At 41.6% G+C, this 258,736-nt stretch overlaps 3 protein-coding genes and 2 long non-coding RNA genes across 14 annotated transcripts; 4 read left to right on the top strand and 1 right to left on the bottom strand.

Annotated features, from left to right (window-relative positions):
• Positions 1 to 2,085: 2,085 nt before the first annotated feature.
• GXYLT2 (glucoside xylosyltransferase 2) lies at positions 2,086 to 26,837 on the top strand. Its single transcript, XM_027468020.3, has 7 exons — positions 2,086 to 2,420; positions 8,791 to 8,980; positions 9,187 to 9,318; positions 16,561 to 16,812; positions 17,850 to 17,973; positions 21,162 to 21,334; positions 22,531 to 26,837. Exons 1-7 carry the CDS (start codon positions 2,230 to 2,232, stop codon positions 22,711 to 22,713), a joined length of 1,245 nt encoding a protein of 414 aa, XP_027323821.2. The 5' UTR covers positions 2,086 to 2,229; the 3' UTR covers positions 22,714 to 26,837.
• LOC119718185 (uncharacterized) lies at positions 9,325 to 14,065 on the top strand. Of its 2 annotated transcripts, none has more exons than XR_011812487.1 (2): positions 9,325 to 10,743; positions 12,453 to 14,065. It is a non-coding gene; the product is annotated as an uncharacterized lncRNA (long non-coding RNA). The 2 variants fall into 2 exon arrangements; XR_005268983.2 differs by having other exon boundaries at positions 11,023 to 14,065.
• Positions 26,838 to 35,336: 8,499 nt separating the features above from the next.
• On the top strand, positions 35,337 to 62,660 carry PPP4R2 (protein phosphatase 4 regulatory subunit 2). The gene is made up of 9 exons (XM_027468021.3): positions 35,337 to 35,646; positions 36,253 to 36,334; positions 51,938 to 52,108; positions 56,964 to 57,057; positions 58,482 to 58,519; positions 58,765 to 58,839; positions 59,253 to 59,396; positions 59,998 to 60,266; positions 60,848 to 62,660. The coding sequence occupies exons 1-9, from the start codon at positions 35,613 to 35,615 to the stop codon at positions 61,159 to 61,161; spliced, it is 1,221 nt and encodes a 406-aa protein (XP_027323822.1). The 5' UTR covers positions 35,337 to 35,612; the 3' UTR covers positions 61,162 to 62,660.
• A 4,636-nt stretch (positions 62,661 to 67,296) lies between these two features.
• On the top strand, positions 67,297 to 200,917 carry LOC106019007 (uncharacterized). 7 transcript variants are annotated; one of them, XR_011812486.1, is made up of 18 exons: positions 67,297 to 67,795; positions 69,126 to 69,277; positions 69,993 to 70,217; positions 84,291 to 84,379; positions 145,330 to 145,462; positions 154,524 to 154,641; positions 156,861 to 156,956; positions 161,649 to 161,771; positions 164,682 to 164,808; positions 166,401 to 166,476; positions 174,120 to 174,244; positions 175,339 to 175,433; positions 178,402 to 178,555; positions 183,784 to 186,694; positions 186,795 to 190,517; positions 192,681 to 192,853; positions 196,113 to 196,566; positions 196,902 to 198,557. It is a non-coding gene; the product is annotated as an uncharacterized lncRNA (long non-coding RNA). The 7 variants fall into 7 exon arrangements; XR_011812482.1 differs by adding an exon at positions 200,230 to 200,917 and having other exon boundaries at positions 192,681 to 198,344; XR_011812485.1 differs by having other exon boundaries at positions 186,795 to 186,898; positions 190,380 to 190,517; positions 192,681 to 198,558.
• On the bottom strand, positions 125,672 to 255,283 carry PDZRN3 (PDZ domain containing ring finger 3). 3 transcript variants are annotated; one of them, XM_027467386.3, is made up of 10 exons: positions 254,326 to 255,283; positions 248,738 to 248,824; positions 247,470 to 247,577; positions 140,752 to 141,002; positions 138,241 to 138,328; positions 131,953 to 132,051; positions 131,131 to 131,193; positions 130,255 to 130,356; positions 129,052 to 129,168; positions 125,672 to 128,108 (listed from the first exon to the last, which is right to left on the bottom strand). In XM_027467386.3, exons 1-10 carry the CDS (start codon positions 255,040 to 255,042, stop codon positions 126,561 to 126,563), a joined length of 3,180 nt encoding a protein of 1,059 aa, XP_027323187.1. In that variant the 5' UTR covers positions 255,043 to 255,283; the 3' UTR covers positions 125,672 to 126,560. The 3 variants fall into 3 exon arrangements, with proteins under 3 accessions (XP_027323187.1, XP_027323186.1, XP_005025753.1); XM_027467385.3 differs by having other exon boundaries at positions 125,672 to 128,111; positions 254,326 to 255,281; XM_005025696.6 differs by lacking the exons at positions 247,470 to 247,577; positions 248,738 to 248,824; positions 254,326 to 255,283 and adding an exon at positions 154,476 to 154,765 and having other exon boundaries at positions 125,672 to 128,111.
• Positions 255,284 to 258,736: the final 3,453 nt, after the last annotated feature.

Here is a 258,736-nt window from a genome sequence, read left to right as displayed (position 1 = left end):
CTCAAAATATAACTGTACTTTAAATTAGTTCCTTACAGATCTACATAATAAATCTTACGGTATAGCACAGGCCTTTGAATGATTTGCCTCTCAATACATATGATGTCATGGTACTGTGGCTACAATATAAATTATGCAGAACACACTTGGTGTTAATAAATTTGTTCAAATGAAGTCTAAAGTATGCAAAGTTTTACTTAAGCATGCTTTCACTGTTTTTGTTTGTTTGTTTGTTTGTTTTTTGTCCCCCAGACCTAAGGCATCTGTTTGATTATCTCTGTAGCTACTGTCATGGAACAAGATTACACATCATGACCAGTCCATTGCTTTGCTGCCAGAGTTGAACACTTTGGAGAGCGCAGTGGATTTAGCAGTGCTGACTAGAAACTGTGCCATGGAATTCTTCTACAATCTGGTAATGGAACAGATTTTGTTTGAGCGTGCATGTTGGTAGCCCAGAAGAACTGGTATCTTCACATCTTTGAAAGTTTGAAAGAAACTGGTGCAAATAGGCAGGTAAGTGTACACTGTAGCATATCACACAAACAAGGGAAAAAATCTCCAAAATCACGTTAGGAATGTTTTGCATATTCCATAATGTTTATCCTGGCATTTTTATGTAGACATTGCTGGCACATCTATATATAAAAAAAATATTATTGATAAGTAGTATAAAATCACACATTTTACTGGTTGAGGATTTCATGGGATTGCTATTGATAATCATTTTTATTAAGAAGGAAGTTTGGTAGGGTTTTGTTGTGGTACATATATTCTTAGAAGAGAGCATATGGTTATGCATTGTGGTTTTTCTGTAGCCTCTCATTTAGTACTGCTATTTTCTCCTTGTATGAAGTAATTTATATTTTGACATCTGCTCAGAATTAAAGTTGGATGAAATTCTGAAACCGTACATTTTCTTCACATCTCCGTTGATAGTAAGGCTAAGTATTTTTTAGGATACCATTGGTGAAGACTTGTGACATCGGTACAAAATGGCCAAGCTGTGTAGCTTTGCCAGCCACTAAATGCATTTTAGTAGTGAAGGACCAGCTCTTGGGAGACCTAGCCTCAAAGTAAATATGACTTTACAGAGCAGGGCTGTGCAGCAGGAAGATTCACCCTTTTGGGTGAGGTGCATCATATACACTGTACACTGCTCCTTACCTTTCAAGATTCAAGAGGCTTTGGCCTCACAGCCTGCAGTTACCTCTCTGCAGTGGCGTGCTTTCCCTCAGGTAGCACTGCGGCCTCTGTGGTGGTCTTCACATTTATTTTAAAACTAACAGTCCAAATAGCCTGACGGAGAGCACATCTCCAGAGAGGTGAGAGACAGCAGGAGAGCTGTGTTTGTCATGAGCCCCACAGCTGCTCCAGTGCAGCTTGTTAGCTCATGGTTGTCCTGCACAGCATTCCCTGGAGCTGAAATGAGCACGCAGAGTCTGAGTTCAAGCAGTAAGGCCATGAGGAATGGGTGAGGCTACAGCTCCTGCTCCCTGTGATGATGTTTGTGCCTCTGTTCTTTGCAGAGCTTATGCTCCAGCTCCACGGGGCAGCAAGAATCCTCGTACTTCCATCCTGTAACGGACATACATTAGCTTACAAACCTACGCAGGTTTTACTTCTGCGAGTTTATTTCTCAAGCTTATTTCTGGAAGGGGTTGCCCAGCGTGTTGTAGGACAGGCTGGACGTGGTGCTTGGGGACAGGGTTCGGGGGGTGACAGTGCTGTGAGGGGCAGTCGGACCCCAGGATGCTGGAGGCCTTTCCCAACCTCGGTTCTCCTGCGAAGCTGCCGGTGCTGCTCTCCCAGTCCCTCCAGCACAAGCCCCAGGAGTCAGCAGCTGCTCGTCGAGCCCCCAATTCCTTCACGAAGTTTTATTTCTTCTTATTGCAGTGGGGCAGGCGCTGAGGAGCCGGCCGCCTTCCTCCCCTCACAGCGGGGCCGGGCGCTAACCGGGGGCCGCCTTCCTTCCCCGGGGAGAGGAGGAGGAGGAGGAGGAGGAGTGAGCGGGGGGGGAAGCAGCGGGACCACCCCAAGCCTCCTCCCCCGGTGCCGGTCCCTCCCCGAGCCCCTCCCGGCCGTGCCGTGCCTCAGGGCCCGGCTCCTCCCCGCTGCCGGCCGGGGCTCGGCGGCCACGTCCCCGCTCGGGGCCGCTCGGGGCGATGGCGGCGGCGGTGGTGGCGGGGGCGACCCCCGGCCCTTAGCCCCTCGCCACCCGCCGTGGCCATGCGGTTGTCCTGCAAGGTGGCGGCGGCTCTGCTGGGGCTGGCCGGCCTGCTGCTGCTCCTCTACCTGCTGGCCGGCCGCCACGCCGCCCCCCGCCCGCCGCCGCCCCCCACCCGCCCCGCCGCCCGCCGCCAGCCGCGCCTCGGCCGGAGCCCACCGCGGAGGAGCGGGGCCGGGGGAGCCGGCGCCAGGTAAAGCCCCCGGAGCTGCCCCCCTGCGAGCAAACACCACGGGGGTGGTGGGGGGGGGGGGCTCGGAACCGGTGTGAAGCCGCGGTGTGCCCTGGAGGGGTGGCTTTTGCCCGGCGGTGGGGTGCGGGGAGGTGCTGTCACCCCCTAAATTGTGGCTGGGGAGGGGGTCCGAGCGCTGCAGGGCGGTGTGAGGGGGCTGGGAGGTGCTGCGTGGTGCTGCCGTGTCCCGAACGGTGAGTATCGACAGCTTTTAAGCTGCCCAGGTCTGGTTTTAACTGCTCTTTACACGTAAATTATCATGAAAGATTGAAATCAGGCTGTCTCGCGTTCCCTCGCCTAGTACCTCACAGATGGGATACTTAAAAAACGTGAATATTTACAAAAAAATCTAATTACTTCAGAAAAAGAGGCAGTGTGTGCGTTCAGTGGGTGGAGGGCTGCGTTCCCCGTTGCATTCCAACTTTATTATGGTCAGTGTGACCTCATATATCTAATTAACTTGGTATGTCTTTGTGCCTTTGATTCGTGATTTCACAGAGATGTTCTGAATGAAAACTGTTCCTGTTTCTTGAGCTCTTATTCCTTAACTTGCTGAAGCAGTTGGTTTCTTACAAGCATTGTTGCCCTGCTGAATGCAAGAGATGTTTACTGTGGCTGAGAATGTGTCACGGACAGAATTCAAATGTGTGTATTAAAGCAGGATTATTTCCACTAGCAACTGTACCTCCTGAAGTCATTTTTCTTTAAGGCATATCTCTGTGATTATCATGGAAATCGAGAAGAACACTGAGGGAAGGAGCCTGGAAAGTATGAAACTCTGTTAGCGTGTAAACAACCGCTCCATTTCAATGAGCTTTTCAGTGAGCATCTTCGTGTTCCAAAAGTTGACGTTATCTGACTTTTATTTACTGACTTTGCAAGGATTTTTGACAAAAGTTGTAAACTTTTGTTGTTGTTCTGCAACACAGATGCTGCACCAGACACCAGCAAGAGTTTGCATCGCGGAGAAGCACAATTTTAAGGCCCAAATATGATCCTTGCTGAAAATTTACGTTGTATTAGGTACTGCCAAAATAAAATGTAATTGTTGAGGGTATCCATACAAAAATAACTTAGGGGGAGTGATGTAGCGTGGTCCAAGTCGAGGAGGTGCCTACCGTCTTGGAAAGGAAGCAGCACCTGCGAACAGGTGCGATGCTAGCACAGATCGCATCCGCACATGCACGGTGAACGTATCAGGTGGGAGGATCGGCTTATTGTGAAAAGCCTGATCCGAAATACCATGAAAGCAGTGTGGAGGCTGTTTCCAAGGGGCTTGAATTTGGAACAAGGAAAACTAACAGTAGTTGAACTAGTTATTGATTTCGGGAGTGAGTATTCCTGTTCATTGAGTAGGCTTTGCTTGTGCACGGCCTTACAGAAAAGCACATCCAAATGTTAAGCTGAATCGGGGTTGTTATTACCAATTCATTCCGTTCCTATAAATAGTGATTATTTTAGTTACTCCTTACAAGCCAAGGGAGAGTTACAAAATTATTTTAAGACTATGTGTGATCTAGCCAATTCCTGCAGGATAAAAAGTCCGATTATGACTACGTAAGATCTTGTGGTCTGCCCATGGTGTCTGTATTCATACGCAGACTGCGTAAGTCACATAACCTCAGTCAAGCTGTGCCTGTGTAAATGTTAAAAGTTGCTTTAATTCAGTTTTGCTGAGTGGATTAGTGTAGTTTAGCCAGAAGAGTGCAGGTTTTGGTCTGAATTCAGAAATACTCGATGCCTCACTGTTGGTTTGTAAGAACCAGTCATGCTGCAGGCAAGGTCGTTTTGCAGGTTGACAATTTTAGTTTAACTCCGAGTCTCTAACGCTGCTTTCTGCAGTTGCGTGAGAACAATAGAAGACGTTTGTTTCCAGTTTTGAAGAAATTTCTCCTGATGCAAGTAGTGATCCATGGTAAGAGCTTTACGAGTCACATAGTCCCAGCTGGCTGGGGCCTGGTAAGGATTAGGGAATAGGGGCACGTGTGCTGCCTCAGTCATTAGATGATTTTGGCAAGTCTGGAGATGGGCATCACATCTGAGTTTCTGAGTAGCTTGGAAAGCTTGGTTTTGGTGGGGTTTACTGATCCTTTGTCTCGGAAGTGAGAAGTTGAAGGCCTTCAGTAAGATTTTCTTCCTGTGCATAAGTACGAATACGTGCCAGACCAATGTGTGCAAAGCATCAAAAAGCAAAAGGGTTATTTTACATTCGAAGGGCAGATGTGACCACACTTTCTATTAAACCAGCGTGGCAAGGCTTGGGAAGTGAGCCTCTGCCAGGATGTTTGCTTCCCTGGAAGTAACTTTCCCAAAGCAAAACATCTCTTATGTGGCAACCAGTCAAGACACTTTTTCTCTGTGTGCAGCCTGTGTGCACACATGCAAGTTTGGCTTGAGGTTGATGGCCCATAATACCGCAGTGGTGGCCCCAATCACACTTCTCTAACAAAGAGCACCCTTGATAAAAGCAGAAGATACAAACATCCGTTCTGCTTTTGAGTGTTTTCCCCCATTTGTCTGAGTGGTAGGAAGAGGTTTCAAGAGTTTTTTGATTGCCAGCAACTACAGTCAGTTTTGTGCAACTGCATTAAAGTGAGAAAACTTTATTTTTAAACAGTTTGAGCCTTTCTGGTTTATATTTTAAAGTGTGAGAGGGTGTTTCGTATAACAGAGCCGCTGTTGGGGCATTGGCTCAGCGTTGAGGCACAGGAAGGGAGCCCATCCAGTGAATCACGTTTTGATACATTGCCTAAATCTAACCTTGTTTATGCTGCGGGAGTAAATGAGATCATAATAAGAAGAAGGTTTCAAAAGCTAACAACTATATTGCATTTTGTAAGAATCTGCATGCATTATCTTTCTCCCTGGAATAAATTTGAAGGTTTGAATAGGTTAGGAGGCTCCGTAATGAGATGGGAATGCATTATTTTGAATGGATCTGGATTGATTTAGACAGGTTTTGGGTTAATTACGTTTGAGACACTTTGGCTGTGACTAATAAGAAAATTGCATGTAATCCAAACTTTAAGGCCTAGAAATGTAGGCTATTGTGCTGGAGCACTCAGGCTTCTTCTGTGATGTCAACAAGCATGCCTGTCAGGAAAAAATGTATGCAGTAAATAAAATGCCATCGGGCATCTGGGTAGGAGCTGGTCTGTAGTGCTGGGAGACCTTTGCTACAAGTATTTTATCGTGCTACATCCTACCAAGTCTGGCTTCAGCTGTTTCCCAGGGATCTATTCTGCTAGTATTTTGTTAGGCTTTCTGCAGTGCTTAATCCTAGGCAGCAGTGCTTAATTTTAAAGCCATAATAATGGGGAACAGAAGGAAAGGGAAAGCAGGAAGCTGTTTTCTCTGAACAGATGGGTAAAACTGGGAACAGAGCAGGGGGGTTGACACAATATTAGTTAGATTGCTAATATATCAACAAACTAAATTTCTGTACTGAAATTAGAAGATGGGGAGCGGGGTAGCAAAGACCTGGCGTATGTAATTCCTTTATTTGTTCTGGTCAAACCTTAAATTTTAAGGACCAGGTCACTGTATTGTGTTAGATGCATTTAAACGTTTAATTTAGGCCATAAAGTCCAATTATAGACTGTACCTGTAACCAGTGGGTTGGACTATAAATGAATGAAAGCCTGTGTGCATGTTCGGAAGAATTTGCTAATAACAATAATTATGGTTCTCTGTGGGTCTGTGTGCTTCTTTTAATATGTATGGAGTTCTCTAGAGGTAGGCAACTATTAACACTGGAACAACCGTTCCTGCTTTTACAGGCAGAGCAGCTAAAGCACGAGGAATTAACGACTCACCCACAGCTTTGCAGGGGCTGAGTTACTGAAACAGCCCCAAATGGTGCTCGCTCACCCTCAGCCACTGTCCGAGGACGTCTCTGGTTCCAACGCCTACGAGTGTCTTTAGTGTACAGAACCTAGCCACGTATTCTTGCTTGCTTGCCAGCTGATTTTTATTTTGTGTAACAAATTGCATCCTCTGTACTGTTTGCTGGAGTATTTGACGTGCTGCATCCTTTGAAACAAAGAGTGCATCTTTGCTCTGTCCATTTTGTTGTAGAGTCTAGGAGCGTCCGAGCAGGCAGGTTGGGAAAACTCGAGGTGCCCAGTCGGTGTGCGGCACCCAGCAGTAACTGCACGGTGATGAGAGGACTTTGTTCTCACAGTCCTCTTGGTTTCCTAATGTACTTACAAATAGACAAAATCGTGTGCTATTTGCCATCTCCCAACATCCCTCTGCACCTCATTGCAGCTTTCTTCGCTAACTGTTGTCCTTGGTGTTCCAGACTACTAATGAGGTAGCTCAAACACTACCTCCTGCTCCTTTTCTCAGGCTTTTTATTCCTGCTTAGGCCATTGCAAGCTCCTGAATGCTTTCAGCCCAGCTCCTTGTGACTGATAATTACTGCAAGGCCCAGGTTTCTCCTCCGCTCTGGAGCCAGGATGGTGTCTGTGTTGGCAGTCGGGATGCCTCGTGTTCTTCCACGCCTCCCCTGGGCTCATGGGGCTGTTTGCTTTCATCGAGGGGCTTCTTCTGCTGAGTCTGTTGGAAGCACAAAACAGCTCAATACAAAACAGCTGCAGAACGATAAGTTCGCTGTGCCTAACGTCAAAAAGTCATAGCGCTTCGGTGTAGGGTTTAGAAATGTCACAAAAAAGGCTTTAGTCCCTCTCCCAGCGACTTCCACTGCCACAAGCTGTATCAGAGCAGCTCTTATCCTGCATATGGCTTGATTTAGAGACTCAATTAGAGGAAACATTAAAGGGATGGGGGCAGCGTGGGGGGAAGCGGGATCTGTGTGAGCAGCTAATTATTCACTTTAATAATTCAGCGGTTTTTACACTAATAGGTTGGTAAGTAAATACCACTTCACATAGATGTAGTGTTCTATTATTTATACGCTGATGAAATTGGGGTTTAATTAAGACTAAAGCCCAAGACTTTAAACCATTAATGAAACATGTTGCTTTGTCTAGCCAGGCTGGTATTCCTCAACACAGAAGTGGATTACCCCGTGGTACAGAGCGCTGCTGCTACACTGAGCTGTGCTTTAATGTGTGGAAAAACATAATGACAGCTTTATTAACTGTAATTTTTCTCTTTATTTAGAACTTTTGTTTATAGTATTAACTTTACTGATTAATTTTATGTATGTAATTGTGTGCAGAGAGCAGGCAGGGGCTGACGTCCTGTGCTCGGCGGTCTGTCAGGAGCTGGCAGTGATCTATGATCAACCTTTTGAACTTTACTCAAATGATTATGATGCTTGTGATTTAGATCCTTTGTCACCATGAATCCATCTAATGGAGCATAAATGCAATCTGTGTTGGAATGTGAATACAGTACAGTAGCAGCAATCCTGGAGGATGTGATTTTACCTCTGTACTGACTGCAGGGGGGAGGATGCAACCAAAAGGCCCCATTTTCAGAATGTCTTCAGGTCCCTAAAAGGACTCTGATTTTTCTGAGTAGCAAGGAGCCTGAACGTGCCTTTTACATGCAGATTCTCCTGGCTGAAATTTCTCTAATGTCCACACAGACAGGTGTTAAGTAAAAAACCCCTTAGCTTGGCCTTACCCTGCTTGCGGAATCCAGTTGGATTCAACTGGGACAAATAAATGTGTTTGTTTTTAAAAAAATCTGTATTTTAGTAAAATCTCAGGGATTCCATCCAGTGAAATGGAGAGCAGTCCTTTGAAACTATGCCAGTACCTTCAGGCCAGGATTAAGGCATGCATTTTTAAAAGCCAGATTAATTAACTGTTAAAATAATTTGCATATGGATGGGTGATTTATTTATTTATCTATTCATTTCCTGATTGGTTGTCCTGTGCCAATCTAGCCAAAAGTTACGGTCCTGGAATGAAATTACTGGATATAGCTCTGTAACCTGCACTGTGTTTGAAGGCTGCCTAGGTAGTAATAAGCCCATTCTGGCTTTGTTACCTCAAAGCTGGAAAGAAAAGCTATCATTTGCACTTAGCAAGCTGTTGTTGTCTGCTTTGAGGTGCTATTGAATTAGTTTTGTGTGTGGATATAGTGCTGTGATTTATGCCAGTGCAGAAATGCAGGAAATCACAGATAAATTTCTGGGAAGAGTGTGTTTCTTTTTGTTGTAATTTTAAGATTCCTGATTTGTCCTGATTAGCAAAATCTGGCCTCCTACTTGCAAGTTCTGTGAGTGTCTAATCAGAAAAAAAAACTCTGATCCCCTACATCATGGAGAGGAAGAAAAAAAAAACTCATCTCTTGATGCAAAATTATCTTCTTGTTTACCTTAGTATTTTTTTATATGTCTGTTACAAATTTTCAGGAAGCCTGGAGAACAAAAACATTCAAAAGAGCCTTCATCTCTACAATGCATGCATCTGGCAGTTGTGGCATGTGGGGACCGGCTGGAGGAGACGCTAATCATGCTGAAATCAGCAGTTCTCTTCAGCAACAGGAGGCTCTGTTTTCACATTTTTTCTGAGGATTCCCTTAAGCCTGAATTTGAGAAGAAGGTGAGTTTTTTTGTTTTTTTTTTTCATTTGGTAAATAAATACACGAGTCACTTACATGCTACAAATCCTGGAGCAAAATTACACTGACATCAACAAGTAGCAACTAAGTGCTTTGTTACTGTAAGCGGTTTCTAAATTCTTTACACATGCATATTAAAAAAGAAAAGCAATATAACATGTATAATTCCTCCCCTCATGTCTTCTAGTTACAGGAATGGCCCTCCTCATACACAAAGAAGTTTGAATACAACATTTATCCAATAACCTTCTCAGTAGGAAATGCTCAGGAATGGAAAAAGTTATTCAAACCATGTGCTGCCCAGCGCCTTTTTCTCCCGGTAAGGCACCTGGCTTTCTGAGTAGGATGCTTCAATAAAAGGGGCTGCTTCAAGAAAAGGTTAATTCCACAGAAGGGAAGCTTCGCTGATATAATATTAAAATGATTTTCAGGCTAAAACATCTGCTTAAAGGTACTTTAATCTGTACTATTGCCACTTAAAAACAACAAAGCAGAAATCCAGCCTTGCTTTTTTTTTTTTTATGCTAGCAAAAAATGTGTTTCTTATTTGCCTGCAGTTCCACTAGTCTTTCAGTGGAACTTCCACTTTAGACTCAGCGCGAGAGCTCTTTCAGGGTAGATGCTGCGTGCTTTCCATAAATAACATTCTTTTCAGCGTGCAGTCATCATATCCTCTTTATCCACTATCTCCCTTTCCATATGTTCGTCCTCGGACTGATGCTTTCAGGAGTCCCTTTTCTTGTGTTGGACTTCTTTTTGCACGACTGTAAGATTTGCCCTTAAGGTAATAATTCCAGTGTGTTCTTAGAATCGTAAACTTGGAAATTATATAAGGCTGCTGGACAGAAATAAAAGTTTTGCATATGCAGAAGTATGCAAAATTAAAAGAAGCTTTGCATAAAGCAATTTCAGTGAACTTGAGAACAAACAGCAAAATATCTTGTGCATTGCTGTTGGCTGGGGTGACTCCAGTGAAGTGGCACGCTGCTCACAGGCTCCAGATTTCTTCATTGCTGTCTAATGAGAAATGGGGGGACAAAGAAATCTCTACTTTCTCAGATGGAAACAATCAGGAGACAGCTGCACATCCAGATACGTTAGCCTATGAATACATATGTGAGAAAATATGTGCTGTCAGCAGTTCTGTTTATCTGCCATTTCGGGGTAGATTTTCAAATGCACAAAGGCCAGATGGGCTGGAAGTAACTCCAGCTTCAGCAGGGATCCTCTGCTCCCTGAGTTTTAGATCACCTGGAAAATAATCCCCTAGTGTTAGCTTGTTCTGTGCAGATGTGTTGTAAGGATTTACTCGCATGGGGATGTTCTCACTAGGAAAACATAATTCTCTGCTCTTCCTGTGACTGTGGCATTTTTTTTGTCACGTCAGTAGAGACACTTGTCACAGAAATGGTCTCACATTTGTTGTCAGCTGTCTGATGACAGGAAAAGGGTCATGTATCGATGACAGTTCCTTCAGGCTGGGCAGTGCTTTCTCGGTTCCTTGTTTGTCACTTGCGTGTTGCTGAAGTTTGGTGTCTCCAGCGACTTCTTGCAGGGAATGATTAGACTGTTACGTGTTTTCTTGGGAAAATTATGAGGCAGCCTGAACTGTTAATGTTTGTTTCTCTCAGGGCAATTGCAAGATGTTGTGTGTGGCCAGGCTGAGGTGTCTGGCCCTCAACAGGTGGGGTTGCCCCAGAACAGTTGCAGCTGACACTGCGTTGATGTGGAGATAGCGAGGAAAGTAAGTTGGAATAAGAGCGGAGGTGGTAAGCATCCCCTTGGCATTCAAGTTCACAACCTGGCAGGACCTTAATCTGGGTAATTTCAGTCACCGTTGATGTTTATTGTTACTCTGTGACTGGGTTCTGATGTCCTCTTTGAATGAGACAGAGCTGTAGAAATCCAGTCCCCACACAGTGGGAGCAGAGGGTGTCTAGTGTTGTTGTGTAGTGGAATATTTTGACTTTTTAAATATATCAACAGGGTGTCAATATCCTTTTTTTCCTCTCCCTCCTTCCAGGCCCTAAGTATTTTCTAGATTTCTAAATGTGCCTGAATTTCCAGAGGACCCCAGGGGAGCAGTGGTGGAGTTGCTCAGCTGTTGAGCCCTCAGTTGTGCAGATTGTCTTGTTCCTGATAATGCTAAGCCTGAGTGGAATGCGAGCCTTTGATTCACAAGTGCCTCTCCTGCCAAAGCCGTCTCTTTGGCGGTGACAGCAGGCATGTGAAAGTGGACAGGAGGGAGCGAGGAATGTGTTAAAGGAAAACTGTGTGAAAATCTCCTGGTGGTTTAACTGGCTGATAAAGCTAGAGCCTACGGGATGTGATCCTACAGCCTGTAGTGATGAAGTGTTCCGCCCTGGGTAAGAGGTTGAAGAACACATTCTCAATTTGTTGAATCTATTTGGGTTACTAATACATTAAGGGAGATCATATGGCATCCTACATCTTGTAGAGGCATTCTGTGACATCTGACCTTACGTTTGCTACATAGAGGCAGGGGAAGTGGCCTCTGTGTAATCTCACAGAGGCTCCATGTGATCTCACAAGTCTAAATCTTTTCCTTCAGTCCATTTCAATAAAACTGTCAATGGGGTCTGCAAAGGCAGAATAAGGAAGATGTGGATCGTCATTAGCACAGGACGATACCTTAAAATAAACTATGAGGATAATGCTCTCGGCAGTTGCTACCTGACATCTCTGTTAGCAGGAAGGTAGGGTGGTAAAATCGTCCTTACCAAGTAGAACTTTTGTCCTTGTGCCGTCAAGTACCCGGACATCATGGCAGTTGGCAGCTCTCTACAACCTGAGACAGCAATTGTGCAATGTTAGGAAGATTGGCAGAATGCAGCCCTGTGATACAGCTCGATGCTGTGTGTGGTTCACAGATGTGGAAACCGAAAAATTCCCTGAAATTCTCTGCTCCCAAAGTCACGCAGGAAGTGTGAGGCTAAGACTTCTCATCTATCACCTTTTGTATGTCAAGTTGGTTATGTTCTCTTCCTGCCTTCCCCCCTTTCCTCCCAATAAATAAATCATCACCCAAAGCCAGTTTTTATTCTGTGTTCTGGATAGCTATGGGGGTTGTTAGTCCGACTGGACCGTAGGATCACTGAGGATAATCCTAAATATCTGTGTTTTGTTTTTTTTTTCCCCCACTGAGAACACAATTGCTACATTGAAAGTGTTTGGTGGTATTGACATGGATGTTAAAACAGGGTAAAAAAACTGTGTTCTGTTCTCATGAATGCTGTGTGCCACAGAGCTGGCTGGCAGCTGGCTCTGCATTGCTCTGGAGCTACCCAAACAACCGGCTAAAGTATCATGAAATGCTTAAGGGATTTTTGAATGATTTTAATTCTAATAGTAACTAACGTTTACAGCCTTTCTCAAAACACTGAATCTACTTAAGAGCTTTTAAGGTAGATTAATGTTATCCTTGTTCTGTAGGTGTCCTCTTGAGGATGCTGAAGTAACCTCCCCAGTGGATCGGCGACAGCGCTGGGAACAGAGGCCAGGGCTTTATGTAGACAAAATTCTCTCTGTTGTAACTTGAGTTAATTGCTAATTACAATTAAGTTTAGTAACTCAACTTTACATTATCATGGAGATGCAAGCTTAATTGTGATTTGTCCCTAATTTTGCATAAAGCTCTGCTAAATTGACACTCTGGCTGTTGCAAACCAGTAGGTAACGGAGCTTCTTGATGCGCCAATATGTGTTTACACAGTCGTGTGTTATTACTTGCCAACCTTGCTAACTACAGAGACAGAAGTTGTGAAATCAAATTGCAGTTAATTGAGTATTTAAGTGAAGTGTCAGGCTAAATATAGCAAGTTCTGTGCAGAACTTTTTGACAGATTTACTAAGAATACCATCTAGCTGCAAATGAGGAAAAAAAAATAATCACAGTTCTTCTGAGCTGCAAGTGCCAGCAGAGCGAGGAAGAAGACAAGGCAGTCAGCCCATATTCCTGACCATTCGTTTCAAAAATCACAGTCTGTCAGGTATGTCTACATGGTTCGTGCTAGCAAGCATAAACTCAGAGCACCAGACACAATCTTGTGCTGCTTATGCTGCAGGTCGGATGTGCATCTCCTCCAGTGTGTCCCCCCATGAGCCCCTAGCAGGCTCAGTGCCGCTCTGCTTTGGCAGAGCCAGCTGGAGCAAGGTCTCCTACCGCTGCCTGCCTCCTGCTGCTCACCTGCTTTTGACGTTGAAAAGCAGCAGTCAAAAACATGTGTTGTCCTCTGCTTTGCTTTTGAATAAATAAAGGCTAAATATTGTTTTAAGGTCTGTGAAAAGCACAACATATTTTTCTGAAAATTCTTTTAAGCTTGGATACAGAGCTGCCTGGAACCTATGGGACATTGGGAATGCCAGAGTTATTTAAATGAAGTTTTATTCCCTGTGTAGCTTCACTGAAATCCTGAGAGCTATGCAAGGAACTCTACTGACATGATTTCTGAAATTAAATTCCTCTACCCAAGGCACAGCCAGACAGGGATGTGATCAATTCAGGCTGACATGTGTAGGTTTTAAATAAGTCTTAACACTTCACATGTGAAAGAGGAAAGTGTGAAGGGTTTAGACGGAGGAGAGCAGCTTTTCTTTCAGCCTGTTGGGTGTCCCTGCAGGGCAGCAGGGAGGCAGCAATCTTTTGACAGACCAGGAAAGAAAAGCGTGTGAATCTAAGTGGAGGAAGACAGGGTGGAAGGCATGGGGACGAATGCCTGTAGGCACCGGCTTGACAGGGAACTGGAATACTTGCTTGAATCCGTTTATATATTGGAAAATTATTACAGTCCGTTTAAGCCTTCCCCAGGCTTAAATTTCTGTGTGTGTTTGCAGTTACTGAAAGAATATTTTCTGCTGGCAGAGGCAGTGCTGACACTGTCAGTTATGCTTGAGAGGAGTTCCTACATGCACCCATTAAACGCCCCCCTTAACCCTCTGCTAGGAAATGCCTAAACTTGTCTCTCCACCATGACACTGTGTGTGTATATATATTAAATAATTATATGTATATTATATATACTAAAAACAAACAAACAAAAAAACAACAGCAAAAAGCATCCTGGTTTGGTCGGCAGTGTGCTGCAGGTCCAGCAGGCAAATAGCTTCTTATCATGCTCTTCATATTTGAATGTTATCACCTGTCTCACACTAAATTTGGAGGAAATTGTTATTTTTAGTGTTTTCATCTTTCTATGAATTCACATAGAGGGTCCCTATGAATCAGGGCATGGCACTACTACAGAATAGCATTCAATACCCAGAATATCCTTAAGCTAAACATCTTTTTCATCTTTTCAACTACCTGTCTTCTGTTGATTCATGCTTAAAGTAGCTATCTTTTTGGGTTTTTATCCTTTTTTTTTTTTTTTTTAATAGTATTGGACTTGAGCTCTGTAGTGTTACTGGACTACTGGTGTCATCTATTGTCGGTACCTTCCCCTGCAGTTTCATGTGGAAAAAGAAGTCCTGGTGGTATTGCTACAGCCTTCCATGCAGCAGAGTGCTCTGCCTGTTGGACTTGTTTATGTGCAGTTTCTTGTAAGCAGATGTACAGACATTTGCCTTCTCCTGCTCGTCCTGCTATGTGGGAAGAACATGGAGTTATGTCAGGAATTTGTTAAACTTGGCTAACTGTCCGTCGGAGTCCCAAAGTGTGCAGTCAGGTGAAAAATCTCACTCAAATCTGTACTCGCACGTTTGGCATCTTAATGGATGCCTGCTGAGCATACTTAAAAGTATTTTTTTTTTTTCACTTGCTCAAAGTTGTTGTTTCGTCTGTCTTTCCCAAGTAATCTTTAATCATGATACATTTCAATTCAGGTAAAATTAAATTTCTTTGGTAGTATTAAGTCATCTGCATAAATAGGAGGATTTGACATTAGTATCATTGCAGTTGGATGAGTGACTGGTGGTTCCATGCCACAGCCTGCTGTAAATCAGCCCTTTGGATGTGCCTTTCGAGTAAAGAGAGGGAGAGAAGTGGCCTTTTTGGCTGAGACCATAGTAAGAAAATTTCAGTCCTTCAGGAATCCTTGGACAGTTTTAGCAACTAATGAAGAAGAGCAACAAAAATTCAATTGGACCTGATGGTGAACCTTAGCTAATGGTATTTCCTACCTAACAAACAGCATTACAAAGAGCTGCTGCAAACAGCAAGGGAGTTCACAGAATTCACAGAATTTCTAGGTTGGAAGAGACCTCAAGATCATCGAGTCCAACCTCTAACCTAACACTAACAGTCCCCACTAAACCATATCCCTAAGCTCTACATCTAAACGTCTTTTGAAGACTTCCAGGGATGGTGACTCCACCACCTCCCTGGGCAGCCCGTTCCAGTGCCTCACAACCCTTTCAGTAAAGAAATTCTTCCTAACATCTAACCTAAAACTCCCCTGGCGTAACTTTAGCCCATTCCCCCTCGTCCTGTCACCAGGCACATGGGAGAACAGGCCAACCCCCACCTCTCTACAGCCTCCTTTAATGTACTTATACAGAGCAATAAGGTCACCTAAAGTTCTCTCAGGCTGTTGAAGTACTATATAATTTGCCCTACAAAAATTAATGAATGAGCGTGTAAGCACTTGGACAGCCACAAGGGGGAACATTGTCAACGAGAATAGATTAAATATCCTGGATCTAATTTACAATTTGCACCCTTGTGACCTGAGTAACTGTACTGTGCTTATTCCTGATGTAGAGTCTGATAACAAAGGTCAGAATGTGACCTGATAAGACTTAAGAGGACATTTCTATTCACCAAGCAATTTTTTGTTCTTCAGGAGGATGTGTATACATTTTTGTGATTAGTAGTTTTCTTAATGTAAAACATTTTTATGTACTAATATTGAATGTAAGTCTCCTTGTGTAGGAACACAAGGTTGTAATAGGAAAAACATAATCCGAAATGGAGATAAAAAGCTTTCTTTTACATGAGTTGTCTATGGTGGAAGCTTGTATGTTTCATCAAGGTCTGTGGTAGTCAATCTGACTGCATGATAACGATCCAAATTAGGTTTTGTGACTGATTCTGAAAGCATCTTCTATATACATACAGAGTAGCAGATGTATATTATGCTGTATGGTATATAATTTTCAATACTAATCCTTTCAGAATCCTTGTCATACAGTGTGCAAAAATGACATGTTTTCTAAAACTGGTTAATGTATTTGTAGGTTGTATTTTTTTGTACAAGCATAGCACAGTTTGTTAAAAGAGCTAATAAAATTATGTAAATATATGTTCTTTGCATTTCATTTCTGAACTGATACTAAGTAGGCCTTGCAGATATTTTTGAGAGGTAAGTGGATTGTTGTTGGATATGAAGGTTAGAATCCAGCGTTTGTGGTCTGGTAGCTCTTCTGCTTTGCAGTTGAAATAAACAAACAAGTTATAACTGCTGTTCCTGTATGTAATTGCATTTAGCTGATAAATCAGCTCTTTTAAATGATCAGCTTAAAGTATTGACCTTTCGTCAATAATCTTCCTTTTTGTTGTCTGTTTGCTTCCTTTCTTCCTCTCCTCGCTGTGCAAACCCAAAAGGTTATTTTAAAGGATGTGGATTCACTCCTGTATGTGGACACTGATGTTCTCTTCCTGAGGCCCATCGATGACATCTGGCACATCCTGAAAGAATTTAACTCAACCCAGCTAGCTGCTATGGCCCCAGAACATGAAATACCAAAGATTGGCTGGTACAGTCGATTTGCGCGTCACCCGTATTACGGGACAACTGGAGTCAATTCCGGAGTGATGCTAATGAATTTAACACGGATACGCAACACTCAGTTCAAGGTGAGAAGAAATGCAGCTGTTGCAGAAAATAGCGATTTATGTGTTTTTCACATCTTTTAGTGAAACAGAGTTATGTTGAGAATTATATAAAGCTTATTTTATAAAGAATCTTAAAAGTATAGAATGCATACGTGGATACTAAACCCAATTATTGTGAAAATGATCACTAAAACAAATGAAATATCCTCATGAGGCTGGAGCACTGAGAACTTGCAGATGAAGCAGTCTGCTAGTAGAGAAAATGTCATCTTCAACAGTTCACACTCTCCTTTCGCAGGTACATAAAAGGAGAAATTCAAGGACCTTCAGTGTGGTCACAATGTTGTTTTAAAATTGAGAAGCTTGAAGTAAATATCCAGATAAATTTGTAATTCTTTGCATCTGCTGTAAATAAAATTTTGTACCCTGCTGCAGATGAAGTGATTCTGTGAATCGATATAAACGAGAAGGGAATGTTTTCCCTCTTTAAACTGACATCTTTCCAATTTTGTGAAAGGCCTGACACGTTAAATTTTGTTTGCTCTGTTGAGCATGTATTCTGTAATCTCTTTAAAAACTTTATTTACCCCCTGAGTGGTCTTGTTCTTCAGTCAGGGCCAGGGGTTACTCATACAAGAACAGCTTGATTAAGAAAATAAACAAACTTCCTTTTTATATCAGAATCCCTGGGAAGGGAAGATCGTTTTCAGTTTGCGTTTTCCTCACTTCTATACCTCAATTTTCACCTTGTCCCTGCATTTTTACATTTTTCCACATTTTCTCCCTCCTGTTGCTCAGAATAGGAAGATTCTCAATAGCAGGAGCTGACATCAGAGCGACACCCAGGAGACCTTGCTTTCCCGTTCAGTTAGATTAACAGCACAGTCAGCTCCGCTCTTCCAACCCTATCCGGGTCAATGTTTCCTAGCAGTTCTTCATTTTTCTAGGTATCTGACATGGCTTAGCAGACGTAGGAATATGTGGGTGCTATGCTCTGAGTCATACATCACATCACTGTACCCGGGATTAACCCATTGCTTCTGTTTTTCTTCCTGCAGAACAGCATGATACCAGGCGGTTTGACCTGGGAGGAAATGCTGTATCCATTATACCAAAAGTACAAAAATTACATTACATGGGGAGACCAGGATCTACTAAATATTATTTTTTACTTTAACCCAGGTAAGTAGGGATTCTTGGAGTCATGATTATCTGTGCTAAGAAAACTTACTGACTTCACTAAATTAAAAAAAAAAGCTGTTTGTTACTTTTGATAGCATAGTGTACTCTTGCATGAAGATCATGTGTACGCACACGTAGGATTTGCCACCTATAAAAATACTTCTGAAAGTGGTGCGGGTAATGAGGCTCATACTTGGCTCTAATGAATATGTAAATATGTCTTCTGGAGATTGTGAGAAAATAAGTATAATGTTAGTTTCATGATCGAATGCAGACAAAGTTTAAGTTGCATATGTGCTTAAGAGCTTCACTGGACCAGGGCCTAGCTGGAAAATATTTTTGTTTCAGATGTTTATCTGAGCACAAGGTTGCCAAACATTCTCCAAAATTATGGTCTATTTTTCTGAAATCCAGCTGAATTCTGACACTTATGCAAATAACTGTGTTACTATAAACAGAAAACAGAAACAGCCACTGAAATACCTCCTTTAAAGCCTGCTGCCCTCCTTCACTGCAAGTTACGTTTTGAGAAATGTGCGGCTATCCTCTCACCTGAATGACTCATCCTCAGCAAGCAGCAGAATGGTGTCATTTATATTCTGCTGTTTAGTTGTATGTTTTCTACTCTTCCTACATTCTGCTTGCTCTGGTGCTATGAAGAGCTCTAGAGGACCTCCTATGTCTCAAGATGTTATCATGGCATACCCCACCCATCCAAGGGATTGCACGGCTCCAACAGAGGGTTAGCACGACCAATCTGTATATATTTGTAAACAGCAAAATAATATATCAGATTCCTGTCTGTCACTCTTGCACAATGTCTCCATAAACAATTTGCAACATTTCTGGCTTCTCCTTCCTGTCCTCCTGATTTTCAGTCTTACTTGCATGAGTGTGCATTTCCAAGGAACTGGCAGCTGAAAGCTTCTTCGTTTCAAAAGGGCGTGTCTTTTTTCCACAAATGCTGAGGCAGTTTCTGGAAGTTCAGCTCCCTTGAAGATCACACAGAAGTAACTTCAAGCTCTTCCAAAAACAGTAACATGTAAGAAATGCAAGGATTTCAAAATTGCAGCATAGTAGGTGCTTTCCAAAGAAGCTGAGAACCTTATTTCACACTTGGGAATGTGCTAAGCATCCGTCCTTATTTGCTTTTCCTCATTTCCTATGTGACCTTGTATTCCCTCAAGTGAGCTTGAAAACAAAACAAGTTTGGATTTATCTTTATTCTGTCCCCTTTCCTTTTACTCTGAGGAGTCGTAGTGGAGGTAACTGGATGTACTCAAATCCAGCCAAAAATACGGGAGAGCAAAAGCAAAGCAGGAAGTTAACATCTGTTTATTGCAGACAGATGTCAAACATCAGCGTCCTTGGTACACTGCGCATTAGACTCAGTCCTGGGGGAATATAAAGTGGAAGAAATCTTCATAATGAAATTATAAATTAATTTCCAAAAAGACATAAATATTATGAGAATAGGGTCTTCTGGAGAAAGATGAATCTGGATTGGTCATAAAGTCAAACTGAAGTTGCTAATTTAAGCATGGAGAGGAGAAAAAAAAAAAAGCCCATTGAGTGTTCTCCATCAAATCCATATGTTGAGACTCTGTTCTGCACCATAATCTGCCTTTTCCTTGTAACTGGTAAATATTTTTTTTCCCCAATCAAGTAACATCAGACTGCACAAGAAAAAGAAAACAAAATAATTGGATACAACTCAAACAGCAAACCAGACTTTCCCAAGTTTTTAAACTGCTGGACTGATGAAACTGACCTAGGAAAGAATCAGTCGAGACTGCTGCAGATGGCTTTTTATAGATGCATTGGCTTCAAACTGCACAGAACTGTGCTACCTGGGGCCTGGAAGGATGCCCCCTTCTTCCTTTCTCCCAAGGCTGTTCAGATGATTGATGTATCTGAAGGCTCACAGAGCAGCTGGAGGTCAAGCCCAGCTGTGAGAGCAAAAAATGTGCGAAAGTTTCATGGTGAGAAGAAGATGGAGAACACTCAGGTAACACGTACAGAAGCTGATAAGCACCTGATGACATCCTCTCCCCGTAGTGGCCTGCTGAGCAGTTGTGCTTGCAAACGTCTGCTCAGGCTTCCTGGAAAGTCCCCGTTAACTGGATCAGAGTTTGGATTGGGGAGTTGCAGCCCTCCCTGTCCTTCCAGCAACACCAGGGAGGGATTTTGGATGTGTGGTAGGTCAGACTGAATGGAGACCATTTACCATCTACCCTCTCTTGAGCAGTATCCTGCTAGAGATGCCCTTAGGGAAGAGCTGTTTCAAAAACATTTTCTCTCACTTCCTCAAGAATCACACAGGAGCTGCTGCACATTTCTTGGGAAGCTAGGAAAGGCCAAGTGGAAACTTCAATCTTCAGCACTTCTGACACGACCTGCCAGCGTAGTGGAATGATTCATTGTGCTCCATTTCTGTAGCAAAAAGGTCACAGGCAGTGACATGATTCATTATAAGCGTGTTACAAATACTGTGGGTGTATGGAGAAAGCTCAAAAAAAATCAGTAGGGGAAATGAGGTTAGAAGCCCTTTTGAGAAATCAGGCTGATCTTTAAAATAATCCGCACCTTTGAAATGAATGGATGACAGCTCTTAGGAAGACTACGGATAAAATACAGTGCCTCTTGTGCTCTGCTGTGTCTCAGTTTAACAAAGTGCCATACCCTCAATGAAAGCTTCAGCAGCAAACACTGGATATACTTTGCAAGCTTCCCCTGCTATCTCCAGCAGGATTCAGGATTTTGCACACCCATCAGTGCTCCGTGTGCTTCCCCCATCATTTCTGTGACTCTGGAAACTTCCTCCTGTGGCAGAAGACCCTGAATAGTGCCACATAGCTCATACTCTCTAGGTTTGATTCTGTCATTTCTAACCTTGTAAATACACTCTTGGTTTATATTTGCACCCAGCCTTTTCATTGCCCTCCCCTCTCTTCTGATCAGCTCCAGTCCAGCAGTGCTGAGGGAGGCGTAGCCGTCCTCTGAGGAAGGGAAGCTTCTGTGTCTAGTCGTTGCTTTGGATCTTTGTAAAAAAGTAACTGATTTTTTCTGATCGTCAGTCCCAACTTTTCCACAGAACCATGGCTTAAGTTGTAACTCTTTTAATGTCCTTTTTTCCTTTTTCTCCCCCTCTTTTTTTTTCTTCCCAATCCCCTGGCTGGCACTGGCAGAGTGTCTCTACGTGTTTCCATGTCAGTGGAACTACCGCCCTGACCACTGCATGTATGGAAGTAACTGCAAAGGTGCAGAAGAAGAAGGTGTCTCCATTTTGCATGGAAATAGAGGTGTCTACCATGATGACAAGCAGCCTACGTTCAAGGCACTCTATGAAGTGATACGTGATGTAAGTCTCCTCTTTTGATAGAGGCAATCCTTTTTTTTTTCCATGTAGATTCTAGCTTTAAGCAGGTTTCTCAGATCACTATTCCAGCACACCAGGCTGTGCGGAGTTGTGATTCATGTAAACCCTTTGGTCACAAATAATGAGGTTGCTGTGACCTGTCCTGTTTTACTGAGATGATTTGAACAATCTTCCTTCATGTTACAACAAACTTCTAATCAAAACGGCCAATAAATTGCTTTTCTGTGATTCTGGAGGTGGAAGTAGCATTTGAATGGAGTTCTTTCTGCTGGCACAGCATATCTGGTCCATAAACGCCAATGCCCAAAGCTTGTACTCCCTGAGTACCTGGAGCCTCTAGGCACGGGGAAGGCAGAAGGGTATTTCAGTGGATCGTGTACAGACACAAGTCCGTATTTTCTCTTTGATTAGAAAAAGTTTAAGCTGTAGACTGCATAGTCCATATAGAAAATAACATGTTTACTGTCACCAACTTGTAGTTACACGTAAAGTACATGTGCATGGACACGTGGATTTGAGCTGAAGTTCCCTAATTCTGTTTTGGTTGAAGAACATTGCATTGCGGACTCGTAAGGAGAGTTGGAGAGGACTGAGTTGATTTAGGCTGTGCCTGCATCAGTAAGTCACTCAGCACAATAGGAGCAGACTCATGAAGTCAAACAACTGTTTTTGACGACTTGGTATTGGCAGTCTGAGTGTTCAGAGGTTTTGTTTCAAGCTGCCTTGGGACTGGTCCTATGGGCTTGGAAGCCTGTTACAGTTGGAATGTATAAAGCATGCTCCTACAGGATGTTTTCATCCTGTTTTAGTTCTATCCAAAAGGATTTCAGTTCGTGCTTTCCAAATAAGCTTCTTCAAGTAACTGCCTCGCTTGTACATGTACAACTCCATTCTAAAATGTGTTTCATAACAGTGTGCCTATGTTAGCGACCTTCCTTTAAGTACAGACTCTAGAAATGCAGTTTTGGAAAGTCGACTGTTTTGGGTATTATGCCCAGACAAACTTTTCTGAAAACAAGCACTCTAAAGCAGACCAGTGTTCAAATGTCTGAAGTTTAATGGCACTTGGAAGGGTGAGGTGCAGGTCATCACCTACCCTATAAAAGGTCTTATAGCAACTTCTAAAAAGCTATTTTATAGCGACTGAAAACTAACAATTCTCTTTCTCTTTCCTTTAGTTTCCATTTGAAGACAATCTCTTCCAGTCTTTGTACTATCCTCTTCAGTCTAAGTTTCTGGACACAGTGCACACTTTATGTGGGAGAATTCCACAAGTATTTTTGAAGCAAATTGAGAAAACTATGAAGAAAGTGTATGAAAATCGTGTCATTGTCTACCTGGGGGCCAACCACAGATACTAAATGTAGCTGTGTTTTTTACTTGGAGTTTTTCATTCTTGCACTCAGACATCATGAAGCATTTAAATGAAGAATGTGACCTCTTTTACTCAGAAAAAGATATATTTTTTTTCCATATCCAATTTCTTAATAACTCTCTTAAACTGCAAAAACAGAAGAAATCCTAGAGATCCACCTAAACTGTCCTCTTTTAGGCATTCTGTTGTCTTCCTACATTGCTCTTGGTTGCCACACAGTGAGTTGATGATTCTCACTTTTGTTTGATGAGTTCAGTTTGGTTATTTGTTTAAGACCAGCTGTATTCAGTGTAACTTTTTAAGTTGTGCAGAAGTTTGTACTGAACTTAAGCTCAACAAAGAAGTGACAGTTTGAGCTGTTTAATATGTATGGGATATAACTCTTGAAATGAAAAGGCAAATACTCTTGGCTGTCATGAGAATGCTAAATTACAGCAAAGGTCACTCTTGTCATATGATGAGTAAAAATTTACTGTAGTGTAGGGAAAGCATTTGCTTAAAATTGAAGTTCTGTCTGAAGGTATGTTACTTGCTGTTCTTCACACGTAGGACCTAAGATTTCTCTTACAAAGGTTAGGGGAATAGAAGAGTCCACTTTATTTTACAGCACTTTTTGTCCAGTGATTGTCAATTTTACCCTTTGCTATTCAGTAGTTTTATGAGGGCTTCTCACAAAGGAAATAGATGGAAAATAATTACAGCATAAACAGCAAAGCAGCATACAAGTAATGGGAAGGGGACGCAGTGGAAGCTGTGGCACCTGCACAGGTAATGCACAACACAAAGAGAATCCTTTCTTGCATGGAGCGCAGGCATGGTCTTCCCCTCCCCTACAGGTTTAAGAACATATTCCCTAACTTGGTAATACTCATTGCATTAGATGCAGCACAAGAATATTGTGAATGTAGAGTCCAAAATCAGGTATTATTGTTCTGTTTTTAATTAATTAATCCTCTTTAATTGCTATTTACTGCACAGTGATGATGCTATGCCACGAAGAACCTTTGTTCTGTACCTAGGCTGGGAGACAGAACGCTGGCTGTGACCTCTGCTTTTGGCATTGCCAGGAGCCCGGGCAGTAGGAAGGTGACTGCCTGGCAGCTCCCTTCCTGGAGGTACAGTTCTATGCTAGAATCATAATGGATAGCTTCAAAGTGAAAAGGGGATACAAGAAGGCTTTGATGTCTATTTAAGGTACTTCATTTAGTTTAGATGTCAAAAGTGTGATCATCGTACGATATGCACAGACAAGAACTTCCTAAAACTTGCAATAGCCGAGAGGTGATAGGGATGAGTTACTGGGGAACGGAAAGTAAGGACACTCTTACAGAGCAGTGACACAGGAGCAGACTTGCAGAGAGCATCTTTTAAGTGTAAACAAGCCCTGATGGGTGCATGTAGGTGGGAGCATGTAGAAAACAGCAGAAAATGATCTTACTTTCCAAGCGTGTTTAGCAAAAGAAATTCACTCTTGAAATTACTGTGTTTTATGTCTCACAGGCAAAGTAGGAGAGAGGTGAGGAAGGTGAGATGCATGAAGCTTTCCTTTAGTGAAAAGAAAATGGATACAGTTTGCATATCCTGTATACATAACATGCATTTATTAGAGATAAATATCTGTTGTGTGTGGGTGAGGGGTAGGATGTGTTTCTGAAGTTACAAAGGAGGATTTTGGAAGAGTTGTACTTCTGGAGGTTGCTGCCCTATCCAGTCAGGACAGATGCACAGCTTCATAAAAACCAGCCTCCAGCAGAAGGTACTCACAGTGCGCACATACCTCTCCTTGTGTGGCAGCTCACAAGAGAGAAAAAACACAGACCTTGCTGGCATCTCCGGCTGCCAGATCGGCTGCACGCGGGATTAAGTGCTGACAAACTTTTTCCGAATGCACGGGGTGTGAAAGTGGCTGTGACACATCCCGAAGCGTGCTGTGTGAGTGACACGGCGTGGCAAACTGCATCGCTACCCGATCGGCTGAGCAGAGGGGGTGTTAAAGCAGGGGGTGTGCAGTCTTGGGCCTGGCAGTTTCGCTGCAGGCCTGCGCTAGCCCTCAGCGGGCCTGACACGCAGACACGTCTGCTGTTCGCGCTTCTGTGCTGCAAATTCCAGTCGACAATTTGAGCATGTTTTGTGACTCAGAGACATTATCTTACAGTCTTTGCCACATAAGTGTAAATTGACTTGTAAAAGACAGAGGCCCTTCTGCATCTGCTCTGATGGAAAGCTCAGCATTTCCTGTTGGGATCCAGAGAGGCATTGAAGCTTCAGTTTAGGTGTTGCTTTCTCACACAACTCGCCTCAGTATTTTCTATTTCAATTAGAGTTCTAATTGCCGCTTAGAAAACACTGCATTTCTAGATAGAGCAAAGCTTGAAAACAATGCAGATGGACCTTCGAGACTTCAAAACCAGGAGGCAATGAAAGGAAAACTCAGTATGCTGATTTAAAACGTTTAAATTAACGTAAGCCTAACATAAGTAAGCCTTTTAGGCTAGTAATACTGAGAACTTGTAGAAATCTTAGCTTGCTTTTTGATCTTTATTTTTGAGTATCGGGGTAAAGCTGCCTGTAGGTCAAATGAGGATAGATGAGACGCATGTTGGGCTCTCTGAATTCCCCATTTCCGTGGTATCTACAAGCCACAGAAAGTTGCAGAGCAAAAGTCTTGTTGCCCAGACAGTTGCAATACTGATTCTAAGTGTCTGGAGGTTAGGAGGCTGTGATTGTGTAAGCCATGATTCAGCAAAATCCTGCGCTAAAATGAAGGAATTGAATTAATCACAAAACAAAGGCATAATTACATATAAAATGATTAGACTTTAAAACTGCTTTTTATGTTTACAGGGGGTGCTACATTATTTTTAGAAAGAACTGTGTTATGTTCACAACAGCTATTGAAATGTATGAAGTATATGCTTTAACGTGGAGATGTCTGTTCATACAGTATCAGCTTGCAGGAGGAATGGGGGAGTTCCCCCCGCTGTGCTTTTTCTGAAGGGGGGAAAAAAAGCTATAATTTGAACTCTCCAAAGTGTACTAAAACAATTATGTAACTTTGATTCTGCTGTTGTTGTTAGAATTATTAATTTATATTCTGTTACAGCTTTCAAAAGCATATTGTATTTTGGTTTTAACAGTAGTTGGTTCTAGTATTAATCTTATTTAGAAACCATTTTTCATTCATTTCGTATTTCATACTTGTGGTTAATTCATGTAAATTAGCCTTCATTTACTTTAATAATGGGATATGTAAATACTTACATAGACCTTGTATCCTCTTTTCTGCTTCCTCTCATATTTTAGTTATTTCCAGCGGTATAATGTAACCAAAACACCTTTGTTAACGTAACACATTCAGCAGTGTGTCAAACAGAGAAGGGAAAACCAAAATAGTTTTCTGTAAAGGAGCAGACACTCCAGCAGGCTGAATGTGCTGGTAACAAAGAATCCCCTTTAACATGGAGAAGGAAGCAGTAGGGTGCAGCCCGCAGAGCTGTGCCCTGGTTACATGAAGATAAACCTGGACCCAGCAACCCTTCGATTCTCTGAATTCTGCCCGTAGTCAGTAGGCTTATATGCAGTGCATAAAGTTAAGTGTGTAAGCAAGTCCTTGCTGTATCAGCGTCAAATATTCAGGTTTTAAATTCGCTATATTATACTTGAACTTGCTGAAGATAGATAAATAGGGGCTTTGTATTAAGAGCTGCTGAGCACCTCCTTTTAGCCCAAAGCCATTTAAGAAAGTGTCAGGTTACAAATGCACATTGTAGAACAAAGAACTGCCAGAGTGGGAAGCACTTGGTTGCATCATTTATATAACGTGAGAGCTTTTCTAGGTTATTTGCCTGCATATTACAAAGGAGGCTTAGATAGCTTTGTTATCGTTTCTTTTTTCTTACAAGAGGAAACTGGAAACTGCTGTGTGTGTGCATACCTACACAGCACGAGTGTGTGTGTACAGAGCTGTGTACCTTTTCTGTATCATCAGATTCTTGTGTATTTTTATTTGACAAGTGCACCAATTGTTTATAGCTCCCAAGGAGGCATAGCAGTGCATTTCTGTGTTAAGATCTTCTGGCTTACAATATAAATAAATGAATTTTTAAGCAAGCTCCGTATTTTTATTTATATATATATTTGTGTGCATACTGGGTCTCGCTGGGATGGAGTTCAGTACTAGTGCTGTTAACTTTCCGTTGTAGCATTTCTGCCCATGCCCATTTTGAAGAGTTAATTACTTTATCTATGGTTGACACTAGAATTCAATGATGTCTGTTCTACAATTTGCTGTCAAGGCGGCTGTATTCTTTGGTATGTTGTAGCCTTTCTTTTTCTTGTTTAAGGTAAAAGGGGTATGGCCTCAGGGAGGTGTTGCCTTCTGCTCACCTGGTGTTGCATTTAAAATGTATGGCTTGCAGCACAGCACAAAAATCCACCAGCAAGGTAAGGTTCTTGGCTGCGTGGCTTGTCCTAAGTAGTGGAGAGCGAAGTGGAGAGGGAGATGCAACACTGGTTGAAATATCTCCATGCATCTATTTGGTCTGTCTGCATTGAGCAGAGAACACTGGGCTTACTGTTCCTCTTTTACCACGTTACTCTTACCATAGTGAAGGAGTATTAGATTGGATGAGTCAAATATGTACATTTAACTTTGATGAAAGTGGTGGTGATTCCTGCTCCATTCCAGTTGTTTTGTGGTGACAGCGTTGGAAGCCTAGTCTCAGAGGAAACTGAGGTTACCTTCTGCAGCACTTCAAGGATTTGGGCATTTAGCATCATATGCCTTCCCTTCTTTCCTTCTTGTTTGTTTTGTGTTGTTGTTTTGTTTTTTGACACTCTTGTGTGGTCACTGCTGCAGTGTCTGTGGTTTTGCTGCAACACCTGTGTGTGACAGGAGCCTGTGAGCTGGCTCTGCAGCCAAACCAGTTGAATGCCTGGTGATGAAATTGTTTTCCCATTTGCTCAAATTGCTCAACTGGATGGTATGTTGGGCTCAGTCACACTCTCTTTGAAGTCAAGAATAAAACTCCCATTGATATTCATGAGAAGAGGTAAGGCCAGCTGTAAACCAGTAGCACTCTGTACAGTGTTCCTTCATTTCTGGCCTGGGAAGTGTGTGGCTGGGTGGTGTTTCATTACCTGCCCTTAGTCAGCCTGGGCAGCGCTGTCCTCATACAAGATTTTTTACTGGCAAGTGTGGCTTCAGTCAGTATTGAAACTTATGGGGAGAACGTGCACAAAATTTCCTAAATACAGAGCAGGCAGAAGTAAGACGGGCACAACAGCAAACAGGATGGGCATTTACCCCTTGCTGGTGGTTCAGGGGAAGGGACCTGAACTGAGATTTCCACGTTCTCATTGCCGTCCTGCTGGGTCTGTTGGATCAGTATGAACCTTGCTGGCTGCAGCTGCCCTGTTGGGCACAAACAGACTCTGAGCTCCCTGAAGCACAATGACCAAAGCTGGGGGACCTGGGTGCTGGATGAATCCCCTCCCCTGCTCTCGCTGCTGTACGCACGTGGATAACCACGACTGATGCTAGGAGACATCCCCGTCATATTCACATGGAGCGCTGAGTATAAATGGAGCTCAGATAAGATTTTATTTTCATCCTTGTAAGTATGATCCTAGCAGAGATAACTCTGCATGTCTGTGACATTTATAGCTGAGAATGAAGTACCAGTAGTGGAAGAAAAAATGTGGGACTTTCATACTGCAATAAATCTTGACATATTATCAGCTTTAACACAAACCATTGATCATTTAATTTCAAGTGGTTTCCTTCCCACTGCTTCAGGAAGAGATTCCTCTCCTAAGGATCAGGTACCGGTAACCATGAAGAAGCCAACTCTCAGAGAATGTTTTGCACCTTTCTGTCAGAACATAGTCAAATATTTTCCTGGCAAAGAGACACCACGGACCCATCTAGATGGGACAGCACAGCTACAGGGAGCACCCAGGGAGGCTGGAAGTGTTCCAACCCTGGGCTCTTGTGGCAAATGCCTGTCTGTACTGGGATCCGTGCAGACTACAGTCTCCTAAAGAACAGTAGTTGCTGTGAGAGAAGGAATTGTTTGTGCTTCAAAAGACACAGCAATGTTTGGAAATTTTGCTTTCATTCTGGACTGGAATAAAAAACAACCTGTCAACACCTCCTTTGAAGTGAAAATGAAAATTGAGACAAAACAAGAATCATCATTTAAGATTAACAAAACACTTTGTTAATGTTTGGAGGTAAAACATTTTGCTTTTATATTTCTATAAATAAACCATAATTGCTTATGTTATTTTGTAAAGATTATAGTGTAGTCCAAAAATGTGCAACTGCTTTAGAACTACAATATATTTGTCATACTGAAATAATGGAACTTTTATTTAAAAAAAAAAAAAGAAAAAGAAAAAGTAATTGATTGACCTGCTCCTGCAGAAATGTCTTTCCATGAAAGGGAGGCTGTTCCTGAATCCCTCTGATTACCTGCTGTACTGGTTGGGGTTGTGCAAAGCTGGTGCCTCCTCGGTGTACACTTTTCCAGGACGATCTCCTTCCTGCTCTGCTTGGCTCCTCTGAAGGGCACGTTGTTTTGAATACCAGCTTCCTCACACCTTAGGCTCCAGGTGAAAAAACAAGTCTGCCGGTAATCTGAAGGATCGGTTAGTGTGCGGGGTGGTGTAAAGGCAGTTTTGTGTCCTGGGGATGTACTGGGAGGAAGGTATGAGAAAGCCAGCTTGGAATGAGCACTACACAGTCTCACAGTTCCAGAGAATCAGGGGGACTTGAGCTGAGTTAGTTTTGAGGCCAGTGGCTAACTTTGCTAAAGCCTAGAATATTTACCAAACGTAGCTTTTTATTTTTATTTATTTATTTATTTATTTTCATCTTGCTGTTGGTACTTTCAACATAAAAACCCAACTCCCACAAATACAATTTTTGTTTTCAGCCTTGTCTAGATTTCAAGCACCCCAATTGAGCTGTTCTCATCTTTTGATGTTCCCAGGCCTTCCGGATCTCTTAAATGATCTTCAGCCGTTTCCTCAGAGGAGGGATGTAATTTATCTTGAAGTGGCTATGAGGTACTTTTAAATTAAATAATAAATACACAACTTTTTTAGTGTCACTTTGTTGTATGGTGCTGGTGTTCCTGCAACTATAAACGTAATAAAAACACCCAACCCTAACCTCCTCATGTGAATCCTATGATGTATATTGATACATCATTTTTCTGAAGATCTAAGTGGGTCTTGAAACAGGATTCTTCTGATTTTCTTACACTCACACTCTGTATTCTGCTACACTGCACTTGCTTGATACTGAATCGCTACAGATTTTTTTCAAAGCGTGCTAATCAATTTTGGTTCAAACAGTTAAAATACCTTACAAATTGCTGTCACACATCAGTGAATGAAATTACTTTAAGCCAGGTTAGGTCAGGAATCTCCAGACACCTAATCTAAGCTTCATTACTGAAAGTAAAGGTATCTGCAGATCGTGTGTCTTACCTTGTTGCATTCAGCATTACAACCATTGATCTGTGCCCAGGGCTTTGATGGTGTGTAATTCTGTGGAAATTTTCAGGAGCATTAGAGACCTGAAGCTCAAGAATCAGGTTTTGGCTGTTGTAAAACGACCTTCCAGGGCAGTGAGGAAAAGCAGTGCACCTGAGCCCCTGCTGCGGGCAGGAATCCTCCCCTCCTCTTCCCCTGAGTGCCGCTGCTGCTTCCCCTGCGTTAGGGGCCTGGGCATGCTGCTGCATGAGAGCTGCTGGTGGTGTTGAGAGCAAACCTTGCAAAAGGAACAGTTTTTCAGCTGGCTCAATGCAAAGGAAGGAATTGGAAATGCTCTTTTTGGGGAGTGCAAATTAATATCTTAAAGATCCATCAGAACTGGCAGTATTGGTTTCTGTCTCTTATTTTGCCTGCAAAGTGTGACATGGTTACATTGCTGGAAGTTGGTTTCCAGTTTGTTCTAATTTCTGCTGGTGTTTTAGGAAGATGAGAACGTGGAAGTACATGATTATGCTATACAATTTGTATGTTACATCTGTCTTCCTTCAGTACTGATGAGTATGAACATAATTCTTACCAAATCAATGCTTGAGCTGAGCTTCTCAAGTGCAAGATCTTTTTTTTATTTTTATTTTTTTTTATGAGATTTGTCCAACTGCATGAGGCAGAACTGGATTCATATTGCTAAGATATTGGGCCTGGTCCCGCTCTCTTTAAAAATTCCAAAAAATAAAATAAAATACTGTTTTGCAGATGTTCAAAAGAAACCTAAAATAGGCTTTACATAAATTTAGTGCAAAAAGAACAAATCTGTATTGGAAAATGATTTCTCATCAGTCTTTTGCTACAAGTTTGAAAGCACCACATCTCCTTTCCTAACATGACTTTTTTCATTGTTGGTTCTCAGTAAATACTCCACAAGCAGCGTTGGGAATTTACACAAAACGAAATCGTGCTCTCTGTGCATGCTTTTATTACAAGGCGTGCCAAATACCTTTCAAAGAGTAATTAACATTTCTGTCTCATTAATGTAGAAACTCAGGTATGATTGCCTAACTCATTTGGTTGAGATCACACAATGTATTAATGATGAAACCACACACAAGTTTTTTTGTCTTCTAGGATTATATTTAAATGTTTCTCCTTTTAAAACAGAAGGGAAATACGAATTGCTGTGAATTGAAATATTTTTCAGTTAGTTGTGGGGATGTGGGTTTCAAAACATGCAGGCCTCTCCTCATGTGAGCTTCATCCTAAATAAAATGCATTTGAAATAATCTTTGTTACTACCCAAACATGTAAAGTCATTTGTGTGCTCTCTCTGCCTTATTTCTAGAGAAATAATTATGGTTTTTATTTTGTTCCTGCTCCAGAGGAGATGATTGTCCTCCAAGAAAGAGGTAGTCACTATTTGTATATCTTTAAACATTTTCCCCGAAACACAAAACAAACAAAAAACCCACGGTGTTTTCATTTAATTTGCAAGGCTGTGGTTAAATTTCCAAGACTTCTTGATGCCATAGTTCAATGTTTTTATTTTTTGTTTCTAAAAAAAAATCTATTTCAATGAAAATGTCTTTCCTATAGGAAACAAAAAGCTGTTGGAAGTATATACTTTGAAAAAACGGTCTTTATTAATTATAGTGGAGAAAGGAGGGGGCTCAAAAATAGAAAGCATTTTCTCTTACTGTGGTAAGAGGACGGAGGAGAAATGACAGGGAATATGGCTTTACTATTTATTTCCTACAAGTTGGGGAATGACACTTTTAAAAATGAAAGATTGCTGTCTCTTTGAAATACTCTTTGCACTGAAAAAATAAGTTTTTATAGATTTATGTACGCATATGATTCTTTATCCGTGAGCAGTATGGAAAAGAGGACTGGAAAAAAAAAAAAAAGAAATTAGACATTTTCTGTTGCATCAGTGCATGCAAGGATTCAAAGGCAAAGCAAACTGTGTAACTGAAACTTCTCCATGAACTGTTTTTCCAGATCTTACTAAGCGTTGCTTCCCACTGTCCACTGGTATCTACAGAACACAGTCAACTTTTCTAATGATTCTGAAGAGGGCCTAATCTAGTCAAATGTTGATGCTTTGTCATTTTAATAAAAAATGTTTTCAGTCCAAAGATATTTGTAACCAGCACATAGCATTTTGTCAGTCCTCCAAAAATTTTGGTTTTGTCTGGCTAACAATAAGAAGTGGGCATGATCTCACCAATGGCAGTGATTTAATTAAGCTTATTGAATGGAGCTGCTGCCTAAATGGCAGGCCATTGTTCAGTGTTCCGTACGTGTCACTGAAGTATCTGTGAAAATACAAAATGTTGTCTTTTTTACTTGGTAAAAATAGATTTGGAGCTAGAATAGATCTGCTTTCTTGTCTGAGCAAGTGGAAGGAAAGTTCTTTGATAATGAAGAGTCAATGCTAGCATACAGTTGGTTTGACTCTTGGGATTCTCTCACACTGTGAAATAAAGATCTTCCTCCAGTGTCATTCTGCAACATCTTACTTAATATCCTTTGCTATTAAATAAAATTATACAACATGTAAGTGCTACAATTCATATAATACAAGTCCACATTCTTCAAAATAGAAGTTAAAAGGATTGGAGTGAAACCAGAGGCACTTTTCCCTATTGATTAAATCCTGCCAAAAGTATTGTATTAACTTGTATCTCACTTTTAGAGACAAGATCTGAGAGCGGTGGCCCCTGTTGGCTTTACCTATCCTCAGAGCAGCATCTGTTACAGCGCGGTGCCAATGAAATTCAGAACCTGACAGCAGTGGCACAGAAAGTTGGAGGGCTGCAAGCATACCTGCCACATCGTGCAGCATTAGAATCGAACCACCTACTACTGCTTTTTACTTTCAGCGTGCAAAGAAGTAGCTCTGAAGTGCTTAGTAAAAAGGTCGAGTGTGCTTTATTCTATTTAAAAATTAGTACTTAGTTCCATATTTCTGTGCAGAATATAGAACAAGAATTCAGATCAATTTATTTTATTTTATTTTATTAACTTTAGTGAAGAAATGCAATGTTTTACCAGTTTAGGACACTTGAATTTGTCTCCTATGGTTTTTAAGTAGGTAGTGGAAGTGTACTGGTCTTTAAAATGTATGTTTATGCCTCTCTAGGCTTGTTTTGGCTGGTGGAATTCTTTAAGAGCAATCATGCTGGGAAATACAGTTTCTTGGGAAAAACTGAAAATCAAGAGCACATGACCACCTCCAAGAAGTATTACAGAGAGCAGGCTGGGCTGTGGATGTGAGCTGGTGTGGTATCTGAGGGGAAATGCAGTCAGCTGGGGTACAGAAGTTATTTAAGAAAAGCTGTTTTAGGAAAGGTGTTCTCCACTCCTTTGTTGTAGTTAAGGTTGCAAAGGTAAACTATTATTTTTGCTGCTTTAATTAGATTTTGACTCCTCTTTTAAAGTAAAGGGGACCTTGAGGAAGAGAGCTCAGAGTAATTTGTAATCTGAGTTGTATTGTCCTTTTCTATCATCAGCCGTACCTGCATACACTTAGCACTCTGTTTTCAGTCTGTTTTCAGCCCAATATCCACTGTTTGCTTTGAGTGGTCAGAAGAAAAAAAAGACAGCTAAATTCAGTGTGGTTTTAATGCCATCACATGCAGTGTGCTGTTTGTTTGTCTGGCTTAGGGTTTCAGGCATATCTTTGTCTCTGGTCATTTATTTGCTTAACAGAGTTAGTTAATGATGCTGCCTGGCTGCTAGGGAATAGGCAACACAACAGACATACAAGTAAAAGTGCCAAATCCTAAGTATTGCTGGGACTTTTCATGTAATTGACATCCACTGGGGAATACCAGTTTCTGTTTTAGAAGCTGACAATTGATCCATGGCCCCAAATGGACAATTCCTTTGTAAAACACTTAGCACTCGAAAGCAGCACTTTAGAAAACATCAAGCCATGGCATGTTGGTCAGAGAGAGCCCCGAAATACTAAATCTGACCTATCTGTACCTGCCTGAAACCATTTTTGGAGGCAATAAGAGACTTTTCCTAAGCTTCCTCTGACAACACAGCACTCAAGGGCAGCAGCTCCATGTTCCTTGAGGTGCTTCAAGTGACCTGGCCCATCCCTTGCAGCTGCTGCTGCTTTTCCCTCCTCCTTGGGACCAGAGGCCCAGGGCATTGCAGTAACTCCCCTCTGCCTGACCCACGCCTTCACCAAAGATCCCAAACTTTTTTTAAGGTCTGTTTGCTTTCACAATAGTATGAACCAAAGATTTTTTTTACAGTATGGCTGTGAGTATGAGTATTATATGTATTATATATAGAGTTCCTACAGTCAAAGAAACCTGAAAGGTTCTTGATGATAGAAGGCATACTCTTAATATATTTTTCTATATGATGAAATTGCCAGCAGAGACCACCAATTCCACACCTGTGCTCAATCCTGCATGCTGAAATCAAGACGAGGCAGCACAGAAGGTTGCTGGCAGCAGGGCTGTGCTTGCCATGGGTGCCAGGTCCATCTTTTAGCCCTTGTGGTCCCCGAACCAGGTCGTCGTGCTGTGATGGATGCTAGCTGCGCTTCCACCCAGGGCAGCTCTGTCAGAGGCTTTCTGCTTCGTTGTTGTGCTGCTCTTGAGAGGAAGGAGAAGGTGCCAGGGGCCTTGACATAGAGACAACATTGGGACCCCTCTGGGCATTAGGATCCCTCTTGGTCAAGGCTGTGGGGTTGGAGCAGGAACCCTCTTCACCCCCAGACCCTGCCCAGCTCTGTACCAGCATTTTACCTCACAGCACCCACCCCCCCAGCTCCCCTGCGCCTAGAACAACAGCCGGCATCGCTCTTTGGCTACCTTACTTCCAACTTTTTGCCCAAAACCGAGCTTTCCCCTTTCCCCCCTGACACAGCCCCGCTCCCCACCGCCCCCACCCCAACCTTGGGGCTGGAGGCAGCCGCCCGCGGGGCTCCCTCCTCCCGGGGGGGGGGGGGGGGGGGGCTCGGTGAGGACGAAGGAGGAGCCCCCGCTTCTCCCAGCCGGGCACCGGCGTGAGGCGAGGCCGGTCGGGGGCCGGTTCCCTCCCTCAGAACCGCGGCGGCCCCGCCTGGTGGCGGCAGGAGGAGGAGGAGGAGGAGGAGGAGGAGGAGGAGGGCGGGCTGGCGGGGCCGCGCACGGGGACGGCCCGGGCGCCATGTTGGAGGCTTGCTGAGCCCGGGTTGTGTGTTTGTGTGTGTGTGTGTGTGTGTGTGTGTGTGCGGGTGTGTAAGGGCGGCTCTGTGTGGGGGTGTTTGTGTGTGTAAAAGCGTGTGGAAGAGCCTGTGAGAGACCCGGCTCCTGCGCGGGGTGCGGCGGGGCCGCCGGAGGGCAGCGGCGCCGAGCGCGGCCGGGGAGAAGCCCAGCGCGGATCATGGATGTCGAGAGGCTGCAGGAGGCTCTCAAAGGTGCCGCCGGGGCTTGTGGCATGGGTAGCGGGGTCCGCACGGGGGCGGGAGGCAGCGGCTGAGCCCCGGAGGGGGAGGTCTGGGGAGCCCCTGCCCCTTCTCCCCTTCCCCGGGGTGAGGGCCGGGGGCTGCTCCTGAGGGGCGGACGGGGGTCCGGGGGCGGCCTGTGGGGAAGGGGGGCCCGAGATCCTGCCCTGGAGCCCCCCATGAAACCCCCACGAAGCCCCCCGGGCTGTGCAAGGGGCGAGAGGCGGCAGGGGGCCCCCTGCGGGTCCCCCCCGGCAGGCCCGGGGCTGCCCCTGCCTGGGGCCGTGCCCTGCGCCCCCCGGCCCCGTGCCCAGCCCCTCGGCACCCCCAGCCCCGCAGCCGGCAGCCCCCCAAGCCCCCGGGCCCTCGGTGCTCGCCGGGGGCCGCTCCAGAGAAGTTGGCGACCAACTTCTGCTGCTCGGCTGCGCGCAGCTTCTCCTGAGGAGAACGCCCGAGCGCTGCTCAGGCTGTGGGAGTTGGGCTGGTTGTTAAAGCAGTTACTGAGGGTTTTAACTGATTTTTTGTTGTTCTGTCCTGTTTTCTTTCTCTATTCTTCTTCTGTCATCCCCACGCCAACAGACTTTGAGAAGAGAGGGAAGAAGGAAGTGTGTCCAATACTGGATCAGTTTCTTTGTCATGTTGCTAAGACTGGAGAGACCATGTAAGTGACTTTTGGGCGATCCTCAGCTGTACCTTGTAGGATTCCTGCCTTTTAAGCGAGCGAGGTGCTACCTGGATTCTCCTTTTTGTGTCTGCAGCGTGATTTTTGAGCTAAACAAGCTCGCCTTGGCTCTCACACTAACTTTGGCCGGGTTAGTTTCGTGTGCTGGTAGGTGGCTTGACCCCAGAGAGGGGATTTGTGTGCAGGCCGTGCTGGGGGTACCTCGGGTTTTACTGCTCCTGCCCCACACAGCGCAGCTGCTGCTCACTGTGTTTGTGTGACGGGCGGGGGGCTTCAGGTGGGCAGTGAGCTGCTGCCTGTCGGCTCTGCTGTGTGCAGCAGTGAGCAGCACGGCGTGGCGTGGCTCCGCGCTTCCCTCGCAGCTCCGTGTGACGAACACGCAGCCTCAGCCCCTTGGGCCAAGGGGGGAGCCGCCAGGAGGGGAAATCAGGAGCTGTTTTCAGCTGGGGGGGCACCAAACTCACTCCCTGCTCAGTGCTGGCGCTTGTTCGCCTTCCAGCCTGCCGTGACCCTTTGCGGGGCCTTCCCTTTCCCCTCCTTTTCCCCTCTTTTTCCCTTTCCCCTTCCCTTCCCCCCCCCCGCTTTGCCCCCCCCCCCCCCACCCGCGCCGTGCTCGCCCCGGGCCGCCCCGGCCCACTTCCTGTGGCTCACTATTTGGCAGGAAGCGGGCGGGCCCCGCCGGCTGCGGCGTGCCTGTGCTCACTATGTGGCACCCGGCCTGCCTCTGCCCCCGCGGCCTGGGGACGGGGACAGGGGACAAGGGACAGGGACAGGGCCCTGCGCTGGCTGCCCCCGCCGTGCGGCTGTGCTGTGTCTCCTGCAGCCCCTCCAGGTGCCAGCCTTGGTTCTGTTGCTGGTTCTGGGCGAGCACCGAGCCCTGAGCTGCACTTTGCTCTGGGAGCAGAGGCTCAGGCCCTGGCGCTGGGCCTGGCGCTGTGGGGCCTGCGCCCTGTGCGCCCGCCCCGCTGCCTCCTCGGGTCCCTGTCAGCCACGGAGCCTTTGTCCTGCTCCGAAATGTTTTTCTGGCTGTTTTTTTTTTTTTCTTGTTTCTGCCACCAATACGCATATTCCAAAACTGTTTTAAAAAGTGGCTGTAAAAGAGCGTGTCCTTTACAAAATTCCTCCCCGGGTGGAACTTGGAGTTTAAATAAATTTTGTTTTATTTCTGTTGGGAAAATCTAGATTTTTTTTTTTTTAAATATTGTTTGATTATTACAAACTGTGGCTTAAACCTCAACAAGAGTCAGCAGGTGCTCCACGCAGGCCCTGGCCTTTTATGTTTTCAGTGTTTTCTTTAGATTTTTTTCCTTTTTTTTTATCTATACCATTTTTGCAGCATTCTCAAACCTTTCAGTTCCATTAAATTGTTTTTAAAAAGCGTCAGACATGAGCAGCAGCAGCGTTCAGTGTAATCTGGAGACAGACATGGAAATGCTGTTCCAGTACATTTGATTTGCTTCCCATTACCTGTTAAATTCTATTTCTTTGGATAATATGCTTCTGTTTGCAATAGCGTGTTGTGCGTCAAAGTATCAGGAGGAAATTAGTAAAAATTAAAATCTCATCGTGGACATTCGTGTAAAGACTGGTGGCTGGTAATACACATTTATAATAGCCTGCTGTATTTTTAAGCTAGTACCTCTTGAGCACTGTAATAGAAGTGTTGTACGTATTCCTGAACACAGAGCTACTGGATGTGTCAATTCAAAATGAGCTGAATAGTCTTTATTTCATGCTATGCAAAAATAATTTTATTTAATAGAAATCCAAAACAGTAAGGAATGGATTGTCTGGGAAGATGAAGTCTAAGAACATGATTTGTAGTAATGTTAGTTAGGATTTTTACGGATTTCAGAGCTCAGTATGAAAAAAAAAATAGTGATTAAGTTGGGTAATTGCACAGTTTGCAGACTTACTGAAAAACAATGGGTCTTATTCAGCCACAGCCTGTTCCTAGAGTAACAAACAAAAAGTACCCACACAAGTGAGGACCAAGGCAAATAAGGACAAGTGAAACATGAAGTATTTTTGCTTTGAGTTATTGTTTCTGGAGGCGTCACGTAGTGCTCGGGGAGGTTCGCTTTGCTCTGTAACTTGCTCTGACGACTGCTGGTAGCATTCTGTGGGCTCCATCCTGGGTCAAAACACAGTGTTCTCACTCCCCATACCTTTTCCTGATGTAGTTGCAGCACACCTTGTAAAATAATTGATAAACTTAGTCTGAAAGGATGCTAACAAAGTAAACAACCATGATTTTTAAGGTTCTCCCAGCAGCGCGATCACGGCATACCGAACTTGCTCGACAGACTGGAAGCCCAGTCTGACTGCTGTAAGGCCACGGGTGCCTCCCTGCCCCTGTTTGTTTCAAGGTGCTTATTCACCTCCGGGAGTTAAGAACAGGTACATGCAGGTTCAGGTTAGGCTGTAATTTTACCCTTTTCTCTTGGCAGCGGTCTCGGCGAATACAGCCCTTGTGTCACTGCTGGGCTTGTGCTTGTTCAACTGTTTATGTAGCTGCGTGGTAACCCAGAGCAGGGAAGTGCTCGCAGTTGTAACTTTCTTCTTGGCAGTAGGGCTTGTAGCAGGGGTCAGTTCCCAGCCCCAGCTCGTTGTGCCCGTGTTGGCAACACCGCAGCTGCCGAGGCGGTGCAGGGGAGGGACAAAGGGTGAGAGCCGTGTGAGCCAGCAGCGCAGCCATGATAAGGCTCTCTGGAATATCCTTACTAATAAAGCCCTTTCTATTTACACTGAAGATTTGGAATAAAAATGTTGCTAAATTTGGTCACCAGCGTAAGCTTGGATGTTTTATCAGTACCTCGCAGTAAAAGTGCGATCATACAACCACCTGTGTTAGATTCATCCATTTGAAGTCTCAGACTATCTTCGTGTGCATAGTTAACCATTCACCTCATTGTTTGCGAGATTATGAGCAGCATTTACAAAAGCCAGTCCAAACTTCCTTTTGTTATATCTGAACAGAAGCAAAAAATGGATTGCTTGACTGCTTTGCAGTAGTTGGTTGCTTGACTACTTTGAAAGTTTGGTTTCTTCACAGTTAATGTGGTAAGACTTGAGCCTCAGGTGAAATGTAAGGTATACGGCTCAAGCCTTTTTAATCCTGTGTTGAGTTTTAGGATTTTTTTTGAAGGAGTTATATATTCCTTAATTGACTTGACTTTACTGAGACATTAGCATGGGTTTTCCTTGGCGAGACCAAGGAGAGTCAGGGGAGGATCATTACAACGTGTTTTTCTATAGATTGTAAAGGATCAGCATGACTTGCAAAACCGAATAAGGGGAAGAGATGAAATTTGTTACTCTTAATATCTCCCTGTATCTGAGAGACTTCTTTAAAAACAGGATATGCTTTTGTGCTTTTGTTTTTTGCATAAAAATTACTTTTTATCTTTTTATCTATTATTTCTAAGGTATAAACAGCTTTAAAAGGTGGTACAAAAATTCACAACACCGCAATACTAGAAGCAGAATACAAAAGTGAAGTACAGTTTTTATAAAGAATTACGACAAAAATAGAAATGAGAATCACTGACCAGTGTCTTGTCTCTAAAATGTTCTCTTACCTTTTAGGAAGTTATCTTGGATGTAAAATCACTCTTCCCCTTCAGGAGCTAAAAAACATTTATTTTGATCCTTCATGAAGAGAATCCGATTTGTTTCTTACTGAAATTTTCCTTTGTTTCTAAAGTTAAAAATAAAATGTAGAAAACAAATGAGATCAAAAAATCATTTGTCAATTCTTTCCGAATTTCCCCTGTTCCTGCCCTAGGGCAGGCAGCTTACAAAGCACAGCTTTAACGTCTTCCTGGAATGCAAGGTGTAATACAGGTCCTTACTGACAGCGAAGGAGTGCAGAAATGAGTAGTAAGGTACCAAAATCTGGAGAAGGGCAGTGTATATGCAGCAGTGATGAGGTAACAGTTCTCTGTTTAAGCAGAGAATACTCGGCCTGGCCACCGTGTAAGGTAGTTACACCAGCTCATGCCCTGGATGCAGATTAAAGCCATCCAAACACACTGACTGCACATTCCTTTGTGTAGACAAATTATTTCCTCCGAGTTTTCCTAGAAGATGTGAAATACCAATCCGTACCTCCTCTAAGGCTGAGGACACAAGTTGTCACCTCACTGGTTCCCTGGAGGGTCAACATAACTACGGTTCTGCAGTGTCTTGGGGGAAGCTAAGTACGTGTGGTTGTAGAGCAAAGAGGAGCACCTGCAGTGTGGCCGTGGGCTAACAGAAGTTGGACAGGGCTCCTGCAGGGCAGCCGGTCTGACCCAGGGGAGTGAACTCCAAAGTCAGACCGGGTTGCTCAGGTTTCATTTCAGGTGCCCCGATGTGGCACAGCCTTGCTCCGTTCTAGAGGCAGGATTTGAGGTTCAGACCCCCCTGACCGCTGCTCTGGGGGCCGGCTGCCCGCCGGGCCTGGAGCTGGTAAGGTGCTGAGGTGCTGCGAGAGACGACGCTCTGTGTTTCGCTGAGGTCCCGTGAAGCAGCTTTCTGCTGAGTCGTTCTGTCACAGTCAGTTCTCTCCAAGGTAACATCACGGGGCCTTTGCAGCCCTTTGATGCTGTTTCATGTACCCTGCGTAGCGGGGTGTATTTTCTGATGGTTCCTTCCGAGTGCAGTTCTTTGACTCGGGTCCCTCCAGCTTTTATTTTGTTACAGCGGTGAAATAGTTGCTCATCTGCTGAAGAGGTTCGAGTGGAGATGGTAGCAGTGAATGCACACGGGAATAAATTCCTAATAAATTCTCAGCTTTAGTGTTTTAGGGATGTGTTCTGACCTTTTGTGCAGTAATTTGTTACAAATATGTAAACATTTATAGCCATGTTTCCTTTAGCTTATTTAACATGCTGAAGTCTTGATTTTTCTGTGAAGAACGTTGGCCTTTATTTGACTCTCAGTTTTGTTGCTTAATGTGTGAATGATAGATTTTTTTTTTTAGTAGTTTGGAAATCATGTTCTGATTTGGAAGTAAATCATTATCTAGAAATCTTTAAAACTAGCAGGGGAATATAATTCCTTACAAACTTTTAAAAATGACCTAAAGCAATTCTCAGTTTCCTGCTGTAATAAACAAGGTAGTATGCTCTGAGGGGAGCCTGTGTGCCTTTGTTAGCGTAGGCCTTTTCCATTTCCACGGTCATCAGTGAGGCGAGAGGTGTGAGTAAACTTCCTTGTGTTGCTTCCTGCTATTATTCCCCATCAAGTCCCACTCCACTCGTAGTGCATTTTCTGCCTCGGAATCTGCTCGTGCCCCCAACGGGCTGGAAACTCGGTTGAAAAGCCTGCTGGTTATCTTCCTAAATGATGAGAGACAGGGAGCTGAACCAAACCTGTGTTACACCATCATGTGTGTATCGGATGTGCAGTCAGGGTGCTTCAGAGAAATCCTTGCTAGGTAGATGAAATCCCTCACTCCTTCAGGGACTGCGCGCTGTTCTGTTTTATTTTAAATGCTGCCACCCCTTACCTGTTGGGAGTGGGGTTTGTAGTGCAGAGGTCAGGCTCCCAGTGTCAGGTTTGCCTGATGAACTGACCCCAACAAATTCAGTCTCAATGAACTAGACACGAAAGGAGAAACGAAAGGCTAGATCCAGATCGTGCTGACTTTCTGCAGTGGCTGGGCTGTTGTAACTGCAAATACAACTGTGTGCAAGCAGATTTTCCTTGGTGCATCCATTGTCGTGTTCTTAGCAGCAGGCTTTGTGCAGGCAGTTCACTGCTGCTTGGAGCAGAAAGCCACCCCGCCGTTATTCTGCACCACTTAGCACAGTTGCATGTGCTTCTAACCATCACCTTTAATTATTTTATGTTGTCTTTCTACTCAAGCTCTGTCCTGCACTCCTTACTCCTCTCTTAGTTCGTACCTTTACCTCTTAGTGCTATTTCATCACATCTGCAGTGCCTTTTTTATCTCTGTTTTCCAGTGAGCCTCAACTCGACTGTTTTGTGGTGGCTTTGCTCGTTGTTATTTAATGTAAGCATATCCCCAGACCACTGGGTATTGTCCTACTCTATATTACACTTTGCAGAAGCAGGGATGTTTATTTCTGGTTTGGTCCTGTAACTGACGAGCCTCGCTCCTCCTGCCTGCAGGTTTTGGGAAGGTTCCTTCCTGATGGCACCCATTGTGGGGAGGGAGCAAGGTGCTGGAGCCTGCAGGAGGGAGGGTGCAGAGCAGTCTGGGCGGCTCGGTGGTGTGGTGGTTTATCTGGTTTGTGCCTAAATGAGGCTGATGCTGCTTTTCTGCAAAGCTGATGTGCCGGGCAGGTCTCACAGGTTCAGAACTAATGCTGCCTGAAGACAGCTACGAGGTTTCAGGAGGAGTAGAGCAGCACCCTGGTAAGATGGCTGTACCCGATGAGGCTTTACGCTTGGAAGTGGTAAAGCAGCACTGTGGTCGTGCAGAAACATCTGCTGGCTGTTTACTGGGTCAGAGGGAGATGGCGTACGCTGTCTCAGCCTAGGCTTGGTGTGGGAGCCAAAGTGCCTCGTGTAGAAGTCATTTGGGTGTCTTCTGTTCTTGGTTTTGGAAGGAATTAGCACCAGAAGCACAATTGACTTACGCTACTTCCAGGCCTGAGTGAGGTCTGTGTTTTTGTGGGATGAAGCACGAACTGACCAGCACTGCGCCTCAGTGCAAAGTAGGTTCAGCTCCAAAAGCAGTTGTGCAGGGCAACTTTTCCTTTATCTGTTTTCCGAGCCTTATTGCTCAATACAGTCCAATTTTGACAGTATTATCTCAGTGGGATCTGCTGCTCTTCTGAGCAGTAACTTGTGGATCTCTACACGCCGGTCATTTGCAAGTTACACTTACTGGGTGAGTTACAGAATTTTTTTATTTGCTCATTCTATGCAAACTTGTGAAACCTGGAAGGATTTCAGTGCCCTGTATTACTAGATATGCGGAATTTAGTTTGTTTGTGGAAGGGGTGATACATATGTGATTATCCAAACATTAAAATTACATTACTCAGAATGATTTTACTTAGGAGGCAGCTTCTGTAGAGATAGTAATTTTAGGTGCAAATTCAGGAAGATTTTAAAGTACACTTTGGTTGTTGCATAATAGTTTGCTTAAATTTGACTCCTGGCCTTCTGCTGAACAAGTTTATTGAGAAAGTGCAATCTCTTTTATGTTCCTGTACTCCCTGCATCAGTTTTACACTCCTGTCAGTGTGTTGTGCCCTTGCCTGATGGATCATTTTCCTGCAGAGTATCTGTTGTATGGGATGCACTCTGAAGAATGGTACGGGATTCCTGCAGAATCTCGATGATACAATGCACAGCATCACTTCTGAAACGTGCCTTAGGGAACATTAATATTCAGTGAAAGTTTATTTGAAATAGAAATGAGGAAAAGCTGGGAACAATGCAAGGAATTGTTAGCATTGACATCATTATGGTTGTCTAAATTTAAACAGAATGTCCACTCGTGTTAAAGGCAGGTCTGGGCACTGTGTAACTGGTTCTCAGAGAAAGGAGAAATCAAAGCAAGGTAAGAATTTACACAGTGCAGAAGCCTGTAAGTGGAATGTTTTAGCAAATACATCAGTTTATTCCTATCAGCCAAAGAATACTTAAAATTTCAAGTGAAAATGGGAAATGTAATGAAAATATCATCTCCTTTTACTTTTATCTTCATAGATAAGCCACTGCCTGTGACTTGTGGAAGTTTTGGAGGCTTGCAGTTACTGTGTGCGCATTGCTTTCAACTCTGCTCTAAGGGATTTGTTTCCTAAATGAAGAAGAATCAATCAAATTTTTGTCCTCTTGTTCTGTGGTCAGTTTTTGCCTTTAAAATAATAATAATAAAAAAAAGGTAGTTGGGTTTGTTTGTCTTTAGATAACTGTATTACGAAATACACTTTCCCGAGACGTTCAGAGGCAGTTCAGGCTTTCTGTTGTGCACAACAGCTGTATTCTATTGGAGTCAGTTGAATATTTATCAGCAGAGATCAGAATTAGTCCCTTGATGATTACGGATAGCACTTTAATGCCTTCGTCAGCTGTCTGTTTCCATAGCTAAGTTTTAGTCTTTGTTGTTCCTGGCAATAACAGTAGTAATTTGTAAGTAGTAGAGAGGTGAGCGCTCACCAACCGGGTAGGTGCACCTCTAATGTATTCCCCTTTCTGTGGTTCTGGAGGGAGCTTGTCAGGCTCACCAAGAAAGAAGGCAAGGGCTGTATTTAGGCTGCCAACAATGAGTGAATGGAGATGGAACAATACCTTTTGTGCTTGAGGGAAATAGCAGTTTTCCCTCTTTTGAGCTCTTCGGTATTTTTTTTCCCTTTAAAATGAAAGGTAAAATGAGGTCAAACCCTACTGAAGATAACGTGAGAGCGTTTTAATTTTACAAGAGTTAGGAGGTGGGGGTGCTGGCTGGACACTCCCCCATGAAGAGCGTTTGCCAGCGTTTTCCTAACAGCAGTGTGCAACAAAGCAGCATGTTCCAGTACATTCACAGTGCCCTATCACCTATACTTTAAAGCCTACCGCTCATTCAGGAACACCGAAAAATAACCCAGCACTTTGGGAACTGCCCTGTTCCTTCTGCTCACGGTGTTTCTGTTTTGGTGCACGTGTCCTCAAGGCTGTGGGAGAGCACACCATGAAGTTTGCTGCTGGCACAGGGGTTTAAACTGGGTACGTGATTGCTGGGAGCACTTCATTTTCTGTGCTTTTTGGCTTTTCAAATAGTTTCCTAGAGCAGAATAGGAAAGGAATTAACTTGTCTTGGGTGAGAATTTAATTTTACTTCTGACAGCATGGGAAGATTATTGTGTTCTGCAGGGTGTCTTCATCTTCTATGAGCTCTGGAGCAAAGCATAAAAGAGAAGAAAATTATTGAAGTTGGCAAGTTATTTCACTTCAAAAAACACCTGTTTCCTACTAGCAAATCTCAGTGGGAATGTAATCTAAATCAACAATAATTGGGGGAAGCTAATATGAGAGATATGTCTCTTGTTAGAAGGTAAGAGAAGTCCTCTGAGATTGCCCGACGGTTCTTTCATTCTGTGTCTTGGGGACTTCATGCTGAAATCAGTTGAGCTGAATAAGAGGGGTTTGAGTGCATCCTAAATACAGCATATTTAGGATGCCCACAATAGAAGGAGGATGGAGAGGGAAGTGCTCCTTGCTTTTGCCTGGTACTAGGTTGTGATGTTCCTTTATGGCCTGTTCAGTTAACAGAACCAGTAGTTGATCCGCTTTGGTTTTCCTGTGCATGTTATGTACGTGCTGGTACGTAGCATCTCTCCAAAACATCTGGCATCCTCTTAAAATTTAAACCAAGTGAATTTGTAATGAACTTCAGCACTGTGAAATCTGAGGACAGCCATCCCACTGGGACTCCTGGGATTCTTAATGTTTTAAGTACGTAGTTAAGTCTCCAGAAGCTTAACATCCCTGCAATGTAATGGTGTTATTAATTACACCTATAATCTGTGAAGCAATTCCAGAAAGGTTTATGCAATAATTGCAGCACCTTCATGCCAGGGGGTAGCCCTATTTCAGGCAATACTGAGTTCTTCCTTCTGCTCGTCTAGTTAATTTTAGATGTTGTCCTGACTTACCTTCCATGAGTCTTATGGAAATTTGTAACTTAAAATCCTGTAGAGCTTAGAGAAAGTGTGTAAGCCATGTGTACTAGCTTAATATTCCATCTGATGCTTTAAAGGAGGTGCAGACGAGGGACATAATTAAATTTCTGTAGTTTTCTTAGGCAATTCTGGAAGCTTTCACTCCAATCTACATGTGATATCCAAGGCATGTAGCACTGGTGGGGATCCCCTGAGTTTTTATGTATTTTTTTCTGAAAGCAGCAGGAAGAGCTCTGTGTACCTGGAAGAGGCAGGGGCAGTGCAGGTGCAGCTGCCCCTTGGCTTGGTCTGTGCCCTGTCCGTGTGTGTTAGTGTCAGCTTCTGCACTGCCAGCCTTTAGCCTCTCCATTTGAGTTTTCCCAGCAGCCTTTCAGATTTCCTTGGTACTTGCTTTTTAGTATTTGTCAAATCGTGCCTGAACAACTCCGCTGAACACTTCAGTCTTCCTGCTCTTGTTGAAATTTCGCATCTCCCGAAGTGCCTGTCCCAAAGGGCAGCAAAATTGATGACAAAACTTGTCCAGCGCTAGGAAGCAAACAGCAGCTCGTTCTCTCACCTCCAAAACCTATCTGAATACTGCAAGCTTCTGACAGGTGGTTCTCCTGTCTGACTGTAAGCAGGGCAGTACGGGGGAAGGCTGCTTTCTCAGGCTGATCAGCACAAATATTTTAAGTACATGGGACATAAGGGAGTTGGGGGAAGTCTTTTTGCATTTTAACTGCTTCCCTTTCCCCGTTCCCAGAGAGTGGGAGTGATGGGATTAGATTATTTCTGTGTAAAATGCAATTGTGTTTTTGCTGTGCATGTTTGGAAGGATGAGTTCTGCACAAATCGTGTTAGCAGAGAAGCAATCTTATCTTGCAAGGAACTTCGTGCTAGTAATTCCTTTAAATCAAGGCCCAGCATCGGATTACTCGAGCTGCTTTCTGTCTGAGGTCACCTCTGTCCCTTGTGCTGTTTATCAAATAGGTCTGGTGGATTTCTAAAGCTGGGTGATGTTGCTTGGCAAACTTGTGTTGCTCTGTGGTAATGGATTACTTCCAGCAGATAATTACGTAGTTTAAGGCCAGGTGTGAAATAGTTTGCTTTTCATAGAGAAATGCTGTTTGGGGTTCTGTTCTCCCTTGTTTAAGCTCGGGTGCTGCAAGTTACATCTTTTTGTAATTCTTTCTTAGTGCAACGGACATCTGCTGCCTCATCAACTTGCAGTGAACAAGTATGTTATTGTCCTGCTGCTCTGTTGGGTTGGCTTGTTCTCCTTTGTGTCGTTCTTTATAGGGCTTAAACTTCTTATCTTTACATAATTTGTCCCCATTCGGGGGCTGGGTGTGTTTGCAGGGGTGTGAGGGGTGGATTTTTTAAATAATATTTTATTTCTTCTGTCTCTTTTTGTCTCCCCCACTGATTTTTAGTCTTTTCTCATGCTTCCTCTCAAGCCACACGTAAATATTCTCAAATCTTGCTTCTGTTTTTCATGTTATTGCCTCTTGCATCAGTTGCTGCCTACTTTCCTGTTTAATTTCTGTGAAACACAGCTGAGTATCTTCAAACACAGAAGTCTTTTCCATCCACATTTCTCTGTTATCTTTCTAATGTAAACTGCAAGGTCAGGGGCTCCGTAACGGTACAATATTACGGTGTGAAACATCTGGTAGTACCTTGCAGTGTAATTACCAGCAAACCTAGGACAGAGCATCTTGTATTTAAGGGATTTGCAAGGACAAACTGAACTGTTGCCCTGGGTTAATTTCTATGCTTTCATCTGTGACCTGACTATTACACTATTTTTTTTAAATTTAAAATTTTTGAGTGTATAATATCAGCGTTTGCACCCCGCCTGGGAGGGTTTGAGATGCGTGGCCCTGCTGCGATACAGGTACTGTACAAGCTGCAGTTCTGGAAGCAGGCTGGGATTGCTTCCTTTCAGCCTCATTCTTGCTTCTGGTGGCTTCTTTCCTGGCTGCCTGTTTTGTTTAATAAAATCACTTTCCTTTTTTCCCCTCTAATTTTCTCAATGTCAGAGCAAAACCTTTCGGCTGACGTGAGGGAAGGCTGGTGCAGGAGTTGGTGGGAGGGGAGCAGGAGGAGAGGAGGCTTCCTTTGAGCAGAAATGCCAGTTTGCAATGATGTGGAGTACCTGTGAAGTTGCAGGCTCATTAGCCTAGGGGAGCTGTCTTTGTACAGATATAATCACACGGGATGACCCAGATCTTGTAGTGAAGGATGCTTTAGATGTACATAAGGTGTATATAACTTAAAAGTTGTTTCTTCTCTACAATGTGAACACACTGTACCAAAGCATCTTAGGATAATCTTGTTTTTTGAAGTATTCCTCCTGAAGGTGTTTCCAGAGATCCTTCAGTGCTCACGGGGATTTTTATATTTGCAAATTGTTGTAAAAGCTCTCGGAAACGTTGCTAGCACAAAATCACAGGTTAGTGGACAGGAAAACCATGGTTTAAAAGCCTGGGTGTGCGTTTAGCAGAGGCCGTTTCTGTACAATGCTGAGTGGGAAGAACAAGTTTTTATAAACAAGTCTGCTCAGAAGAATGCATGAATAGTATTTCTGCCATGGAATTCCTTCACTTTGCTTTCCTGACAGAGCTTAAATTGTTTGCCAGTTATTTTCCAGTGTATAAAACTTACCGAGGTTGTACATAAAGCTCTGTGGAAGTTTTTCAGTTCCATTTGGCCATTAACTATAGAAGGTATTTAGCAAACTTTGCTCATTTTTTAGCGTCTCCCATTTTAGCAAAGCAGCTATAATAGAGATCTTGTGCACTAGTGCCAGAGTTATGCTCAGGGAGCACGTGAAACAGGCAATATATGTCCTTTTTTCCTTGAAAACCGATATTCCCTCTTTCTTATCTCTTCTCGTTACCGTTGTCTGGTCGAGTGCCTGGTCTTTCAGCGTGTGCTGATAACTTAAAATATCCAGAGGTGTAGCTACAGATTGCTTTGCAAAGCACTGGGCTAAGCCATTTGTAGTCTTCGCTGTTGTGTTGTCTAAGGTAACAGACTTCTACCCAGCATTCAGGAACCGATTGTTTTTCCCCATACATGAGCTGCAGGTGAGTTTCAGGAGGTTAGGAGCATGGACACCAACTCCTACTTGTCAGTTTCAGAGACTGGTGAGACAGGAAAGCTAACTTCTCTCCTCTGACACTCATTTTCAATCACTTTTACTGAAGTAAATAGATAGAAAGGGGAAAAAAAATCTACTGCCCCTGCAGAGATGATATTTTTGTCAAAAGGAAGTTCATTATTTTAACAGTATTTTAACCCCTTCCTGGTGGTCTGGCAGACACAATGTTAGGCTGGACGAGGTAAGGAAGAGGGGAACTGAATTCTGGACATTCCTTATCCTAGGACAAGGGTAGAAGAGCAGGGCCTAAATGAAACAAATGGCCTGCACTGCATCCCTCAGGAACCATCTTCCTGCCTGCTAGGAATGCACTGTGCTGCCCTGCAGGACTGAATGCTGCCTGTGCAGTTGAAGTCTCTGGAGCTCTGTTATTTGGGGTGTAGATGGCACTTCTACTGAGTGGGCAGATTTCTCCTGGAATTTACAAGAACGTTTTTGGGAAAACGTTCGTCGGAAACCAGTTGCATAGATTGAAAATGCGTCAAGATGATTTTTGGTGGGAGCTTGTTTCAGTGCTCATGGGACCATCCTGGGGTTCCCTGAATGTCCAAGGGGCAACCCTGAGCTCAGGAGGCAATGCTCCAGAAGCAAAGGGAGCTCTGGGCCTGTGGAGCAGTGGGTTACATTGCTCTTGCCTTGTGATCACAGAGGCAGCTGTGGTTTGTGCCACTGGATTTAACCTGTTGGCTCTCCTGCTGCCAGCAGGGCAGCCACAGCAGCGTTGAAAAAAAATCATTTTGAGGTAGCCGAGTACATGGCTGCTGCCAGTCTGCCCGGAGCTTCTGCTGAGGTTGTCCTGCTTCCAGCAACAGCTCAGGGTGAGCTGATCCCTAACCTGCTGCTCCTGGCTGTAAGCTGGGCCTCGTCACCTCATCGGCAGGCGTTTATCATTCATTTGGTCTGAAATACAGGACGAAAGATGCTTTTTAGGTCAGTATTGCAACATTCAGATCACAGCATATTGCAGCAGCGGGTTCTTAGCCTTGCTATATAATAGAAATACTAATTAAATACTTGAATTTAGAAAAAAAATAACATTTTTCTAGACTTCTGTACAGGGGTAAAAGGTTGCTTTGTTTTCATAGAGCTTCAGCGCTGGAAAGAGGAGGTGGTGGATGCTGCCTGCAGGCAGTAGATTCCCATTTTAAGCATATTTGCTGTTTAGTGTTGGGTTATTTAAGCAACACGATGCTGATGGGTTAATCATCTATGAAAAGAGGTGTTACTATTCAGCAAGAAATAAATAAAAATAAAGTACAGCTTAAGTTGAAACTGAAAAAATACCTGAACAGGCTCATCAGAAGCCTTAGCAGCGTAGTGGAATCCCTTTTCATGAGGCAAGTACAGCTCTTGGGGTGCTCGGTAGGAAGTAAATCCTTCCTTGGCATGAGGTTATTGACGACTTTGTTCTGCCTGTGCTTTGTGATGTGCTTAGGTACTAACTGTGTGATTTGTTGGGAAAGCTTTGGTCTCACGGTGCTAGCACTGTGGAGCTGGAGAGCTTTTTCATTTCAGCTTTGCAGGAGTCGTGTCTAATACTGTACGTTCGAAGTGTTACTGCATTTTGTATTTTCCTGTATGATGCTAATTGGAGCAATAATCCCATGAGAACCAGTGGTTCTAGTTAATCTGCCCAGGACATTCCCTTTTGGGACCTTATTTCCTTCTATTTTGCTTTCTGGTTTTATAGTCATTCACCAAGTCCTGCGTTCCCCTCTGCAGCAGAGTGCTTAATGATTTCCTGGAAGGAGAAGGAAGGTTTGCCTTTCCTCTCCAGATTTTCTTCCCCCATTCTTGCCAATTTATTACTTCTAATGAAAGACCAAGGCTTTGTCTTCCTATCTCTAGGTAAATCTGAGCTAAATTTTCCTGTTTTCATCTCACGAGCAAGTGGAAAATTCAGGTGGAGGTCACAGGGCACTGTTGTTTGCTGGATTCGCAGAGATGTGACAGTGTCCGTGTGGTCGGAGCCTGTCGGTTTCAGATCACACGTGGATAAATGTCATCCGGTAGCTGCGAGAGCTCCTGCGCTGCGTCAGCACGGACGGAGTGCAATTGGTAGTGACTGAAGGAAACGAGCTGCTTGCACGTTGCTCCCCGCGCCGCTCAGACGTGCGTCAGCGGTAGGAAGCCCGGAGTCACTTCTGGGGCTGCTGCGGGCTGCTCGGTGCGGAAGGGCACTCAGATATCCGTACTGTGCTGCTCAGGAAACCTATTTTCTTGCAAATGTCATTGTATAGAATTCTATAAATGGCAAAACTGGAAGTTGGAAGGCAGAAGGTAGTTGGTATTCTGTCTGTGATACAAAATGTATTTGCCTGTCTGAGAACAAGAGGTCCCATGAAATGCTTTGAAGGTGCGTGGATACCCAACAGTTGATTACAAAAGGCCCAAACCAGAAAGGTTTATAACAGAAGGCAGACAATGCTGGGTGGTTTCCAGACTTGAAATTTTTTTTTTTCTTCTGTAAGCTGAGTGTCAACTTCAGGCTGTGTGTAGGCTCTCTGGTAATGTGACGTGCACGTACCCTGTGCAACTTTAGGTTGGAATTGTAATGGTTTGTGAAGGAACTGGCTCATCCTTGTTACCTTGTTAATGGCAATTAACTTGTATAAGATTGTTTTACTGTAATTATTTAAATAGTTATCGTGCTTTAAATTCAGGGAGAAAAATAATACTTCCTCAGTTGCCACATTTATCTCAGGATTGCCATACCAGCCTGAATTTTGTTTTTACAATTGTGAAATTACACCATTTTCCTGTGGTTTTGGGGCTGACTTGTATACCTCTTATTTCTTGTGTCCTATGCAGGGTTCAGTGGTCTCAATTTAAAGGTTATTTTATTTTCAAACTGGAGAAAGTAATGGATGATTTCAGAACTTCAGCTCCTGAGCCAAGAGGGCCTCCCAACCCAAACGTGGAGTATATTCCCTTCGAAGAGATGAAAGAACGAATCCTGAAAATTGTCACTGGATTTAATGGGTATGTAACATTTGTTGCCTAAAATCAGGATAAGAAAAATACTTCCTTAATTTTTACCCTTAGCGTTCTGCTTGGTGACCATTTATTCTACTTCCTTAAATTGATGAGTGGAAAGGAATTTTTACCTTGGAAATATATTGCAGCAGTTTCAGAACTTTCTCTTAATATATATCTATATTAGATATGTAATTTCTCTTAATATATTATCTATATTAGAATAATTTATAATATTTGAATGTAAATATTGATGTCTTGTGACATGTCAGTCATTTCAGTTTTTCAGCACATAGGTAGGTTTGTATTAATACCCTCAATGAAGCAGGGTAGTGTTACCTGCATGTAACAGGTCCAAGAGCTATTAAAGTCAGGTTTCTTTCAATGCATTTTAAAATATCTAGCTGGAAGAACTCTTTAGGTGTCCAGTTCTTAATAACTGTGCCAGTTCAGTAGGCTTTGAACAACTAAAGCTGTGGTAGACACGGTGTGACAAGGAGGTGAAGTGAACCTGGTTTTGAAGTGTTAAATTCCACCAGACTCAGATTTATAGTTCAGGAGATGCTTGTCGAGAGATGTGTGATATTTGATCTGTTGCTGACTGTGTCTTGAGTGTGTACCCTTTGTTGGTTTTGTAATTCTGGAAGTTTTGTTTCATTTTAAATAAAGCTCCTGATTTGTTTTTTGTCAAGGGTGTCTTTTTTATTTGCTGTATTGCTTTAATAGCCTGCATAGTTATTTTTCTTGTTTCTAAGCTGCATTATGTACTTACCATAAGCTGAGCCATTCTGTTCGAGTCTCGATATTTGTTTATGAGAGACTTATTCTGCCTTTTTCTCAGCTTGTCAGTAAATGGTCATACCGTAAGGCTTACCTCCCTGTCGCTTCCTTATTTCAGTTCTGGAGGTACTGCTGACACATCCTTAGCATGTTATTTTGATGTTAGCTGAATAATTTTTACTGTCATTGTTCCATGCAATGTTATGTACTTACAATGTAAGTGTCTTTTATAAGTCAGACCTGGTTCCCTTAAAAAAAAAAAAAAAAAAAAGTTGTTTCAGGTTGCTCTTATATAAGACAATCCAAAGAATGTAAAATTGAGTGTGTTCTCTGCTGCCCAATATTTATATCAGGCTGCTTCACTGAAGGAATTTAAAAATAAACCTGTCCTTTATGCCAGTCTGTCTCTCTCCTACCTCCCCCAGCTTTTTGTTAATGCTTCACTGCCCCAAAAATCTGTAATGTTCTCACGTTGAGACAGCTCATGAATGGGCTGCTGTTATCTGCCGTTTTTCAGAAGAGCACTAAACAAACCTCTGGGTGACCCAAGCGTGCAGCTTGCTCTGTGGCTGTGCTGTTCTCAGCTGGTGCTTGAAAAGTGTGCCACTTCCTCGTTCTTTCAGCTAACCACCTGGTCTTTGAGGAAGCAAGCTGTGTACATCAGCTGCCTTTAAGAAAGTCATAAATCAGGATGTTCCAGAGTCTGGGGTTGTAGAATAGTCCATTAGTAAATACCACAGTTCCTACAGGAGGATATGGATGTGAAAGTTGAAACAAGTGAAGGTGTGTCCTGAGGGTCTCTCTAGATGAAGGAAGAGAGGAAACTCTTCCTATTTTAACATTACCTTGTCTTACCGTACTGTGTGTGATGTGCTTCTGGAGCCAGACTTTAGAATTGCTTTGGAGTAGCAGGTCCTTGAAAGACGTGCTCTTTTCTTTATCTTTTGCTCCTGAAGCAGAAAGTTCCAAGGTAAGGTACCCGAGATCTCAGATGGCAGATGAGTCTTCATAGCACAAAAAAAAAAAGTATTAATAATCATAACTCAAGGTTTCAGTTACGTGCTTTGCATTCTGGCAGGTTCGTTCTGCTTCTTGTTTCCTCAGTACCACGTTTAAAATCTGTGCTATGTCCTTCGTTTTGAACAGGACCTTTTAGTTATAACAGCTGAGTTCAGGATTTTAAACTTAGGGGGTCCATGCCTCCCTGTTACTTTTTGTCTGCTGTTTATATGAAGAATTTGTGGTTTGAAATTCATTCTGAACAATCTGGCTAGGAAGTGCAGTTACGAATGTCTTCATGGGGAGTTTTAGGCGGTTACCTTAGGAAGGCAGGTAAGGGCTGACGCTCACACATTGCCCTGCACCAGGCATTTTCCAAAGCGTTTGAGAAGATCAGCTCTCACATTGCCCACAAGCTCTCACATTGGTGTTTACATACATATTTGCACTAGGTTTGGTTACTTTTATTTTATAATCATATTGTTAAACTTTTTTTAATTTATAGATTTATATTAAAGACTTTGTAATTAACTAGAGGTGAAGTTAACTTTGGTTGGGTTTTGCAAACTAAAGCATATACAAATGTTGAACAAATGATATGCAGAGGTGATACCGTGACACTTGGTGCCATCTACTGCTCAGTAAACAAAGTTCAGTTTACTATGGAAAATTCTGGAGGAAAATGAACTGGTTTTACCTTTCATTTGAACGTTTCATAACTGAGTAAAATAGGGGTGTGACTTCAGGCTATGCGTTTTCTTGACTATTTCCCAAGAAACCAGAACTACGTTGATGTGCAAAACTACTTTGTCTTTGTACTCCAAGTGCCCAGTTAGATGCAGCTAAATAGGAGTTAGCCTGGGAATGATTCTTCAGAGTGTTTCATGTGTTTGGTTGATGAAAAATAACTTCAAATTCTGTATATTGTTGTTTCTCTGAAATAATTTGATTTTGCACAGACAACTTAGTCTATTACAACTTTACAAAGACACTTGAATTAGGGACTTTTAAACCCAAAAGCACAGTGGCCATCTGAGAAACAATAGCTACAAGTAGTGCTGTGCCTGCGTGGGGAGGTTAACAGATCAGGTAAATTCGTGTGTGTGACCGAGTCACAGAGGTGGGAATTCGGTCAAAAGAAGCTGAGCATTCAGCCTCACAGAAGCTGAGCGTTGTGAAGAAGTTGGGTGTCAGAAGGATTGCTAGCTCACCAAACACTGCTGAAGAGCAGCAATGTTTGATGAATAGTAAGGCAGCTGTAGTGAAATTAAGAATGAGAGGAGCATTGGCAAGCCCAAGAGCTTCCATGTAATAAACTGAATGAAAAAGAACCTTTGTTCCTAGCTTGTTCTTATCAAACTTCGGGGTTGGGAAAGAAACAATTTAGGGTCAAATAGGGAGTTGAGGTGTATTTTGCTTGTGTGCCAAAATATTACATTTCTGCCATTTGTTTTACTTGCTTTTAAGCAATCGTGTCAAAACAAATGCTTTAGAAATAGCCTGCTTTTAGCATTGCTTTTTGCAAGTATTGAACGTATCTAATGCTTTGTCAGCTGTATTCTAACTCGCCACAGCTGACTGATGGAAATCAGTCCTGACCATCTTCCTGTTCCTAGAAGTCAGGTACAGATAAGCTGCTGTGGTGTAATTGGGGCTGAGAGCAAGGCAGGGCATTGGCAGGGTAAATGTGGGATGCAGTCTGTTTTTTTTTCTGGTAGCAGCTTTTGAGCTAGGGCTGAGGGTGATTGCACAGTAGCATATACCCGTACCGCTTTCAGGCTGAGGGTTGTAGCTTCCTCAGTGACATAATACCCAGTTCTGGAAAACATGATCAGGTTGTTGATGCTTGGTCACTCTATTTCTGCTCGCTGCTTGCATTGAAGTGAACTGTCACGTAGTGTGAGGAATCGCAGCTGTGCTGACGTCTTTGCTGACCCAATGGTAGATTTGTGCATCATTAAAACGTGGCTTTTTAGCTAATGGGATAAGCTTGAGGCGTTGTGTTAGCTAATGAAACAGCCTAAAGATGCTGTGTACCGAGTTCCTTAAAAAATAATAAAAGTTGAATTAAAGAAACAAACAACCACAGTGTAGTGCTGTATGCGTATGCAAATGTGTATTGGTAATGCTCTGGATTTGGTGTATCAGTCATATTCTCAATCAAGAACTGGTGCTTAAGTATCGTTGTATCAAATATTCTTTGAAATGTTAATGGCTTTGATTTCACATAGTCAATTGTAAAAAATATATAAATGTTCATTATTTTATTGAATCAACCTGAAGTATTTAATTATTTTGTCAGAAGTCATAGAAATCTGTTAAATTGTGACATTGTATGTGAATTTTCAGTGAAAGTGTATGACATCTCAGGTAACTGATTGACGTATGTAAATATTGCTTAAAAGGTCAGTTTCTCATTTAAGTAGGAGGAAACTGAGTGCACAATTGTCAGAAAACAGCATGAATGTGATGCTATGGATCTGTGTAACTTACTCAAAGTTTAATAATGATTTTATGGAGGTGTTCCATGATAGATAAATATCCTGTCCAGTTGTGGTAAAATACAGTGTGTGTAACAGCTAACATTAGTAATTCCACCATTTAATGCTTTTTCTGTAAATGTATTTTGTAAAACATGAAATAAACTACAAGTTGAGATTTTTTTTTTTTTAGATCTAGCGTGTATGACTCAAATTTATTTTGAATCACTGCCCATTTTTGTTCTATTTGAGTTACCTAATAAATGCAGTCTTAAACTACTTTACTGTTGATGATCTGGTTTCTGAATTTAAATACCACTTTCCCTTTCATCGTTTTAGTGGATTGAGTTGTGGGATGATGCCTTTAGGATGCTACTTAAGAGTTGTCATGGTGAGCATAGAAGACAGCGCCTTATCTCACTGTGTGAAATAAGGGAAATGAGGCTTTGAGTTACTACCCTATGTTGCTAATAACAACAAATTTCTGTACTATTTTCTTTCTGTCCTCTCAATAACGGGAGGCAAGCAGTAAAGTTTTTGCTTCCTAGCAGTCATACTCATAAAAAAACAAATTAAATTGTTATAAATCTATTTCATTGCAGCATCCCCTTCACTATTCAGCGACTCTGTGAGTTGCTGACAGATCCTAGAAGGAATTACACAGGAACAGACAAATTTCTAAGAGGTGTGGAAAAGGTACGTATTTTGCTGACAACGTACAGCTCAACAGTCACCATTTAAATAACTATTTAAATAACTTTGGAATTACTACCAAAAGTCTGTTGGTTTCCTTAAGGTTCACAGTCATGTAATAGCTAATAGCTACTCTTAACCATGTGAGTTTCTGCCTTTATTTTTAATGTTGTAAGAGCAGTTTGAAAGAACTTATTTAAACTTGAAAATAAATTTCAGGAATGTAACTGATGTTTCCTAATTACTGTGCAGTACTCAAGCTGTAGTTTCTGGAGGGTATAATATCATTTTAATACTGGGTCCTAACTAAAACCAAGCAAATAATCAGCTGAAACAATCTGAATTTTTTGGTTTGATGCTTGCTTCCACTTTCGGGTTCGGGTGAGATCAGGAAGAGAGGAAACCTCCACCCAGTGTCTTTTGTGTCAGTATTGAAATCCTCTTGTATAGAGGAATGTATCTTCATAAAAGCATACAAGTGGCAGTTAGTGGTCTATGTTAAAATGCAGTTCCACATAGGATTTTCTTGATAACAAAATGAGCTTGAGATTCCTACTTAAATTATTCAGTCAAAAAAAAAAAAGTTTAACTTTTAAATGGAGCTGCTTTCACTGTTATAGGGCATACAGTCAGATAAATTCTTGCAAGTTTGGCAAAGGAAGTCAGCAATAAAGGATGAAACAGGGATTTCACAAAGCAAAAATCAGCCAGAGTGAGAGCTGTGAAACAATACTTCAAATTTTATGGAGATCCTTCATTAAAGTTAGTCTGGGTTAATTTAAGCAGTCCTGCAGAAAAGTCCTGCATTTATAATTTGACTAAGCATTGATTTAAAAAAAAAGAGAAACTTGGCTCCTTTTAAAGTGAGGTTTCTAGATATTAAAACGGATTTTGTTTGCAGTGCCATTCAAGAGGAAGAGCGGGCTAAGCAAAACACGTTGAATTAATCATTATTTCTGCCTGTTTTTTTATGCAGAGGCCAAAATAATTTAGCAGATGAAATATGGCTGTGCCAAAAATAGCTAATAATGCTTGTGTGCTTTTCAGTATAGGACTCATATGTACAAATAGAACATTTCTTCACCAGTTCAGGAGTTTTTCAGCATTTGAGAACATTTTGTTCTGATTTCCAAGGATATACCAGTTAGAAGTTACAAACACTTGGGCCTGGGGGTTAGTGTGGTTGTCTTGTTTTGACCCACTTACAAAAATACTGGCTTTTAATGTAATTGTGGTCTGATCTTGTTAAAGGGGAGCCAAGATGGTTTTTATGTTTTTAACATGTTGATATCTCTAAAGAAAAATTATCTGAAAGCTACTTCAGCAGATACGACCAATATCCTGTAACCCTTTAAGTTTTGGACTGTTGTCAGGTACAGAAGTTTCTGTTTCTGAACTCTTAAAATGTGTATTTTTGTGTATTACAGAATGTCATGGTTGTCAGCTGTGTATATCCATCTTCAGAGTAAGTATAATCTTCAGTTTCTTGGAACTTCAGGATTGCATTAGTAGCCAGAAGGATGTGTGTCTGCACATGGAATGTATTTCGCTTCCTGACAGTAGTCGAATCCCGAAGTGCAACGTGCGGAGTTCAGTTTTCAGTATCAGTAGTTAAGCCAACAGTAGTGGTAGTGATCTGCAAGTGTTACGTGTAGGAGTTTGGAAACATTCCTTTATTCCTAACATTCTGATTCTTACTTTATTTAATAGGAAAAATAACTCAAATAGTTTAAACCGGATGAATGGTGTAATGTTCCCAGGAAATTCACCAGGCTACTCTGACAGGTAAGTTTAGCTTCAGGAGTTACTTTTTTCAGGATAAAAGCAAGGTTGTTATGGAAATAGCTGGCTCAGATTCCTTATCTTTGCCTATTCTGATCCCGAATAGATAGCCTCAAAAATGGAATATGATATGGAATATGAGTGAGGGAGAGGAGTCATGGGGATACGTCATGTTCATTTTTAATGTTTTTTGTAACCTTGTTTAGAATTTTCTTTACAGTAAAGTTTTGGTGATACTGATTCCATTGGAGGCAAGGGATTTTATTTATTGCAAAATAGGAAGTTACACTCCCCCACCCAGTTCTTTTAAGAACTAGATTATAGCTGCTCTTTGTTGGGAACAAATTCCTTTATTAAAAGGATGGGTTTTTTTACTATTGTTGTTGTTATTAACTTTGTTATTACTTTTTTTAAAGATCTAATGTAAATGGTCCTGGAACTCCCAGGCCAGTAAACCGACCGAAGGTTTCTTTGTCATCTCCTATGACAACAAACGGTTTGCCAGATAGCACGGAACATAAAGAATCAAGCTTGCAGCAAACGGACGATAAGAAACACAGGTTTGTGAGGAGCAAAGTTTTTATTATTCTCATGTTTTTTCACCTGCATTTGAAAAGCATTTTAAAAGGGAATGGCCTTCCAAGGTATGCATAATTAAGCCATAACAGAAGAATGTCTGCAGGAGGATTCTGTTGTGTGCTTACTGCTGTTTGGGCTGTCTAGGTAAATAGTAGCTCAAGTTTTCGAAGTTGTAGTAACACAGCTTGTAAGTGTATGGCATATATAGTAAAACTGTGGAGTGAGTAATAGAGTTCAGAAATCGACAGTTACCATATTTGTGCCAGGATGATGAAGTCAAACCAGACACGACATTTCATAAATGCTTGCCATTAATGCTGACAGTAGGAGCAGTGTGTAATTTAGACTCTCCAGAGCAGTGTGATTGCTGTTTTCATCAACAATCAGGTGAAGCTGGAGTGATGATTTTGAGGTTTTGTCATGTAATGAAAGAAGCAAGTTTTACTGTTTTCTTGTAAAGTGTTTAATTTGAAATAGCTGCTTTAAAAAAGAAGTGTAACAAGCTACAGAATGTTTTTTCAAAAGCAACAACAAAAAAAAAAAGAAAACCAAACACCCTACAGCTGCTTTTGTTGTTTATAGTGAATCACCAGCATCTGAATCAGAAGGTGCTCAGAGCAGTCCTGTAAAAAATAAGCACTCTGAAGATGATCCTGCAGAAGCAGAAGAGCATGAGGTAAAAAGACTTAAATTTGACAAGGAAGGGGAAGCCAGAGATGCACCTAATCAAACTGCTTCCAGTGAAGTTTCTTTAGGCATGGGGGAAGAGACAGAAACATCCTCTACATCTCAGGATAAAGAAAAAGATGCTACTTGTGCCAGACAGCACTGTACAGAGGAAGAGGAGGAAGGTATTTCACATTTCTTGTTATATTTGTTTGGTGCATTTTCCAAGAAGGTTGGATTTTCTTTGCAGGAAGCCAGTACTGTTGGGATTGTTGATTGTCTCTTGTTCTGGATTCTGCTTTTTTTTTTTTTTTTTTAACATGTTCTCCCAAGATTTCTTTTAATATTTATTTTTATGGATCCTGTATTTGTAACATGTTCCTTTAGATGATGACTGATGTATACTTGAAGCAGTAATGTTTTCAGCATTTCCAGAAGACTAATTCTGAGGACAAACGAGGAAATGTGTGGAAGCAAGAATTTATTTGTTGTTTTTTAAACTGTCTTTTTCCGCTGAAGTTTTATTAAGTGAAGCTACCTATTTAATCCAAAATATGACTTTATTTTATGGTATGTTAGTACAGAGTGGCTATCCTGATGAGGTTGGCTGATATTTTAAATTTTTAATAAAAGCTGGGATTGTCACTTTGTCTTGTCTTTGTGTTGTAGAAACTTTGCTCAGCATAGCCATGAATATAAAGTAGCAGGATTAAACTTTTCAGGATAAAAAACTGCCCTAGTAATACTGTCCTTTCGCTGTTTCTAGAGTCCTTCATGTCTCCCAGAAACTCTGGTCCAGACAGAAAAGATCAAGAAAAAGACACTGAATCCTCAACTGTGAATGAAGAGACCTCTGAGGAGAGCAATCAAATGGAGGAGTCCGATCAGTCTCGATCAGAGAAGGATTCACATTCAGACAACAGTGAAAGTAGTGGATCTGGCAGTAGTGGAGCTGACTGCAGTGAAACTGAAGAGTTAGGGTCGTATGCTAGTGAAACTCCAGAAAATTCATCAGAGACCCCTATGGAAAACAGTGAGGAAGCCACAGAAGTTGCAGATGAACCTATGGAGCAAGACTAATTTAAATACACTTAGATGCAGTATTTTCCATAAGGCTCCGGTTTTACACTGTATAAATAATTTTATGTAATAAAGTGGACCTTTAGTTTTACAAAAAGAAGCAGGTTGTAAAATAAACTTCTCCATGGATTGAACCTTGAAAGAGTTGTACATGATAAGAACTGTGAATACCAGCTCCTTCAGGTCCTGCTTACCGCTGAACTTTCGTTTGGTCAAATCAGTGGTTTGTGTATAGTTTTTTTTATTTAGAATAAAAGTTTTTAAACTGGAAGGTAATTATAATTTTGACAACTTTTTTGGAAATTACCACACCTAGTTGTATGTAAGCAAGAAAGCTTTTTGTCTTGTCTTTTTCTGACAGCTATAGCAGTTACTTCATATTTTGGTTACAGTTTCAACATTTAACATGTGAACTATGGGGTTTCATGCTGGTTTCCAGATTTTTATTTGAATACACACTATGAAACCTTATGTTGTGTGTTTAAAATGTGTTACATTTCACACACACATATGCACGCATGCACACGTACGTGTACCCTCACTGTTCTAAGGGGGAAATGTTATATTTTTCTGTTTCTATAAAAGATAAATACAGCAAATACTTTTTCTATAGGAAAAGACTAAGTTCACCTCTCAAGGCACTTTGTTTTGCCTCTGGGGAAGAAAAAAGGCAAATGAAATCTGGCCCATATGAAACCCTGGAAATACGAACGTTGTTGAAAACACCAGAGTAAACACATTCCAAGAGAACTGTTCAGATTACAACACTTTTGTATACTTCTGAGGTGCCTGAGTGAAAGGATTTCATTTATTTATGAGAAAATGTGCTTTATGTTGAGAACGTTGTAATCAAAACATTAGCTTAAACTTTTTGTAGAAGAAATGTTTGAGAGTATGGTAAGAAAGTATCTCGGAAGCAATTAACAGGTACTTGCCTTCTTGAGTGCTTCTCAAAGCATTGTGAATATTACAGAGAAGTCTCAGAATTATTATAAGGTATGCAGATGGCATTGGTATGATCACATCACTGTATTGGAAGAATTAATATATGACAGTAGTTATGTACCTGAGCTAAAAAACTAAAAGGTGTAGAGGTGCATAGAAATCGCCATGATTTGTATAACATTTTGGAAGTGAACTAAATATTTTTGAACATGCTACTTTGACAGCCAGTGTTACATTTTTTTCAAACCAGCTCAAAGCACAACTACTGCTTTACTTTCGATATTTTCCAGTTCCCATATTTAAAGACATGCAAGCTGCAACCTCCCAGTCACAATTACTGGCTGCCAAATTTATACCTGTTTCTTCAACTGTACCTTTTTGATATTTAGGATTTTTAAATTTCTGTAAAGTAGATTTTTGTAGATTGTAATGAGTGCTCACTGCCATTGTGAAACGGTATATAATTGTATAATTTCTGTGTGTAAACTGAATGCTTGGGCTTTCAATACAGTATTCATATAAAGCAATAAATATTAATGTTATGAAATACCTGAGTACATTTTTATCAGAATTGTCCCTTTTTGGTTTTAAACGCATATACCTGAAGTACAAAAATGACCTCTAAAATGCATGCTGATAGTTTCTTGTACTACATGATATGCTTTGTATCATTTAGGAGAAATCTAGGTTTCGATTTTTACCAGAATAATTTGGCTCGGTTGGAGTATCATAAAGTTGTTTCTTGCAGACTATCTATCAAGTTCTAAGCAGACAGGATTCAGGGAGATGCTTGCCAAAAAAAAAATAAAAATAAAAAAAATAAAAATCCTATTGAGATTCCCTTACAGAAGGAAAGTTGTACTTTGAGTCATTTTCATTGTGCTGAAGGGTTGGATGTGTATTATAAAATTCAGGGACTGAACCAAAATGTTGGAATTAGGGAAGTTCAAAAATGTAGTAACATTTTACATTTCTTATTCATTTCTTGGCGGGGAATATTTTGCCAGTGAGAACAAAATTTTAAATTTTCTAAGTTTAGAGATTTCTGAGTTTTTCTTTAGAATGTTTATTTGTGGAGATGTTGTCAATAAAATTGTTCTTAAAGCACCTGTGACCCACTGATAAGTTTGTTTCGGCAGCACTAGTGCCACAGTCATAAAGACTTGAAGAACTTTGAGGTATGGATCCATTTGTGTATCTGCCAATATTACTTATTTTTGTTCAATAGCTAATAAAAACTGAAATAGTGATTTAATGTCACAGTAAGCATCTTAATACTAAATACGTACCTACATTTAAAGGCTGCATATACTATTTCTTTTTTCCCAAATTGTCAGAAGCACTGTGTGCCACTAAATATACAGGCAGCTGCTTCTCAGGGTGAGTGGAGCTGTGGTGTTGAATTTATTTTCTAAATCTGGGTGCTTAGTTTTGTAACTACATGTGCCACACAGCATGTTTCTGTATACAGAGATTTAGACAGACTCGGTCATTCTGTTTCCATTCATGAAGGAAGTGTGTGGTTAAACCCAAGAAACCACAGAGCAGGTGCTTTATATCGTTCACAGGTGTATTTCCTATTTAAAAACAAAACTGTTATGTGGAGTTAGAATATAAATGTGATGGAGTTCACTTCTCAGACTGCAAGGTAAAGGTCAGCCCTCACCTGGGCTCTTGACAGTAGAAAACAACAAAACCCACAGCAACATACTTAGAAAAGTTCATTTCCTGAAAGTATCAGATTTCTCTGTCAGCCTTGATTTCTAACCCCAGGAAACTCTGAAGTTTTCAGTACTCATAGCTTCCCACTAGAGCATGTATTTGGTGTTTTAAGTATTAGGATGCTTATGGTGTTGTAGATACTAGCACGCTGAAGTTAAAATGTTCAAAAAAGTCCTGGAGTCCGAGTCCTTCAGTGAGGGGAGCAGTTTGCTGCAATTTGGGGCTAATTTATTCTGCCAGGCCCAGCCTGCTGGTGGCTGCCCTGCTGCTGCCTGGCGCCCATCCCAGAGGTGGCCGGGGTCCTGCTGGGGCCGTGGTGCTGCAGGAAAATCTCACAGGCTGAGGTCAGAACAAAGATTGATGTTCTTGTGCACGGCTGTCTGAGTTTGCGTGAAGATCTGAGGCCAGGATTAGCACTTTTTTGTATTGCTCACGAGGCCCTGGACAAATTTGGATTGATTTTTTAAACCCTCTTGGGTCTGCTGCTAGCTTGAACAAAGTGTGTGTGTACATATATATAATTAAAAAACTGTATAGAAATTTTTTAAGGCTAAGATAACCTCTACCTGTAGCAAAAGTCTCTGTTACTTTTTAAAACCTCTTAGGAGGAAATATTCCTTGCTGGAAAACTGACTTGGAATTGCACTTCAGTTTATGCATAGCCTAAGGGATGCAGAAAACTGCGACCTGAAAAAAAATATTTCCTGTTCTGCTTCAGTCTGTGAGCAAGTTTAAGATTATTTATGTCTATCCTCCGGATGGGCCCGGGCAGGGCCCCGCCGGCTGCAGCCACGGCCGGCGCCACCTGGCGGTACCGGGCCGCTCCTCAGGGCCCTCAAACACGGTCATAAAACAGAATTAGGATAATTACCGAGTCCCTGCGGACCCCCACAGGGAGAGGCAGCCCCCGGGACCCCGCAGCGAGGATTTCACCGAATATTTAAGATAAATTATCTTGGCAGCAAACTAAGCTGATATTCCTCTCCCACACTAGCGAGAACAAGGCTGATGACAGACTTCCTGCCAACAATTCTCCTGCGCGCTGGAAATCCTATTAGTTTAGCCTGCCACCCCAGTTTTCTGCCTGCGAGACTAAACAAACCCCATCCTTCCAACCTTCCCTGGTATTATGTGTTGTTCTGAGCCATTGCTCTTCTCCCAGTTGTCTCCCCCTTCCTTAAATTGACAAATCCAAATCAGGACACAGGATGCCAGCTGGGGCCTCCCAGGCGCTGTGGAATAATGCCTCCCCTGTGTTGTATACATGTCTCCAAGTGATATTTGACTGTATTCAATTTGTGGTCCACCATAATCTCCAAGTCATTTTCTGCCCAAGTTATTTCTGAGCCATGATGTCCTGTGGTGTGTATTTGATTTTGCCTTAAGAGTTCTGTTCTGCTCTTGTCTCCCTTCAGCTGTCTTCCAATTTTTTGTACCCTTTCTAATTTTTTTTAGATTTCTTTGAATTCTTGTTTCATAAGGTCTTTATAAGTGCCTCTCACTTCATTGTGCTCTGCCTTCTCTCTGGGATATTTATGCTATCGTGCCATCTTCTCTGTAACACAGCTGAATCCAGAGCAGATACCTGCAGGAATCAAACTGACCTTAAACCGTGCTGGGATTAAGGGTAATGAAAGGGCTAATGAAGGCAGAAGGCCTGATCTTTATCTTAACAATCGAGCTCTACTTTTGCATCATTAGTTTGTATTTAGTCAAAAAGCACAGTAGGTTGTGTTAGGACTGGGCCTTCAGTGACAGAAGTGCATGTTGGTATTTGTGTAGTAGAAGCAGGGCTCGCTCTGGTGGGCTATGTGTGAACTGTGGCAGCCAACAGCCCCAACTACAGCTGTGTCACTCCTGCTGCCCAGGCTGGTCTGATCCCTCACCGTGACACTTAGGTTTTCAGACAGTTTTAGCTCCATTCACCTCTCACTGTCACTACTGTGTTGCAGTAATCTGGTAGAGAGATGCCCTGGGACTGCCTGGCAGCAGAGCTACCAATGCTCGTGAAACGGGCCTTTGCAATGTGCTTGGTGATGTGACATCAAATGAACAGAGGTAGGCACTAGAAATGTGTCGAAGTCAACACAAAAACGTGTCAGCTGAGAGGTGCTTCCAGAGGTGCCCCAAAAGTCTTCAAGATCCACATGTTAATGTTCACATGCCTCTGAACACTGATCACAGAAGAGGGACGAGGAAAGGGAGCTCAAAAGCAGGATGGGGAAGAGGGGTTTTCTTGTGCAGTTGCTTCTCAGCTCTCCACTTCTGTGCAGTTAAACGATTCTGTTTTCTGTGGGACACCCGATAAAAGGATTCAAAACAGGCTGCAGACTGGCAAACAGCACTTCTTGAAGTTTTTAACTAATCCTGTGGAAAACAAAAGGAGTGCAACGAGAAACCCGAGAGAGGCAAATGTGGGGTTGCTCTCTGGAACACGAGGGCAAGCAGGAGGAAGAGGACCTGAAGGCGAGAGGCCTGGCAAGCCCCGCTCCCTCCGGGCCAGGCGCTGCCGGCAGAGGGCGCTGCGGGCCGGGCGCGGCGCCGCCATTTCCTCACGGGGGGCAGCCGGGCCCCGGGGGGCTCCAGCGCGGCGCTGAAGGCGGCCGCTGCCGAGACCCTGTCAGAAATTACCCGCTGGGGAATTAAACCGACTCCCCTCCGATCAGGGAGTCGGCTTCCGAGCTTGTCTCGTTTATTTATTGATTTGGCTGTGTTTTTTACCTCACAAACCTGGGGCGCTCGTGCCGTCTTAAATCTTGCCCCAAACTTTTTAAGTTTCACACCTTTGCACGCTTTTAGCCTGCACCCTCCTTCCAAGTGAAAGATAGGCGGCCTCGGTATTAACCCATGCCTCCAGGAGGTGGAGCTTTAGAGTAAATAAACGCTCCGATGTAGCATTTACAACACAGAACATGTACCGGGATGGTACAGGGGTACCGCCCTGGAAGGAGCATTTCGGAGGCTTTGCTCCTTCCCAGCCCACAGGTGGAGGTGCTATGGCTGCAGGCTACAGCAGGGTGCTAGTTAAATTCCTCTTTCTTCAAGCTGGACCAGTCCCGGCAAGGATTCAGAAGCAGTGTGCTACAAGAAACTGAGGGAAGGGACACGGTGTGCCACATCTGCACCTGTGGTCGTCCTCTTGACAGTCCTCCAAGTTACACAAACAATTGCAGCAAGTGGAAGGGGTCTCGTGAAATCACTTTGAATAACAGAAAGCTTCTCAGCATGATGTGCTTCCAAAAGAAGGTTATGATCTATTCTTTCTGCCCACAGTGCTTAGGAAGAGGAGTTAGGGATTTAGAAGACAATTGAGAAAGAGGCCAGGTGCCAGGGTAGTTGTAAGTGATGCAGCTGATGCTGTCCCAAGATAGTTTATTTTTTATCTCTTATTTTCCTTACCTAAAGCATTTTCAACTCTAGTTTCAGAAGAGATGTGATAAAGCTCAGTTGCTTGAGATGTTTTAGACAATTCTGCTCTCTCAGGTATTTGCCTGTCAGGATTGTTTTTTTCTTTTCCCGGTGTTCTTCATAAACTATTTCATCGCATTTCCCCAAGATATACTTAAAAGTTTCCTGGTTCTTCTAGCATGCATTTTTAGGTGCCAAATCTTTCCCCTTGGAGCCACTCCCCTCACCTGTTTCATATTTACTTTTATCTTTGCTTATAAATCAATCCCAATTACTTTGGGTACTCTTTTCTGAACTTGTGGGTCTGTGTTCCACTTTAGTAATAACTTGTACAGATGCTAAGGAGGCAGGCTAGGTTCTCTGTCAAGGTAAATGACTGTTTATGTGTAAGACAGAGAGCGACTCCTACTTTCCACTGGCACTGGTTATCTCCTTGGGAACCTTAGCGAGGAAGGACTGTCTGTGTTTACATGGGCCTCACTCCATGCAGTTTCCACACCTAGGACCCTGCCTTCAGATGTGATGGTGCCAGGGCCTCCTCACTCCACACCAGTCCCAGGTAAATGACTGCACACTCCATGTTTTATGCTAGGAGTGATTCAAGTAAATCCAGAACAACTTGGGAGCAGGATGTTGACATCTGTCGTTTCCCAACTGAAGTAACTGCTCTGATCACTGTGCTTTTGGGTGATGCCCAAACCTGCTCTTTTTTTTTTCTTTTTCTAAATGCATACAACTCTGATTCTCCGGTTGTATAGGGAATAAATTAAAATCGTGTGGACAATACAAAACTTTTGTTACTACGAGGCATTTCTTTCTATGTAATACTGTAGTTTACAACAAAATCTACTTTCAACAACAGAAGAAATGCCTTGCTTTGTTGGTGCTCTAGGAATATCAGAATACCTCTGTACCTCTCAGAGTCTTATCAGCTTCTTTCTACTTCTGTTCCTTTGATTATTTATTCCTTTCTACATTCTCTTTGACTTTCAACTCAGTCAAAGAGCTGTGCTTCATGTACCAAAGGCCCTCCTCTTCAGATCTCTCTTTCTAACTGCAGGTCTTGGCTGTCTTGTTTAAATATATGTACTCAGAGGGGTCTGTGTGTGGCAAGGACTAGAACTAGGTGCAGAGTCTTTGTTTGGAAATCTGGCCGCTACGCTGCTAAAATAGAAGTCTTGGCTATGTGATCCGCGCGTTGTTCTCTAAACACAGCAGTTCTGCATTACTGAGGTACTCTTGCAGGACTCTGTTGTTTCACAACCCTTGGGCAGGCTTTCTCAGAGTAAATACCCTCTGTAGGCACGTAGAGCTGTCTCGTGTCTTTGTGTCTGAACCTGGAGAATTATCAAGTTATTCTGTAGTTGCTAAGTTGCTAGCTTTTAAACATGATTTTTTTTTCTTCCCATCCATTTAAAATGTTTACAGTGGAAACTTCAACTTTAATATTACTACATTCTTGCATGATTTTTAAATAATAAAATTAACTTCCAATTTAGGAACATAATGCAAAACATTAACCTAATCTTTGCATTTTTTTCAACATTTCTGTAACAGGGTCAGTATTTTTGTAATGCCTAGCAGCGTATCCTCAGGCGCTTATAAAATAGGCTAGTCACAACTTTCTACAGTAATACAAATAAAGCTAGAAATAAAAAAAAAAAAATTGTCGATGAGAAAGCAAAGACTTTGAAATCAACCCTTTTCTTCACATGAGTATGTAGAGAAGATCTTCACTACTACCATCTAATTTCCATCAGCTGGGAGTGTGCCTGCCAGCTGGTAGCAGTAGAAACTCGTCAGCCTCACAGTACTGGGGAAGGATAGAAAGAGGCTGGGCTTCTGCAAAAAATAAAAAATAAATAAATAATTTTCTCTTGTTTCTGTAGGGGTAATGATGATGATGTCTTGTCCTTGACCTTCTTAGTGAAAATCAAGCTGCTGTTTTCCATTCAATGAAACCTGCCTTTTCTGGTTTTGCCAGAATGAAAGCTGTGAGCTGTGATGCATTACTAAAACGGCTGGGACGCTAACCAAGCAGGTGAGAGATGTGGGTTTGGAAGGAGAGAGGGGAGCAAGACTTCTAATAACAATACATTGTAATCCTGGGCACAGGGTTGGGTGCCTTTTGACCAAGGGGGGATTTTAACTGTAGGCCTCATCTCCTTGGTCATGGGGCACCCTGTGTGAAACAAGAGGAAAGGACCGTGGAGGTGCTCTGATGAAAAGCATCTGCTCTTCACTGGGGCTGGGGAGGTGCACCCTGCTCTAATGGGAAGGAGAAAAGAAGTATGGCTCTGAAATGACTCCAGCTGAATTGGGGCTGAGTAGTTCTGGTCTGGCCAGACCTTCAGATCACAGAAAGATCAACAGCCTTCCCCTCAGTGTTATTTGAAAATGGTCTGTCATGTGTTAGTTGTTTGTGTGTAAGCCACTGCTGTCTTTTAGGAAGCTGCAGTAGCTTAAGGAGTGCAACATCTTGAGGGAGCAGTGTGGCTTTGATCAGCTTTTGTTAATGAGAGAAGGAACACAACTAGCACACTTGCTTCCAAACAGAAGTATATTTTCCTCATGAGTCATTAGCAAGCAATTTTGCAGTGGTTTCTCAGGCCCAGCACAGAATTGTTGTGTTACCATTGGGTTATGCAGAAAGTAACAAGGTGACCTTGGGGAAGTGGAGTACATTTAAAAAAAAAAAAAAAGGTATGAACCATGTGGTTCATGGAGCTTAAAATAAATGTTTTGATGTTGTGCAGGTGAACTGAAAAGCACAGGCAGAGGAACAGGTGAGCTCTCTTGCCAGCCATCTGGTGCATCTGTGATCTCCAAAAGAGCCGTGCAACAAGTGTCTGAGCTCGCTGTATGTGACCTGGTACGGCTGCACAGCCAGGAGAAACAAGTATCCGGCCATCAGGTGTGATAGCACGACCTACCCTGTGTGCTCCCCGACTTCTGCTGCTCCGTGTGCCTTCCAGGCCTGGGCAAGTACCGTATGGATTTGTTCTTTTTATGTGGCATTTTGCTGTCAGACCTTGCTTTGATTTTGGTGTTATTTTTAACTGTGACTTAGGTTGGTTCCTAGCATGTAGGAATAAATAACCAGGTTTTGCTCTTTCCAACTGAGCTGTGAATAAAACAGCTCATCTGGGATAGCAGCAGCTTCAGCTTGCTTGTACATCCTGAAACAAACTGGGTTTGATCTGTGAACCCTAGAGGGGTCTTAGGTGTGAGTCCTGAATTCTTTTTCATGGGGTTAATTAAAAAGTCTGAGAGAAGTCAGCCAACCTCCTGTGGCTGAAATGATTTCCCCATGTAGCACCTTCTGCAGGGATAAATCTCTGTTGCAGATGTATCATTCTTCTGCAATTAGTGGCAGATTGCTAGCTGCTGTGTCTGGCACTCCTGTGCGTGCTCTCTGTTTGAGAATGGAGCTGAAACCACACGAGCTGCTCGTGCGAGGCTCTGGCTGCTTTCATGCGGTAGGTATTTGCACTTGTGGGTGCCTAATGATGCTGTGGAAACTTGCAGGGTGATGCCAGGCACTGCTCAGCTGCACTTCTGTAGCAGTCTGCTTGGGGTTTACACTGCCACAAACACATTAGTGAATTTCTCTTCTTCCATCAGGCTGCCTGGTAGAGCGAGTGCTTTAGGCAGGAGTCTGTGGGACACGTGCTGCTCAATGGGCTCTGCCCTTTCCCACCAAGCCCTGGAGTTCTCCACGCACACAGAACTGGAGAGGGCAGGGCAGCACTGGACAGATGTTAAGAGCAGCTGGTAGTAAACTGACACTTTGAGTTAACACTTGGAGTGATCGATGGACAAAATCTGAGAGGTCAACCGTAAGATCTTTGATCAGACAAACTCACGAGAAGGACACACTTGACAGGAATGCAGGATTAAGCCCAGTAAAAACAGTTTCTAAAACTTTATCTTCCTAACAAACTTCTCTAATGCAGAACTCTGAGTCTTGACATGTTTTATGATTTGTGATTTGTTCTATAATACAGAGCAAATTCTTTCCCCCTTTATACAGCTGTATTTAAGAGAATTTTATGCAGCAGCCTCCTGGTTTTAGAAGTGATAATATTTATTTGATGGGGAATTTGGCTGACTGTGGCAGCACAGCCTCCCTTTTGCTATCTAGCTGTTATGCATAGCAATGCCAGTGCCAAGGGTTGTGCTCCTGATGAACTTGTGTACATCTGGTACTTTTTAAGCCTCTGGGAAAACAGAAACTTTTCTTTTTTCTAATGGCATTATTTAAACTAAGAAGTGTAAGAGAAACTTATGATGTGGAAAGCAGTGAGACAATAAAAGGGGAAACTGGAAAAGGGGAGAAAACGTGTGTAGATCAAATAGTTTGTGGTGGAGTGGGAATCCAAACCTCTTACTTTTGAGGAAAGAGGGCTTTGCTTCCCAGAACTCGGAGAATAAAATACTGTTACAGCATTACCCTGTCCTTAACCGTCAACTGACACGAGGCTGTTCAAAGGATCTGAATTTGTGTGTGGTGTTTGCTAATCTAAACCTACTGCAAATGGATGAAAGAGCTGGTTAGCTTCTTGTGTGAAAGGTTACTCTGTAGCTGAAATTGCTTTAGGTGGCTCAGCTGTATTTTGTCAATAAAATGTGCCATCAGTGGAAGAATTGGCAGTAAAGTAGCTTCTGCGTGCTTAGCAATGGAGAGCACGTTTGAAGGGCAGCAGTAGAGTTTTTGGTAGATGCAGTCAGCAATTGTATCATTACAAAGTCTATTTTCTGGGATTTAGAGTTTGAATGTGTTTAATTGCAATGGGCTGATATGATTTACAGCTTGGATGTGATTTTCTTCATCTATTTTGGCTACTTTATAGTGAGCTCTGTGCTGCATATGAGTTGCTATGCTAGAGGGAGTTCGGTGGGGGGAAGAAAACAATGTGTTCCTAATATATTAATGTGTGTGTTAGGAATGCGCCCTGTAATATCTCTGTAAAAGTTTATTGAACGTGTGGGGGGGCTTGGCATGGTGCACGATGTCAAATCTTTTCCATTTCAGGTAGATGAGACAGAAGGAAGGCTCTTGCCAAGCAGTGAACTTCTCAAAAACTCAAGCAAGTTTTAGCCTTGGCTTCTGTCCCCACCTCAATCCCGTGGGCCAGGTTGGTCTTCGGTGTAGCTCTGCCTTCCTGGGAGAGCTGCCTGACAGTAACGCTGTGGGCTGATGCCTTGCTTCTCATGTAGTTATTTTTTAGAGTGAGAAGGGATGACATTGAATGTAAGGGACTGGAAATCAAGAAGTCTGTATCTGCTTCTTTGTTTGGACATAAACTTTCTATGTGTCCTGGGGCAAACTATTTATTTTAATTGCCTGGTCCTGCTTGTCCTATTTATTTGGGCTGTATTGACAGGGACCTAAAGGCTTTTCTGCATGGTATGGCTGGTGCAGCTTAGCCTGATTTTAGGTTGGGGTCTTCTGGTATCATAGGACAAGTGATCAAGAACAGTGCTTCAACAGGCCTGGTCTTGTTTGAAAACTGGCCTTTAAAATCAGATTGTCCCACTAATTCTCTGTCAGTTTATGAAATGCTGTCATTAGGTGATGGAAATATTAACAGTACTTTAGTTGGGCCATGTGAAAAGTGCAAATGGGTCATCCCAATGGTACACGTAGGCGTTTTGTACAGAGTAATTCAGGGTCACACTCGGATACCATTTTAGTCATTCTGCAAAAGGTTCTGTGGGACACCCAAGGGCGTTGGCCAGCAAAAAACTAAATGAGTAAATGGCTTTTTTTTTTTTTTTTTTTCTCCTTTGCACTGCCATACAGGGTGCAGAGTTAAGATGACCCCTTGCTAGCTCTCTTTCACAGGAATACAGATGTGCCCAGGCTGTCGTGACTGTGGGTTTGCTGATCACTTCTCTCTGCTGTGGTGGGCAGTGGCTGACTTTGATCAAAAGGGATGTATTTGGCTGTGGGTGGATGTACTGTTCCCACCTCTGGCTTTATCTGCTCTTCCTGCTGTCTCTGCTGAGAGCAGCAGCAGCTCGGATAATCTGTGATGGAAGATAAGGTTATTTAGCATTCTTAGACTTAGCTTTTTATTGAAGAGTCCTGAACATGGGCGTACTCTAGGGTATGCCATCCAAACATAAGTAAGGGGAGTGTTTGTGAAAACTGCATGTGGGTCTGAAACTGTTCAATCCCAAGCAACTTAAAATAAGAGTGATATCTATTTAGACTGAGGAACTGATTCAAGGAAAATGGGGAGCCCTGAAACAAATCTGAATTGCATTTTTGCATGGACCTCAACAGGAGATAAACAGAGTCATTCTTCGCAGTTTACAGGTGTGGTACAACACATTCCTGATGCAATACATACTTTTTATGATTTTCCTATTGTTGCAGTAGAGTGTTGGCTTGGTAGCTTAAGGACTGAAAGAATTAATATATTTGGTTTATATTCATGAGGTACCTAGCAGCCTCAGCCAGCAATCGGGGCTCTTTCATATAACATTATGCAGGTTTCTAAAAGAGTAGTAAAAAGCCTTTTGACCATGCTATGCAGTTTATCAGTTTCCTACAGCTTTAAACCCAGAATGGTTCCGAGGGCATGTGTACAATGAAGGTTTAAATCAAATATGAGTGATATAATGTAGGAATATTAAAAGAAAAACTAGTTTGATGTCAGCAGTTTTGACCAATGTAGAATCATTTTTAGCTTTTCTACAAAAGCAGCAGCTGGTTTAGTACTCTGGGGCTAATCAGAAGATGGAACACACTCAGAAAATGTGGGCAGGAGAGCTTTGTAAGTAAATATTTCCCCTCTCACAAGGCAAGATGTTTATTGTTTAACAAACATAATGACAGGAAAGGACTGACTCTCCCAAAATCATAAGATGTGTTTGCTTAGTCTTCAATGTACCACAGAAGTGGTGATAAAGTAGGTGTGGGCAGAAGGAGGAATGGGCACGTTACTTGTGGCTGAAGCACCGAACTGCTGGAGGAGCGTGTCTGGGTGCTTGTGGAGAGCCAGGCGTGTGGGTCTGTGCTCAGCATGGGGTGCTCCGTGGTCCCCGGGGTGTTTCCCTGCTGCTCAGGGCCTCTCCCTCACGGTGTTTGTGGCCCAGTCTTAAGCCCTTCTCATTCTGCTGGCAAAAGACCCAAGCCTGGGCTGGAGGCTGTTCTCAGTGGTGTTCTCCTGCCTGCCTCTTGAAAGACACCAAAATGTTTGGTTTTAGCTTCTGTTTCTATGGTGGTCTCTCCCATTAGATTAAATAAAATTGGAATTAAGGAACAAGATCTAGAGTTCAGGGTTTGAGCATCTCAGGTGAAGGTCCTTCTAGCTGGCTGGCTAGGGTAACCTGTGTGTGTGGAAAGGTTGTGTGTTCTTTCTGGCCAAGTGAGCCTTACTCATCTAAATTTAGACAGAAAAGCTGCGGATCCATCAGATTGACTCTGGGTTTCATTCAGTGCATCAGAATCTCCTGCTTCAGTGAGTACCTGCACCATTTTTTCTCAACCAAAAGGTGATGCAAGAATATAAGCAGGAGTCCGTCTGTGATCCAGAAGGAGCCTCTTGGCCCACTCTGCAGGCAGGTCTTCATTTGTCCTGGAGACAATGCTGCTAGAAAGATGAAATTTGGTACTGTGGAGCTCACAAAATAGATTTTTTTGGCTATTTTTGATCCTGTTGCTCACTTAATTATAGGACCTGAATAAGTGTACCTTTTGGTATAAATATTACTAATGTTGGCAGTAATCGAAGGTGAAACTGGCAAATGTATCTACTAAGCCATTTCACCAAGTAATCATTTATGAACATAGCTCTATTAATTTGTTTAGTCAGATGCAGAGAAGCAATAAAAGTGATTGACTAAAAACAATTAAAACAGTAAAAGTAAATTGTTGTGTGCATTAAAACCTGCTGAGCCTGTCAGATGAAAATTGTAGGTTTAAATGTGAAAATTAAAGCTATTGATTTTAGCTGGTATGTATGCGGCTATCGGAGTCCTAATTTGTTGTAGCTTTCTTAGCTAAAAGTTGTTGAGAGAAGAGTAAAGATAATCCTAAAACTCATTCCCCAAAAGACTTAAATGATCAGAAAGGCACATATGATAAATACTTGTGTTGTCTCAGGAAGATGGGAAGGTTTGTTTCTTTTTTTAGAAGACTTATATTAACTGTCAGTATCTCAATGCTGCAGAACTGAATATAAATATTTACCAATACTGGTAATTTATTGCACTTCAAAGGAGATGAAGAATGAGACATTGACATGAAAGAAAATACAGCATTGATACAGACTAGATTACAGGGCTTCTCGCCTAATTTATGTGTATGACTTTATTGTCATTTTATTTTTATGTGTTACAGTAAATCTTGCATTCAGTGAACTATTATTTTTTAGTATTCAATTAAAATGATAGCACAAAAAGAGTGTTATATCTAGACAGGTATTAAGGGATAGTGCTGGGGAATAAGACTGCAGTCTGTACCTGAGGGCTTCAGCCACTCAATAAGGGCGACTGTCAGGAATCGCATGAACCAGGGCTTTAAACAAGCATTATGTGTGTTGACTTACCAGTGTTAAGCAGTAGGTCAGAGTATTATTTCCTTTTATAGTTTCTTTAGGTCTCTTATAAATCACCCCTTTACAGTGTAAGATGTAATATTTGACGGTTAACTCTTTGATCAATAGAGACTTTTAAATTTTGCTTTGGGGAGCATAAAGCACATCCTCCAACAGCTCTTGTTTTTTCTCTTTAAGAAGCAGACCCTAAGTTCTGTTACCTACAGACTTGTGTCAGTGCAGACTAAATTCCTAATCCTGAAAGTACAAGGAAAAGACAATTGTGCACAGCCTTTTCTATGTTTCTGTGGATGGAAGCGATGCTCGCAGTCATTGAATCATTATGTGTTTCTGGGGATGCTTGGAGGTTGGGACAACAGTAAAGAAAAAGAAAAGTTGGTAACTTTTTATATATGGAACAGCTCTAGAAAATGCAGAAATGCTGTCCCACCTCCCCCCATGCAGGCTCTGACTTTTGCACTGGGATAAGCGAGTGATGCAAGTTCAGTAGCTCTTCTCAGGAAAGAAGGAATAATAAGAAAGAAGGAATAGACTCAAATTATTGGGATGACAGAAATGAGGAGACAGAGGGGAAATCTGAACCTGTCTATGTGCATGACTGGCACAGTTCACAGACAATGTGTATCTTGAAATGGGATTTTTTTTTTTTTTTAATGAAAAATTCTGATACTAGAGCTGATTAGTTTGAACACTGTGGAGAACTTAAGTTCTTGGGAGTCTGTTCTACCAGATGAATGCTCTCGGCACATGCTTCCAGTAGATAACACATCAGAGAATACAAATAACTTGTAGTCGGTAGGCAGCTAGTTGAAGTTTCTCTTTCTGCTTGTCAAAATAACTCCTTCTGTCAGCATGCAATAGGGTAGGCAAGTCAATAGTGGTGTTATTGAAATGCTATCAAGGGAGAATTAGACAGCTTTCATCTGTAAGGCTGTTGTTTATGGGGCTACTGTTTAAAATCACTGTTTACCAGTAAGAATCATGTTTGTTTTCAGCTGGAGCAGACTGTGCTGCTTGAAACAAAGGGGAAGAGCCACATCCATCTGCTCCCTTATGCCATTTGCAAGTAGATGCTGTTCTCCAGTAAGGTGCAAGTCCCCCAGCACTGCAAGGCTGTGTCATACCCTGTATCTGTTCCATCATGTGTGTGAGTAGCCAAGGGCAGGGAGAGGGCCCCACAAGAGGGTTAATTTGCTTCAGTTATAAGGAAGCTGTCAAAAGGGCTGTCACTTCTGGGCTCTGTTTCAGCAAAGCTCACAAGCATATGCTGAAGTGCTTTCCTGAATCAAGCTCTAGCAGAGAAGCATGTCAAAAGTATTTTCCATCTATCCATGTAACTGTCATGCTAATCTTAAACCTTCCAGAAACTTCTGTGAAAAGTATATTTTCTGATGGCAACTCACAATTTGAGGGAAGGGTTCATAATGTTTTTCAGCAGTAGACCCCAAGATAAGCAAAACTCATTTTCCCATTTATGACTTTTAAATTGATACTGCTTTCCTAGAAAAATAACAACATACCAGATCCTCTATCAAAATTAATATAAAGCCCTTGTGGCATGTTAAAGGAACAGTCTGTATCATTAGTGTTTGTATAAAACATCACCTTGCATCCCCAGAGAAGATTGCCTCTTAATATTTGCATCATCTCTCACATGGCCATTACCTCTGAAGAATTTTCAGTTGAAGCAGAGATTGTGAGGATGGGGAGCTGCAATGACTTGCACAAGAGGCCACTTACAGAGTGAAAATTAAACTCAATCCATTTTCTGCTACAGCCTACGTTTCCATTGTTCTAAATTCTTGGTAATGCTGCAAGTAATGACTGAGAAACATGGTCGTCAAATGCAAAGGACAAATAACATTCCAGTGTTTGGAGCAGGTCTTCTCACTGTACTTACTGCAAATGGACAGCTTACTCCAAAAGTAGTTGTATCTCACTTCCTCTTTATGAAATAAGAACACTGTGCAGACAGTGGTCCTTCTAGATGATAAAGGACAAATGTATCAGGACAAATACAAGCACAAATGGGCAGTAGTTTGCATAAGCCCGCTGTAGCAAAGTAGTGAGACGGTAGCAGATGTCTTGACTGCGCATTTTTTATATAAATAATCACTTATTCACACCAATTTTATTTTCAGCAGCATTAAAACTCAGCGTGCTTTATGTTTAGCATTATCACAGGGGGAAACTATTCCCTTGATAGCAGAAACCTAGTGAATTTTCACATAAGTACCATGCTACCATTTTGCTCCTTGTGGAGACTGTAGCATTCAGCAATTCCAATTCTGCTGGGAACTGTAGCGTGGCACCATTATAGCGAATAATTTGAGCAGTTATGTTTCTAAGTACTGTTACTGGCAATACCACGCTGAGCATTTCAGGCAAAGCAGGTGTGTTTTTTATTCTTAAACCAGAGATAAGAGTGTTTCTTTTTCATTTTATAAAGACATGACTCAATCAGGACCCACTATGTAAATATATTTAAGTGAAAGTTGGTTTAATAAATAAATAAACCAGGGTTTTGTCTAACCTTTAACACAATCATGTGTGTGTATTTGTGTGTGGTCAATCTGAGACAATTTCTCTCTAATATTATCTCCTTAGCAAGGATTTAAATCGAAAGGAAGTCCACTGAAGATAAAATAAACAATTTCAGCTTTTTTTTCAGTATGGATTTAGAGTCAAGTCTTGACTGAAAGCCTACCAAAATCCGTAGGATGCTGTCCCATGATTCCAGTGTAGTTTAGTGTTGTGCTTTTAAGGCACCCCTCTATCTGTAAAGGGAGGAAGAAGGTGACATAGGAAGCTCCCATCTCTTCATATGAGAAGAGGAACTGTGCAACCAAACCCCAGGGTATCGTTGAGATAGGTGGTACTGATAATGACTATCAGTAAGTGTGCTATTAATATAAATGCAAACTCTTAAGGCTTTTGCAGAGAGAAATGTCCATCCTGAGCAATGAGAAGAGGTAGAAACAACCATTTTGTTTATTTATTTATTTATTTTCCCACCTAAGTGGCTTGCTGAAGACTAGTCACCCTGGTCTACTGCAATGTAGTGCTTTAAAAAGTGAAGCTGAAATACCTTAATAACATCTTGTATTATTTATCTACATTTAGTATGTGTTTATAGACTTTGGTCAGGATTGAAGAACCTGTTATTGTAGGTACTGAAGAAGCTCAGTTTCAGTTCCCTTTTCCCCTACGTATTTATGTTCTTTGTTACTGAACATTAATATGTATCTTCGACTGCAGTTTTAAATGCCAACTCTACTCAATATATATGCAAATCGCCGTTTTCAGATTTTCAGAGGTAGAATTTTGTATAAATTAAATAGATAATTAGTAATTCAACTTCTGCTATGTAATACATTATGCCATTGAACTGCTAAACAGATTTTGGTTTGAAAAAACAATGAAGACTACAACTTCTGGCAGCATGCTGTGAAGCAGTATAATGAAGAATCAGTACATCTTAAACATACAGCCCAATTCATACTGAGGACATTTTTTTTATAACGATTGGAGCAGGCCCTAAAACCAGGTTATGTATACCATCACCCCTAAAACTCGCTGGCTGGTCTTAAACTCCTTTGGGATATTGAGTGGAGGGTTTCAACATGTGTATAGCTGTAATTTACATGTTAAAATCAAACGTGATAGCAAGGTATTTTTATTTCTGTCAGTGTACCGTGTGGTACCTCAAGTTGGGGATTAGAGATGAGGTATTACCAAAGCTGCTAAAGTAAAATCTGCACAGGAGCTAGTAGTGTGTTGCTGTTTCGACAGCACATATTGAACTGATACGAATGCCCCTAGTGCGTCCTGTCCTGTCCTATCCTATCTTGTTTCTTTCAGTCTGGAGGGTCCCTTGGACCCCTGGAGGGACTGTTTTCATGAGTCAGGTGAAAGTTGTTATACTCAGTTTCCTTCAGGTTTGATTCACCGTGGCACTGAGGACTGGAGAGGCAGTCAGAAGATGTAGGACCACCTCTGCAGTAGGGGTAAACTCCTGTTCAACAGCTCTCCATTGGTTTAGGTTAGTGCTCACTTCAGTGCTCTATTGACTGTTCCAGCTGAGCATCTGGTTTCCTGTGAGTTGCACCCCTCATTATCAAAGGGGAAAAATAAAATAGGAATGTTGCTGGGAAGCTGCCTTCCCAGGTACCAAACCTCTTTATCCCAGAGTGCTATGCTTAAATCTGAAGATTGAAATGTGTACTTCGCTTGAATTGGAATATTAATCAGGAGAAATGCAGGCAAAGCTGGTTTTCTGTGTCATATCTTGACACTTGGGCTGAGCGCCATGTTATTCTTTATTGTCTTTGGATTCTCTTTTCAGTCATCTCAATGTGCAGTGGGGAAGCTTTATTCACCCCTGCTTCCTTTTACAGAGTGAATGCATTGGGACTTGTCTCACTGGAAAAATGAGACCGCTTCACTGAGTTGCACTTAGTTTTAGTGAAAACCTTTCTTAATTATAGTTTTGGGCATAATATCAAAGTATAAATCAGTCCAGATCTGCTTGAACTAAAGCCCGAGTCTGCCTGGAGAATTTGCTAACCTTAGAAAACACAGTCCAAGTTTTATATATTATATTGAAATCTAAACTTGCTAGGATTTGGGCATCTTTACAAAATCTTTGTCAAGCTCCAGTGAGACACCTCTTTCAAACATTTAATTTAAACTCTATGCCATGAGAAGACTTGAACTCCATCTTTCTCCAGGAAAAAACACCGCAGCTATTGTGGTGTTTGGAATTGGATGTGCACTTACAGGAAGGATTTACAGAGGAGCACGGTTTGTTTTACCTCATGGCTAGAGGAAGAAAACACTTGTCAAGTATTCCAGTTCTAATTTCACATGTGTTGCAGTGGATAAATACAGCACTGCCAAGAGAGAAAATTTAATCGGACTTGATGTAGAGCAAGATAGCATTTCAAGAAATGAGGAGCTGTGTTTCTTTTGGAGGAATGCCTGTGGACTGGGGGTCCCTCCACAGGAGTGAGAAGATTTACAATTAAGTAATGTAAACTTCAGTTTGATTTCATGAAGTTCTGTGGTTGTGCAGTGCTTCTACAGAGAGAATGAAGATGGAGAAGGAACCCAAAGTTTAATGCAGGTGTTCCCAAGGACTTCACTGCTTTGGGATTTCACCTAGCATCTCCTGATCCTGTGATGGTGTTCAGAGGACCCATTAGTCTTCTGAAGTACATACAGACATTGGCAGAGGTATTGGTGCACCCCAGGCACAGCTGGCCATTTTCACCACCAAGGCACACAGATTTTTGACTCATTTTGAGTGTTTTGTGCATCAGAAACAAATGGTGAAGTCTGTGAAGGGCTAGGGAAGATTCCACCTCCCCCTGGTAATACATGGCCCTGTACTGGTTAAAAACAGTTTGCCTAACTGTTTTGTAACAAAAAAGCTTGAATAAAGAAAGGCAGATGTTGTAAAACATATCTCACTGTCATTTTCTGCTGGTTAATTATTTCACTTCCTAGCTAATATTGGAAAAAGTTATCTTAGAGAACATGGTTTTATTTTTCCAAATCTAAGACTAGTGATTTTCTGATATCAGTTAGTCATTCAAAATATGCTATATGTTATAACTAAGATTTTATTTTTTAAAAAATATTTTTGATGTTGAAAGTTTGAAATAAGCCTGTATTTGCTAAATGAAGTTGGTTTTATGGATCCATATAACATCAGTGTCTTAATTACTACAAATGGATAATAAACGCTTCCCCATATATGAGAATAGGAGACGCATGGAGTGACTGTCATTAGGAACAATTAGATTTTCTCTTGATAAGTTGGTAAAAAAATGTAAATACTGCAAATAACTGCTATCTAATATGCCCACGGGCAATACCAGAAAGCATGCACCAAAAACGTTTTTTACAGAATTGCTTTCTCTCCGTTAGAGTTGAATACGGTGGAAACTGAACGCCCATTCATGCATGAGTTGTAATACCGTTTTTTTTTCCTTTTTTCTTCATTCTTTATGAACACTTTGCATTAAGGGGTCTGATACGTAGTTTTCTTGCTGACAAGAGCAGAATATTGGCATGGCAGTGGTTAGGATTCAGTTTTCCCTAGTGAGAGACAACCTCTTGCCTTCAGGCAGTTAAACCAATAAACCAACCCTGTGTTCCACGGGATAGAGTCAAAACCAGTAGGAGTTGCTTTGCACTGGAAGAACAAGACTAAGAAATCTCTTGTGATCAACAGAGAAGAGGAAAATTTGCCATTTTGTTTCACAAGCTCTGTAAGAAGCAAATCATGCCCCTTGCTGGCTGTAAATGCCACCAGCCAAGATCCCAGTTTTTCAAATGAGTTAGCAGAAGCTGAATTAACACTGCTCTTGATTTTTTCAAGAGCACAAACAGTGCTTTTGTCTGTTATCACAGCCTTGAAAAAGACTCTGTCAGCTGGACCCTGAAGCTGTTCTCTAGGGCTGTGTGAATCTAATGGAGTTTCTGTCTTTCTAAATCTGCATGGACGCTGTGAAGATCCACTCTTGATCTCACATTGCTTTTTTAATGCATGACAAAAGTGTTATTTTTCTGTAGAAATGCCCAGCAAAGACCTTTGAGAATTTAAGAACTGTGAAGAAATGGGGAAAAACAGTGCAGTCCAAATCATGGGTTCCCTACCAATTTATAGGGAATTTCAGCCCTGCTGGACTGTTCACTGAAGGCAGGGTACCATCAGAAAGGTCCAGGGAAAGGGGAAAAAGATAGCAGAGTGTGGCTAAAGGGTTGGAGGTGTAGTCATTCTCACACCCAGTAAGTAAGCACTGGGAGTGCTGGGCAACCTCATCCTCACGCCCAAAGGGGCAGATGGGTTGTTTCAGCCCTGTCGTTATCACCATAGATGTGTCTGTGTCTGGTGGTGTGCTGGGGTAGAAATAGCTTTGTGCTTTGCTGTTCTGTCTCCTCCGGCCTTACCGTGCTGTTTGCCTTTTTTCATTCATCAATATGACGAGTAGATCTTCTGAGGACGGTGCTGAATGTGAAGGCTGCTCTGTGAATGGCTGCACTTTGTTCTGCTCTTGCATTAGATTGTGAATCTTCATTTTGTAGAAAGCTGCCATGCCATAAATTGAGCAGAAGGCAACAAAAGATAAATTAGCTGTACCATCCTGTATATGGAAGATTTCATGATATATTCTTCCCCATACAAGACTCCCATCATACCTACCTCTTAAAATCAAGCCTGGTGAATAATGGCTTAGCCAAGCAATAAATACATAATGCAATGCCACCTTTGAACCTTGTAGCTTGTGTGTAGGTCAAAGATTATATGGGTTGTATTCATGATTTATGTTTTCAGTCTTTTGATATTTTTTAGACCATCTTTGCTTGTCTGCTGGTATGACTAATTATTTAATTATTCTATTTATTTTTAGGAGGCCACAGTGGTCCTTCTGGTACAACTACAAAATATATATATATTTTCCTGACTATAAAGTAATTCAAACTGTGTAAGACTCATGGTGTTGAACTAGGCAAGCTTATTCAGAAAAATGTGAATGTTTATGTGAATAAATATGTCTATTTAGGTGTCTATCTTCAAGATTAACACACTGTTGAAGAGAAAACTTGTTTTATTATTGGTAGCAGGCTTAGCAATTATCTATCTTAGCAAATAATGTAAACTCACTTCCTAATTGCTGCAGAACCATAATTATACAAAGAAATCTTGACAGCTTCCAAATTAATTTCTCTCACACTGGTTGATCTGAAAATTTAAGCTTTACTGATGAATGATGACTACGCATCTCAGAGAGCTTCCAAACTTAATGCTATTTGATGTTAAAGTGCATCAATCAACCCTTAAGCATAACTTGACAAAATAATTTGATAGTGGCAAATGCTTGTTTTCCTGTCTCTGGCTTTTGTTGATTCTTTGCTGTACCTGAGGCAGAAGCTTACCTAGCTTGTGGCAAAGAGCTTTCTGACTTGATAATGAAAGCAAATGTTGTCATTAGTTCCACTCTTCTGTGTTCCTGCCTTCTGGCTTGCATGCTGTCACTTTCCTGCAAATAAAAGAACGTGAATTCTTCTTTCTCCTTTGTACAAAACTGCATTTTTATTCTTATGCATTCAGACTGAGCAGCCAGATTTAGTGACAAGTGAGAGAATTCTTTCTGCTGCCTCAAAGCAGCTCCACAACCTCCATTCAAATGCTGCAGATGGGTTGGTTCCTCTTCTTAGTTATTGCCCCTACTCTGCAATAAGAAGCTAATCGCACTGCAGTGCAGAGCAGTAGGTGCTCTTGCCTTGGTTTAGTTCTAGAAGGACTGCTGTACTGGGGTGGCGTTAGCATGTGGTACCAAGTTAAGTTTTTAACCTGCTGCCTTTAAGACGTGTGAGCAAAAGGTTTCAAAGCCATGCTGTTGGTCTGTGTTGTCAATGACGTTTTAATCTACTAGTAGCTATTTCAATTAATATCGTTTTTACTTTGCGTTTCAGTTCTAATTATCTGGATTATCCCACCTACTGTCTGGGAGCTCAAGCATGGCTCGTCTGAAGAAAACCTCAGAGAACAACAACAGTCAAACGTAAGTGGAACTGAATATATACAGTTAACAATCAAGTGTAATTGCAAGGAATATTATTTGGATTAGATGACTATACGCCAGCCCCAGGGCACTGTGGCAGATGCAACACAAGGTCTAATAAACTATAGGTCCCTGCTGCCGGTATTACTCTATAGGAGTAATAATAACACTGTGAGAGTGAAAACATCCATCAAAAGCTGACAAATCTGACAAAGATTATACATACCCACGTGCATATACTAAAGATGCTAGTTAAACCTGATGGAACTGCTAATAAAATTTCTTTAGTGGTTTTAATGAAACATCATTTTGTGCTTATTATTCCTTTCATGTGAAGTTGCTTTTAAGAAACAATCATCTGAGTGTTATTGGAAAATGTGCTTGTAATTGCAGAAGTAAATACCAATATGTTGTCTGATAAATCACAGGTACAATAGCTCTATTCAGAGAGGAGCTCTGACTTAAAACTTTAAACATATAGAATATACGTGTGTGTTTTTAACACAGACTGCTTTTCTTGCTGCGTTTTCAGACAAATGACTCTTGTTTCAGATTGTGGGTGGCCCAGTTGCAAACGTATGTGTTTACTTTTAAGAACTAAGAAAAAAATGGTACGTGTATGGATTATAGAGTTTGTGTGGGGGTAGATTTTTTTTTTTAAAGTCTCCAAACAAATAGCAAGAAGGACATTCCTTTGAGGTGCCTGCCTAACACTGCTGTTAGTGCCACGAGTACCTTATTTAGAGGTTGACCTCTTTATTAGAGCTGGTAGCATTGCATATAGGATACAGCCCTGACTTATGATTTAGGCAAGCATGACAGCTTTGGCTGTACCCCAATCTGCTACATCATCATTCTCCCTCCTGTAAAATACCCATTCAAATAAAGTATTCTAATATCTGTTGGTGAAAATAAGTATATGGGGGGGAAGCCGTACACATCGCTTAATTTTTATGGCAGGATCTAAAAAGTGACAGGTGTCCTGGTTAAGTAAGTACATAAGTACAGCAAGCTGCACATTACATGTGATTTGAAAATGTTAATGTGAATTAAAGAAAAAGCTCATGGTTTACCGCAGGTGTACCTGCAGCCATCCATTCTCTAACTGTATTTATTCTTCATTTACACTGAACACACAACTTCAGAGTTCTGTGATGTTTCTGGCTTGAATTTTGAAACTGAAGGTAAAATGTAAATGCTGTAAATTACTCATGTTGTGTGTCCTCCCCAAGGCTGGAAGCAGTTGCATTTCACTGTAACTTGCATCCTCACAGGTCTCTGCCATGCTTTCTGCTTTTGAGTGTGTAGTCTTTTTTTTCTCTCTATTTATTTATTTATTTATTTTTTCCCCTGACTGGGATCTGTGTGTCAGACATAGCCACTGGCCCCACTGAGCAGGGATACCTGGGTTGCTGTGAAACTGTGCAGGAAGTTTGAATTGTTTTCTTCCAGCCAGGGTCTCAGACCCTGCTGCAAACCATGTGCCCCCTGTTTTGTGCTTTGGGTAAGGCATCTCTTGTCATCAAACATGCTGGCACATAATCTATATGGTTAGGATTTTCCTAACCATAAAAAAACACTTAAAACTACCTTTCCTAAAACCACCACAGCATGTGATTCATTATTTCAGTGCAAAGCAAGGACAGTTTTTTTCAGACCAAATCTGAGTAGCTATTTTCCTGATGACAGCAGTGGGAAGCCCAAGGAGGCTGGGCACCAATGTGTCTATGCCTCATCAAAGTCAGTGGAAGTTGAAAGATTGGGGTTAATTCATTTGGGCTTTCATTGGAGCCTGCTGCACAAAAATTGCACTCAAATTTCACGCAAACATCCTGTTTACATTCAAGTGCAAATGCTAACATTTTTGTAAACCTGTTGCAGGTGCTAAAAATTAGCATCTGCTCCAATGGAGTTACTGACATAAATAAAAGAAAATCTAACCTTAAGGATTGCTTGATATTACCTTAGAAACTGGGTTTGTTCCTTTGGAAATGGATGCTAATGAGTAGCCAGACAAACTCCCATTTTTTTTCTGTGCAGAAAAATGTCACGGTTCTGTTCGTGAAGGTGTGTTCTTTGCGTATCTTATTAGACATAAATATAGCCTCTGACCAATAATACTAGTGCCAGATTTCGTTGTTTTTTCCCAAATGTGTGTATTCACAGTTTCTGAAAAGGGAGGGTTTGTTTATGTTGCATTGTTCTGCTCCAAGAGCCTAATATATTAAACATTTTCCCAAAGGATAGCTGTGGTCTTTAATTAACTTTTTTTCCCATATGCCTATAATATATCATTATACAATATTTGGTCAGTACCCTGCTCTTCTACTCTTGTGGAGGACTTATTGGTTCTCATTTCCTGGGGGAGCGTTATGAGTGCAGACAGGAAGAATGCATCAAATGAAAAGTTAATTGTGTTTAAGCTGTGGGTGAGAGAGAAATAGGAATGAGACTTCCATTCCATTGTACCTCTATAATAAGAAGAGCTAAATATACAGTTTCCTAAGCTACTAACCCAGGAAAACAGAGGAAAAAACCTCAGGTACAGAAAGGACAAAATACAAAATATGTGATTAACCACGGAAAGCTTCACACTTCAGTTTGAAAGCTGTGTACAGGATGATGGACGTAAGCACGTGCTGGTGTTCCTAGTGATTACTTCATCGGGAAGGAAAAAATCCTGCCCAAAAGCCTCTCAGATCCTGTTATCCCAATTCTGTCGTGCATGAAAGCAGAGATGATGAATGGCATGGAGGAACTTAGGCATTTATAGGTTCATCGTTAATCATTGCAGTATTTGATGGTCAGCCTGTGGGCAGTTTCATGCCAAATCCGTGGCTGGCATGGGTTCTTTCAGAGGAAACCAAATGGGTCACATCTGAGCCTAGACTGTGAGTCACTTCCACTGTTCTGAGTGCTCCAGACCCAGCTCCGTGGCTTACTCATGCAAAATCTGTTTTGTGCAAGGACATGAGTTCCCAAGTGGGTGATAACATGAGAAATAGCAGCTGTTTCAGCGCAGGATTTCCAATATCCTTCTCATTTGAGATGTCCCTATTGCTTATAAGACATTTTCATTGGAAAAGCTCCAACTGTCAGCAGCAATTTACCCAGCAAGGGTCTGTTAGTTTCTGCCTTAATATGGTTAATGGGGCTTTGTGAAACTGGGTCTTCAGATGTCTGCTTGATCAAGGTGTTTTTCCCCTGGTTTTGGTGAGATTTTTCCATAATCTCATTTTTGGATTTAAGGTTTTATCTGAACTAAAATTCAGTGGAACTTGCTGGGTAAAAAAAAAAAAAAAAAAAAAGGCATGGCTTCTGGTTTAGTTTTGTGCTTTCTGCCCAAAACACTTGAAATCCCTTGCGCTGGGATTTCAGGACAGCTTTAGTCCATGTTTCTTTGAAATTTGGCCATAGTTTACTCAAAGATTCATAAACCAAAGTGAATGTGGCCTGAGTGTCAGGTTTGTAGCTGCAGTGAAAGTGTGTGATGTTTATCTAGAATTTGTCACAGAAATTTTGCCTGGTCATATTTCAGACTGGAATTGTAGGGGCAAGGTCTGTAGAGTCAGAGCTTCGTTAACTTCTAATCAATGAATGGAATGTGGAGTGTAGGAGAAAATGGGAGCGGAGAGGTGAAGGCAGACCAAAATGCTACCGTATGATATTTCATTTGAAATTTGATTTGAATATTGCCACAGCCTATGAAGTGCACAGACTACCATTCATTCAATAAGGGCAGCTCAAAACCCTTCCCAGTAGTGAGCGTGTGTGTTCTTGTAAATCAAAATAATTAACTGGTGTGCTGGGATCTAATGTGCCAACTGCACATGGCAAGCTACATCACCATTGAGGCTTTATTACTTGGATGTTTCTAGTCTCTAGAGATCTTAATTGAGGCTTCATTGCACTGTTCACACACTTAATTAAAAAAAAAAAAATCATCCCCTATCCCATGAGTTTAGTCTAGTGTCCAGATTCTGCAAATACCTGCAAGATTTTAACTTTGTTAATGGGAGTAACTTTGTTGAAAATTAGTGAGATCATCGTAAATGAAAAAAATCAGCTTATTATGAGCTCAGCTGCTTGGGGAGTACTTGTATGTGCTATTTGTGGTAACACCAACATGCTGCTGCTTGTTTGACCAAGACAAGTGACTGGTAAACATTCACTTGGTAGCAACTGATGTACCTGGTCACAGCAGGATCTGAGAAGTTCTGCCCTGTATTCCTTACTATCCGCTCTGCATTTTGTTATCAGTGGGACGTGGCAGGATGTGACTGATGCATGGTAAGAGTGAAAGCGACCTTAGCTCAGGAATCCTGACAGACAATCCAGCCAAATAAAAATAATTTTCTGAAAGTAGCCTGGAAAAAAAAAAAATCCCATGTGCATCAGTTCGCTGCTTTTTTTCATTGAAATGGACAAAAGTAGGCAACTCACATGGTCTGAACTTTTGGGTAGACCTGTGCGGTGTCAAGAGTTGGACTTGATGATCCTTAAGGGTCCCTTCCAACTCAGGATATTCTATGATTCCATGATACCTATCCACCCTACTACTGAGGAAACTGAAATATCTCATTTCACTTTTTTGTAAGCACATACACACAAGCTAGTAATTTTCTTGGATGTTTTTATAAGATAAAAATTTCCTCCATAGCCTAAACACAAATATAAAATTGCTGCTACACTTCTAATCTTGGTGACAGCATGTTATAAAAATCTCTTCTGACAGCAGATGACATTAACTGTGATTAAAATAACTGGCAGTGGTTTGATGATGAGCTATAAAGGGGTGTCTTTAACTACTTTCGTAACCTTTATTCTTTTAACAGGATGCTGTAAGATCAAATTCAGTATCACTACAACTGAAGTATACGGTTTCAGGTAGAATTAAATAAATATGATCTCAGCTCATGTTTGTTCATCTTAGAAGATATCATTGGGTTTTTTATTCACATTTTTGAATGGGATTGTTTTCTCATGTAGATGAAAGAGATGCTTGTGAGATGAGCACAATTCTGCATGGATGATGGGGGAAGGAGAATCGTACACATTCTTTGATTTATGAAGATCTGTAACTTATGATGCTGATTTAATGGCCAGCCCTATTCAGGTCTTATAGGGAAACTCAAGCTATCAGCTTAAGTACATGGTATGGATACTGGATGTACAAGTTCAGTAGTAACTAGACGTGTACCTTTTTGCCAGCTGGATGTCATGAGTGCCATGGAAACTAAGACTGTTGCCACTTGTCCAAGTAAATCTGGTGTTAATGTTATGCTGAGCCCCGTGGGCTGTTGTTGCTTGGGCTGTCCCTAGGCAAGCCCGCCTGTCAGCAAGGCGGTTGTGTTGATCAATCTCCAGTGCTTTGCAGAGTTTGCTAGTGGTCAATGTTAAAGTCCCAGGGGAGGTTAATTACTAAATATGTTTCTTCCCTTGCTGGAGATTTATAGTGTTTTGTGAGAGAACGCCTAAGTCTTCAGAGAACGGTGAAATGCCAAGTGTCAGTTTTGTTCAGATCCCTTACAAGATGAAGATTCATAGTGTGGTGCAAATGGTACTTGAAGTCTCCTGCTACACATGTGCCCGTCTGCAGCTAAATATCCCTCTAGAGGCTGGCAGTCCAGTTGCTACCCTGCTGATGCAGCTCGTTCCATCTGTCACTGATGCTTCGGTAGTTATTAAGTGGCACATTCAAAATAACAAGGGTCTGAATCTAGTCTGACCTGTCTAGAGTTTATCAGAACTCCTCTGGCTTCTAAATTTAAAATTTTTAAGTTTGGAGAGAGAGGCTTTGTCCCCTGCTAGGAGACTTTGAGTACTAAACTTAGTACAATAGTGGTCTGAAAGCAGCAGAGCTCTTACCATAAAGGAGTTTGTATATTGGTCTCTATATGGATTTCTTTCCCAAGATTTTTAATCTCAAGGAGGATTTAAAGCATCTGAATCTTTCATTCTCTTAGCTCTGGTAAAATATGAAGGTCTTTATGCTGTGGCACACTGCTGTTTTATTGCAAGTTATTCTTCACTAGACCTCAGGAAGCGGAAGAATTGCTTTCAAAGAGCCTAATTTATGGTCTAATATTTATATAGGACTGATTCACAAGTAATTAAGTGTCTGTGCTTGTATTGGATTTCCTTTTAAAGAGTAATAACTTAAATCTAAAGCAAACACTGGAGCTTCACCCATTCCAAAGTCTGAAAGTGTTTGTTTTCTGAAGTAACCTAGGGATGACACTTACTTCCGTTATGTAAAATAATGAAGAAACCTGTGACTTTTTGGATATAGAAGAACATAGGAACACTTACCCTAATGTTCAGTATGTTCTAATGTTCAGCAGCCACCATGTCCCACTGCAGTGCTAATGTTCTCAACGCTAGTTATGTTCTTTGGTACCTCCATGAGAAGCTGAACTCCAGTTAGAAAAACTCAAGTTAGAAAGGCTGGCTGTGGCTGAGTTTGGTATTCCTTAAATCCTACCCTTGGAACTTTTTCCCCTCCAAGTTACAAAATCCAAGCACTTCTGTTGTGACTCCTTTGTAAAATCTACCAGACTTGACAGGCATTCCTTTAAAATGGCAAAATGAGAGCACTCAGGGCTTCTAAATAAACCATTGCAGAGCAAGAAATGCCGAAGGCTGACCTGTGGCTTTCCTATCCCTGCCTGCTGTAGACTTTGCAAGTAACTATTCATGTCTGTTGGACTAATGCGGTGCCAGTGTCTGAGTTCAGTCAAGAAATCTTTTGTTGTCCTTCATGATTCCATTGCCTTGGCTCCTTCTTCATTTTTATGTCAGAGGGGAATGGACTATAGCCAAATGAGGGCATTTTTTGAATTTAGTATATTGTGCCATCAATCAATACCACTTTCCTGTGTTATTGCTGTATGCTATTGGGCTTTTGCCCTTTGAATAGATAAAAAGCAGCTGGATTATTTCTAGTGTGTGCTGGAAAGTACTTGATAACACTGTGTATAATGAATGCAAAGAACAAAAAAATCATCCTTCTGAAACTGAAGGCAAAAACTGTTAACTTAGTAGCCTGGACCCGCTGCTGTATTCTGTGTATTTTTTGTATTTTTTTTTTCCTTGTAGAATTTTTCAGGTTCCCTTTTTGGGCTTCAAAAGCATTTAGGGCATTTTCAACCTGAATATTTTCAGTTCCTGTTACCTAAATTGATAATTATATGGTATTCTTCATCTTTTATGTATCTATAAAGGTGAGGAAGGGTATCTAAGGGGAGTGAAAAAGTAGCATGACACAAAAGCACAAAGGATACAATTTGAATTTTCATTCCATGATTAAAAATATTTCTCTCTAGATTTACTTCATTTAATGTTCTACAAACTGTTGGCACTTTCTTATTCCTTGCTGTTCAAGCCTTTTCAGCACCCTGGACACCTGATAAGCCAACGCCTGTACTTCTGCCAAGTTGTTCAGCCTGTGAGCTAAGCTAGCTGCCCAGTTCAGGTATGCTCATTCCTAGTGCATGCACACTTGCCATTTACCATACAGGTAATAGGTTTAGAAAAATGAGATTAGATTTAGTGTGTTCCTGGGTTGTGGATTGCTGCACCCTGAACATCTTCTGGCTCCTAACTTGCATGTTAAGTGGTGCCCTTTGTGGGGCATGCATGGTGGTTGCGCTCTGCCTTTTTTGTGCAGGGTCCTGCTCAGTGGAAACATTGAGTCAGAACAGAGCTTCTGGGCACTAAAGTAATGCTAAGAGTAAGAAGTGAGAGAAAACAGATTCGAGTATCTGTGCCAATTATAATGCTCGAAGAATACAGAAGCAGTGTAATGGTTTGGGCAAGAAGGAACAAAGAAAACCAGCACAGCAAAAGCCAGAGACCGTTCCTCACCATGTAGCTTAGCTCTGCCAACCCTTAGACACACAGATGTGATAGTATCTCTGCATCCAGCAGGCTTGTTCATTTTCCTGTCTGTCATTGCGTTTGTTACTCTTCTGGCACTGTTCACATTCTAATGATCATTTTGTTGATCGTTACCCAAGATCAGATATCGAGTGAGAATAAAAAGTGATGTTCAACCCTTTGAATGTGGTTAGGAAGAAATCCTTAATCAAACATTAACTGAAAAGGTTGAATCTGATATTAGGAAAGTGCTTCTTGGAAACGAAATTTTAGGGGTCTATCAGACATGATGGGGAAGTGTAATACCAGTGGTGGCTTTATAAACAAACAAAACAAACAAAAACACAAACCAAACAAAACAGAACAAAAAAACACTAGGGTGAGGAAATATGTGGAATTTAGGGTAAGACGGATCCTCATATTTGGAAGGATTATGAAGACTGGTCATGTTTTATCTTTACTTTTTGTGGCACTTGCAGGCTCCAAGGGTCTGTTTTCTGTTACCCACAGTGCTGCTAAATGTATAATTACACGTGAAGGATGTTCCTCCTGTAGGTGTCTGAGCTAATAGTTCTTGCTGCTATTATTTAATGCTGGGGAGAGCTTTACTCTGTAAAAGACCTCTTACTAGCATGTTTTGCTTAACTTAATCTTTGTTACCAATTTGCTGTCCTGCAATTACTGCAGAAAATAGTACCTTGAAATTTGCTAAAAGCATCTCTTGCTATAAACTATCTCTACGCTGAGAGCTAGCACAATTAGCACAGAAACAACACACAAGCTAAGGGGAATTATAAACATTTTGTAAGAGGGTAGTGTTATCTGGCTTGCACATTTTCCTTTCAGATAATAGTATCTAAATCCCTGTCTCGGTGTATTTTTGCTAATTTTAGTAATGTCTTGAGTGAAGATTATTTTACTAAATATCCTTAGTCTTTGAGTATGAAATTGAAGATCTTTGTGTTCCAAATCCAAGTTGGGATGCTACCGACATGTGAATGAAACGTTCAATAATACTTGAGTTGTATTGACTTTTAATTAGTTTTAGGCTTTTAACTGCCAGATAACTCCTGAAAACGGAGTTTCAATTCCCAAGCTACTGAAATGGTTTTCAAAACTGTGTTTTTTAAGAACATGAACTCAAAACTCATCATCTAAATACTGTAGAACACTTGGAAACCTGGACAGCATTGTTGGTGAAGATGATTTTCCTCCTTAAATCATATTAGGAATACAGCCAGCGTGAAGACTGATATTCTCAAAAGTGCTTGAGGTAATCACATCCCCCTGAAATTCAGTAGGAGTTGGGTGCTCTAGGGTACCAGGAAAACCTAATCTACAGCTAATTACTTCGGTGCTGTTGATAACTCAGTTGTTATTTAAAAAAAAACAAAACAAACAAAAAAAAAAAAAAACAACAAAAAAAACCCAGCCATATTAGAATATGTGCTAGTGTTAAGAAACTTTTCCTGGGTAGAATGAGTCACGTTGTGGCTGTCTGTAGCAATGTCATTGAGGATGAGGTAAGGTAGAAAAAGGTCTGAGTTTGTCACGGAGTGGTGGTTCTGCGTCTTTAGTGTTTTCATGCTTTTCAGGTGATTTACTCCTCCGTTGGCAGAGTGGGCTGTGGGAATGAAGCCAGTGCAATTAAGCATCTCCAATGTTATATTTCTTACATAATCATCGGACTCTGCCATCTCTTCAGAGCTGTTATAACCTACAAATTTTATTTCTTCATTCTGACTTTTTTGTAATTAGTATTATGGTTGCGCTCTCTGGAAAAAGCTAATCAGTAAAGCTTTGGAAGTCGCTTACAACTGCACCAACAACTCACCTATTATCTTCTGACCTCTGAGTGACAAAATGGTGATTTCATGCTGGTTTTCAGTATCACGATCTTGGGTGTCATCATGGTAGCGCGATTGCCATGGATGATTTTCTCATTGGCAGCCACCTGTCTCTGTACCTTCAGATCAAGCTCAGCAGAGCTTTGCTTGGATACAAAGAAAAATTAATAGTGCAGGATAATTTAATGGTTGTTTGGCTGTTTTAGTTATGAGAGTGATAGCATGAAGTACATTATCAGCTCTCCTTTTCCTAGTGTTACTTTTTCAAGTTACAAAGAATAAATAGCCATTTTTTGTCCATTCGCTGGGTTCTAGCTGCAATCTGTTTTGAGGCTGCAAATCTGTCTAGACAGGCCACTCAGACAAACCAGTTTGTTGTCACATGTAAGGTGTGAAAAGGCTTTGTGGGTTACAGCACCAGGGAGATGGACTGTTAAGGTTGAGTTTCTATGGGAGGATAGATATATATATGAGAGTCTTGCTTGTTGGAGCGCTTTTGAGAAAAGAAACCAGAACTTGAAAAGAAGAGGGGAGGAAAACAAACAAACAAACTATATCTTTCGTGGAAATCAGCAAGGAATAACTTGTGTGAAAAAACAATCTCACAATAAGTTTCCGTACAGAAGAGCACACATGTATGGGTTGATATGTAGAGGCTATTCATTTGCAAACTGCAGTGTTTGCACAGCTTCCATGGCTGTCAATGTGATCTTGAGAAAGTTTAGTTTTCACCACAGTGGTAAAATGTTATGATCTGTCATTAATTTCATAGTGCTTTATTTAACAATTTACGGGAATTTTAAATTATTCTTGGCAAACACAAACAGCAGATTAGAAAGGCCATGATGGGGCTAGAATGAGATCTTTGGAAAAAACAAAAAGATTTGCACTTTTTCTCTTTATGCAAATAACCATGATATATACAATAAAAAATTGCATTGACTTAAATGTTGAAGTATACTCCCCATAATCTGGGATTTACGGTAAGAATCTGCTAGTTGTGGGTATTAGGCTCAACATGCTAAACTCAGGGGTGATGTTTCTCAGGAATTAGGGTTGCTGCAGTACACAAGAGGCTGCAAAAGCTAGCTTCTCTAAACAGCTCCAGGTACCTGAATATTTGGTTCTATTTCTGACACTGCTGAAAACGCAAGGTGAGCTGATCTGTGATCTCAGCAGGCGAAGGGAGGATTTGGGTTACGTGTCAAATCATTTTGTCCTGTGAATCATCAAATCTTGCGTAGGTCCAGGTCATGGGTTGCACAATGCAATTACTCAATTTCTGGCATCCAAGGATGTTTCAGAAAGGTTAGAATTGCACAAAGAGGTTCAAATAGAGTCTTGAAGGAGGAATAACCTGTAAGAAGGGACGTTAGTTCCAGAATAAACTAAAACTACACCAGCCACTTGGGCTCTTGCAAAGACAAAAGAATAACTTCTATCTGTCGTGGGTTTCCAGCAGGGGAATAGAAACATTCAAGCTGTGCACATGTAGCAGGTCACCATGGCACTTTGGGAGAGGGAGATGAATGGTTTTATAGCTGTGTTTTTCTGTTATGTTAACATTTTTTCCAAGTTATTTCCCACTTTTTGCTGGGCTGCATGCCAGAGGTGCTGCTGCACAAAGAGTGGAGTTATTAAGATGAGATTGCCAGTACAGCATTTTGAGAAGAGAATGTGCAGAGTGAGACATATCTAATTATGCCCATCAGCAGGTACTTAGCTCCAGTGTGTGTTTTACTGCTTCTGTAGCTCTGCTCAGGATCTTGGACAAAAATCAGATTTCTTTGAACAATCAATGTCCTATGAGACTTAACATCATGGTATGTGTTCTCCACTAGCTGTGGATTTCTCCTGTACTAAGTTCATTTGCTGACCTCTAATTTAATTTTCTTGATAGTTCAACTTTTAAAGAACTTGTGTAGACCACTTCTTGTGTCAGCTCAGAGGTCTGAGATTGTTTACCTGTTTACATCTTGTTCACTCTTTAAATACTTCTTGTCTTTGAATGTCTTATTACTTACCCCATAGCTTCATTGCACCTTCATTTTGGCCAAGACAACCACGTACACGTGGCCTTTGCCATAAATTTTGCTTCACGGATCGGCAAGAGGGAAGTTAAAATCTGCATGTAACCGCAGTGTTCTTAGCATAGGTTGCGTTTGGGCTCTGGCATGCCATTTTAGAATCCAGTCTCACATTCAAGACTGCCAAGGAAATAGAGGTTACTGCATTCTTAGGTGCATTATTTTCACTGTTACAATCTTTAGGTTCATATAGATGTAGTCCAAAACCACCTATGAAGGAACAGAGACAAACATTCAAAGTCACTCAGGTAGGCATTGAGGTAACATAAGTAACAGCAATGCAACAGTATAGTAAGAGTTACAGTAAGAGTTTTCAAGGCAAGAACAAGTAGATAGTTTAGCAAAGCCTTGACCAAAGTGCTTTAAAAAAAAAAAAAAAGTCTGTGTTGGAGGGGGAGAAAAGTTTGCTAAAGGCTTGCTCTACAGAATTTGCAATGTGCAAATGTGCCAACCAACATGTCTTTCCTTCAGGTTTATTTAGTTAGTCTCTTCAAAGGCTGAAGATTGTTTGAGATGTTATTTTTGTCAAGTGGTTTGTTCTGCTCTTCACTAATTAGGATCCTTTCCCCTTGAAGGATTTCTGCTCCTCTAGAAGGAGAATGACAGACGTGGCTTGGCTGTCCCTGCAACATCATACTTGACCTTTGGAGAGGCTTTTGTGGTAACTGCAGCTTCTAAATACCTGCCAAATCTTCACTCTTCAGCTTCTTGGTCCCTTGAGCTTCTTACTGCACCTGGTTTGCTGTTACTGTGTGCTTTGCAGCAGTGTGGTCTGGCTCTGTGAGGGGCGTCTGGCAGAGGTAATTCTCACTCTTTCCTGGAACCACATGTTATATCCTTTTTCACAGGCATGCTCTAGTCTGTATTTCTGTTGTGAGAAGCAGTACCAGGCAAGTTCACCTTGTGTTTGAAGTGCAGGCTATTACATCTCCCAGTGGCATTTGGTTTTGCAAAAACTGACCACTTCTAGAAATATGAAAATACAGGTGTGTCTCCTCCACAAGGGTGCCTTTCTGATGGAGGAAAGAGTGGTGGCTTCTCTTAGTCTGGTAAACTTCTACCATGGTTGGTCATGTAGGAAAACATGCAGGTAATTAAACAGTGGAACAATCAGGTAATGTGTTCATGTGGGGGCTTTAGATCAAGACAAGGTTTTCCTAAATAATTGCTTAGCTTTAATTTACAGGCCTGGAAGAGAAATGACTGCAAGTTATTTGGAATGGCCTAATACATGGCAACATCGGGTTTTGGCTGTATAAATGTAATATCTCAGTATTATTAGAGAGGTATAAAATGTCTGTACAACATCTTTTATTTAAATAAAAAAATATTTCACATTTGATTCCAGCATAGATGTATCACATGGACAGTGATACATTTTTCATGCCTGATGCATTATCTTTGTGACTCTGCCATATGAGATCTACATGAATAATATATCTAAAAACTACAGAGAATATAGCACTTCTTGATGGAGAATTGCATAAGAATTTTCCTTTGTCTGTCCTGGATAATGTATAACATAACCATTCAGTTGATGGATGACCTTAGGGTTAGCAGGGTTTGTTGAGTAAGTTGAAAATCAACGAGCAATAATTCCCCCCACCCAATGATCCATGAGTATTAAATCTTTCGGTTTAATTATGCTATGAGTTGAAGGGAGAAAACGCACACAAAGAAATCAAATGAGGTCTGTGAGGCATTATCTATCCGTTGGCAGTCAGCGAAGGAGGCTCTCTGGGCTGTGAGATACAGAGAGGTTGGGTCTGGGGTACCTGAGCCATGGAGAGAGGTAACCAGAAGTATCACTACACACACGTTGTACATTTTTCTCTTTCCTCAATGTCTGTTGATGGACAGGGCAGAGGACTCAGTGGATTCTTGCCTCACCCCCTCTAGCCATTATGTAACACTGGTAACCTTCTGTTCTTTCTAAATCAAAGTTTAGGAAGGTCCTTGGTCAATCACAGACCGCTCCGGCAGATCAAGCTGTATTTGCAATAAAGAGCAACTTTTCCTTCTCTTCAACACAACAGAGGCGTCACTGAGCCTAGTTAGAGAGGATGTCTGCATTTGGCTTTCATTGTGCTTTGTCATTACAAAATCACCTTGGGCAGTGAGATTTCCCTGGGGAGAGCAAGTATATTACCAGAGCCCTGGGGATGCTACAGAAGGACAGGCATAGCGCAATGGAATGGCCGTAACACAGCTAGCCAGGCCTTTATTTGCAGTTATTATTTTTTAAGGTGTTAAATTAGCTAATATCAGATTCTGCATTGGATTTCTGTATCTGGTCACTTTTGCTTGAAATACCTGGGGCAGGCTCAGATCCAGTCGTGGCTTCAGAACGTGGCTTACCTGAAGCTGAGCATTGCAGGAGACCTCGGTGATGTGCAGCCAACAGAGAACAGAGATGCTTAGGAGCCCCATCTCTAGAGGGTCTGTAATAATTCCAGCTATTAGCCTAACGCCAGTTATCCCAAAGACCACAAAAAATAAGCTGAATGGCTCAGATTTGGTTGACGCACTGAGCAGGATGGCTCAGATTGAGGCAACGAGTCTCTTGCGGAGAATTACTACAACTGAACTGCGCTCTGTGCGGGAGCTTGGCTGAAGGACACTGACTTCTTTGGCTGGGTGTTTGGCGAGGGTGGAATGGAAGTGCTACGGGCCAGACACGGATGTCTGGCCATCTGCACAATTTTGCCGTGTGCCAGTTGCTTGACTTAGGCTGGGCTGTCGGAGCAGGTGAGATGTGAATATCAGAGCTAAGCCTCCTCGTTTCTTCCCACTGCTCTTTCACCTATTCCCAGGTGGCTTCTCTGTATGACTACGAACTTCAGGCCTCGCTGCCGTGTTTTGTAGTTGTTGTTTCAAATGTTGGTGACCACTTATTCACCACGCAATTGTATTGCTGTGCTCAAAGAGGTTGTAAACTTGGAGCTGGTAGTTGCAGGTGTCTTGCACGTGACTCAGAGAGATGAACGCGATATTTTAACTCTGAACTGACATTGGAAAGGATGCTGGGGATAGGGAGGAATGCACCAAAAAAACCCCAACAAACTCTTTTTAAAGTTCTGAATTAAATATGAAGTTGAAAGCTAACTATTTCTGTTCTTACTGAAGTGGAACTGTTCTTGGGCTTCAACTAACCTGGTTGAGATTTTATTTACTGAACTTCTCCTAGGACCCATCATTTTGTCATCTGATATCCATGTTTCTTGGTTGGGTCCTGATTCTATATTTCTCAAACCACAAATTAAAATTTGGTGCCCTCAATATATACAAAATGTAGTAGAAACAAATAGAGCATCTGATCAAGTTCTTTTTGTTTAAACGTATTATAGATAACTGTGTCCTTCAGATTATTATAGTTGGAAGCATTCAAATGGCTTGATAGCCTTTTCATTAGTGTGCTGCTAACTGCACAGTTCAAATGAGAAGCAAAGTCTAGGCTGCTTCACCTTTGGTTTTATTACTTAATTTGTACCTTCATGCCTTTAGAAACTGGTGAAAGTGAATGGTGTGCCGGCCAATGTTTAAGCCAATATAAAGTTTTTGTATTGGGCTGTGTGAAAGCAGCTTGAAAACACTTCTGTCTGGATTAGGTCTCTTACGTTGAGTTGTAGTGATATTTCCATCTAGTATTTCATGTATGGTTCTTATTTGTTTTGGCTTCTCCTTACTCAAAAATAAAATCCTAACAGAAATTTAGAAATTTATTATCATAACTTGTAAAATATTCTTTGTAGCTAGAGACGCTTCTTGCATAAAGTTTTTTTTTTTTTTTTTTTTTTTTTTTCAAAAAGCAGGAAGGAATGATGACTTTTATACAAGACTGGCTTTTTTTTGTTTTGAGCAAATCATTTGATTTTCCATAATTGCCACGACTCCAAAGAGATGTCTCCTGCCGAACATAGAGCAGCCAGTGGCTGATCAGCGAAATTCAGCGGGGCTGCTTAATGAGGGGTGAAGACAATACGAATGCAAATCTCGTGAACAGTTGCTTTTTCACAGTTGGTAGGCTGCGTTGCAGGTGCATTTTCTTAATGAGGGTTAATTTGTCTCATATTTTAATCTGACAATACTTGGCATTGTTAGTATATAGGTTTACTTAAAGAAGTAAAATGAAGCTTTTTAGCGTAAGATTGGGATTTGATTTAAGTGAACGATTAGTGCTGAATAGCAACTGACGTTACTCAGAGCCGTCCTTTTACTTACACTTTTATGAGCTCTTGATTTTTTTGACAAATCAGAGAAAGGTAACTAAGTCAGACTGTTCTTTTGGTGGTGATTTTAATTTTATTTATTTATTTTTAAATTTACAAATCCTGAGAGACTGAGATAAAATTGAAAAGGCTGTGATTGATCAAGATTTACTGAGGAAGAACCAGGAACAGAAGTGGTGTTGGGTACCACAGAAAGCAGTAAAATGGTTGAGTAGTGCTGTTCCCACTTAGTATGTATTCTCTGACACTGAAACACATGGCTCAGTTGAAGAAAGCCTTGCTGTGGTGCACAGCTTCCCTGCAATTTTTCCATTTGGGCATGGGGGAATCTGTTCTTTAAGTAGGGTTGCTGAACCGAAAGAAGTACTGCACTTCCCTAAAGAGGAAGCCGTCAGACGAACCCAACCCACTTGAATTGGCAAAAGTAAGCTTTACAAATCTTCTCTTGGATACCCCTTAGTTGCTGCTGTTACTGGTTAACAAAAGGCACCTGTAAAAATAAATACCCCGTCCTAGTGGCTCACAACCAGAGGTTGCCTGACAGTTAGGTAGTGGCCTGACTTAGCTGTATTGAGATCACCCTATAAAATTAATTTCGTGCCTCTAAAGAAAACGGAAAGCTGCACTGGGCACAGGCAAAAGGAAAGAGTAGCTTTTCTGCAGTTGCTTATTAAGCATCATGCGTAAATTATCCATTGTTATCCTACTGTACTCTGTAGCCTTTTAAATCTCATATGCCTCTCGTATCGATTTGTTTTCATCCAGTATGAGCGCTCATGAATGCGGGATGCTGAAGTACTAGGTCAGAAATCAATTCCATCCTTCTGAAATATTACCTCAATGCCAGTGACTTCTGCTTCAGGGAATCTAGTTCAATATCCTATCTTACGCTCATATAGAATACTTCTTTAGCTTCCTTATATCTGGAACATGCAAAGGGATATTCCTACTGTTGTAAAGTAAATAACACCAAAAAATCAATGTGTGAAAAAGGTCCTTGATATCTCTGACAATTGGCAAAGAAATTTAGAGCTTTTTTTTTTTTTTTTTTTCGTTTTCTCACTTGAGATCTGATCCTGGTGAATAATGGCTGAAATGCACCGTTACCATGATATTTATACAGTAAGCCAGTGACTTTAGTTTGGTCCCTCACAGCTAGGCACGGAACCAAAAGGGGTTTGACCTCTGGCATCAGAGCTGGGAGGCTCAGCAAAAAAACAAAACACTGAACTGCTTCTCTCGCTTTAGACAGCCCTCCTGGTTCAGCACATCGGTGGCATGGGGCACTGTTTCCTCTGGCATTTTCCATTTCTTGGCAGTTCTGTATCTATGCGATTGTACAGGGATTTCGTGCTCCAGCCCCATTTAGCAGCTGAAGTCCTCAGTTCAGCACAGAGACCTGAGAATAGTCCCAGGCAGAGTCAGAGCTTGTGTGAAGACTAAAGATAAGGGGAGTTTTGATCGCTGTGCAGGGATTAAGGTGGAGGAGGCTATTTAATAATGGTGAGACTTTGGAAGTGTAAGTATTTAGTGCTGCTGTTTTGCAGAGATTTGTCTTTTTAGCTTCAGAGCTCCTCTCCCCCCCAGTCTCCACTCCCAGCAGTTTCTATGGTCTGCGGCCACGAGTTGGAGGCTTAAAGAGCTGTGAGACAGCAAGGTGCGAAGGTACTCGCTTTTAAACAAGAATTATCTACCAATTCCAATTTAACTTAAAAACCCAATAAAACAGAGCAGCAACATTTACGAATTAAGAGCAGTGAAGTGCTCTGCCTGTGCCCGTAGCAGTGATGTGCACATGGGCTGAGCACCAGGGACTGGCAGGGCGCACCCAGGGGCGCAAGGAGAGGGCCTGGAGGGCTCTGGGCTTATAACAGAGCGGCTGCATTTGTGTCCTGCCTCCAGCTTCAATGCACCCCAATGGGATTGCCCTGCAACGGTGCAGAGCCAGCTAGGTCGGGTGTTTTGGTAACACACTTCTCTTTGGGATAGACGGACCCAATGCTCACGTGGGGAATCAGCAGTTCTACAGAAGCTAGTTTTGCAGGCTCCCAAGTACTGTGATAAGTTAATTTATTTCTGTCTAGTCAGGAGAATGATATACACAAATCTCACTTCTGACTGAAATCAAATAAAACTCATTACTCCCCTGCAGCATTTGGGATGCTGACAATAATTTCAAGAAGCAGATCCATCAAAACAAGAGCACGACTCTAAAATCAGATTATGAGGAGTTTCCTGCTCAGAACGGTACTGGTGCTCCAAACAAAACAAGTGCTTTTGATTTTTAAGCAATTGGGAAACATGGGGTAACTATTAAAGTACTCTCATTTAATTTCACCTGGCTTTGAGATATGAGTTATAAGATATCTGTCTAACCTTTACTTTTCAGATGTAAGAGCTAATGTTGATGCATCATATCTGTGTTCTGAAAAATTGATGTATCATGTATTATGGGCATATGAAAGAGTTGATGCTTCAGGTACTATACTTAGCCTTAATGTTTCATGTAACACATTCTTAAGCTACATACTTGTTCTTTATTTTGATTAAATTTCCAATAAAACTTGCTTGTGAATAGTGATTTTAGTAGGAAGTTCCCAGAGCTTATTTGATGTATTATTAATAGCACATATTGCACGCTGGGCTGCCCGACTGCTCACAATCTAGCTTATCTTGATTAAATGTGGAGTCCAGAGTTCTCTTTTAACAAAGATCTGTCTTTCTGAATTACAACCTGCTTAGCTGTTTTCTTTACCTTCTCATTTGAAGGAAGCTCAGATGTGGCTTAGTAAACAATGACAACATTATCTGTAATCAGACACCTGTCCATCCCATTACAGCTGTCACTTGTCATATTTTTCAGCCCTTGTATGGGAAACGTTGGCACTGCAATGCAAGGAGGGGAGGGCAGCATGTGCTAATCTTTTTATTAACCCATTAATAGATGGTGTGCCAGCCAGCTGATCAAAATACTGTGCTTTGGAGATCTTCACAAACATGGGGCCATGGCAGAAGACATGGAGGTTATCTTCTGAAATGAAGGGTAGTGTGGTTTTGTGCTTTGGTGGCTATTGAAGTTGCTGTTATAGTCACCACATACACAAATGGATCATCATCTGTATTAGGCTATCTATTTTATTTTCTTTTTTAAAGCAACTGCTTAGGGAGATACAGTACCAGATTTTTAACCCAGCCACTTTTATTGTCGGTAATAGGAGTTTTTATACACAAATCTGAGGAATTTGTTCCTGCAAGTCATATATTTCTGCCGTATTTTATTTCCAGTGCTGTTGTGGACCAGAACATGAGTTACTAAGTGTTACAGTTCCTAACTGAGTTGAGGGGCTGACTACTACAAGTTTCTTTTTTACAAAAATGATACTCACATTCAAAATAAAGAATTCCCAACCAGCTCTTTTTGGGGTAGTGGTAGGGTCTGACTGAGCCTTGCTGTTGTCATGTGCCCCTTGTTTCCCTCCTGAATTTCTCCACACCTGAACGTTTTTCTGGCCAATGCATCCTCTGGTACTCAGTGCTTTTCGGAAGCATCAACTCTACGGTGTCACGCGCTGTGAGACAACTGTTACATTGCTTTACCTCATTGAATGCAGGAGGTGCAATAAGGCTGTAAATCTACTAGATGACAAAACATAAAATTTACATGGAAGATCTAATCTATCCTGTTCCATCCGATAAAAAGAAGGGTCGCTAGTGGGTAGTAAATTAAGGGGCAGTATAAAAGTTTTACCTGGATGCGTTAAATCATTCGACCGTATCAGGCTTATGTGACTGTCTTTGTTAATAACTACAGTGCAGATTACCTGCCGGTGGGTTATGGAGGGAAGGTCAGTATTTGCCAAGCCTTTCCCATATAAGTGATGTCTTCTGCAGATCCTCGTGGATTACTTTTGTCACTTTTTGTGATTACACAGTTTTTCATCGGGTTATTGTCAAAGTGACGGGCCGCGAGGCGGTATTGCGTGCCTTTAGCAACAAGACACTGCAGGAGATAGGCGAAGGAGGGCTTTCTGCACGGTGGAGGAGGGAAGGCTGCTTTCTGTTTGGCTTTCCTGAGTGCACAAAGAGAATCACTGAGCTGTGGAAACGGATGGTTTATCCGTACGTATGAGTCTTTGTCACAAAGTCTATTTTGAACTCTGTGCTGGGTGTCAACTGGTAGCTGATATATATATATCTCAGGTTTTTTTGTTGTTTTGGTTTTGGTTTCCTAACTTTGGTTGCAGAAATAGGTTAAAGAGTGTGGCTGTCTAATAGGCTTTTTCCCCCAGTTGTAACCAGTGCCACAAGGCAAGTCCCCGAGCTCTTGCTATGTGTGCAAACTCACAGGTGCACGTACGTGCAATGTGCTGCTAATGGCTGGAAGCTTGCTTCTCAGTAGATCTTGTTTATATTTCTCCCTCTTCACTTCAGATTGAGTTGTAGCATTTGCCCTTGCAATTGTATTGAAATCCTCACTGCAACAGACTGTTCCCTGCTGAGCCCAGGCTGCGTGTGTAAAAGTAAAGCAGGTGGTGAGCGTGCTGTGACTTGGAGGGTTTAGGCAAAGGATGGATTATGTATTTCGTTAAAATTTTAAGCTCTTCCTTCTTCTCTTTCAGAAGCTAAAAAAAATAAATTAGATGAACCCTAACACTAAACTCTTAAAGCATATGTCTGAAAATCTCTACTGCAACTCATCATTTTAACCTGGTATTTTAGAGAGGACTTTGTTAAAACCCGAAATCCAACCTGAAGATGACTGATGAGGAAACCCGCTCATTTAAAACAATGCTGTATGTACAGGGGTTGTATGTTACAGAAAGACCCAGTGTTTTGGGATGCAGTTAGACTATAGCAATTGAGGAGGGTTAATCCAAGCATTTACCCAAATCCGATGCAGAGTGACCCATCAGAATAAATAAGTTTTTCTGTATGGTGTTACTTTTTGACTCAAGGAAGCTTCACAGATGCCTGGGAGTCAACAGCCTTCTGAGTTTGCCAGTATTTGCAGAGCTAATTTAGGCCTGGATTATCAAAGTAACTCACAACACTGACTTAACTCTGTTCCTGCTGAAATCAAGAGGGGTAGGCCAAAGCTCCGTGTCTTCTGAAAAATTCGCTGCTGGGCTCCTCCTGCCTCCATCAACCTGCAAAAAGAGAGCCATCGTGCTGTCTGATGGGCAGCTCGCCTGGAATTGGTGGTTGGGTAGTGCGTTACAGAAAAGCAGTGTGCTAGTACTGCTGAGAAGAGATGTTAGGTTCACTTTAGCTATCAGAGTAGACAAATTATTCCGGTTTTGGAGTTTTCAAGGTAATTTGGGCAAATTATTTTCATTGGCTCTGCAAGCCGTGGAGTAAATATGTTATTTTGACCAATTTACCTGCGGAAAAAAGCAAGGAAGGCCAGAAATTTCAGAATGGTGGGCTTCGTGCCGTGTCTGATGCTGTGAAGGCTCAAAGCAATGTGAATGACCAATGCCACCTTGGGAGTAGGTGATGAATCCCTGGCCCAGCAAAATGCAATGGGAGAAACCACTGTAGCAGTGCAGCATCATAATTTTCCGTGAGGCTGCATGAGGAGTTGTTCATGGCAAGAAATCAGGCAACCAACAGCTTTATGAGCTTTTTTGTTGCTGCAGGCAGGAAGAAAGCGTGCTGCTTGCCCTGCTGAGGTGAGAGCTGTTAGAGCTCTGCCGGGAGGTGTCAGGGATGCAGCAGGAGGGTTATCCTCCCAGGGCTGTACCTTGGGCCACAGCCAAACAGGCTGGTGTGAGGTACGACCATGGTTTGTCAGAAGGATGGCCAGGGTTCCACTGCACAAATCTTAACTTAATTTGGGGTTTGCAGCAGAGCGTACCAGCAGGAGGGTTTCACTGGGGATCGATAGGAAAGATTTGGATCGCTTTGGGGGCGTTTCACTGCAGAGGAAATGAAAGCTGTGTCTCTAACTTCAACAGTGTCGTCTGCTTGAAATGTCTTGTGGGAGAAAAATATCATGGAAAAGTAGATAATTTTATGTATGTATATATATATATATGTACACATATAAAGCAATGTATTTGGAAATTCACTTTTTTAGACATCTGCCATCATTTTTAAAAAGATAAATATTAAAATATTGAAATTAGAAAAGATAAATATTTCTTTGTAACTGTGCTTATGTAGAAAGTAAAACTGAGAGGTAAAAAGAGAGTAAATTAGCTTCATCAGCTACTATCTCCATCCCTTCCTTACTCGCCTTCATCCATCCATTTGTTTTGGGGTGGGAGATGCCTCACGTTGGCTGCTTTTTTTGTAACGAATCAAGGGGAAAGAAATGAGCACCTACAAAACAACCAGCTGGTGCCAGGTCAGGGTGATTGTGTCAGCTCGTGTCATCGCCTTTCCTGGAAAATGAAAGCAGTCAAAGTGAGATGCTCCTTGGCAGCTTGTCTGATTGATCTGCGGCATCCAGTTGAATTCTGGCCTTTTACTGACCTGCCATCCCCCCGCAGCAGCACTGGTGTCTCGGGTCAGGAGCAGGCACCAAGCAGCGATGCCAAGCCGTGGCAGATAATTTTTCAGGCGGTGGCAGCTGGTGGGCTCCTTGCCCCCCTTTGGCAGTTGAGCTGATCCCCCTGGAGAGGTTCATAGGGCCGTAAAGGGGACGGGCTGCTCTAGGGCTTTTTGGCTGATATTAACACCCAGAGCTCTCTTTTCCTCTGCTTTCCTGTTTAAATAGACTGGTATTAGTGTCGTGGCCATGTTTTGTGCCTGGTAGCACTGTTACAATGAATGATCTGTCAGCGTTTTCGGGAAAAGGTGTTAATTTCAGGCAATTACAACTCAGCAATAAAAACTTGCTTCAAGCAGGAATATGAAATACAAGTGCTTAGTAGTGGTGTTAATATTTATGTGCAATCTCTCATAGCAATGGTTTAGCAATTCAAAAGCGATTTGAGCTTAACTCCTGTGTTTGACTGCACTTCAGAAGCTTGCTTTTCCTACTGGCTATGCAGGCACCAGGTTTGTTTTGTGCTAAGCATGGCAATCTGTCTACAGGGGACCCTCATCTGAATTAGCTGAGAATCCAAAATTATGGGCACCAGCAGTCACAGCAATAATTAACAGTTCAGTGTTATGACTTGTTGCAGCCTTTATCACTGCTGTATCTTCCTGCTGTGGCTCAATGAGGATTCGTAGAAAACAAAACATAAACACGAACAACACGAGCACACGCTCCATGGAATAAATCCCGAGCTATCCCCTTTTTTGCTCCAGTGAGGAGTTTGTTTGCCTGAGACTGAGCTTTGCTTTCCTTGGGAGTTTGCCAAAGGCCTCTGTACTTATTCTTTAGCTTGCACCGCCTTCTCCAAGTTGGTAAAGATGACTGGCTGTTTCATGTTGAAACTGCAATGTTTTTGCTGTATTTTACAAAAATTCTAATCTTTTGATCTCTTGCCATTTTGAAGAAAACGGTCTGCTTTACCTTGACCGTCTTGTAAATACTTCCAGGGGTGGCAGCAATGCTGGGTGACGTGTGTGGTTCATCTCCCACAAGTCTGTAGGGTTGGCACAACTTGCTGAGAAGTCTCTTGGCCAAATCACAGCTTCCAGTTTTGCAGATGACTATTTGGGGTAACCTCCGAACTGCACAGCAATCTCTTTCTGTGGCCACACGTTTTCCATCAGAGAAGCAGCTTCCAAAGAGCCACACACCTACAGGTAGCTGCTTTAGTTTTGATGGGATCAAAATCCTGTACAGATAAAGGCCTGTGGGGTAACTGGGGCTCTGGAGGCTGCTCTACCTCTGCGTGGCCTCTACCAAATTTGGGGTTGGAAAAGTATCTTGTAACCTTGTATTTTTTGTATTTTTTTCCTTTTTTTATCCCCTGAACTGCTTGGCACATTCCTTTCTCTTTACCCTTTCCATGTAGTAAATCGTGTTCTTGCTGACAGCCGTGGTAATTGCTTTATGTAGTATGAAAGTCTTCCATTCTCTCTCTCTTTTTTTTATAGTATGCAACCTTCCACGGCTAAGTTTAAAAGGACAGAAAAATTCATGGTGTTTGCAATAAGAGCATGTTTTATGCTTGCCTGCTGTTAAAGCAGGGAGAATACTGCCCTGATATGGAAATGTCAGGGGCATAGACCCGTATCTAAGGCAGTAAATGTTTCTTTTATTTCTTATCCTACTTTATTCGGGTTGATATTAATTTTAATCTTTTCTTGGCATTTGGAGCAATAAAAAGGGCAAAAATCCCGAGGCTTTTTTCTTATGTAGCTTTGTGCTTATGAACCAAGCCTTCAGACTTCAAATGAGGCTTAGGCCCATCCTGCCTTCGGAGACAGCTGGGAGCTCTTACAAATATATGGAAGCACGGGGACAGCGCTGGCTGAAGGCGTTGTCTGGTGAACTCATACAGAGCCTGCCCACTGTGGATCAACAGAGGAAAACATTCAAAATCACTACATAAAAATCTACCTTCCAAACTCCTCTTGTGCAACTGGCCAAGTGTGGTCTTAGTGCTGCTTTGTGGTTTCAGCTGCAGCCCCCCCGTGCTCTGTAGCAGTCCAGGAACGTGCGTTGGCTGCAGGCCCCAGCACTTCTGTGTAATGGGGTGACAAGGATGTGCCCTCGGTGAGCAGCCCCAAGTGGGACAGGGTTGTGTTTCATGTCCAGTGATGTGCCACGTCCCCGTGTCCCCCACTTCTGCCAGAGGTGGGGACTCTCCCTGTCACGAGCGATGTGGTGGCACAAGGTTTGATGCACTCGTTCCCTTTCTTGATGATTCATTTTGAAGCTGGCCTGACTTTTACCTTCAAGCCCAGGGAAAAGCCATTACGTGCTTTCTGGTCTTCAGCTTGTGGATGGATTCGTGCATGGTGAGATTCCAAAGACTTCGCAATTGAAGTTCAAATTAAGGAATATGTGGTGCTTGGCACGGGTACATACGGCTGGAAAGATAAATTCAATTGTGTTTAACTGCTAGACAAATTTTCACAGCCTTTGATTTAATCACCGGAGCATTAACAAGAAGGTTTGGCCCAGTGCTTCCCTATTTAGCTGTGCTATTTGGTTACTAGACTGGAACAGAAAACAGCAGGTATTGTCATGTTAGGGAGAGGCATCCCACAGCACGTTCTGCCCTAGAACGAAGCCCGAGCAATGAAGAAATAGCAATTTCTTGCCTGATCAAAGACTGCTTATAAAATCGGGCCTGCTGGGATGCAAAAAAGCTCAGTATTCATCTCTTAGGAGTAGATAATAAACTGCTCTTCTGACGGCGAGAGTCCCCGCGCTGCTTAGGGCTTAGCACACGTAAAGTTTTCCATGAACACACTCCAACCTGCGCTGCAGGCATGGTGCTGGATGCTGGGGCTCTCTACAGGACACCTCCCTCAGCAGCTGTGAGCAAGACCCAGCTCTGTGTAGCTCTGTGTTGTTCGTGCTCTACTACCGTATTAATCATAATTATACGGTAAATAAATATTTATAAAAATAAATAAATATTTACTGTATAATTATAGCAGTGCCAATGAACATAATTTTACTGTCAAAGTTTTTGGGAAACATTTAGCCAAGACGCTGCTATATTGCATCTTGAGAGGAAAAGGGGGGGAATGTGGAACTTTTCTGAAGTGATGTTTCCATTCAGTTCTGTATAAATAGGCCAAAGAAATGCATATTCCCTTTCTGATATTACTGCAAAGAGATTTATATGTGAAATAAATATTCATAAATCTTTGTAAGGGTGCCTACGTTATTTATGGTTGGTTTGGTTTGGTTTGCATGCCATATTGCTCTCTTCTGTTAAACAGTTTTTACACCATCAGGTTTTTCCCATTAATCACTGCAGCCTGTGCTCGGTTGCCCTGGCTGAAGAGCCATCTATTACATTCCAGCAGCCACAGCCAAAGTGATCTAATTTGTCTGTTGGTGGTTTTATCCAGTGGTTCATAAACCCATGGCTGTTATTGCACTAGTAAAGATAAAGTTTTGATGTATCAGACTGATGTGTTTGCCATGTTCCAGGCAGCGAGGGGTTGGAGCTGCCAGCTGTGAGCACCAGGTTAGAGGCGGCTTCAGTCCCTAAATCTGATCCTGCCTGGCCCAGACCTCTTCACCTCGCCATTGCAGACATGCAGCTCTTTTGTATTCCTGTGAGTCTGTTCTAATATCTTGCTTTTCTGTGTGCCTTTTCTAATACTTCAAATAGACCCTTCTGTGGGCCTTTAAGTGCTATGATATCTAGCCTTGCTTTATGATGAGCTATAAATGGGGCACTAACTGACACATGCACGCACAACAAGACACATCTGGCATCATTGTGTGTGTGTATGTGAGCTAGAGATGATTAAGGAGTAAAAACAAGTGTGAGTGAGGAAGCCCTGCAATTCTGCTTTCCTCGCATACAGCTGAGAATGTCGGTGGGTCTATTTTGGTAGTCTCAGGGGAGATTGGGTTACTTGCCTCTGTGAAACCAAGCTGTCGGAAGGGATGGTGTAGCTGTGAAAGGTTCGTCCCTTCGTCCCTCTTTCCCCAGCAAAGTCCTGGTACTCCTCTTCACCTGCGAAAAGCAGCGCACGCGAGCTGTAGTAAGGATCCTGCCGCGTTAGTTATCCTCTCAGCAGCGAACGGGTTGTCTGATAATGAGGTAATCTACAAATACCACATCCAAGGGAACTTTTGTGTGACTGAATAGCCAAAGTGATTCATTAAAAATACATGAATGCAGATGGCTGTAAAGTAAGAAAGTCACAGCTGTTCGTTCTCGTATGATTCTTGCGAGCACATTTTTAGCTGAGGTGCCTGAACCACCTTCTAAAAATACGGGAGGGGGAGGACAGGAAACCTCCTGTCTTTAAGAGAAAAGCACAACAGGAGCCATGTGGCTGTAATTCATGTGGGGTGTTGCTCTGAAGCCATAAAGCACAGCCATGTGCTCATACCCCAAAAGGGCATAATTATTTCATGATAACAGTTCTCCCTAGAGCTGCCTCACTGGTATTATAAAAGCATTTATTGTGGAGAAAACCTATATTTGTGGTTCTGGCAGTTAAGAATATTGAACAGTAGTTGCAGCTGAGATAGTGACTCACAGAGATTAATGCAGCTCCTCAGACTTCTCATTAGCTGGACACCGCTCCTTCCAAGCCACGGGGAGAAAAAGGGAAATCTTCAGAAAATTGCAGGTGAAAGTACAGAACGACTTTGAGTGCCTTCACGCAAACAGTGGTGTTTGTATAAGGTCCAAAGAGCATCAATTCACATTTTTCTTTTAAAAGGCCAAATTGTGGATCAAGCTCCTTTTGCTCAAAGGAGCTGCATCAGTGCTCTGTGGGGTGTTCTGTGTTCATCTGCTCCTGGGAGAGGGAAGGTGGTCAAAGCCTCTTTGTGGTGGGTAGAGAGCTTGCCATTCTTTAAACAGCACACAAATAGTTACACCATCAGATTTTGGGTTTGAACATCATCTTCCACATGGTGCTTTCAGCTACGTGTTCCCAGATGTTGACAGCCCATTATACAACACTGGTTTGGCTGTCCTGGTGCTAGAGGAGAGTTGTACTCTGGTCTGAAAACACGTTTCAAAGCTCTGAAATTATCCTTGTGCAGCTATTCTGGGCGAAGAATTTGTATGCACATTTCTTGAAGTTGTTTTGTGTTAATTCTTCAGCTGTCACTTAAGCAGTAACATGGCTATGGGAGTGTCCAACAATTGAAGTATCTGCTGGGAGACTGACTGGCCTTCAGCTTTCCATACTTAAAATTTATTTGTAAAATTTTCTTCAACACAAATTATAATCACAAAACGGAAAAGAGGACGTGGCAAGCTATGTATTTTTCTGTTTTAATACTGGCAATCAGACCTCCAAAAGAAGAACAGAAGACAGAAGTCTCTGTCAAAACTACCATCAGGGCAGCGTTGCTGTTAGGAATGCAGTTAGGGGTAGTGCAGAGTGGGAATTCTGTAGTCGTGGTGCAAGCGTATACGCTATTCAGCTGAAAGATTTATAATGCACATGAAATATAAATAAAAACAGGTTTGCAGCATATAGTAGCATCAATGTGATGAGCCTGTCAACACAGTGTTCTAGCAGGCAAAACATATTAAAGTCGGTCTGAAAGAAACTGCTTGAAAAGTCCAGGTCCTTGTCCAAACCCTCCTAAACTGCAGCTAGTGTGTCACGTATAGGTTTTGTTTGCTTGTGTTTTTATTCTCAATTTCATTGCTGGTAGAAGAGTAATATCTCTCCAAATGATTTATTTTCAAGAAAACAAAGGCCAGCTGCATCTTTCCTAAATTTACAAACACTTAAAGAAAAGAAAATCCATTTATCTCCAGACACCAGCTTTCCGTAGTCCCTTAATTTATAGGATTGTCCATTAAATGGCTGATTAGCTTTGTGTTCTTTATATGTGCTTCAAGAGAAGCAATCTCTTTAAAGTTTGCAGAGATTTGTGTTTGCCTGCTATTATCCTTAGTACTTCACTTGATTATTTTTATATACCCGCTCTCTTGTTCACTCCATTTATTGCCAGCCTAACCATGTCACATGCTCGGGGAGCTGCTGGTGTGCTCAAAGTATTTAAAAATGACTGCATGCTTGATTTCTTTGTGTAAGCAAGGAAACTGTTTAATTTCCAGCTTTTTAAACCCCCTTTTCCTCAGAACCTCCCCCCTCCCCTGCCTTCTTCTCCCTTTCAGGAGGAGATGGAGCATGGTGCAGCAGGGCCCAGCGAGGTGGTTGTGTTTATCCGTGTAGCTCCTCTAAAATCACCAACAAAGTCCTGGAGATCCTGAGGTGCCAGAGTTTTGGAGGTAGGCACGTGTTGACCTCCTGCAATATAACCCCAACAGCGAGTTGCTCAAGAGAGGGACCTCCTGCAGCCTGTCCTGCAGCCCCCTGGTAATTCCTTCAGTTGCTCCCAAAGCAAGCACAGATCTTCCCTTCCTTCCAGAGGTAACCACTGGATCTGCCCAGTTCTTCTGAAAGGAGCACAGCACCAAATCATGGACAAATGTGTCAAGAAGTTACTGTACATCACTGTCCTAGTCACCTACCCCTTAGTGAGGCTGCCTGCTAGGGTTAGTTAAGAGGTTTGGATATAAACGCAGAGCATCTGTGCTCACCTGAGCTGTTGTAAAGTTGTGCAGGAGGCTTGAATCCTGCGTGTGTCTTTCACCACTGGATTAAATTGCCCTTCCATTCTGGAGGAGGTGGAATCTGGTGTGGTGCAGCAATTGTTTTTGTTTGTTTTTAATAACCAGCTTTAAAGCAATAACAGGCACAGAGTGTCAGGCTGATATATTCTGGTTTGATTTCAGGCATTACACAAGGGAATAGACTATTTCCACATCTCCCCCTAGAGCTCTTTAGCAACTACAGCAGCAATAATAATAACAATCTGGGTTATTAAAAAAAAAAAAAAGATAAAGAAAAAAACATCCAAACAGTTCCCTTAAGGAGTAGCACAAAGCCATAGGCCCATAGCAAAGGTCCCTAGGATGGGGCACCTCTGCTCCCTCTGTAAGAGCAGTGCACGTCAATAACAATACCTTTTTTTTGCATGATTACCATTTCTGATGTTGAGGAGAAATAAGTTTTATTTCAGGTATGGAAAAATATTAGGCTTTTGACCAGAAAGGTCTCCTCTCTACCCTTGCCAGTGTAAGAAAACCCATTTTTACCTGAGCTTGTTAGAACAAGTGTCGAGAGAACTCGTGGAATTGCAGTATCAGACCAATACCCAGGGTGGCTGCCTAGAAAAAGCAGCAAGTTATGCCATGGGGGCTGGATAGGTCTAACCCGAAGTTACGGGCTTGGAGGCTTGAGAAAGAGGAATGGGAAGTGTCAATGGAGGGAACAGCTGATGCCTTTTTAATGGGAGAAGGGTCAGTGGGTTGGCAGCAGAATTGATGAACTGCCAGTGTAATATTCTGCTTGTAGCACCGAGGCTATGCCATGCGCTGTGTTTTAGGAGCATGGTGCCTGTCCTCAGGAATTGGCACTTACCTCTCTGCTGGGTGAGTCTCAGGCATGCCAAGTTATATATATTTACTTTCATCGTTCCTTTTCTTTCTTTCTATATTTCTTTTTTAATCTAAAATGATTAAAAAGAGAACCTTTAGGCTCTTTTGTGCTGGAATCTCAAGAGGATATGATTTTGGATTTGCTTAGGTGGTTATCATGTGGTGTGGTTGTCTGGTGAGAGAGAGGAGTTCAGTAGATGGGGAGCAGTGCTGGAGGGAAGAATTGGGCAAATCTTTTGTGCTCTCTCAGCATAAGTTCGTGTGAACGTTTCATCAGAGCAGAAACAGCAGAAGTGAAACTTCTCTCTTATCAGATTGGATGAGGGTGGTAGCGTTGCAGAAATGTTGAGTGTGTGACCTTATTTTTTCCATTCAGAACCAGATGTGGGCATAAGGCTTGTGCTGGGAACATGTCATCCTCTGAATATGCAGCAAGGTGGGACATGAAAACATCTTCTGATTTAAGTTTTAAGCTGTCATCTGCATCTGTGATGCCATCAGAGGCATAAGCTATTTTTGTATTAGTAGTTATCATGATGTATTTCATTGATTGCAAAGCTTTTGCCTTGTTTTGCCTGGAAGGTATTGGGTTGACTTTTTCTCCTCAAGGTTTTTGAGGCGATAGTCACCTAAGAGTTAAAAGAGCTTTATTTTGCAGTGAATACATGGTGGGTATGGCTGCACTGTCAGTGGAGAGTTATGCCAATGGAAAGGGCAAAAGAAACACATTTGAAGCATGTACATTAGTGAGCATGGTCAGTGGTTAATCGGTGTGTTAACATGCACGGTGGGACAATTCAGAGCCCCTAGAAGGTCGCCCTCTAAGAGTACTTCCACTGCTGGGCATTTTGCCTCGTATGAAAATGTTCCAGAAATGCAGGTTGCACCTAAAATAGCCAGTGCAATTTTTCAGGTGGAGAGAAGCAAACAATCTCTTTGTTTCTTTTTCATTTTCACCTTCTCCTTGTTCTTCAAAACAAGGCATTAATCAATGACAATAGAAACTGCTACTCTTAAGGCTGTCAGTGTTTATAGCTCGGGGTTTAATAGCAAGGACATAAATATATACTTTTCATTACAGTTTTGCTGTTATTTGCTCATCATCCGCAGTATCTGATATTATCATAACTCTTTGGTTGAAGCTATTAAAGTTATGGTTTGCAGCTCACACTGGCATGAAGCAGACAGAGAGCCATAAAAGTGGGGAAAAAAAAATAGATTGAGATTCAACTATTAGGCAGTATTGGTCATTTTCTCACTATTCACGTAGCAGCAAATCTAATCCCGGTAGCTTGTATTTTAAACCCTCTTCCTTCTTCATCCTGCACACCTCCACCCCCCAGGAAAATTTCTGCTCTTCAGTTAAGCTGAAGTCATGTTTGCCATTGCAAGTGCAGGAAGATGTTTGGCTCATCATGGTCAAGTATTACTAAGCAAAGAATGTTTATATTTCTATCAGACAAAAGAAGGCACTCGATTAGGGCTCAAAGAAGAGCTGACTTGAAGCTGTGGTTGCCATGAGTCATTGTGGTGCCCACCCCAATTCTGGGCTGCGAGAGCAAGGATCCCTTGGAGCATTTGTTTATGAGAACATTCTCCAATGGAAAATCCTCACAGGGAAGCTTTCCATCTCCCTGTAGTCAGCATTGGCTGGGAAATTCCTCCAGTGGGTCCCTACCCATGAGCTTTTTGTCTGCGTTTGGAGCACTGCTCGCTGTCAATACTTTGGCCTGTTCACAAGTGAGTGGGTAGAAAGACAATGAAGCAATAAAACTTGTCTGCTAATTAAGGATGGCCAATGAGAAAATAAAGCCCCAGCTGAGACTTGTCAGGATAGAAAATATCTGAGACAGTGACTTCATGAGTATAAATCATTCATCTTCTGGCAGAAAAACTTTCCTTCAGCTATATCTTGAAATTACCAGCAAGAAATTCTAGATCAAATTGTGGTCTGACTTGTAACTATGCCGAATCTTGTGCTGCTGGGCTCCTTTAGGATACATACTAGACTTTCTAACGTACTGGGAAGAATCCTCAATTACATGAGCCTGATCAAAAGTCCACTACCTTTAGTGGGTTTTGAATTAAATCCTAGGGACTCCTAGCTATTTCATGCTCTATATTGGTTTAAATTTCTGTTCACCCACTAAATCCTAGAACGCAAATTTACAAAGACTAGAAATGCTCTTTCATCTGTCCCCCTTCTGAACTATTTACTCAGATGTTGGCAGAGACTTATTTTTGCTGGGTTTTCCCAGCTTTCTGCTTTCCAGGCTTATCTTTAAATAGCCTAATTCTGTCAGGGTATTTTAGGATTTGTTTTAGTCTCTAAGATTCCACGTGACTTTCAAACAAAATAAAACATCCTTAAAAAGAAGGCTTTATACAAATCTGATTGTATTTCTCTCCAAGAAGTAACACAGAACAAGTTTGATTTTGTTTTCAAGTAGGGTATTATTCACTGTAAGCTACTAACTGCTTGTAGTATCTCTGCTTCAGACAAACGAGCCAGAAGTGAATGCATTTCCCGTCTCCCTTTCTGGCTGTTCACTTGCTGAATGGTTTGCCTTCTCTTCTTATAACTGCCCGCTGAAACTTGTTGGGTTCCCTGTGCCCGTGGTGGGTGAGAGTGGACATTGGCAGCTGAAATCTGTGGAAGTGTATTTACGTGTATCTGTAGCATGAGTACTGATGTGAACAGTTTTTCAACAAAATGGTTTTCTCACATAAATGGCAAAACTGAAGCTTTAGGCTGGGGAGGGAGGCACAGCTGTCCCCAGCTTTCACTCGGAGTGTTTTAAGATTCAGGAAGGGAGAGGACTCATGATACAGATCTGGTTTCAATCCTTGCTCAGCCAAATTCTGTCTGCTTTGGCCCCTGACCTGGAGTTGCTCAGGGGCCCTTCCCTTCTCCTTAGCTTACTCATGCTGGGCACATACCTGGTTCAGCAGGTGCTGTTAATATAAAAATGAAAACAACAAAACCCCCAAACCCACTTTTCTTTCCCATTTCCCTTTTCTTCCAGCAGGACTGCAGCTCTGGGTGGATTCACCCATTCTGGAGGACCCTCGGCTCTGTGATGTGCCGCTCAGCTGCAGGCCAGGGGCTCCCCACTGCTTTTCATATGCTCACCTGCGGTGTTACTGCAGAATTTGTGTTTCAGTACCACACAGAGGACAACGTTTGCTTTGAAAGCCACTAGCAATGTCTCAGAAGGGAGATGAAACAGCTCGCTGTGTGTCCTGGCACACGTGGTGATACTCCTGGGGTCTGGTGTGTCAGCAGTGTCCTTCTCTTCGCTCCTTTTTTCATCCCTAAGAAAGCAGTGAAAGGGTGGAACCTGTGGTGGCCTTGTAAAATAACCCGCTGTAGTGTTTCCATATGGTCTCTGTGAGTAAAGGCCTTTGTGCCACAGTTTAAACAATCTTATTTCTGTAGCCCTGTGTGCAAAGGAGATGTTTGGTTGTGCAGGGAGGAGCAAACAGCGACGGGAGCACAGCACTCACTGACAGCACGGGAAGGCTGCAGATGCTTCAGTCCATGGCAGTGTTTTTGTAGCTGGCCGCCTCCTGTCCTGGCGGAGCTCCTCTCGACATCTGACCGCTGGCTGATGGTCCTGAGACCTCCCGCAGCACCACTGCTCCTGTCAGCCACAGCCCTCAGTCAACCCAAGGTGGGGAAGGATCACAAACCAGAATACCGACCCTGTGTGAGGCTGGCAGTCACTGCCTTCCCTAAATGTGTCCTTCGGCACTGCTCCCCTGCTAGAGACCGGCTTGAATGTCCTCACAGAGAGGGAACAGAGATGTTCCCTCTCACTGCAGGTGCTGATTTCTAATCCTTGATAACCCGTCCACGTGCTACAGCCTCATCGGGCACAAATTGCTCTGGGGCAGCCAGGAAAGTGAGAGAGGCCTGAGAGGGTTTGAGGTGCTGGTCAAATAAAAAATGAAAATACTAAGGCGAGTATCAGGAGGTAGTTTGCCGGGGCCCATTGCTACTGCAGGCTGGCAGAATGGGGAATCTGGGGCTGAAGCAGGTCTCCTCTTCCTGCAGTGGAGAGGGCAAAACTCTGAACTGCAGTTTTAAGGCAACCTTGTCTCAGATGTTGGTGATGACTTGAGGTTTAAAGCTGAGCTGGGAATATACAAGCCCTTTGGCAGGCACTTGTTATTTAGCAGAATTACTGCATTTTGGGCTCGTGTGCCCCTGCTGATGGCACTAATCTCCATGCTAGGAGACAAAGTACCAGCTGTGCCTGGTCCTATTTGTACTATTTTAGCCACATGGATGTTCATCCATTTAATTTGGAAATATTTCTCTGCACTCATCAGCAGCCACATGCAGGCAACCGAAATTGCCACATTCATTCTGACTTAGTTTTGAAAACGACAGATGCTACATTACTGTAAAACATGGTGAAAGGGTTTTCTAGCTTTGTTTTTGTTTCTCGTTTGTCTGTGAATGTTTGATATACAAGCCATTAATGCTGATGAGTGAAGCTGCTTTTCTTCAGCAAGGTCTGCTCCTTCTCCTATAAAGTCAAGCAAAACTTCTGCTAGGGGACCAGTGCCATTTGTACTTAGAAAAAGGACTTAGAAACTGCACTGGGACTCGGGAAGGAGAAGAGTTGGCACGAGTGACTCACAAATATGCGCAGATGTGTTATGTGGTGGTTATTACTTTTTCTTAATAATGTGACTTTTTCCCCAGCCTGAATAATTCAAATGAACAATGCTGTTGTGAGCATGCCTAAAGGCATGTAACCTCCTCCGTCCTCTAGGTGTGTGGTATGTGCTCTGCTTCCACTGCAGATATTTTAAAGGGCAGAAATACGAAAACATCTGCTAAACCTCCTGTATCACGCATGAACCTTGCACAACTGATTCTGATTTGATGCCTGCTCAGGTCTGGGGCTGTGTCAAAGAGCTGCAGCGTGGTGCTACAGCCACCTTGACACGAGCCAGCTGTGCTTGGGGAACTGGTGGGGACAGGGACTGTGCTGCTCAGCTGCCCACCGGGGCCCCGGGACCCACAGCACCCTGCTCATGCAGGCACTGCCTGGTCATACACCCCAAGAACCACTCACACGGCCTCCCACAAAACCTGAGACACTGCCATGGTTTGCAGTGGAAGGTGGTGGTCAGGGTGCTTAAAGACAAGTCTCAAGACTTGCAAGACTAGGACATAAGAGGCTGCAGCGTGTGTCACAGGGATGCTTGCAGGGAAGAGAAGCAGAGTCTGTGCTGAAACTCTTGACCCTCTTTTAGTGGCTGCTTCTTTGTGCTTCTGGCCTTTGCCTTAGGTCTGCATTCCCTGTTTGTTTGTTGTGTTTAGCAGTGCTTGATAATGTGTTTAAGTGAGGGATTGCATTAGCTGATCTCCAGAGGTTCCTTCCTGCATCAATAGAGGCACAGAGAGATGCCTACAAAGACTTCTGGCAAGACTCAATGAAGCAGAACTTGTAGTTGTGCTGATAAACGCTGACACAGGAGAAAGCCGTGCGGGTGTCTGTATAGGAGGGATCCGTCTTTCCTTTCTAGATAGCTTTTGATGACTTTGGAATGGAAATGCTGAAAAAGGCTCATCAGGTTATTACCAACCACCATGTAGTGCTTGCCTCTGCCTTGAGTTCGGGTTGTGGAGAGAAGTCCGTGGAGTTTCTTTGAATGAGAGCTTAAATGCAGTAGAGCAGAGAAGCCTTCTCTGGAATAGCTTTGTAAAACTGGCTTTGCTTTTTGTTACGCTTGGCATCTGTGCTTGCTGGATCTTATGGCGTAACTGAGACTTGTTTCTTGTGGAAATTGTTTGGATGTGCCCTTCCTGCTTTGATTTTGGCTGCTACCTCGAGCCCTGAGGACTGGTAAGTGGTGGATGCTTACATTGAACTGGAGCTAAGCAGAAATTTGACAAAACTTGGGTCCCTTCAATTCGCAGTCTTTAGATTTGCTTTTATTAAACAATTATAGTTGGATTTGCCTTTTGGGGAGTCTTTGTTTATGGCATTCTAAGCTAACAAAGCCCAGCTAAGCCAAAGGCTGGATTATCGGAAATCAAAGCAGGCTCTCCTAATGGGGACAATGGAATCCCGCCCGGTGCGAGCTGCGCTGTGACACCTGGGAGGCCCGCGCTCCAATATGATAAAGTATTTTCTTTGAGAGAGGGTCACCAGAAGTTCACTTTTACAGAGAAGTTCTTATTCTCGGTTAATGGGGCTCCCTGTTGCAGGGTCCCGCAGTTGCCTAACATAAAAAGGATGGATTGTCAAAGAAATTACTTGTAAAGCTCCTCCCTGGCAAACTTATCTGAAAGGACAGACCGAGTGCTCTCCTGGCCCAAATGAGCGGCCCACGACCCAGCCACCCAAGCTATTGTGCCCTTTTGCACTTCTGCAGTGTAGGATTTGTCAGCAGTTTGGTTTCAAACCTTTGTTCTGGGTATGTGCTGTCCTTCAGGGTTGCATTTTATAATAGACTCTCCTACCTGGCTTTCAGAGCAAGCCATATAATCTTTTAAGCTGTGGAAATGAAGAGATTTCCAGTCCTTTGGGGATTTTTCTAGCTCCAAAAGAGCAGAATTATAATTTAATGTGAAATATTATATGCTGATTATATCATATGTGAAATGGGCTTTCTGGTCCTTAAGATCTAAACACAAATTCAAAACATACAAGCAGAGCCAGGTTTGGCTTTTTGTGTGTGTGCTTTATGTATGTAATTTCCTGCATATGTAAGTGATCCCTAGTCATAGCTGGGCCCAGGCCCAACTGAGAAACGGCAGTGATTATTCTTTCTGGTCCCTTTCCGATGTAGCTGACTCATTTTCCCCAGAAAGGGGAGAGATGGAAGTAGGACGTGAGAAATGCATGACCTAAGGCCAACATCATCTGCTGGGAGGAATAGGTAAGCTGGTGGGGCTTATTTCAGCTTGACTTTTCATGGGTAAATTCAGGTGCTGGGAGAAGATACTGGAGAAGTTTAGTTATCTTTTTAAAATTACCAAAAAAGTAAGAATATCACACCAGATTTTTATTTGGGCTTTGACTTCAGTGGAGCTCCACTGACTTTTATAATATTGGCATTGTATTTCTGTAAATTGAACTGCTAATTGGAGCATTGTTATCAGGCTGTTGTTTGCATTATTCATTGATTTGATTAAATCTTATCCAAGAAGCATTCTGTGTTGCAGAAGATGACACAATTTCTCATAATAAACTGGTGGAACTTGGTTCCCATTTTGGACTTCATCAGTAAAGAGCACTGTGACTATGATTAGATCCACAACGTTAATATATTCATTTAGGTAACAGAACTTGGATGAAATATTCAAAACCAGCAGACTGAATCCAGTAGAGTAGGCAAGTGGCTTTTCAATTCATTTTGTTATTGTGTTTTCCAGCTAGTTTTCAACGTAGGCAATTGCATCTCTTTATGTTACAGAAATGAGGGTGTTTCCAGTGTTTTGGGCATTTTACGATTCCAGGAAAAGAAGGTTTAGGACCCAACTGAGAGGAGGAGTTAACACAAGAACTCTTCTGGGCATTGCATGCTAACTTGCAAACCTGGCCATTAGAAGGTTTATGGCCAGTCCTGCACCAGAAATAGCTGCATAATTTATTAGCATGGATCTGCTGGAGCTTTTGGGCAGGCACAGCTTGGGAGGGCATTATGTTAGCAGGGCTGCGGGATGATTAATGTCTTTTAAACAGTGACAATTAAAAGGTATTTAGGTAGCTTTCCCCATAGAAGCCCTGGACTCTAGTACTGCTTTGTGTCCTGCCGGACACTGAGAAAAGTGGCATTAATTCTGCATCTCTGCATTTGAACAGCAAACGCATCTTCACTGAAACCTTGTGCTGCTGAGCTGTGCTTGTGCAAAAGGCTGCCACTCTTCCAGATTAACTCTGGCTGGAAGCTCATAGAAACGGTTCTGATGAAGAGAAAAGCTGCTGGGATGAAAACCCAAGCAGAATCTTTGCTATTTTGTTACAGTAAAGAATTTACTTTTAATAAAACTGGAGGCCTCTTGGCTTTATTAAAGATACCTCCTCTGTACCTTGGGCTGGAGGTACAGCATCTGCTGTGACAGTTTCTGCCTTTTGTTTTTTGACTTCTTTCTAATTAGTTTATGTTCCAAGATGTCCTTAATACAACAACTGATTTAAAAAGAATTGGAAATAAAACAAAAATAGGAGTTTAAATCGCTTATGGCTTGCTTTGTATGGCTTCCAGGCATTTGAGCAATTTTGCTAACAAGTATCCTGTAACCTATTTCCAAAGGCCACTAGTAGATAATTATATTTGGTTAATTTACATACTTTCAGTTTATAATCCTAATTAGTTCTCCAACCAGTATTCCCTAGGCAATTTGGAGTCTTACCTCATTTTATTTGCCATCCCTAATGTGCAAGTTCTCTTCTTTTAATTTACAAAAAAACGCTGTTAGGTTTGGTTCAGGGCTTTCCCATTTCAGTGCACATCCAAGCTGGGTGATTCCACGCTGATTTAGACCCTATTTGCAAATAAGTATTTTACATTTTTATAGATCTTACATCTGGGAGACATCCTCCAATTTAGGGAAACTGCCCTGAGTTTGACACGGAGCCTGTTTTTCTGGGAAGAATCAGGCCAAATTTGGCATCAAGCTGTACGTGGGGATTCCTGCTCAAATCTCTGGTTTGCCGAGGGGGTGTTGGTGTAGGATGGGGACAGAAGCACCAGGTGTGTGACAGCAGCATGCCAGCCAAAGCAGAGATGGGTGTGGGTGGCAGAAATGAATGAAGGCTGCGTGCTGGGGAGCCTCAGGGACCTGTGCACGCAGGCTCTGTAAGGAGACAAAATCTCCCCAGCTGCTTGGCAATTGTTTGTTCTCCCTTCGTGTATTTAGGTTCTCTCCCTGTCCTACTCTGGGCTTGGCTGTCACCCAGGAGGAGATTACACTCAATGAAGTGGCCAGGGAGGAAGGGAAAAGGAGGAGGATGGAAATGAGTATCTGTACTTCCAGGTGTAAATGAGAAACACTCCCTTTAGCTCATTCCAGGCTCAAAGTTCAGGAGGTGCTTGGAACCAGCCTCCCCAGCACGAGGAGCACACCTGGGAGTGCCGGTCCCTGCAGCAGGCAGAGCAACTGGGGCTGAAGCTAAGGGTCAGCCTCCTGCCGAGGGTCGGCCCCGCTGAGGCTGGCTCTGCTGCTCTGCTGAGGTGGCTGAGAGAGGCTGCCAGGTGAAGCCTCAAGTAAGTCAGTTGTTGTTATCTTTTAAGCACTGAGGTACCTCCTATAAGACAAGTTTTTAGAGAAGCTGTTACATGACGTATTTCCACTTAGGCATCAAAGGCTGCTTTCTGGGCCGATTCATTTCACTGTAATGAGGTCAGGTTTGGACTCACTTTATGGTATTTCCACTATTTCCTTGCAATCTATTAAAAGAACCCAAATCTCCCTTTTCAGTGTGGCATTAAGTACTTCTACAAGGCAATGAAAAAGGGTGTGAGATAAGGTAACTAACGGATCTAGAAAAAGTTTTGCATAACTTTTGCCCAGGTTTGCAGGATAACTGATGGATTCTGTGAAATTGTGTTAATTAACAAACCATAATACTACAGCAGACACGTGATTTTTAAGTGACCAAAATAACAAATGCTCAGAGAGGAAAAACTCAAAGGTATCAAAGTAATTCTTGGCCAATAATTTTATTTCAGCATCTTAACAGAATGCAAATCTTATGCTGTTGATGCTTTGGTATAATTTCTACACATTCCCAGGTACGTTTCTGCTGTTACACACATGCACGTAATGCTCAGCGTTTATCTGACTGATGCTTTAAGAACCTGTTACCTGTGAAGTTTTTCCAGAGGAGCCATTTGTATGAGGAACAACTTGATAATTTTTCCTCATTAGAGCATTTCAAATCCTACTCTAACATTTCCAGGTAGAATAAAGACAGCTTAAAGGCCTTTTCATGCCTGTTTAAGGATTGTGATTCCACGCTAATTATAGCTCTGCCCGTCCGTGTGGATTTCTGAGCTTTAGAAGAAGCAATATCCTGCTAGGGCGCTCTCCTTGCAATTGGGATGAACAGAACAAAAAATCAGAGTAAAGCAGATGTGAGACAGAGATAGGAAGCACCTTATGTTGAAGGCAGCATGTTGTGAATATCATACATTACGCTTTTCCTTCTGTGCAACTTGTGATGGTAACCAGCTTCTAGTATGTCAAGTGAATTCCTGGCTCTAGCAAAGTCAACAGAAAATCTTCCACACACTACAGCAAGACCGGTACGTTGTCCCAAAGGTAAATATCATTCAAAGGTAAATGTACAGAGGGTTACTGATATGAGCGTCAGATTTCAAGGGGCAATGATGATTTACAGTGGCTTACGACATATTTTCCTGTATGTAAAATAGCTGACTGTGGAATATGGTAGATATACATTCAATGCTAATCCACAAAGAGAATGGGGGAGAAACCACAGGTCTGTTGCTTGATTCCTGATAACTGGCAAAATAGGCACTGAGAAGCTGTTAATTCCTCCCCTTCCAGCTTTTCACCTCTATCATTCAAGTTATAGTTTTTGCTCTGTATAGTTATGGTGGAAGAGTTCAGAACAGAGATTTAGAAGGGTTTGGGTGAGAGCTTTTTGTGGCAGTGAGCAAAAAGGAGAAGGGGTGAAGAATCTGGGAGCTATTCATAATGAGTCTAGTTTACCATTTATCCAGCAAAAATTCCAATTTATGTTTGAATTCTTAATTAGAAATAGAAAAACAGAAAAAGAGTAAGATGCCTTTCTGACATTTACTCTTTATCCTTTTCCCCATCTCTTCTGTTTTAATTTATATATTTGATTTAAATCATATATTTAATTTATATATTTGTCTCTTTTTAATGCAAACCCATGCTGTTGTTTGTAGGTCACTTTAATAAATCATGAAACAAAACAAAACAGGAGAGTAGAAGTCCTGTTTTTTTTTCTCACTTGCAGGTCATCTTAAATGCCTTGTGAGTTTATTATCTGCATTGCTTGATTCTACTTTTCATGTTCCTCTTACTTCTCTCTTGCTTCTTCCCTCCACGTCTCCTTCCCTCAAGAACACCTCCATCCAAAATCCCCCCGAGGTCAGGATGCAGATTTTCCTGCTAGGTGTGACTTGGGCAGGCAGTCCTGGCAGCGCAGGAGCTACGCTCCAGGAAAGGATACTCAGCATGGAGAAACCAGAAGGGAGTCAAAAGAATGTAAAATTGTTTGAAATATAAAACAATAATTTATTTTACTTCATTTTACTTGTTAACGTTTGTAGCTAATGATGATTTCATGAAACTGCTTTTATAATTCAGTACATTCAAATCTATAAAGCAAACAGTTACTACCATGGGCTTTTCAAATTCCACAAACTGTCTTATATAAACAAATTAGCTGTACATGCACATTTTTCAATAGGTTGCAACATTTGCAAGCATGCTTTAAAATCCTTTAAAGCTGCAGTATACTGTACTTTGCTTCAGGCTTTTCAGATGAAACCTATATGCTTTCTTTAGAAACCTTAAAAGGAAAAATGTTTAAATGTTGATCATAACTCTAAAGACTGCTGTTTGATAAATGTTAAATATTACAAGAGAATGACTCCGTTAGGAATTCAATAATTCTGAGTTTAAACCTTGAGCTAAATATTGATAAACAGCACTTGGTGTAGAAGTGAACAACAGCAAAATAGTATCACAAAATATGGTTTCACAAAAAATACATATGTGCAGTTGCTCTTGTGGGTTTTTTGCATTTTTTTAGGCAAAGAAAAGCACGGGTACCTTTTATATGAATATAGTTTAAGCAAATTACCTGTGTAAGTATGGTTAATACATTTCTGATAGTTAAACGCTTTATGTAAAAGGTAACAAGTAAAAAAGTACAATCAGTATTCCAAAAAGCACTGCTAGTATTGCCTTTGAAGGAGATGGGCAAACTTTCTCTCCACTTCACGGCGGAGATCCTGGCACCCACAGTTGTAGAGTTCAGTATTTGAACTATAAACTCGATGACCGTATCTTATATACAAAAATCTTGCCACATTGAACGAGGCATTGATTTCTACCCCAATGGTAGTGTTTTATGTACATAACTTAGCAATGGTGATTATACAGTAGTCACTGACAGGAAGGAATTGTACACGCGTGTGCCGTCCGGTGACTTTGTTCCGTGGGTAAGGAGTTCCTGGATTGTCATCCAATTGTCAAATATTTTTTTATTTCTTTTCTTCATCATTTTTTTGTGGCTCAGTTCAATGATATTCATCTCTTTCTTTTCTTCTGCACCTTGCTGTTCCTTCAAACAATCTAGCCTGCTCTGCATCATGAACTCACGCCTCCTCCTCTGCTCCTTCGCCTTCACTAAATGCTGCTTTCGCTCTTCCTTACTCCAGTACCGGCCCATCTTCATTTCACTTATGGCATCGTCATCGGTAGTCATTCCGCTGCGCTCTTCCTTGATCTTGATGGCACGTTCTCTCAGCAGCCGGTCCCTGACCGGCCTCTTTGTGATGTACCGCGTCCCGTCGCTTCGCACTTTGACTTTCCACTCCATCCTTGGCTCGCTTTGGCTCGCGTTAAAGTCTTTACACATACTCACCAGGCTCATTTGGCTCTGCGCGTACTCCACCGCTGATTTCTGTTGGATCAGCTGCATGTAGCTCTGGTAGTGCTGTGCATGGGCAGGAATATGAGCATGCTTATATGGGGAGTGATGGTACGGGGAGACGTAGGAGCCAGAAGGTTTTTGACCATGTGTAGGGCTTTTGCTTCCATCACTGGGTTTTCTCTCCTTGCTTTCCAGCTGCTTGCCAAGGTCGGGATCTTTAGCAGAGGAATGGCATTTACCAGTGCTGGATTCGTGGCTTTCTGAGCCAGCCAGTAAATTCTTTTGGGAGACGTTGTATGCCACTGCCCCCTCGTTACCTTGACAGTTGACGCCTTCCGCAGTTCTGCGCAGCGAATTGTCAGGGGAAATCTCCAGCGTGAGCGGTGTGCTCCGGCAGCTTTCCCCTGTGTTGTATGCGCTCGAGCTATCCTTGTCAGACTTCTCAGGGAGCTCTGTAATGTCTGAGAGCTCATGCCTGCGAACGTCGATGCTGGTGTTGTAGTTGCGGAAGCCACTGTTATGCAGCATCCAGGGCTCCCGGTACTGATCTTTCAGCTGCTGCATTTTATGAGCTCTCACAATATTCAGGCACTCCAGCTCGATATTGCGCAGCTCCTCATTCAGCATCTCCAGCTCTTTGTCAACGCTTTCTTGGTCGCTTTTGCTCATATCCAGAGTGCTGTTATGGTAGTACAGGCTGTAAGGGCTGGCAGACTTCACCTGGCACTTCAGTTCCAGCAGTTCCCGGAATCGCTCACATTCGTCTACGGGGATGCCAAGGAAGTCGACGTCGGTGCAGTCGGCTGAGATGAACGACTCGTTGCTGAACTGCATATCGCCGCTTCCGAGGGTGTCGTGACTGTAAGTCAGCTTCTTCTGGCTCCCTAAAGTGTTGGAGGAAGTGGTGTGATCATCGGCATTGTTTTCCTGCTCAGAGCTCTCATCGTTCCGAGTGCTGTCGTCTGTGCGCCCCACGCCGCTGTCCTTCTCGTGCTGGTTAGATAAAATGGTGGCTGTGTCTGTGGTACCGCCATCTTCCTCGTGCTTCTTCTAGCAGTAAAGATCAAAAGACAAAGAGAAATTATTGCAAGGACATAAAATATCTCAGGGTGTTTATTAAATAGTTTTCTTTATGCATCACCTGTTAGACTTTGTGTATCTTTGGCTTTTACTTGTATGGAAAACAAGCTCCATTTTAATAAGAACACATAGAAATGGCGCCAGAAAACACAGCATGCTGTGGATGGCCTTTTCAACAGAGTTTGAGGTCTGTTTTTCATTTATTTAGCAACAACACTAGAATTCAAATGTTCAAAATTGTAGTGTTCCCATTTAGGTGCACAAAAGTATCCAGTTCTACTGTGGTGCCCAGGTAAGAATCCCTCTCTTCAAAACATGAGGCTCCCACAGAAGATGTAGATTTAGGAAACTCTGGACAAAAATTGAAAAACTACTAATGAGCTTGTATGATTGCATAGATCATGGCAGAACAACAGGGAATCTGGGTCCAAATCTGTGGCCCTGCATAAACTTTGGTATGCAAAAACTTTTTCTTTGCCTTTCTCCTCATATATATAGACCTCATTTCAGTCATTTGCCTGAGTTCTCCATTTGGATTTTATGGGTTTTGGGGGCAGGCTGTTTTCAGTATGTGCATGCATATCAAATGGGATGTTTTAGAAGTCAGCTCTCTGCCTGCTCTCTCTATCATATACCTATCTGCTTCTGTCACTGACCACAGCCAGAATGGTGGATTTCTAAGAACTGTGATCATATTGTCTTAATGGACAAAATAAAAAAGGTAACATTTTAAAGCAGTTGGATCCCCAGGAAGGTGTTTGTGGATCGTTAAGTAATATCTTGATTTTTGCAGGAAGTCTTTTTGCCTTGATCATCATTTGGGACACTAAGTATATTCAGTCAAGCTCAATATTGGAATATTGAGTGCAAGGTGCCGTTTTGACACCACTGCACAACAGAACAGCAGTACCTGCTGGAGCATGCTGGCAGTAAATTGCATTGCCTGGTGGTGCTGCTCCTCTAACATGTCCATGTGCAAGTCATCCAGAAAATCATTTCTGTCATCATCCATCCATCCTTCATCCAGCTATGTGAAAAAGGAGGGAAAAACAAACCAAATGTTATCAAAAGAATGAAGACTGATGTAAATTATGTTCCTTTTTGTGGAAAGGGATTGGAAAACCTTAGGGGATTCTTTCCTGTGATGGCAGTGCTGCGTCCTGAGAGGAAGCACATATCCCCTTGTACCAAGTGTGGGCATTGACTGCCCTACCTCCCCCCTCAGCCACCTCGACTTCCAACATCATGGTTTTATCTTCATCAGCCCTTTATATGAAACAAAACCAGCCCTTTCATCCCTGGAAATACTTGTAAGCATTGGGGCTGTTTTGGTTTGCACATGATTTGATTAGGATGTATAAAATACTCCAGGGCCCAAAGCTTTGAATGCACCACTTGTGAGGCAGCATAAAGGGCCAGAGTGAAAAATGCTTCCTGTGGGTCTGCGAGACTTTTTCCTCCCAACCTCAGCCATCTCCAAGGAAAAGATCAGAAACGTTGAGGCTAACGAGACAGTCATGGGCACGACCCCGTGTCTCTGGGTGCACTGGCGAGGGTTGCTCTCAGCACATGGAGCAAGAGACAGATCAAACAACAGTGCTTGTGGCTGTTTGTTCGGCACCTTTGTTGTGCTAATCCCAGCTTGATAAAGGGATCTGCTTCAACCTTTTATTACAGCTGAGGATGCTTCTTGACAGTCTTTAACTACATTAAGAGACGGCGTTATAAAGGGCTAAATAATAGGTGTTTTAATGAATGAATAATCAATAGCTATAGGATTTAGAGTTCAGTATATTCTTCATAGCTATGGCTTGAGACCATCCATAATACCGCACACCGATGTTTGTAATAGCATTGCAGCATACATAAATCACCGAACTTCTTATAAATTGGATTTTAATACAAAACATATAAAGAAGCATTGTGACTGCTGAATTCCATTATTCTAGACCATATATATATTTAGTCAAGATGTATAATAGGCTTTTAGGTAGACATGGTAGATTTAGGTAGGTTAAAATTCTTCAAAAGATGGGAACAACTTTTTATAAAAAAGCTAGTCTTTAATTAAGACTCAAGAGGTTGTATTTATTTATTGCTGTTGCTACAGTACCTGAATTTCTGGTCTTGCAACCAGCAAGGAGATATTCTTGCTCTCTTCACTGCTGAGAAGTGCCACAGCTTCTTCTCGGTTCTGTACCTCTATGCCATTGATCTTTAAAGGAAAGAGCAGCAGAGTGAAATCATTTCACGTGGATAGAGAGGGAGCAGGGTCAGCTCTGGGTGGAAAGGAAGATCCTCAAGTGGGGCAGGTGGGCTCTGAACACCCTTCCCAAATGCTACGTGGGATGTGGACCTCTGCTTGCGTTAGTCTCTGTGCAGAAGACAGACTGCTTCTGCCAAAAGCCCCGTGGTGTAGAGCTGCACTGGGAAGGCTCCTTGTCCTGGCATACAGGAGTGGGGCTCAGCCCGCTCAACAACTATCAGCAACCCCCTAAATTGGGCTGCCCAGAGGCATTCTGCAAAGGTGAGCAATTGCTTGGGCCAGAATGGAGTGTTCCTGTTTCAGAAGGAAGGCTTAAAAGTGGCAGTGTATCAGAGTATGTGACGAAAGCAGATGAAATTTGCTGACAAAATGATTAGCCTGGAGAGCAGGGCTACCACAGGGCTTTACCTGGCCAGGAACATCAAAATCTGGCTGATTTTGATCTGACTAGCAAAGGAAAGGAAACGTCTTCAGAAAGGTAAAAGGAGCTGTATGAATTTTGAATGGAACTGTAGGAGCCACCTGCTCTGGTGGGAGCTGTCCCTGCCCTTGGCAGTGGGGTTGGAACCGGATGATCTTTAAGGTCCCTTCCAACCCAAACCACTCCATGAATAGCAATTTGAAAGGAACGATTTGTAAAAATACAATAAAATAAATTAACAATTTAAATGGTTGTGGCAGGTTATAGTGTGTCAGTAGGCTTTTGATCATTTACACACGTACTTGAATAATGCGATCCCCTTCTCGGAGCCGACCGTCTTTTGCAGCAATACTGTTGGGATCAATCTACAAAATAAGAGAAATGTAAACATTTTGGAGGTTTTAGAGCTCCGTCTTTTACTTCCCATTGTAAATCCAGTATTGGTACTATGACTGATGTGATAAACTCATTAGTGATTACAAGACTTTTCCTTGCTTATGTAAGCCAAAATGAAATGCAGGTTAAAATAGTTAAGTTAAAATCAAAACATTTCTTCCTGAGCCTTCTGAAGGTTGTGTACTTGAATATTTTTTCCACTCTATTTCTTAAGAAGCAGGGACAATTTTTAATTTTCTTTGGTTCTAGCATTATAATCTGGTGCAGAGTTTCTTAATGTCATTGGAGATAAGTTGTAATTAAGGAAAAATCATGCCAATATGCGTTACATCACCCTTAAACCTATCATACCATGTCACTCTTAGAGAAGAATGGTGAGAAGAGAAATAAATGGGAAACACTGTAGGAAAATGCTTGCTATTTCAGGGGTCAAACTTATCTTTTGATGTGCTCTGCACCGAAATCTAGGAAAAAAACAAAACGTGTTCACCCTGCTTCTTCTGTCTTTGCTCTCTCCACCTTCTCATTGAAGTCAGTAGGAGTTTGACTTCAATGGATGCAGGATTTCACGCAGTTTGGAGGAAAGGAAAAATAATTAGATTTCTTCCAAGTACTGCATGCTGGCTGTTTTTTTGACTATGGTACAAACAGAAGCAGGGATGTCTTAAATGCCCAGCACTGCAGGTCAGAAGACAAATTTTATCTTGTGGAGATCAGCTCAGTCTTACCTCACTCACATAAATACCAATGTCATCCTCATCGTCTGTTCGGTAACATACAGTAAGGCCAAGCTTGTCCTGGCTGTTCACTCTATGCAAATCTACTTCCTGAGGTTAAAAAAATAAAAAAGACAAGAAAAAGACATTTTCAGTGAGACACCAGTGACTGATGGAAGCAATTTTTCAAATACAATGAAAATATTTTGCTTAAGTGATATAGTAGATCTCTTTTCATTTTATTGTGTAGACCAGGTTAACTTACTGAGCAAAACGTGATTATATGCAGACAATCAATGCTTGGGGCTTTTTTGACCCTTCAATCAATATAAAGTCATTTTGAAAATAGACCTTTTATTGATCTAAAAGAAGAAAAATTGCCTATATTTCATGTAGTGGTAAGACTTCAAATGCTAAAATACTTATAAAGTATGATTTCAATATTTGCCACAGTTGATACATATTTTCTTATAAGCAGGGAAATTTTCTTGCTTTTCAGAGAGAAATATAATACTGGATTACCTTAACTTGTGTAATTTTCATGAAATGCTGTAATAAGTTTCTCCGAGGTGTGACTGAAGATCAATATATTGTCAGCAAAGGATTCAGCATTGTAAGAGAAATACAGTATGTGCTTCAGTATCTTGTAAGGGTGTGGTTCGAGCAGGTCATGCTTTATCATTCCACTGCTCTGTGGTGGTCATGTCAGCCTTAGAGACATTTAAGTCATCTTAAAAATACGTGGTTTTCCTCTAGGCTTTTGCCTCAAAGCTTTTAGCTGGGTTACTTTTTTTCCTGTTCCCTGCTGCTCTGTGATACTGGTTGGTATAAAAGGGTTGTACAAGCCCTGGAGACACCCCACGGAGCTGTGGGATGCTCCTGGCTGGCGTGCAGTCCACATACCCATCCACACCATCAGCTCTTAGCTCTGCTTTTCCCTTTGGAGGGACATTCTGGTACCCTAAGGACCCTCGGGAGCCCAACACACTTAACCAGCTTATTGCATTGGTCCTCAGGATGCTTCCTCGGGGAAGAAGGATGGTTTGTCATAGGTAGAGGAGTTGAAGCAAGAGCAGTAGTGTTTTTTATTCCCATTAAGGATTGCCTGGCAGTGACCAAAGCTTTGAGAAGGGCCCCATGTTGTGCCTTATACCTGTCAGAATGCATTGCTGGGAAGGGATGGAGTGGGACCAGGCAGGCGGGGCAGAGGGACACGTGTTGAGAAAGGGGACACAGCCCCTGAGCGAGCCTGGGGCCATCCCTGCTGGGGCCAGACCCTGCTGCACTGTGAGGCACCGAGTGCTTGTGCTTGGGCCTCTGCTGCAGCGGAGAAGTCCCGATAACACGATTCATTATTTGTGAACGTCTCTTCTGTTTTGACCCGAGCTGTGCCATTTGTACGGGGCGAGACAATAAAACAAGCTGATATGAATAATTTATTGGCATGTCTAGATGACAGCTGCCAAGATCAGCAATCTCATGTTATTTACTTGTCAACATGTGTAATTTCTTTTTTTCCAAGAAACGTAGCTGTAAATGTCAGTGACATTTCAGATGGTATTTAAATGGTTTCAATCAATAGTATCCATGGTGAACTGCTGCTCTTTTTCTCCCTCTTTTGTTACTTACTGCTTGAACACAATGCCTTAATAGTGAGGCTTTTTTTTTTTTTTTTCTTCCAGATTTCTAAAGCTTTTGGGGCTTTCTAGAGAGGAGGTTTAAAAACTCTTCAGTAGAAAAGATGAGACAAAGTGGATTGACAAAGCGATTCTGATCTCAGTTGTGTTTAATCCCTGGGAGTACCACTGCAATCAATGCGTTTATTCTGGATGAAACTGTGGTGTGAATTAGGGACAAGTTGGGAGTGTGTTGAGTTGGGCCTAATTGAGGCCTAGAAAGAATCGTTAATTTCCTGCATGCTTTAACAAGAAGATTTTGGGTCTTAAAGAAGATTTTTATATAGCTTACTCATTTGAAAGCATGACAGTGAAATAATGGCAAGAAACTAGCGCTGTAACTCTTTATGACATTTGTCAGACTGGTGGTGGTAGCATCTAAAAAAACAAGTTATGGTGGCTTTGGTTGTTATTGAAACAAATCCTGTTTAAACACAAACACTTGGAGAGGACGGAGCAAGCTATTAATTTCAAACCTACCTGCAGAATGTTTTGGAAAACAATAGATGCTTTTTCCAACAGTGCACAAGTACGAAGAGTGTTATAATAATTAAACATTAAGTATGGGTTTACATTTAAAATGCATCAAGACACGCATGCTTTAAAAACGTGCTCACAAATGAAGCACCAAAAAACTAAAGCAAACAAAAAATTGTTGGAGCAGGTGTTTAGAACCTGAATTTTTATGAGCAATTCATTGACATACTTACCCTTGGGTACAGTCCTTGGGTAGGAACAGAATAACTTGGTTTGATACTACCCTAATATGATAATTTTGTGTACTTGAAGGTAGGAACAGCTGCTTTCTACAGGTCTTTGCGTCAATAGCGTTTTAATATAATCATAAAGGTTTGAAATATTTGAGAGATAAAAGTGAGCAATTCCAGTTGGAGTTGAAGAATCAGCTCCAGAGTCTTCAAAGGAAAGGTTATTTCCCATGTTCAGAGTGGAATTTGTATAATGCACACATACATGAAAGGGAAAACTAGAACAGAAAATTGGCATCTGCAAGTATAGCTACCGTGGTAGCTTGTGGAATTGTACCAGGAATTAATTAAGCTCTAGGAATTAATGTGGGCCCAAAGACCGTTGAAGGGGTAACCAGACTTGCCATTTCTTATTCTTCACTCTTTGGTGTTGCGCTCCAGGACAGCCCAAGGGCCTGATCCTGTGAGCCCATAGCCTTATGTGCTCCTGCTGCAGGTGAAGGCACCACGTGCACAGCAGCGGCCGGGCTGTGTCCAAAGCCCCTGCTCAGCACCTACTCTGTCAGGTTAGTCCGCTGTGCCATCCATCCAGCATGAGATGAAGGAATATCGGTTGCTCTGCTGGGGCTCCAAAACTATCATAGTGAGCTCTGCACAGGATCCTGACCGCACTACGAAATGCATCAGCCACCTACCTCGCAGGAGGGATACGCTGACATTTGTCAACACCCGCTCCCGATCTGCAGAAATTAATGAGCAGACGACGGTGGTAATGCACAAAGTGTGGCAGGGGCTGTGCTGATACGACTGATGTAAAAACTTCGCATATGATTTAACTTCTACGCACACTTAAAATCTTCTGCTTCTTTAGATCAGGTAAAAGGGACATTTTGAGAGATGTCCAAGAGAAATATTTGTATGCTATTTCCAAAACAAGTCTGTGCAGGAAAATTGTTTGATTCTCAGCTGCATATTAAATGCAGCCCAAGAGGGCTCGAGGAGTTAGCTGCTGAAATCCATGTGGCATTTGTAGTGAGGCAAGAAGAAATGAGTGTGCACTGTGACATTATACCTGCAACTGCTCAGGAGAATAGATTAGGAGTAAGTGGTAATAGTAAATTAACCTCTATAAACTCAAAAGATCCTTCATTTGCAACAGATTATTAAATTACTGTACTGATGATTTAAAATTATGGCCTTCCTATAAATTTATAAAAATCAAAGTCTTTTCTCTAACAAGGTAAAAATGAGCAGTAGAAAATTGGACTGAGTGGACAATGATGGGTAAAAAAAAAGAGTTCAAACATTCAGCAAGCATTGTCCAAAGCTTGCACAGTAAGTACTTTGCCCTTTTGTCTCTCTCTATAAAAAGCTTTTTATTTATTTATTTTTTTTATTTTTTTTTCTCCTGTGCTGACTTCTGAGATACCTGGCCCACAGGGCCTACTTTTCATCAATAGGTTTCACCGAGGAAAGAATGGCAGAGAAATAAATATTCCACTATTTCCTTTTGTACTGTGTGGGGGCTTCTTTTGGTAACTGGCGCTTTTACAGCAGAAGGAAAAATCTTGTCTTGAATTGAATCAGTTCTCTACTCAGAAAGGAAATAGGACCAATAGGCTGCTTGGGTATCAGGGGGGTGAAGGCAGCAAGTCGAATGTGAGAGGACAAGTCCCCTTCTTGATTTAGCATGTTCTTCGTAATCTCAGAAAATGAGCACACTGAGAAAGCCCTCACTTAGGGCACATGCTTGTTGGAATAAAAATATTAGCGCATAATGCTGCTGGGGAAGCCTGGAGTGATATTATTCTTCCTTTATGAACCCAAAATGACTTCTAGCTGGGCCTCTGTGAAAAACAAATGTACTTTTAATTTATAATAGAATCTAGAAATGGAACAGAATTCAGGATTTAGTCCTTCTTTCCTTGTGGCATATAAACTTGAAAAAAAATAAAGTATTTATTTATTTTTTTGGAGTAGGGAATATATGGCAGTTACCTCAGAGTCCTCGGTTTTAAGATAAATGTTGAGAGAAAACTGAGAACACAATTTGGTGCCTTGGCAGTACTACCAGCATAAATTCCTTCCTACAGACTATTTACATTAGCAGCTTGTTGTGAACTCGGGTGTTTCGCTGTTCTTTGTCTTGTTTACTCAGTACAAATCACCAACCAGTCAGTTGTAGATCATATAAGTTTAGATGAGGAGTTTCTGATTTAAATTCAAAGCACATTTTATGGACAGAGAGACCCAGAAGGCTGCCTTGATGGCTTTCTTACTTTAGGCATTCCTGCTGCAGTCAATGAAACAGTGCCTTTGTGGTCTTTTAAAGCATATCTATCAAAAGGCAAACAAAAAGCAACTAGCCAGTTGAGTCCCTGTTAGCACTTTGACCTTACCATTGATCATAGTCGCTACAATTTGAACAAGAATCTTTAGTGGTTTTTAAGAAATACTATTAGGCTACAGAGACTTTTCTAATGTTCATCTCCCTGTGTTACTGAGCTGATCACCTTTTGCCATCAAGTACTATATCAATGTCAAAATTATTAATGTTGTGGTTTAAGCCATATTAACGTCTGGCTACTGAAGTGCGTGTGTTTAAACTGTTTTCAGCTCAACTAGTTGACCTTCTAATGGAGGCAATGCAATTTATCCACAATACTAAATTTCCTGAAAGATAGGTTTTGAAAAGACACTGGCAGAAAATACTAATTTGGTCTGCATTTTCCCTTAAGACTGAAATCTATATTGTATTTGTTTTTATTTAAGGAAAAAAAAGCAATTGTTTGTAAAGGAAAGCCTTGAACAGGGCTTGTTTTACTGGCACGTTGATTTTGTCCTGACTTCTATTTGGGTTTGTATACAGAGATGAATTACTACCAGATCTCCAGATTTGAAGGCAGCTTGCAAACTGTTTGTCAGGATTGAAGCCTTGATCCTGCAAACATTTTTACAGGAGGGAACAACTTCATGCTCATAGAATGACCAAACCTTGCTCTCATTGAAGCTGTTGATAAATGTGTTGCTGATTTAAACAGGACTACAGATAGGTCAGCATCACTCACTCTGACAGCGTCCTTAGCAGAACCAGGATCTAAGAAATCAGTAGTGCAAGCGCTAGAAGTAAACCATTCACTTACTGATAACCATGAATGTATTATCTGGATCAGACATTGCTGGCAGTATATAGAAGTAACGAGATACTTTACTGTTATTTATTGTAAACAATTAAAAGCATCTCAGTGGGTCAGTGCTGCTCAAGTTGCAGCACTAGTTGCAGAGCTAAAGCCAACAATTTGTGTGTTGTACTCTGAAGGGCTGGGGACAGGTTATTAAAATTAAGAACGAGAAAACTGAAAATGAACTTGCATGTCTTCATGTCTGGTTCTTTTATTATCTATAGTTTTATACGTATCCTTATGTAACTTTTGTAATGAAAAAGGGAGGAACAGGTTAGGATAGTGGCAGATCTATTCTGGTCTTGTCTTGTAAACTTAAAATACTTCTAAATAGTATGATCAAGAACATGTTTCTCAGCTAGGGAATATTTAAGGGAAACTCGCACATTTTTACTGTGAGTGTGTGGAATAGGTCCTGCCATTCAGCAAACTTGCAAAGTCTTCGAGATTTTTGGAAAGTCGAAATCTGCATAGTTTTACAGAATTTAACTGATGGAATTAATGAATTTGCTATTTTAATTTGTTAGCTGAAGATCTGGCTCAGCGCTCCACTGCACACAGTTAAATACATTGCTAAAGGTATCAGTATGGTTTGCAGTCTGCAAAGTAACCGAGGAGCAATGTTACTACAAAAAACTGCTTTAAAGTGTCTTTTCGCTTACATGAAGATATAAAGACCATGACATGCACATGTTAAACTTTCAGTAAATGAAGCGGTTACTAAACATGACGTACCTCCAGTTCTAACTCATCTCGGTCCATTTCTTGATGAATTCCTCCCATGTAGTCATTTGGATCATAGTACTCGTGCACTGATGGATGGCTGGAAAAAAAAAAAAAAAAGATGTTTTAGGATAGCACTCAGTACTTTAGCTAGGATATAAGCTTATAGCAAGTTGTCATGAAACAGACTAACAACTAAACCAAGAAGTTGCATGGGGTTAATTATATATAGTGTACTACTTTTATACCAATAAACGCATTAGACAAAACTATGTGTATTATAAGAAGTATCTGAAACATTTGACACCTGATGATGAATGAGAAACTTGTAAACAGTCTTAACAGTTGCTTAGGGATTTTTCTCCAAATATAGAGCTGACTTGGGGAAAAATGTAGAGGGAATGGTGGAAAAACAGGATAATGGGTATAAGGTGACACAGCCAAGTGGGCAGATATTTGCCAGGGTGTAGGATGAGAAGGAATATGGGATTATTTGTGAGCTCAGGTCATTTGCAGAGATGCACACAGAATCATCCTTGCCTGCCTGCATGGTATTTTTTCTTTGCCTTAAAGAGACAAAATTGTATCAAACCAAGTATTATAAAAATAATTTGCCACCCAGCTATTTGGATTTAAATCAACAGCATTTGTTGATTGACTTGAATGCAACAGGCTGTGCATAATGATTTACATAGTACTTAAATATGCACCACTCTTTTCATGCTGCCATTCATTATTGGCGTGATGCTTTTTACAACTTGAGCTCTCCGACAGCTTCACTATCTACACTTTGCAAGTTTAAGCAGTGTAATTCTTTTGTGATCTCTCTTTTATATGCTGCAATTTTATATCTCCTTTTAATTCTCTGTTAACTAGATACATGCTTCTGTGTAAGTGTGAGGCTATTTAAGTAACAGCATCTGCTAAGTGGTTAAGTCACCCAAGTTGCTCTATGCAGGCTACATTTATTTAAATGGAATTTGGAAAAAAATGACATGAAACGTTAAGGAAGCTTTAGGCACACTCCATAAACCTGCATTACTTTTTGTTTGCTTGCACTTGCTGGGTAAGAGCGTGGTTTAAAAGCTGTCTGACTGCCCTGGGATGGAAGGATGTCAGTGAGGCAGGCTGTGTGGTTAAGACCAACACCTAGAGCTCAAAGTGAGGCCAGCAATTGGAACCTGTGTCTAATGATTATGGGGCAATACGAAGCTACTTGATAGGACTGAGCTGCTATTATGCACGCGTGTTGCAACCTAAATGATTTCTCATGAATTAATCTTTGCCATGTTCCTAATGTGTTTGGTTTCATAGCTGGAAAGTCACAGGTAGCTGACGAGGTACTGAAAACCCCTCCTGCATATATCTTTGGGGGTCTGCAGGGTAGGTGCTCCAAGAATAAGTGTCCTCTCCACAGTGCCCTAAGCTGCACTGCCTGTTCTCTGCAAACACACTCAAGTCTAGCCATTTGTCAAGCATTTCCACTAATACATGCAGCTGTGCTTGAATTTTCAATGGGCTGGGAATAGGTGGCAATGCAGTGATGTGATTGAACCACCTTTCAAGTAATCAGCGCTGGGAGTCATGAAAGGAATACACGCTGCACACAGAGGCTCAGCTCCCAGCTGAACGTGCGGATGTTAACATGCCATAAAAGTCACCCAGGAGCAGCACAGGGTCGGTGCCTGTTTGTAGTCAGATCCTATTTCCTCGGAGCACTGACAGCGATGTCCGGAGGGGCGTGCTGGGGGGTGTTTGTGTGCTGCTGCTCACAGCTCAGGCTCCCGGTGGGGCTCTGTTCAGAGCCAGGACGTGCACGGCTCACAGGCTGCCACGCACAACAACTGAGACGCTGAGAATCTTTTCAATTACTTTTGACTTTGTGGAGGTATGTGGCAAGACAAGAGGCAATTTGCATGGATTCCTCAGGGAGCTGTTTTCCTCTGGAACAGCATGTGAGGGCGTGGTGTGTGTGCGCCAGGAGATAATTGTCATTTTTATTTGTACGTACAAAAGCATCAAGCTACCATTAACAATAATTAAAATTTGATTCTAAAACATCCATGACAGCACTGGTAAGTAATTTTAGTCCTAGAAAATAATTTATTTGAGTAACATCGCTGCAGGGTTATAATAAAGTAATTAATACACTGGAACAGAATGTAGCGACTCTTAGCATTACACAATTTATGGCAGCCATAAAAAATAAAGTTAAAACATAAGCAACCCAAAGAGGCAGTGAGAGGAATTACAAGAAGCAATAACTTTATCCATCAAATGCCAACAAAAAATGAGCTTTATGAGGCCGTGTTGTGACTCAGTGGCATTACTCATGTGAGTAATGGCTGGTTAATGTGTAGAAAAAGTGAAAATGCTTTGAGTTATGGCTTAGTGGTGTATGGATTCTGGCTACTTCTGGGAGTACACGGTCACCAGCAAGTAAAGGTGAGTTTGTGCACTACTTCTAACATGCCACGTTAAGGAATGCAAGGATTTTCAAGTGCTTCATGAACTGTTACTTACTCTTCAGGTAGGAGGTACGGGTCCAGCACAGAGACTGGTGGCGTAGGTGAGCCCATCTTGCTTAGAGCCATGATGTGTTCAAAAGTGATATCGGTCTGCGTGCCCACATCGACCAGCTGGGACTCATGAGGAGTGAAGATCTTGGTGCGTGGGGTTCTCCTCAGGACCTGCACCACGATGGGCTCCTTGGCGGTTTTGAAGGCTTCCACTGCCTGCTCATGTGTTGCCTTAGATAAATCCTTCCCATTGACCTACGGGAGAGAAAAAAGCAGAACATGGAGAGAAACAGTCAGCAAGTGGAGGATAGCTTTGTCAGTCCTGTTAGTTTAAAAGGCTCAGCTTCACTTAAGCTTACATTCAGCAAGTACTAGGAACTATTTATGCAATGTTATGCATCTCTTTTTCCCTTGTCGCAGGAATGATGTAACAAATCCTGTGCTCTGCTTTTTGTTTTAATTGGTAGATTTCACTGGGCTCACTCTTTTAGCTAAAGTACAGACCGGCATCCCATTTGTTTCTTGCAGATTAGAAATCCCTCAGTCCTTTCTCAATCAAAACAAGTTCTTGATTCTCCTGTAATTTGTCTTTTAAAAAAATTTAATTACTATTATTATTATTTTTTAAATCATTTAACCTCGTTACAGAACTGTTGGGAGAAGAATCGCAATTACAGAGCTAGGTATCAGTGTGTACCAGTGTATGATAAACACCTTCTCAGATGAAATGTGATAGAAGTACCCAGCATCATCACAATAAAACCTGCATTGAAGGGTGGGCTTGGACATCATACTGAGATAGGCAATGGAAAAAATAAGAAAGACCCAATCATGGATGCTTTTTCAGAATCACTTTTTGTCTCTGTAGCTTGGCCGTTTCCCATCCCCAGGTCTTACCTCCATTACCTGGTTGAATGAACACTTACACAAAGCAGAAGACCTTTACTAAACACGACTGAGAGACCCAACCCAGAAGTACCAGTGCTAGGCATGCCAGACTCTGGAAGATGGGGGCTGAGGTGAGAATTTGAACACAGACCACTCATATCTCCAAGGAGTAGTGAAGGTCCTGTTCATTGCACCAAAACCCAGATCAGGGTTACAGCTGCAAGTCCTTGGCAAGCAGAGAGATCTTTCCTGATCCAGATCCAGATTGCTGATCCAGACAGAGGTCCTGAGCACTATACCACACCAGCTTCTAGAGTATGATTTAAAACTCTAAACAAAACATCCTGCTGCTGGTAGCTTTGCTTGTATCAGAGAGCACTTAGTTCACACCGTGCTCTGCCACGTTTAGTCCCATTACAGTAAGTGGGACTGCTTGCAGAGCACCATTACTCAGTGCACTAACTGAATTTAGCCCATGCTTAATGTTTCGCTTGCAGCAAGAAGCTGGGCAATAATAAAGAGGGTTAACTTGAGTGCAGAATCGATTGAAAAGGCTAAATTCCTTCTGAATTACCTTGTGCACGTAACACTTATTATGCTGTCATCTTTGGTTTATCTTAGGGGGGCGATGACACCAGTTTTTTTTTGTTGAGCCAGCTGAGAAGGGGAGGTGTTAGCATTGCATTTGCATTGCACAAACAGTTGTATTGACCGCAATCGCTCACAGTAATGCACAGCATGTAAAGTTTGGCCTGGTCAAATTAAACATCATTAACTTGCCCAATTGAGCAGATTACTTTAAAACAATTTGTACAGCTGTAAAATTAAGTTCAGCGTAATGTTTTGTCTTGAAAAAGGAAATGCTGATTATGGTTCCAGTTTTATTATTTGCCACAAATTAAATGTAGCACATTTTACTGTGTGCATCCTAATTATTTGGTACAACTAAATACAACAAGCAATCAAAGCAAAGAATCTAAATTGCAGCGAGCATAATGCTTTCCAGAAATGTGCTAAGAATAACTCTTGCGCAAGAAACTTTTCATGTGAGCTGCTTTCTATGTCTTTACGTTAAAAGCTGGTAAAATCATGCAAAGGATAGCTTCCAGGTTATCCCCTGGTATTTCCTATTGACTTGGATTATGTGTCTTTTAGTATAGGCCTGTTAAGAATCCTTAGGACACTTCATTGCTGCAGATCCAAGGGCTGGTATTGCCTTTGTGCTTTCATATGTGATTGTTATTTAAATAGTCAGACTTCAAGATCAGATTGATATAATGTAGGGAAGAGGCGGTAGTTGGACTATATCATAAATTGTTACTACCAGAGCTCTTTCCAAGTATTTCTGTGATATATGGCAGCATCTCATCGTGCTGGCAAGCAATTCTCTGGCTGGAAGCCATGCACACAACAAATGGTTTCTGGTCAGTCTGAGGATCCCTTATAAAAGAGACTGATTTCTTAACTCAGACTGGGTAGGATCCTTTTAACTCTGCAGGTTTTTGTTTTCATCTGCATTCATTGCCAGTGTGGTGGACTGCTGACCTACCAGGTGTATCGAGAACTGCGCTAACACTGCCAGAGGTAGTCGCTGCACCGAGCTGTTGCTCCTAGCTGTTTGGGTTCTGAATGGAGGGCGATGGAAGAGGAAGCAGTGATGGAGAAGCATGTTTTAAAGTGATTTGCAGGAGGGAAATTACACTGTTTAAGCACAGGTCCTTAAAAACCTGGATAACAGAAACTAATAAGTCTCAAGTCTGCTTCTGTGTACCTGGCCAAGTTGCTTTTTGGTCCAGAAAAGGCAGCAGGTGTTGGTATGCGATTTCTAGTGGCACAACAATCATGACAAATATCTTAGTGGCCTGACTTTGATGTCTGTGTGGAATTAGCCCTCATGGTTACTTTTGAGTTCTTCTGAAACTTCAGCAAAGAGATCATACCGATTAAGGTGTTTTGCTGCTATCTGGAAGATTTGTTTCAATTGACAAATAATTATTCCTGGTGCTTAAAAGCCACTGAATATATGAATATATCCGTGCAGTTTCACTTTGTTAAAAAAGTGGTTCTGTAATCATAAACGTTATTCCTAATGCTGCTGAATTATACTCAGCAAAATTCTCCCTTATAAATAGTTACATCTGAAATAACACAGAAGGAAAAAATCCATGCATATGAATGCTTCAGAAGACTGCCAAAAACCTACAAATATGCATAATTTCTTAAGAACCTTACATGCCATGTGACAGAGACAATGGGATCTTTCATGACAAAAAAAAGATGGATAAATTAACTTGTCTGAAATGTTGAAATGCTTAGCTTTTGGGCCTTCTTTGCATTGGAATTAAATTGAATATGGAGAAAGCTGCAGTTAAACTCAAGTGTAAGGAATGGGCCTTGATGAAATTTGTGGTGGAGCCAGACAGTAGGCTCAACAACTGCGTGAGACACGGAGAAAGATAATGAGAATTAAGACTACACGCTGAAGAAGGGAGGGATGATAGACTTTTTAAAATAGAAATTATGTGATGATTATGCACTAGAACATTTACAGTGTATGCTGTACTTTGTACTGCTCTGTACAAGAGTAGGCTGCAGAGGGCATGCTAGCTGAAATCTGCATTGTAAAGGCAGCAAGAGATCTATAGGTACACATGGCATAATCCTGTCTGGAAGGTCAGCATCTCCTAGAAGTTTTCTTTCAATACCTGGAATGATAATAAAATTCAACAGGAATGGCAGAAGTCTGGCGGTGTAAAGGAAAATGCTGTCAAGGTCCATTACAGCACACATGATGTATATTTGTAATCAGGAAGGGGAGATCTGATAAACAAGATGCAACAGAGGAGACCTGACACAAATACAAATGTCCCACCAACCAAACAAATGGAAATGATGTTGGAAACTCGCATTTCAGTCATGGGGCTTTTATCAATTCCTATTTCCAAGAAGTAAATTGCAATAAAAAAACAAACAGTAATTAATAAAAGGGAGAAAAAAAAAAAGTCAATATGCCATATCTGGCCCAAACCAGAAACAGCAGATGATCTTAACTGTGAGGCTGTACCCTAAACATCAGAACAGCATGTGACAGGAGATGTGAAAGCAACAAGTATAATGCAACGATGCTTCAAGATCAGACTTCTAAAAGCCATGAAAAAGGCTAGAAAATTTTGAATGCTACCTTGGAGGAGATAAACGCACAGCAGTGTGCAGTAGGACTTTGCTGGCTGTGGTCTTGGTAAGACCCAAGGGGATTCCTGAGTGTTTTCAAATCGCTGTTGCTTGGGTAACTACCTATTAAATAGTTTGTCAGCTGCAAGATTTATGAACCCACATCATCCGATGTTGGATGCATACACAGCATTCTTGTGGAGTACGGGATGCTACAGTATAGATGGCCACTGGTGCTGTTTTGTTGGGGGGGGTAAAGCAGGCTAGTTGCTACTTGGTTATAGCAGACATAAACTAGGGTCTTCCTAGGTATATCAAAATGTGCCTCTTGTTAATATAGACAACCAATTCTTATTTTATTTCTTTCTAATATAATGCTTATGAAAAAAACAGCTGTTTTTCTTTCCCTGTGATAGAATTTACACCACTGGGTTATTTACACTGGGTTATTTACCACTGGGTTATTTACACATGTTTAAGGTAACATTTTCTTGAAAATGATTCCCCGTTTCCCCCCTTGCAGGCACAAGGACACCATGGCCATGAGCGGCTGGGAGCTGTGCAGACCAAAAGAGACAATGAGAGGTCTGCAGGACAGGGCCATGCCAGAAAGAGATCTGCAGAGGGGAATGAGGCTGAACACTGAATGAAAGCAGGTAAGGAGCCTTGCACTCAAGCATGTACAAATACCAGTTACAATAGCATAGATGAAGTAGCTCTGGATGTTTGCAAGTAGAAGTTAACTGAAAGGTGAGAAAGCCAGAAAATCCCTTAGTATAAGAGTTTACTGGCATACTTATAATTATTTTGTACCTCATTTTTGCTTAAATAATATGTAATGTTTGTTGGGTTTTGGAGTTATACTACAGAAACTAGAAAGGTTTCTGTAAAAGAAAAGTATTTTTCCATCCATCAAGTTAGACCGATTTTTATGGGTTTACTGTCATGAATGGCAAACATTTGTATGCATTGTACAGCTTGTTGGTTCTCTGCTTCACAAATGTCACAGAGGAAAACTTTTTTGCTTAAGAATGAGTAAGCAGCTTTTCTTTGTAGAAATTCATGCAAATCCTTGGGAAGTGCACTATAAAAATGCTAGTTCTGTTAGGCTACAGACTTCTGTGTTCCATTTAAAACGCTCTTTATGGTCTGATTCACTTCTTTAGCAAGTTCTTAAGAAGTCTGCATATTAAGAAAAAGCAGCAGAACTTTAAAGATTTTATAGAAACTAGAGCAGCAAAAAGCCTATTTTCTAAACCTCCTTTTCCTCAGGAATTGGAAAAGGAAGGTTCAAAATATAGGTTAATTCTTCTTGCGGCTCCATCTAATCCCTCTTTTATTTCCCTCATATGGACAGTCTCTCTTTTTCAAAAAAAAAAAAAAAAAAAAAAGAATTGTTTAGTAATAGACTGTTTCCATGTGTGTGCATTTCCCTTCTGCCTTGTGAGCCATCCATGACAAAATAGTTAAGACCAAAGAAAAATTCTTTACTTAAGAGTACAGAATACATTTGTTCTCTAAACTGTTAACTTCCAAATGGAAAATCTTGGGAAAAAGACCACTGAAATAAAGGGATTTTTACTCTGTTAGTAATTAGCACATTTACGAATTAATGTTACAGCACCAGTACTGCACACTGCATACTGAACTGTGCCCGCTTCTGGTTGGATTCTCAGGCTCTGCTCCTATGTATCACAACTCAAAATAAAACCACAGAGAAATTTTATCAGTTGCTTCAGTGAAAACAGTTTTAGACCAATGCTGAGGTGTCTGAAACTCTTGGACTTTCTCTAGATACAAAGTTTACTTGGAGCCTTTTTTCTTGCATATGCATTTATCTTGTTAAATGATCTTATATGAGGACAGAAATACTTTAAGGTATCCTGTCACCATTGAAAATGTAACCTTTTGCCTATCTGTTCATGGCATAATATCCCTGGTCAATATAAAATATGGAGACAAGTTTACAGGCCCTCCCTTTTTAATGCTTCTTTCTGCCGTCTCAGTCGCATGACCCAGAGGGAGCCAATCAATTATATTTATGAGCGAGGGACAAATGACAGCCGTAAATACTCATGACTTGCTAATGAGCAGAATTCAGTGACTGCACTTACCCACTTTTGCTCATTTTCTAGATTTGCCCATGGTTGTGGCAAACATGGGCACATGTTCAAAGACCTGTGCTTGTGCAGTGATGTTACTTGGAAATGCTGTGCCCCCCCTCCTCAAGCGTGCTTTCACAGGAGGCAAAACCTACATCTGTGTACTTGTCTAGTACAGCGAATTGCACCTTCTTTGTGAATGAGAATTTCCTTTAAAAAAAATAATGTGTGCTTCTGTATTTACCTTTAAAATACAGACTCCCATAACAAGGGTCCCCACGCAGGTACAAGACCCAGAGGTGTCTGACTGATGTCCCGAGTTGTCTCCTGTCATTCCAGCACAACCTAACTGCAGTCAACATGGGTGTACACCAAGTATATTGCACAATGATAGTAAATAGCATCAGAGCATTAATCTGATTACATTATAATGTTGCACAGATTTCAGCTATATCTGAGTAATGTAAGAAACCAGCTGTGTTACTGAATCGGGTCAAAAGTCCCTGTAGACCAGTAACTTTTTCCCAACAGTGGCATGTAGAGGGTGCTTTGAGAAGGGTGTAAGGTGTACTCGGAGGAACCTTTCCCCTGCTATGTCCTCCCAGCATCTACTGCTAAAACAGCTGACAGTGTAGCAATCAAAATACCTCAATTAAAATCAGAGTAGTGCAAGCTGGCATATAGCTTAGGACTTAAAATAACACTAATATTATTTTAGTAGTGTATCAGAATATGCAAGCACAGAACAAAAGGCAGTGCCTCCTCTGGAGAGCCTGCTCTGAGCAACAAGTCACAAGGAGTATTGTACAGATGAGAAGATGAAACAGAAAACAAGTCAGTGTTTTACCCAAAGTCACCAGGGTACACCAGAACCAAAACCTGCACACTGAAATTAAAGGCACCCTGCTTGAGGATATGCAAATTGTCAGTGTTCCCATTTCTGCACTGCTGCTCACCGTTTGGAGCTCCTGAGTCCATCCTCCCACTCCCCTCCCTTCTTCCATGAATGTCCCACTGATGTAAGACAGGGCAAAGAGCACTTGAGGACAGCTCTGAAGTGAGCTGTCTTGAGGTTGCTTATCTTGTTATGGAAGTTGCTGCCAGGATGAGATGGAAAAAATGCCCAGTGCTGCTCTCTGGGAACCCAGCAGGAGTGACAGATCCATCTGGGGGCAGCTGGGGACCTGCTCTTTCAGTGGCTACCTGGTGTCTGCAGGGCAGGCTTTGTGATCCTGTGCCATCTGCCTCCAGAAGCAGGGCCGTGCGTTCAGCTGAGGAACACAAACCTCCAAAGCTGTAGTGTTGGTTTAATTCCCACCAACACCAACTCATCTCTGCCCTATCAGTCCATGCTCCTTGACCATGAACTAGAACTTCAGTAGTGTGCTACTGGTGTATGGAAGAAAACCACTTCAATTTTCCTTTATTTGGTTAAAACTGATAGCAGTTATACAGCTACAGTAAGGTCAAGTACAAGGGCTTCTGTTGCACTCTGCAAGCAAGTCTGCTAAATTCAACAAGGCTTTCTTATCAGCTGTGATCTTTTAATGTTTGGATGCTAAATTTCTCAGAAATGGTGCTGTTAGGTCTAATTCAGTCAGTGTAAATGAACATGATCCATGAAAATGCGTAAGCCAAGTATTGCTTTAGCCTGACTGTACAGATTGCCTTTCTGTGAAGCATTTATTTCTCAAGTGTTCCCAAGGAGTCTGATGGTGCTGTTTGGAAAATGCTACTGAACACAGCTAAGGTGGATTCTCGGGGTAAAGCCAGGTGAAATTTCAGCAATTAGAAATGAAATCAGAAAGTGCCCAGGTGCTGTGCCAGTGGAGAATGTGTCCCATCACCTTCAAGGCCGTGTCCAGAGTTATCACCTTGCTTTAACAGTCACTCTTTGGAGACTATTGAAGGGTTGTGTATGTACATAGACAGTGAGATATAAGCATATTTTACATTATTTATTCTGCCACCCTCCTGTCAAATGCCCACATGGCCAACTGCTTCAGGAGGACTATCTGGCCCTACCTCCAGTCTCTGAGATGAACAGTGCCATTTCTGTAAAAATGTAGAGTTGTACTGTCCTAGTGAAAATGAAGCGTGACCTTTTGTTTCATTATTAATGAACACAACAAAACACATTTATTAAATCTGCACTTTTTCATTACTCCATATGTTTCCTCTTTCCCAGCCCATGCCTGACATGTGACAGTAAGGCACAGAATGATTGTCCCTGGTGCCTTCTCCCTTGTGGTTTCTTGCCACCTGCTTCATAGCATTAAACAGATGTATAAGTGTAAAGCATTACAAAACCCATCTTTTCAATCATTTATCACTTAATAATAATAAAAAAAATCCAAATAGAGTTACGCTGTGGTTAAGCATTTTATCTGCTAAATGTAACGAAGAAAGGCACAGTAGATTTCAGGAAGATCATGAAGCAGTAAGACATTTCAGGTATACAGTAGGTCAAATTCACCACTTATATCACAGGTGACCATAAGGCATTTTGTTTATTTCTTATCGCATCTTGTTTATGTTCCTTTAATGATCAAAATATTCCTCTAATATGCAATAGAGAGTATCTTCCAGAGAAATCCTAACAGAGGCATTGCATTATTCATCGTCAAGTGAAGAGGAAAATTTCAATTGCCAGTTTCTGGTAAATGTCTAATTAAGAAAGGGGACTTCTGAGCCACAGACAGGCGCCACAATCATTAAAGGGCAGTTTTCTGAAGATTATGAGTCTCCAGTCTGTCAAGCAGAGTTTTTCTACAGCTGAACTAATTCAGCGGTAGAAAACCCTGTCTAGAACAAAGCCCTTGGAATTAACATCTTGTTTAAGCAAACACATGCCTACTTTGAAGTAAGTGTGATAGGTTCACAACTGTTATTGAGGTCAAGTTTAATGGTAGCGAAGTGACAGAGTATAACTTCAACACTATCCTTAATTTCAGCTGCAGTACAAGAAGTGTACATGAGAAGTATTTGAAGCCATACCATGTATTTCAGGTAGACCAGTTTACTACAGTTGGTGCAAACCAGTTCAGTTTTAGTGTTGAAAACTACTGAAATGTAGCCTGGCTAATTCTCTGGCTGTGCAATTAAATCTGAGGGTGTGAAAAGCCTATACACAGATGCAATTATTTGTGTTTCCTGAATCTTACAGTTGTTATTAGGATTTTCTTTGAGATGGGTAGTTGCTTTGGCAGGCTCCAGTTTGGCTCTGATTTGGGATAACATCATAGCTCAGTGAGGTTGAAGTCTAGTTAGACTGTGTCCTTGAATCAGTCTTTCTTACCAACTGATTGCTTTAGTTTAATTCTTGCAATTCCAAGTGTGTGAGTGGAATTGTAATGGCAAAGGGAGCTGCATCAGTGACAGCTCAGTGCAACCGCCTTGTGTTAGTGCTGCTGAGGGAAGTCTTCTTGCAAGTGCTGCTGCTGGAAGCTGCTGATGAAATACAGCATTGGTTATTTCTTCATCGCTACCATCTTCTCATTAGCATAGCAATTTGACCTTGGTGTTTATATTACTTTGGCCACATACTATCTTAGTCATGTTTAAAGGACAAACCCAGTTTGCCCGCTATTGTTATTAGCAGTGCTGTCGTTTACTTGTCTCAGATTTGTGCCAGGCCAAGAGCATGTGAGCAGAGCTTTCAAGTTACTGAAACACTAAAAGGTCATTGCATCAACTGTTTATTTATATATGAACTTTAGTATTTGTGGAAGGTGCCAGCTCAACAATCACGGAGGCAGAAGTCTTCTGACCTCAGATCATTTGAAGCAAGGGCAGTGGCAATGTGAGCTTGTTTCCTGCCAGTGTTTCTATCCTTATTCTGGAGGGACAGCCTGGAGGAAGGATTTGGTCACTGTGCTCACTTAACCCATGATTTCTCAGCTGGAAGTGTCAGTTTTGATGTTTTTATGGTATCTTCCCACCCTAAGACCTGGATGAGCTCCATCATCTTAAATCTCAGGGAACATCTTTAGACACTGCCTGTCCAAATAGAGGCATGTGAGTTAAAATCCTATGTCCTTACACTTGGAAATATCAGGTACTTATTTAGGAAATGGTTTCACTGTGTGTTTACCTCCCAGACTGTATGTAAATGCATGCTTAGGGTGAAATAGGTACTCAGAAAACCGAGGTCCTAATCACTATTCTTTATTTTACAAACTCTAAAGCTCTGCCTCAGACGACTCACTCTTCTGTAAATTTCCTTCAGTGGGATTACTTCCTGTTCCCCAAGGAATTTCCCTACAAAGGGAACACCCCTTGTTTCTGCTGTTTGTATCCAAATTAGAGACATTGAGAAAAGCCAACTGGAAAGAAAACTGGTCTCAAACAGCTTCTGAGCTTCATGGTTTCACTCTTAAGAAAATTCTCCCCCCTTGTCTATTTTCACAAACTTAAAAATGTTCAGAAGAAAATTCCCATTTAACTAGAAAACCAAACTCTAGTGGCACATAGTTACTTCACTTCACACGCTGCATGCAGCTGGGAAGTGAACCTGCGGATACGTCGCTGATACACGCACAGCGCAGTGACACTGTTCTGCACCAGGAATCCAAGCTGCCCCAGTCCCCTTTGTATTCGCGATACAAAGCATTGATATGCACGGCTACAATAGCCTTTAATGACTAGGTGTCTTAATTTGCTTTTTATTATGTGATTAAAGGTCCAATAAGGTATGTGTTCAACAAGAGGGAAGACCATTGTTCTGCATCATTAAGCTCACAGCAGCCCAAAAAGAAATTGTAGGCAATGTGCCAAAGCCCTTAATGAAGAGGATCTCTTTGAATTATCTATGGATGAGGAAGGGATAAAGCCTGAGCCCTGGTATATTTGATCCTCTTTGTGCTCTCTGTTATGAGGACTTACGGAGCCAGACGTACCAGACCTTCTGGAATTGTAATTTATTGAAGCATTATTTTCCCAGCCACACTAAAGCTCTTGGCCTAATAGAGAAAGTGCAGTTATGTACTATTATTAATTCTTGCAAGTGTTTTCTGAATTCCTACACCTCGTAGTCATTAACCTTTTAAAAATAAGGCTAAGAGGATTTATCTGTAACAATGCTCAATATTTCCTAAAACCAAATTATGTAAATTTTGTCTACATCAGACTCGGAAAAAAGCTTCTTTTAGTTTTCTCCGGAATGGCAATGTCAGCTTATCCCATGACATTAGGGTTACATGGATAATATGAAGTAAAACCTACTGTAAGAGGTATTTATCGCTGCTAACATGTTTTAAAACTTTCATCTCTTATATCCTGTTATTTTAAATGAGGACGATGCTTCATCTCCTTTACCATTAAATTTTTACTGATTGTTCTTAAATTGTATGAGGATGCTTTCTGTAGTTCCAGTGACATTTAATTATCTGGACATAGTCCCTAAGCTATAGCATTCCCTCCCACCTATCTTGTGAGACAGAGAAATCAAAGTAGTATGCTGTTAAAGTAATTTTGCACAATAATTTGTATTTTGGAATAATCAGGGATTATAGTCTTAAATAATTCAGATTTTACGATGTTAGAAATCCTGATTTTATAGGATTACATGCACCTTTCACTTCTGTGGGAGCTGAGGGTACTCTGACCACATTTCCCCAAGGGTCTCTCTCTCTCATGCCTGACGTTAATCGCTGCTGCTGTGCACTGAGCCACCCCCCCTGCACAAACGAGGCTGCAGGACTTTGCAGGTTGGTTTCTAAATCCAAACTCCTGCCAGGGAGCTGCACTTGCAGTCAGCACCGGATAGTTTTGTCATCTCAAATATCACTAGGACTGTTCCTGCGATGGATTTTAAGGGCATGCATTTAAAGAATGATGCCCTGCGTCTGTTGGGAGATGTTAGTAACTTCCAAAGGTTCCCTGCTTCCTTCATTTCGCAACAGAAATTGTGCAAGCTTCCTAAACAATTAAAATATTCATAATTTGTTACTGTTGTTCTCTGCTCTGGTTGTTGCACTTCTGAATGTGATTCACTGATAGTCATCAAACCCAGACTGCAGGAAAACTTGGTGACCTTGGGGGATAAGTGACTATTCCAGCAGCCCCAGCAGGATGCGAACGGAGGGCTCACACAAACGCTAACTGGCACCAAGTCTGCTATTGTAGGCAGCATCTGAAGCCCGTTCTCAGTACGGAGCCATGTCCAAGAAATCTGATTATCTCTCTCTCAAATTCTTGCCATCGTCACATGCATAGCAGCTTAGCAAGTGGAAGTGAGTCAGTATAAATAGAAATGACAGTAAGCGTGTCTTCCGATTTGTTCTCGCAAGTTTTTTTTTCCCTTCCACAAAGCCCCAGTGTCCTTTGGGTGAGCGACTGGGAATTAGATCAAAACTGCGTGTTTAAAATTTAATCACTTCCCTGCTAGCATTACACACAAAACACATATATTATTCACGGTGTTGTCAGTGACATCAGGATCTGTGATCAAACGCAGGTAGCACAGCGAGGAGCCCTGGGTTTTGCTGTGCTGCGACGCTGAGCAATACCCTCTGCCGGCAAGCGGAAAACATGACAGCACCGGGATGTGTCACCCACATCAGCCCTCGTGTCACTTGGTGACTGTCACACTCTCTAACCCACATTAGGAATGGCGAAGTAGTAAAGTACAGTGTGAGAGAGCTGGGAGTTTTCTGTTTGTCTGGAGTGTTCAACTTGCTTCAGTTTTCAGAGGTTTACTACCTGCGTATGTTTATGTCAGATCAGTAAGCATATGTCCCTTAAATACCTGACCGTCACTTTACTTGGTTCCATCACGCTTTTGGGGTCAAAATTATATTTAGATGTGACAGAACAAGGAATTTCAGAGACAGAAAGGAACACAGAAAGATAGGAAATGGTTTTTTTGTAACAGAAGTTGGTGTTATCACATTTTTTGAAAAGTTATCAGATGCTTAATCACAGAATCACAGATTATCCCAAGTTGGACGGGACCCACAAGGATCATCAAGTCCAACTCCTGGGTCCCCAGAGGACCACCCAGATCAGATCTGCAGGGTATTGGTTTTAATCTGCTGTCCATTCTAGCTATCTGTTAGCTGATATTTCTGCACACAGAGGTGCAAGAACTGGACATAAAAACTTACATTGACAGGATCAGTCACTTAAAGACTGGATTCAGCACTGAATGAAGGCATCGCACAGAAAGTGTCTGTGTGTACTTGTAAACAGAGACAAAACCTTTTGAGCATTAATCATTGCCCATGTCCTTCCTGACTTGTTCAAAGAGTGTGTGACCAAGCCATGACCCTTGTCTAGAAATTTTACTAATGCATGCTAGAGAAATAAAGCACAGTGTCCTATTTCACGCCACAAAGTTCTGTGAAGTTTGACATATAATAGCATGCATTTACATATTTGATGTTCTGCAAGTGTAAATGGGAAGGTAAAAACATGATAATTATCTCACACACATCAAATAAGGCAACAGACACTTTCATTACCATTTGTATAAGCAATTTTTGCTATTCCATTTTCCCTGTCATCAACAGGGCTCACAAGCCTAAAAGAGAACATTTGCTTTTAGAAATGAAATCTAATGCTTTACCTGACAAACTTCATACAGTAATTTGTACTGTTCTTCTTGCTTCTGTAGAGTGCACAAACTGCATCCCATGTTTAAACAAGTGGCAGAAATAATCTTCCTTATTCAGCAGGGCAGCCACAGAAATCTGTTAACAAGCATGCATGCAGAAATCCTTTGGAACACCCAGGTGAGTCGGCTGGCCTGGAACAGTTCACAGTGCTATCGCACAGGGTGCTGCAGAGCAACTGTGCTCTTTTCTTTAGAGCTTTCCCTCTTCCCTGGCAGTACACAACACTCCCTCTGCTGCTCCACTCCGGCTGCCGTGCTGTGCTCCAGTGCGCACGCTATATACTGCTCCTCATGCATATTAATCAGCTCTCATTGACTATTCATAACAGACAGTGATACAGAAGCTATAATTGCCAACTATGACAGCTGAAATTTCTCTAATTAACAGGCAAGTGCTTCAGTAGCAGGCATAATAAAAGACACTAACAATTTTGTAAACCATTTTGTAGCAATTACAAATAAACATGACTACATTTTACCATGGTCCCTCAGGATAATTCTTAACATATTTAAGCAGACTAGAAGTACGTTTTAAATGTAAGTCACAATGCAATGAATCCAACAGCACAGAGCTCGGCAGTGGCTGTGGCAGAGTTGAATATGCCCAGTAGCATTTATTTTTCTCTCATGCTGTGGTGGCATCTGAGAGGCTCAGTTTTATAGCAGGAGCTGACTGAACTAGGAATTTACCAAACAACACAGAAAGGCCATCTCTATCCCTAAAGCCTATGCACAGCCTTAGGACTTCACTACACAGCAATAGAGATGTTACTGGGGGATGTATGTGGATATAGAAGAAAAAAAGAGAGCCTTAGATTAATAGTTACAGGTTAGCTTTAGAGTAAATTTATACCAACTGAAAAATGGCCATTCATGCTGCTTTCTCTGTCTGAATAGTGTAAATGACAGGTGTGCATATTATTTGTTTGATTAAATATCTAAATATTACCAGATTATAAAAAAGATAGACAATAAGTGTGGTGTGTGTGACTGTTCAGTATCTGAGTGCTTCGATCCTCATTAAAATGGTGCCATAGATGTAAAAGGATAAAAGAGCAGCGAACTGCCTAACGAACTAGAAAAGTACCCACAAGTGTAAGCTTTATGGATATTTCCCAGTCTGTAGGAAACACTGCATTGTGATATGAGTCGGATGGACTATACTCTTTCAAATTGTTTAAACATTCAGAAAGCGTGCATTTTTATAATCCTTATTTCGATCTATTCTGCTATGAAGATGAAGCCACAATAGCACAAGAATGAGACAAAGAGTGTAAATTCAGACATGGGTGTTTATGGCAGAGGGCCTGGATCTCAGACTGTGGTTGTCTACCTGGTTTCTGACTGTTGGCTCAGCAGATTTCTATAAATGACAGTGGAGATTTTGTGTGAGGACACGTTCAGCTTTTTGTCCCAACGATCCGGAGGTATCTTGCTGTAGGATGCCCAGCCATTGCCACAATGGTACTCACTCACAGTTTGCATTGAAATGATCAGCTACTGAAATGCAGTTTAGGCTATGCTAGATGTGACCAGCTAGAGACTGTGCCAGGAAGGATCCTAGACACCCTTGCACTCTAGAATGTGTTTGGTGCCTTCCCACCTCAGGGAAACAAAGAAGGGAAACATCAGAAAGCAGCTAAGGACTGCAGCCCTGTGCTGTGACTGGGATGCTTCTCACACGAGATTCCTGCTGTGATAACTTCTAGGGTTAGAGCAAGACAGAGACTGCCCAAATCCTACTGCTGGCCCTCTGTGCTGCAGAAAGGTTCAGGGTTTTGCTGTTAGATATACTTCTATTCAGCTACATACTAAGGGCTTTTCAAAGTTGGTCGACAGCCAGCAGCTGAGAATTTCAAACAACTGGAAGGCTCCTGCAAAAGGGAATTAGTGCTCCCTAAAAGCAGAAAAAATAATGATAACTGAATTAAGAAAACAAGGACCCTAGCATAATTGTAAAGATGTTTATGGCTTTGATTAGATAACTTTTGGTTATGCAATTTGATAAAGTAACTTAAGGTCAAATTTTCAAAGATGTTGCCTATGTTTTTTTCTTTTTTTTTTTTTTTATGCAATTTTGTTTCTTCTTAAATACTAGTTGCTATTTAAATATTAAACTTTAGTTCGGGTGGCTGGGTTCAGTCAGGAGTTTTTCTCAGAAACAGCACGCAGCTGGATATGTTAAGAAATAAAACAAACATGCATGATATCTCAATTGCAATTTCAATTGAAATGCACTCGTTTATTATTTTTCTGTGGTGATGTAATGGGCTGTAAGAGATAATGTTCCATTGTATCTAGTAAATGCCACTGAGACCAGTAATAATCTGTTTGCAGAAAGATTCATCTGATTTGAAAAGATAATCTGTACATCAGGCCAGGAGAGCAAGTCCAGCAGAAGACTGTTTTGATGACCGAGCGGAGCTCTCCCCTGTAAGTGATGCTTCGGGTTCTTCAGCTAGCAGAGCAAGCACACTGCTGAGCAGCAAGCAGGGTGGCTCAGTGGTGTGGCTGGCTTTGTTGCACTGTTGCTCTGGTAAATAAGCCAGCCTGACAGTCAGGCCAGCATTTAGCTCAACAAAGATGTTTTTCATTATCGAAATCTAATTCATGTTTCTCTGTTCATCTCATAGGCAGAAATTGTGGCACTGCCTCATGTTAGTATAGCCTAGTTTTTTATGGTACTTTGCCAAACTTCTAACATTTGGGCTGAAAACTTCTATTCTGGACATTGGCCAAGGCAGATTTTTGCTTCAGCCGTAGTGCTTTAGTCATTTCCAAGAGTAAGAGTACAGAAAGAAATACACTGCCTGCCCATGTTAAGAAATTCTGGATACGTTTCCTTTGAGAAGGTTTTAGTATCGGTGTAACTTGAAACAAGAACTTGAAGCCTGGCACAGGGATGGTTTGTGTTGTCCTTGTTGAAAGCTGCTAAATTTGGTCAGCTTTTCAGCTGCCACACTGTGCATATTCTGGGTAAAAAGCTGCTATAACTTTTCAGTTTAACTTCTGTGAGACTTCTTCGATGATGAACCAACTCTATAGGAAACACCAGGAGGAACGAAGAGGCCCTGGAACTGCTGTTCCCTTTCCTAATTGCTCTTTGTGAGGTTCAGGAGCTGACACCAAAACCAAAAAGATCTTTTTGGTGTCCCTCACGGCTGGATTCAGGCAGCCTGACAGAGCCACCTGAACTGCACAAGGTGGGTGCAGGTGCTTTATGACACACACACATACCCAGGCATGTCTGGGGGTTGCAGAAACCATTGAACACGTGCTGTATGTGGTGGAGGTAAACTGGCCTCCTTCGGTTTGTCCGGATAAGGCAGCCTGTCACTGGATCTGTCACCTGCGTTAACGATGTGTCATGTGTGGTCTCGCCAGTGTGCCACAGATAATGAGCTTAACAAAATGGGGCTGCAGAGGGGACGTCTTATATCACATATCATGTAAATATTACAGTGGTCCCAGCTGAACCCGAGCAACCCAGACTGAATGGGAAGTTAGCAAGCCAGCTGACTAGGAACAATGGTAAATAGCCTCTGAATGCACAGGGTGCCAGGAAGAGCTTTCATTAGCATTTATCTAGATTACTTGCTCCCTGACTGATTACATGTGACCAGCGCCGCAAAATCCTTTTTACCAAGATACCTGGCTCCAACTATCAGGCATTCGCTTTGGTGTCCAAGGGCCAGTTTCCAAGGAACTGGAGACAGCGAGCATCCTGAGCGCCTGGCCCAGCGGGAGCAGCGGGGTGTCCTCAACAGGGTGCGGGTGGCAGCTGGGAGGGAATCCTGTCAGCACACAGACCTGTTTTGCTTTTTGTCTTCTTCTTAGCTGCAACCTACAATCCCTCAGCTCATAACTACAAACCGAGTTTAAATTTTGCTACTTAAACGTTTGATTTATTTTTTAATTAAGCCTGTCAGGTGTTGGCAGGTAAAGGGAACGCACAAAGCCTGTGCACTCGAGGTGCTCTGTCTGCACGGGTTGATGAATCAGAATAAAGAGGGAAATAAAGCGCCCACAGGGGACCGGCACCCTGGAGGGGAACATTATGAGGGAACTCAAAGGCTAAAAAGCACTCTCTGCCAGCTTTTCAAGGGTAAGGACTTACGCTGCCAAGTGCTGGCTCCTAGACAGCAGTTCCCACCAGCAAGAATAAACTCACGTCCTTTGTGCGAGGAGCAGATGGCACATAGCTACTCCCCAGATCTGGGCAAACACCAAACCGTTGCACTCAGTTCTGGGAGTTCCTAATGTTTGAGCGGTTGACTGCAATATTAGTAATGGTTTGGCATTGTTTATTTTGTTTCTTTAAATGTGAGTTGGCTTTGTTAGCATGTAGTAACTATTTAACGTTGTGTTTTTGTACATATACTTAGCAAATTCTGTTTCAACAAATGATCCCTATTTAAGCAGTGTGATTGTGGAAGTGTTTGCTAAATGTATCAATACTTTAATTACTTTTCTTATTTTTACAAATATTTAAGACTTGAGAGAAGCAAAGGCTAGGAAAGAGAGCAGCTGTGACTTTATAAATAATTCTCGCATTCGCGTGTTACATAAACAGAAGTCAGGAAACTGTACAGATTCTGATTACATAGGGTGGTGTGAAAGAAAACTGTTTGTGCTACACAACTGGACTTTAAAGCAAGTATCTGGAATTTTTCAAAGTGTTTCTGGGTGCTTTTTAATTATAGCCACTGGGTTGCCTCTATGGCTTGAGTGCCTTTTTGTTGAGAATGTGTTGAAGTTCTGTTTCCCTGTGTTTATTTGCAAATTTTAAATACCACAATCCACTGATAGCTGTGAAGTGTGTGATTCTTAATACTACATTTAATTAATGTGGCTCTACTTTAAAAACACCTTTCTAAAAAGTCCTTTGTTGAATACTTGAAAGCAGACTAGGATTTTCTATGGCATTGTGCAGGCACAAAAATTGAATACATACTCAAAATGTAATAGCAAAAAGATCTCAGTTCTGCACCGTTTTGCATATGGGCAGAGCAATCTGCCTGTGCACTGGAAGCTTCAAGACTGGAGCCAAAATATTTAAACTAAAACATACCACAAGAGAGGATGTGAAAGCAAATGTAAAACGTTGGCTTTATTCCCATCAGTTAATGTTGATGTCTTGAGATCCTTATTTGCTCCACTTAGCTTCTCTGAAAGAGTTCCAATTCTCAGAAGTAACTTAAATGAAATGATATTTATTGTTAAACCATTGAAAGAACTGTTCTGTCCTCTAAGCTCTTTAAAGAGTCTGATATCTTCTTAATTCATGCCACTTGAGAAAAACAGGAACGTTACAGAAAAATCAGAGCAACATCACTGTAAGCACTTCAAGGCCAGCACATATGAGAACGCTACCGTGTTAATTCAGTCTTTCATGAAGCAGAAATGATGAGGTCAGAACAGGGTAAATAACTGTTTAATATGCCACTGAGACCTTGTGATGGAGAGAATGAAGATGCTAAGAGCTGACCTGTGGACTACAAAACTCCTCCTCCTGGGGGCTGCCTGTCTGAGTGTCTGTTACTGCAGTGCCAAGAGGTCTTGGTCAACGATTAAGATAAAAGACGATCCCTAAACCAGAGATGTACATGCTGGATTTACAGTCACACAGCGTTGGGAGTGGGTGAAACAGGGTTTTAACTACTGAGGACAGAGACTGAACAAATTAAAAAAGAAGTGCTCTTTCACCTTCTAATAAACCAGTTCCAAAATCACCATCTGTGATACTCAGACCTAGCAATGCCTGAGTGAGGGACCTGGAAGCAGATAATGCTCTAAGTAGTTGTTCTTTAGCTCAAATCCTTGACATGCTTATCCTTGTCCATCTTTGAAAATGTGACAAAATGTATTCAGCCACTAAGAACCACAAGCCCCAAAGTACAGAAGACTGGCAAGGAAATGAGAAAATCTGATTATAGGCTGGATTTGTGCTCTAAAAGCTTCTTCCATCTTACAAGAAACCTCAGCTTCCTCTCAGAAAGCATCTTTGATTTCCTGGGTTTGATACTGGAACAGCCAAGTTTGTCTCTCTAATTTTTTACAGGTGGTTTAGCTTTCTACTTAAGAAGAATGACAAATATAAGGATGCACAAATTGTCAGTTTTTACATGGTAAAAGCACCGTAGTCATTGCTAGCACAGTTAGAAAAACGTTAAATAGAAAATTAAGAATATTTAAAGGAAGAAAGCAGATCATGAAAGAATAGGAGTGTAGCGTCAAATGTTATACACTGGTGTTTATAAGGTTCATGTGCTGTCCAATCTAAAATTACTTCCAGAGCTCCCATCCCCATTTTGCTTTTGCAGTGAAGTATCACTTCAGAGGGATAGCGCTGGTAAGCAAAGACTGCGGTGAGTGATAGTTCATTTAAAAATAAAAATGTTTTCTGTAAAAGCGATAATACTCTTTTAATAATCTCAGAGCAAGCAAAATGACTCAGTGTACTCGAATGCAGCATAAAAACTATTGACATAATACTTAATCTTTGAAACTGATAGACACGTGCCCAAAAGCTAATAAAGTTCATTCTAATACAAATGAGCAAGTAAAATAGTATATCACAGCCTGTGAGAGCTTTGGATCCCGATCATATAACGGTAGCCCAGGGACAAAGAAAATTGAAGTGATTTAGAAAGGCAGCAAATAGGATATATCTGATATTAGGCAGTTTGCTGAAGCAAAACAGTAATGTCAGAAAGATACAAAGGTGTAAAATCCATTTGACTGTGTCCAAATGCTTCTACTCTTTGACCTTAACGTCTCCAGATGAACTCCCCTTAGGGTCAGCAGAATAATACTTAATAATACATGGTCAGAAACTGCCAAGACCTGCTAAGTATTACAGTCTTCTCTTGGTTTTGTGTTTTAGCTACTTCATTCATACTATGAATTTTAAGCCATTTGAAAAGATTTTAACTTTAATTTCTCAGTTTTTACTGTTCCACACTTAATTTGAAACAGAGCAAAACAGGAATGCCATCTATGGTTCATTAGGTTTTATATTAACCATCTGATGAAAATGATATGTGGGAATATTAAGTATTAACAGTAAATGGCAGTCAATATGAAAAAAGTTGCTGATATGTTTGCCTTTGTAATCATTTCTAGGTTCAGGTGCACATTAAGAATCTGATTTCTAATTCCCAGAGAGAAGTCCTGAGCAAAAAAGACTCAGAAGATGAGCAGATCTTGAATGAAATGGGATTTAAGACTCCTAGGAACAAAGGAAATGTAAGTGTTAATTTCTGTATGTGAAGTTGGGAAAGCTGCATTTCTTCTGAAGGTGAGAGGCATTATTTCCAGAGCTGCTCTGTGTGATTCATTCCACTGTGGGCACACAGAGAGAGCCCAGCAGTGGCTGAGGGTCGGGCACACATGAAGCAGCCGTCATCTCTGCTTCAGCAAAGTCCAGTCCAAACAGACCAAACGTACAGGGTAACAGAGGCACACGGTGACACCCACTGATTTACAGGCACAGAGACAGGCTGTGCCAGCGTTGGGAACTTCACCTGTGTTTTCCTAGTGCCAGCCAACACGTAATCTTGGAATCACCTTCTTCTGAATATGGCAGAACACCAAAGGTGCTGAAATCCTACAGTGAGCTCTGATGCACTCCGTTACCTATTGTCCAGTGTATAAAACACACCAACGGCTTAGCCTGGTGCTTGCTTTCCATTTATCCTGGTCCCCATATCTTACAGCCTCACCAGCCTATGAAATTGCGACTACACCGGTTCATTTCTTGTTTCATTACAAAATCAATACTATTGTGATAACACTGATTTCATAAAAGACTGTCTAAGGCCACAGTCCCTTCTCTGCCACAGGAAGGACACTTCTCACATCTACCGTGGCTCACTTTGAACAAGCAATTCTAGTCCAGGGGGTAAGGCCCATAGTTGGAAACCACAGAACTCACAGCTTTTGTCCTTCCTCAGTTATTAACTTGATCTTGCTCTGCCTTAAATGGTGATGGAAGCCATTTCCACTTGTTATTAGCGATGTATTTTTCTGCAGCACTGTGAATCAATGGTACGTTACATGTTTACTTTAATGAAAAAAATAAATTATCTACACAGGTTATTGTATTGGCTAACTACGTAGAATTATTATGTAGATACACTTCCTCTGCAATTTCTTCCCTCAAAAAACATATTCCGAGAACCAGTATTGATTAAGCAGTATTGAAATGAATACAAAAATATAAACATTTGATAAAAGAAATGTGAAAGTACACAGGCAGACACAATGATGAATACCAATAATAACCCAGAAACGCTCATTCCTATCGGAACACACATTTACCCGCTAATCTTGTAATTCACAATGAAGTCCCATAGCTGCAGGCTTTCCACAATGCAGAAACTGAATTCAGTTGTTCCTGCAGACTCTTTAGACTGGCAAGCCTACCAAGGAAGTAAGATGCATGTGTGTTTGATTCACTTACACCGCAGAAACAAACCAACATCGTCGATAAGGATTTTACAGACAGAATGTAACTTAGAAGACAAGTATTAACTAATTAGATTGTCAAGTTATACGCACAATAAGGGGTTTTTGTTCTGTCGAAATATTATTACACGTCCAGAATTTTTGTCCTGATGGCTAACTGCAGTAGGACGCTGGGCTCTAAAGTGCTAAAGTTTCTGCAGTTTACTGTGTGATTTACAAATTAATGTTTTTATTTTTCTGTTTTGGGTTGTGGTTCATCTATTTTGGGGTATCGGGCATAGTCAAGAAATATGGAAATGTTTTAGTGAAATTTATTACTCACTGTCCGTCTTTGTAACCCTTTGCTGTTCCCCCAAAATGAGAAGGCTGGTGCATAGTTCCACGCTTTCTGTTCAAATTATTTTTGTCTGGCTACAATAATGATAGAAAATTCATATTTATTTTTTTTTTAAGGACAGTGCAGTGCAATGAATGTACTGGATTCCAAGTACATGTCTACAGGCACAATCAATTCATGGCTGGGGGGAAGAGACTTTAAATTTCTGAGAAATGCACCTATGAGAGCATTAAATAACTCACAAATAAAGCACAGACAATGGGGGCACCTACTTAAAATAATAGCTTAGTTGCCAATATGATGATCAACATGATTTTCTGTGCTACTTAAAATCCTTTTCTCTTTATTGGCTGTATTTAGCAGGTTATAAACTGCCAAACATGTATTCCTAAGTCTTTGAAATTCAAGTTTCTGTATGCTTTCTTTGAGTTTCATGTTCTTAGCAGAGGAGAAAAATCACAATAATTAAAGCTTAAAATATTCTCATTTCATGGTGTGGCTAACAAGTGAAACTACAAGTAATGATGTAATCTAACATGTCAAAAAAGAAAATGAAAAGAGGAGACAGAAGGCAGGATGGAGCCAAGGGATGCGATGTGCCATGTCATCTTCTAATTAACTAACTGATCCTTTAAACTGTCAAAATCAGCAAGGAACTCCATGGCCCAGTGTCTTATTAATATTCATACTAGGCCACTAGGAGCTATGATTCCAGTCCCAGTGGTTATAGTTAAACATTTAAAAAAAAAAAAGCCAGGCTAGCCAAGGCTTCAGCAGCTCCACATTCATAAGGAAATGAAGGCAGGCCACCCTGCTTTCTACAAACCTCTGCTGGGGGAAATTCTCTGAGGATGCATATTGATTTCTGAATTATTATGGGGGTTGTATATTGAAAAAACAATTATTTTTTTTCTTGCTATGAGCTGCCACATTGTTAATCACATTGAGATCCGTGTTGTCAAATGAAAGAAAGATGCATGTAACGTTTTGTAATACGAGCCCATTTTTAATTTTGAACACACCAAATGAATACGCAGTTAATAAAACCCTGTCACTTAGAGCAATGGCTGAATTCATTTTGCCTTGTAGGATGCAATTCAGGGTTGTTTTTGCAGAAATCTGGGGCCTGCAAGAAAAATAATCTTCCATAATCTTCTTAGAATACAATTATTCTCTTACATTTCAGCCTGCCAGTCTTTCCCCACTCCCACTAAGTGGAGTTTCCTGAACCTTGAAGTCTAAGGCAGCAGCTGACATTTGGTTTCTCCATTCATTTTCTGTTTAATTCTTCATGGCAGGGAGATGCTTTTATTTTTTAATAAAAAGAAATCTGTTTTCTCTGTATTATGTAGTATATTTTGGGGCTCAGTGCAGGCCGGCCACTGACCAGGATGTTCCTGTCTGCAGCGGAAGATGGGGACGGGGACACCCATCAGCAGCACCCGCTGAAGTCAGGGGGAGTTTCTGCACTGGCCTTGTGTAAGTAATTTCAAGACCAGACTATTTTGAGGATAGTTAATCCCATTTTACACTTGCCATTTCTATCTGTGCATGGCATAGTCAAAAGCAATATATTATGCAGCACTTTATAGCAGTATGATCAGTAAAGAAGTAGCAGGGCCATAAATCACATGCTTTACCCCCCAATGAAAAAATAATTAAATACTTTGAATCTCATCAATGTATTTAATTGAGATACTAAAGAAAAATATCCTAGGTTACCACCCTACTCCTTCTGTCCCCGTTACCAGTTTCAGATAGAACTTTTTAATAAGTTCACACAGCCCCTAGAGGAAATAAGACTTCGCATCAGCCACTTTTGCAGCTCGCTGTATGTCCTCACCCCCACCAACAAGCAGGGCCATGAGGAGCCCTGCGCCTCCTGCATCCCGCACCACCCTCTGGCATCATCCCAGAGGACTGATTTTGGGCTCTCGACACAAAGTCCTCTAAAGCCTGAGTCACAGCAGAGAGATTGTAGGTACGTTAACTAACTGCCCCTGGGACTCTTCCATGGCTGCATCACCTGGCCAGGCCCCTGGCGCTGCCTCTCAGCCCACCGCTGTGCCAGCGTAGCCATGCGAGGCCCTTGACAAGCCCTGAGGAGCTCTGAAGTCCTCTCCCATACGGACAGACTTCCCAGACCAATGAACACAGAAACCTTGTGCCTAAAATGTGCATAAAAACGTCCACACTGTGCCTGTGAAGGTCTGAGATTTGTCTGGGCAGTCTCTCAGTGACAGAAAAAAGGAATCTCTGAGCAAAGATATTAACCCAAAGCTATAACATTTTGTTTTATTGCCTTAAATTCTATTATGTATGAAAGACAGGCTCAAATAAAACAAAAAAAAGGAAAAATTAAATACTTTAAACTGTCTGTCAGCTAGGTTAACATCAGGCACTGAACTGCCAGACCACAAATCTTGAATATGTTGACTCGAAATGTCTACCAGGAGCATATGTTATGGATCAAAGAACACACTGATTAATCCAGCAGAGACAAAAGTCTGTCACTGTGGTCATGGTGGCATGATGCCACAGAAGACAGAGCTAAGGAAGCAAATGAACAGAAAACAAATGCCAATGAATAAAATAGCTCTAAAAGGTAACCTCCCAGAATACCTACCCATAATCTCCCGGTTCTACTAGCTCAAATATTTCTACTTATGGGTGCATCTTTTTAATTCAACATGTCCTGATTTTTAAAAATAGCAAAATTCTTAAGAATTTTGTGTACATTAATGCGTATTTCTGTGCCATGATTTATTTTAAATTTATTCGAGCAGTTTATAATTTTTATAGTGAAAGCTGCCTACACGAAGCTGTGTACATTGGTGTGGCATTAGGAAACAAGAATTTGGAATCACAGAGCTAGGTTGTTCCTCCTTGGTATTTTTAATGGTTTCTTTTGCATTACTGTCAAACCTTTAAGTAGGGGAGTGTCTTGTTCCTGTGCAGTTTTACAGGGTTTCCTCATCTGACCAAGTTAAGAAAACTTTAAAACTACTTTAAAGGAGAGAAAGATAATAGCATCTTTTTTTTTTTAATTATTATTATTTTTTTTTTTCCAGGGAGCTTCCTGTCAGCAGGAAGAAGGGGAGGCTGATGGTGGCAGGGTGGCTGTGCTTGATACAAGCCTACAGCAAGGTAGGGTTGAAGACAGCCCTGTCTGCCTGTGCTTTATTTCCACATTTATCACTACTCTACAACCTCTCCCTCTGAAGTAATGCCTCAAACGTCACTGCATAAAACAGCAGCTACTCAATTTTTTTTAGTAATTTCCAATATTTTTCCATACAGCATCACAAGTATAGTCATGAACATTTCCCAGTCTGGCGTGTCTTCCTCAGCGCATGTTTCTGAAAACTTTTCCCATAACTAACACAGGAACATTTCAGATATTTTTCATTTAGTTTCAGTGTTTCCTTAAAAGTGTTTCTAACATTCTCCATCTCTGCACTCATAGTTTCTTCCTTACTGTAAGTTTAATTTAAAAAAGCTTTGGATAAAAAGTCTTCCCTAAATACAAGCTTTAATACTGCAAATATTTCTTGTGCATGAGCTACCAAGGCCAATAGTCTGTGGGGATCCTGCTTGTAAACCAAGGGATTTGTACACAGATTATACTCAGAGGCATCTGATTCTTTGGAGAGAATGGGACTCCCAGCACTCGTCTTTTTGCTTCCAGAATAGTCTCTGATTAAGCTCTGTTGAAAGGCTCCCCATTCTGCTTGTCATTCAGTAGTGTTTTAACGTGTCCCCGACTTTTTGAAAAGATAGCTGCCTTTGTCATAATAATATCCTGTCAATGCATGCATGTATAGTTGCTAACTTAATGCATAATTTATGAATTAGGTTTTTCAAAGGTATTCATTGAGCGGGTATATTAACTATACACGTTTTGTAAATTTTCTGTCTCATTTTGGCAAAGGATAAGTTATCAGTAATCTTAGAATAGAGAGCGTATGTGAATGTATGTGCATATTTTGTGTTTGGTAATACATATTTATACCATGATATCTAGCAAGCATGTCAGAAAATACATGCACCTCCACTTTTACCTGAGCTCATTGCAAAATGATACTATATTTGTGTTTTCTGGAGGAATAAACATTGCTGTATTAGGTAGATTCCTTTAACAAGCTACTGTTCACTTACATTTGTCCCAAGCTGCTTCTTCTGCATAATTTAAAAGACAGCTGTCACAGCTACATGCTATCTTGTCTAAAATCTGACATTTGTACAGTGTTAAAAAAGCCACCTACTGTGCTCAGTACTCTACACATGAGCATGTCCATTCCCCTCAACATCAGCTGGAGCTGGGGACACCCCTGCGTGGCAGTGGTGCTCAAAACCTTGCAGGTTTGGCTAATGCCAAATCCAGTCGTGCTTTGGGGAAGGTTTAGAAATGAAAGGTGAGAAGCCATGAGTCTTTACAGCATTGCTTGCCATGCCTGCTACACTGCTGGTGGAGACGGCAGTCTGTCTGCCAGGCCATGGTGCACGAGGTCTTGGGGCAAATCCCCGTGCCAGCTCTGGGTCCTTCAGATAGCACCCAGTGACTAAAGCTAACCCCTGGGAAGCGGTCTGGGACACTCCACAGCCTGAACATGGCTTGGGAAAACAGCATTAAGGGACCTTGAAAGGGACAAAATGCTGGAAAAGCATCAGGAACTCATCAAATCCTGTTACACTACCACAACGACTGGGAGTTTCTTCAGAAAAAGAGTTCAAGTTAATTGCACGGTCAAGACTATGAGCTCAGGGTCCTTGTGACTCAGGAACTGATTTATGGACTGCAAATATGTATATCCTTCTGAGAAAAGGCCATTTCCTGTTTAAAAATTTAAAAATACTTGATTAAACTCTGCGGTTACCAAACCAAACACATTACACTATTTAGTCCATTAAAACTCCGAAAGCCTGTTACTTATTGTACAGTGAAGCATTGATTGCATTTAATCTTTCCTCCTTCTGCTGTTATTTTCATTTCCTGTGAGCAGTGTGCACTACTGGCAACAAACACTGCCAGCACTCGCTGGCCACTGCTAGAGTTGATTAAAAACACCTATTGTCACTATGACAATATTTATAAGAAAATATCTGCATTTTATGAACGATTCTTATTATTTCTATTGTAACAAACATGAAAGCTGGAGCCAGATGATAACAAGGATACTTGAGCAAGCTCCACAGGAGAACTCTTATCTTTTACGGTTAAATTAAGTTAGTGTCATAAGCTTTGATCCATTCAACTGTTTGATATATTACACGACTTTATGAAAAGCACTTTTTAACTGAAGCTAAAACCAGCACGAGCGTGTTTCTTAAAGGGGAAAAAAAGAAAGCCGACTTTGACCTTTACTATAATTGTCCAATAATAGTTTGTTATTTACCAAGTAACAAAGGTAAATACTATTATTACTCTAACTTTCACTGCTGTGGTTATAAATACACAGGGGAAATGATGCAGTCAGACCCTTTTTTTTCCACACTCCTACTCATGGGCTTTTTATACAGCTGAGGCTGTCTCAGAAGCGGCAGTCAGAGGCACTTATAAAAACAGAAACTCTAAGTTGGAGCACAGCACCAGGCATACATAGATAATGAAAATCCATAAAGATCAAATTCAGAAATATTTTTCTATGGAGTTCATCAGCCAGTGCTAATTTCATATTCTAGGTCTGTTTTTCCATAGGTCAGTGAAAAATGCAAACTTCTAAAGGCTGTGTTCCAGGTCTGTGGTTCCAATGGCTTTCCTTTCCCCCTGCCACTCACACCTTTAGACACAAAGCTGTAACAGCACAAAGATGCTAAACTGCAGTCTTCAAAAGTCTAACTCACTTCAAAATCGTGGAATAATTTTTGAAAAAGAATGTGTTCTCAAAAAGGTATACATATAGTACAGATCACGTCTACTGAGTAAAATGGTTTTATACTGAGAAGTGAAACTTTGCTCCTGGTTTTGGCTTTCATTTAAAATCAAAGAAATTATTTTCCTCTTATCTCCTTCTGTATAAACTCTGTTGTGAACTTTCTCTAGCAAATTTCAGAGAAATGGTGATGGAGAGTTACTGACTTTGCAATTCATGGAACAGTGAGTTGGATGTTTTTTCCTTTCTTTTACAATCACTTTATCTAAAACTCAGGATTTGCATTAGTGCTTTTTCAGCTTAGGGTGGTGATTCAGCTTAAAGATGATTTTTGCTGTCAGTGAGCAGAAATGAAGAGATGACTTCTCAGATCTTCTGCAGAGTCTGAATTTGTCCTTGTTTAGCTATCAGTAGTGGAAATAAAGAAGAAAGGGAAGACTTACTGTTCTTCCAAAAAATACATCATCTCTGAATGGTGGGGGCGCAGGAATTGCTATTATAAAATACAGTGTTGTCAGAAACTTCCAAAAGGTGTCGTGTTGGGATTTTTAAATGCCCAGCATCAATTTAACTCAAAATGCTGCCCCAATGGAAATAGGATTATTATCTCTGTTAAAATACATCTTCAAGAACCTAAAAAGCTTTGACTCATCACTCAGATATACTTAAAGTTACATCTTTAAGTTGTTGAGCAAGTCATTTTTAAGATAAGTCTGTTTGATTTTGTGGCTTTTAAAAGTGACCATTTGTTAGAGAAAGCATATCAGCAGGAAGAAATTGTGTGATTTTTTTCCCCCTGCTACTGCGGATATAGCCTTTCGGTTGCTCTAGTAATTACTTGGATCAGACCACAGGACTTTTCTGATTAGCCTGCAAACTTTCCTCCTACCTGGAAGATAAAGGATTAATCTTTTCAACTGTCACAGCATATAGCCAGCATTGTACTCTTGGTCATGATGGTAATTTCTTAAGTCACATGCTTAGGGTTAAAATCTTGCTCTTGAGTTGCAATATGTGACTAGGATTTAAGTATCTGTTTTGTGTGATTAAGAGTAATTCCGAGCAATTAAAGAAAACAGTTCACTTGTGGCAGGTGGCAGAAAGCTAAAGAAGATAATTACTCTTTTTAGCCATCTGTGTTAGCTGCCATTAGCAGAATTAAACTGAGATTCACCACTTTGAAATCCGAGGCAAAGTTCCTTTCCCTTAACCACATAATATAACATTGTCTGAAGTCTAATTAGGGGGAAAAAAAGAGGTAATTTAATCCTGCTTGCCATGGGGTGCCTATTTATTAATTTTATTAAAAGTGTTGGTACTCCAAGATAGGATAAATTGAACAACGGCTTGTATTAAATGTCTTTGAGTTGTATGTTGGCTTTGAAAAACTGATCAGCTTTGAGGAGTTTGTCCTGGAAAGTCCTAATCTATACCATCAACAACTGCAGAAATGAATGTCTTTGTAAAGAAGAAACGTTTCTTATTAGGACTATTCATATTAGGATTCTGGTAAAATTAATGTTGTCTCACACTACAACTGTAGAAAGACACAGACCCAGCCACTGTATTAGATGGACAAAAGGTTACTCTGGAACAACTGCAAATATCAGCAATACTTTTGAGTACTGAAGTACTAGGGCTTGGGACTTTTTATGGTAAACATTACGCTTAATCAATGGTAGGAGTTTTCATGTCTGTAGAATGATCCTGGATGATCATTGCACCTTCCTTGCTGATTAATACCAGCAACAGTTCACGTAAAAATAGGTGGATTATCTTAAAGGAATCATGTTGGACTTAATGGCTGTAATGACAAATTATAAATTTGAGAATATATTATGATTCTTCTCTTGTCTGAAATAGTTGATGATTGTATTTTTCAAAACCCAAATCTGCATTTACTGGCCTTCCTTGTGCTTCAAGCATCCGTTAGCAAGGAGAGACATAGGATGCCTGGAAAATGCTATCCAACTGCCTCAGATCTGGTTTCAGAAAGTACCCTTCTGTAAAGGCAGAAAAAAAGGGGGAGAGGTAAAGATCTGAGATGACCTTTAAAAAAAGCAAATGCCTAAAAACTGATATAACAGCCATACTACAAAAGAAGGACTGAGATGACAGATAGGATGGAGGACATGGGAGGATCTGCAGCCCTTTCAAGCAGTACCTGGAGACCAGGGCAGATACTCCACAGTGCCTAAATGCCACTAAACTTCCATGCTCGGGCCAAACGCCAGTTCAGGTGTGGTATAAATGCTATGCCAAGCTGATCAGGCAGTTGGAACAAGCTAACCTGTAGCTACAGCCAGATAAATGAAATAGGCATTTCCACAGATACTGTACAAAGCTTCTCACTGGGTTTATTGTGCTTGTTCCTTTAGCTAGGGAGTCATCTTTAATTGAAATAAAGAAAATATTTGCTGTAGAGGAAATAGAAACAAGCTGAATCCAAGTGAAGAGCTGTATGTTACACAGACAAGACAGTTACTCAAACCTCCTCTAATGTACCAGCGTCCTGCAAGTTGTGTGCTAAGTTTGTTTGGCTGTGCAGCCGCCTGGCCTTCCTCAGCAGAAGATGCTTCTTACATCTTCTTCCCTTTCTGGACTGTGTTCTGGGGCTTCCGTACAAAAGGAAGAAGGGAGTGGGAGGCAGATATTGTGCTGGAGAACAAAAGCCCTTCAAATAACTCTTTTAGACACATTTCACGCTATAATTGAATGAATTGTACAGAAAATCCTATGTCTGTAGAATACAACTCCCCAGGTGCTCTCAGCTACTACATCCGCAGCTGTTTATATTCAAACTAGGTAATTTAATACACTTACATCTGTGTATATTGTACAGTGTATTTTAAAATCAAATGGCTATGAATTTTGATTTGGAACAAAGCAAATGTCTATGAAGAGACGCTGCCTTTCTCCTTGGACCTTGCTGTTCATCTCCGAACATTTAAGCAATCTTAAAAATAGAGCATTCTGCTGAGGCATAAGCTCTGCTTTCAGTGACTGCGTAATGTCACTGACATGACATACATGCACAAAAAAATGTATGTGTCACGTCAGCTGGCAAATCAGCTACCGCCTGGTATTCCCCAAGGGGTGGATTCATGCAGGAGGCTGCCAAAAGAAGGGTCATGATTCAGTTTGGCAGGGGCATAGCCTGGACACATTTTCATTTAATTGTTCCTTGTCATGTGAGATGCGGTCCTGGGTGACATTGTGGCTACAGCAATACAGACAATAAATACCCAGAGTCTCTAAATGCTTTGTTTATGTTACCAGTGATCATTAGAGATAACAATAATTAGCGTTTCCTTTTCTCACACTTTGTTTCCATCATTTCTGCCTGACTGATGTAGAAGTCAGCGCACAAGACCTACGGTACATTAAAATGGGATATTCTCCCTGGTTGATCTCTAATGTTACAGTCAAACTGCTTGTGCCTCACTTTGTAACTTCATCAACACAGGGAAGAAAGGCTAAAGATACTTCTCAGGTCTCCCTGTAAAGCCTGATGGCTAAGGATGTCCTACAGTTTATTCACAGCAGGAAGCAGTGTAATTGTCAGCTCCGTATTTCTCTCCTAAAGAGCTGTCTTTGGCTAAAGGGAGAAAAAAAAATGTGAACAAGATTTTACAAATTTGGCATATGGTAGAGTAACTGAGGAGGCTGAAAATGTCTCAGCTGCTACACAGCACTGGACAGAGAATAAACACCCTTCTGGGGTGGGCAGCAGTAGGTGGCTGTCCCATCCCATCCCATCCCGTCCTGTCCCTTCTCTCCACGGGAAGCAGCCTTGTGGGCCAGAAGCCTTGGCCAGGCAGGATGGACAATCAGAGGAGCACCTCACACCCAGCCTGGACGGAGACCCCAAAAGTTGTAGGGGACCTGGGCAGTGTGCCCTAACAGCCCTCTGCTCCTGGAACCCCTGGTGAACCAGAGCCCGATGACCCCAGCTCTGGCTGCTCATTTCCTGGCACCAAAGGAAAGGTCTTTGTTTCATTTGCCCACAAGAAGCTCTCCGACTCCTCGTGCAATTAGCATTTAAGAGTGTGTCCAGTGTTTGAAGGAGTCAGTCGCCCATTTAATTGTATAAAAGCAAAGGTTTAACCACAAAAGCTGCCAGGCACTCCTGCAACGAGCATTTATCAGCCACACAGAATGTCCTTGGGCGATATATTCATCAAATGTTTATTGACTTAAGCTTTGGGCATTTTACAGGATTAGAAATTATTACTTCTGATTTAAATAGTGTTTAGAGGACAGAAATAAAATACAAATCACTATTTATAAAACAATAGATTTTTTAAGGAATGCACACCAGAAAATTGGAGAGCAGGAGCCTCTCTCCAGTGTTTCAGAGCCAAAGAAGGGTCTCTCTATACAGCCAACAGCCAAGTATTAGAAATAAAATGGGCTCATTTTTGACCTTAAGTGAGGCTTTGCTCTTCCCAGTGACTGTTCAGAGGAGAGCATATCAGGTCCCTGAAAATGTCTGCAATTATGTGAGAAACACGGAGGGCTGCTTCTCCTGCTCATTTGGTTCTGACAGTCCAATTGTTCATAAACATCCGAAAAATGACAAAACTCCTTCCTTTTTAATCCTACACCATTTCCAAATGCAGGCAGCGATCACTGGATATTTGAACTCTGCTGAAAACGCTGTTTGGTCACTCAGGAAAGGGGTTATCTAATTCTGAGGGGAAACTTTCCACCTACTCAGTCAAAGCTGATCAGCAGAGATGCGTTCATCAGCACGCAGTCTGCAGTAGAAGTGATGCTCTCTTGGGGGGGAACAAAACACTCACATAGTCTGTGTCCAAGGATATAGATATAAATATATTATCTGTTGAATTCTATCTCTGAAACAGCTTTATCCTATTGAATAATCCCCTGAATGTGGTGTTGATCTTCATGCAGGGCTCAGCAGCAATGACCCACACGAGCCGCTGGCCCAGCCCAGGACGGTCCCTGCCACCGAAGTCAGATCTGAAGAATTTGCTGTTTCCCATCTGCAGCCTTCATCTTCCCGTAAGGAAGTTCATGTAAGGGTGTGTTTATATATATAAAAGGTATTATCATTTAATATATTATCTTGGCCTTTACAGGCTTGTCCTATACGTAGCCACGAGAGTGTGACATTTGTTTATAGCTGAGACCTGCTTTAAGTGAAGGGCATCTCACACAGCAATTTGTCAGTGGCTAAAGAGCCCGGGGCTAGGAGTAGACATTCACTTACAGATTCTTTGGACTATTTTAAACAGGCCTTTGGGACCTCCCTGCTGACCAGCCCATAACATGCCCTTCTGTAGCATCTCACTGTGCTATTTCTTTTAATTGACTAACCTCAACACTGGCTGTTCAAAATCACTTTAACCCAAACATGCCCCCGGTCTGAAGCTCCTAATGACCTTCCCCTGGCCCTAAACACATATGGCTGAGACAATGCAAACATCATTTGGAAGATGAGTAAATTCAATAACTCAATTACCACCGCACCAAAATAACATTTATCAAACACTGGCCACAGCGGTTTGTATCTTTAGCTCTCTGTGTTTCAGTGGCACGGCATTTGGGTGAAAGTAACTAATCGATTTAGGAATGATTAAATAGAAATTTGTAACACTTGGCATTATTAAACCTTCAATCTTCATTACAACTGCTTAACGATTACATCATGGGCTGTGTAAAATAAATTAACAGTAGCTGGAAACAATCTCATCATAAATAAAGAGAGCAAAGGTATTAGACTAGCGTTCAATAGGAAGTCTAATAGAAATACATATATTGTGGCATTATTAGTGGATCGGACATACTGAGGTTTGGAGAAGTTTTAAGACTGAAAAAACGTGCAAAAGCTGAACCCTACTTTACAACCCCCCATTACCTACCATTGAACTCCTTGATTTTAAAAGGCCTAATTTAGTGGCAGAGCCAGCACCCCGAGGGCTAGAGATGACTAACGGGTCACCCCCTGTATCCTCCTCTAAAGCAGAAGAAACGCTTCCTTTAGAAGCAGCCTGGATCCCACGTCCTCCTTGTGGGCTCCCACACCCTCACCCTTTGTCTGAAGCGCAGTAAGGTTATGTACTTATTTATGAAATAGCACAACGGAATTTTTTTTTTTGATCTATTCTAGCAAGAATGAGGAGTCAGGGGTGTGAAAGAAGTCTGGTGGGTCCAGCCTTTTGCACTGTCAGCAGGACCATGCTGAGATCAGAGAGGACTTTCCAGGTAGCTGTAACCCCTATTTGCTCTTCCCTCTTTGGGCTTATGCCAAATTCAGTTTGCCTGGTATTGGAGAATGTGGGCCAGAAGGTTCCAACACCAAAGCTTTAATCTCCATCACTAAAATGTAAATAGCCTCTACCTTTACATTCAGGTTCAAAAAAATAAAGCAGCCTTTTCTTTCATCTCCTACTGCCATCTCTTTTAGGAGGTGAAAAAGAAGCAATAAACCTGGTTCTGAATGACTAATGAAGTTAAAACAAAACAGCAATTAAAAAGAATTAACAAATATTTATCAAATATTATTGTCCTATTTAGAAAGGGTTATACAACACAGACTGTTTTCCAACACATCAACCATTACCGTTTCAGTGAAAAATAATTTAAATCACGACTCTCCTCCTGTTAAAACTGGAATGTAAATTTAAGTCACCAAACCCAATTTCTATGCTATGACATATAAGAAATAATATATCACATATTATTGACAAAGATAAATATAGTCCCTTGCTTACTTTTCGGGAAATGAAGCAAGATGGCTGCATCAAAATGGCTCAACCCTATCTTCCCTTATCAACCCTTTCTTCCAGGCTCAAGCATGTAGCAAATGCCATTATTATGTTCATTGACTTGTGTGTGTACTGAATCAGAACTAAAACAACTCATTTCATAAAATGACAGATATATTGTTACAATAAAATGTTTGGACCCTTTCTGTAATTCCAAAGTAGGGTTTTTTTCTTTCAATGGTGTATTTAGAAAATTTAAAGGTGAAATTTGTATAAATTGTTACTAAGTGTATTGCAGTCATTAACATGAAATATATAAAACACTTTCCCCCTACAGATGGAGATGTGTACCACACATCTTCTCATGTACAAAAGGGCTATGTTATACCAGTTCCATAAATATGATTTTGGAGAGTTCTGCTCCTCTTACAAGAGACTTTTGCTAATCAGTTGTGAAGTCCCACATGTTAAATGCAACAGCAGTAGAAACACATATTGATTGGTAAGCCAGCAGCTGGAAAAGGTGTTTTATCTCAAGGCTCTGGGTTTGATTTATCCCAGGTCGGTGTTCCAGCTGCCAAGCCAGTCACTGACTGTCCTGTGGGACGGCGGTGGGTGGGCCTAGATCAGGATCTGGGAATGGCATTAAAATCCCACAGCAATCAGTATCCTAAAACATAGCTAAGATGCTAAACAAACTGTGGCGGTATTAGGCTGTTGCTCCAAAACAACACGTTTCCAAGTTGTATTGAGTGATAAGGGAGAACATTTGCTGTGTTTCTGGCTGTTCTGTATTGTACTGTGCTTCTCTAAAAACAGAGCTTTTCCTTTAAAGGCAAGGAAAGCTTATGACATTGATCCAGAGATACGAAGCACATTTCTACACCCATCCCCTTAGAAGCCTACTCCAAAGCTTTATGAAGTCAATAGAAAGATTTCTGTAGACTTCAAACGCCTTCACATGAGGCTCTGGGGAGCACACACATCCCATGAGAACCTGAAGAAAATATCAAAGAGTCTAGAAATTCAGATGTTCCCCTCGGTTTATTTTGTGACCACACCACACTACATCATAGATTATCTCTGTGGCTGATAGGAACGTAATTTGTGGAGGGCTGGGTTAACATCATCAGTGCCACAGCCTGAGCAGATTGCTTCCCCAGGCTGGTATCTGAGTTCCTCAGCCCCCTGTGAGACAAATTCCTTTTTCATTAGTTTTCCAAAGAACATTACTTTGACCAGGAAATATGAAATATGCTTTAATCTTGGATAGCCTGGTGAGGTGTATTTGCATTAACTCTCCAAACAAGAATACAAATTTAGTGTTCAGCTGGTGGCCCGACCTAATTCCCATTTTACTGCCAATGTTCCTCAGTATTTGAACATCAGTGATGCTAATAACAAGTATTTCTAGCTCCATTATCTAGGGTTGATTCTGTATTCCATTTATATGGGCTATATAAATTCACCATTATACCATACACCTGTGCTGCAGAAAGAATGAATTTTGTATCTGACTTTCTGAATCTTCATTTTGGCCAATATATTTGCCGTTATAAAGATGTTACAAATCCCCTGGTACAAGGGCATCTACCCAACAATTCAGGTACTTAAAACAACCAGGCAGCTACTTTTTAAGCAAGATTGCAGAAGTGCTACAACCAAGACTAAAGACTGAGTAGTTGAGCCTCATCACAAGCCCTAACCGTAAGTATTCCTTCTTTGCTCTGCCTGGAAGGTGCTGGGACAGTCACTATCTGCTCTGTCTTCTCGTTCAGTCCTGAGATGCCCGATGCTTGGACAGACAGCTGAGCTTGGTTCTTGGTGACGATGACTGGGTGTCTTTTCAAGTGTTTAACTTTGTTAAGCTTTGTTTAGCTTCTGCAGACAGTTTTAAGACTTGCTACTGACATACATCCCACCACGTTTTGCACTAAGTTAACTGCAGAATAATTGAGAGCAGATGTAGGGCAATAATGGAACAAACAGGATTGTCTTGTTATCAGTTCACAAGACAGCAGACGATCCTTTCTATCTTCTTTGAGGAAAAACACTTTGAAATGATTACTCTAACAGCAACGTATCCCTCATGGCAAGGCTGGAATGATCTACTGCTGCAGGGCAAGCACACAATCGTTGGGACGCTGAGAATAGGCAGGACTCAAACACAGGGATGAGAGTTCAGCTCTCTGTGCTTTCCTGTGGTAGTTCTTTTATTTTTGTTTATTTATGGAGAAATAAAGAGTGTAATGTGGAAGAGTAACACTAATCTAAAATGTTTCAGCTAGATGTGTTTTAGTTGGCAGGATAATAATAACTTAGTAATAACCTCACAACGGCACTGGGTGTATCAGAGAATGAACACAGCCTACGCTCATAAATGTCCAAGTGTTTATGGAGGAGGATAAATTTATTCCCAGAGTTCACCAGCTGCTACTGAGCAAGTTATCACTACTCTGTTTCAGGTTTTCTCCAGGTATTTGCTGCTGGGAGCTGTGCCTAGTAAGGCATTACATCCTCAGGGTGCACCAAAGGGCCGGGACAGAGACACCATGTGCTGGTTGCAGAGCATCATCAAGCTGTCAGCCCTCCGACCACCACATCAGGCAGCACCAAAAGGTACACATTGCTATGGGACAGCCCAATCAGTTCAACAGTAAAATTAGCAAAGTAATGAAAACAGAGGGAGAACTAATGAGCTTTCCTTAAGTTTCAGCCTGTCATGTTTCTCCTTCCTTCTGAACTCTTAAGGCTGGGTCTCAAAAGAGAGGAAGGAGAACAAGTCAATTTAGATGTCATGTAAATTGGCAAATCCAACTCCTTGATTTTCTAGAGCCTATTTACTGAGTGCTCTTTAAGAACATAAATGGTCAGTGGTACATGCAAGCTCACTTGATTTCCAGTACATTAAAGTTCAGAGGACTTCATCTAAAGTTGTGATTAAATGAAGACAAGCCTTGTGTCACCAGGTGAACTTTTAAAAAGCGCAATTTTAGTTTCAAATGTACTTTTTTATTAGTGTCTTTGTTTGGCATTCTCAAACTAAAATTTCTAAAGCTGAATTACAAACCTACAAAAAATGCAGTTACCATTTAGGTACCAAAACAGCCATACGTGTGTTGGTGCAAATGATACCATTGTAACACAATAATCAAATGACTTTCTCATAAACTCTTCTGTAATCCAATAAAGCAACAGCCTTTTCTTAAACCTTTATCAATCTCAATCTGTAATATTTACATACATATCACAGATAGGGGATGAAAGGGAGCTGGAATAACTGACAAGCAAACTGAGATAAATGAGAAATAGCCCATCATTATGGCAAAAAAAGCAAAAGGCAGCATTATGTAGAAACTTTATCGAGTAATTAATGATCTATCTGGGAATAATTACATGTGACTCACTGCTCCCATTTTCTTAAATGAATTTAAAAGCTATTAAATATCCCCTTAACAATAAACAGCATGTGAGATACTGCTTTGCAGCTTTTGTCCACAAAATTTTATCTTAATCAGTGAATATGGATAGTCTTAAGGAAGAGCGGATGAGCGGATACAGCTGCCAGGTAGTGACGGATATGTATGCTTATAAGAAAAAGGCTGAGATAATGGATAAGAAGACACACAGCCTTGCATATTAATGGTGTTACTATGACTTGCATTGTACGAATATAACTAGATGATGTCTTTTTACGGCCAGTCTAATATGAGTAAGGCAGGCCCAGTGAATGCATGTGACAAACACCCTGTAATTGCCATTTCTGTCCTGCAAGCACAGGATGGGGTGGGAAGAGGACATGGGTGGGAGGAGGACACACAGGGTGGGAGAACATTCCACCATGTGCATGGGTCTGAGCGAGCAAAGCAGTCTGAAGGGGACTTAACTGAAGATGTCTGTACACAATCCATGATCCCAATAGGTTCAGTGCAAGACTCGCACCATTATATTACTTTTTTTTTTTTTTGGTTAAAAAATAAATGGAAATGATGTTGAGTGTAACCATGCGAGAGATGAAAGAAGATCCAGACTAGGAAGAATCTGATCCAGTCAGAATCACAAGTTCAACAGGACAGAGAGTAAATGCATTTTCTTTTCCTTGACCTGTGCAACAGGATAAGGCATTTATTAGGTGGATAGTGTGGATTTGAGGAGAGTACTGTGCTTAGGTTTCTTTCTGAGTACCCTAAAGACTAGATTATTATGCAAGCATTAGCTGCAGTATTTTTAGACTAGAGCAATTCCATTACTAATTTCAAAGCAAGTAATGTTGTCTGTACATGTGGGGATGGAATGAGTCTACCTACCAGACTGAACTGCTCAGGTTGGGCCATTCAAGCAAGCAACACTTTGCTTTTGCAACTTAGGTAGAAGGAAAATGCTGAATTACTTGGGGTAGTAATGACTATGTGCAAAAAGAAGTTAAAGCTTCTGGGGGGTTTTAAATTGAAGGAATGAAACAAACCATTTCTATTTTACAAAGTTTGTTCTTTTAATACCAAGTCCTGTATCAGTTCTATTTCTTCATCATATTTTTGCATATTTTTTCATAGAAAGAGATCATTCTGCCTCTATTTTAAGATTTCATCCTACTTATCTGCCTAGATTTTAATCCTTCAGGGCAAAGTCTGGTTCTTATTCTGTGTTTGTGAAGGTATGCACGATAAAGTCTTGTGTTTTAGCTACATGCTCTAATCATCCGTAAAGAATGTTGCAGCACAAAAACAAAGAATGACAAAAAAAAAGTCCTCCTCATGAAGTGAAATGAACTTACAGTGCACAGCTGTTTCACTTAATGGTACAGTTGTTTATATTCCCAAAATAAAAATTGCTCAAAACTGTACAGAAATTTAACTTACAGAAGTTTTTATAGAAGTTTTTTTTTTTTTTTTTTTTCCAGTTCACTTACAGGCTAAACATCCCACAAAAAATAATTCTATCAAAACACCAACAATCTTTAAGTACTCTGTTTCCAAAGATAAAGCGTTTACCATTAAATTATTTTTTTCCACCAAAAACACTCTATTATGCTAACAAGCTAAATGTCGTATGAGATGATTTAGTGTCATTATTAGTGTTCTGTATGAGCACTAATGACCTTGCATAAAGCAGACATAAATTATTTTCACATACCATCCCTAGAGTAGCTTTATGAAAATGCATGCAGTGATTGTGTACTCAGTTCTTCAATTAAATGCCCGAGAAGAAGTGACTTTGGTAAGATTTTGCCACTTGATTTCTTGGGATGATCCCATTCCCCAAAGTGATAATAACCTACTTTTATGCTAAAGGGCAGTGATTTGAAGGAGAATATTAAAAATCTATAGCTGTTGTATTTAGCATTTAATTTCAACTCAATTAAATTGCCATTTGATTGGGAACACATTTGTTTTAAATACCCAAATGAGAACATTCAAAGACAATTTTTTCATCCAAAAGAAAGACTACATTTCATGCAAAACTTTACCTTCTCTGGTATCACACCATAGGCAACATTCAGGTTTGAATTTTCATAGCATACAAATATGAGGTATGCAGAAAATACGTGCTATGAGTTAGTTTGATCCTGACAAACTAAGAGCGATGTAGTGCACAGAGACTTAACCAGTTCTGTAGTTGTTTCCAAGTCAGTGTACATAGACAAGTTTTATAAGACAGTTTGACATAGTGAGGTACTTTGTATTCTACAAACTAGATGTACCTGTAAAGATGTGAAGACATCAGCTTTAATCGTAACTTCTGGAACTAGATCTATATTTATAAAACTAGGACGTCCACAGCTGCAGTGCTGGTTTTAGCCATTCACCAACCTTTCACTTGAGTTGCTTGCTTTTGAAAGTTATTTCCATAGCACGCCTGATCATCCTCAGATAAGCTTTCTGGAGCTAACATGCTGTGTTTAGGGCATTCTCAATCAGTTAAACAGAAATGCAGCACAATGGAGGAACATGTGTGCAGTCCTGTTCGTGAAACTTCGTATTCCCCAGATGCCAGTAGATTAAGTTCTCTCACCTTCAGCATTTTTTTTCCCAAACAAAAAATAAAAATTCTACACTGAGTAATAAACATGCAACAACTCAATATAGATTATTTCAATTGCTTCATATCCTAGGATCAACAAAAGCATAAGAAACATATGGATTTTTTTTTTTTTGCATTAAACTTTTTATGATAGGCAGCGTTCTGGCATGTCCTCACAAGAGAGTCAGTTTTAGTTAAAGAACTCCTCTTTACCTCTCAGTTTAAGGGAAAGCAGCCCTACGATGGCAACAGCACCTGAGCTGAAGGAAAGGATTGCACAAGCAGCTTGTGAGCCTCACTAACGCAAGCTGCTGCTTGTGACACCAGACAAACAATGCTGCGCTCGGATTGCAAATTAGCGTGTGCACGAAACTGAGACGGGACAGCAAACATCTGAGCTTCAATTTGAGCAGCCAAGCTGTAACCAACATGCCACGTGGGGTTGCGTGAGTGACGAGCAATGCGCCTAAACCAGCTAACCTTGCCCGCATCTTCTAGCTTCAACTTGAACGCGCTTCCCTGGTTCTTGTCTGACTTTGCAGCTCACTCTATCTGGTGCCAGGTTTTGCTAGCCAGGAAAAGTAGGTTGGATTGCAGCATAAGTAAGCTAGAAGAGGGATTATTTGATTTTATTTCTGTTTCTCCCACATAACCTAGTTTAGTAATTGCATGGCACTACTGATAAGCACCTCCTAAACATGTGTGGTTTTGAGGATGTATGAAATAAAAGAGCAATCTTGAAACAGAATTTCTTTTTCTTCCTTCCCAGCATATAGTGGAAAGGCAGCTAATTGTTATATTTTGCCTTCTGCATGACTATATGAAGACGATGCATAAAATACATGTTGACAGAAATTTGAAGTGCCCTGCTCTTCTTTTTGATCATCTAAGTTTTAACTCAATGCAATTCTTCCTTTCCACCTAATTTGAGGACTGAAGAAGTGAAAACAACTGTTTCCAGAGATAAAACCAAAGAATTAAAATTATATTGTCCTTTAGTTCCTGGCTCCTATGCTGGTAAATTAATTCATAAATGGGAGTGCTTATGATGAAAATGCATTCTATAATTGCCCTGCTTAATAGATTAAAGGCCCAAGAGAAAGACAAATAAAAATAAAAATTAGTGTTTTTATTTAGAGTATGAAGTTTTGAGTAGCAAATGAAGATAAAATGATCTATATTTCCTGTTTATGTTACCAAGATTCTCATTAAGGAGCTTCCTCTTTGACCTATGTTGTTACGAGAAAGAAACTACGGCAAGTAGGCTTATACTAATGAGAGGCAAGAATATCCCTGCTTTTTCACAATTAGAATAAATGTATTGGGGAGCCAGATGGGACCTTTAAAAATTTCCACAATTATATGCCTTCCACAGATAATGGCAAAGACCCCACAGTGGCTATTTTAAAGCAACACACATGAACACATTAGCAGACTTCTTGTTAGATTCATTTTTCTCCCCCTCATTTGTATTTTGATGTTCCGTGAGTTCTGGGGAAGGGGCAAGCCTTGGAAAGAGGTGATTTACTGGAATGTTTTCACTTAAAATGATAAATTTCATACAGCCTAACTAGAAGCAGGTTTTTGGTTCATGAAAGGAAAGCTGAATAAATTAAAAAAAAATGAATCCTATGGTGGCTTTCATAAGAAGCAACTAATTCTGTCAGTTTTATCTAATTAAAACACCGGTGTCCTTGCTTCTTCCACAACCTACATTACTGCTTCTCTGCTTATAATCCCCCTTCTCTCCTCATGTGCCTTTCACATCTATATCCTATGCTTCCGCCATGCCAGCTACTCCTAACTATGTTGTTCTTGTTTTCCAGGTCTTCCTCTAAATTGCCTCTGTTGCATGTGTGGCTGTGATTTTGTATGGCTGTATCTTACTGATCAAAGAACTTCCATTTCTTGAATTGCTTTACTTGTGATGTTTGCAGAAAGTCTGGGAAAGAGCATCAAAAAGAGACAGAGCACTTGTGCTCCAATATACCATTTAAATTCTGCGACTTCAGAGAGACTTGTTCATGTACGTTAGATATCAGCAATCCCTGGAATTCAGACCTCTTCAGCTTATCTGAAGCTGGACACTACCACGTGAAGTGAAAAGTTGGTTCAATGTACAGATTGACAGGGCATCTTTTAATTGTACAGGCTAATGCAGCTCAAATGGTTCTCCAAACCCCACAATGCCTTCCCAAAGACCTCACCTGCTCTTGTATCAGCAAGCTTATGCCAAGAAGGTGGTTATCTCGGCGAGTCTGTCTGACCACAAGGAGGAGAAAACCCTGCACAAGGAGTCTGTCTTAATGTAAGTGCAAAGGAAAGTGGTGAAATCTGAAAGCCATTGTGCCTCACTTGCTGTAAATGTGAAGTGATGTGATAATGCAGGAAGCAAATAACCAATTCCAATCCTAAATCTCTCGGTGGTACATGGACCATGGGTTTGCTTAACTGCACTGGCTGCTGAAAACAGCCCTTCAGGAAAACATATTTTGGCACTATAAACAAAGTCCAGTTATTTCATTTCACTGTGGCATTCAACAAAATTACCAATAAATAAAACAATTGGCCAGGCTTTAAGATCCATGAGAGTATCCAGCAGTGTAACAAACCAAACAAGCCAGTTATGACTGTGTTATAAAGTGGGTAATAGACACAGTGGGCCCAATTTTCCAAACTTTACAATGATTTGAAAAACCCTGCAGAGTGCTTGCTTGTTACTTGTTCATCTTAATTCCTTCACCAAGGCTCATAATTATGTTAAATTGTATAATTCAAGAACGGTTGTTTCATTGTGTAGTGAACTTTGTAGAGATTTTAAATTACAGAAAAACAGCACCTTGCTTGCCAAGCTAGACTGTCCCTGTAGGTGCACCTACGTGCCATCTACCCAAATGTGCCACCGCTGTCTTCAGAGCCTCTGCATCTCCAGATCGAGCACACCCCAAGGTCCTGCAGCTTCTTTCCTGAAGACCACGCTACAGGGCTAAGCCAGAGTCAGGGCTTGTCTCAACTTCAGCAGGACGGGTGTGATTTGAAGGCAATCGGGATTTACAGACCCCTGCCTGCCAGCCGGACTGCTCGCCTGGCGCTACGTGGGCTGGCAGCCCCTAACAATTACAAGGCAAAACCCTGCAACTGTGCGGAAGGGGAGCTTACAGACGAGAAGTTATTGAGGGGCAGCTGATGAATGGTCACTCATTAAGCTCTGGTAATATTATTGCTTGCAATGCTCTGTCCATACAGTTAATCAATTTTCTAAGTGAATGAAACTGAATTAAGGCTGCTTTAATTCCAGATGAGAATGTCGACACAAGCATTTAGTGAAGTTCAACTAATGCATTTAAAACAAACTTGAGTTTGTTTCTCTCTGTAGCTGTGTGTGGGTAACTCTGGGACGAGCTCAACTGCTTCAGGCTCGGCACATCTCATAGCCCTAGGGGCTGCAGTCCCACCCTGCAGAGGGGGACATCCCACGCCATGGGACGAGGCTGCAGCACTGACTGGCTTAGCTCAAAAGCTACTCGGCTGTGATTTGGTACAGCAAATATTTAGGTACTTTGTATCAGCACGGTAACATGAAATATTAAATGCAGAAAAAGAAAACTAACTGTTAATGAAATCAGCTTATACATTTGCTTTTCATGTGTCATCAGCATCTACTTCAAGCATGCAGGGACAAAGAAAACAAAGTCGTTTGTAAGAACAGAGTGGATCTGGCTAAGAAATAGCACTGATAGAAATATAGGAAGCCATCATATAGAAAAAACATCAAACAAGCTCTTTTATCAGTGCTTCAGAAGACACACTCTTCACTCAGCCTTCCTTCATGACCACTGACAGAAATGCATGCAGCTTGTCTCATTTTTACCCGCATGGCAGAGAAAGAATAACAGCGACATTGAACGTGTTCGTGCCCTTTGAACCACCGCTGTGCCTCAGAGTCACCGTGCCGTCGTGAGGAATTGTGCCATTCCTCATCGCTCTGAAAGCTTATTTCACCTTGGTGTCTTCTAGATACGGCTCCGAGCGCCTGCCCTTCAATTTATATGTTGAAGTTTTACTTCATATCAAAAGGGACTAGAGACCTACTTTGTCTTCATGCTTAATGTGTTATTTTATTTGTTTTTTTAGTAAAGGGGTAGATGGAAGCACCATAAAAGTGAAAAAAAAAAAGGGCTTAACATAGAATAGCTGTTGTATCAAGTAAGCCACAGCAAACAAAGGAAACACAAAGTGCTGGCACAGCACACCAGACAGAAGAAATACCACAGTGAGCCCAGAGACTCGAGAAGGCACCCTGGTCTCCTTGCAGGTGATGGGAATTTTGCCACTGAATTAATGGAGACGGGTTTACACCTGCACTGTCTGAAAAGCAAATGCTTAGCTGCTGAGGCACAGGATGGCAGCCACCCCAGAAAAACACCAGCTTGCTGAACCCCGACACATGCTGACTCAACCCGAAACCTGTTCCTAGCTCAAGTTTTTGGCATGACTTTGTATCTACTCTTGTTTTATTTGCCACAGCCTTAAGCAGGGATTGGACACAAGCTAAGTGAGACGAATCGTCTAACAAACATGAAAAGAAGATTACAGAACAGCCAGGACACAGTCTAGTGGCAGGACAAGAGGTGATTGGAAGCAACTGGAAGATTTATTTCCTGCCTTGAAAAATTACGAACAAGATCAATTCATTAAACTTTATTTCATCCCATGAAAAGATACAATTTTGGGAAGGTAATAAGAACTAGCTGAAAATGCTCAGCAGCATCTCCCATGTTCAAAATGTTTTGTATACAGACTCAACTCTTTTTCTCTGTTGAATTCCTTTCTGCAGAACCGTGCTGGTGTGTTCGGGATGAGCACTGACTTGTCACTGACTGCTGGGAGCTCCTCCCAGAGGGACGTGCCTCAGCCACTGGGTTTGTGCCTCCCTGGTGTGTAAGTTATCCCCTCAAACTATGTGGTCATTCCGTTGGGTTAATATGGATTTGTGTAACAAAAGCATCAGGTTATTTCAAATACTAACCTGCCTCCAAGTAGTAATTACAGTAAGAAAAGAATCAAGCACCTGGACACAACTGGCTACCTTTGCTGTCTTGCCCTGTTCACCAGCATCTCCCTCCCAAAAAAAGCCAAAAGCAACATCACTTGTTACTTCTGAGCCCTCCTGTGTTCCAGCCCATAATGAATCTGTTAACTCACTCACAGCAGACTTGGTGCACTTCATCATACTTGCCTGGTCAAGAATAGTTCAGTACAAAAATGCCCAGAGATTTGAAACAATTTTGAAGCAAAGTAAACAGGCGTTCTGCATTGAAAGAATAAATGCAGTGCCCTGTGTGGACTGCAGGGACTCCAGCTGTGGGCAAAGGAAAGATTTTCCAGAGGGGTACTCCTTAACAAATGAGAGGTAGTGAGAAAACCTCGTAAATGCCTTTCACTTCGTTTTCTCTAAAGCAGTCTCTACAGAATAAATTTCAGGCAACCTTGTCATTGCTCAATGTGAAATGGGCCAAAAGGTGAAAGACTAGTACTTCCCTCGGCCTCGTGGGATTGCCAGCCACTTACAAAGACTATTCAAATGATCTCATTAACTAACAGCCCTGCTTCCAGAGATCCTTTCACGTGCCTGTACAAAGACAATGGTTCCTGTTAGGCTGACATAATTTCCATCTGATTTTTTTTTTTTCTCCTTAAAAAGAAGTTTACACAGTTGGCTGAGAGCTTCTTGTGCTTACTTAGCAGGAAGAATTCTGAATACCATAAATTTGGAGCTCAGTGATGTTTTTGCTAGCTATTGATGCTCATTATGACTATTACTGACATGAGGAAAGACATCTAATTTTAGAAAATACCTACAATTTATTTGATACCGTGCATGAAATAAACTTGCACCTAACCTGCAGGCGTAAGAGAGTCATATATTACGGAAGAAAACATTTGCTTTAAGGTGATACATTACTTTTTGGGCTAGGTTTTCCAGCTTCATTCCCTTCTTGCTGTTTTGGATACTGAAGAGCTATCTGTCTTTGCACTTCTCTGGCCTGCAAGCATCCCTTTTCCTGGGAAGCCGATGGCATTGATTAAGAAGAGAACAGCCTAGTTAGCCACCTATCCATTCTTGAGCAGGGAGAGACTTGACCATCTGATATATCCTAATCTCTAGTGTTACAAGCAGGTCCTGGTTTTCCTAGAATTAATGGTTACAGACGTTATCGATCTAGAGATGTGAGAAAGGTCACACTCCCAAAAGCCAGACACATAAAAGAGAAAAATGGAAATGAAATAGCCTTGCACTTCCAACTGTCTATTATGGCTGCTGAGTTGTAAAGGACTATGCACAGCATCTTTCCAAAACTATGTTTGTCTGCTTACAGGACTATGATGGGGAGTTAAAATGTGCCTTAGCTACAATATCCCAGTTTGCAACAACCCAAGTACTACAAGTCTCACCATCATCGTAACAATAGCAGGTTTTAATCACAGAGAATGTCACCTTCATGTTGAAATGATCCAGATATTTTTCAGTGTATGTGAATCAGCAAAGTCCTCTGAGGCTGAAGTATGCCCATGGTATTATTCATTGTTTTATACAGAATGAAGAGAGAAACTAATTCACTGTCCTTTTGTACTGGGAATAGAATAATGCATGTGATTTTCCACTTTGAAAAGATATTTAATAATCCCATTTAATGTTGAGTTAAACATTTCATTGTTTGCCATGACTAATCCACAGATTTGAAGGGAAAATTCCACTTTAAAATGTAACGGAGCTCCTCTGTTCCTTCACTTTTGAATTAGTACTAACACAATTTTGAAAATAAGTACCAATTTGGGGAGATATTTTCCAGCATGTGTTCTAATACACTTATCGTAAGTACAGTGAAATAGAGAGTGCTTTGGATAACAAATGCAAATTTGGTCAGACTAGTAAAACCAGCTCAGTCTTCACTCAGAGATGCCTTCTAATTAAATGAATAAACTTATTCTGAAAGACATTCAATGAAGGATGCAGAATAGGATTATTCTACTCCATCAAGCACCCTTTTGATGTCTAATGAAACTACAACACCAGGTAAATTATGGTTTTGTGTTCACTGCATACTTTTTAATGAGATTATTAAGAAAAATCCAATACGTAACAAGTGGGTCAGATACATTTTTATGTATCTGTCAGGAGAGACAACCTCCAGAATGATCATTCAGAAATAGGCAGCTGACTACAGAAGAACACTTAAATAAGCACACTGTTACTAAAACATGGAAACCACAAAACTTTTGCTATTTACTAACAGTTTCAAGCATCGGACTGCTTTTGAATATGTTATGGCCAGTGAGGAAGCCAATAGAATTATGTAAATATTCATGGGTGCACAGCAATAAACTCTAACAACAAATTTTATTACAATATTTTTAAAGAAACACAACTGTCTCAGCTGTTTTTGGATATTTCAGCAACATTTTAAGAAATAACAGTGTACGTATCACTGTGAGGGGAATGGCAGACACGCCTGACGTGCCATGAAGCACAGGCCACGCTGCCCGGGGTTACAGCTCTGTTAACAGCCCCAATCAATGAGGCTTAGTATTCAAATACCTCCATTACAGGAGCTCCTTCTCACCTTGAAGTAATTGTATGTCACACGCAGGAAGGTGATGGCAGCACAGAAGTGCTTTCTGCCTAACTAGCACTGCTCCCTGTGACAGCAGCGACCGAGCTCCTTTTGACTTCCACAGGACCCCAATTAATGCGACTGGGAGCGCTGTGGGAGCTGCCCCCGGCTCACACCACGGCACCGCGCCACCGATGGACGTCCGTGGCTCACCGGCTGACTGAACCCGCTCCCGAGGCAGCCCAAACCACTGAGCCACTTCAGTCACATCTGCAAAGCTACACTGGGCTCTTGTCTGAAGTGGGCTAATATCCAACTTAGGCTTGAAACAGATTTTATCACGCCAGCTTTGCTGTAGTGAGGAGCCCGCAGCGCTAGGCCCAGGCGCCGCGCGGCTCTGTGAGGAGCACCAGCAGCTGAAGGAAAGCCAGATTAAACTGAACAACCTGAACCACACAGAATTCATGCTGCATTTTCTCCTGAGATCAGGGCGTTTGATGGCACCAACCCTTCACACGTTTCAGGACCTGCTGGGAATTGCGACTGGAGACAAACACGATACTATTGGGCCCAGATTTGTGGAATTTGAGAAAATTTTCACTTCCCTCTGAACCCTAACAGTACTGAAATCAAGAGTCGTGTGACAGTCGTGTGACATAAATTGAATATTTGTATTCAGTAGTTATAATTTTGATAAAAGTTGTTCTTTACTCTGAGACTTACAGTTGGTAAGTTAAAAGGCTAAAAGCACGCATCATACAATTAAACCTGAATGTCAAATTAACACTTTTTCACTGAATCAACAGGAAAAACATGATTACCAGCTCGGAAGTGTTCAGTAAGTGATATTTTTCTAAGAATAGGAAGATTATGCTTCAGAGTCATCTACAGCCCACCCTACCGACACTTTCTTGTCAGTGCAAAAGGATGCATGCCCTCACGAGGTAGGTCTTTACCACTGTAAATTAATACTACTGCACCACAGAATGTGACATACTGCAATAATGTCAAAAGCTATAGAATTATAAATAATTTCAATAATAAAATAGAAGAAAATTATTTTAGCTTCTAATTCAGAACTGACCAAATGTTAGCTGGTGAATTTTTAACAGGCTTTAGTTTAGCTCTGAGATGTCAGTGCAGTTGAGAAGGTGCTCAAGGGTTTTATTAACAGGGCTGGATTTAAGCATGTAGATTTGTAGGTCTGCTGATGCGTTTGGCTCCCAGTGTTGAGCTCTGGCAGATGCAGCTGTGGCAGCTCCTGCCCCCAGCTGCCTGCTCTGTGTTGATGATGATCACTGCTGTCGTAGCAGTGTCTGTACCTTGGTCCAGTTCACGCCTGTGTTTCACACCACCCTCACCGATGCTTTAGGCTGAAATGCCAGGCTGTGAACTGGGGCACTGGAAGTGCTGACACATGTCCCGTTCTGTCACCCCTTCCAGGGGACGATGATGCTGGAAGGCAGTGGTGTTAGGTGAACAGCTGGGGGTGGTCACGTCTTAAGCCACTGCAGCTAAATCTGCCAAATCGCATCTGTCAGAGTACGCAGTTTATACTTTTAGCCTCATGTGTGTGGAACCATAGGATTACCAAATTACTACTTTAACTACAATGCATTAGTCTGGATGAGATCAATTAAAGAAAAAATGCAAGTAACAACTAGAACATCCGCATACTCCCACAAAAAACATATTGTTAATACAATTTAGAGAAAATACCAGATCCTAAACTTTGCACATAATTTAATACTATTCTTTGGATAAAACCCCAAAACCAAAAACTAAAAACAAACAAACAAAAAACCACAACAAACTTTCAATAGAAGATGTCATTTGCTTGCTTGATAAATGCTTCAAATATACAGAGCTCTGATCTTCATATGTTTTAAGTCAGAGAGACTTCACTTAAGTCAGAGGAGCCACAAAAGCCAACAGCAGATGAAGTCTGGGCCCTAGTTAGCTATTCACTAATCTTCAGGAAATTCGTAAGATTATGGACAGAACATTTTCTTTCTCCAAAACAAGGAAATATAATATCCCTAGAGTATCTCTTATCTACCCTCAAATTCAATCTGGAAGGTCTTTCTTCTTTCCTAAGCCTTTTGTAGAATTTCAGTTCTATAAAAAGCCTTTCCCAGTTTACTGGTATTTTTAATGCATTGAAGCTGTTGTTCTAGTTTTGGGCACAGTCTCCTCTCAAAACTTTTGAAATCTGTTCTTTTGCTGCTCCTTTCATTCTTTATAGATGCTTCTTCTCTTGTTTTCTTTTGTGAACTGAAATGCTTCCTCCACTACAGTTCCCCTCAAGTCTCTCCACTGCGTTTCAGCCTTTGACCTTCTCTGTGCAGTGTGTACGTGTTTGTGTCCATGTGTGGGAGAGAGAAAACCAGTGTGTATGAGTTTATATCTCAACATTGGCTTGCTTTATGCTAATACTTATCACCGTTGCACCTAATATGTATTATAAAAGTAAACTGAAGTATAAACACTCACATGCAGTAACTGAATTACATGTTCTTCCAATGTTTATAGTACTCTAGTGCCATCTAGCGAAATACATACAGTAAGTATAATAATGAGAGAAAAGTTCATTTTTTCATTGATAAATACATTTCTAAATATATTGCTGAATAGATATACTGTTTTTCTCTACAAGTGTGCAAAATTCACTGACAAATAGTGTAAGAACATATAAAATGCTTTTTTAACTAGGGTGGTTTCTTAAAGTACCCCAAAGCATTGTGTTTCCAAGGCACTCAGGTTGCACGTGATTTAACATTCCATCGCACGTATAAAACCTGTTTCTTAAATCTTTGATAAATCCCTTCCAAGTAGAAACAAAGGAGCTTTAGTTAACTGTATCCAGTTTGTAGACTAAACATATAACTTGTATAATCGGTCTCAAAAATCTGTTTACACTATTTGCCACATTTGCAAAGGAATGTGTAAGGGCCTGTTATTTACCTAGAATATTTTCTCAAAATCTTAAATCCTGCACAGTTTGTTATTTGTAGCAGATGCTCAAAACTGCCTGGAAAAGCAGCTCAAGAGCCAGTGGCTTCGAATGGGAAATTTCACATTTAACCCTTTCTCTCCCCTCCAAATAGGATTCAGAATTTCTTTCTTTAGGGCTTTTGAAACCTTTTGAAGTGAATGGTACCACGGGGCAGCACTTTGCATAGCCTGGGCTGCTGAGCTGTAACGTCGTGCTCAGGACTGTCCCCAGCCCACCTTGTGGAGAGCTTCTGACATTTCGCCACTGAGCACTGAGAAGCCTGAGGTAGGAACTGCCAATACCCTTCCAGTCTTGATAAATCTGTGTGGAGGTGACACTGCTATCCACTAACCTAAGAAAAAAGTGAAAAAACAGTGTCCCCTTGGCTCCAGTTGATTATGGATGTCAGTAGTCTCAAGTACAAGTAGTTTGTAAGATGCCAAGGAAATCATATGGGGATTGCTTCAAAAACTCCTTCACCGTGCCCTCCTAGTCTTGCTTAACATTCCTGTAGAAAACAGAGCAAATGAACAAAAGTCCTTTCTTTTGTCTTAATAGCCACTTCCAACTCCCTTCTACTACTACTACTTGTTTTTATGATACTGTAGAAAAGCCAAAGCAGGATTAGAAACCAGCTCTACTGTGTGGTGTGCTGTCACAGACAGAGGCAACCTCTGCCCTAAGGACCACAAATCAAGGGTTTGATCCAAAAAACAGTTAATGAACATCTTTTCACTGATCTCAGTGAGGTCTGGAGCAAGCCTAACAGCAAAGATGTTGTTTATTAAGTTAAATTTTCTTTTGGATGACATTTTGGAACTGTTAGCATAGTTCACATTTCAGTTTCCATTGTCTGCAACCATATGAACTTGATATTTTACAACAGTTTTACGTACAGATTGAAAATCTGATTTCAGTTACTCCTACTGCTGCTTTATTTCATTTAAGGAAATTGGTATTAAATTGTTGGATATATTTATGTGTCCCCATTTGTCATTACTTTAGTCTGTCTGAAGAACTGTGCAACCTACAGTACTGCATTCTCACCATTAATTAAAACTCTTCCAAGGTTAACACACCCAGGAAATAGGATTGGTGAGCAAGTGTTGTGTAACAGACGAACTCATATAAAATCTAAATGTGATTTAATTAGTTGATAATGGACCATTAATTACAAAGCCAGTGAAATGAAACACATTGTTGTGGGAACACATAATGGAACTATTGAGAAAGAATAGATTTGTTTTTACTAAGTACTTGTCTGCTAAGAAAACCACCTGTGCAAATAACTGGCTCAAATCAGATGACAAGCAGATTTTTTATTGCACAAGAAAGATTTTGGTTTCCATGACAACGCACCTAGGTCAAAACAGCAAATTGTATCTTTTTCTGCAATAAACATTTCATTTACTCTAGCAGGTTTAACATCCAGGTTTATAATGTGTCTAAAATATATTTATTAGCTAGCAATTATTTAATACAGCAGCTTCTGCCCAGAAATTGCTGTTCAGTGACTAGGGATTCAGCTAGAAGTGTATGGGATCTATCCTAAGCCTTTTGGCATTTTAAACAAATGCTGTAATGCTGTTTGGCTCACAGTAACCTACTGTGAGCTCTGGGGAGAACTAAGCAAACAATTTAAATGTTATACAAAAGTTTTTATTTAATTGAATTCAAGCATTTATAAAATTATATTAAATTAGGTCATATTCATAGGTTATACAGTATTTAACATTTTCACCAGTAATTGCCTGTACATCTAATTTAAAATTTAATGGCATTATGTAAGAAAAAGGTTTTCTTGATCTGAGGGCAAATACGCTTTATTTATAGGCCTTTTTCTCAGACTGAGAATGGAAAGTACAAATGTGTTACTCATTAGGGCCCACGTCGTTACGAGATTGGATGACTACATCCCGCTTCCCCAGGGTGCCCAGGCCAAAAAGAGCTGCAGTCAGCAAAAACAGAAAAATAGGTGTTCTCATTTCCAGTGTTCCAAATTGAAAGAAACAATCGGCAAGCCCCTGAAGTAATGAGGGGTTTTGTTCCCAAGAGCAGGATGAGGGCGGCCTGAGGCCACCGCCACATGGAAGGTGGTGGGGACAGGAGGGCAGGAGTGGCTCAGCCTAGTGGTGCCTGGTCCCAGTGACATGAGGGAAGGCTGGGCTCTTGTGGTGGAGGGAAACAAAGGATTTAGGAAAATCCTGTAGCAAAAAGGACTTCAATGTGAAGAAAAATGGTTTAATCGGCTGAAGGGCATTGCGCACCTCACACCTCAAGGTCCGGTGGTTTCCAGAGGCCATTTGCTGTGTAAGGCAGCACACCAGGCCTCCTCCTGCGAGGTATCGGCTGGATGTAAGGATGCTTGAGGACGAAGTAGAGAAGGCTGGACAGGACTAGAGCCCCAGCTGGGCACCGTCTAACTGTTTTATGCTCACTTTGGAAACTAAAGTGTAATGATTGCCTCCCTGTCTATCATTCAAAAGCAGATCATTGTGTTGGGAGTGAAAATAGGCAGCTGTAGCAAACACCTTTTAATGCATATCAGTTCCTGAATAGAAACTCTTCAGACAGATATATATTCCTTGATATAAAGAGGAGTATGCTGTATATAATACTGCTCCCAATATCCACTATTCCTAACTGAAGAAGGAACAACAAATTCAGGACTACAATGACTGAAAAAGAAGAAGTAAGAGGGGAGAGCTGGTAGAAATTAGGAAAACTCCAGCATGTTCAACTTCACATGTTGCCTCCTACCCTCAAAGCACATCTTTTAGATTGGAACAGCAATAAATGAGAGACAAGTTGTTAGGCTGAGATATGCCCTACTTCTCCTTCCTGCTGCACCTATCCAAACACCACACAAACCTAAGCAGAAAGCATCTTCTGTTTCACTATTCTCTAGTCTTTGATTAATATTCTCATTCAGTGTGCTAATTACTAAGCAAAATAAACATCAAATTCTGTGAGCACTGACACATGCCAATAATCAAAATAACCAAAGAAAACCACATTTATACAAATGGAGGCTTCCAGGCAACCAAAGAGTTGACTTGGCGCGTTAGGGGTCCCTTTGCTTTCTTCTGTGAGCCACATCTAGACTGAAATCGTGGCGTACCCGCAGGGCGTGCTTATGCCCGAGGAGAGGAGGCCACTAGATGGCTTCCGAGCCGCGGCCTTCAGCCGCCAGCCCCGCTGGAAGAAAACTCAGCTCTTGCAGTGCCAAAAAGTCTTCCAGAAGAAATCTTCCATGTTTTCTTCTGCCAACTGCACAGGGAGCACTTGGTGCACTGCTATGAATATTGAGGGGAGCGCGAGAGAAGGCATCTTTAGGCTAGAAATGGTATTAACAATAACATTTAATACACTTTTTAGAATTGGGATTTGAAGTTATCATAGCCCTGCCGACTGATGCCACACTGTACTTGTTTGTTTTGTATTTTTGAAACTGAGCTTTCTAATAACATCTTCACTTCCTGGCTGAGGATTTTGTCCAAGCTTTTTGTTCCCTCCTACTCACATGGTGTTTTTTACGGTTCAGCTCTACCTTCACAGCACCATGTAGACTGCTGGTTTTTGAAGCAGAAGGGAGAAAACAGGACTCTGGGGTGCTCCTGCCGTAGGGCTTAAGAGGAACTGGCTGGAACAGGCGGCACTGCAGTCACAGGACAGCCATGGAAGACGGAAGCGTCTCCTGACTTCCATCAAAGCATTCATAAAGGCTTGCCGAACAGAGCCAGCTTAATTGGCACTAATTGGTTTCCCTCGGCTGGTCATGTGTCTTTGAAAGGCATCTTCATGCTGCTTTTCAAGAAGCACTTATATTTGGTCCTTCTGAGAAAGCGATAGCAACCTGAAGAAACGCCCGGCCCCTCTGCTGCCATCCTGTCAGGAGCGTGTCCTCGCCTCACGGAGCGATGTCCTCGGGCCCGTGCTCTCCATCAGCCTGTGTGTGTGACTGTCTGGAGGCACCAGATTGTACCAGAACGTAAGAGGTAAATCATTTAGTGGTGTGTAGACATTCTGGTAGTTTTCAGTGAGTTTTGGTGGCGTTAAAACAGGTTAAATTGTAAAGCCTTGTCGGGAGTATGTGAAAAAAGGGAGCAGGCCTGGCCTTTATACCACAAGACAAATGCTCAGTGCTGGTGGATGTCTGCTCAGAAAGGCAGAGGTGACAGCAGGGCGCTCCTCTGGAGGACCTGCCTGCTGGCTGAGGCCATGGTGCCCTGACCCCAGTAAAGAGCCGAGTCGATGAAGGCAGATTGTTGATGTTCTTTTAATTTCTTCTTATTAGAACAAATGTAGACTGATGGCCAATGTCTCTCAACAGTTTCCCTGCTGATGTTCGTCTCCCAGGGAAGCACCCTTAAGGAGACCACTTTCCATTGCCTTTACCTAGTCATCCCAACGAACATTTTCAGACAGCTATCATCAAGGTTAGCCCTTCAAAAGAAACTGACTTTGTAAGCGACTGAATGCTCTTGAAATCGTCTCCTTGTTGTGATGTGGTGATCACACAGAAGTACAACTGTTGACAGAAGTACAGCTCTGAGTTCCTTAGAAAATCTACAGACTGAGAGATTTACTAGCCTATCTGTGGTAAACAGAAATAAACAAAAACCTAATTTCCTCTCAGTAAACCAACAGACAGGGGAGCATGCTTTCTAAACACGGCACGCACTTATAATCCTAAGGTAAAGCTTTCCATCTGGGAAGCATGGAAAAGTAGGTCAGTTTGCTTATCGTTGGATATGTGTTCAGTGGCTTGGACACAGACACTGGTAATGAGGAAATGCTGGCACACTACACTCCAGAGTTCAAGCTCTATAATGACAGGTTTCAGATGTAAGTAGAATTCTGTTAAGATTAGAATCACTGCAAAAAACGAAGTTTCCAACCCCTTAATGACAGCTACATGACAACTGTTGGCCTTGGGAGCTTTTTGCTCCCGGAGCGTGGATGCTCCGGCTGCTGAACGTCAGGCCAGCATGTGGATCATCTCAGTGCGTGTTTCTGTCCCTGCCTCCCGGATTCTCCTGGAAGGAAAAGGAAAGCTGCTTGTGAGGGCAGAGGGGCCCGGTGCTGGGCTGGCAACAGGACCACAGTGTACGGGCATGGCCTGTTTAGCTCACCTCTGCTGCCAGGAATCCATGAATTGCAATTGCAGTTCTCTGGGTAAGAAGTGTGTAGCTGCAATCTCCTACAAGTACAGTCATAGCTAAAATTCTTTGTGGCTACGTGGGAAGTGAGTATTTTACAGCCCAGGCAGGTTGCCTTAATAGTGGAGGAATACTTTGCTGAAATGCAAGCAACTGAACAGTCCAGTACGCCCTGATGGACAGCACAAAAAAGAACAAAGCCCCAGGTCTGTGGAATTACCATCGACATAAATGTAAGCAATTGTTATAATGTAAGCATACATGTTGATGGAGGTACAAGGCTGAAAAACTCGATTTCCACTGAGTTCTTCACTTTTCCATTCCATGTTAGTGAAACTCTTTACATAAATACAGCAGAGATGTTGAAATAAAGCGCAGTGGCTGTTCCTTGTGCATATTAAATAAATTTTCTGAAGTCCATCCTCCACACTAGATTGGGCAATACCAGCATTTAAATATTCTAACCATTTGCATTTCCAGGGATGAGACAGAGTAAAGTATTATTTTGCTGCACATTAAGCTTACAACAGCGTTGCTCAGTAAACCTATCAGAAGCTCGCAGCCTTTCCAAACTGGGACAGGAAACACCTGGACTTCTGTGGTAAAACATCACTGTGAGTGCATTGTACATTTTGGAACAGATCATTTTGAATTGTTAATAAATATTCATCTTACTGCAGTAAAACACTGTGTGTCCAGTGCTATAAACATTGGTGGAGCTAAATTAAATACATGCAATCTTAGTCATCTTGATTTTTTTCCCTAAAATGAGAACTCGACTTCCCCTCCAAGAACATCTTAAGTTTTAAAAGCTTAAAACCCAAGAAGATAATTCTATCGGATATACAAATGAAATATCTCAGTTTCTGTTATATTTGTTCTTTGTTAGCACATTCCCCCATCTTTTCTAAATGGCTCACTATTAAGTTAACTAAAATGAAGGCTTTGTTTCCTTTCCCAGGAAAAGCCTTGCACCTTGGCAGACGCAGCCCTGTAGGCTCATACAGGAATTCACTGGCACTCCCCTAATGGCCTCAGTTTGAAAAACAAACCTAGAGATGTCCCTAATTATGTGAAAGCCAAGGGGCAAAATGCAAATTATATACAAATCCTCAGGCTTTTTCCCAAGAAACTGCACAAATTGTAACTATCAATTTTTGCTACATTGGTAGAGCTTACTTTTGTGATGAAGAGCCCTGGAGCCATGCCCTGAATTGGGAAGAATTTCCTAATTTTAGGAATAAAAATTTAATTGTTGCAAATCAGTCCTGAGCCGAGTGAAGACCTGAACTTTCTGCTATACTGTGACTATCTACCTTGGCATATTTGAAAACAGGGAATTCTTATGAAGGCCACTAAATTTATTCCTAAATCATGTAACGAACAAACACAGCATTACTGACCTGCTGATAAAACAACATTCTTGAACATACTGAGCTACCTGTGATCAGAAACCTGAGTATTTTGTTCCATTTTTGGCAAACTCCACACTAAAAGCACAAACCGTGCACCTCAGAAAACCCAGCACAGGTGCTCGCGGTTGCACTCGGGCGCATCTCTGAAGAGGGGCCGGTGCCCTGGGGGGCCAGATAATTCTGTCGGCCCCTACACGATGAGGGCTCTCCAACTCCCCTGCAGACTTTGGGGTCTGTTGCATTTACAGGGACAGAAGATGCAGCTCGGTCTCATTTCCGAATCATAACACAGATCCCTTAAAGGTCATCATAAACAAATCCTGTGTGTATCCTGGTGCATATGCTTAGAAGTTAGGTTAATCTTTTACAGGTAATTTTCTCAGGTTTGGGAGCTGTTTCCATGTTTCTCTTGCCTAGCTATCTGTTGTGAAGCTGGCTTGCTAACGCTGTAGTTCTGTGTCATAACAGCTTTCATTGTTTAGGTTTAACATAAGCATTCACCAATTTTCTACTAAAATATATTGGCCATGGAAAATTAATATATTTTTCTGTCTTTTCTCAAAGTATTTTAATACTCAGGAAAACAAGATATCATAAATCTAAGGGAAGAAAAGCTGCTTTCAATTGAGCAGAAAAAAATAAAAGGCAAAGTCTGTTGTGCATGTGTGTCAACAGCTTTCAAAGCTGCGATCCGAGCACAAAAAGCAATCAGAAAAATCTCACTGCTCATACAAGAAAAATTTCCCTTGGTGAGAACTACACAAACACTGAAGCAGCCTTAAAACTTGGCTTATTGTGTCTGTCTGTAGCTCTACAAAGAAGACTACTTGTTTCTATTTTCTGAATGTGTTGAAAACTAAAACACGGCAGCTGTAGTTCTGCTGTAAAGCTCCCCCAAACAAACACCAAAACAACCCTGACCACCTGTTTTGAGCAGACTTCAGCTGTGCAAAATGCCTCTCCAAAGGGAAAGTGTTGGAGAATATTTACGGGAGCCAAAAAGCAAGGGGGTTCTAGCTAAGATTTTCCCGTGCACACAGCACTGCATTATTAAATCTCTACTGCTTTGTTTGTCACGCCCCAGGTAGGACATTTATTCTGTGCTACCATCACTGCTGTAAAAAGGAGCATTTCTTCACAGTGCGGTGCATGAACAAGCAGAGATTTCAGCCTCTTCAGTTGCTTCCGTGCTGCAGGGACAGCTGGAGGAGCTGGTGACACCAGGCTCCTTCAGGAGCTGGCCCTTTGGCTGGGCTCTGGGGTTTCTTTGCTTCCTTCACCTGCACTTGCCTCTCGAGGATACGCAGGACAGCTGGAACCGGAGAGCTGGGCGCTGCTCACAGGCTCCCAGCCCTTGTCACCGCTCAGTCACCCTGTGGGAACACACCCCGTGTGCCGGGCTGAACGATTGCTATATCAGAATACCCAATAACATAATAAATAAATGGAGCTGCACTTAGTGCAACATCTGGTTCGCAAACTGTCTCTGAACCATCTTCTCCTTTCCCAACAAACAGCAGTGACTTTTTCTAACCCTGCTTTTGGGGTGCTGTGGTCCGTTTGTCAAAAGTTTCTCTTTTGTGTCAGCACAAACAATCTGGCAAAGTTGCAGGCATTTGGGAAGGCTGTTGTGTTCGGCACATGGTCATATGTCCACGAGTAATCACGCAGCCTGGTATTTAATTGACACAGAATACAAACGCTGTGTGAGATACCCAAAGTCTTCCAATAAATTATTGTAATGAGTGGCTCAACAGCCAGAAAGGTGCATGTAAAGGATTATCTGGAAGTTTGTAAACCTGTTTATCAGCACTGCCTATAAACTAGTAGTGTAGAGCAACAACACCAGATACCAAGCAGCATGGAAGGGATGCTCAGATGGGCAGAGAAAGGTGGAAGGGCATCAGTGGATGAGATGCTATTCCCCAAGCCACCTGAACTGAAGCAGTCTTCCTGTAATAAATACACCATTGCTGATTTGATTGTGCTGTGAAGTGGTAGCTTAGCAAAGCATTCAGTAGCCTTCTGTTTTTTTTTTTTTTGACCAATGCAGGGGAAATGGATGGAGTGGAAGAAGATCAGCTCACGCACGACAATCAGACTTAATAATTCTCATTAGATTTTTTTGTCAGCTCCCTCCTCTAACCAGTTAAGAAGGAGAAGCTCCTGCTAATAAAGTACCACTTAATGTCCCAGTGCAGCCATGCCAACCACCACCGGTGCTGGGGATTCTCTGGTTTTTAACCTCCTGCAGAGGACGGCTGCCAGGGCACCGCGGTGACTTCACCACACTGCGGGCGTTCATGCCGAGACCGATCTTATTCTCTGTAACCTTCAAAACACGAATGGTCTTACTCGCTATCTTGAGACCTTTCATTTTAGAATTTATTCCAGCTGGACTGCAGAGCTGGGCTGACATATCCTTGGTAGTCCTGCCCCACACTGCAATGTTGAGAAAAAGCTCAGACTGTTCGCGAGCTCCCTGCTCTCATGAATGGCTTGTTTGTACGGGCGGTTTTGCCACCAGTCTTGGTACTATGAACACTCTCACTGTTACTGTTTAACTATAGTAAATCAGTTAAAGACTAACCGTGGTGTTCCGGAGAAATATTTTATTTCATGCAACGAGACTGGCCTACAGTCATGTATCTGACTTCCAGACTGGAAAGCCTATAAAGAACAATGATTCCGAACTTTACGGCATTTTTTCAGTGACTTATATGCTCACAGAGTAAGGCAGATGAAGATTTTTATGCTTTAACAAGCTCAGATGTGAATACATCTTCCTTTTGAACCATTCTACTGGCAGGGGGTCTAAAAAAAATTGCAAATAGGTATAACTGTGGAGGTATTTTTTATGAAAGACCTCACTGTGCATTGCTCTAGCTGACTAGTTATGCATAAAACAACTCAAAGCACGCATTATTATGGTAACTCCTAAGTGACCAGTTCAAGCAGGCAAAACACGATAACTGCGCTGGAAAGCAGACCCTGCTTGGCGGATGTTAGGGTAAATGCCTTTCCAATAAACTCTCCAGACTCTCAACTACGGCATTTCATTTTTCCAGAAGCCTCTCAAGTATGACCATGTGGATTTTCAATGGCAGAAACATCCTGCTCACAGCTGATGTTTTGTCAAGCTGTTTTCTTCCCCAAGCCAAGTCAGGAGAAAACGCATAAATATTCTCAGAAGCAGGTCACTTATTTTCTAGCTGACATACATTTTATATTCTGCTATTTTCACTCTATTTTCCATACATACAGAGCCCATATTGTTGTATGGGAAGTAGTTTATATGAGAAAATTGAACTGGTACAACTTAGCTTCTTCTAGCAAAAGTTGAGCAAAAACCTGTGCAGACACTCTTTTTGAAGACTGGAATATTTAGATTTAATGTAAAGCTACTAGGAAAGGATTCACCTCAACTAAATCAGAAAATTCAATCCAAAAGTGGAGTTTGGCACCAATCAACTATGTTTTTTTTTTTTTTTTAAATCAGATTCAGATTCTGTCACTGTGACTTTTTCATCCAGACAAACCCATAGATTCGGTGTCGTTTTGAGATCCTATGCTTCCTGCAACCAAACTGATTGGTTTTAGGATACAAAGAGACAGTAAGTCTGTTTTACATTAGACACCATCTGAATAGGCACTAATTCCACTAAAACACGTAGGCAGAAAGCAGTCAGAGATGAAAATCAACTCAGGCTGATATGTAGTAAGTAACAGGAAAAGCAAAACCACTGATGCAAAATATTAGGAGAAAATAGATTTTAAAACCCTGTATGAACCATCCAAACTTCTGACATCTGAAGCATGATTTATCCTCACACCAGATGTGAATGTATTTTGTGTTTTAGGAAAGCACATGACAACCCTGTATAGAATTTTTGCTTTAATGATTAGTGTGTGAAAACAGCATTCAGGAGGTGATCACAGCAAGTCTGAAGCTTTGCTCTGATTAACAAATTAGCCAGTTCTAAACAGATCAAGTAACAGTCAGAAAAGCCGATGACCCTTGAAAGCAGGCTTAAACTTTCATTGGGCCACTTATTACAGACCACTTGCTTTGCATGCAAACAATATCAGGTGTGCCCCCTTGGACCCGAAAATCTCTTTATTAAAAATGAAAGAGCAGTTGGTTTTCACTAGCTGCTTTGAAGTAACAGCAGTTATTTGTAATAAGAGGGATTTTCAGGACCCAAAGAGTCTGTATTTAGAAGGAGATTGCTTTCACTGGCATACTGCAATTTAATTAACTCAGATTTATAAGGAGAAGATCTGCGTTAGTTGTATTCATAATAGGAATTACAAAATTAAAAGAGTTTGTAATCAAATGAAATTTGTAAAAAGGGGCCAATACTTTAAAAGTCACCATATCAGAAAATATGATGTTGTGTAATGCCGAGTCATTATTTTTTCATAATGGGTGAGACCCTTCTTGACAGCTTTTGCTATCTCTTGTATGGATCTAAACTGATGTTCAGAGGAGCTTTTCCTTGGACTCTGATGGGTGCTGAGTTTGGCAAAAGCACCCTGAATAATGAAGAATTTTCCTTTTAATTCTTTGGTTTCTTCAAGAAGTTCTCTCAAATTTTCAAATGCTAAATACCACAGCTTCTGTTCAGCATTTACAGGTGTTACTTGTCAGAAAGGAAAATGGTTCCTCTGCTGGTGTAAATCAGTATAATCAAAGACCTGCTCAGAGTATTTATGTGCTCAAGCGTGTTCTCCTGGAGAGATTTAAATGTGTATGATTTAGGTGGGATCTCACGAACTGCATTACCTCGACAGTGCAGCATTAATAAATAAAGTATCTAACAAACCATTTCAGTGACAGCATTTATCAAAAATTCTTTGGCAGAGTAAGACTACTAAGGCAGTTCAACAAATGATTCCTCATACGAAACTTACAGCTGTTCCCGTGATTTCTGCTCATTATCTGTCTCATTCATTACAGATTCCCTGCTGAAATGGCATTCCTCTTCTTGTGCTGTGCTATCAAATGCTCTAACACGAACTCAGGAAGGCAGTTGCACTATTAGCATGCAGCTCTTATTTGCTACTTGGAGACAACGTAGGTCCTGACCTTGCGGGTACTTTCACATGGGAGTAACTTTATACATCTGAGCAAATGCACTGCACATATAGCTCTGGAAATCCGGAATGCCTTTCTCTGAGAATTAAAGACTGGATTGTCAGTAAATACCATAACTAGGGAAGGGCGACACATGACAGACCCACTGGTCTTAAAGCTGGAAACACGTCCAGAGTTCACTTCTGTCGCCCACACATGCCAGAACACACCTAGGATGGGCAGCATACTCCATGAAATGTTTTTTCAAGGGTAATGCTTACAGACAAGAGGACAGAACATATTTTCTCAGTCATTAGGTTTCAAGCTGCTACAGCATTTTGGTTCCAAAGTATGATCTAGTCTAGCTTGGGAATTTTCATATGAAGGCTGTTAGTGCATCTGGTTTGATTTGTTTCTAATCAACCGATGTGGATTTGTAAAATGTATTCCCTTGGAAGGTTTAGCTGATATTTTCAAGGAAAACGATCAAGAAAATTCAGCTTTGACATGCACATTTTTTTTGCTTATGCAACAAAAAACTTTTGCTTTCAAGTCTGTGGTGTTCCGGAGACGCTGGGGAACAGAAATAGTCTTTCATGCCAAAATATGCATTTCTGTCCTAAGTAGATTATTTAAAGAAACCTGTCCTGCTAAATGAAAACCCTCGGTTCATCAGCTCATAAGTGAAAATTGTCAGTATCAAATTAAAAACAACACCACCGACAACACGGAATGAAGCATAAAAATCTACTGCAGATCTATTTGTTTTTACCAGCTACCGAAATCACTGGTGGGGATCTCAGCTCCTGGCAGGGCCCCGCACTGGGAACAGCCCCTCGCCGCCCATCTCGGCTCTGTGGCACGCTCTGGTGGGCCAAAATCTGCCTCTTCTGCCTGGGCTCCCACTTGGCTTCAGCACCAGCCTGTGGGTTTCCTCTCCTGCGTCCCATCCCAAATCTCATTCCTGTCTGGGTATCTCTCTGCTGGTCGCCCTCCAGTCCGAGTTTACTGCTGTAATTAATGGGTTTGATATTCCCCTTACTTCATCCCCACCGCTTTCTGGATTACTGAAATACAGACTGCAGGAACATTTCTCAATGTAAGTGAGCTTTGTCCAAGGCCTGCCTGCAGGCTGTGCACTACCGAGCTGAATTTCCATCCTTCCTACACACACAACATGAATTGGGGAGCTTTCAGAAACAGTATTTCACACCACCCTTTTGTCCATTACATATTTCAGGTGGGATTGGTAAAGATATCTGCAGTTAGTTATCCTTGGCACCTTTTCAGATCATTTTACAGTTACTTGCACTTTTCCAGTTTAATCCAGGAGGTTGGAATTACCATGCAGGGTATCTGCTTCATGTTTGATTTTGAGGAGAAATTTTCAAGAAAAGAGATACTCGTCTGTTTCTGAGAAGGAATGTAGGAGAAAATGTGCTGTTTTCCATAAGTTTTAGGACTCTCTCTTTGGGGGCAGAGGCTCCAGCTGTGCTCGGGATGTCCCCAGTCCCCAGGGCTGCTGCGGCCGGGAGCTCGCAGCTCCTCGCTTATGCCCTGGAGGCAGGTGACAAAGTGGCTGAGAGCACAAGGAGGAAGCAGCCCAGCTAAAAGCACAGGGCAGCAGCATAGCCTGGGGTGTGTGGCCTGCAGGGAGATGTCTGTAACTGAAAGGTGATCAGAGCTGGGGGTCCAGGAACAGGGAAGGAGTTGGGGAAAACAGGCTGCAGAAGGCAGCAAGACAGAGGACCACAGTGGGGTAGGTTTGGGGGGAATACAGCCTGATTTTTTTTTTTTTTTTTTTGAGCAGTTGAGCGCTGCTGTGCTGGTTCTGGTCTGCTGCTATGCATATCACTCAAAATGAGCTTTCCACAGGTGGCCACAAGCTGAGCGTTTCCCGATGTGCTAATGCCCAACTGCAGGCACCTAATCTGGCTGACCTGCGGGCAGGCTGGCACCCCACAACTTCACTTCGAATTAGTGTCCCTGCTCAAACATTCAAACTGACTGTGCAGCCCCAAATACCCCCTGAGATCGGGTCTAATGCTTAAGAGCTGTCAGCTCCAGCCCATCACCCGGCGCAGGATGACTTTTTCCCTGTATTTCAGGTTCCTGCCTCCTGGTATCCTCTCACTTTGTAGCTGTGACGATTAACTGAGGTTTGGGAAAAAGACACAAAAAGGAACAACCGTGGTGAAATTAGTGGTTCTGTACGTGAAGCAAAGTTCAGCCTGTCAGTAAGGCAGCCCCGCGAGGCTCTGCCCGAACAGTCCTGTGCCCTGTGTGGGGATTTCGGTCTGATCACAGGAATAAAGAAATATATCCACAGCTCTCCTAGCTGGTGAGCCTTTCCATGTACAGTTCAACCATCTCTTACAGAAATTTGTCTGTGTAATGTGTGGTGTATGAATTAAAGGTGAAAGCCCTTTGTAGATGTAGCACGTTTGTAGCTTCTTGCTGTTTGCTTTAGGAATTCCTGACTGCCCAGCTGCCTCGGACCCGCACACACAATAACCCCTAACAAACTGCCCTTGCTGATAATCAAAGCTGCAAGGGCCAAGGTCAGAGTTCAGCTCCGTCTGATGCCGAGGGCCTTCCACCGAGGCCCGAAGGAAGCAGCACGTGATGGGGCCGTGAGGGCCGCGGCCGTTCATGCTCTGCTGGGAGCTGCCTACACGAGTGGCTGCGTTAAAGCTCCTGTCAGTTAATCCCTCAAACGACCCGGTGACTGCTTTCATGAAGTACACAGGGAAGATTAAAACTGCCTGATTTTTTTTTTTCTCCCCTGAAGTTCACAGGAAACTGCCGATTTCAGGCTCTAAGAGCACTGAAAATGCATTTGAAGGAGAAATCAACATAGGAAGAATGTGGACACAAGAGTTTCATGACTTCCAGAGAAGCTTCAAGTGATTATTTAACAAGAATTATACAAGGCATTAGGACAATATGGATTATATCTCTTCAGCAGATGGGGTAATACCACAAAGCTAGGAGGAAAAGGCCGGTCTGATATTCAAAGTGTTTCTTCTCCTTAGCCAAGCTTTGAGGTTCCCTACAGAAAGCTGGCATGCCTAAACATCTTACAGGGTAATATCTGACACTGTTTTATTGCCTTTTCAAGAAGAAGCTAATATTCAGCATGAAACAACACTTTCTCCTTCAAACTTTTAAAAACCAAATGCTGACTGTGATGTTTATAATTTTGACCTGAGCAGTGAAAGTCACGTTCACGTGTATTAAAGACCGAAATCACGAGGAGCCAGAAGGTGGCCTGCCCATCAGTGCTGGGCTCTGCAGAATGCTCTGGTGCTCCTCTCTTCTCACCGCATGGAAGAGGTAGCCGGGTGCCTGCAGTGGGGGGCTGGGTTTCATCACACAGCAAAGATCTTCATTAGGGGCAGCAGAGCTCAGTTTTGCAGCACTTGAGATCTGTTTTGGGATCTATAAGAGAATTTGGCCCTAGCTGTAAGGATATTTTGTCTAATCTAAAAAGTACCACAAGGTTTTCTGTACCGTCTCCCCTCATCTGTAGCTGCATTCCATGTGATCTGCTGTAAACATGTAATTTGGGTAATCTTTTTTGTTCCGTACAGATAAACATGTTCTTTGTGTCACCATTTCTTATGATGACCAAGAGCTAAAATACCTTATTCTCATTCTTCAATTCTCCAGTTAATCCAAACACTTTTTGCTACTAAACTTGGGAGTTTAGAAGTAACTATAGGCAAAATAAGTTCCTGAACTTTCCATCCATTGTAATCCTCTCTCTGCATCCTGATTACTTCAATCAGTGGGATAGCGTACAAAGTAATACAAATCAAAAGGTGCAATTATGTTCTTAATAAACTTCAAGATAATGGGCTCTGCACTTTCCATCTGTGGTTTCTTGCACAGCCTTTATTGTGGGGGTCTTCAGTCGGATTGGATACAGAACATCAGAAAAGCATGCGTTTTGAAGGGGTACAACCTGCAATTATCCTCATCACAGAACTGCTTAATATGTTTTATTCTGGTAGTTTATGCATTCATTTATACTTTTAATTTCATGCTTTGCAGCAAGATCTAAGATTCATCGCTAAAGCACTTCCACTGATCAAAACTGCAGGTTCAGGGTTGCTTTTTAGGGTTACTGCATGAAATTTTGGGGTACACACTTTCTTAGGGGTTTAACAGAACACTTACATATGCTGATGTTTTAATCCCAATGCCCTTCCTAAGATGTAAGAGTGTAACTTCTGAATGTTGCTGAGCTTTGCTGCACTGGAATGAATGGCTGTCTCAGGGACACGTGGGTACTGGAAATTCACTTGGAATCTCTGCCCTAAACTGTTACTGGTATTTTGATGTGAGCTTGGAAATTTTACAGCTTGCTTATTCATACATATTTGTAAGTGGTCCAGAGAAATAAGCCAACTTCTTACCAACACATTGGCCATTATTTTCAAAGTGTGAAAAGATGACAGCATGTTTTTTTACAGCTTGAAGTATTTTTCCATCTTAGTAGAAAATGTCTTTCACAATGTAAATATTTTTGATGAAACACACTTCTCTTTTTCTACACTAGCATCTTTTCTCTTCTTCAAAGTGCAACTTGAACTATTTATAACTTGTGCTGATTAGAGATAGCATATTTTTTAGTTCTAAGGAAATTTTCTCATTACCAGTCAATAGCTTTTATCACTTTGTACTCCACTAATATATTCACTAATATTTATACTATTGGTATAAATAGCCAGTAATGAAGAGTTTTGAAGGTATGCAGAACACATTAATGCAATTAGAAGGTAAGCTAATGCTACTTTTCCTACTTAAATCTGTAATCAGTTCTTGTAAGAAAATCATATGGGAAGCCAATCTAGCCTGCTCAGAATTGTTTATGGGATTTGATTAGTCTTCAATAAGTCACAAATGTGAATTTATATTTTCTTTTGCACCCAAGCAAGGCCACAAGTAAATATTATATGACTTCAGAGGAATTTAGCATATAATAGTAAAGCAGATCAAAAAACTAGCCAATTGACTGGGCAAATAAACAGTACCCATAACTCCACAGATCCTTTATTGGAATAAGAAAGTAAACACTCAAGCAGCTTTCAAACAAATTAAACTAAGTAATGTGAGAAATGAGAAATCTCTTTAAATTTCGTTATAACAAAAAGGAAAAGAGGAAGCCAAAACAAAAGAAAGACTAGGACAGATCTGGTGTGATTGCTCCTTTTCCACTGGGCAGAAAAAGCAAAGATTTACAACAACTAAAAAACAAACCCATAATTTTTTAAACTGACCATATTTTTTTCCAGCAAACTGATGACATGATGACAGCTTTTCAAGGCCTTCCCACAAATGACACAAATGAAATTTCTTCAGCATTTTCCTAACACGGTGCTGAACTATTATATTATTCCATCCATATGAATCAATCGCTATGAATTAATCTCATGGCTGTGCTTTACTCATTTACCATTACTTCCATGCACATGCACATATATTCCATTACTACTTGTTGTAAAGGAATAGGGTTCGTGTTTTCTACATAAATATGTACCCTTTATGTCTCTCATGACTTACTTGCATTAGCTGTATACTAAATGATGTTAGACATGAGACTAAGTATGTTGATTCTGGAATGCAGCAGTTGCACGTGGTTGACTGGCCTCTTTACTAAGGTTTATAGCGTAGTTTTGTAGTTCATAACATAGGCAATTTTTACAATATAACACCCCTGCTAATAAAAATAAAATTGTTACGTAAGGCCACTACTAAATAATGAAACCACTACTATGCTTAATTTCCCTATTAAATTCTGTGTAGCAGTAAACGTTGTTATAGAGTTATTAATGTGAGTAACCTCAAGACTGCTGCCAACACTTCAAACATAAAATTTCTGTATAGATGTTGGAATCAAATGATATAGTGCCTAACAACTTACTGCACTTTACAAAATCAGGGTAAGACTCCCAGTAATTCTGTGAGATTGCCAGTAACAGTATGTACGGCACAGGAATGGAGTGAAGGACAGAAAGCTGATCCCACCTGCTGGATGATCTCAGGTGTCACTTCCACGTGTTTTCGCCATGCAGACGATTTGGATTAACTCCGTTAAGCAATTTAGCTTTACCTTTCGAGTATACATGCAATGCAAGGAAGTATCAAGATTGTGAAGATTTATTTTTAACCTTCCAATTATTTCCATTAAGAACAGTGTAGGAGCTCCAGAGAAGATGCCAAAGGGGCTGTCAGTCCTCCCGAACACAAAGATGCCATGACAGAACACAGCCCTTCTAGTCCCAGACAGGAGGGAAGATGGATAACAAATAGCTTCTGGTTATATCTAAGAAATATCTGACTGAAAAATTATTAGTAGTATCAAGCATCATAATTAAAGAACTCCAGAAAAAAAAAACTTTGGTGGGATAAGAAAATCTCCAGACAAGCTTTTTTGTTTTTCTAAAAGAAAACAGTAACTAACAAAGTTCTGCCTCAGTGAATCTTCACTGTGACCTCAGGATTCAATTTTAACAAGTTGATTTTAATCCTGTTAGTGTAAGATCAAAGAAAAAGATTCATTGGCAGGGTTAAATGGAGCAACATTGAAGGATTTATAAAAGTAAGGCCAATAGCCACATCAGTCCTTCTGTCCTAATTAGGCTTATATTTTTTCTAAGTATTGCTGGCAGGAATTAATGCTCAGAGGCCTATGCCAAAGTAGCTCACTTTAACTCAAAGATATTTTTTCACTTTGACTGTATTTTAAGGTTTCCATTCTGAAGTATTTAGCTTAATTTCCTGTTTTAGAAAGCGAAGGTCTTTTCAGCAACTCTTTAGTAACTACCCTTTTCCTTTTCTGTTCCTATATCCCGGGAGGCCGCACCGCTAGGGGTGACAGCAAGGCCTCGCAGCCTGCTGGCCTCCTGGTGCAGGACACCTGCAGTATGGCGTCCCCACATCCTCTGTCCATAAAGGCACCCACCAAACAACACCGTAAAGTTATTCCCTCAAAACAGTTATTACCTTTTCTGTGGCTGCTTTACCAGTGTCAAAAATTGCTCAGAAAACTTAATCCTAATAGGAAATGGTCACTGCTACTTTGCTTTATAACCAAGGGAAGGCATTAGAGCTACTGGGCCTTGTAAAGTCTCAAAGCTTTGCACACAGGAATGGGCCCCTCATTGACAATGCCCCTCAAAAAGGACCTACAGAAACCTTCTTCAGACCCTCCAAGGAGGAGGGAGGTGTTACAGGACACTCAGCCTATGTGGAGAAAGGAAACGGGCAAGGCAAATGTGGAAATATCTGAAAGATAAATGAATACATAAAACTATCACTGGATATTTATAGCTACTGAAGTAGCTATTCTTTTGGATTCACAAGATACACGACTACTTCAGTGAAAGTTAAGCACTTGTTAATTCTCCATCCTTTTTTTTTACCTTTGGCTGTCTAATAAATTCTGCTGACTTCCACTGATCTCATTTTATCCAGTGGTCTGAACAAATGTTACAGGATCTGCAATTTTTATTGCCTCTTTGATTAACCTAAGATGAAGGATAGTTTCCATTCTTCTGAAATGATTTTCCTTGGCTCGTATGCAGCGCAGTACACAATGTAAGACTGTCCTGAGACAAAACGAAGGGAGAGGCCAAAATGTGATTACCAAAGTTTCGGTGGTAAAATATCTGATGCCATCATGTCATTTCTTTGCGGCCCTCCTGGAAGTCAGGCAATAAACAGTTAACTCGGGGCCATCCGTTTGTGCATCTGTATGTATATATGTAATGTATAAACTTAATTAAAACCAATTGTAACTGCAGAAGTGTAACATTACTGAGCATAACATGTATTTTGTCATGGCTTCAAAATGCAAATGTGCTTTTTGACTTGTTATGGAAGTCTTGCTTGCCAGACATTTCTAAATAAAGCCCAGGAGACTGGATTTTACATCTTCCCCCTCTTAACCCTTCTCTTAATCACTTCCCTCTAATTCCACTTTTTTCAATGTGTGTGGCTTGAGCAAAGCCTCTTCTCTATAATTGTCTTCTAAATTGGCAGAAGGACAGTGCAGGGTGTGACCCTCCTCCAGTTTTTTATACAGAATTGTATTCTCCTGTGTCTCATTCTCCTACAAGCTCTCCCACGTCTCTGTTAAGTAGCCAGGATCATACAAAGCAGTCAGATTCCTGTTTCACATCTGCGTCTTCCTACGGCAATCGGATCCATAAAATGAGTTGTCATCATGGTATTCGATAATATTCTGAGCCAGAGGTACTCTATCTTCACATCTGGAAGTGAGCGGTTCCCTCCTTTTAGCTACAGAAGATGGTGTAACTCACAGCACAGCACTAGCAATAGCAGGAGGAGAAGCTGCTGAGAATTTCAGAGGAGCAGAACAAGGTTGGTACAAAAGAAGACAACACAGTTGCAGGAGAAATACTGGAGTAGAAGATTGCCCAAAATACTTCTTTTCATCGGGGATTCATTTTGAATTGTTGTCCTGACTGTGTACTTCGCAGCCACTGGCAGGATTTCACTGATGGAAGGTGTCTCAATTCACGCAGCTACAATGCTTTCTGGCACACCAGTGCATGCTAGAACATTTATGTGTGCACGTCATACATTGAATGCTACCCTTGTTAATGAGATTAACTCCGTAGTATTATATATGAGAGCGCTGCTCCTAGGCAGTACACTCTTTCATTCTTAGGAGAGACTCTAGAAAAAATGTGTCCTTAAACAGTCCACATTATGTTCCTGAAGACCAGTTTTATAGAGGAAGCATACATTGTGAGGTAGTCTTAACGTTATTGCTTTTGCCTTAATTCTCTTCTGTTTGTTAAACACAAATGTTTATGCCACCCTTTATTCAACAGTAAGCTAGTCTGACAGCTTTTGGCACACACCGATTTTTTAATAACTACCATCCATTGGCATACACTTACTTCTTTAATAAGTACCATCCACTAAGCACACATACCAGAGATGTAAAACAGTTTCATTAAATGAAGCAGAGGCACAGACCATTAAAATTATTTTCTAACTAATAAAAGGCAAATGTTTACATTTATTAACACTATATTGATTTCAAACTATACAAATGATTGGCTATTTTGCAATACCACCCACACCACTTTGTATAGGTGCTTAGACTTAAAAGATGGTGTTTTCTTACCAAACATAGCGTTTTCTAACATTTTGACTGGTCCTAACTGTTCTGGTCCTAACGAGATACAGCAGAAGCAGCTGCCCATTTTACATGGGCAGGGACATCCATCGGTGTCCCCACCTCCATCCCTTGCCTGTCCCCGCTGCCAGGGCTCTGCTGCTCAGCAGGAGCTGGGTTCACCTGCAGCAAAGACCACAAGCTCAGCAGCACCACGTACTCTGGCTGCTCAGTCTCCTGGATTCTAGTTCTGTCTGCTCATAATCCGATTTATTACCTCAGTGACTGAAATTACCTGTCAGCAGAAGTAAGCCGGCCTGAGCTGTGCCGTGAAGCCCAGCCTAACCGCTTCAGAGACCAGCTCAGTGTGCCAGGCAAACAGAGCCACGTGCTTGGCTACCTTACTTGTCAGGGCTGTGTAAATCTCTGCCTGTGAACTTAAACGTGAATCTAAATGATGGAAAATCTATCTAGGTCCTTGGCTATTGAATTTTCTTGGCATCACAGCTGCAACAAGAAAAGCTTACAGTCTTCAAGGTGTGTTATACAATTCAGTTTTATTTCTGTTCTTTAATACAAACTTACAAAAAAATGGAAAATCGTTATTGCTCACTATTTACTGTGCCCTGGAATAGCAACTGTATCTGCTTTACATGGAAATGATCATCAGCTGTTGCATATTTTTCCAGCAGAAGAATCTCTTCAAAAGAACTAGCCAGGGAAGTATTCTTACTATCTACATAACAAAATACTTGAAAAAGTGGGTAAGCTAGTAGCTTTGAAACAAAAGAATAGAAGAATGCATTAGAGCAAGACAGCCCATTTTAAAAATGCTCAAGGAAGACTGGGCTGAATCACAACTATGCCAGCTGACACAGTCCAGCACTTCAACTCCCTGGGAGCTGTGGGAATGTAAAAAGGTGCGGGGCTGCTGTAGTAAAAAAAAATGCAGCAGATATTCTGGTCTTCAAAATGTCTGGAATGAGTTGAAATGTGTGGCTGGCTGTCTGGAGGGGTCTGTGGAGCCTGCAAAGTGCTCGGGCTGACTGTGATTTATGTCTGCTTCCAGGTACATGTAAATTTTCCATCCCCCATATAGGCTCGAGCACTGTGCTGCACAGTCACGAGAGATTAAAATTCCTGCGCATTTTCGAGAAGCATCGGTCGAACCGAGGAAGAAGCGCAGGAGGGAGCATTTGTTTTGTGCTTACAAGAATACTTTACAGATACACGTGTTTTCTTTGCATTTCATATGAGCATGAATTAAAATATTCCACTTGGGAAAAATGTTATTTTAGTTAATTTCCTACAGACTGTTTTCAGCACATTTCTAAGTGAATGGTGAATAAGCCTTCAGTTGAACACAGCACTTTCAGATCCCGCTGCTTAGAATAGCTCCCCACTTCTCAAGTATTAATTGTATCTGGTAATGTTTAAATGTCATTAAAATATGCAGCAAGTGATCTACAGGGATTCATATTTCCACCAAAAATCGAGCCTGCACCTTCACGTCCCCATGCAGGAATCCTGGATGGGTTTATCCCGCTGTGCCTGTTGCAAACATCTGCCACTTTTGAGCACTGAAAAGAGTACTTCGCAATGCCGATCTCAGCATTGTAGCTGAACGCTTTTAGGAGAGAGTATTGCCATTTTATTCACAAACTGTTTCAAGAAAGGAAAGGGGGAGAAGAGGCGAGGAAGTAAGCCAAGAGTGCTTTGACTTGCTTTCTGTTTTAAAGTGTCTCAGCGAGCGGTGTGCCAAGAAAAACAAAGTCCAGCGCAGCGAGCAGCGAGGAGCTCCGGTTACAGCCGTCGAGCACGTCGAGAGACGGCCGCCTCGGGCAGGGGGAAGGGGAAGAAAGCAAGAAGCGAGCCCACGCTGCCGGCAACCACACGCTTGTGCAGGTCTGCGACAAGGCATCCATTCTGCTGCCTGCCCTCGGCCGGTCTGAAATCAGTGGGATCATTCATACAGGCAGGACAAGCCGGGCCTGGGCTGGCAGGAGAACTGCGTGAAGGGATGGGTAAATGGGAACGGGCAGAGCCACGAGCTACCAGCGGAGGTGAACACACACGTGTGAGCACAAACCTGGTCACTGTGCCCACTGGGCTTTAGGGCTTCACCGAGGAGCTTACAGCAAGGGAGGGAAAACAACAACAAGCCTCCAGAATTTCTGTGTTTTCTATTCTGGTTATATTTATTAGTCCGGCTTCAGAAAGCAAGCCTCGTTAGGGTACATGTATTTGCATATTACTTTATCAAGGACAAGTCAGCAACTTCTACAAACTTGTACATGGAACTGGAGCAAACAAAGCTCCACTTTATCACCCTTTTAAGAGGAAAGCAGGGCTGCTAGCCCTTCCAGGCAGGCAAAGAGAAATGCATGGAGCACATCTGAAACAGCATAAACTGCCACGGGCCAACACCAGGCTTTTCCCCCACACTTTTCTCAGACAAGGAGGAAACTTTGCTCAAGCTGCACATGAAGTCTGGGTCCATTGTAAGAGGGAAGATACAGAGGCAGGAGTCAACTTAAACAGCAAAACTTGTGAACTGTTCTAAGCAATCACGTTGGATGTGCTTTTGCCACATGCTGTCAGTGAAATGGGGAGAGAGCTGCAGGCCCGTGAGCCCAGGCAGCTGAGCTAGGCCTTAGATATTTTCCAAATAACATTATTTCATTACACCGACTGTGGCAGGGCAATCCAGGCAGTGTGTGAGCTTTCATGGTGCTGCGGTGTCCTGCAGCCACCCTGCTGGTGCTGTCCTCCATTTCTGAGGGGGAACTGCCCATCTCCTGGTGACACAGAAACTGCACGGGCTGTGACACCGCCGATGGCACAGGTCCCTTTCAGAAAGATTGCTACCTTCAAGGAGTGCTTAGGAAGAGGGAGAAGTAGGGAAGTAAAGCTGTGCAGCTTCTTGACAGCGCAGAAAACATGTGGCACTTCAAGGGTATTACAACTGCAACAAATTCACTCCAGATTTTTACTGCAAAACCTGAGAGCTGAATATGGCTCGGGGACTGTGAAGTGATCCCAACTAAACAAGAGGAGATCTTTGTCCTGCTCTGGGATAAACAGTGACAAGCGTAGGATGCCCAGAGGCCTTGATGGCCCTGACCAGCTTCAGCTGGGGCCTCCACCCACCCACCCATGGGTCCAGAAGCCCTCTTAAGCTCAGCCCCGGGGATCCTGGCCCTTCTTGAGCCATGTTGGAGGGGTACCAGTTCCCAGCTTGTTTCCTGACTTGACCATGGACCTCGCTTGCTCTCTTGGCTTTGTCTGGCAATCACTGCACTGCTGGTAGGACATGTTGCCATCACTGGCCTGCTTTATCACTAATGTTTTTGTTTTTAATAGAATTTTATGTTGCTGTTACAGTTACCTTTCACATGTAGGTTAAGAATTGTTGTCACTGCTTGGATCACTCTAGGCTTGGGCTCTTTGCCTGTTAGGGGAGCTGCACCCCAGTGAGCCTCTCTGTTAAGGAAGGCAAACAATAGGCATAAAACTGACTTGGGAAAGGTTGCGTTTCAGTGGGGATGAAAGGCTCGCTTGTTTTGACCTAGTTCAGGGTCTACAGTTGAGTTTTGTCAGTCTTTTTAGTACATGTTGATTCTTATGGCTAAGAAGTTGAAGACTTCTAGCGGTGGAGGCTAAACGTGTATTTTCATATTCTTTGGTTGAGAAGACTGAGATCTGTGGAGCAATTCAGGTTTGCTTTTACTTGTGCCCAGCTGCCCATGGTCCCAGGCGGCCACTCAAGTTGCCAGATCACTGTGGAAGGATGAGCGATAGCTTGCTGAACGCATTTCTGTGAGGTTCCAGACTACCAGCTGCCCCTTGGAAACTGCTAAAAGCATTCTCTTCCTCTCTTCCATTTGAATGAGGGAATTCATTATGTGGCCCTTGTCACTGACTTCTAGATGAACCAGTTTGTGGATTACTGACAGCATTGCCAAATATTCCCTGGAGTTTGTAGCTAGCACAGCCTAGTCTGAATGCATAAGAGTCTTTACTGTGGCTTCCATGTCATTATGTTGTTAAATACTGTCACTTATTTCTGAACATAGCAAAAATAACCAGTGCAACCTGAATGCATTTTATGAAATGGACTTATTCTATGTGTAATCCTTTAAATCTATATGGAGATAGTAGAACCTGGTGGCTGGTGTATGGAAATAAGATCCCAGAAAACGGCTTCTAGTGCTGCCTTCTTGCACATATGTAGCCTCTGCACCTATGGATCCCCATCTGTAAAATCCCAGGCAACAGCACTCACCTACCTTTACAAACAGCTGAAATCTTCTGATGGAAAGAGTTCCCTACATATGCAAGACATTAATATAATTGCATAGATAGTTAAAGATACCAGCCAAATATCTAGTTTATGCCATGATTCATTCTGAAATACAATAAACTGTAATTACTTGCTGCTGGCCTTCTCACACAGTACTTTCCAAGGCAAGGTACAAAAATGTCATGAAAAACAGTCCAGAAACAAAGCTGAACCCTTATTATCAAGGAAGAATCAATTATTTGGAATTTTAAAAGTTACTAAACATCAGGATCAAATAAGCAAGAGTATTCTGATAGAAATCTGTAATCCAAAATATTTTTTTTATTTTTCTTCTATTTTAAAAACCTTGTATACAGTAGTATGAGGAAAACTTATTGTGTGTGTGTATATACTCTCCAAATTTGCTATCAATTACACCAATATGAATCTGGAACTACTCCAGTGATATTTACATGTGTCTAAATTAAAACAGAGTGTGGTTTGTTAATGAGGTATATATGTTCCAGTGCTGTGTACTGCCCTACGACAGCTAAGACTTGTTGAAGTCAGCTTTTCATTCTTACTTGTGTTATTAACACATAAGGGATGTTTTCTGCTCCGTAACAATGGGTGCAGCTGTAATGTGTCTCTGCTTAGGAATATTTAAAATGATCACCTATGAAAGCTCTCTCACGGTTTGAATATGATATGGTCAGAGGGAAGAAAAGTAAGACCATGCTGTATGTATAAGTATAATCTAGCAGTGAATCTCAGTATTTTTACCTCTGTACTGATGATCCTCTCTATCAGTATTATTCATCCTGTTTCTTAGTCAATATTTCTAGAAGTTTATTGCTTTCCACAGTAAAATATTGCCACACACTGGGTTTGCCTCTGAATGGCTGTGTTAGTTTCTATTCTGTGTGTTGTTCAGTGAAGTTATTTGGAAATGTCAATGACAAACACTTGGAAATATTGCCTGCATTTTTTAGAATCCTGAGTTAGTGAGCAACCATGAGCAGACATAAGCATTGATAGATCTTTGCTCAAAGAGGAAAATAAGACTTGCTATATCAATCAAGTGTCTTAAATACCATTTCTTTATCATTAATAACAACATCAGTGCTGCTTCTATATTCATTCCTTTTGTTCAGCCAGAGCTGTCTGTGCTTTGCTATGTTCCAATGGTAGTTCTTCAACCACTAGAGTATGGTTGGTGACCATGTAATGAATTACAGTAGTAATGCTAGGACTATGAAGCTGTGTAGGTCAGGCAACATGAAACAGCATCTCAAATATAACTTGTTACAGAAGCTTGTAGAGATAAGTGGAAAAGCAGTAAGAAAGGCTTTGGGAAATATTTTTTACTGTAAAATAGTATTAATTCAACTATTTTATTGAAAAGGTGGAAAGATAACGATATTTTCAGAAAAAGCTACATTACAAATAACTGTTATGAAGTTTGACATGCTGGCATAGGACTTAAGAGCTCTGGGCTGACTTGCCAAGTTGCCTAGATTGCTCGTCACCTGGAGGTGCATAGATCTCCCTTCTAAATCTCTTTAAAATGGTTAAAAATCTCTTCTTCCTACTATAGACCAATGCAAACTCAGAATGTGCTTTGAGCAGATTACAAGTATGGTGTCTAGCCTAAGGGAAATGCAAGGAACTAGGACACACCTCTGAATCTGATTTAAATAGTGCACAAAAAATGCCAATTTGACTATTTCCTTGAAGTAATCTAAGATACAGATCTCGACTACAAACAGTATCTTGCATCAGAAGATGTCACCCAGTGCTGGCAGCGGAAAAGCAGAGTTGAATGGCAAGCTGAATGGAGCTCTACTCATGCAGAGCAGCACAGTGGTTCAGAGCTTCACTCCTAATGGAGAGTCTGAGGATGGACCAGAAGGGCTCTTTCTTTAGGGTTGTGTAGCTGCCCATTCTTTTCCTACAAAGGAACTTGTAAGATAAACTGATACAGGAAGAAGGGAGACATACCAGCAGTGGAGAAAAGTTTTTTGCATTGCCTAAAGAAATCTGTATCTCGGAAATCAGAAGAAGTTGAAAAAGCACATTAGGGTTAGTAATCATGATTAAATTTTCTAACAGCCGTTTATCGTGTGAAAGCAGAATAATTGAGATGTGTATGTTCTAACAAAAACCACCAACACTTCCTTGACAAGTACGTGTGCACTAATGATAGCACATAAGTCCATTTAACAGAGCTTTAAACAAGTAGATTCAAAAGATTTTAAGCCTTAATCTGCAGTGATTTTTAAACAAGAAGTTCACTACAGATAAATTAGTCACTTCAAAACTAACAATGCAAACTCATTCTTCAGTATGCTAAGCTCTCTGGCCCATTTCTCAAAGAAAACATGCTGATTTAAAGAAAGCAGCTGTTTTGTATTTATAAAATTTGCATTATCTTTTCTTGGAACTGGGTCATCAGCCTTGGGTTAGGAAATCTGGAAATATTTCAGTAAATATTTCTGAACTGATTTCCGTCAGCATGTTTCCTCATTCTGACTTCGGTAATAAAATTGACCATGTGGTCACAATTTCTCCGCAATTTCTATTAGTAGAGGTGAATACTGAAAGCAGGACTTCATCTGTAAAGGTTCAAGACAATTCTCAAGTATTAACTAACGAAGTGTTCAACATCACCTAAAATGCCTTGTATTACACTTAGAAAACATTTAACTGCCACAGGACAAAAGGATTAAGAGCGCATAACTTCTTATTTACTTGTGTTTTTGCTGTAGATCTTTCTCTTGCTGCTTTTATTTCATAACATTTTTGCTAACAAGGGTCCTTTTCCCCCTCTTAACAATTCCTGCTGTCTGTCCTAACTGCCCCTCTCATTCTCCCACTGATGCAGATTGCTCACTAGAAATATCAGTTGTTACCAATGGAAATAAATTGTGCTCACAGGGCTAGAACTGCAGGCCAAAGCTTCACCTAGTGCAGAACAGCCATGGGTGTTCACCGAAATAAAGCAACTCTGTGAAGCTTCATCTGAGAACTGCTCCCATGAGATGTAACACCCAGCAGATAGCACACTGCAGATTTAACCTCAAAGCATAGACATGATTTCTCTGTGCATCCTTTTTTTTTTTTTTCTTAGTTTGCCCTTGGATTAAAAATAGAAGAGCTAAAAGGACAAAATGCAGCTTGTTGTAAAGTGATATATCCTTAAATCAGGAGATTAATGTTAAAAGGCTGAAAATGTACATTTTATATCATTGCAATATCAATGCAATGTTTTGAGCCAGGACTGAAGAGGGCTTTTGTATAAAAACAGGACTCCAGTCTTCTGACTCCTCTGTACCCCTGTATGAGTCACGGGTTAGCCTCTTACAGGCTTTGAGTGTTGGAAGGAAAAACATTTACATGGAAGCATCAGAAATGCACGCTGAGGTCTGCATTCTTCAGATTACTGCTCTGTGCAATCATGCAGTGTTAATCAACACCAACACCTAATGGCAACCCCATCAAGGCTCAAATACAGGTTAATACAATCTAAGGTTATGCTGATGACACTTAGGTTTGTAAATGGTCCCATTAAAATCAGTGGCTGCATAAATGAAGCAGCAGAACTGAGTTCAAAAAGCTCTCTGGAACTACTTACAGATGTCAAACTATGCCCTGGTAGAATGTACACTAGCAGGGTTTTATCAGGCTACCATGATCAATAAAAATTGCTAGGAGTGTAAATCCCATCATATGCTAAAACTGGGGTGTTTACTTGTGAGATTAAGTAAACCTGTTCCTCAAACATAAATTGTGAAATTTTTTTTTGATTTTGCAAGTACAAGGCAACTGAGCCTTAAAGTATATATGGTGCAAGGGACAGACCTCTGCCTGCAAGATGATTCCTTATGCACATAAGGAACTGAATGGACTTAAAATCAAGTATCATAAAGAGGTTTTGATGCTCAAAGTCCTAAGAGACAGTTGCAGTGATTATTTCCATCAAAATGTTTGAAAAGTTCAGAGTCGTTTTTTAGTTAGGCCATGTATTTGCTGTGCACATGTGGAACTTTAAATGAGAAGTTCTGATTTGCATTACTTGACAGGAGCTTCATATGCTAGGAAAAGTTAATGCAATCAGTTTCTCTAAATCTTAACTTTGAAAAACCTGAAGTGCTCTATATGAAATTACACATTGTGTTTACATCTTACATGTTTTTAAATTAATGAGTAATAACACATGTAGGGGAGTGTGTTTAGCCAACAGTAGGATGAAATACTACACAGGTGATAAAAGCTAGATTGCAAGTACAGCGTGTCAGGCAGTTAATGAAAGCTAAGTCTGAAATGTGGCCTTCTGTGCTTTTCTCAGATACCTACCTGGCAGGGTAAAGCAGCTGATTATTGTATCTAGCCACATAGTACACATGTAAGCTGCTGTTAAAATGGGTAAATCATTTTGTTCAACACTAACAACTGTTACATGAACCAGGCAGTGCAATGCAGAGTCCAATCCAAGCCTGACTTAAACATGATAGCCTTGCCATTTGCCTTCATAGAAGTTGGATAAAAGCCATAATTTTTATTTCTGAAAACATTCTGGCCGTGTGTCTTGATTGAGTCAAATGGAATGTTCTTACAGCAACAAACTCCCTTAAATATTTCAGCACAATTGGATTACAATAATTTCAATGTGCTTAGCCCTGGAGATATTGTTGTATCCATAACAAAGTTGAGTGCAATGAGATCCCAGAATAGGAATGGCTTTTTCTCAAAAACGTGGCATGATTATATTTTTTAAACCTCCTAAGGGTAAGATTCTTCAAATCTAGATGTATGCATCTGTTTGTGAAGGCACTAAATCATAAAAGGTTGTTCTGAAAATCTCATTCAAAATGTGTATGCAACCATTTTGATGTGTGTATATAAATATATTTAAAAGTTAATGTAATATCCTGTTAATAGCTGGCTTATCTAAGGACAGTCATGCAAGTGGTTGAGGGACTCCAGAACTTTGACAGCATCCAGATTAACCTTTATTAATACAGACCTGAACTTGACTCTTGGTCTTCCATGAGAAGTGGGCAGTGTGAACATTTGGATGCTTATTGTCACACATGGGTTATTTCCATGGAGCACTATGGCTGCACAGTATTATTGTATTGGGAATATTTCTTCAACTTTCCAATAAAAAAAAGCCAACAACTGGCAGTTTTTAAAGCCTGAAACATCTGATGGCTTTGCTTGAAGGGACTGTAAACTTACTTCATTTGTTTCCTAGCAGGAGAGGATTAGAATAACTTTGGTGTATACCTGTCTGGATGACTTTTTTTCCTGAAGTGTTTTCTTCATTGGCTTAATCATTTGCTATTTCCAGGTTTTTATACTAATTAAATAGTACCATAATTTGCAGCATGCAATAGTAATCACAGATTTGCTCTTTTTGTTTGTTGCTATATTCCTTCTTTCCCCAAATACATAAGTCTGTTGTTCAGAGGGGCAGCTATGAAACTAAAACCAGTATCTTTGGCCAGAACAGTTCTAAAATTTAGACTATGGCCTGTACAGCTGAAGATGAGCAAAAACCCATTGGACTGTTAGATTTGAAACATCACTTTCCTGGTTCTGTAGTAACTGTGCAAAGCCTGACAGTTTGCTACCACCTTCCTGGGACACTCAGGATGCTGGGACCTCATTCAGATATTTTCCACAGGTCCAGCTTTGTACCTAGTACTTTTTGTAACTTTTCTTAATTTTTAAGAATGGTTGAGGAAAAATAATTAAAATAAACTGAATGTTCTGGATCACTAACAAAGTATTCATGGTATCAGCATAGCATATTTGTAAGAAAGCACTGTGGTGTTATTTGTTCACTATAATATACTGCAGTCAGCAAATGGACAGAGTGGCTACAGACTGAGCTGTGTCAGATCATGTAGGCACACAGCTTCACAGACTTCAGCTGAAAATGCTTTCAGTCCCTGCTTGTTGGAAGTCAGAAGATTTGTATTTTCCAGCTCAGTGCACTTACTGTAAATAAAAATATTCCTGCTCACTTCTGCACTGGAGGACAGGACTTGTTACATGGCTTTGCTCATTGATCTTCCCAGCCATTTTTCCTGCACAGAATTGTGCAGATTTTTGAGAAATCTAAATGTCCCATAGCGTCATTTCTTGCTGTGATGCCCTCTTTTCAAGTGCCTATATGAAAACAGGGAGCTTCGCTACCACCTGTTTCATTTGGCAGATGTCACCTAGCAGCCCGAGAGGATGCCAGCTGTCTGGTGGGACAGCAGCAGCTTCCCCATACTGCTGCATGCGGTGTTAGAGCTGTGCGGGGGATGAACTGTGCTCCTCTCACAGGCCTCTGACCTGCAGGATTAGCAGGTGGCCCTGGCAGAGACAAGGGTGCACATGTCTCTTACTCTGGGATTTTCTGTTCTACTGCAGGGTTCTGCAAGAGACTTCTTCCAAAAACATAAATAGGATACTTAATTATAGAGGCTCTAACGGGGCCCACGCTAATAACAAACAAAACTTAGTTCTTCTCCTTTTGCATCAGTTTTATGTTGTCATTGATCTTTTGAAGCTTGGAGTTATGTTAGTGTAAGCTCCTTGCGATTAATAGAAAAAAGATAACCAAATATTTACAATTAACTAATATCTAGTGTTTTGAACCATTGTACCAATCACAGGCATGTTCTGTAGAACTTCACGCAGAGATTTACACTAACTTTGCCTAGAAAGGGCTGTACAGATGCCTTAGTGACTTTTGAGGATAGTAAAGACCAATAAATCAGGCTGCTTTGGATTCTGTTTTACAACTGGAAGAGATTACGCTGATCTTCACCAAAAAGAGGATAGTATTCTGATGCACAGCATTTGATGGTTACCACTCATTTTTGTCGTGAAGAAGAAAGGAGCAAATTGTCCATATGCTTTTAAATAGTACTGTCAACATACAGTATTTCTAAATCAGCTTAATCCATTTTGCTATAAATGGAAACCATGCTTTCCGTATTTCTGGTGGGAATTAGTTAACTAAGTGCTAAAACTTGCCAAACTGCATTTTATATTAAAAAAAAAAAAGGAGCTTCATGAATCAAAAGCAGTGTTCAGCTGCATATAAATAGGCTTCCAGAAAAACGTATGCCTTGTAATCACATCTTGATAGTCTAATACCTTGTATAAAAACCAGAAACTATTTTCTGCATCTGACAGTGTTTACAACACGGAGCCTGAAGTCTGCCCTCCTATAGTTACTATTTCATACAACAATATTTATGGACTAAAACTGAACGGGCTTCCTATTTACAGCTCAATAATACAGGATATTGATCTGTTCAGGTAAGCACCCAATTCCACTCAGCCTTTCTGTGATGTGAGATAAAAATGTAATCCAAAGTAGAGTGGAAACTGTGCCATCAGATGGCTCTAGGAGTCCAGTCCTGCAGGGTCCAGGCCTTCGGTCTGGACAGACCTTTCCCATTCGAGGAGAATTGAAAAGGTACAAGAAGGTACACTTAATTTGACCTGGCTGGGCAGAGCAGCCTGGGGTTTCAGCCTTTAGCTTCCCTGTGGCTGACCTGATGGACTGCAGGTATATTTATATCCCGCAGGGTTGCCAGTGGATTATCAGGTGCTTGTTTTGCTTTCAGCTGGAGAGGCCCTTTAGAGGGGCTGATGCCTTTCACTGTCTGCTTGACAGAAGTAGGTTTGATGGATGGGACTTGCAGAGAGGGAAAAATGGAGTAAGTGCTTGGAGATGATTGACAGATGCAGTAAATCTAAGCCAGCCTTTGAAGATCAAGAACTAATGGTGGAGCACATGCAGCGCTATCCTTTCGCTCTCTGTTGAGGCCTTTCAGCTTATGAACAGTGCCCTTACTTTTTCATGTTGTTGAAAACAGAACATATGGTTACATTCAATGCAAACAAGTCAGAATCACTGTCAGATGAACACAGATTAAAACCATAAGAGAAATCTGACCTGCTCAGATGCTGTGGCACTGGTGCCCTCCCACTCAGCTGCAGGCAGCACCGTCACTAAAAGCCTCGCTGCTGCTCGCAGGCTCTGCTAGAAGCACGCTGGCAGTGGGATATCAGGAAACATTTGTGCTAATGATAATGTATGATTTCCAAATGCTTTCCACAAGAAAGAACCAGTATTAATGTGATTATTTGCTGTGAATAATAGGCTATCACCACATGGCTACATGCCTTGCCTTTTGTCAGGAAGATGTGGTGCTGGCAGACTGCTCTTCAGGAGTTGGTAGCTTAAGTCATGCAGCACTCCTGATAAATGAGTAAACCCTGAATCAAGCATTTTGTTGAGTTTCCTCCTTCAGTGCTTGCTTTCCGAAGACAGTAAACCATACCTCTCTGGGAGGTAATAGTCAGCCTGCCTTCTGGTTCAGAGCTCCTCCTGCCAAATGCATTAACTGGGAGAGCTGACATCTCTGCAGTATTCATGTTCCAATTCCTCTGCCAAAAATGGAATTCGGGTGTTTTGTGGGACAAAGCAAAGACTGCCAGCAAACAGTGAGCATCTTGAAACCTAAAAACCTTGTACTTGGCATGGATTATTTAAAACAGTAGAATAGAGATCCTATGCACAATATCAAGTGTTGTCCAGCCCAATGACTGCAGCTTTTGTCTAGGTGCTAAGCTTTTGTTGACACATCTTGAATTTGCTGGAACAGCCGCAGCTCTTAAATCCCACAGGAAGGCTGCTTTTGGGTTTCAGGATAGTTTGAGACCAGACTCTAACAGGCTGCTGACCTGCTTTCCTGTGAGACTTACTCCTTCTCAAAAATAAAACTTATTTGTAATAATAAACATATATGGGGATGATTGCATTACAGTCAGACTCGAGGTTGCAGTGCTTTTGAATTTTTACTTTTTAAAATGTAGAAGATCTTGTTTTGTACACATGCAGTAGATTATGGATCCAAGGCTATTTTCTAATTCTACATTCTGCTATCAGACACTGATAAACAGGATACAAAGCAGTGGCCAAGATTATTAGTATACCAGTTCAGTGCCAGTATGGGGCTGATGTTATCATCTGATACGCTTTTCCCAGCTCTGATTTCGATGAGTCTGTGATATGTAATATGTGTCATGCTTTACTGTGTTAGATCACATGTTAGGGGGCTGTTGCAACATTTGTCAGCATCTTTATAGAGGAAAGAGAAACCCTAGGAAATGTACTGATTCCCAACTAATGGTTAGCCAGACATGCAAAGCCGATAACATTTAGCAAGCACTATTCTAAAACCCAAAGGAAAGCAATGCGGTTGGTAGAAAATCTGATCTGAAAGCTTATTTTTACAGACAAGTTGCAATTTCCATTTACAAGAACCAAATCTTACTTTTCCTCCATTTGTCCGGGGAGTTAAGATTTGTTTGTTGTAAGAGTAATGATACTACCTAAAACCGTCAATTAACATGATCAACAGAAAGCAAAGCAGGAACTTAACTATTCTTAAAGAACAAATTCCAGGAAGAGTTGAAAAACGTGACTTTTTTCAACAGAGCTTTGCTTAGGAGGAGTTATGAGTGAAGCAATTGAAATACTTTAGTGGAAGTATGCAGTGCTGCTCTGTGCAGAACTCTGAAAGGTTAAGTTGTTCGCTGTCACTGTTGGGTTACACATCATGTTACTGCTGGGGGAAGGGAGCACTAACTACTCTATTTTTCCAGCTCTGCAGCCAGACTCTCTAAACAATTTCCTGCACTGGGTTCACCTAAGAGACTAAATTGTTTCTAATACAAGGAATGTAGTAAACCACGACCGATAGACAAATACCTTTTCTTATCACTAATGGATTACAACACTTGACTGCAAAAGCAATTTAAACCTTACAAATGGCATATTCAACCCTGCAACAGTAGTTATGCAGGGAGAACTGTTGTTACAGCAGCTTTTCATTATATCTTTGAATGTTTGCACTGAAAATTGATTATGTATTTTAAATTCAGCAGTATAGCTTTGTTTTTATCTGCTATACCTCTGAAAACGATAGCTTCAAGAGAGTATCTGGTAGGTCTTCAAGCTGTGGACAGTACTTGGTGCTTAGCAGTTCATATTGCCACTCAGCAGCAAAGCAGTGATGGCTCAAGAGCTTATACATTTAGAGTGGGGGAAAAATGTTCACTGTATTTATTGAAACACCTGAGACATCACCAAGATTAGGGGCCCAACAAGATAAATGATATGGGTAAAAATTGCGTATGTGGATGTACATAATAGAAATCCCCAAACAGCATGGAAGTTACAAATTGATTTGCCTGGTGGTACTTAGCTCAGGGAAATGGGGCAGATCCAGATCACAAAACTTTCACGGACTGTACACAGAAATAAGGTGGCAGAATTGCTCCCTCTTCTCCATTTGGACCTGTCACTTACATTCCTGCCCATGCCCCTTGTGTCAAAGGGAAGGAGCTACTCCCATCAACATGAGTTTCACCTGGGCCATGATAGGAATAGGCAACCCTCTACTACATTCCACTTCATGGATATAGAAACCTCTCATGGATAAAGAGACCTCTTAGTTTCTTCACCATATTTTTGGTAAAACACTGTTATCAAAACTAGGGAAACTGTGGATGACAACCCCCTTGGCATCCAAGCATGTCAGGCAGGCTCGGTGCACAAAGACGAGATCTGTCAGCACTGACCTGGGTACCCATCTGCCTATCTGTCCTGACATCCATCCGTCTGTCTCTTTCTTACAAAGCAGGCTCCTTGAGTTGTACCCCATGGGCCTTGCTCAGGCCTACATGCCCACTGGCCTCCTTGAAGTTCTTGTTTCTCTTTTAAGGCCTTGCTTCTAAGAATGGTGGTCTTGAGTGGGAACATCACCTTTTATCACAAAATCTTTAGTCCTCATGACAAGGAGAAAGGCTTGAAACTGTGAAACAAGTTCAAAGAAAAATTGAATCCTCACATTTCTTAGAAAACTTTGAGTCTCCCTGTGACTTGTTGCAGTATTTCAACAACAGAGACTTCAATTCTTATGTCATTTTTGGGGGGGGGGGAAAGGAATGAAGGAATGGTTTTGTGATGAGTAAATAGGATATAGGACAGTCTGTGTTTGTCCCTTACAGTGACAGCACCTACAGGCGGTTTCCTTCAGGCACTGGGATTCAGTGTGAATCATCTGATATGATGACATGTGGTACTCTATGGGGATTTTCTGGTATTAATCAAGTCCCATTTGCAAGTTCTTATACACTAACCTGTTAGTAATTAGGATTTTGGGGAGAATATTTGAGCAACACAATTGCATCAGTTTTACAGTAAATGTCCTGCAACTGTATATACCCATGCAATATTTCTGTTTCCATGTAACCTTGGTCATACAGAATTAACAATAAGCAAACCATCTCTCTCTGTGTATCTTAACCTATGTATTAGGAATACTATGTTCTTTACAAAATTATACCTGGTTTAACAGACATTTCCCGAAGTCAAAGCATTATTTCAAACTTGTGGAGAGCTTTCCTGTTTTTCCTTTTTACCCACTGAGAATAAGAGACAGTTTGCACATAAGCTTGAGGGACTGAAGGTGGGGCTAGCAGCAGACAAACTCCTCACTGAAAGCTAGGATCTGGAGTGTATCTGCTTGTTACCCCAGGTTACTTACAGCCATATCACTGCGAAGCCATGGTAACTGCCTGCATGTGCGCTCTTTACATTCACCAAGTATGATGTGAAAGTACCTGAGCCAAAATCACCCTGGAAGTGATGATTTCAACACAATGAAGGAGGGGAAAAATAACTCAAAAAGGAAGTTTTAACCTGAATTTGTTGCCTTGACTCCTTGTTCAATGATTGCCTAATAGTTAGGGGTGAAATGGATTGGAAAGTGCTGAATGTAATACTACCATATTAAATTATTTAAAATAGAAAATATCTTGAGTTTGTCAGAAAGGTAAGTAGCTGGGATCTGGGGATTCAGAATTCAGCTGAGCCTCCATCTCTGTTCCTGATTCCCGTTGTGGCTTGGAGAAACCCACCCACAGCCGCCCAGATGCACCTCTGTCAGCTAACACTACTTCTGGGATGCTTCTACCCCAGGTTACTTCTATGACCCCACATTAGCATCTGTCCTCCCTCTGACACCACTTTCAGATGGGCCACCTGCAAAAACAGTTTTTTTTTTTCAAAAAAAAAAAGTTAAAATGAAATAGGTGGTGCTCTGCCCCCAGTTTAGGATGGCACTTCCAGCTACCATGCAGGAATGGTAATAAGTCCTTACAGTTTAGATTTGCTATATATACAGATCTTTGAGGAGATCTTTGAATATATGATGTCTAGCTCCGTCAGCGCTATTATTAGTAGGCAGACTGGAGTAATGAGTCAGCTCCCAGGTTTTGCAGTGACACAAGTCAAAACACTGAATAACAATGTTTTCCCGATGTTGCAAAACAGCATGAGTGTGAATTGTTGGGTTTAATTGTGAGACAAAAAGGTGAAGCATCCAGGGGCAGAAAATCCGCCAGTGTCTTCTCTGCACAGATTTTCCATCTCCTTTGGGTCTCTCTCCTCCTAGCCTGTACTGTGTGCAGTCACATAAATTACAGCGAGTGTGAAACACCATCAGTGAGAACAATTGTTTTACATGCTTTTCACATTAAATAAAATGACCACACAAGGGGCACAGTAGTGGAGAATATGGCCCATGGGGAAATTTATCTGAAATAATGGTTTCTTCTGCGCTTGAAAATAGCTGAGATGGTCTGAGAGTTAGATTCAATTTAATGACTCCCAGACTTGTAGAAGTGTCTGGTCTGGATCTCAATTTCTCAGCTGGTTTCTGCTCTCTGGAACCAGTATCTGTCCCAGAATGGGGGGCTAGTTAGGAACTTCAGGCCCTGGATTCATGTGCATTTTAGCTACCATCATATCACTCTTCTGCAAGCTGCCTTCTCAAGTATAAATACTACATACTCTGTAAGTGTACTATCTTTGGTTGAAACTAGCAATAATGTGAGTGCTATAGATTATATATGTCAACAGGTCCTCTCTGAGTAATGGTTTAGTGTTTATTATACATCCCTAAATATTTCTACAAGCATTTTAATGTTGGTTCATTTTGCACTGTAAAAACTCACGTTTCAGCACAACTGTTAGACATAACACTGAAACCCTTAAACACTCTTTTGGGGGTAGTTCTGTTAAAGTGCATTTTTCAGAAGCTGGTGCCATTTGTTGGAGCTTGCCCTGAACTGTCAGCATACCTTTCCAATCAAAGCAACAGCTGCCAGACTGATATAGTCCTGCACCAGAATGAGAACCCTTCAGAGCCTACATGCCCTCAACTTATCTCGGAAGAGTCTGTAGCCGCTGATACCAAATCACTAAAAATGGCAGCAGGACCAGTAATTTGGGGCTAATCTAATATCATGGGCTGAAGAGAAGCCACAGTCTACCCCACCCTACATTCCTCAAACACTCAAATCTCCCCCTGGGAGCCTTAAGTACACCAAAAATGAATGCTTTATCTGTAAATTGATTCACATGTTGCTCTTTTTCAAAAGGACACTATTAATTGCTGTTAGAAATGGTCAAATACAGCAAATCAAAACTGGTGTTAAGTAATTTATCACTTATTGATGCTTTCTATTCATCATGAAAGTGCAGGTCCAGCTTGTATATATGTTGTATGACTGCAGGTGGTGTAGCTATAGCTTAGGAAGCATTCTAACAATTTCAGCTTTTGTTTTTGTGTTTTTGGAGATGGCACTATTGCCACTGGGGATTCAGTTTCAGTTTGTGACCCCAGGCATTACGAGGGTGGTAAGAATAAAAGATGACCTACAGCCTTGGATCTCGTGCAACTTCCTTACTGTGGTTTAAAGGTCGTGTAGGGCAGAAAATCCCTACTCTGCAGTGGAAGGAGAAAAAATACTCCTGATTACACATAAAATAAGTCCACTGAAGCCAATGCAAGCCCCTACCTTAATGGACAGCTTCCTTTTCTTCCTGGCGAACTGCTTAAATAAACCTTTGGGATCGACTGTGATAGCTGAATGAGTAAATAGCCTTTCAGAGGACAAAGTGGAATTAACACAAAGCCTTGGTTCCTTAGCACATCCTCCAGGCATGAGTAGTTTTGAGGATGTGAGAAAGCCAGAAATGGAAAGAGCAAATGCTCTTTATCCTAATGCAGCAGTTGTCGGAAATAACAAGCCAGTTGTAAAACTGTCAAATATTTGGTGCTTATGTAAAACAGTCTTGCATTATCTACCTTCTGTTGCTTAAGTCTGTTTTGTTGATGACATTCAACTAACTTCTCTGTTTAGTACTGGTTGTAGGAACAATTAGTTTTAGTAGGTTCTTGATATCACCATATTTGATCATTTTCCTTTGGTTTTCTATCTAAGGCCTCTTACCATGGGAAAAAATAGTGTCAGTATGACCCCATGCTGACTGCAGCAGGGAACATGTGAATGCACTAAAAGTATGCTGTGAAGGCACTGCTATGTAAACAATTACCTAAATAAGTACAACTCTGCTGATAAGGATTTCAGTGTTGAGCTCTGTCTCAGAATTTACAGTGGACACTGCAAATGAGAGCCACGAACCCTTCATAGTTGAAGGTCTCTTTGCCTTTTGTTACATTGGAGAATTAGGAATGGAAATGCCTGAGACCATTCTGATGCTGCGGAGCTGACAGGCATGCTTAGTTCAGCTCTTAAGCAATGCTTGTGCTCTTGCTGCATCTTGGGGTCCAAATTCTGGTCCCATTCAGAGGAAGAAGAAAGCCAACAGACATGGGAGCTGACCTTAGAAAATCATCTGCTATCACACCAGGCCATGAAATATTTTTTTGATTTCTTTGATGCAAATACAGAGAGAAGAAGTCCATTATAATGCCTTGCTAACTGTTAGCAATCAGCTGTATGAGATGATGGCTCATCCAGCCCTATCATTAGCAACCTTTTAGTGGCCCAAGTGCAAGCTGAACATCTAAGTGGAAAGAACTTCTGGCTTGAAGAAATGTACTTTAAAGCTTAAGTAAGTCAACTGGTTATTGTGCTGCTATTGCATGTTAGATGAGCTGTTTTTGTCCATGTGCATTTTGAAGCAGAAAACTAAACTAATGTTTGTCCTGGTTACTTACTATAAAAAGCACATGAAAATTGAGTGCAACTTACTGAGACTCCTATCTAGCTACATAAGACATAATTCATGCAGCTAAAATGGAAGTCTTGGAAGGACTACAACTTTTATGCAGTGCAGTTTGACTCTAACCACCTGTTGCAAGGATTCAGACTAGCTTCCAGTGTCTTTCCACATCCCCGGGCTCTGTGCGAGAGGTCTCTAAAAGGGGCACTGGAAACAATAACACTCCCCACCTGGAAAGGAAAGGCAGTGTCAGCCTGCTCAGCAGCCCAGCAGCTGCTGATGTGAAATTCTTCCTCTGCTGATAGGGGGAAAATGGCTGTGTCAGGTCATAACCAAAATCTTACTTTTGGTGTAAGTGTGTGAGGTGAGAAAGCTTCCCCTGGCACCTGTTAAAATGTATCTGGCATTGCTCTGCTTTACTGAACCTATTGGACTTTGGGAGCTAATCACTGATGTCTGCAGGGAGCTGCTGCCACAAACATCTGTGGACCAAGAGGACTTCCAGCTCCATCTTTCTCAATCCTACTTCCCTCGTGTCCTCTGACAAAACAATAGATGGATTCAGACTCACCCCAAAAGAAGAGAGCAGGAGTAAAAATTACATTGCTCCCAGGTTTACCAAAGCAGGAAGATAGCTCGGCTTCTTGCAGGTTTGCAGCATGTAGGATGCATCTCCTGGCCTCCTGCGCTTGTGCTGTGAGGCTCCCAAGTGATCGAGGCAAAGATAAATGTGTTTGGGAATGAAAGGTTTCAGCCCGCTCTATGTAAATTCCTATACAATGTTATCATCAGGGAAGCCAAAGAGCCAGACAAATAGCAGTGAAATGTTACCGTTGTCTCTGGAAAATATTCAGAGTAAAATTAAACTTCAGCTGACAGATTTTTAACTTCTTCATTGTTTAAAGTTGTTTCACTTACACTAAGCTAAACTCCTGTAAACTAATCTGTGGTCGTGCTGGCTTTGAGCTGGGCAGTCCATACCAATCTGTAGCTGTACAATCAGATCCTCTGATTTTGACAATTTCTTTTCGTGTTTAAAGTCCTCATAGACAACAAAGAAGTTAACAAAGAAGCTAAGTGCTGAACAATGTCCCTGACGTAAACTATTTAAGGGTGACTAAGTAAGGAAATATTTCACCCAAAAGTAAATATTAAATTTAATTTCATTGAAGAGGTTTTCAAGTTTTATAAGGAGGATGAGAATTACATTTTCTCAAGTTGTATGCAATGCACTGAAAAATCTGTCTATTCTTTGTGCAAACTTCCACATTTTCTCCAAGTAAAATACTTTCTAAGTAAATTGAGTTCCCAAAAGAAGTACAAAAATCTTCTTGCCTTCTGCTTTTTTCTTTTTTTTAAAAAGCCATGTCTTGGGATACACACTTTTTTTTCTCCTTCCTTACATGCTTTCTATATAATTATCTCCTCTTAATTGTAAAATAAAGGAATTAAAGCAACATTTGAATATATATAGCTCTTATCACAAGATTGTTAGGAATGTTAAATGTATCAGCTCTATGAAGTCTTTATTTTCTAAATAATATATTTAAACTTAATCTGAATAGCATTACAGTGGAAGCCCACAGGATGTAGAATGGATTTAGCCACTTTTCCTCTAAGTGACTCCTTTAGCTTTATATCTTCTTACATGTAGAGTTAAGTACCAAACTGCTAACAAAATGCAATTATATTACTTTATTGTTCCTCTAATTTTCTGCTAAGTATTACCTATTTGTTAGTTGCTGGTCTTTAGCTTTTTTTATTCTTTAGAATTTCAATTTAACAAACTCTCAGCCTTTGCAGAGTAGGTGGTCTGTAACATTAAACCATCAAACAATTAGTTTTATGCTTTCCTTTCTAATTCCAGCTCCAGCTTTCTTTTCACAAGCAATGGTAGGAAATCCTCTGTCTGACATAGTAAAGGATAAAGGAAAACAAAAATCAGGCTCACTTGTGATTTACAGACACACTTAGTCCTTTTAATGCCCTAAATGTTACATTTTCTAAAATATAAGTGTACTTTAATCCCGAGGCTATTCAGACAACAAAATGGCTATGTGACAACAGTGATAAAGGTTTTCTCAACAAGCTAACTGTAGACAAATTCTAGATCAATTCTAATCTGTACATCCAACCAAAAGGAAACTTGTACCTGTGGAGCTGAACCGTAAGCTTTTACATAATAAACCTAGTTATTGTGACACAGAAAACCACCACGACCTGAGTTTTTTCTTTCTGAGAAGAAAAGCCATTTTAAACAACTCAAACACTCAACAATATACAAAGCATGATGCCTCTAAATCATAAGAAGCAGTGGTAGAAGTGTTTGTCAAGTCATTTCAGGTTCCAATCCTGTATCTACTCCAGAATGAATGGTAAAAAAAAAAAAATAATATGTGAAGCAAGGAATAGAAGTGTACTGTAACAAAAAATACTGTGAACATGGAAATTTTTTTCTTTACAAACTGAAAGCCAATACTGCATTTTTACTGTAAATATGTAGTTATCTGTAACAAAAACATCAGTATGTGGTGGTTCACTATCTTGTATCAGAAATTTAGTTTCTCTGAAGAATAAAAGCAGTTAGGAATCTGCTAGCTAAGCTAGATGTTACCAACTAAAGGAAGCAAAACTAGCAAAACTCAAGCAGTTTATAATAATTGGGTGGTTATAAAGGAGTTAAGTAACAATTTGCTTTATAAAATTCTTCCTCAAGTATCATAAATACTGTAATTTGGATTCTTGAATGACTAGCTAAGGTTTTACATAATAAAAGGAAATGTAAAATGAATTTGTCTCCTGTATCAGTGGATATGCCATTTGTTGATTGTTTTCATATGCTCGTAGACTCTGACACTCTTGAGTACTAAGACCCCATTTTTCTTATTCTAATGTATATGCTTAATTTTAAGCAGATGAGTAGTCCTTTTGGCTTTAGTAAAGCAAATTCCATACTTAAAGTTAAGCATTCCCATACATGTTCAGGTTTTTTCTGCAGTAGACAGCTTATGGTAATGCTCGTTTTTATCCCAATGAATTCCTATTCACTTACAGATTGTATTATATGCTTGCATTGAACTTAGAATAACAGAATGAATACTTCTGAATTTACTTCTTATCATCAGATCAGGACAGATGTGGCCATCAATTCTTGTAAACTCACTACTGCAAGTGGGCATAACCTCTTCATTATGGATCTGCACTTGGTCCAAAACCTCCTTCACCACTGACTTCAGCTGGCCACGACTCGTGCCCTAGAGGAGATCAAATTCCCTGGGCAATATGCCTGTACTTTCAGGCCAGGATTTGTCTTTTGATTTTTGTCAGCTTTTAAAATACTGTTCTGCTATCTTTGGGCTACTTTACTTAAAGACAATTTCCTTTGGGAAAGGACTAGCATGGTTTGAAATGTTGTGACTTAAAGTTAACTTATTGGGTACTGTATCAACAATGGATATAAACAAAGGCATTTATTGTTTTAGCATCTGTTTGATGGTGTATGTATATAGTTATTCCCATAGCACTACTTTTCCTGGCAAAAGATGTACATCATTTGATTGCCTGAGAATATGAATGACTAAGTGTGATTATTAGTCCAGTGGCAGAAAGCGTTGAGACCTTTCCCAAGACCTCCATTTACAGCCTTAATTTGCATTCTCCTACAAAGATAAGTAAATTCTACCATGGTTTATTGCTTCATTGACAGCTCACTTTAATTAAGCAGCCATGATAATTGCATTTCTTCCTGAAACTGCTGGAACTTTCTAAGTACTTAAAAGCTTTTGGGCTTATGTTTTTTCCAACCCTTTTTTAAAGGGGGGGAATTAAAGCGTTGCAATCGGACAAAAATAAGCAGAATGGGCCAGACTGCAATCCTTGTTCATATGGAACAGAACCTCAGGGTATGGAACAAACCAATAGTAAAGAAATTATTTTTAGAGTCAACTGTTACTCAGGGCAAAGGACAGAATTAGGGATACATGTATCATCTTGGCTCTTACTGTGGGGTTTTGGTTCCTTTGTTCCATAAAGCTATTCACATTGTAACTCATTATGCAAAAAGAAGCATGAAGCCTCATCAAGAGACCAGTATTGGCCAAGAGCAAGTCACGCAAACACAGAGAAGACTGTCAGAGATGCTATTTTTCCTGATTTCTTGGCTTATGCATGAAATTCATTTCATCCCAACAGAAACTTCTCAGCATCTCCATGAGCTTCCCAGCCCCCCAAACTTCCCTATTTCTGCATGAGCCATGTTACTAAAACACTTCTCATAAATCTAATGCATTCAGGTATCTAACTGCAACAGAGTCTGTGGAATAGAAGCCGGGAAAACCGTAGCTGAAATGCACAGCATCAGCCCAGTGAAAGTAGCCTCTAATCGTCTATAAAACGTGGAGATTTGCTAGGCCTGACAGGAGGCTAACATATTATCTATCACTCCCTGACACCCCTGCTCATTCCTATGTTTATTACTTGCTTCGAGTCAGCAGCTCTGAAAGTCTGCAAAAGTCTTCTGCAATGTGAAATCCATACGGAGGGCAAACAAACTTGCTTTTTAGTGAATGTGACGCAAAGCGAGACAGTATTTTAATTACCAGCAGGGGGTAAAACTGGCTAAAACTGAAAGAAAAGGTTCCAGTTGCTAGAGGAAGGTTTGTAATAGAAACAGCAATTCCCCTGCTGCAGAGGGAGCTGCCTACAAAGCAAGAGAAAAGAGGGAGGCCAAAATGAAGGGAAAACAATGAAAGGTTATATTTAAAAAAAAAAAAAAAGCATTGGTATGTACTGGCTTCTTCAGATACAGGAAGGAATCAGAGTTGGCTGTGTGAACTTTTAGATTAAAACAAGAGTTGCTAGCAGGACATTTATCAACTGTAACTGCATCTGAAGACTGCTCGTTGCTTTGTTCCAAAATATTTGATGCTTACCACTGCTGAGGAAATGCTTTTAGAAGCTAGCTGGTCTTGTGTCTGCGTTATGAAAGGTGCCAAAACTTTTCCTGTGAAACAAGAGCTGGGGGTTCTTAACAAACCAGCAGGAAAAGGCAAGTCCTACTGGCAAAGAAAATGGGAAAATGCAAACGTAAAAATTGAATTTATGTAATTTTCATTGCAAGCTTGTGGTTAAAGCAACTGCTTCAGCTCAAGTGGGGAAAGGGATCTAAGTGGTACAAGGCAGTGACGGTGCCCTTGTGAAGTGCAGGTCCCAGGGCTCCCTTGCCTGAGAACTTGCCCATTATTTTTAGCAACATCTCATATTCTGTGACATTACCATTGCCTTGTTCACATTTGGGATGAACTAAGCTTTAAAGACTTTGCAGTCCTTTCAAAGAACACTGAATGATTTAATTCTTTCTAACTATAGACACGAGATTTCCTTAACGCTTGCAATATATGAATGTTAGCCTTAATTCCAAGTGCGCTAAAGGAGAGACAAAAATATGCAGTCAGTGAGGTCTCCTCATAAAACAAAGATCTCATTTTTTGTAAGAAATCTGCATCAGGAAAAGCACTGTACAGGAAAGGGGGTTATTTCTCCTTAGGTTTTGGCAAATTATTATAAACTTCTATGCCCAGTATAGGCTTAGAGGCTTCTGTCAGTCCATCAGGAGTTTCTTTAAAAAGAAGTAAAGCACTTAAAAGTTTGTGAGAGAGTTGTGGTGTCAAAGTTCTTGTTCGGTGTGACTGCACTGCACCAATGTGCCTGCCTTATGCCCAGCAGGGTCAGCAGAAAGTCCCATCGTGGAGGAAGGGTGCAAAGCCATGCTCTTGGCCACGCTTATCCATTACCCAGTGCGTTAGCCCACATCTTTGCATGGAGCAGCACGCCGTCTGCTTTGGGATCAGTTCCCCTTCTACGCTCCGCAGCAGCCTGCATAAGCAGTACCACGCTGCTGCACTAGCTCAGCATTTAATTTTTTTCCCCTTTTTTGCTAGAGGGAAAACCAATTAGCCAGAAAACAATGGTCCATTTCCACATGCCACACAGGAAGAGTAATTTAAACTTCCAACTGTTCTGTATTTGTGGATCAGGTTAAATACTCTGGGATTTCCAGCGAATTAAATGGGACCTGGACTGAGCCAACAGTCTGTGTTCGGTTTACATCTGTTATGGCCATAGGAGTCTTTTCTGAGTCTTTTCTTTCTATTATCTTCCCCTTGTCAAACCACAGTGTATCTCCATCTGAAAGCAGACTCTCAGAAATACCACTAGCCCTAAAAAGCCACAATTTCCGCAACAAAATATTTCTTTGAACGACTTGAGGCTGACATTAGCTTTTGACCATGACATGCCCTGTTATTGATGAACGCTAATAGTTTGAGTAGCAATAAATAAATCACCCTATTTATTCGTGGGCTTAACTCAGGAAAGCTCTGCCTAGGGCTCGTTACTATTTACGGCCAGATTTCGGTCTTAAAAAGAGAAGACTGTTAAAGGAAAGAAGAAAAAGATTTTTGTTTAGAAATGAAGTTAGAGAAATATACTTCACAGAGAACATTGCAAGGGAGGGGATCAGATGATCTCTTTGTGTGCTTCTTTAGAAGGAAAAAAGTTATGCAATTCCAAGCAGTCATGTGGTATGGCAGCTGCTAAAGTTACTGCTAATTTTTATTAGAGCTGGCCAGAGCCAGAGAAAGGTCTGCTTTATAAGCAAGACCTTTTAAGAAATAAACCAAGTCTTCCTGAGCTGGGAAGCCTGCAGAACTGAGAGAGATGAAAAAACACTAAATTCTTTTTTTTCGAATGATTTAGGAAATATTTTCCCTCTCCCTTCCTGTTGCTGGTTTCTTTCTCATGTTCATCCAATCAATCAAACAAATGTTTACTAGTTTTCAGCTCAAATTCCTGCTCAAAGCTGTGGCCCAGAAGGACTACTCATAGGTACAATGTGTTTGTGCTTTTATCCTCCCACGGAGGGAGCTGACCCTACTCTGAGCACAGGGCTTGGGCTGGATGAGCTGCAGAGGTCCTCTCCAGCCTCAGCCATTCCCTGCTCCTGGGAGGTGAGATTTCACTCGGTGATAAACTTGAAGATGAGGCTTCAAAATTACCCATATCCCTGTGATATTTTATAGGGCTGAGTTCCTGTGGGTCACCTCTTCAAAAATCTGTGCATAAATTGAATGGGAGCGTGGGCCAGACTTGATCACCAGAGCTTTTATTTGCTGTCAGTGTTGCACACATATCCAGAAGTTATTGGGATTTTGGCAGAAAAAAATACTAGAGACAAGTGCTTCCAGATAAAACTCATTACAATTAAAAGACCAGTCACGCCTCTTCATATGTCATCTAAACCCAGTTTAAACAGGATGAATTTAGTACTGCTAGTAAATGAATCATAAGTCAACTGTGGATAATATACTGGGGTTCTGGATGCTAACTCTAAAAACCTTGCAAGTTCTGTAGTTGCACTTCGTAGCGGAATATAAAATAGTAAAATTACACTATTTTAAATATCAAAACATCATGTGAAAAGCAGTCAATGATGTTGGGATTAGTATCGCAATGCTGGTAAATTGTCACCTCTTAGTGCTTAAAGCACAAAAGTGCAGTTACTTGTGAACAGTTTAAAATTTTTCATGGTGTAAATGAGTAAGAGGGAACAAAACTAAAACCATACCTCATATTGGAAGATGTTTTGTTTAATATCAAGCAGTAATAGTCTTATTTAGACACTACAAATGCCATTGTTCAGAAGCAGCTTTGTGCTGTATTTGTTCCCAGAACTGATTCCAGGATTTTATTTCTATTTCCATTACGTATATGTGGGGGAAAAAGAGGAAATGCGGTACTGTGAAAAACAGAGAAGTGAGGCTTGCAGGTGAGACAGGCAGGTTTGCATGAAGCAATCTTCTGAAGAAAAATCCCACCACCAGTACAAAGTGGGCTAGAGCCGCATGATCGGCAGCTCCCGATTCAGGGTTCTTGGGAGGATCTGGTCAGATCTGGTCACCCTCACACATCCTGCTTTATTCATTTTTGCTGGACAAATTCCATTTTTCTTTTAATTCCAAATGAATAGTTATACAAATTTTACTTAAGTGCATTTTGAATGGCAGTGGTCTGAGCTGGCTTTTTTTCTAGTTCATTTGCTCTCACTTTGTGCCTATCTTTTAGTACAATTGACATGGTAATGTACTACATGTGTCCTAAATTAGGGATGATTGCATCTGATTGCTCAATTATTGCGATATGAACAAAATGTGTGAAAATAGTTGATAGGACATTCTGTGTGTTTTCTCTAAAAAGACTCCACATTCAGAAATCTAAAAATAAAATTTAACAGTTAATCATAATGGTTTGGCTTCATATGTGGAAAACTGAGCAGGAGATGATTTGAAATGCGAAAAATTGTACCGCATGCAAAAAGATTAAATTGTCTCATTGTTATATGCTCTATGTGCATGCTTTTAAAAGAGTAGTTGTTGGAGTTTGACATGTTGCTGTGTGCTTAGCTGAAGAGAATACGAAATGGCTATATTTCACTTCAAAAGGGTGATTGCTTTTAAGACCAAAATTTGGATCTCTCAAGCTGTATTTTCTCCTTGGTGCACATGTCCTGGCCCAACACGGGTGTGCAGCATCACTGTGGCTCCTGCAGCCCACAAAGTGACACTCCAGGCTTGTCTCCAGTGTGAGATGTTACTGGGGTGAAACCACCCCAAGCATGGATTGGTTTACTGGGAAATGGGAAATACGACTTGGGGAGAATGGAGGAGCTGCATGGCGAGTCTTGTGATCCACAATATGTGACTTGCTTGTGTGAGTCTGGAGGTGTGAAAGGCTTGGGAGGTATCAGAGCTCTTTGTGTTTCCTTTCTGAGTCCTGATCCTTGCAATACTGAGCAAGTTAATAACCAGAACAACAAAAAAAAAAAGTAGGGCATGGGGCAGGTGCTGTACAATCTGGGCCTTACGCTGTTTGGTTTTTAAAGTGTTATGAAAAGCTACCATAGTGCTTGCGTTTTTATCGAAGGTGGAAAGGGGCACGGATGCTGTAATCCTGTTAAATTGTGACACAGAGGGGGTCTATTCCTGAGTTTAGGGAGCTTTTTTTTGATAATTTAAGCTTAGGGTCAGCATGCTGTGGGCTTCTAGTGACAGGAAGGCAATAAAATGGTGGGGATACGTGAGGGGAACATGCAGGACTTTTTCAGAGGTTACAATGTGAAATGTGCTTAGAACTATAGCTCTGCTTCAGTGAAGAGACAGGGCCCAGAGGTCCCGAAGACTAGGAACAGTTGCTAATTTCTTTGCAGCACTTCAGATTTTCATCCCCTCTGATGGATTTATCATTTTTGTTGTCTGGGGGAAGGACAGCGGTGCAGTATTTAGCATGAATGTCTGTTACACCCCTTCAGTTCACTGTTTGCTGTCTGGCTCATTCCCCTGCTCCCCCACCTCCCTGCCACAGCTCAGGCTGGAGCACTGGTGTGGAATCAAGCAAAAGCATTCGAGATGAAAAAATGCAGTGATAACCAAGATCTTCTGTTTTCATTTACATTTTCCTCTTAAGGTTATTATTATTCCCTTTTAGCAGTGACCAAGCTGCAAGACCTATGTTTTACCACAGACGTAATGCTGCTTTGTGATACCATTAACAGATAGGGACAAAGGACTTGGAAAATCTTCCACAAGTATGATCTCCAAAAAAAGCTGGCTTTGCTACAGCTGTACTCCCTGCCCCGTTGTGTTCCCTCTCCACAAATTCTCCACTGTTCTTGCATGTCCTGGCAGGAACACGAACATTCAATTTTAAGTTGCTGTCTGAAAACGTTTTCTTCCAGAAAATTAATTACCGAGTAAGTGTATGTATCTGTATAGTAAATCTTGTTTGTAGAGCTGAACTCTGCCATTCACAACAATGAAAAAAAAAATCTGTTTAACCTCTCTGTCTATCATGTTTCAGCTAATGCATGCAGTTTGATTTTTGTAAGTAGCTACAGGCTTAGGTTTATCATATTAAAGCTGGTGTGATGTTAAATTGCTCACCAGCAAATGAAAAATTGTTTGGTTAATAATTTTATTTACTAATTATTTGTGAAAGCCTCCTGTGAGCAGTGATAAGTTGAGCTGGGCGTACTGCTTAGGGATAACTGCATGCTAGCAAGAAAGCTGGGCTGGCAACACAGAATTAGTCCAGAGACTCAACCACATAGAAAAACTAGACCCCATCCCATACCAGCAGACCACATGAAATGTTTCTCCATTTACTCAATTTCAAAGCAGCAGATCTTCCTTAGCATCTATATTTCACTGACACGGAAACATACGCCACACTCCTGTGAGTGCTCCTCTCCTTGCCCTTCCTGCCTGGCCGATGTGCTTTCTCTGTGCAAACCTGGCTTTTTGGAGGCTGTGCTGTTAACTCAGAAACCACACATGGGTTGCCAAAAAACCACCTCACGTGAGCAGAAAGTGGCTCTGCTAAAGCAGCCTCTATGCTACGGGGCAAACAGAATCCAGAGCAAATTGTAAATTTTAATTGCAAGTATACAGGAGAACATTTGCTAAAAAGTTTCATTGTTCCTACATGTAACCTGTGAAGAAATCCGCATAATAGAAAAGCAGCCTATAATTTGTAGCAAATGAGCGTGCTTTGGGGAAAATCAATCAAATGCACTAAGACATGTTCTCAACTCCTAAACTAATGATCCTTCCTGTGAGCAGCATGAAACACTGGGCAAGTCCCAGGTGGCATAAATCCTGGAGGTTTCAGAGCAGCTATGACAGTTTATACTACCTCAACAGTACCCTAATTGTACTTAAAATGTTTTAAGGTGGCAAGCAGTAAGCATTTCAAAAGTCTCATTCTTTCTAAACAGTCCCGAAGCAAAACAAACAAGTTTACTAGTTAGTGAGAAGAGAATGCCATATTTAATTTATAACCTTTCAGAGCTGATGTGCTTAAAAATAAAAACTCTGGAAATCTAATTTTGTCTTAAGAAATGCCAGGCAGCTGCGTAGAGGAGTCATTCATGTCTGGGACTTGAACCAACTTCTGTTATAAGAGGAAATTAGGACCATTTTGTTACCCTGACAAAAATGTAATCTGTGAGAACAGTAATTCCTCTGCATTAAAATCAATAGTTTCAGCATGTTTTTAATACAGCGATTTGCTATGGTGCATCTTAACAATAATTCAGTGAATTACTAGTAATGGATTAAATCAGCTGTTTGCTTTGAAGTCAGAGCAGTGCATGAAAAACCTGCAGTCGAATCAGAGAAAATCTCATAATATCATTACTTTGCTTCTACAGTAATTGTGAAAGACCTGGAAACAGACATAGGTATGAAGCATTGGTTTACATAAAGCAATAATGAATAGGCTGAGATCTGAGTCTTTAACCCTGACCTGACAAGAACTTCTCAAGATATTTTCCTGTATACCTCAGATTACCCATTTGCAAAATATGGATAATATTAAACAGCGAAGGGAAATAATTAATGGTTAACAGCCATAATGCATTCTTCATAGTCCTACATAAACACTAAATATATTTATTATTTAACAGATTTAGTAAAATGAAGTACAAGGGAAAAAGATTTTTTCTGTTGCGTCCTTTGCAGGCTGAGTAGCACGAACCACACATCATTCATCTTGATGTATGTCATTTCACAGTAGGAACACACCTCACAGTGGCACTGCTTATGTTAGTGATATACAAAGGGCCAAAAAAAATGCTTTCATTGAAAATTCAAGACAATTCTTAAACTTGATTTACTTTTTTTGCATTTAACCTTTTAAAAGGTATAAAGAGAAAATCCAAACCCACACTAGAGTGGGAAAATATGTTTAAAAACTGTCTCAGACATAATTCAAAGTTTATCTCAGTATCAATTTGTCAGGGGGATTGAATTTGCAAGCAGCATTTGCTATCAGCTATAAACAGCACTGTGTCTAAATTTTACACTGCCTAATCCTGCTAAGTAATAATAAATGTTTTGACAGTTTTGAAAATGAAAAACAATGCTTTTATTTTATACATGCTCCAAAACGCATCTACTGTAAGATCTGAGAGAAATGTTTTCAAAAGGAAATCAAATAATTTACATTTCACTGCATTTTAAGTTCACTGTCATGGATTCTGGAATGCTCGATGTTATGATGTTATGCCCAGCAACTTATACTGGAATAAGAGTTCTTTGTGAAAGGGTCTATTTAAAATCACACTGGTGATACTTACAACTGTAATACTATGTGAGCAAGTCACATATGTCCCTGATAGCCAAACTCTGTTCTAGATAGTTATCTTTCTTTCCCATCTTTCATGCTTCTCAAAGCAAATGTGACCACTAGTATGCTCTAATCTCTATGTTGAATTCCATCCGAGTCCACAGTTAAACCTGTATCTGTAAATGAGTCTGGCAATTCAACTAAAAAATCAAGTATGGGTTGAAGTTTCCTTTTGGAAAGGCAATAAAAATATTTGCCTCTAGAAGGACGTTACGATTGGACATCACCTACTTTTCATCCAGAAAATTTACAGGATATTTCAATTAACTAATATAATAGTATGATAAAGCTGATTTAAATGCCATGGTGCAGGAGGTATCTTTTTTTCCTTACCTAGACTAGAGTTAGATACAGTGCAATAAATACAAATTGCACAGAGTACAGAATGAAACAGTTCTTTTCAGGTCCTGATGTCCCCAGTGCATGTATTTTTAGGGCTTTGTAATATCCCAGTTAGAAGACACAGAGTACTCCACAGGGGGAACCAGAACACATCAGCTGGGCACCATGCAGAGATTTGCTTCAAGATGACATCTCTAATCCAAACTCATGCTCCCAAGGTCAACAATTCAGTAATAATTTTGCTAATTTTTCATCAGCATTTAGCAGATATTTAAATGTGAGAAGAGTGCATATGAAAATTAATTTGTGGCAGCACAAGAGTTGTCAACACAGGTTCCTGCACAAGGCTTCCTGCTACCTTTGGTGTGCTATAAACAGGATAGATTCCCCTTGTGTCTCTACTCTGGACTTTTCTGCTATATTAAAATGTAAATGAATTGAGGGAAAAAGCCTGCACAAATGCTACTCATAAAGGCACCACGGCACTCAAGAAGAGACACAGAAGCACAGCATGAAATCCCACCCTGTCTGCTTTCTTCTGTGTTCTTCTTGGGTTCCTACTGGCCAATACAGCACAGCAGTATTTAGCTGCTTAGCCTGCCCTGTGCTACCACTGCCAAATGCTGAACTTGTGGAAAAATGAAGCAAAGAAAAGCAGTAAGGAGGGAGGTCCCTTGCAAGAGAGCAGATGCTGTAGAGCTCGTGGAGGTCAGCCGTCCCTGTTCTCCCCCGCCAAATCCTACCGACAAAATGCTGCACGCCTGCAGTTCCAGCCCGAGTTACAGCGCTCGTTCTCAAGCAGACTGAGCTGAGCTTGCAGCTCAGAGACCAAGCCATCTCCTAACTTTGGGCTATTTGATTTTTCCAAAGTTTTGTTTTTCATGGTTGTTTCAATTGTGTGACCAAACACTGCTTCAAAAACAGATGTCAGCTTCTCAAATATGCTTTAGGGAAATGTATGCCTATGGGAAAATTTTTCAGTTCAAACAAAATTGCATAGTTCTCACAAAATTGTCCAGACCTCTTCAGAATTATGTTATATCATATATATAGTCTAAGCAACTCTGGATCACTTCACAGCTCAGCTTCTTATCTTTTTATAGTTGTGCTACTGTGGCTCCACTCTTTTCCTTATGAAGAAACTTAATTAATATTTTATATCCTTACTAAATTGTGAATACAATTTACCATAACAGTACAGAAAATAGCAAATACACATTGTCTCCTGCCAACAGAAAATCCTTAACAGCTGTTTATTGCTCATTTGCAAAACATAAGAGCAATGGAATTCCATTACTTAGAGAAACTGGCTGTTCCATGATATCCTTGGCAACAAACACCACACTTATCTTTTTGAACAATAGACTCTCAAAGCTTCCCCAGCCTACAAAAATAAGGCAGTGAAGAATACTTTTCCTAACTGTAAAATGCTAAACAATGGAAACTGACTCACAATCAGCTGCATTTCATGAAAACTAACCTTTCCTTCTCTTTCAAAAAAAGAAATTTACTCACTGCAAGTTACGACAAACATTTCAAGCAACCATCTCTTTCACAGAAAGGACTTTTTATTGAGGTCAAGACTGGCAAAATGAGAAGAAATTCAGGCTGCAATCTGAATAATAGAAGGACTTACAAACAACATTATGGGAGTTATTCGGACAGGTTTACAATAAACCCTATGGAAACTTCAGAGTAGATTTTTGTCTAACTGTTCAAAACATTTATTTTCCTTGGTCTTAGAAACCAAGATAAATAAAATCATGGTTTACGCTACAGCTATTTCACATATGGTTTTAACTAAATAACTTACAAGTTTCCAATAGCTTTAAAAAGAAATATCTATGGCATACCAGATAGATGCTAGCTCCTCAGAAAGTCAGGACATGCACATACCATCCATAATCTGGCTTCTATATTTAGGTAAGGACTATACCTAAAGCCATAAAGGTCAGCACTGAGTCAAGTCAAGCATATTTTAACAGGCATGTCTTCTAGACAGTGTTTACCACGGTGCATTTCTCCCAAACCCACACTAAAACATCATGCCATTTGAAGACCTGACACGGAACTCATACTATTAAAAGAGACTGGACAGTGTATTCGCATACCTCAATAATCCTGTCGTGAATTTGCAGCCCTCCTTCCTTAGCAGCAGGCCCCGTGTCGACTATTTTCGATACAAAAATTCCTTCGCTGGATGAACCGTCTTGATTGTCCTTCAGGGAGGAAAAGAAAAATATAATATTGTGCCTTGAACTAACTCTAATTTTCCCTCAGCTAAAACTTGTCTGTGTCATAACAGTGTATGCAATTTAGAAGAAATATTCTTAGGGATGTCTTAATATGGGGTTATTTGTGCTAATGAGAACACCTGATACTCCCATTCTGAAAAATTGTACAACCAGGAACGGACTTTCATTAGGTTCATTAGCTGCATGGTAATCATTTTCCTCTGACTTGGGCCAGTTCAGTAGTAACTGTCATTATAATTATTCTTAATGTAAAACCCAGTGAGACAGCAGCCTGCTTGCACATCAAACGTAAGGCAACAGTGCATTTTTATTTTTAGCTACACAGCTCTTCCTCTGGGGGCTTACAAACAAAACTGTGGAAATCAAATTCTACCTAATGAGGGGTCTCCAGATTCTGTGTACTGCGAAATCAGCTTCTATCAGTGCAGAACTGTGTCTCAGAAAAGTAATTGAAAGACGTTAACTATAAAAAATAACTTTCAAGTGAATTTACTAGGAATAAATCGTGATTAATGTCACATTTCCAAGAGGCCGAGAAGTACCTCTGAATACTTTCTAAATTACTAGGACAAGGTATAATCCGCTCCTTCATCTAATTAAAGTCATATGCAGCAGCCCTGGCCAACAAGCATCAAGAAAAAATACATTAGTGAGTGTGTGGTGCAGGAAACATCTGCTGAAATCGTGGAATTCAAAAGTAGGTTGGTTAAGTTACATCCCTTCACCTGCACACAGGGCTGCCTAATCTTGGGTGGAAAGGAGAGTAATGTTTTCCTAATGAACTTTAAAGGGCCCAAAGCTGCGGGTCCTGAACTCGTGCGCTATCTTCAAAGCAGAATGGTCTGAGGAGGGAGATACCAAAGGGTTCCCCGTTTGGGGAGTTACACTCCACCTACATCAGTGTTCCTAGAGGTGGCCACGTGCAAGATTAAATGTGTTGTGAGGGAAGAGACAGTACAGACATAACAGCCATCGTACACATCCAATACAACTCTGACCATAAAATTTGCTCTGAAAGAATCCCAAGAGAACCAAATGCTTGTCAGCAGCATTTTTCCTCTAAGTGTTGACCTACGTGCTTTTCCCAACTGGAAAGGGCAAACATATTTTAACAATTAACATACCACGCATGGTCGGCCACCAATAATATTAAATCCAAGCGAGCCTGAGTCACGATGGAGGACAAGAGTCAGCGCTTTGGTTTCCTCGCCCTGCAAAGAACAGATAAACGTATTCAAAACATTTGTGCGCATCGGTGAGCAGGGCAGATAACACTTCCATGCGGGTCTGCTGGGTTGCTTTGTTACTTTCTTTTCCCATGAAGTTTGGAGAAAAACCACATCTGCGGGAGCGCTCCGGCCTCCGCCGTGGTGTGCCTCTGCAAAAGCCGCCCTCTGAGATTTATGCGTATTTTTTATTGAGATCCACAGAGACACTTAACAGCAACAGAAGATATTTATATGCAATGCTGTTCCTGCAACTACTTGACCCAGTCATACGTGATGTGTTATGTAAAATACTCCATGTTTCCAGTAGTCGGATTCTTGACTTTTGCAGTATTTGAGGGTGTCTGAAGGACTGCGTTTTTGTTGTTTCTCTCCAGTGCTAGCTGCAGTACATTGTTTGAAAAAGTATCAGAAATGAACTGCTATACAACAGCAATTCTCTGGTAAGTTTTAGAAAACAGCTTTAAAGAAATCTGCTCCAAATTCTGTAAAAGGCCTGTGATGCTAATGGCTATCCACAGTGCCTGCTGTGAAGAGATTCGTAATACATTTTTCTTTGGAAAAAAAAAACACCAGCAAATTTGAAACTAGCAAAACAGAAATCCTCCACGACTGAAAATCATTATGGTAATTCCCTAAAAGATGAAATTCCACAGTGAAGAGTTGTCTGATTAGGCAAAAAATGCACCACAAAGACAGACAGGACAGATGGGTAATACTGGAGCAGCTGTGCTCTGTTATCCTGCCCTACCCAAGCTTGCTCCTAACTGCACATTTGCTCATGTAGAGTACAACTTCTATAAAGATGTACACAAAATATCCTTTGTGACACTGTGATGCTACTCAAGGTCTGTAAGTTTCACAAAAGTTAACAAAGTCAACTAGTTAAATTAACAAAGTTTAGCACATGCACTGTTCAATACAACTAAATCCTCACAATATGCTAATTTCAATCGCAATCAAGTGGCTGTCATTCATCACACTACACCACAAAACTATACAACAGTGCACCACTACAAAAGCCATTTAAATAAATCCATTTTTTTTTTTTAGAAATAAGAATAGGATAGTCAGAACTGCACGTGGTGCATCTACAGATCTCTATGAACAATGCTACCTCCGAAATTTTTTTTTCTTTTATGGAAAGGGTGAAAAAGTTATGAACACAAGAAAGTTTGAGGAAGTTATCTTACGAGTCTGGTTTTCATAACTGATTAATGACAAAAATTACAACAGTTACACTGTAATTTGGTGCAGATGTTTCTAGTTTGTGCATTTTTCTTCTAACGTATCAATTTGAAGTTGCCAGTCAAATACTAATGTCAATTAAACTCATCAAGAATGTCGAAGTGATCCTGGATTACTGAATTACTCTTAGATTTGGGGGTGATAACGAAGAACAGTTCCCTCCCAGCGTAAACCAGCAAAGCTCCACTGACCGCATGCCCAAGGCTCCACCACAGGGCTGCTGCCCCAGCGGCCTCCATCTGAAATTTTGGGTTGCAATTTTCTTGTCAGTTTGTGATCTTATCTTTCCTGTAGGTCCCATAAGCAGACTTGGACCTGTTACAGAGAAATAGGAATGTGTTCCAGCCAATTTTATTTGACTTTGCCTACGCTGTGCACTAGTAAGGATCAGGTACCCAGAGGAGGCCTGGAAAATGAAGTAAAGGCTATTGCCCTGCAAGTCGTCAAACCCAGACGTCAGGCTGGATTTCAGGGAGCAGATTTCCAGTCCTGGGAGGCCACTTTCAGGGCCTGGTAATTCAGCATTTAAAGGCCAAGGACATGCTGGTGTCACTGTTGGCTTCCCCTGTTAGGCCTTTTTAATAAGACAAATCAATTAGAACAATCAAGAAACAATTTCAATGTTGCTCTCAAGACACTTTCCGTAATTAAAGCTGAATGCTTTCATTAAAGCTTCCTTACGTGGCTCTGATTTGATGGCGTACGCCTAGCAGAACAAGTATTAAAGCAGGTAAGCTTGAACCAGTCAAAGGTTGTGGGAAAAACCCACCCTAACGCAGTGCCTTTCTGAAGTACTCCTGAAAAATGACCACAGGGGTTTTAAGAAACTTTCCAGTCTGTCCTGACAGGTCTGTGTGCTGTCTCCATCCTCTCTGGGGCTGCAGAGTGGCGTTGCAGAGCACAGCCCCATGTCACTGCCCAGCGATAACTCTGCCATCTGGTCTACCTCACCCAGGCACAGGGCAGGCAGCGGTGCTCCAATGTTTGGGAACTTTCGTAGCTTCATGCCTTGGGCTCTGCCTTTCTTTTCTCCTCTGCTGTATCTAGTGCCTCAGAGCAGCAACCATCAAGCAGTGAGGAACTGGAGACGCCGCGGCCTGCACCTAGCCCTGCCCCACACCTGGCTCTGCAGCAAACCAGAGGGTTACCGGCACGGTGTGTTCCCGCAGCCGAGCAGCACTCTTACAGGTAATTCTTGAGATGAGTGTGCTTCCCAGCTGGGTAAATCTGCCTTTTGCTTCCTCGATTGGAAGCCTGATCTGTTTGGTAATCGCGTGGCGAAGCCGCGCTGCCTGTTCCAGGAAGCACTTCAGCTCCTTGTTTATTGACCGAAGCCCAGCTGAGCCTGGTTGGGGACAGCCTGAGAAAAAATGCAATCTTGTTTTAAAGGGCTTAGTTTGGCTTTTATGCAATCAGAACTTGTGTTGCCACCTCCATGGAGGCATTAACTAAACACCAGATCGTGAACTGGCTCCCGTAATCTGTCTGATGTATTTACTGGAAGTCTGTCCCTGCCTTTGGTCATCGGGAAAGCACAAGGGCCTAAGACCAGACTTCCAAAGATCTTGCTTTGGTAGGCCTTAAAGCCTTTACTCGCCCTTTGTAGACTGACATCTGTACAGTTTAAAATGCCATCCTGAGAGCAGACATTGCCATGCACGGCCTTTACATCGCGCTGTGCCGTCTGCTCCCCCTGGGCTGGAACCAGCTCCATAAATTGGTTTTGATTCCCCCCTACTCACTTCTTCCCGAAGGACTTTGATGGCTGTGTACATAAAGGACCGACTAGATCGGCTTATCAATAGGTGTGAACAGTGGTATGTTTCAGCAAGGATTAAGCATTGTTTGAATAGCATGAGGTTTTTCTTGCTTATTTAGACTTTGATGTTTCAGGATTGACAGGGCTGATCAAAGGCAATACTAATTTTGAGAAAGACACACTGCCTTCCCTACCACTCCCTCCTCAAGCTTGCCCACAATAAGCCTCACCTCTCAACCAAGGAGTAAAGTTATCCTCTAAATAAACCTTCAGATTTGTCTTTTGGAACTAGCATGGATCAGACATCCAGTAAATACACTGTAAAATTAAAGCATTCCCTCAGTGGCTAAGAAGATGGGGAAGAATACATATGGAAAACGCAACTGGAATCAGTTAATGCAAATCTAGCTGTTTAATGGACTTACAAAATTGTGAGGTATTTTCAGATAACTCTCTGTGTATAAAATATATATTTTATGTGTGTCTTTATATAGTTGTGGCAGTGTTATAAACTCACTTCAGAAATGGGAGATGGAAGCACAGAAAAGTGAAGTGATTCATCTGGTACCACAAAGGGAGTCTATGCTAAAACAAACCTAGACCTGGCTTTCCAAAGTTGCTCAAAAACAGTTGCCCCAGCCAAAAGACCACAAGTTTGGGTCCTTCGTGATGGAAATGGCCTGACATCCATCACTATCATGTTTCCCCCATACCTAAGCATTTAAACAGAACTGTAAGTGGGCACTTTGTCTGTTTTGTCTAGGGTGTACGCCCTCTGATTTATTCTAGACTGGCTCTACGTCTGCAGCAACAAGCAACCACCCATCAGGTAAGTGAGAAGATCCTTTTTCTTTGCCTACCGAGAACCCAGAACATCCTATGGTGAGTTCTGGAATCATCACATTTAGCCAGAAAACTCAGTTCATTAGTGCCAGGTCTGTGTTTTAACAGGGAACAAACAATTACAGTTTTTAACAGAACCTACAAAGTACGAATATCGATGACAGTAAAATAACGATAGCAATGGTGCTGCACTCTTTGAATAAGCAATCACTTCTGAAATTGAAATCTGTTATTCTGTATTACCATATGTGTAATCCCGGCATTGAGAGACCTAATCCTTAGGCAAGCACATAACGCCCCGCTGAGTGTTTATAATCCGCATCCTGCACCGCACAGCCTGTGCGAGCGCCTCTGAGAAAATAACCCCTGAGTAAAAACTTGGAAGCCAGCCACATCCCCAAATTGGTAAAGCATCCCCTGCGCTAGGTGATTACCAAGGGTCTTTTAAAAAAACTCTCTGGTGCACAAAGATGCAAGTTTCCTGATTGTACTTCTCTGGGAGCTGGGCAGACTAAAGCTGTTGGTGTTGGAAAGCTGCCCGAAATGCTGTGAAAGACATGTAATTGATTGACCGCTAGACCACAAGGCTGTGGTGACATGACACCTTCCAGCTTTCTTCAGATCAGGCACTGCCTCAGAAAGCTGCATAACAGCCTTTTGTAACGCGGCTGGAAACCAGCGCAGGCGTCTTGGGCAGCTGTGTCCATAAATTTGATAAAAAGTAGGGCTGGAAATTATCTTCGCTGCACGCTTGCTACGTTTTGTAGCAGTGCCTTTCGTGCTAAAGCGTGCTCAGCTGCTATTACGAACCTGAATAACGCAAACCAACCCCAGCCACCAACAGAGGTGTGCTGTTGGCATCAGGTCAGAGGTGAGGAGGGGGAGATGCAGGGGGTGATTCTGTCACACCCAGCATTGAGGTCAGAGCAGTATTGTCAGTATTGGGATACTTTCTGCTTGGAGCTAGCAGAACACGGTGAGTTGTGTGGCCCTGTGTTTCTTTAAGGGAAAAATAAGAGAGAAAACTTAAGTTTTGTTTCCTTTACAGAGCTTTTGGAGCCCCAGCCTTTCTCGAGGTGTGCCTATAGATGTCTGACAGTCTCAGGCCCTCTAATGCTGCCGGGTCTGTGCTGGCACAGTCCAGGTCATGGGGAGGACTCCAAATGTCTTCATTTAAGAGAGAATTGGCTTCCAGCACTGCCCTCGCTGGGGAGCCTCATCCCAGTCAGAACTCGGTGCCGCAGCAGCTCTGCCTTTTGGTTCTGGCCACTTTATAAACACTTTATTTCAGACTGCCTGAAATCAAGGCAGTTTTTCTCTTCCTGAACCACGTAAAGAACCCAGTGCGGGTCTGGAAAAAACGCCAAGCGGGAGACGGGTGCCTCGCACCGCGACGTGGCTGCTCCGGAGCCTGAAATGGCTGGCGGGGGGCACGGGGGACCCCACAGGGGTGGTTTGGGGGACATGGAGGCACAGCCTCGCCTGACGGGACCCCGGGGAGCCCTCGAGGCCCCCTGAGGGAGCGCGCGGCCCCTCGGGGAGCCTCCGCACCTCGCCCCTCGGTATCGCGACAGGGCGGGCGGGCTCCCCGACATCACCCCCCTCACCCACCCCCTCCGGCTCGTCCCCCCCTTACCTTTCCGGGCGAAGCAGCACGGGCGCGGGCCAGGGCGTCGAGGCGGGCGCTGTACTGCGTGAAGCGCTTCTGGTAGCGCAGCGCCGTCACCTGCAGCTCCAGCTGCGCCGCCGCCAGTCGCGACAGCAGCGACTGCTCCCGCTTGCCGGCTCTCAGCGCCTCTTTCTTCAGCGCCTTCTCCAGCGCCGCCGCCCGAGCCTGCAGCGCGGCGCCGTGGGCTCGCAGGGCCCGCAGGCAGCCGTGGCCGCCGGCCCGGCGCTCGCCGTGGGTGAGCACCAAGCCGCAGCCCTGCTCGCACAGCCCGGCCGGCCGCGCCTCGCAGCGCTCCCGCATGTGCTGCTCCACGTCGCGCAGGTTGAGCACCTGGCGGCAGCCGCGGTTGCGGCACTTGGCCGGCGAGAAGTCGCACGTCTCGGCGTGCTCGCCCAGCTGCTGCAGCGGCACCACCGCCTCGCAGCCCCGCGCGTGGTTGTCGCACTTGATGTCCAGCTTGAGGATGAGGCTCTTGAGGGGCAGGACGTGGTTGAGCTCCTTGGTGGAGATGCGCTGGCAGTTGACGGGGCAGCTGCCCTGCTGCACCACCCAGGGCAGCACGCAGCCGGCGCAGAACACATGGCCGCAGGGGGTGGTCAGCGGGTCCTCCAGCACCTTGTTGCACAGGTTGCACTTGAAGTCGGGGTCCACGTCCCCGCTGAAGCGATCCAGCTCGAACCCCATCCTCCTTCCGCTCCGCCGGGAAGCGAGCGCACGGCGGCAGCGAGCGGAGAGATGCACGGGCGTGAGCCCGCCCGAAGCGGCACGGGGCAAAGCGCAGAACCCGCGGCAGCCCCGGCCCAACGCCCGGCACAGCGCCCTGCCCGCAGCCCCGCTGCCCCCACCGCTCCCGGGCAGCGCCCGGCCCGGCCCCGCCGCTGCCGCCGCCGCCGCCGCGCTCCCGGGCGCCGCCTGCGCAAAGCCCCGCCCCGCCCCTCGAGGCCACACCCACCGGGGCCCCGCCCCTCGAGGCCCCTCCCCGCCGGGCCCCTCCCACCTCCGCGCCCCCCCCCCTTCCTGTAGGGGATCACCTCACGACTTGGCTGTGCACGACTTTAAGGGGTTTTTGCCCTTTTTTAAAAGAATTGTGGCAGAATTGGGGATTAAAGTTGTTGGTTAGCTGCATCTGGACACCACGCGCAGCCCCTGGCCGTGGCAGTGACGCTCCCCCTCGCTGTGGGACTTGCTGGTTATGGGGCCACATTTGTTGGGTATGAGCAGTGCCCAGGTGTCCTCTGTGTGCTCCCCAAGCCTTGGGGACAAAACATCAGTGTTTGTGCCACTCACCGTGCCACAGCGCCACATCCTGCACCCCTCACCTGGCCGCACGGCGCTCTGCTGGGCACCCACGCTCTGGTGGCCATAGCCAGGGCGCCCGTTCCTCGCTGTGGTCCTACATGAGGCAGAGCATATGAGAGCACTCACTGTGGACACCTCGTCTGAAATAAAGCCCCAGGCCACACGGGTTGAGGGTGCACGGAGAGATCTGAGTGCTGCAACCCATCAAGCCGCTGTCTATGGCTTGTGTGACGGGGCAATTTGTCAGTGCAGCGGGGAGATACCTGCTCCGGGTTGGAGCCCCTTGCGACCACCATCACACCACCTCCGTTACGTGAGCGTATAAAGTGCCTCTGGTGCTCAGGACCATGCTGGAGTACCTAGCAATGATAATACTGCACTGTCTTCAACGATAGCTGACGCAGGTGAGGCTTTAGTGATACAGATCTGTTGGTACAGGATCCCTGAGGCCATTCCTGCCCAAGCCAGAGGCAGGGCTTCCACCGATTTCAGTGAGTGACACCAGTACCGGTGTCCTCACGCTATTCGGAGCCCTACAAATATTTGGATGTAAAATACAGGCGAAACCTCTCATAACGTTTTCATTTGAAGTCATGGCTAGGCAGCTGCTGCGCTGAGTTCTGCGACAGGCTTTAATGGGATGTTTATGGAGGAATTGATTATTTACAAATGAAACATGATGGAAGCCTTTGAAAGCCTCTGCAGTGCAGTTGGGCAGGGGTTGGGAACACTGACAGGGAACCGAAGTTCCCCTCTCCCTGCTGCCGCTATCCATGGGAGGAGGCACAAATGGAGCTTTCCCTGCTGGAGGCACATTGCAGTTCCCCCTTGGAAAAAAGAAAGTTTAAGAAGCAGTCTCTCCGCAGGAGCCTTTAATGTTATTTTCAAAGGCTGAGGTTTGAAACTGAAAGGCGCTTTGGTTTCCAGGGTATTGCCAACGGGGCTGAAATTACATTGCCACAGCCAAGGAAGGTCGTTCATGTTTAGTCAGCTCTGCTGTCACCAGGGCTCTGCCTCTTAACTTTGCTGGCCTGTCATAGACAGGGTAAAGGCACATCATTTTTGTACTTTGCTATATAGCATGGACACAAGTCTGGAAGGTCTGCAAAACTCTTTTTTTTTTTTTTTTTCCAGCAGGTTTCATTCAGTCTGCATTTTTTCTGCTGCTGTGAATTTCCCAGTCTCATGGAATATCAAATCGTTCGGAGATACTGATTCTGTTCCTGTTCATAAAGGTTAGCATCATTTTACTCTTGGTTATGAGATCTTGTAAGGAACCTGTTTTTTATTACATCAGTCTACCTTAAAAAAGTAGAAACCAAATAAACCCACCTCAATCCTTTCTTTTTACTGCTGGTGGAAATATAAGCTTGCATTAATAGAAGAGCTGGTGAGAGAGGACCAAACGAGATGTCAGTCTTACAATGGTAGAGCACAGTCAGCATCACCCACAGTATAGATGCTGCATAGTGATAACGACTGAGATGACACTCTCATAAAGTATTTGGCAAGAGGGTAGACTCTGCCTTGGCAATTGAGCTAGAATTTCACAGTACAAGCTGAAGGTTGATGGAACAATAGAGCGGATGCTTAGAAGGTAATCATAGACCAGCAACAGATCACTCTGCCCCAAAAATTTGAATCAATCACCATCTTTCAGAAGGAGTGTTTGAGCAAGAAGTAAAAGATAGCACCCAGCAGAAACACAAACATCCTTTCCTGCGGTTCTATACGTACTTTTGTGGAGCTGATTAGCAGCTACTTACCTGCCTCAGAGATCTGGCTGTTCTCAGACAGGTAGGTGAAAGACTGGCATCATCTGAGCCAATCTCATAACTTGCTTCCTCCTCCTCATCTCTTCGCCTAACTAAGGTCATAGTAATGTTTGTATTTTATTTATGAATGATACACAGACAAGGCCCAGAAGAATGCTGGCTATAAGCACACGTTTCTAAATTAAAATGGAAAGAGAGAAATACAAGATAATGCTCTTACTTCAGGGCCTTTTAGGAAATGCGTTCAATCAGTCATGTTCAGTGCTCTCTGTCCACATCATTATCTTAATTCACCACTACCATATCTGAGAGTTTTGAAGTTATTTATTGTCCTTTTTGTTATGAACACTGCTCTGTGTGGTAAGGAGAATTAGCTGTGTTCTAATAGCTTTTTTTTCTGGGCCATTCTTCACTTGATGTTGAGCTAGCTTTGGTGAGCAGTTGCTTTTTATGTGCAAGCCTGTGATCTGAGTACATGACCGAAGCCCAGATGTGGCTGCTGCTTGCCTGAAGCTGCACGATAATTCCAAATTTCAGCGGAGGCTACATCCCAGAAAGCATCCAGTCCTGTGCTCTGGCCTGTGACCACAAATGCTGCATCTTTGAAATTCCCCAGCAACACAAAAACGTGCAGCAGGTATCAAATTATGATGTAGACACCACATTCAGTACTATATAATTTCTTTGTCTTTTCCTCCCTTATTTGAACATTTAGAGAGAGAGAACTGTCATTATATATGCCTAATTCCCTTTCACACATCTTACATGCTGTAGCTAATGATAATGTTTAAATCCAGCCTGTAGTTAACTCGATGGTAATGGGTGGGACATAAAACACAAGCTGTAATTAAAAGGCATGTTCTGGAGGAGTTTGTGCAGTGAGTGCAGCGGTAGTGGAGATCAGCCAGCGTCTCGGAGAATGGGTGTCCTGGAGTACTAGTGATTGCTCAGCATCTTTTCCCTTTCTTCCATGCTCACAGATGTTGTGAACCTGCCAGGTAGAACTAATGCATGGCATTTTGCATGGGTGTGTTTTGGACCAATTGAAATGGCAAATCCAAGAGTGTTTCTACTCATTTTCTTACATTTCTGAAAGTCGTGAAGTCCATTTGCTCTTAAAAATGTGAAAAATAGTCCTATTTTCAGTAGGGGGATGGAAATGGATTTACTTTTCATACTGGCAGAATGAGTGTGAATAATGTGGAGTGTTCTGTTCTCTCCACTGGATTATTGCAAGATGCTTTTGTACAGCTTCCAAAATAAACAGTTCTTAATACTTGCACAAGGTGTATTTGACAGGTAGG

The sequence above is a fragment of the Anas platyrhynchos genome, chromosome 13, assembly GCF_047663525.1.
Source record: "Anas platyrhynchos isolate ZD024472 breed Pekin duck chromosome 13, IASCAAS_PekinDuck_T2T, whole genome shotgun sequence".
In the NCBI taxonomy this organism is placed as follows: domain Eukaryota; kingdom Metazoa; phylum Chordata; class Aves; order Anseriformes; family Anatidae; genus Anas; species Anas platyrhynchos.
Note: the sequence above shows the minus strand (reverse complement) of the source record. Positions and strands in the feature narration are given on the sequence as shown.

Excerpts from the sequence above, each read along its gene's own strand:
- PDZRN3 (XM_027467385.3), bottom strand. The coding sequence starts at position 255,042 with ATGGGGTTCGAGCTGGATCGCTTCAGCGGGGACGTGGACCCCGACTTC. Across the intron at positions 247,578-248,737 it reads TTGGTGGCCGACCATGCGTG|GACAATCAAGACGGTTCATC; the intron begins GTATGTTAATTG and ends TCCTCCCTGAAG. Across the intron at positions 128,112-129,051 it reads CTGCCAGCATGCTCCAGCAG|AAGAAGCACGAGGAAGATGG; the intron begins GTACTGCTGTTC and ends CTTTACTGCTAG.
- GXYLT2 (XM_027468020.3), top strand. The coding sequence starts at position 2,230 with ATGCGGTTGTCCTGCAAGGTGGCGGCGGCTCTGCTGGGGCTGGCCGGC. Across the intron at positions 2,421-8,790 it reads GCCGGGGGAGCCGGCGCCAG|GAAGCCTGGAGAACAAAAAC; the intron begins GTAAAGCCCCCG and ends ACAAATTTTCAG. Across the intron at positions 9,319-16,560 it reads CCCAGCGCCTTTTTCTCCCG|GTTATTTTAAAGGATGTGGA; the intron begins GTAAGGCACCTG and ends CAAACCCAAAAG.
- PPP4R2 (XM_027468021.3), top strand. The coding sequence starts at position 35,613 with ATGGATGTCGAGAGGCTGCAGGAGGCTCTCAAAG. Across the intron at positions 59,397-59,997 it reads ACGGACGATAAGAAACACAG|TGAATCACCAGCATCTGAAT; the intron begins GTTTGTGAGGAG and ends TGTTGTTTATAG. Across the intron at positions 60,267-60,847 it reads TACAGAGGAAGAGGAGGAAG|AGTCCTTCATGTCTCCCAGA; the intron begins GTATTTCACATT and ends CGCTGTTTCTAG.